This window comes from Alligator mississippiensis, chromosome 15 (genome assembly GCF_030867095.1).
Source record: "Alligator mississippiensis isolate rAllMis1 chromosome 15, rAllMis1, whole genome shotgun sequence".
Lineage (NCBI taxonomy): Eukaryota > Metazoa > Chordata > Crocodylia > Alligatoridae > Alligator > Alligator mississippiensis.
In genome coordinates, this window is record NC_081838.1 from 33,232,575 (window position 1) to 33,479,148 (window position 246,574).

Genomic DNA, 246,574 nt, shown 5'->3' on the forward strand with positions numbered 1-246,574 from the left:
CTTCCGCCAGCACTATCATAATTTTCTTGTAGGTCCCACTTAAACAAGACAGAGCTGATAACGGGCCAGTTTCCATTCTTGCATTAATGTAAATCCACAGTAGTTGTATCTGTTTTGTTGGATTGACTGCGGCCTGAGTGAGAGCCAACACTGGTCCAATGACTAACCGCGATAGAGCTCTCTCTTCTGAAAAGCTCAGTGTTTTATAAACCGATTTATCAACTACATACACTGCACGACAAGTAGATCAGATGATGTATCTACAGCTACACAGAGAAAGAAAACAGGTAGCCCAGCCCTGAAACGTAGGATGTTTTTGGCGGCAACAGAGCTAAGGCTGTCGCTCAGTGACAAGCACGATACATAACCCCATTTAGTGAGAACACAGTTCTACCTCCCCCTGCAGCAACGTTTCAGAGAGAGGCATTGTCATGGAGATGTCATCAGTTGAATAATGCACAGAAAAGTCTCAATTCTCATGTTAGAAAAGGACTTGCTTAAAAACTTTGAAACTCTGGGAAAGATCCCCACCTTAATGAATCACCAGAATTTCATTTACCATCTGCTTTATTTTTCTCTTTTGTTTTACATTTGGACTTGCCCTTTTGAGTTGCTGCATTTCCCTTGCTGTAAGCTGCCCCGAACCTTCCTTGGGAAGGGTGGGATGCAACTCAAATAAAGAGGTTGTAAGCAAACACATGCTTGCATTTTGCCTTGGAGAACTCAAAATTGAGGTTTTGGTGGTCCGATGCATGCATCACTCAACAAGGTATTTGGGGCTTTTCAGATTTCTCTCAACCTGGGCAGTGAACCCAGTGTGCCTCTGTCCTGAAGGCTCTTATTGCTGCAACGTGCAAGTGAAACTTGATTAGAAGGGCTAATCTGATGTAAAAAAATAAGGCGTATTTGGGGTATCATGTGCTAAGGCGCTCACTCGAGGCAGTGACAGTCTGGCTATTGGGAATCTCCTAAAACAAGGCCCAGTTTTTGGCCAAGACCACCCACAACTTCAACTTGTAAGATGTTGGCATGCCCGGGGTGGATGGCGGGGGATCCTGATCCTGGTGGCCAGACAGCCTCGGCCCCTTCCCTGCCATCCACCCAGAGGCACGTGTGCCAAGCAAAATGTCTTTGAGTGCCACACTTTGGCATCCGTGCCGGGGGTTGCCTACCCCTGTCCTAAAAGTTGTGTCAGCTCCTCTGGGTTGGGCAGGGTCTGGAGACAGATACAGACATAGGCAGTAACTCATTAAGCCAGGGGTTTTCAGCCTTCTGGGGCCATCGTACCCCCAGTGGCCGGTCGAGAAGGCAGGAGTCCCCCAGCGGCCAGATGAGCGGGGGTGTCCCCCACGGCTAATGGGCGAAAAGTTCCCCCGGTTGAAAACCCTGCATTAAGCTAAGGCTGCTGCTCCCCTGCTCTGGGCTTCCCTGACAGAGGCTGCTCGGTAGCATGAAAAGCCTTTATTACCAACACAAGCAAGGAGATGGAGTCCACCCACTCCGTCAGGGCCAGACTAATGCAGAGGCAAACAAGGCACATGCCTCGGGCCCTAAGTGAAGAAGGGGCCCGGTTGTGCTTATTTTACCTATTAGAGTGAAAAAAAAGTCATATAAATATACAGTATTAAGTAGGGGGCCATGAGTTTGTTTGCCAGGGACTCACTATAGGGTTAATCCGGCCCTGCACTCCTTGTCTCTCAAACAAGTGATGAGCCTTTAAGGGCTAGAGTCCCCTGTCAAGTCAAAAATACCCTTTGTTTCTAAGGGCTCTCAGAAGCACAAAAGCAAGCTTAGGAAAAACATTAGGGGACAGATTTCTCCCAGGGCTGAACAGCACCTGGACTTTGAGCCCTAAATGTTGCCAATTCCTGAGAGCCTTGCAAGATGTGGTAGCTTTTGCTTCCCACCCTTCAATCTCACAGCTCCAAAAGCATGAGAACGTCCTGAGGTTTTCAGATATCTCCTGCGCTGAAATCCATTCCCAGCCCTGGGGCAGAGGCTGGCAAACTTCTGAGCCCTAACAAACCAGGCAAATCAAGACAACCACACAGTTAGTACTCATTAAAGCTGCCTTTACACACACATACATGTATACTAGTAGGCACACATGTATACATACACGTGCATATACACGCACACACCTGTATACATGCATGCATGTGTGCACATGCACACCTACACACACGCACGCTTGGCTCTGGAAACCACAACCAGATACATGCTTGTGCTATGCTTCAGAAAACGCAATTGAAAGTCCTCCAGCCCAATGTACACAGCACTCAAAATGCTACCTCGGGCTTTTCATATTTCTCTCAGCCTGGGCAACGCAGCCAAGTCTCAGGTCTGTCTAGGCCAATCCTCAGTGCTGCCACATGCATCTGAAACCTCATTGGCTAAGGCTTACCTCCCCACATTCACCATGTGTGCGCAGTGCCCGTTGCTCACTCAGGTCAGTCGGGGCAGATCACCAGACATCCCACAAACCGAAGTCTCCGGTCAGAGGGCACAAGTGAAGCCCAGACCTCCAGCTCATTATGTGAACAGAGGAAAATAGCATGTATATACCCCAGACTTGCTTGCAGCATGGGGAATTTGGGGAGCCTGGTTGTTGGGGAGCTCCTCACAGTGGCTTGGACCTACAGGCTCATCAGCTCCTCTGAGCAGGGCAGTGCTTGAGCCAGACACAGGTGTAAGCAATAAGTGGTTAGGGTCAGCCTACTGCCACTCCTCTCTGGGATCCTCCCCAGAGGCTGCTCTGCCAGCATGGAAAGCTTTTGGCAATGCAGCAAGGAGCTGGAGTTACCTTGCTCACTGCCTCTCTCAAATAAGTGATTAGTATTTAGTGGCTAAAATACCCTTTCAAGGACAAAAGCCCCTTTGGTCTGCAAGGGCTCCTCAGGGCTCACAAAGGCAGGCTTAGGAACACAGGATATGGCTTTGATTTCTCAGAGGGCTGAGCAGCACCTCCAGGTCTGGCCTTAAGTGTTGCTAATTTTTGTGATGCTTGTAATATGTAGTGGGTTTTCTTGCCCCTTGTTACAGTGCCAGCTCCTACAGGCCCAAATTATGTGCAATTTTCTGCCTTCACTTGAGCACCCACACATTTCTAGCTGTTGGTGCAGGCAAAAGCTGGAAAACTTTTGAATCAAAAAGGGCCAAATGAAAAAAGAAAGCTACAGACAGACAACCACAAGTCTAGGGCTTGTAACATTTTAATTTTGGTGGTGGGTGGAGGGGCAAGGGAGGGAATGAGGAGCTGGCCTCACCACCTGTAAGCACACACATGCTTGCGCTATACTTCAGAAAATTCAAAAGAAAAACACAATTAGAGTCAGAAGTAGACATCACTCAAAGTGGTACCTTGGCTCTTTTTTGGATTTCTCTCAACCTGGATAATGAAACCAGTGTCAGCTCTGTCCAGTCGGCTTATCAGGGAGTGCTGCCGTGAGCATTGGATCCTTTGCTGACTAAGGCTTTGTCACCCCAAATTCTTCCCCCCCCCCCTTGCCCATTATGCACCCAAGTCAGCAGAACATGCCCACAAACCAAAGCCCCTCACCAGAGGGGGCAACCAAAGCCCAGACCTCACACTGGGTCCGTGGACCGAGGTGAACGGTACCCACACACCCCAGAATCGTTTGCAGCAAGGGAATTGAGGCTGAAGCACAATTTGTACCACAACAGGCACCAGCCCAGCTCTAGTGTATCTGGGGTGTCATGCATTTTCGGTCCTCTCTCTGCCAGCATGGAAAGCCTTTGCTATTGCAACCAGATGCAGTTCACTTGCTCGCTGTCTCTCAAATAAGTGGTTAGTATTTCATGACCAGAGTACCCAGTCAAGCAGAAATGCCTCTTAGTTTGGAAGGATGAGTCAGGGTTCAGAGAAGCAGAAAGGTAGAAACATTGTGGGCATGTCCACACATGCTGGCACATGCACTTGCAGCAGCTCAAATAGGAACAGCACAAATTGGAGCCAGGGATTTTTGCCTCTGCGCACATACCTGGACATGAACTTTGGTGTGGGGCAAGTTGTGCCAACTGGGGCAAAATGACCCTGCCCAGGTCCTCCCAGATCTGCAGCCAAGGAGAATTAAAGCCAGGGGCCAGAACCTGTGCTGCCCCCAGCATTATGAAAACCTGCTCTGGCACACAGCTCAGGGCTACTTGCCCTCAGGAGCTTCTGAGGGCCAGGCAGGTGGTGTCTGGGGACACTACCCCTTGTGCCAGCTGGACTGCTGAAGCAGCTGTGACCTGGAGTGGCCCCTGCCCCCTCTACCCATTGCAGCAGTCTGGCAGTGGGGGCTGCTGCCTGGCTGTGACCTGCTGCCACCTGCAACATCATCCACCCCCTTGGACCTGCAGCCCCATGGCTGTGCGCCTGCCAGACCCAGATGGGGTGCCCCCGCTCTGCCATCTGGGCAGCTATTGCCCAGAAAATGTGCTCCTTGCAGTGGCCTGCATTGAGCTGTCCAAGTGTGTCCTCTTGGCCCCAAATGGCAAACAGGTCAGCCACCTCGGCTGTCCTCCAGCTGGGTCCCCAGTGCTGGCCCTGGACAGGCTCCTCTGCCCCGGTCTCACCACCAGAGATCCTGGTGTTCCCCATTTAAAAACTGTAAACTCTCTGATAAGAAAACCAAATTCTCTCTTTAAAAAAACCAAAATAGTGTTCTTTTGCTATCAAAATGAAACACCACTATATAGAGAGAGATTGCTTGGGCAATGTTCTATTGATCTATTTACAAGTTTAAAGCAATTTGGCAGCCTACCAGTGCCTCTATCATCATCATCATCAAATACATTCTAGATATCTATACACTTCAGCATTTACTTTTGGCTTTTTTGTCATAGAAAAATCAGAGCTTCCCCTCCCCCCTCCTCTCACCAGGTTGTGCAGGGCTGAATATGCCAGTGCCCTGCCCCTCCCTCTCAGCCCACAGCCTTCCCCAGCATGGAAACCCATTGCTAATGCACAAGGAGATGGAGTTCCCCAACTCCCTCTCTCTCACACAGCTGGTTAATATTTAGTGGCTAGAGTGCCCAGCAAAGTAGCAAGTCTCCTTCATTTGTTAAGGCTCCTAAGAGATGCAAAGCCCAGGGGCAGGCTTAAGGGGATGATATTTTTCAAAAGCCTGAGCAGCTGTGGGATTTCTGGCTATACCTGTTGCTAAGTTTTGCAGTATGTCACAATATATTTTTGCTTAGTCAAGATCCTAGGATTAAAAGAGATTCTCAGGCTTTGCTTATAGCCCTGTATGCAGAAGACAGGAACTAAAAATAAAATTCCTTTTGAATCTGAAAGGAGCAAAACAAAGAAAGCAAATGAAGACAACCACAGGCTTTGTGCCCCTTGAATGGCGGTGATTTTTTTGTTTGTTTGTGTTTAGTTTGGTTGGAAGAAAGGAAATGAGAGAGAAAATGAGGGCCCGACTCCAGAAGTCTAGCCAAAGACAAATTCATTATGCCTTAGAGAATTTAAATTAAAGCGCTTTAATACTTCAAGGTACACATCACTGAAAACACCAGCTTGGCCTTTTCATATTTCTCTCAACCCAGGGGATAAAACTAAGGGAAACCAATGTCACTTCTGTTCAGTCAAATCCTTAGCACTGCCACACATGCATGTGAAATCTTGCTGAGACTGGCTGAATAAATGACACCCTTGAAAAAGTAGTCATGAGCCGTATTTTACTCCAACCTCCCCCCAATACACACACACCTGCACTCCTGTTGCTCAACCAAGGCAACTCAGTGGGATTTCACTGACATGCCCTCTGAATAGGTGTGCTGTTCAGTGGGCTCAAGCACAGTGCAAAGCAGTTCAACATCACCTAGGCCTAGTAATAGTGTTCACATCAGTGGACTTGAACCTGGGACACAAGTCTGAACCACAACAAGTCCAAACCTCTGCAGTTCTGGTGTGTTTGTGGTATCACATGCTTTAGGTACTCACTCTGGAGGCACCAGCAAGCCTGGCTGTTGGGGAGCTCCTTGCAGTGGCTTTGTCAGCTCCTCTGAGCAAGTTCAGGTGTGGAGCCAGGTAGAGACAAGCACTAACTCCTTAGGGTCAGCTCTGGGCTTCCCTGGCAGAGGCTCCCGAGCCCCTCTCCACCACCAAGTGTGAACAATAGCTCATTAAAGTCAGCCTGCTTCACCCACATCTGGGCATTCCTGATAGAGACTGTTCTGCCAGCATGGAAAGCCTTTGCTAATGCAGCAAGGAGATGGAGTTAGCTAGTTCACCCAGTCTCAGATAAGGAATGAGTATGTTATGACCAGAGTACCCAGTCAAGTAGAAAAGCCTCTTAGTTTGGGAGGACTCTTCGGGGTTCAAAGCAGCACAGGGGCAACATTATGGGTCTGGTTTCACAGAGGACTGAGCAGCACCTCCAGCTCTGGTCATACAGGTTGCTGACTGCCATGTTCAGCAAGAAGGCAAAGTATAATAGTAATAATAACCATATCCCTCAGACAAATAGTTAGTATATCATGGTTAGAACAGCTCATCAGATACAAAGTGATGGGAGTTTTTAAGGGCTTCAAGAAGCTTATGGCCAGGACTAGGGAGTGTCATGGGTCTGATCTCTCAGAGGAGAGATTGGCACCTGGAGTTTTAGCTGCAAGGGTTACTAAGTTTTATGCAATTAGGTTATTTCCTCTTGCAGCCTCAGCTCCTGGAGAGCTATGACTATGTGCGGTGCTCAGCCTTCACTAACAGCAAAGCACACTTCAGGCTGGAAAACATGTGAGCCTTCAAAGGGTCAAATCAAATGACTCAATAATGACAACTATAGATGGACAGCCAGAGTGCCACAGCTAGACCTGGAGCATTACAAAGCAGGCAGCTAGAGAAGTTACAGATACCTGCTCTCTGTGTACACCCCCATGTATATGCAGAGTCCTTTGGTCACCTAAACAGGCTCATCAAAATTCACGCCAATCTAGCCCCTGCTCAAGGGGCATAGGCAAAGCACAGACCTTCTTTGCTGCAAGATGAATACTAGCTGCACAAGAACAAATTATTACAAGCAAAATTCAGCCTGGAACTGTTTGTACCCCAACAGGAACAAACCTAACTAATCCCTGTGGACTATCACACACTCACACTAAAGCACTCCCACTATCACGCCTGGAAGAGGGGAAGCACTCCTTCCTGGCTTGGCCTTATAAGTGAACTCAGCTGCTCTCAGAAGAGCAGCATGTGCCTCCAGGTACAGGTGAAAGCAAAAGGTGGTTATGTTCTGCCTCATATGCCTCAGCTGTGTGCTTTTGTGCCCAATGCTTTTCTGCTCTGTCCTTCCTAACACAAAAGGTGGTGAGTTCACCAAGTCACTGTATTGTTCAAAAAATGATTCATGTTTAGCGGTGAGAATCACCTTCAAGGTAGAAAACAGACTAAGATGAAGAGGCTCCAAGGGGCTCTAAGAAGGCCGAGCCAGACTTGGGAAAATTTTATATGCTTGATTTCTCAGATCAGCACCTGGACTTCTGACATTAAGTGTTAGTTTTTGCCCTATGTATGTATGTATGTATGTATGTATGTATTTGATTTATCCCACAAAAGGCTCAGGGCAGTTTACAGTAACAGCAAATAAGTCATTTTATATATATATAAAATGCCTAGCACAGAAGTTCAGTGCACATAAACCTCTTCCAAAATGGCTGAAACCAGTTTAAGGTAAATCTGGATGGATATAGTATCAGACGTAATTGATTTAGGATAAATTGGTTTATTGAACTTGTGTCCCGAATCCCCTCCAGATATATATATATATATATATATATATATATATATATGTGACTTATTTGCTGGTACTGTAAACTGCCCTGAGCCTTTTGTGGGATAAATCAAATAAATAAATAAATAGGGGGAAAAACTAGAGGTGCACGGATACACTGGTCCAATATCAGATTGGAAAATTGGCTGTATCAGAAATTGGCCCAATGCAGCTGATAATTTGGCCAAAAAAAATGCTCCTACGTGTACCCACCCATGTGCCCCTGCATGCCTCCACTTACATGTCAGGAAGAGCCAGAGCTGTGCCAGACATGCAGTGGTGGTGCTATGGGGGGCTATGGCAAAATTTGGGGTAGCTGCAGCCCCCTCCATAGCTCCTGCCCTGAACCCAGCTCCTGCCCCAAGCCCAGCCTCTGCCAAGAAGAGCCCGGCACAGCCCCAGCTCCAGTCTGCAGCTGCAGCCCGCCCACCCTGCCCAGCCCTGCACACATCTTGGGGTTACACGCTCCCCCCATGCCCTCCCAGGAACGCACAGCAGTGGGAACACAGCAGCTCCCCCCCAATGAGCCGTGGCTCCATCTCGTGCCCTGGTCCACCCTGGCTGGGCAAAGCCTGCCCCTGCCTCCTCCCTCCCTCCCTCACCTTAGGGGGCATTGATCTGCCCCCCACCACACCCCTCCCTGTCCAGCACAACAGACTTACCAGCTGCATACAGCTCTAACAAAATCGGATAGGTATTGGCCAATACACCTCCTTAAAAAATCAGCTGTCGGTACCAGCACCCCTAGAAAAAAAAACAACACTTATTGTCAGAACTCCAGATGCTGATCTGAGAAATCAAATGTATTAAATATTCCTAAGTCTGGCTTGGCCTTCATATAGATATAGATATAGGACATTATAAGACAACTCCCCAAACACAGATAGAACTTGCAGAAGGTTGCCTTTGGTTATCCATAGGGGTCAGAATGAGACATAATGGTGGGAGTGGTCCCTTTGGTATATAGCGCCCACACCATTAGGACTCCATAGATCAAAACCATCCCTTTGAATTGCACCCAAAAAGCTATTGGAAGCCAGTGAAGGCTCTGCAGCACTGGAATAATTTGCTCCTGGCATAACACTCCTGTCAAAAAGGTGGGCTGCCATGTTCTGCACCAGCTGCGGATTTTGGAGGGTCTTCAAAGGCAGCCCCACATAAAGCAAACTGCAGTAGGGCAACGTCTGTGAGCCCTGTTTCATGTACTGGGCTTTCTCCCTCCCTCTTGGAGATAACTCTCCTCGAGTCCAGGGATTATGTGAGAGTCTCAGCTTGCATGTAAATAAAATGAATTCTCTCTCTAGGCATGCACAAGAGCTGAAAAACTTCTGAATCCTAAATGTTCAAAACTTAATAGAGCAAATAGAGAAGCACAAATTTGGTTCTCTTCATAAAAATATTTAATTTAACCAATGAAATCTAGGGAGACAAGTCTTTGCCTAAAGAAAAATGCAAACTACATACTTCACTAAATAGGGGCTTCTGTTACAGAAGAGGCAACCATCTTACAATAATAATCATTGCTATTGATGAGGGTATCTTCCATCCCTGGGGATCTGAAAGTATGTCCTAAGCCCAAAGCACTCATGAAGTGAAATGCAGCTGCTTCTGGGGTGTAGCACTGGTTGTTTGACAACACACAGCAAATCCCCATCAAAGAACAAACCTAGACCAAGTTTAAACCTGAAGGGGATTTTTATTGAGGTGAAATCTGGCCAGCCTACTGTGGCTCCCACCCTTACTTTTCTGAAAGGGTGTCAGAGGGTGATTCTTAAAAGCCATAAGTAATTGAAAGATGAAGGATCCAGGTTCAGGCAGTAGCATAATTTCATCTTTATGGGAGAGAGGATTAAAACAATAGCTTTAGAGTTAAGGCTCATTGTACTGTTTAATGTATCTTCACATCCCATTTTTGCTTTTTATCACTATTACTTCTACCGCAGTTTTGCACAAAGACCTCAGTGCCATTCAGGCTTTCACTGTGGGCTAGATACTATATAACTAGCGAGCGGGAATCTGGCCTGAGGAGCTTACAGTTCAAATAGGGTACGAAAAAGGAAATGTGGTATCCTAGTACAAAAGGTGGAGAACAAAGGGATTTGATGACTTGCCCAGGTCAGAGTGGAGGCCTGTGGCAGACCTGCGGATTGCATCTATTACGCTGCTTTTCACTTAAGTCTGAGTTTTCCCAAACACGTTCCCACTGACGTGATCCTTCTTAAGAATGTGCTGCTCCGTCCTTTTGTTGAGCCCAGCTTAAGTCTGGGATCGTGTCCGGTATGCAAAGGCCAATAAAGATACCAGGGGTGAAAGTATAAAGATTTATTGCTAGCAATAAAAGGTGCAAGCGGAATAATTTCACATAACAAGCCCACAGATCACTAATTCTAAGCATCTTTTATACAGGGGTTTTGAACCTTCATAAGCATCCTTGTTTGCTAATTGGTTATAAAGGAGTGGCGCAAGGAGTTCTTTACTGAGCATGTCTCTATACCTGTGTTTTAGCCATGTATCTCATTAACATACATACATGTTTCATTACCATACTTTTTACCCACCTAGGGGCGTGATTTTTAGTATTTTAATGAGCTCTTTGACCCAGTACTCTGATTCTGCTTTTGTTTTCAAGCCTCCTTTATCTAAGACTGTCTCCTCCTTATCATTGCAGATGGACATTCATCACATAACATTCCCTTTTGCGTGGTCTTTGCATAGTAGTTTCTAGGTTACTCCTTACACTTCAAAATCCAGATACATTCCTTGCTGATCCCTAACCCCTTTTTCAGACAAAGGCTGGAGCTCGCCTTCAGCAAAGGTCCCTTCTGCTTTACAAATAGGTGAGGAGTTTGTTCACTCCTCATATGGAAAAAAAAAGAAGCAAAACCAAGGTTAGTAGATAATCGGTGTTTGATTTCAAGCCCCTAGCTGCCCGGGCTAGTGAAAAGAGAAGTGAAAAGAGAAGTGACCTGACAGAGAAGTGATTTCAATCATTCCCAAATCACTTGTAGATAAACTGTAAACTAATTTTTATCAGCATTATTGGTGCATAGGGCATATTTCACAAGGGATTTATATGCAACCCTGTCACCACTTTACACATCACCACATTTATAAATCACTGAACAAACAGTGGCATGTCCAATAAATACTTAATGAATGTTTGCCAACAATTTCTCTTACATAATATGCTATCCATACATTGCAAATACTGAATAAGTTCTTTATAAATTGCATTTTGCATACTATCTATTATGGCTCAGAAATGCACTCATTCTTTTGCCACCTAGATGAAATTTGTCAAAGGACCATTGTATTTTACTTAGGGTTTAACGGTAGGCAATTCTTGCCTTCATCACCAGCTATTAAATAAACAGGCACTTTCATTCCTTCTCTCGGACTGCTTCTCAAGCTTAGCAGCAGCACCTCACTAGCCTCCTTACATCCCCGCTTAAAATGCTCCTTTATTGCCAAATACTTGATTTATCAAGTCTAACATCAGTGTCTATGGTACTGCCTCTTTCCGCTCCTTCCCTTGGCTGGAGCCACCTGCTCTCTTTTGCATAGATAAAAGATCTTTGACGGCAGACACCATCTTCTTGTTCTGTTTTTGCACAGGCCGTTGAACAGGGGCCTGGTTCATGACTGGAGCTCCTAGGCAGAAAAAAAAAGGAACTAATAAATAAGGGTCTAATCACTCCAGGCTCAACTCATCCTTTTTCCACTTCCAGCTGTGAAGTTCATGACCTGGCTGTCTTGAGTCTTTGGCAGCTGGGGAATAGCTAGGGAGTGATGCCCTGATATTGGGGCAGTCATAGTGACATCAATATTAAGGCCAGGAAAGACCATTATGATTGCCTACAGGGCAGAGAATTTCATCCCATAATTTCTGCATCAGCTGGGTTACCCCTAGTTTTGGCTTCACTAGAACAGGTCAGAAAACCTTTGATGGAACAAGAGTCCTTGGAAGATGCAAGTCAGTTTAAATTGAAATGCTTAGCAAAAATCAGGTCAACGGTGTCAGAATGTATCCCTAGATAAGGTGATATCAAGAAGCAATTGTGTTCTGAAAGCCGAAAAATGGATGGGATCCCTAAGTAAAGGGACAGCAGCTTTGAGTAAAAAAAGATATTTTCCACATGCTTGGTGCTGCAACAGAAGTAATGTAGTCATCTTTCTAGTAGACAGCCTTCTCCCCCTTCTTTCTTCCTCCATGTTTCAGAGGAAAAATGTGTTAGTGTTCATCCAGGCCCAAGTTAAGATGGCTACATTACCTCCACAGTAGGACATTGCAACCTTGTTGCGATCTGTATTTCCCTACTGGCTTGGTCATCTTTTTGGATTCATAACGCTTAACATCTACTAATAAAGTCCCCTGGCACACTACTGCGGTGCTGTAGCTATGTAGCCCCTCACCCCAGGAATGGAACATTCATTGTTCAAAATGACTGTGGTGTGCTCGACTCTGACGCTGGGCTAAAGCGATCCCTTTCTAAGTCAAAATCCCAAGAGAACTTTGGAAGAACAAGTTTTTTCCCTCTTCATCAGTGTACTCAGGTTCCCCTAATTCCTACCATGCTAAAAGTACTCTCCTAGCAAAGACGAGTGCTTCAGATCACTTGGGTTATGTTCCAGTCCTCCCCAGAAGCTCTCAATGAGATCAGCAGCCCATTGTGCTAGGCACTGTACACAGAGTCAGAGGCCCTCCCAGGCCTGAAGAGCGTGCAGATTAAATAAGAAGAACAGACAAAAGATAATAGGGGAGACTGAAATAACACGGTTCTCCCAAAGTCTTGCAGCAAGAAAAGATAACACAAGTCTCCCACACAACACGTCTAATATGAGATTACAAATGACATCACGAAATTAGGTTTGTTAGAAGTGACATCGTTTTTCACATGAGTGAGATTAGAAATGACATTCACATTTCTAACATGAGATTGAAGTACTAGTGCTCGATTGAAAAACAAAAGCCAAAAAAAGGAAAATAAAAATTTAAAAAGCAGCAACTGTTTTTTGTGTGTTGAAAAAGAAAGAAAAAAAAAAAACATTCAAAAAAAGCCCTTAAGAGTAATAAGCATTTAATAAAGAAACCATGGCCGACCCCCTCCCTCCCCAATGCTACCCCCCGCTTTTTGCCCATGGTTTCCTTCCAAGGAGCCGCAGGCAGTTATGCTGAAGACAACGTCGTCCCTCAACATCACATCCTCAGCAAGTTCACATTCACAATGCTGTGCTCCGCTTCTGAGCTCTGTAACAAAATCATCTCTGCCTACGGCCGCATTGTATCCAAGTTGCCAGAACCGAGACCTTTCAAAGACAGGGTTTTTTCTGGGTTCACAGTAGTGCTCGAATGCTGCACGCACCTCTGCAAGGGTGCTGTCAGTAGGGTCCGCAAACACCCCTGGCACGTTGGTGTAGATTTCTAGGGCTTTATCCCCAAGGCAGTGAAGCACAACTACAATTTTATGATCCTCTGCCTCTTCCTCAACCTTTGTGACTGCAAGGGATAATCACAGCTTCTGTTCCCATCTCCTCCAGTTCACCCCAAGATTTCCAATAAAGGATAATGATGGTGGAGGTTGGAAATGCTCCATTTTTTTTTCTCTTTGAATGAAAACTGTAACCCCCTTAATCAGGCTGCTGGTGACTCCACCGAGAGACAGGTCACTTCTGACACCACATAGTGTTTAATCTGTGCCATTGGGTTCAGGGATGGGGTAACGCACTCAGACCTCTGTGCCTCTGGGGTCCTGTCCTCAAGTCACCATTCAGCAGAGCCCAGTGGGGTGGGAAACAGAGCTATAACTTTATTAGGAACAGGATTCAGCAACTCCCGTACTCACAGCTTGCAGGGAGAACCACCGCCACCCACCACCACAAACCGCACACACAGGGCAGCTGGGGGGGAAACTGCGTCAAGAAGCTGTCTCCATCATTGTTTTGCTCTTCTCTCACTGTAGATGGCTGGAGCAGCTGAGCGCACGATTGTAGCTATGAAGTTGTGTTGTCGACTGAGTTCGAATTTGCTGGTCTCAGCCGGCTCCTGGGAGATGGTGCCATATCCCCTATTTACATGGAGTGGCTTATGAGCCTGGCAGTATCTGATCGCTCATTGACCATAGTTGTAATAGGGCAAAGTCTTCATGTGGTGAGGAACCTGTGTGAGAGGGAGAGAGAAAAGCGGGCAGGGGGAAAAAAAAGAGAGCCAGAAAGAAATGCATAAATATCATGCACAGAGTGGAACGGGGTTTCAGTTAGGTTGGCCTCCAGGCATGATCACAGTATACATTTTAAGAATCACAAAGTGTGCACAACACCTTTTGGATCCCTTATGAGGGCCTTATGGACAGCGAGTTCTGCATAAAACATGGATTTTGCATTCACAGCACTTGCAAGCAATTCTGCAAGTCACTGGGGCTCTCCGCATCCCACTGGCGTCTGTGGTTTGACTGGCTGGAGGAATTCACATCCGTGAATTATCTCATGTTAGAAATGCACTACAGCAACCACCAGGTAACACTTGCAGCAGATGAAAGAGTCTGTATAACTGCACTAGCTGCAATGGAGCGGTGCCGGTCTTCACTTGATACGGATCCTCCTCAGCCTTGAACATTCCCCCTGAAGACAATAAGGCCCATCCTCAGTCCTGTTTATCCTTTTACTTAAAATTGCTTTGTACCACACCTCTGCTGAAAACTTCTACAATGAACACAGCCACCCTTGGGAAAAAAAAAATAAAAATAAAAGTTGTAAAGGTTAAGCCTAAAAGTAAATATTTCTCGTAAAAAAAAAAAAGTTTGCTAGAATTCTCTTCCTAGATACCTTTTCAGGTCATTCTCCTGTCTGCAGGAGATGAGAAGATCAAGATGAAAGAAACTTGGTCTTTGGGAGGGAAAAAACCAAACCCTGCACACTTCAAGGTATAAGGGCAATCAGCTTTTTCCAGAACTACCAGAAAACCCAAGCTCCTTCTAGCCGGGGACATTGGCTCTAATTTCATTTTGTGACCAACACCTCTTCATTTCAAGGGCAGAAAAGGGAAAATGGAGACCACAGGGATGATTTATCATGGGTTCTTATTGCTTGGTGCACTTCATCTAGGGAGGCAGGAACAAGCTATGCATATTAGAGACACTCAGGCTAATGAGTGCAATGGTAGAGCAAATCCCTCTGCTGCTCAGAGCTAGTAAGTGGTGAGTTCTTCCTTTTTCTCTGAAAGCTGACTGGAGGGATTCCAAGACTCTCCATAGCTGGATTTTAAATGAACATTTTTTTCACTTTACATGGCAGCCGAATAGCAGGAACGCACAAGACAAGTTGCTCAGTGGACACTGGCAGAGCAAACTGCAATCACTTGGTGAGCAAGTTCAGCCCTGGTATAAAGAGGTACAATTCCTGTTTGATTTCCTAGGATTTGTGCCAGTTTACACCAAGCCTTGGATCTGTCCTTCACCTTCAAAGGCAATTAGTGAATAGTCCATGCCACACGTGATCCCATGTACAACAGCCCTGTCAATACATGCCCATTCACAAATTGTAGACTTGAACCCTCAGCTCCACCAGGAATTCAGTTCACTCCCATAGAAATAAATAGCAGCACTGCTGTTGCTGCGAGTGGTCACCACACGGCAGCGCAGGGCTCCTCCGTTTCTTTAAATGGTAACCTCCATTCAGATGACAGCGAGATGATTCCTTCCTGGAAATCAACTTCTTACAAGCACTAGGAGGTTGAATGCCTCCCCACATTCCCTTTCCTTGTGAAACTAGGGCTGCTTAATAAAGACTGCCTCCCTTTACCGGCGGGTCCCCTGCTCCTGCAGCCTGAACTCTCCCACAGCTCCAACCCAGCCGCAAGCACAGACTCCCCGCGGCATCAGACTCTTTCCTTTCCCGGGGCACCTGAGTCCTGAGTTTGCACGGCTCCTCTCCAAGATAGGGGACTCAGCTCCTTAATGAGCTGGGCAGCTGTTACAGAAAGTTGCTGGGCTGCTACTTACTGAGGGGACTAGCTGTAGGACTACTCGTATATAAAAGAAGGGTCAAAAGTGTTGGGGAAAAAAAAAAAAATCAGTCAGCCTTGTTTTCCAACTTGCCAGTTTAACAGCCCCCATCATCTCACCACTGAACTTCTTGCCAACTTTATCTTCCCCAAAATAAACTGAAAATCCCCCACCTCCCTCCTGGATCAGAGAAGTAACTAGATTTTTGACAGACAAGGCAGTGCCACTTCTGCCCCGCAACCCCCAGAACTTCCCTTCTCAAACAGAGCATGTCCCACTTTGATGTTCCCACTCAAATAAAAGTGTTGTCTCACCAAGTTTCCATAATAACAATTAAATCATAGATTTCTTTACAGGCTATGACTTTTCAAAGTGCAAAAAGCAGGTAATCATAATAAAATAGCACTTAGCATTTTAACCCCACTTGGAGCAGAGTTTATTTGAAAACCCTTGATACAGAGAGGCCAAAATGGAATAACTCATATTGAGATGCATAAAGTTTTCTTATTAGCAAATCAATAGCAAAGACAGGAGAAGATTCCTGGCTTAGTACCTGCCAGTCCCATCATACCACCCTGAAGCTTATGGTTTCATAGTAGCTAGGGTCAGGAGGGACCTGAACAGATCATCTAGCCTGACCCCCTGCCATAGGCAGGAATGAATGCTGGGTTCACAAGACCCCAGACAGGTGATTATCCAACCTCCTCTTGAATTTGCCCAAGGTAGGGGCAAGGACCACTTCCCTGGGAAGTCGGTTCAAGATTTTGGCCACCCTAGCTGTAAAATATTGCCTTCTGATCTCTAACCTAAACTTATTCTCCATCATCTTATGACCATTGTTCCTCATCACCCCAGGCGGTGCTGGTGAGAAAAGGGCTCTGCCTGTTTGCTGTTGATCTCCCCTGATGAGTTTGCAGGCAGCCACCAGGTGCTCCCTCAGCCTCCTCTTGCTCAGGCTGAACAGGTTCAGGTCCCTCAGTCTCCCCTTGTACGGCCTGTCCTGCTGCCCTCTTACCAAGCGGGTGGCCTCCTCTGAACCTTCTCCAGGTTGGCCACATCCCTCCTGAAGTGTGGCGCCCAGTACTGGATGCAGGACTCCAACTACGACCTGACCAAAGTCGCATAGCGGGGGAGGATCACCTCTCTGAACTGGCTTGAGATGCACCTTTGGATGCATGACAAGGTGTTGGCTTTGCTGCCTGTGGTCTGGCACTGGTGGCTCATGTTCATCTGGGAGTCAACAATGACTCCAAGATCCCTTTCTGCTTCTGTGCTTTCAAGAAGGGAACTCTCCAGCCTGTATGTATGCTGTGGATTCCTGCTCCCCAGGTGCAGCACCCTACATTTGTTTACGTTGAACCCCATCCTAGTCTTGTCTGCCCACTTTTGTAGTCTGTCTAAAACTAGTTGCAGCCTCTCTCTCCCTTCGAGTGTGTCCACCTTGCCCCACATCTTACTGTCATCAGCAAACTTGGACAGTGTGCTTTCCACCACCTCATCCAAGTCGATGATGAAGATGTTAAACAGTGTGGGCCCGAGGACCGAGCCCTGGGGTACCCCACTGCTTACATCTCACCAGGTTGAGTACAACCCATCCACCACTACTCTCTGGGTGCACCCCATCAACCAATTTTTTACCCATCCAATTTTTTGCCTGCATCTAACTGTGCAGGCATCAATGCCACAGTTGCCTAATTTATTGATGTGAGTGGGGTGAGAAACAGTGTCAAAGGCCTTCTTAAAGCCATTTATTGAAGCTGTTTAAGGTATGATACTCTTTTAAAATTTGGCTCTGGAACACAGTGAACTATAACAAAGTCAAAAATTTGCTCTGACAAGAATAAGACAAATGTAAGGAGAGCTGCTTGGCCATGTATAATCTATTAGAGTATCCGATGGAGTGTTTGGCTCACAATGAAGCTCCATGACAGCACAGTCCCATAGACTGAGTCAAGTCACTGCACAAAATGTAGGGTGACAAGATATTTATCACCAGACAATGCACCAGTACCCATCTATTTACAGCATTTTCTACTAAATGGATTTTATATCCTCTTTTGAAAACTGTACCATGTATTAATATTGACTTAGTTTCAACTGATGCTTCATTTACTTAATGTAGTGAAATGCATGTACTTTTATAAGGAAATATATCCCCTATATATGCTAATACTATGGATTGCCCTGTCCTTCTTAAGATTGCATCAGAATCCATTTAAATGCCAATTTCTGATTAAATACCTTTATATTACATTTCCTTTATTGTGCTCTTTGCTACTTGCATCTGAACTTGTATCATTTGTGAACACACTAATCTTCAGCTACCCCAGCTTTCTAAATCCACAAGGAAGACTTGAACATTTACTGTTAAAGGCCATCTTGCACTGGTACAAATGATCTTAAAACCTTACTTGAATGATCTTTCTTTGCAAGGCAATTGGTCATAAACAGATGCTCAGACTTTGTCTTCCCAGCAGATGACCTTTACAGCAGCATCACCATGGTCTGAAGTCTCATTATTGTTAATCTCAGATTAAGATCGCTATAGGCCTGGAGAAAGCATGCAATATAAACCCCCTCGTTTACTACCCCGTGGTAAAACACATACCTTTTTATTCAATTGCCATGATCACACACCAATTAGAGATATTTCCAAACCTTAAATAACTTCAGACATATAGCATCTCCTGTGTCTCTTAGTGGTCGTGCCACTCAGATACTGGATTTTGACTCTGTCCCAGGGGAGCTAGGGTGGCAGGAGGGCCCCAGCCCAAAAGAGAGCTCCACTTACCTCTCGCAGAGCCTGAAGAGCCGGAGGAGAGGCGTGTGGCCAAACCACCGGTGAGGGTGATTAGCCGCGCCTATATCCAGCTGTGGCCGAGCAGCGTGGGTGGGAGACGCCACCCGGGAGAGATAAAAAGTGGCCCCAACAATGTGGCGGGGCAGCTGAAGGGTGGAGGCTTGAGGGGAGACCCCTCACACGGAGGGGATCAGCCGCCGTGCCCGGCAGCGTGGAAAGCCAGGGCAGAGCCAGGAGAGGCTCTGATGGAGTCGGCAGTGACGCAGACAGCAGAGCCGGCAGGGAAGCCAGCTGTAACGCTGATAGCAGAGCCGGCAGGGAAGCTGGCTGTAGCACCAGCAGTGGAGCCAGCTGGAAAGCCGGAGGCGACGTCAGCTGCAGAGGCGGCAGTAAAGGTGGGAGCAACGCCGATAGGGGATCTGGCAGCAGCGCCTGCAGCAGAGCCAGTGGCAGCACCCACAGGGGAACTGGAGGCAAGAGCTGAGAGAGCAGCGCCGGGGCAAGCCGGCACTGAAACCTAGGAGTGAGCCTGCACGGGAGCCTCGGAGAAGAGATAATAAAGGGGTGTGTCCAACAGGGCCTCACCAGGCCTCACTGGAAGGTAGCTGAAGACCCGAAGTGGGGTTGGACAGTGGACCTTTGGGGCCCACAGCGGCCTTAGGAAGAGGCGGGGACTCAACACCCCAGTGGGGTGAGCCGCCAGGGCTGTGGAATCCGAGCCCAGGGCAATCCACGTGGCCCAGAGGCCAAAGGCACTCTTTTTGGGCCTCCTGGCCCAGTATTTTAGTGGCCTTCGTTACCTCGGTGGTGGGATAGGCACGACACGTCACAGGGTGATTAGTATAGGGCGACAGGGAGTCTTATTGGAGGGACCAGGTCAAAGGACCTCGTGGACCATACACCAGGCCCGAAGACTCAGGCACGCAGCTGGCAAGCCGTGGGCAGAGGTTGGGGAAGAGCTGAGGACACCAAAGGGGCCTGAAGATCGGCAGCCCAAGGTGGCGAGTGGCCAAGGTGTAGGGAAGGTTGGAGCCCCGGGAGTGCTCGCCGGGAGGTGCAACGACCCTGGAGGCTGCCCCAAGGGGGAACCCCCCACTGAGGCAACATCCCAAGTTGTGGCAGGCGAGTTAAAGGGACCCCCTGACATCAGCAGGGGTAGCCTGTGGGGTCCACCCATGAGCCCAGGACAGACACGATCCATAGCCCGGGCTAGGGCCACATGGGCGTGCTTAATTGAATGGAGGCGGGCACAGACTCATTCTTTAGAGATGCAATTCTCCTCTGAGTTCTGCTGGCGTAAATCAAAGGGAATCTCATTGAAGCTAATGGAGCTACACTGGATTTAAAAACCAAACCAAACCCAGGACTGACAAGAGAAGGAGGTCTTGAGGGTCACACTGATACCGAGGCTAACCCAGAGTAATTCCACTGAGTTATTTTTTTCTGTACCACTGCTGACAGCGATACCATACCTTAATTCACACTACTTCTGGTGGCAATGATGAGGATATGCAAGGTCCCTTGATTTAAGCAGGGATATTGCTTTAAGCAAGTTGAACACAAAGCACAGACTTCTATTTTTTAAATCAGGCTCATTAGAGCAAACATGTTTCAAAAGTGACTGGTGCTTTTGGGTGCCCAAATTCATATATCTTAAAGGATCTGGATCTTCAGAAAAATGCTCAAAAGATCAGGTCCTGGGAAAGGATCTCCAGTTGGTCACTCAAAATCAGTTGTTACACTTAACCGATCTTGACCTTACATTTTAGCATATCTGAACGTCAAAGACACTGTCCAAGCCCTAACCTGGTTTAAACCCAACCTGCGGAAGTCATTGAGAATTCCAGGGGTGGGAAGGAGCCACAACAGGCCATTCATTTTTCCCATTAGGATGCTTACAGTGATAAGAAAAGCCAAGTTTAACCTGGCTTTAACACCACAGCAGCAGACGCACAATGTCACATAAGCAGAAAGTCAGTTACCCAAAGAAGTCTTTGTTGAAATGGTATAACACAAATCCATCTTACCATGTATAAATGGGCTGTGGGGATCTAAAGTACAACACTTTCTTATTTATTAATGTCCTAATTATTACAAAATTACAACTCAACATATATACATGTGTATATGCTCAACACACACACACACACACACACACACACACTCCCCAATGACTGCCAGTTTTTTACTTACACTTATAGAGCCAAAATGACACCTCATTTAAAAGGGTGCAACTCTGAGCTACATCCCCTTCTGCCATCTCTTGGTCTCTCGGTTGAAACTTTACAGCAAAACACACCAAACCAGGCATTTGCAAATGTTACTTTTGACTTTTGCCCTACCTTAGGACCCAAGTTCAGGCAAGTCCATAAACAAGAGCTCCCATCCTTCCTGATTCAGCAGAGCACTCAAGTTAAGCCAGTGCTTAAGTCTCATTGTGCTCAATTATATCCCTGAACTGCAGACTGAATATGGAAAAGAGAAACGGAGAAAAGAGACTGAAAACAGAAAAGAGAATCATCTTTTTTAACCCCTGTCAAATAGGTTGGAGAAGCCACCAGATGTAATACGGACCCTACTATACAGATTTCCCTGCCAAACATTCTACTCTGTGTTCCCTAGAACAGCAGGTGCCTTAATCGCCTCCCAGTTACACCAGTGCACATTGTTAGTGACTCCCATAAACAGTCCCAGATTTAGGCTTAAACTACTTAAGCTACACTTTAGGGCCTCACAATATGAGGGGCCTCTAAATAAGAAAAAGAAAACCGACTCAATGTCAAGTTTTATAATAGGCAGTTGGTAAATAAAGGAGATAAAGGAGATATGGGAAATTACTCTCTTAATATGGACATTTTCATCCTTATGTGACAAAAGTATACATACGCTGGATTATTTTCATTGTATGCGGCCTCTAAAGATGAACATAGTTTAGGGCCTCAGCATGTCATAATCTGGCACTGCCCGTAAAGCAACTGGTGTAAAATGGGTCCCGGCAAGAGGAAATTCAGGCTCTAGAAGCTTTTAACATGGCTATTTATTCCAACTTAATCTCATCCTTGGATGAACCTCTTTCAAGTCTGCACTGTTGAAAATAACCACCGGCACTTCTCTGACTGTTGTCATTTAATTAAATAACCTTTCCCACTGAGCACTCCCAAGAGCACAAAGGCTCATTAATCTTTCTAGTGATTAGAAAAGCCGCAAAAGCTTCAAACATTTACCTCTCCTTCCCAGCTGCTGAAATGGTTTTAGGAGGATCGGGGTTCATACCTCACTTTCCCTGGAGCCAGAGATACTGTACGTGCAGGGTCCAGATCCATTAACGGATACATCCATGGTTGGCTTGTAGTCCACATAATACTCCTGTAAAGGGGAGTACATTTGCCTTTCAGACTCTCTGCCCTTTTTTCTGTGCCTCTTCATAAGAGAGTGCTGCTGGAGTTGTTTCACGCTGGCTGAATGGTTATCTACGTGTCGTGGAAGTGCTAACAAAATCATAGCCACTGAAAGAAAGAGGGCCACGCTCCCAGCAATGATTTTGTGAAAGGAAACACGCTCGTACTCCAGTTCCACTCCAGGTGCCGGCAGGTCTGGAGAAGGACTTGGCAAAACGGAGGTTGGCCGATTACTTTCCAGTTTAGGAAGGGTAGATTTGGGAATAAAAAGTGGCCTCTGGGGCATTTTAGGTGCCTGGTATGATCTTCCAGTAACCGCCACCTGGATTTCAGTGCAGATATTATGTGTTTCCACAGCATCGTTCACCTTCTCACCCTGCATGTGCTTAGGGCCCACATATATCATAGTGCTTTCTTTATTCCCCTTGAAATTCTTAAGCCAAATAAACAGAGGGCAAATGGTTTGAGTACATTCCCACAGATTTCCGGACAGAGAGATTTGTATTAGTGAAAGCCATGTATTGATGGTCTCCTGAGAGACGCTGGTGAATTTGTTGGCATCCAGGTTCAGCTTGTGCAGGCGTCGGAACATCCCGGGCTCCATTCCCCTCATGTCATTCCCCAATAAATCCAAGTTGTGCAAGGAGCTCCAAGTCCATGTAACCCTGGGCTAACAGACCGGATCCTATTCCACTGCAAATAAATGGATTGAAGGTTGAAGAGGCATGGAAAGTGGGCCAAGCTGATCTTAGAAAACTGGTTGTGCTCTAGATGGAGCTCTGTTAACTGCAGGAGGCCAGCAAAAGCATTGCGGGACAGACTTCGCACATGGTTGTAGCCCAGATCCAGAAAATCAAGGTTCCGGCAATCTTGAAAAACTCGGACTGGTCCTGTTTTCAGCGAGTTGGACCACAAGTGCAAGAACAAGAGTTTGCGAAGGCCCTTAAACTGCTCCGACCGTAACACCTGCAGCTTGTTGTAAGAAAGGTCCAGGTTGCAGAGATTGGGGCACAGGTGAAATGTTTTGTTGTGGAGATGAGTAATTTTGTTGGAGCTCAGAATTAGTTCCTTCAGCCTTTGGATCCCCTGAAACGCATCCTCAGCCACGGGGCTGATGTAATTATGGCCAAGATAAAGCCAGATGAGCTGATTCAGGCCCCAAAACTGATTTGATTTAAGCTTCTGGATGCTGTTGTAGCGCAGCGATCAGCCTTGAGATCCTCCAGAAATATTCCAAGGGGTATCTCTGAATGTGTGAGATTCACAGTACACAATTTTGCAATCACATCTGCAGTTCTTGGGGCAAGTGCGCTGAGCCTCAGTGAGCGTACCAGACAGCACCGTAGGAAGTAGCACTAACACCACACTCATGCCTCTCAGCTGCTTCGTTAAACGGAAACCTGCAATATTAAAAAGAAGACAAATGTGCATTGTAAAACTATTAAAATAAACCACCAGGCAATTATTTATGTCAGTGGGGCTTCTACTGAGGCACTGGAGGTCCAGTGGATTTGGAGACAACCTGTTTGTCTCTTCCTGCATTGTTTGCTATGTAAATGCCTGTTATCATTTCACTTCCTAGCCTGCCTCCCTCTCCCCCCGCACCCACACCACCACCACCACTGTGGTTATTCAATTACTTGTGTGTGATTTATGATCCCAAAGATGGGCCGAGAGTCTGTCTGCTCTTCCCTTGATCTCATGTACATTCGCACACCATGTAGCGGATATATCCTTATCACTGGATGCTGAGGTTTTAACAATAAACGTATCTGTCAAGTCACCTTTCTGAACTCACCGCAGGGTTCAATAGAAAACTCAGCCCCTGCTTTGGTAGTTCAACAAGAAGTAAAATATTTCTTAATAAACCCAGCTGCTTGTAAATCTTTTTCAGCCTGCACCCCTCCCCTGCAAATTGAGTATAAAAAGGAGCTACAGTGAACAGCTGACACATAATAAAGTTTGACCCGCATTTAAAACATGCCTTTATTGCAAAATGAAAGAGTAGATGAAAACCTTACTAACCAGCATTGAGGGATCTTTTTCATGTGGAAAAAAAAAGCATGGACTGTAAACACCCACACACAAACACTATCATAAAGCATACATGTGTATTATCTATATTGTGTAGCAGATGTAGGGGAACCTGATATCATGAGGATGCCTTCATTAATATACACAGCTCACGATTTAGTTTTCAAGGTCACATTATATGAATGTAAACACATCTACTGATATTCAAATATCTATTATTTTGTACGTGTGTTATTTTGATGTACTGCATGTGCATACCTATATGTGTGTGTGTATACAGACACATGTACAGACACATACACCTATACAGAAGTATGAGTATGTGTGTATATGTATGCACACACACTTTTATACCAAAGTTGTGTGACCCTGGTGGCAGCACTACCCGGAGCCATGTCCAAGTTTTTGGGATCCTGGGGTGCCAATAGGTCTCGGTCTACTCCCACTCTGTCTACAGGCTGGGAGCACCACTCACTGCAGCACTCTTCCTTGGTGCTCCCCACACCAGACCACACACTAAGTAACTATTTACAATCATTTATTGTTCACAATAACAACTCGGAGATTGACAAATAATAACTGAGAGACTGACAAATTCGACATCCCATAAATAATGAACTATTGTTCATGCTTGAGCCATTATAGCTATATTATCTGTCCAAGCTCAATAGCTATTAGCTTGTGTGAACTATTGAGCTAGTAATGATACCTCATTATTCAGCTGTTTTCAATAAACTCAATTATGATACTCATCATCTAACAAAAGCAATTATGTTATCAACTTTACCACTCAGGCAACTTATAACAGGTATGTATATATGCTGAGTCAGCCAGGTCTCCACAAAATCCCTCTGCCTGCAGCAAAGTAGCCCACTGTGCAGTGGCTGTACTAGAGCCCCGGGGAGCGGTGCTCGCTCTGCCTCACAAGAGGGGTGGCGATGCCGTCATTTGGACAGAAGATGGGGGGGCCTGTCAGGAGTGTGGCTGCTCCAGAGACCAGTCTCTTGCCTTGTCCAGTCTTTCCTGGGCACCTGCAATCACTCACACTGCTCCCCAGATACTTCCCAAGGCAGCTCTCCCGTGGTTAGCACCTGGAGCACTCCTCTCAGCTGTAGGTTATTGAGCTGTCTGCTGGAGCTCTCACACAGCTGCTTTCTGCAGCTCTCCCAGAAAACCTCCTCTAGCAACCCCTGTCCCTCATTCCCTCCAGGGACTCCCTGCACCAGGGGAACTTAAGAGTGGGAGGGGAACCCATTTGCACAACCCTTGCTCCTTCAGTAAAGGCAATTCTGGGTACTCGGTAGCTGATGGCTCCTCTGCCTGCAGTAGCAGCCCTTCTCCCCCTTTATTCCCGGGCTTCCTGCCCTGGAGCTCCAGCTGTCAAATCTCGTGCACGCATCCTGTGTGCACAGCCTGCTGGCAGAGCCTTGTCCCAAGAGTGCAAACACCCTGAATGACCTTACACACTCCAAGGAAGCCCTTCAGCACCTTTACAGTTGCATTAAGATCAGCAAAAAGCGTTACATTTCAAGAGTCATATTTTCATCTGGACCCCCCTTGCTGTTCCTCACTGCTGCTGATTTGAATGCTTTGCATTTCAGATGTCAGGCTGATACTTCTGCATTGTCTATGCTGCTTTGGGAGAGCAGTCAGATTTTGCACAGTCTCTGAATAATTGTGGCAAGAATTTCAGAAATTTCAACCTACACACACACACACACACACACACACACTTTCTCAGAGCAAATCATAATTTTGGGACCCCCTGGCTCAGTCCAGAGTTGTAGTCCCACCCATCATTTGGCTGCATTCTTCCATCAGCAGCATTCTTTAAAGGCCTGTTATCGTCTCTGTAAATAGTCATTTTATTATTTGTCACACACACACACACACACACACACACACACACACACACACACACACACACCCTGTGCTGCAGTTATTAATTCCAATTTTAAACCAAGAGCCAGTAAATGAAACCATTCTTAATCTAAAAAGCCCTTATGTGTCTCTCTCTTTCACTTCAATGGTTAGGTCTCTAATTTAAATCATGAACTTTCACTCTTGCCTGTGTGTCAGCAGCGGCCAGGTAGAAATATATTCCAGCTGTTGCAGAGTTGGCAGGGATGGAAATTAAAACTGTCACACTTGAAAAAAATAAGGCAAATGACTGCTGGAGATCCACCAGCTATACTAGGGATATTTATTGACAAACCAAGTCAGCCTTCCCAAAACCCACAAAATCACCCCCCTCTTGCCTACTTCCCACATGCTGCAAACTGTTCACAATCCTTCCTGACAACCTGAATAATCTCAATACAGGTTTGTCTAATGTGCACACAGTCCCAAAGGAAATCCCATATGTGTGCACCTCAGATGGATACAGACACCTATTTAGAGGTGTATGGGCGAGTTGGATCATGAATGGACTCGCTGTGGTTGTCAGCTCCGTGCAAGAATTTACAGATTAATTACATATAAAACAACTGCGGCAGAGGTGGGGGGTGGGGGGAGGTGTGTGTGCTTGTGCAGAGTGGGGGATACGCAATCAAAAAATATGATAGCAAAAACACCTGGCAAAGGACTGCACTGCAGCTGTTCAGACTGGTCCCTGCTCTCCATCAGCTAATAATCCAGATTAAAAAAAATGTCCTGTACACCTGCAGCTGTGCTAAGGAGGCAACAACAAAAGTTCACTTACCCATCCTTTTGTCATCCACAAGTGTATCCCCTTTTTTCTTCTCCCTCTCTCTTTCTTTTACTCTTGTATTTTTTTTTTCCCCCCACACAGGGGTCCTTTCTTTAAACCATCACAACCTTCATGCCACAGCACAGCTGCCACTCACATCACCGCCATCCAACCGGCATGCCAGTAACCCACACAAAGTTTCCTAGAGGGGACAAGAAAGAGTTTGGTGGATGAGGAAAGGAAGGGACAGGGGAAGGGAGTAAAGGGGGGTGGGGAAGACAGGACCAGGGATGGGGAGGGTACAGCAGAGGCAGGGTGGGGTGGGGGGGGATACTAAGCTCAGAGAGCCATTGTGTAAGTCATCAGAGAAGCATCACCATTAAGTGGCAACCTGCATTTAAGAGCTATAGCACAGCAGGTAAACCAACTTCTCTGGGAGGAATAAAAATTAAATCTTCCCGTACCTAGCACCCCTTATTCTGCTGCCCTTTGCCGTTCTCAGGCACAGCAATCCATCCTCCAACTCTTGAAGCCAGTAGGTCTTCTGTGCTGTTTAAGAGCTATGCCGGACAGGTTTATCCATTTAGCTGGTCAGGTTGAAAGTGTTTTGTAGCTGTGCTGAGAGGCAGCTCTTGTCGAATTCAGCAGGCTTTCCAGAGAGCGAGGATGCTCCGGAGCATGTGGGTGTTAATGTTTAGTTTGTGATGCACCGAGTGCCCTCCACTGGAGAGAACGGATCACACATTAAAGGCACAAACAAGTGATCCTGCCATTGCTTATACACGTTCCTCTTTCAGAAAAGAAAATTAAAGACACAGTATTGCTTCCTCCCTCCCGCACTTCATTTTCCTTCCCAGATTATTAAACATTTATTCCATGGATTTTCCTGCAATTACTATAACAGACCAAATAAAACACCTCATCCTTGCATATTTAGCAAGCTGCATGCCTAAACCACCATCTTTTTCTTGTGTGAATTATAGGCTCTTTTTAATTCCTTTATTCATTGCAGGGGGCTTGGTGTGGAGGGGAGATGCTTATAGATGAATAATAAAAATGCTGTTAAAGGTACTAGGTGGGGGCTGTAAAATATACAAATCTAGCATCTGCATAAAGGGAATTTAATTAAAAGCGCTATGTTGAAATGTAAACAGACTGAAAACGGCATTTTTTAAAACTCCGCTAAGTGCTTTTTGTCAGGCAAAAAATATAACGCTCAACATATGATTGTAACAGACTGCCCACGTGGGCTCACCAGATCGGCTTGAGACATTTCCCCTGGGCTAAAAACAGTGTCGGTGAACTCGGAGCAAGTCCTAGGGTAGAGGCGGGGAGACTTGCCCTGCGGAGAAGGAGAAGCCGATTGAAAGAAGAGGTTTTCAAACCCCTCATTCGCTTGGAAGGGGGATGGCCGGGATTGGGGGCCAGACACTCAGCCCTGGCTGCCCGGTTTGCAAGCCAGGGGGGACTGCCGGAGGGGATAAAAGCATCACCCTAACTGGCATGGGGGAGCTGGTGACAGTGATTCCAGGAAATGACACAGGAGGCCTAAGAAGAGCTGGGAAGAGCTGACCCAGCCGAGGGAGCAAAGACCCCTCTGAAGAGCCTCGACAGCCCTGGGAAAAGGCGGCAGCGGCAGTCGGCCGTACCTCCAGCCCTGCAGCAGAGAGGGAGCTGTGGCCAGGAGCGCAGGCGGCATCCTTATCCAGAGCAAGGAGCTGGGCCGGTGATTGGAGGAAACCCCTTACCTTCCCTGGGGAAGCGGGGCAGCAGCAGGCAAGGTGCTGGGATCCGGAGGAGCAGCAGAGCACCAGGACGAGGGTTCCTGGGAGCTCGGGGCGCAGGCTGGTGCTCAGAGCAGGACTGGGGAGCCACAAGGTGTGTGGGGTGCCCAGCCAGTCATCTGGAGCAGGGGTTTGGAGTAACAACCCCTGGGAGCTGCCTGTGCTGCTGACCCTCTGCCACTGACTGCCCCAGAGGGGACTCAGCCCTGTCCCTTATTCTACAGCTGATGGTCATCGCATGGAGACCCTGAGCTTTGTGCTTGGGTCATGCTGATTGCTGCAGGAGCCTACTCTGTTGCTTGCCTTTTTGGTAGCCATGGAGGGACACCCTTCAGCCTCTTTGTGGGGTTGGGATCTTCATAGATTTAATAGATTTCACAGGCATTAGGGCTGGAAGGGACCTCGGAAGATCATCAAGTCCAGCCTCCTCCCAAAGGGCAGGAAGTCAGCTGGGGTCATAGGATCCCAGCAAGATAAGCATCCAATTTCATCTTGAAGGTGTTCAATGAAGGCGCTTGAACCACCTCCGGTGGCAGGCTGTTCCAGACCTTGGGGGCTCGGACAGTAAAGAAATTCTTCCTTATGTCCAGCCTGAAACGATCTTGAAGTAGTTTGTGACCATTCGACCTCGTCATCCCTTGGGGCGCTCTGGTGAACAAACGTTCCCCCAGATACTGGTGGTCACCCCTGATAAACTTATAGGTGGCCATCAGATCACCCCTGAGCCTGCGCTTTTCCAGGCTAAAGAGCCCCAGGGCTCTCAGCCTGTCATCGTAGGGTCTGCTTCCCTGACCTCTGATCATGCACGTGGCTCTTCTCTGGACTCTCTCAAGCTTCTCCACATCCTTTTTGAATTGTGGAGCCCAAAACTGGACACAGTACTCCAGCTGCGGCCTCACTAAGGCCGAGTACAGGGGGAGAATGACGTCCTGGGATTTGCTTGAGAAGCATCTATGGATGCAAGCCAGCGTTTTGGTCGCTTTACTAGCTGCAGCATCGCATTGCAGGCTCATGTTCATCTTGTGGTCAATGATGACCCCCAAGTCTCTTTCTTCCATAGTGCTAGCCAACATAGCACTGCCGAGCCTATAAGGATGCTGCGGGTTTTTTTTCCCCCCAAGGTGGAGAACCTTGCATTTATCGGCGTTACTGTATTTGATACAGTTTGATTGCTGCAGACCAGAAGAGCTGAACCTATTGCAGTCTGTCGCTTATTGGGAAGCCTGTTGGAGCTGCTGGGAGTGAGCACCCTGCTTCCTTGTGGCAGTACTTCAGCAGCGGCTGAAAGCTGCCAGTTCCCCTACCTGGGGGTCTTGAGTCAAGGGTTGACTAATGCATTCGGGTTTGTTTTGTGGTTCTGGTTATGCCACTGAAGTTCACGTGTAAGTCACCTTTCCTATTATTCTTGTTTTGTAAATAAAGTGTAAATAGTTAAATCAGTTAAGTGTTAGGCCTTCTTGGGACCACAGGCTGCTCTGTGGGGAGAGGGGCCGGCTGGGAAGTAAATTGGTGCTGGCCAGAAGCCCTGCCCCACTCTCACCACACCATCCCTGATATTGGGCAGGGTGGCAGCTATTGGGCTGCCACCGGGGTTACGTAATGCAAGGCTGGAGAGGCATAATTACAGACACCTTTTTCCAAATTCAGAAGCAGTCAGGTCTCACCGACAGAGCACTGGCCTGGGACTCAGGACACATGGTTTCTACTTTGATTTTCTGTGCAACCATCACTTCTGTAGCGTTTCATCTCCCAACCTTGATCTACCTTGCTTATTTGAGGGCCTGATCCAACTCCTGCTAAATTCTTTGGAAAGATGTCAGTGGGCTTTGAATCAGGGGCATACGATTCTTGATGCATGGACCCGATTTTCCAGACAGTTCAGCCCTCAATGTGTAGATATTTTCAGAAAATCTGGCCACTTACTGACATGCCTAAGATGGATCTGAGCTCTTTAGAAAATCTGTCCTCATTTGTACGTGCTGTGGAAAGTCTGAAACTAATAGCCTATGTGTCTAGAAAGCACTTAGCACAATAAATCTTGATCTTATGTGAGGTCTCTTTATGCTACCACTATTCATTCTACCTGTATTAACAAAAATAAAATCCCACCATCCTTCAGGGCCAGATTCCACGCCTGTTTTTCTATATTTCTTATTCCTTTATCAAGCACAAAGATTACTGGTTACAGTAGGACTGTTTCCATACATAAAAAAGTGAGGGTTTAATATTGCAATCAGTTTTAAATGAAATCAAGGTCACCAAACAGTCTCTGCTTTCTCTCTCTCAACCAGTCTCAGTCAACTTCAGGAGTCACACCTGCCAAAAGAGTTCGGTAGTTGGTTTTCATTGCCTAGGGCCAAGCAAAATAGCTCACCGCCAATAAAACACAGAAATAGGCTCGTCAGCATTTTTCATCCTGTTCCACAATCCCAACCTCTCACTAGTGGGATATGTCTTGATCCAGGTTGTCCTTTTAGCCTCTTATAATGATTTGGGGCCTCTTGCATATAATGGTTTAAGGTTTTGAATTTGGATTCATCTGCATGACTAACTATGATGGTGATTTACAATTATCATGATCAAGTTATCAAGCTAGTCCCATGTCAGAGGCAAACAAAACCAACTGGGTTCAAGTTTAAATTGTAATGACATGATTATGAAAGCAACATGTCATCGTGATCAGCATCATTTTTGTTCTCATTCATATGTAAGCCCAGTAATATTTCCTAATATAAACAGTGCCAGAGTCTGGGATTTGGAATAGATAGTTTGCTAAGAAGAAGTACATGGAACAACTAAAGCTGAATTGAATCAGTTTTTATCCCCCCCCTCCCACCCCCCCAAATCAAGGAAGATCTAAAAAGACTGAAAACATTTCCATGTGGTTTTCTTTCCTGGGCTTCTGTATCACTTCCTTTTTTACGAGACAAAGTGCCAGAACTGTCCTCATTCTAGATGCTCTCAGGTGAGCAAGAAAATGGCTATATTTGCTGCTGTAAAATTTGATGAACTTTCTCTCCTTAACTTTTGATTTTTAATCGGAAAACCATAACGCCCAAAACTGAAATCTTTGGCGGTTCCACCAGTGCCCGCTCCCCAAAACGTTTCAGTCAACAACAACAGTCTGGGTTTTTTCTTGGTTTTCTCACAAACCATAGTGAGAAAACTAGTTCAATAGTCAGAAAAGTGTACAAGACAGGAATGAAAATGTCATTTGAGATTTCTAGTCCAGGTCTATCTAGGCACAGGAATCACAGAAATCTTGCATGAAGAAGTTTAGGAAGGCGTATAGAGGTTTGGATGCTCCAGATGACAAGGTGTCCTGCCCGCTATCATTGGTAACCTGCGAAAATTATCAATACTGATAACCACTAACCTTGCTTACCCTGAAATCCATTCTTTAGCATCTAGACTGATAACTGCATTTATTTAATTCAGCTCCTGATCAATATAATAGCAAATTTGGGGAGTGAGGTGGTGGGGGTCATTTTGAATCTCATGATTTCTAAATCACGGGATTAAAAAAAATAAGAATGTGTTGCAAATTCTTTACATTTGTGTCCTTGTTCTTGTGCATTAAAGATGTGTTTGAGTCCTGTTGTAAGGTCTTTTTTGAGAACTACAGGAGTCACAAACTTACACATGCTGAACCCTTTATCTGTGCAATTTGGAGGGACAAGGGTACTCTCCCCATTTAAAAAAGAACACAAAATTCCCCAAACAAACGATCTCAAACTGTTTCATATGATCAGCTTTTCAAAAGTCCTACATAGTCACGTTACATTTCTATTGACTGCCACAAGAGTTGGACTTTTCATGCTCTTCCACAGTTTGAAAAGCCCCAGCCACTAACTGGTTGACAAATGGAGGTCTTCTTCATAAAAGCTTTATGAATTTTTTTCTTGTTTTGCTAATTTAATTTTTAAAAATACTGTCCACCACAGCTAATCAATTATCTAGATTCATTGGCTGCTTACCAATGTTACCCCATTCACAAAAACTTTTAAAGTGCATGTAGAGCTCTAATTATGACTGCCTCAGCCAAGTCATTGTCTTATTCATTTAATTGATTAAAAAAAAAATAGGGCCAGGGGGAACCATTTCAAAAGCCAGGCCTGTGTAATATCTGCCAAAGAACTTTCCCCCAACATTTCTGCATGAAGTCCACAGCTTCTGCTTCATACATTTCTGAAAGACAGAAAAGGATGGAGAATCTACCACATCCTGTCCCCCTGGCTAATTCATCTTCTGTTGAACAGCTTGAGGATGAGAGCTCTGGCCACACGGGCTTTGAGAGCTGCAGTTTATTGCTTCATACCACAGTGATCCAGCAAACAGCTACTTCACATATTTTCCAAATGCATGGATGTAACGTGCTTGCCTCCCTTGTATGCCAACCTAACCCTGTTGCTCACTGCTCCCCACAATGAATGCTGTTATTTATATTTGACACAGGCAATATTCAGGCAGACCTCTGTAACGGAGACTCAGCATCTTTTAGGCACATAGCTCAGAAATGACTGCTTGTGCGCAGGTATGTCTGTAGGACCCTCAGATTTACTTCTCCTTTATAGTCTGGTGTGAGCACAACCCACCAGTGATCACACATTGAGATGCCACGCTGTGCGAGTCCACAAAGTACAGGAGTATGCTACCGGCCCCGGCTACATAGCCTTATACAGCGTCTAAAAATACATATTGCTTGATAGAAGGAATCTCAAAAGACACCCAAGAAACAAAGCCTCCATTTTCAGTGGCATTTGTCGGAGCTGCTGGAAACCTTGATAAAAGCCCTCAAATTATTCATTATTTCTCTCTTTAGTACATCGAGCTCCAGGTTCTCCAAGCATTGGTTTCACATGCGACATTTACTTTGTGACACTGGACACGCCAAGTCAAAACTGAGCAATAACTACACAAACCCAGTTCACAGCGCATGAATCAGCTTATCCGCCCTTTGGGATGGAGATTTTATCTCGGCTGCTTTGGTGCAGCAGAAGTACATATTCATCACTTAGAAAGGAAGGTCTACAGGCATCCATCAGGAATATATCTTCTTGTGTGCCTTAATTCAGAATGAATCAGTATTGGAAATGGCCATTGAAAATATTGTTCAAAAGAAAAGGCATCTGAATTTTAAAATGTTGTGTTTGTCAGTTTATCAGCAGCAGCCCTGCTTTTGACATATATTGTCACTTTTGGACCAAACAAGAGGAAACAAGCCTGCCTCTTTAAGCACTTTTTTCGGTTTTTTTTTGTTTTGTTGTTTTTGTTTTTTGTTTTTGTTTTTTTTTACAAATGGTGCTACTAGTTGCCCCCCAAAAATGAACATGTTTCAGTTTGGGGGATTTTTTTTTCTTAATTAACAACTAAAAATATTTATATCCTCCTGTGAGGTAAGGAAGTGACAATTTATACATGAGGAACTGCAACAAATTCCTATGCAGGTTGGGCACCTAAATACCTTTGAGGATCTGGGCCTACATAGGATAGCAGGAAAGTAAGGCTGGAAGGGAACTCGTAAGGTCACCTGGTCCCCTCCACTCGAGGCAGGACCACCCCTGACTAAACCATCCCAGCAAGTGTCTGTCTTGAAATGTCCAGGGGTGGAGACTGAACAGCTTCTCAACACAGCCCGTTTCAATGCCCGACCTCACAGTCAGGAAGTCCCTAACCATCTCCAACCTCCATTTCTTCTGCTGCAGTTTGAGGCCACTGCTTCTAGTGCTGTCTCCTACAACCATGGAGAAAAGCCCATCCCCATATTGTCTCTATAGTCCCCATTCAAGTATTTGAAGACTATTAACCAATCTCCCCATACTCTTTCCAAACCAAACATTACTTGAGCAAATGTCTGCAGCAGAGCTTCGGATCAGAGACTAGCCTTGTATGGCACAGGCTAGTCATCTTTCTACACCTAATTTTAGCTTGCATTTCTTCTCATAAAACCTTGCCCTCTGCCTGCGGAGGGGGCGGCAGGGGGTTGTGAAACATTCACTGAGCAATAAGGTGGCATTTTATACTCACTTTCCATTAGGCAAAGTAGAGGGTTGTTACAAATTTGAACTCTGGCGAGGAAGTCCGTCCTCACTCTTCCAAGTTCTCAGCTTCAGATGCGCTGCAACTTCTTGGCAGAGACATGGAGCCAGGGATTTCCAAACCTAAATGCATGAGCTAATATAATTTGAACAAGGAGGCAAGGCTCTGGGGCTGAGGGCTGTTCCAAATGCAGATCAGCACAAAAGGGGAGCTGTAAATACTTGCCCAAGAGGTTTACAGCAGTAGATACTGTGGTGGTACTAATGAGGAGCTTGCTGACAGGTGTAAATTGTTGCCTGTTGCCAGGTGTGACAGGCTGAATGAGGGCAGAATACCTCTGAGTAACAGCAGCACTGCCGCAGCAAGGCAAAACTCGGTTCAGCTTCGCAATGGTGCCACGTTTTACCAGCAGAGGATTTGAACCCCTAATAATCACCAGACTTTTTTAAAACTCAGTTTGGGTTCAACTTATTGTAACAGCCACCAAACCTGGTATTATCACAGTCTAATTCTCAGAAAAAAAGGAAAACATCCAATTCAACTGGAAAAGGTATTAAGAAAAAAACATTTTTACTAATAAAACAATTCCTTTCCCCGCTAAATTTGCTCTTTAAATTCAAAACAATGCTGAGGCATATAATATGCCATGTACCCACTTTCCATTCCTCTCCTGCACAGTAATTGTGTCTGAGGTTATCATTTATATTGAAGATCATCCTGGAGTTAGTTAATTGGGCCTGAAGCTCTATAACAATAATTCAAACTGGGCAATTGCTAATAAATGTAAAGCCTTACAATTTGTTTCATCTTTGGAACAATTCAAAAGGTTAAAAAAGTCACCTGTCTTTACTTCTAATGTTACTGAAGAGGGAAATATTTAAGCCTTGCAGTATCAGGTTATTGCATTAATGTATGGTCATTTATGTTTCAAAGTGGAAAATGAGAGTCCTGGCATTTGTGGAGCACCAGCCAGGTCCATTTTTAAAGCAAGACAAGATTCACTAAACATGTCGATAGCATTGTAACACAGCCCATTTTACAAGCCACAGAGGGAATGTTTCCATAACTCTTTCTCTGGGTGATTTCTCCAAGGATATTAAAGCTTTATTTAATTACTGGACCAAGAAGGTGGCCTAGTATTTACAACCAAAGCCACTCAAGCTGGTCAGGGCCTCAGCAAACTTACCCCACCATGGGAAGTGACATCCAGAAAAAGGGTTATTTTGGAAGCGAGTAAGACTCACTCCTGTGTAGACAGTAAGTGGGAGGCCTGCAAGCTACTTAACACCCTCCAAACGTGGAGTTTAGTGCAGTTATATTCTCATCCTCAACTGAAGGCTGCCATGGTATAAATGTTAAATGCTTGCACCCTCCACACCCTAGAAAAGCCTCATCTTCCCAATTACGTTATTTCAGTCTAACTCTACAGTCTCCATTTGCACAGAGGGCATATTTTAATCATTTATAAAGGGCTGGTAGATGTTTTAATCATGGTTATTCATTGCTAATGAGTTTTATATGTGGCTTACAATAGTTTATAAGTATTCATAACACCTCCCTCCACATCCACGGCCAATTGCTGAGTGAGGGGGAGGGTAGGAGGCAGTCCTCCAGCAGCCAATTGCTGAGCCCAGAAATAACAGCGGTGGAACCAGCGACAAAAATGGAAGTGCTGCTGGGAGACCGAATACCCTTCTGGAGGGCCCGGCTGGCACCTCCCCATCCCCCCGGTGCCCACCCCATCAGTAGGCCACTGCTTGAACCACTGGAGGCAGGTTTTCATTAGTGTGGGACTTACTTCAAGAAACTTTCCCTGTGATTTTCAAAATCTGGCCCTTTATTTTTATGCCTTAATGACAGTGAACATTATTGAAAACCTGCTTTTGGGGTCCTAATGGCTCCTGAAAACCCACTGTGCATTGTGTGTCTATACTACTGAGTGTTAACAAAAGGTGCCAAACTGATCATCCTGGAGAATGATGCTATCTATCCATGCAGTAGGTACAGCACGGCCAGCAGCAGTTCAGGCTTTTCCCATGCTGTCCCACCAATACGCTTTTATTCCTGAGCTGGAGCATATACACGTGGGAAGGCTGTTCGGTCTACAAGGCACAAAGCAAACCTTTGGCTCAGCTGCTGAAAAAGGTCAATGAAGCTATTTTGTAGTGCTGAGAGTGATGGGGGTTTGTGATGTGTACATCCGCCCAGGAGAGCCTGGACTAGCACCACCAACTAATTGTTACACAAGGCATCACACTGCCACTAGCCAACTTTGGTTGGCTTCAGAGCAAACTGGATTCAAACCAATGACCTCGGGTGACAAGCTCGGTCAAGGCATTTCCATTGTTTTACCTGGTCGGGCAGATATTGAATTAAAATAATGAGGAAGTCAGGCACGATTCCAACCAAGGGATATGCAGCTGCAGTTCATTAAGAGACTGCTTTAGAAACACAAGTCACTCCTGTAATGCTGGGAATTGTACCTTTCAATGGTTTTTCACAGATTTAAGTTTGGGGGGCAGATCTGCAGAAGCGTGTGTTCTGTTAAGCAGAGGCAGCTGAAATGGTGTGAATTCCAGCACATTGGTGTTTTACACTGGGGTAACACAATGCAACCATGGGCCTTTTCTTACGTGAGCCCTATTACACATTCAACACAACTACATACAATAATATATACACAGAAATATGTAATAACTCTGTGAATACGTACTTATGCACATACAGACAAATCACATACACACATACTATCTGTGTATAGATACCTAGTTATGTATACTGCATATAAACACACACACTGTAGATATGAATCATACTCTGCCCTGGAGTGCACCTAGCACAATGCCGGACTGCAGAAGTCTATGCAGAACTCATCAGCCAGACTTATAGAATGTGACTTCACTCAAAGCAGCTGCTATGAACAGGCACCAACAATAATTGGGGGCATCGTTTTGAGATCATTAAGACATTTACCCTTAGTACCTGACTGCACCTGCCAAGCAGTCCTGGCCATCCAGAATAGCCTGGAAACTGGGCCCTGCCTCTCTGAATTAATACAGGAGAGTTTTCTGGGAAGCTGAACTACAGACAGGGAAAAGCAAATGCACAGAGAAGGGGAGAGCTCTTTTATTGCTGGTCTCCAAAATAAACTCCCTTCGCATATGAATGACAGCAAGAGCTCAATCTAGCCAACACTTGCTTCCGTGGCTGCTGACCCAGAAAAGCTCCACAGACCCTTTGGGTTTTGCCGGTGTGTAGGCTTCTCACAATGGCATGCTTGACACAGGGTCCCTTCGGTTACAGGGTACGGCAATGAGGACAAAAACAGACGTACATAAATAGCTCAACAATCACCCACTAGATTTATTCTTGCAAACTGCAAAATTTAGTAAAACTGAGTTTTGTTATGTTATAATGCAACAAAAGACCCTCAGTTCGCAGAACACAGCAGAATTCAGTCATCCATGACTGTTACCAAAGCACTTAAACTCATGCTCAAATGATTTATGGAACAGGACGAGGCTTCAGCAAATGTCTGAGTGCTTTGCTGGACTGTAGTCACAGCTAGGATGGTGACCAGAAACTTAACCCAGCACTTCAAGACTCCTGTTCAGACTTAATACTGCATTAGTGTTGGCTACAAATGTCCAGCTAGGGATCCTTAAAATTCTAGTTTATTAGGCGGATTGAAACACTGTAATGAGTTAAATCATAAACCTTGGGGCTGGTTCCCCCCCCCCACACACACACACACATGCACACACACACACACACACACAGCAGCAAGCTACAGAGTCAGGTATACCTATCCTACAAGTGCTGGAGTCTGCCGCCGATGGCCAGCTGAGGCTTCTTTCAGCGTGGTGTTATCCTCCAGAAGGGGGTCCCCGGCTGGTCCTTCTGGCTGGACAGGTCTGGTCAAGTTGGAGATCAAGAAGGTGCCACTGAGGGTCACTTTTCACTGCCTTTTATCTGTCCTTGGCAGACTTTGGTGACTCCCCAGTTTTCAGGTTTGCCCAATCCAGGGGTCATTGAACCTCATGGGACTCCCCCCCCCCTTCTCGGTGGCTACTGGATGACATCTGTCAGCCCCAGGGGTCGTCCACATGAACGTGCAGGTTTGGGAGTCCATTGATGAATTTTGAATAGGGCTCTGGGAGCAGTTGATCTGGAGATATTCAGCCCAAAAGTTGGTCCACGGTGTTGATTAACTCAGGCCAGGGCTTCTAGCCCTTGATCAGTGATGTTTAGAGATTTCCCGGTTGTAACATTGTCTTCTATTGAGTTCTTCCATTGGCTGATCTGCAGTCTCCCAGGTGTTAATAGCTGTCTGCTACCATGTTACACATTCAATCAATGATTCACTGGCTCTTTCAGAGGCCAGCCTGATACAGGGAAGGGCAGTTTGATTCCTGCCCTTGTTAACATTGTTACAATGTATAACTTATGAAACTAAACACATTTAGTTGAAAGTTGAAAGGTGAGGAATATAAAATATAAGCTACAAATGTAATGCCATGGCACACAAATAGAGAAAAATACCAAAATACAAGGGGAGATACAAAATGCACACATACAAATTTCAAAACCCAATTCCTTAACTTAAAGTAAAAGAAAGAGGAAGGAAGAAAAGGTAGAAAAGGAAAAACATATCCAAGGAGGGGAGAGCAACTGCAGGCAAGAGGAAAAGGGGCTTTCTGCTACATTAGCATACATTTGGACAGGTAACAAAAAGCATCATTCCCAGCTCAAAAACGGAACCCCTAGTTATTGCAGCCGTGAATTGTGCAATATGCAGCACAACCATGAGAGGAATATTGGCTTATTAAGTACAGAAAGAGTTGGCTGTTTTCCCAGTTCAGTTTTATTTGAGTTACTTAAGTAAAAAATACATTGTTATATTAAAACTTTTCTTCTTTAAGACACAGCATGACATTTTCTCCTGCACCGCCTGTCAATATAAAGGCTACCCACCATTTGGGCTCTTTTTTGTACACCTGTAGGTCAATAAGCCTCTGTACCGAGGGTGATTTTTGCTCTAGATTTGGGAAGCCACTTCTAATGCCAGCTTTGTGGGCACCATAACAAGCTGGGTACAAATGCAGGGAGAATAGGAGATCAACACCTTACCAAAGCCCACAGAAGAATTTCTGTTCACATCACAGGGCTTTTGCAACTGCCGGACAAAGAGTTTGGAGGGCCGAGGGGTGGTGCAGTCTATGAAGAGACAAGAGATAACACAGGACAAAGCATGCTGGAGTGTGGGATGAACTCCCAGAGGAGATCAAGTGAATCCAGACTCCCAGAATCTTCAGGAAATGTTGCAAACTTTCTCACTTGAGAAAGCATAAATGATGCTCGCAATACAAATACACTGGAGCAGCCCACCAAAACCTCCCTACCTAAGCAAAGTATCAACCCCAGAAGGGGAAAAATGCCAGATTTTTCACTGTTGTTACTGAAGGTTTTCAAGTTCTCCAGTGAGGGGTGGCAGTACACAGCTCAAACTGTAGTAGATGAGATAGCTAGAGGGAGAATTTGGTGAACAGGGCCCAGAAGCTGCAACTGCTGGGTGAGCAGAAGGTGCAAATTGGGATCATTCACAGGCACACTGCAAGGCTTAATTAATTATCATTTGCCAAGGGCTTCAAAATCCTTGGTGGAATAGGATGTTCAAGAGTGAAATGTGCCCCTGTGCAGCACGCCCTCTGAAGAGAGCTTGATCCTGGGGTAGTCCTTGCAGGTTGGGCACCTAAATACCTTTGAGGATCTAGGCCTATATAGGATCTTAGGAAAGTAAGGCTGGAAGGGACCTCGTAAGGTCATCTGGTCCCTTGTGCCTCTGCAGAGGGGTAAACTTCACTCCGAGAAGGAAAGGACAATAATGATTTTATCTTTACGGCCTGTAAAGTGCTTTGGAGGGATTTCATGGTTGCCAGGAATTGTTATTATTCCATCGTTATGATCTTTAAAATGCTCTATTATGGTAATTTGGGATATTCCACAGATGACCTCTGTTTGTTTGGATTTTTTTTTCTTTTTAATTTAATGTAATCACTGGATTGTCTTTATATGGTTATGACAAAGTATACTTTGCACCCTGTGGTGCAGTGGTCATCACAGGATTCACAGAATGCAGTACTTGTGCGTCAGGGAAAAGGATCAAATAAGTTTCATGGACTGGACACAAAAAAATAAAAACTTTCAAATTTGTTAACTGGGGCTAGAAACCAGCCCTGGAAGAGGATGAGAAACATCTGTTTTTCAACCAAAAAACAAAACAAAACAAAAAAGCCTGATTCCCAATTCAAATGTTAACCTTAGAAAACCAAAAACATCACTAGTTATTTTTTTAAATTCACATCTTAGCTTTTGTAATGCTAGAAATCAAGTGCAATACGAAAGTATCAATGCCAGTAGCCTGAAATCAGATGTCCTTGCTTTCATTAGGTGTGCCACTGAAATGCTTCCTAATGTTTCCCAGACCCAAGGCTGCAAAAGCCTTCCCTGTTACCCAAGGAAGAATTCACAGCAGCAGGCTCTGGCCTGAGAGGTGCAACTAAGTTATTTTAATGAGATTTTCTGCAAGATTGCCATTGCAGTATAGGTAAGGGCAACGACATACAAAGATGCATCTTACAGAGGTCTAGAGTACATTCCACTAAACCACTCAACGCATACTGGTCTGTGCAACGTCACCCTGTAGTGGTTGGTTTCCAAGAAAAATCTTTGAAATGCAATACACACAGAGGTGATGCAAGTAATAAGACTGGAGTGTTTGGATAGCAGGTTACATCCAAAATTAGTTTCTAATGAGATGATCAGAGCCAGCCCATGCAAGGGATGGAACAGGTCTTCTTGAGTGGCAATCTTGTTGGCTCTTCCCATGAGCCTTTATTAAGTTAGCTCTATTTATTCGTAAATGAATTGGTAGCAACTTCCAGGCTTGTAAAGTAACTTTGCATCACATCACTAGGCCATTCACAGTATTCTTACCATTATTGCGTAATCTTCTTCATCAATTAACAGACAAGCTTTGCAACTGTAACATTGCATTACCATCTGTACCACCCCAGGCCAGGTATTAAATATTACCATTCCGATACGACAGTGCTGTACAGCCACTTTGGACTGAAAATGGAAATCCCAGCCCAGCATCTTGGGAAAAGTAGCAACATCATGCACATAACAGATCAGTGACAGGGCTGGGTATGTAAGTTTTGGTTTGCTGATTCATAGCCTGATGCTGCAAGTATTAGGCCAAATCGTCCTTTTTACCTACCCTACCTCTGCAGTGGATCGCAATAACATGCTCAAGAGAAAAAAAGCCAGAATCATGAAGCTCATATCAGAAAGAGAACTTCCTAGACTTCAGGGTGGGTTGGATCCATTGTTTCACTCAGATTCATCTCTAAATTTTGAAAAGCATTATTTTTCCCTTCAGGTACTGTGTGCTTAGATGTGTCATTTCTTTCCCCAGAGCATGTAGAAGAAGGGGAAAAATAGAGACCATGAAAAGAACATTATTCCTTTCCATCTGCTGAAGAACTGTAGGAGGAATTTATTTTTTTCTTTGCCATTTTCTTTTAAGATTGTGCAATTAAAGGAAAAGTCAGGAGATAATGAGATAAATAATGAGGAAGGGCACAGGACACATGTTTCCTTATTATTAGAACGGTGAAAAACTTAGCAGCTTTGTTTTTCAGGGGCTTGCACTCCCAGGTGTTTTATTTTGGGTTTCAGCTGAAAGCTGAGATGACTTGTACAATAGATGAGCCAGACTAAAAACCTGAAGAAAATCTACCCCAGCTACCAAGGATGAAGTTTCTTTTTCTTTTCTGTCTTATTATTGTCACTAGCATATTGGCTACAATCGTACCTTCTGTCAATCTTATATTAAGCAGCAGGTACAATAAAAATGTGAACCAAAAAATAAATAAATAAAGCCAGCTTTTGAAGGAGATATAATACTCTGACACTACCTGCCTATGTCCATTAAAAAATGCTTAAATTTTTTGGGATCAGGTATTAAGTCTGGATCTCCAAGTCTAATTTGGGCAGGTATGTACTGCCTGCCTGCCTAAAATCCACCTTGTTTTAAATATAAACCAGATTCTTTTCTACCGTTGTTCTCCACTTCCAGGCCTAACATGCGTACCATCCCACGGGCTTCATTAACAATTGTGTCTTCCAACCAGAACTGGTCACATTTCAGTGAAGCATGAAGTCATCCCAAAGTTAAGATATTCAAAGGCGACCAGTTTCTTGGGTGCTCAGCTTGGAACAGCTTTAAGGGACTTTTGATACGAGCACAATGAACACCCAGCAATGGACACCTCTCCCCACTTCTGCAAATCCTGGCATTTGCAAATCCAATAACAATATATATTTTTTTTTAAATAATGCTTCCATGTGTATCAGTTGCAGGCATTTGGCTATTGGAGGAGATTTCCAGGTGTATCCATGGAAGCTAGATACTCAACTCTCATTGAAAGTTAAAGCAAATTAGGAACCTAGCTATCAGTCATGCCTGTGGAAAACTATCCCCATTATTATCATCTGGATTAATACGAATAACACAGAGTTCCCCACCCTGAGTTCTCAGTCTCCTTTCATGAAGTATTTAGCATGGCATGAGCTCTTGAATCACAACCCGACAGTGAAGAGGAACCAGATTACATATATGCTCCTGTGGTATACATGAATCAATAAATCACTGATAAATAGAAACCACACTGGAATGAATTCGTTTTTGACCTACTACTCCTGACAACGGTAAAGATTTAGCTGAGCAACAATTTGACTTAGAGATGCCTTACTGGGCTTTCTTTGCTTAGCATACATCAAGAAAATGATGAAGACTTAGAGCAAGTCTTGACAGATTTTGACCTATTTATTGATTGATGAGCTCCAATTACTGCATCAGATTCAGCAACATATTTTACCTGTAGTTTGTGTCATCACTCATATGCTATTCTTCTTTTACAAGATAGTTTGATGTTGTGCAGTTTGATAAATGAAGTATTTTATGCACAGCTACACAAAATAAAAGTGATTTACTTTCATTAAAAGAAGGAGATGGCAAAATAAAATTTAAGGCCAGATCCTGATATTCTTATTCATGTTGAGAAGTTGCAGACTCTCTGACACTTCCCACAAAAATCAATAAAATGGCTCATAATATGAACACTTTTCTTGGGCAGGAAGACTGGGGAGACGTATCCAAGCCATTGGTTGCCTTATGTGTTTGCAGTTCTTGTAGGGACAGTTGGGGAGAAGGAAAATCTCTGGATAGCTCATTCATTACTAAAATAGTATATCTGCTCAGAAGCAGGGAAAAAATAGTAATATCAAGCCAGCAGGCCAAGCGGTCCCTGAGCTGCGGGGGGGCTGGTGGTTCCCTGCGTAGCAGGGGCGCTCCTCAGGCAGCACACACCACTGGCACCCGGCTCAGGTGGTCCCAGGGGCACTGCAGCTGCGGAGGGAAGCACCAGGCCCCCGCGTAGCTCAGGCAAGCTCCAGAGTTTTAAAAAAATCAGGCTCACTGTTTTTTCCACACCCTGCTTCAGTGGAGCCTGCCACTAATAGTAGATCCTGTGCTGGAAAGAAAGACTTTTAGGAGCATAGGTCTGGAAAGGATCTCCTGGGTCACTGAGTCCAATGTTGTCACAGGCAGCCATGTCACAGGAGCCTATTCATAATTTTAACATGTTTCTTCTTAGAATGAGCTGTTTTTGCTGTTGCTGGGTTTGGCCAGTTGCATGTTTTGGCTTTTTTGTTTCCAGGCACTGGGGCTTCCCCAGTCGATTAGGGTGCCCGGGCTGCTTGTTGTAACTATGCAGACAGCACAGCTGTAATAAAAGGCGTGAGGAGGAAATTGGGAAGAGAAGGAATGGATACAATCCAAGACGGAGAGTTGCCCTGGAGCAGCCATTTGAAGTACATCAAAAGTGTTCTTGATCCTGCAAAACTCGGGTCACTGTGGGTCACTTCCCGCAACCTAGTTACACCTTTTCTGCTCACCACTTGCATACACACAAAACCTGGGTGTTCTTGTAAAACATAAAACTTTGAAGGGATACACACTGTCCTCTCCCCACAGCGACATACACTGTCCTCTCCCTGCAGCAACCTACACCACCCATGATTGTTTTCTGCCATTCAGATTTGGTTCCAGGTTCTGCTGGAGTAAGGTACTGCTCAAAACGAGAAATGACAACCAAAATGATCTCTTGGTGACCTATGGTCTAGGGCAGGGGTTTTCAACCTTTTTTGGTCGGTGTCCCCCTGGCAGGCAGTCGAGAAGTGGGGAGTCCCCCAGTAGCTGATCAACCAGCAGGGCAGGGGTGTTCAAAACTGTGGTGAAGTATCAGCGGAGCACGACAGTGGTGAAAACAAAATCACCGGCAGCACATGGGGTACAAGTGGTGCAAAGTGTTGGCGGCCCCACCCCCTGCTTCTCCATGCCGCAGCCGCATGCCCCTTAGAGCTTTCCTAAGTACCCCCAGGGGTATGCGTACCCCCAGTTGACAGCCCCTGGTCTAGGGGAAGGAAGAAGAGACCCATAACAATGGAGAATCCACAGCAGTCTGCTGTCCAACATCACCAGAGACCTTTGATTCATTAGGAAATGGTGTCTCAAATTTTCCTCTGACATAAATTAAGACAGAGCTACTGCCCATCCTACCATGTACCATAAGTCCACCTAACTCTATTGAAATCCATCCTATTTTACATCATCTGAGGCTCTGCCCTAATGAAATTAAATTAACAAAAAACAAGTTCATATTCAGAGATACCAGATGATGACCAAAAGGGGCTGAAGGAATTCCTGGTACAGCTCAGCTGAAAGGAGATCTTCAAAGGATGCAACTGCCTCGGTCTCACCTGGAGGTTAACGTTGAAAACTTAGTTCACAAACAAGCATCAGTGCTCTCTGTAGGGGGCTCTAGACTTCCAGACATCTGCCCATCGACCACCCATTGTCATGACTATCAATCTCTGCTCAAGAAACAGTCAAGGACTTAAATGACAAGGTTATTTCAAGTCAGGGCTCAGGTGCATTGCCTGGGCTGCAGAAGAAATCTGCCAAGCAAGGAAGAGATGAGCACTAAAAAGAGAAGAAAACAACATAACTGAAGGCACCTATTTTAGGGTAGTGTCTGTATATATACCTGCTCTTGTTTCTAGCATCACGGTCACCCCACAAACAGGGAGAAAGCAGAACAAGTCTCTTCACAGAACCGGCCTTGCCAGCAAGATAAGCAACATACAGTAGATAAAACTAGGAGAAGGAAATGAGCCAAATGTTGCTCTACCATTTAATGGGCTAGGCAAACAATTAAGGGAAGCATATAACCACTTCAATCTCCTCCCAAATCCAGGCTTTTGCACAGCATCGCTGAAATGATGGCTTAACTCATGATCACTGACTGGGAGCTGTATTCTTGATAGGAATCTTGGGGTTTCACTGAATGTCTTGACCACTAATTCCTCACTCCTTCCAGTACGAGTCAAGCTGCCCGCCAGAACTCATCTTCCAAACCATTCATCCTGCAAATGCAGTTCATAAAAATCAGACCCCAGCCTATTAATTGCTTCATGAGACTTTAGCACAGAAAAAAAACGCATGTTTTTTTCAGTTTGGATACAAGAGGCAGGCTTGCACTGAGCACTCCGTTCTAAACAGCTCTGCATTTTGTTACATGTCTGAACCTGGACCTTGTTTTGGAGGTTAGGATAACACAGGCTGTTGTCCTCTTCTACTGACTGAACACGATCAGAAGATAACAACAGCCTGTTACAATTAGTAACTGTAAATCCTGCAGCTTAAGCAGCAAAAGTTGACATTTTTAGGGCTAAAGGCTCTAAATTTACTCTTAGATTTGTTGTGGAAAACACACAGAGCAAACTTTCAGGTCAGGTCAGCAGAAGCTTTATTTGGCTAGAGCTACAGCTGTAGGAGGGGCCCAAAGTGACATGGATTCACCATGCACTTGGAGGGGGCTCCCTCCCTAAACGTTAGAGCAAAAGGCTTATATACCTTTTTAACAGCCACCTACAATTCACATGAACATATAGTGAAATTTTTTAGAAACCTAGCTGTGGTAACAGTTACAAAAACATTATTTTCATTTCTTTATTACAAAACACTCTTTTCTTACTATCTCAGTAACTGCTGATTACTACAAGGCCAGACATTCTTCCTTTTTCTTAGCCCACACTTTTACACAACGCCTTTTGTTTTATCTTTACAACCTTTTTTTGATCAAAGTTTAAGGCCTTTGCTTTTTTTTATACCACAATCCCCCCTTTTGAGACTATTAGTCTCATCTAAGCCTTAAAATTCCAATTTCATAAGTCCTTCAATTTCATTCTGCAGCCGTTCATTTCTACTTTCGATCTGCTCACACCTCTGCAACACCATTATTTTAGTTTTCTTTGAGATACTAGAAATGCTTTGCTTAGTTCTTTGGACGTTCATGTGGTCACAACACAAAATTAGTTGTATAGATATATATATACTTAAGCCTAAACCTAAAATCAGGCACAAAACAGACATTATTTTTTGGAGCAAGCCTTTGAATAGTCCCCAAGGGTCTAGCCAACTGAACCAGTCGGCTGAAGTATCTTTTGGAATGAAGGCAACTTCAGCTCTTTTTGCAGCATGTGGTAGCACACATCATTTACTTGCTCTTCTACTAACTGGAAAGTACTATTCACATATGTGCAACACTCTTGCCCTATTACTGCACAGGCACCCCCTTTGGAAGCTAAAACATAATCAAGAGCCAATCCATTTTGTATAACTATTTGTTGTAACTCATCTTGGTTTTGGGCTATGATTTTTATAGCGTTTCCCACACTGGTTATAGCAGTTTCAGTTTCTAAGGCCAATATTTCAACTACTGCTTGTAGTCGCAGGGTATATCTTCCTAAAAAGGAGATAGCTCGGCTGGGAACTAGTGGAATTATTCCTGCTACAGAACACCCTATTAATTTTCCCAAAGTTAAAGGATTTTTATAAGCTTCAAAGGTAGCTACCACATTTTGTTTTTGGTCTGCTAAATCGGGGCTCTCTCTTTTATTTTGGTGACGCCCTTGAGGCAAGACCTTTGTTATCCTGACGGTCGGAGTTAGCCAGGCAAGATAGCAGGATCCAAACCAATTTGGCGTTAGCTGATGGTAGGCTTTAGTCTCGCATACCTAATAGGTTCCTTGCAGAGCCTGGTTATTTCTAAAGGAGCCGTCATACCAGTCTAGGGCAAACCGACCTCCAATAGGAGAAGGCCTCCCCAAAACGTTAGGAGATGCTGACTTTTTGGTGCCATTTCTATAGCAATGCCCTCCTAAATTAGAACATTCCCATATGGTAATAGTTGACCACTTCATTGGTCTGCAGGATATTGCACCAGTTCCGCTAGTCTGGTTATATGGGTTATACCATTTGTTAAAATTTTGGCACTGTGTTCTCTCTTTGATACGATTGTTCATCCACACCCCTTTTCCCATATCATAATGTTTGTAACTATTATTTCCAACTGAATAATTTTTTTGCTGGGAGTAGTTGTGTACTCAACACATTTCTCCCTTTAGAGGTATCACCTTAAGGTACCTTGCATTAGTCCAGGTGGCATTGTTTGCGTCTGCCTACCGCACAGTTAAATTTATAAGGGTTAAAGGCCGCAGTATCATTGGAAATTCTTCATCATTGGTTCTGGGGATAAGTCCACAGACACAACAATCAGATGCGTTTAAGGTTTCAGTAAACTTTTGCAAGAATTTTAAGTATACATTTGAAACACTTAAAGCAATTAAGCTAAACAAGATGGCAGTTATGACAAGTTTCTTAAACATGTTGGCAAGTATTGTTTGGCTTGCCTCTGCAGGCAATTCTTCAGGTTTTCGTTGTCTATTTTTTCACTTTCATGTTAATAGCACTGATCTGGTCGAGGTGATGATCTTCCAAATGGAAACATTTACGTCTTCCGAGGACGCAGATGATACCTTGGCTCTCCAACTGATGGAGTCAGTTGGATCAAGGTGTTAGGTTCATCAATGACATTACTATCACTTGCACCTTGATACTCCTAACTTGCTTGAGTGAGGTCCTGAGGGTCTTTTTCCTGGGCCTCAGGGAAAGGTTTCAACCTTGGTTGGAACTCAGCAGCCTCGGGGTCCAATGGTGGTGATACTTTCTTGCAGTGTGAGGCATGAGTCCACGTCTGGTGACCTTGGCAATGAACAGCAGTGTTAGTGGTCAGAAGCACTTGAAAGGGTCCTTTCCATCTGGGTTGAAGTGCGTTTTTCCATTGATGAACCTTTACATAGACCCAATCTCTTGGCTCAAGGTTGTGACAAGGAACATCCGGTGGTTAAGGTAAAGCTTCTTGGACCTGTGAATGAACAGACCTAGCATACTTCATTAATGCTTTGCAATAATTTAGCACAGTTTTATCAGTTAATTGTAGGTCTGCTTGGTGTGGGGCAAGAGGTGGTGTAGCCGGCATTCTCATGGGTCGTGCCATAAGTATTTCATAAGGGGTTAATCTATGTTTTCTGTTGACAGTGTTTTTAATGTGCATAAGAGCGATGGGCAGTGCATCAGGCTATTTGAGACCTGTTTCAGCACAGATCTGAGTTTTTACGTTCTACAGCACCACTTAACTGTGGATGATAACTGCAATGTAGGTGTTCCTGTATGTTGAGTGCTTGGCAGATGTTTTTTACTATCTGTCCTGTGAAATGGGTGCCTCTGTTGCTATCTATTGCAAGGGGCAATCTGAACCTAGGGATGAATTCTTTGAGCAATTTCTTGGCTACAGTGATAGAATCAGCATATACGCATGGGTAGGCTTCTACCCATCCAGAGAACATATCAATAATAACAAGAATGTATTCATAAGAACAACACTTAGGTAGTTGCATGAAATCAATTTTCAAGTTCACAAATGGTCTCCATGGAGGGGGATGGGTTGCGGGTGTCATTTTTACCTGTTGCCCAATGTTATGAGCTAAACAGATGAGACAGGAGCTGCAGTATTGTTGTGCCATGGAAGGAAAATTTGGGGCAAACCAATCTTTTTGTACTGCAGCAATTATGGCTCCCTTGCTGGTATGGGCTTCTGAATGAGTCAGATGAGCAAGGTAAGGCAAAAGCTCTCTAGGTGCTACCAGGCGGCCGCCCAGGGAGCGCCATAGAGAGTCAGGGTGCAGTGAACACCCTGCACGCAGCCAGTCATTTTTTTTCCTTTTTTGTGGCCTGATCTTGAAGAAAGGCTAGGTTTGAGAGGCTAGCCAGAGGAGACTGGTTTGCTGAAAAACAAACAAAAACAGAGTTAGGAGCCTGCAGGCTAGAAAGGGTCGCATTTCTGGCAGAACCATCTGCCAGATCATTTCCTCATGTAACATCATCAAAATGTTTTTCGTGAGCTTTACACTTAACAATGGCAATAGCAGAGGGCAATTGAACAGCTTCCAAAAGTTCTTTGATATAACAACCATGACTGATTTGGGCTCCTGATGAAGTAAGGAATCCTCTTTGTTTCCAAATTTGTCCAAAATCATGAACAACACCAAATGCATACTTAGAGTCAGTATAAATGGTTGTGATTTGATTTTTTGCAAGGATGCAGGCACGTATTAAAGCAATGAGTTCAGCAACTTCAGCAGAACGAGCTTGAGGTAAGGAATAGGCTTCTAAAACAGCATACTGAGTGCATACTGCATATCCTGCAACCAATTTGCCTGCATCATTTCTAATACAGGAACTATCTACAAACAGAACAAGGTCAGAGTTTGGGATAGCAATGTCCTTAAGGTCAGTTCGAGGGGTTAACAATTGAGTTGTGACAGATAGGCAATCATGAGGTTCACCATCAGAGGCAATTGGCAGAAGTGACGCTGGATTCAAAATTGAACAGCGATTTAAGGTTACATTTGCAGCTGACAGTAAAAGTTTCTCATCTTTAGTAAGGCGGGAATTGGAAATATGCTGAGTCTTGCCCTTCAGAAGAAGAGCCATTAAAGCATGGGGAACTGCAACGGTTAAAGGGTGTCCTAGAATTAGAATATCGGCCTTTTCAACCAATAAAGCAGCAGCGGCCACTGAACGAAGGCAAGGGGGAAATCCTGCAGCCACATCATCAATGGCAGAACTATAATACCCAATTGGGCGATGCTTCTCACTATGCAGCTGAGTAAGTACTCCTAAAGCAACTCCTTCTCATTCATGACAAAACAAAGTAAAAGGTTTCCTGTAATTAGGGAGTCTACAAGCAGGAGCAACACTGAGGGCTTGTTTAAGAGCCACAAATGCTTGTTCAGCTTCAGGAGTCCAAGGTAGGGGTTCTGGAGTGGTATCACGGGTAAATGCTTGCAAGGGTTTTGTAAAAGCAGCATAACCCAGGATCCACTGTCTACAATAACCCGTTGCACCTAGGAATCCCCTCATCTGTTTTCTAGTCAGAGGTTTGGGAATGCCAAGGATATCTTCAGTTCTACCAGAGGAGAGGTGGCATTCTTCTGCTGAAATATCATGCCCCAAATTGTGTACCTTAGGCTTACAGAGCTGTAGTTTAGATTTTGAGGCCTTGTGGCCCTTCTGAGCTCAGGCCGTAAGGAGTATCAAAGTATCTTGCTTACAAGCCTCCAAAGTGGGTAAGGCTAACAACAGATTATCAACATACTGAACAAGGGTGGACCCCACTTTGAACGTGATAGAATCTAAATCCTTCTTTAGGATCTGGGAAAACAGTGGGAGATTCTGTATATCCCTGAGGGAGTCTTGTCCAGGTATATTGGAGTCCTCAATAAGTAAATGCAAATAGATACTGGGTATCCTCATGAACGGGATAGAGAAAAAAAGCAGAACAAAGGTGTACTACTGTAAAATACGTAGCATCAGAAAGGTTACAAGAAACAATAGTAGCAGGGTTAGGGACCCTGTTTTACCTGGAAAGCGGATAAAACAGCAGCATTTACAGCTCGGAGGTCTTGTACAGAACGATACGAATCTTTACCAGGTTTCTTAACAGGTAGGATAGGTGTGTTGCAAGGGGAGCTTATTGGGACAATAATCCCTTGCTCAAGGAGCTAAGAAATGACAGGCTTAATTCCCTCTTCAGCTTCCTTCAATATAGAGTACTGCGGGACACGAGGAAGTGGCTTAGCAGGGTTTAAAGTAATATGCATTGGTTCAGCACTCAGCATGTGCCCCACTTCATTCGCATGGGTGGACCAGAGCTGTGGAGGTACCCGTGCCAACAGGTCCTCTTGCAAGAAGGAAGTGTCAGGATCAGAGCACTCTTGAGTTAGCAAAGCCACAAGCTCGGTTTCCCTATGTTCCGGTACTTCAAGGTAAACACCCTCTGTGCTACAATAAATCACGCATCCCAGTTTACACAGCAAATCCTTCCCAAGAAAGTTGACAAGAGCACAGGGACTAAGAAGAAAGGCATGATTTTCAGACAAAGGGCCAATAGAGATGGAGACAGGTTCAGAGACAGGATGCGGGATAGGTTGTCTGCCTATACCAACAGCATTTACAGTTTCAGGAGAATGAGGTAGGAAAGGAAATTCAGCAGCCTTTAGCATGGAGCGGGAAGCTCCGGTGTCAACAAGACAGGAGACAGGTTTACCAGAAATAAGGCATTAAAAAAACGGACCAGATTGGTCAGCAGCAAGCAAAGGAGTGATAATGTTACTGTCCCTCAGGCTGTCCTATTCAACACTGGGAAAATTGGCAGGCAGAGGAGGTGGGGGCTGGGTCCTTGGCTGGGGAGGTTGGGACATTCTGATCTCCAATGTCCTTCTTGCTTACAATAGTGACATTGGTTTCCATAGCCTCTTCCATATTCACCCGGGCCTCCCCTTTCTCGGCCACATCCTCGTCGTCTTCCTCTGCCTGGACCTTGCGACTGAGAAATCTGTAAGGCCATTAACTTGAACTCGGCATTGTCTTGGATCGTTCCAATTTGTTATAAAAATGGTTAGCTGCAGCAAGGACTTCGGTTAAATCTTTAGTTTCCGAGCCGATAATTACTGTTTGATTTTTTTTTCAGCAATCTTAGGGTTAAGTCCTTGAACAAATGCTGCTACGATAGCTTGCTTAGCGTTTTCAACAGGATTATCCATTCCTGAATATCATTCAAATGCCTGTTTGAGGCATTCTAAATAGTCACTAGGGTGTTCATTTTTATTTTGCTTACATGTATTTATCTTGGTCCAGTCTGCCCTCTTCAGGCAGATTGTAAGAATTGCCTGAACTAAAGCTTTTCTTTTGTCAATAAAGTCTTGGCCAGTTCCTGGGTCTTCGGTTGGCCATGAACAGGAAGCATAGAGGTGCTTTTTAGTTTCTTTGGGCAAAATGGCTTCTAAAAGTTGGTCTATATCCACCCATGTCAGATTATAACAGGTTATAACAGTTTGTAATTCTTCTTGAAATTTTTCTGGATCCTCTGATTTTAGGGAATTTCTGGGTTAGATTGTAAAGATCAGCTGGTGTCCAGGGTGCACGCACAGTTATTATGTTTGTTCCATTTGTGCCAATGCCTGGCATTTGTCTTAATGGATAAACCTGTGCACTACTAGATCTAAGATTAATAGGGGATCTCTCCAGGCCCCAATTCCTCTTTTTGAGTGTCGGAGCAGCAGGAGCGGTAGTTGAGTCTGGACTAACAGACTCTGTGGGTAATAGAGTCTCAGCTCATGAGTCACTAGCCTGGGCTGCAGCCTGATGTTGAACCGGTTGTTGCTGATGTGGGAGTCCTGAAAGAGCAGGATTTGAACAGAAATCAAGGATGTCTTCTGCTGGTTCTGGTGGGGGCACCCCAGGCAAAGCTGGATACAACGGAACGGTGGCCGGCGTATAATTTGGGGGAGCAGCCAATTTCTTCCGAACAGCTTTTAACTGCTTTTCAATTTTTCCTTAGACTCTTTTAGACTTCTAGTTTGAGATTCTGTCCGCCTCTTGGACATCTCATCATACCAATAAAAGAACGCCTCCCACTGATTTTGTGACGTCTTAGATCTTCGGGACTCTAAAGCCCCCCATAAGTGCACTACTTTATCTTGATCAAATGTTCCTTCCTGTGGAAATTGCTTCACGGGATCATCCCTAGTATACCGGTTCCACTTATCCAGATACTTGCAAGTCTCGGGAGAATAGTGTATATACATAAAGTATGCCGGAGTCCCCTTAAGAGGGGACTGGAACTGGTTTCGACTGACCTATCCCCATTTTCAATCACACAGGAAGATGCAGGAAAGGCTTATTTAGGACATCCGGGCCATTCAGTGCCTGCCCCATGGTTTTTTACTGCCCAGACAAAAGGCTTCTGACCCATCACTGGCTCATACAATGGAAGCAGGGAGGGAAACACAAAACGGATCCTTTCACTCCTGCTCTTGGCAGAAGCTACTGGGACAAGGGGTTTGGAAAAGACAAAATCACTCAGAAGCCCTGTCCACTGGGTCACGAGGTTTCAGCTGGGCCCCCTTGCTTTCGATGTTACCTTATTAGGCAGAATCAGGGTGGCAAGACCCAGCCTTAGTCCCAGACCTGGTCAGTGGCTCATTTTTCTAAATACACACACACACATTCAGTCAGCCAGACCCCCTCTCCCACACCGCCATAGTTAATTAACTACAAGTCCAATGTGCTGTTGGATGGAGGTGATTTAAACAGTTTCTCCCTGAACAGAGCGTACGTCACCAGACAGAAAAGTTTAGCTGACAGTAAGGTTCTAAACTGACCTATATTCAATAAAGTTCAGATCCAGTCACCACGGTCAAGTCAGGAGCCTACAGGCAGCCTTCCTTTGAAACCCCATTAGAGATTTTAAATTAGGTCTCTTACTTCTTAAGTTTAGCGCCACAGGGTTAGGGGGAAGCAATCTGCGGTCCTCCTTCCTCAATCCGTGTCATGGATCCGAGTCACGGCACCAGGAATTGTCGTGGAAAACACATGCAGCAAACTTTTTGGTCAGGTCAGCAGAAGCTTTATTTGGCTAGAGCTACAGCTGTAGGAGGGGCCCAAAGTGACATGGATTCACCATGCACTTGGAGGGGGCTCCCTCCCTAAATGTTGAATCAAAAGGCTTATATACCTTTTTAACAGCCACCTACAATTCACGTGAACATATAATGAACTTTTTTAGAAACCTAGCTGCGGTAACAGTTACAAAAACATTATTTTCATTTCTTTATTACAAAACACTCTTTTCTTGCTGTCTCAGTAACCGCTGATTACCACAAGGCCAGACATTCTTCCTCTTTTCTTAGCCCACACTTTTACACAACGTCTTTTGTTTTATCCTTACAACCTCTTTTCGATCAAAGTTTAAGGCCTTTGCTTTTTTTTATACCACAGATTAGACCTTCATGCACGTGGCTATGGGGAAGGGCTGAACTGCTATCCTGCACTTCCATGGGTGGTGGATAGTGGAACGACCTTCAGGGAAGCAGACAAATAAGCAGTCATAGAGACAGTTGAGAGAGAGAACTGACACTGTCCTTGCTCTAAAGCAGGGGTGGGCAATTATTTTGGGTGGAGGGCCACTTACTGAGTTTTGGCAAGCAATTGAGGGCCGCATGATGGGCAGCCCAGGGCAGCTAAATATTAATTTTCTAAATTCTTTAGGGGACCTGCGGGCTAGAGACGATGGCCTGGTGGGCCGCATTTTGCCCACCCCTGCTCTAAAGACTACGATCAGAAGCACAGAAAGTCAAGACATCTTTACGTTTACTCTGCACAACATACAGAAGGCACCACAAAAGATCATGATACATCCACTCACTCCTGCTTACACATATCAAAGCCCCCAAATTAGGCAGTAGATTAAATTTAGCAACCTAATCAGCAAGCATTTAACACCACTTTCGGGCATGCCACTTCATACACCCTCAGGACCGTGATACACTGCACTTCGAATTGGCCATGTTCACCAATTTCTAGGCTTTGGCAAAGCGGAGTAGAACCAAGAGTGCAGTGTTTAGGAGTAAGCATAGCCTTCTTGGGAGCACCTGTAGGATAATGGAAGTGGCATGCGCATGTCCTAAGGGACCTGTCCAGGCTCACAGCTTATCTAGAACTTGAACCCACACCTTCTAAATCATGTCCTCACTCCTGGACCACCCTTCCTTCAATGAGTCCCTGTCTTGAAGAACATGTAATGTAAGTGGACCCAAGACACACAGAGCAAGAGAATGATCACTTCTATTTTAAGCATGGGAGACTAGAGACACACACACAGACTGAAATCACTAGAGCAATCTCTCAAAACCTTGGCAGAACTGGGAAACAAAGCCATATTTTCCAAGTTAAGTTTTTAAATGTCCCTGTCCTCTCCAAACAGAATGGATTAGGGATTGTGAATGTACATGGAGAGAGGTCAGCATCAGTTCGGTAGCTGGTATCTATGGAGTGTACTGTCTATATCTTGTATCTTTTAAGGAATGGATTCACATATCAAATAGATTTTTGTTTTTGTTTTTTTTCCATTTCACCACAATGCTGAATTGGGTGTGTATAGTCCTCTCATTCTGAGGAGGGTTCAAGTCCAAAAGGTCTAACAATGATTTAACATTTGCTATTTCTTCTTTGCCAGTTTGCACAGCTTGATGCATTTCAGTTACAATGCAATAGAAATATAGGTGCTCAGTTGCCATGGTAATGGCCTGATATGGGAAGCTATATAAAACTCTTCCTGTTTATGAACAATTCATTAAAATAACAGAGTTTAAGTCAGCACAAAATTTGGCTTTCTTTTCTTTTGACTGTAAGCTTGTCCAGACAATGTTATGTGCCATAACGTAGGCCCTGGCAAACATTCATTTAAAGATGCAGTTGGATCATCCCCAATCCCAACAATTGTTTCTTGTGCCATGTCACATGTGGGTCAGATCCCAATTACAGACTTTCTTGCCATTGCTGGGGGAGCCTGGGATCACAATCCCAGGCTTCCCCTACACCAGCAAGATCAAACTACTTGCTCACACATCCAGGCTTGGGGCCAACAACCAGTGAATTGTTGGCTCCAAGCAAGGACTGCAATGGGGTCTTGAATCAGTCCCAGCATGGGCTACGCTGGGCCTACAATCAGCTGATTGCTGACCTTGGCCCGTACCTGCTACACATTCCATTTAAGGCACCATACAAACCAGCTGTAAAACTGTTCTACATTATATGTAAAACATTGTTATGGCTGTTTTGCCATGTTATGGCAATTAAGTGCACACGTACCACCCTTGCCAATTTGAGGGAACATATTGATTATGTTATTTCAGTGCTTAAGAAAAAGATTGGGTCTTGCTTTGGTTTTAATGGTGCTTTTCATTTTAAGAGTCAGGAAAAAGATGATGAGCAGACTATTATTTTCCTTGATAAGGCTGTTACAGACTCTTACTTGGCCATCATACCAATCTTCCTTGCATTAGCTTGACATACATGATCATTTGGGGTGTTTTGTCCATCCTCTGATTTGCATATTCATCTTTATGCTTAGTGGAGACGGCTTGACCTTTTCCCTGCAAGGCATACAGTACTATACAGTACTAAGCTGATTAAATGGATTCTACCTAGTTTCCAGTTATTGTTCTGCATCTCACATATTCCTTTCACTTGCTGGACATTGCTCACCGAGAACCAACCCTACATCCTTACAGTGCTGGCTGGAAGTGCTGCGCTGCTGAGAAACAGAACACGGCGACACAGATTTAACCTTAACACCAAGTCAATACAAATTAAACTTGGGTGCATTGGGTATTGTGATCACTAACAGAATGAATTTGGATCTCATGCATGCCTCCCTTTCTGAATCTAGGGAGCTCTCATAAATCAAAGCCCATATGCATCTCCCTGTATAAAATAATAACCCCTTCTAGAGCTGTGCAAGCTTCACTTCAATTTGACACATTGCACCAGCTTTCCAAACATGTCTCACTTGTTATTTATGTTTTGCTGAAATTTTTGATGGCTGATGCAAGTAACAGAACTGAGATCTCTGACAGCCTGGTTAGCCTGAGCTGAAACAGATGCTGCTGTAGCAGAAAGCCCCCTTTTCCTCTTGCCTGCAGTTGCTCTCCCCTCCTTGAATATGTTTTTCCTCTTCTACCTTTTCTTCCTTCCTCTTTCTTTCATTTTAAGGTAAGGAATTGTGTTTCAAAATGTGTATGTGTGCATTTTGTATCTCCCCTTGTATTTTGGTATTTTTATCTATTTGTGTGCCATGGCATTACTTTTGTAGCTTATATTTTATACTCCTCACCTTTCAACTTTCAACTAAATGTGTTTAGTTTTAGAAGTAAGTTATACATTGTAACAATGTTAACAAGGGCAGAAATCTAACTGCCGCTTCCCTGTATCAGGTGGGCCCCTGAAAGAGCGAGTGAATCAGTGATTGAATGCGTAACACAGTAGCAGGTGGCCATTAAGACCTAGGGAAACCGCAGATCAACCAACAGAAGAAATCAATAGAAAACAACGTAACAACCGGGACATCTGTAAATGTCACTGATCGAGGGCTAGAAGCCCTGGTCTGAGTTAATCAATGCCAGGGACCAACTTTTGGGCTGAATATCTTTAGATCGACCACTCCCAGAGCCCTATTCAAAATTCATCAACAGATTCCCAAACCTGCGCGTACATGCGGACGACCCCTGGGGCTGACAGATGCCATCCAGTAACCACCGAGGGGGAAGTCCCACGAGGGTCAACGACCCCTGGATTGGGCAAACCTGAAAACTGGGGAGTCACCAAAGTCTGCCAAGGACAGATAAAAAGCAGTGAAAAGTGACCCTCAGTGGCGCCCTCTTGATTTCCAACTTGACTAGCACCCGACCTGTCCAGCCAGAAGGACCAGCCGGCGACCCCCTTCTGGAGGATAGCACCACACTGAAAGAACTCTCGACTGGCCATCGACGGCAGACTCCAGCACCTGTGGGATAGGTATACCTGACTCTTGTAGCTCGCTACTCTGTGTGTGCATGTGTGCATACGCGTGCGCGTGTGGACCAGCCCCAAGGTTTATGATTTAACTTCATTACAGTGCTTCAATCCGCCCAATAAACCAAAATTTTAAGGATCCTGAGTTGGACATTTGTAGCCAACACTGCATTTCCAAGCCTATGTCAAAACCTCAATATTTGTTCCCTCTTGCGGCTGCACCCATAATTGTCTACCTAAAACTGGCAGTGACAGCAGTATTGCTATTACAGAAACAGAGGCACCTCTGCTAAGGATTTACTCAGTGCATTAGGAATGTCACATGGTTTTCCCATCAGATGAAAATTTCAAACTGAATTCATTTGGGACACAATGCTGTAACCACTGGGCTTTTGGAATAAATATCTAGACCTGATTACTGGGGTGAAACAACATCAAATTTGACTCTAATTTCTTAACTGATTGAAAACACAATTTTAGACTACTCATTATTCACCTAATAATATTTTCCCCAACTCATGTTGTAAGCATGTGTTTGCAGAGGATTATAAGCACTAGAAAGAAAGGGAGAAAGTTATAAGCTACAGCTATAATCATTTTTTTTGCCTCCGGAATTTGATTATTCTACAATTGGTTAATTATTAGAACCTTTATTCATGTATTACTCCACCAATGCAACTTTACCATCTTATACAAACCCAGAAAAGGGTTGGAGAGGACACAATATTAACTCCCAAACAGCGTTTCCCCTTTCATGGTACATGAAAACCAGGCATGGGTGTGGAAGAGAAGGGTTGTCTAAGTAGCACATCCCTGATTCTGTCATTTCTTATCCCCTTAATACTGCTGCTACATCCTCAGGATCTCCTGATAATATACATATATATATACATACATACACATGCATATATATATCAAATCAATTTGGACATGAAAGGGAGAACTGCTGATGCTGAAGGTCCCAAGGGATTATAACATTTGAGCTGGTGCTGAAGTTACAAAGTAATGGTCAACAATAATTAAAGCAGGACCAAACAAGATCTGATATTCCATCAGGAGCCCAGGACAGAATTGAGCACAAAAGAAGGGAAGAAGGATGATCTAGTGGTTAGGACCAAGAAATGAGTGGCACTGAGTTCAGCTCCCAGGTCTGCTACAGATTTTGTGTAGGATTTGCAAAAAAACACTGATTCCCTTCCGGGATCAAGCTTCTTGCCTCTAAAATAAAGTTAACACACCGTTTTCTTAATCTATTTTGCATTTAGATCGCAGGCTGTTTAGGGCAAATGCAGGCTCTTACTACATGTATGTACAGTAACTAACATATAATGTGACTTTTTCAGGAACTAATTAAAGTAAAAGTAAATAAAAGAAAGTTTGTTTGTTTTTTTCCAGAAGGCAAAGTAGTATTTTACATAGAATGTGGCTCCATTCCTGTCATATTTTTCCAGTATATCTGTAGTTACATCCCAAGGCTTTTTTTGTGCTTGACAAGATTAAAAACAAAAAACAAAACAAACAAACAAAAAAAAGTATTAAGTCCCCCTGCCCCAAACTGCTTATACTTCAAGGCCCCAGGGTGGAAAATGATCATTGCACTTAATTTTAAGTATGCACACACTGGTACTGCATTCAGTGGTATATTTACTCCTAACCTGTCCAAACTAAATGAGACTACAAACATGATTGAAGTAGTAAAACGGAGCACCTGTCTCAGTTCTCTCAGAACGTAAGCTGCAACTAGACCCAGCCAAAAACAGTAACCGAAAACACGCACATGAAATCATTTTCACAAGTGTGCACTTCAGAAAAAAAAAGATTTTTTTTTTCCTTTAGCACAAAACCTCCAGCAAATCAGTAGTTGCTCAAACCTATAGCCCCTTGGACTGGCTCCACCAATCGAAAGTAAGAATTCCCCAGGACACACTGGAGCTCAGTCGGGTAAATCTGTCACACCAGTATGAGCTCTAAGGGGAGATACATTATTCTTTTTTTGTTTACAGTGTCACGTTTATATCTACCAATGAAACCCCTGGTAGAGAGACGGGATGCTGGACTCAATTTTGAGTCCAATCCAATCAGGAATCTCCTAGGTCCCTATGATCATTTCAGACAGGTAGTGAAACTCAGAATCCAATTGCAATCAAGCTTTTAACAGAAAATGCTTTCTGGTTATAGTGATGTATTAGTCTGCCAACCATGGAGAACAAGGCCGTGAAACATTTCTCGTTTGATATTCACAGATCAGCTGCAGTGAGGTGTTCTGCATCTGTGCAGCTCTTCCTCAGGCTGGGTACCAGAAACAGAATGAGGCAAGCAAGCACAAGAGGCTGGCCTCCTCCAGCTCCCCTTGAAACATTTATGGCCATGGTTTCAGAAGAGCTCAGCAACTATTGGCAGGTCTTTGGAGAGACTAACTGCTTATTTAGGTGTGTAAGTGGAACCTGTGATCCTTTGAGGATCTGGCCTTACATGCCAATTTCCTGGCTCAACACCCAGTACAGATACCAAAAACACTCTCTAAACTCATTTGCAAGTTGGGCTCCATTCGGACCTCAGTTGGCGGGCAGTAAGTAAAGACAGAACCAGATATATTCCACATTTAAAGCAGAAAATGGGCCAAGAAGAATTCCACTCTCGATGAGGTTATTGTTCAAGGTCAGGTTCATGGCTACCTCAGAGATGAATGACCAGGTGTCTGGAAAAGTCACGCAAATAGGTTTCACTATATTCAATAAACCAAGAAGATCACAACTACATGAGCCTGTTCATGTAGGGGCATCCATAAAGAAAGAACAATATACAGACACATACATCCATCCATCTAACTCCAGCAGTGCTCAGTTTCTACCTGTGGATAGTTAGGCAGAAGGCAGGGCAGGGCGGCACTTTGTAGGCTCACCAGTTAAAAATACAAAGCTAACTTCCTCTTTTTCCTATAGGTAGGTAGTTAAGAAATAAAGTATCTGTGGATGGTGCTTAGGGAAATGTAGCCTAATTCCTGGGGTTTGTAGGATCACTAAAACCTGTACTGCACTAGAAAGCACAACCCTCAGGAACTTTTCAACTGCTCCTACCCTGCCCTGGCTAAAAATGAATGGAGTTTTCCAGATTTGGTCCAGCTCTAATACAAATTAATACAAACATATACAAAATGTTGTAAAAATAAAACTCCAAAGTAGTGATTGCTCCAGGCTCTCTTTTGTCTTCTTAGTTTTTGGGCTACTGGATTAAAGAAAGCATATACACTTTACTATTAAGAAGGGTATCTTCTGCAGTATACGAGCAATTGGAAGTATAAACATAGCCCTCCAATCCACCCATTCGTCTTTTTAATGATTCTGAACCACAACCACCCTGAGATAACATCTCATTCTCTCTGCGTTTGAGCCACAGAAGCTCGGCAGAATCCTGATTTCTTTGGCCTTTTATTAAACTGAAGCCTGGATAGATGTGAGCGGTAAAGGAAAAGGATTATAGGGGTTTATTCAGCGCTGTAAGAGAAAGAAAATCCCTGTCTCTCTGCCAGATGCATTAAACTACTGATCTCACAATTGCGTAGAATTATCACTGGCATTAAATCTATGCTAATTCAATCCCGTCCAAGGAACAGTGATTCAACCCAGAACCCTTTCCCAATGTAATTCAACAGCTCTAATGAGTTAGAGAGCTGTTCCTATTTCCCACTCATGCTATATTATGATAGGTATTATTTAAAATGTATTATTAATATTCATTCAACATAATGAGAATAACGAGGGGGTATTTATGACATAGCTGAGGAGGGCTGTTCATACATATCTGGTTACAGTTTTCTTACAGAAACATTAATTTCTCATGTACATAAGTTCACATTTAGCACTACTAATGGAAACAGTGCAAAAGCTAATTGGATGTTTTAATGCGAATGCTAACTGTAAACACACAATTTCACCCATCAGTGGAAATGCAAAGCTGCCTCCCTACCCCGTGTCACCTTCAATCCCTAAGATTTCTGGAAAGTAACAGTTCACTTTCACTGATTAAAAACAAAGAATAATTCTTACATAGTATACAATTAGAGCGTGGAACATAGAGCCACAATACATCACTGGGGCCAAGAGATGTTCAGCATTACCAAAGAACTGGACATTTAGATGGATGGTGTGAACATGTGCAGTTACAATATTAAGAATTAAAATATGTTTTAAATCCAATACTGTCTAGATCTTAAATTGTATATTTGATTTGTAGGTCCTCAAGGCTTTAACCTAAGGACAGGATAATGACAGAAGAGGAAATCAAGGAACAGAAAGGTGAAATGACTTGCCTGAGGAAAGTCAAGAAAGGCGGCAGGACCTAGACTAGAACCGATATCTCCAATGAGGGAAGGGAAGGGGAGAATTAAACAACTGTATCTCCATTTTTTTGGGAAGGAGATAAATCTTCATGCTACAGGGCACACACTAAACTAAAACTGAAGTGGGTTAGGAAGAATCTCTCCCAGTGAACAGACATTTCCATAACACGTAGCATCATATTTTACATTTTCCTCTTATGGGTCTAAGAAACAGGCAGACTACTAGACTAGATAGATCACCGGCCTGATCTAATATGGCAATTTCTATATGCCTAAGGTTGGAAGGGGGGAATAAAAAGTTCTGGTACAACTCACTCCAAGGAAAAATCTAGACAGCTCTAAAAAATGGAAATTAAAACATAAAAATTACAAGAAACTAATTTCCCTCCCTCCCCCATGTTGTGATATGATTTTATGAGCAGCATTAAAAGCACAATCTGAGTTATCATTTAAAGGCTTACTTGAAAGATACCATATACTTAGATGCAGGGAACAAAGTATAGGAATCTTGATGGACGAAGTAGGTTTATATCCATTCTAATTATATTCATAATACACTCATTTGAAATACCATAGGTATTGTTTAGATGAATGTTATGCATTCTGTCTAAAATAAATTGAAATAAAAATATAATGCAGAGCTGAAAAATATACTCTGTGCAAGTACTGTATCTCTTTGACAAGTACTTTAAAAAAAGCCTAAGTAATAAAAATTACTGCTAGAAAAATCAAAGTGTTCCATTCCTAGATTTTATGGGGGCAATAAAAAATGACAAAGCAGCTCTAGTTAAGCTAGACTGATGAAGTGATATACTGCAAGGAAGACATTTAAGGTTCTATTGAAGCAGATTTAAAGTTGATATATAGCAAGTACAATAATTCTGGTGCATATTAAATAGAGCTTGAATGGAATTTTATAAAAGTATAGACATGCTAGTGTAGACATTCACAACAAAATTGTAAGCAAAAAAAAAAAAAATCTCTTCTTTGCCTCACCAAAGAATTTGGATGAAAACTTTTTTTTATTTCATCCAAAATGAAATCAACAACATTTTTCATCCATCAAATAGGGTGCATCATTGAAATTTGTTTGTTTTTTTTAAATTTTATTTTATTAACAGGAATTCAGAATGACCAACCTTTTTTTAAAAATGTATTTTAGTTCTTCACTTTCTTTCATTGTAAAATAAGGAAAGATTTTGTGTTAAAAAATAATGGTATTCTAATGGAAAGCCATAAAAGCAGCGCAGAATGTAGGCAGGATCACAGGATCTGGATTTGTGATCTGTATTTATTATTATTTGACTTTGGCCAAGTAATTTTTCCTTTCAAGGACCTTTCCCCTCCTGGGCTTATTTGCCCTTATGTATACTCCATTGAGAAGGAACTTTCTATTACTATACATTTGGACAGTATCCAGCACAACAGGGCCTTCCTCCTCCTCCTCCATCTTCAAGGTGCCACTGTAATATAAATAAGAATAAGAGTAAGGACCGGGTAATAGGTCACCACTGTGGTCCATTGTGCTGGTCAGAATGATACTAAGTGGCCAGAAAAAATCCTCCAAATGTAGTAGCTGAGGTTTCCATCACTGAGGTTTCCATATCATCTTCCTTGGGTACTCTGTGGGAAGGATGCTACAGGGAGAGGGAAGCACTTATCTAACAGAACAATTCCCTTGGGGTAACTCTGACTGATAGTAGTTAGAGAAGACTGGTGACTGATCAACCCCAGGCCAGGAAAAGCATCTGTGTGGTCATTTTGCCTCCCTCCCATTTAGTTACACAAAGCACGATCATATGCTGGGTCGCTGCACGTATGCAAACAGCCAATAGAAAAAAATTCCAATAGGCAGCACTTAAGAATGTAGAGAATAGCTGCTGGTTTTATTGGACCAGAAAAAGATGTTGTGCCCTGCAAATGGCTTCCTCAGCCAGCTCTTAACAGACACAGATGAGAAAGGAGCCACAGGACAGTTAGAAAAGTGTGCTATTTGTAACATAGCCTGAATTTTGATGCCAGAGATGAGACTTTACATTCAACTTCTACTGCTAGACAAGATGAAATGGAGCAATGGAAAATATGTTGTGCTTGTGCACGACAATTGAACAGTGACTCAAAACAACTGACATCAATGCCACATTCTCTGTGTGGCTTGTGCAGATTTCCAACAGTATACCGGGCTTCTGCATTTCTTCTACTGCATTGAATAAAAGGGTCTACCACAGCTTTCCCTTTAGGAATGAACAAATACTTCCCACAAAACTCAGTTGATCTACTCAATACTTTTTTAATAGAAATCAGTAGACTGAGGTACAGAGAGCCATTCAGATATTTCTGATTGGAGCTATCAAAGTTATTTCTATTAAAGAGGTTCAGCTTTCAGAGATATCTCACTTCAGGCAAATCTGATTTAGGATTTTCCAGGGTAAAACTGACAGTAGGGAGGATGTCAGCAGTATACCCATGAACCATTTAGGCTCCAATTGTTAGTAGTTTTAGTTAATCTGGTGGTGCTGTACTTTACCCATAGACCTTGTTTTACTCAGAGGGGGGTGAGGGTTTTACTATATACCAGTACAAATCACAGCTTTCCCAGGACAGGTTCATCTAGCAAAGAGTGCCCAGCTGAACTATAGAGGTGCAGAGAGAAAGGCAGCTCTCAGGTCTAACTCATGGCACTTCACAGCAAGTGCCATGAGTTAGACTGATCCTCCTGGTGCAAGACATTAGCCCACCCTCCTGTTGGGTCAGGAGGGTGTGCGAATTGAGTTTCAAGATACAGGAAGAGAGGCTGCATCTCTGCAGCCTCTTCCCCTAGCTCTGCCTCCCCCAACCCCCTCCCCCGCCCCAAAACCCCCAGGTCCCTTTCTGTCTCAAGATGGAAGGAGAAGGCAGGGGAGGGAGGTCTGTTCTGGGGTTTCGCAAGCCATGCTGGAATGGGGGGGAGGGGCTCCAATCCACCCCCCACCCTCCAGTGCCAACTGGGCAATCCCCAGAATGAGCTCCCTCTGCTCCCTTACCTGACTTCCATTCTGAAAACAGCACTGAGGGTTGGGCCGGGCTGTGTCAGCTGAGCCCTGCTCCCAGTGTGCACAGACAGAAGTTAATGAACGTGCTCCACTTTGGAGCACCTTCATCTGAACCCTCATATAATGAGGATTCAGATTGTCACAGGATCAGACCCTTTTAAAGCTCACTGTAGTCATGCACTTGTGTTTGGTTATGGTTGTTGAACCTTTTTTGCGGCCAGATCAGGTGAAAATGGTCACTTCTGTCTGTACCATAGAAGTCCTTTGCCTCGATGATGAAACAAAGCATTTTTCTCCTTAGAATGATCTTCCCCTGTGTATCTAGGAGACCTCAAGTATTGTGCCACTGTTTGGCTACACCTCAGCATTATAAAATGGTTAAACTGTTACCAAGCTTCTTATTTGTATCCCCGCTCAATGAGATGAGTCAGTGTGGAGAGACAGCAGCAAACAGCACTTCAGCATTAGAGACAACAGCATTGCTATCCTTGCAAAATTGCCCACACCATCCATACCAAGGAATGCGATTGATTTGTTAACAACAGAAACAAAGAAACACTCCCAAAGATAAAGAAGGCTGGTATCCAAAGGACTGTGCATGCTATACCAATTATCCCAAAGAAACTGTAACCATGCTGTCAGCTTATTATGGGACACTTGTATACTCGGACAATGACAAAGCAGGAGACTGCTTTTGAAGCATTCACATTTATAATTGCTGACCAGCATAAGCCACTCTGCAAAAACAACTTGCTTTGTCAGTTCAAAATGAAAACACCCAGGTCTCGTGTATACTCCACTGTCAAGATGGAGAAATGGTCTAGCCTAGGAGAAGACAGAATTAGTATAGGAAGAAAGTTATATACACATCTTTCTGGCTCCGATATTAAAAAGACAATACGATACCGCCTGTCCAATTTCCAGTTTATATTCCAAATCACAGAGAAAGAAGTTATGTATTTATGTACAGTAGCAATGGACTCAACCTCGGTCCCTGCTGCCCAAATAGTCTACTTTTCTTTGGTCTTTAGAATACATGGAGCTATTCTGTAAAAACTATTTCAGAGGATGGGATTAATCTGTGTCAGATAGGAGAGTCCTAAGTGTCTTATTTTAAGGTTTGGAAGAGGGGTGTTTTTTTTTGTAATTTAAAGCAATTTTGTAATTTCCCTTGCTTTTGAAATTCATCCCTATGCAAGAGGCCAGAAAAGAACAAGGCACCATTTAAGCCCTCAAATTAATCCAGAAACTGACCCTCGGCAGAGACAAGCAACTTCCTATGTGAAATATCCACAGCTGCATACAAATACAAGCGTTGGTGATAGCCAAGACCTTTATGCCACTATTGTGAAAAGCCATTCAATTAGAAAGGAAAAGCCATACCATTAGGATTTACAGGGCTGAACTAAATACCAGAATAATGTATCACAATTACTAATGGCCAAAACAAGCCAAGACCTACAACTAACCTGATATATGTGGATATAGGATGAAATGCATCTATACTCAAAGGGAAATCCCAAGGTCAGGTACAAAGCCGGTATCATCCACAAAACACTGCCTAGGTAATTCTGCCCTTGGATCTCACACAGAACAGGACTCTGAAAGTGTTTTCTCTCAACATATTCAGAAACTATTCTAGGCCCAAACACTTCACCCAGAATCTCTCTGCCGCTCCCTCTCAGCCTGGTGCATATGATTAGTGTGGCCTCATCCTCCAAAAGGTGGAACTGGACCAGGTTGTCCCCTGCGCCTCATCTGCCTATACATTTTTGGAGGATCCCAGGACTCATGAATACTTAATTCCAATCAGGATTAGGGGCTAATTAGCAGATAGATGGCTCCTTTGTGTAGGGGGGCATCTGGAGTACACACACAGTGAGCAGTGCTGAGCAGTGGGGTCACCATGGCTTGAAATGCTGTTGACTCTGTGGGGCCCAGCCCAATGAGCTATATGGCAAATCATGAGCCTTTTGACTTTAGACTACTATCAGGCATAGCTTGGGCTCTATATAAGTAGGTACAAAAGTGCTGCTTAAAGTGTGTTTATGGAGTATCTGTGCTAAAACTTGCAGCAGTTTAAAAAAAAAAAGATAAAATGCACCAATTCTGAATGAACTAAGTCTATGCTTATATCAACATCAGTTTTTCAAATTTGCTGTTCACATGGTCAGAGAGAGCAAGGTCTGACAGTAAGGAGCGGGTAAGGGGATGCAGGGGGCAGAGGGCAAGGGAGCTACCTGACCCCACAGATTTATTTTTCCTGCTGTACAGTGGGAGGGGGACAAATTCAAAGCAAACCCTCAATAGTTAGAGTCTCTACCTGGAAAATTATAACAAATTTGTACATTTTCCACATATAGACTAAGTATTGGAAGGTCATTCCATATTTGAGTAAATACGGTAAATCCAAATACATGTGGACACAAACCAGCCTTCAGGTGATAGCAAATGGGAATAAAACTTCTCTAGGGCAAATCTGCCAAATACATTTTCCATCATAAGCTTCCCTGCCTCTTTCTCTGAAACATGGCAGTGGCTAAAGGAAAACACGGCCCAGGTGACATTATTCATAAATCTGCATTAGGCTGCTGTATTTTCAAGTCGTGTATGTTCGTCACCCAGAAGTTTGCAGGGAGAAGGCATCAGAGGGAAGCCTCATTGAGCACTGAGGCTCCTGCCTCTCTCAGCCCACAAGAAGATTAAAAGCACAATGTAAAATGTCTGTGAATAGAGCTTCTTGTGCTCACCTTTAAAATGAATTACCAGTGCTTTTTCCTCCATCTGTGAAGCAGACCACAAGTTCTCTCAGAGGTCTTGGTCATAGTCATGTTGGTCTAAGGACACAGGCGACAAGGTTCTTTAGGTAAATCTGATATCTTTTATTAGATCAACTCAAATAATTGGAAAACTTCTTCCTAGCAAGCGTTTGGGTTAAAATACCCTTTGTCAGGCTGAGGAAGCAGATGCAGATGACTTCGTTGCTTTGTGATACCTGCACTACTAAAACCTCTCTATAAACAAGTCCTATTTTTATATAACGTGGATGTACATGCATGTGTGCAGCAAAGGGGCATGACTTTGGAAACCTTTGAGCTGGTGTACACACATGGAAATACTTGTGAGTAACCCTGAGATAGTGAGGCATACTATATTTCTTCTGGCAAAGCTGCACTTGTGTGCCTTGGCAGACTTGAATAATAATTTTGCTTTGGGATCAACTCATTTTTGTATAAAAGGGCCCCATTTGCATTAAAAGTAATTTCTTATCACACTTTAACAAAGCCTATTCTATCCATTCATTTGAGGTTAAATTTTCAGTAAGCTGGACGACTGGAGGAGATTGCAAAACAAGAACTGGAGAATGTTGGAATTTAAAATAATCTTTTTTAAGCATTTCATATAAACATTCATTTATGGAAGTCAATGACCCGATCTATAAGCAGTTAGAGGATAAGATCCTCTTTTTACACGTGTTATATTTACCAGGATGAGGAGAGGAGATCACAGCATTAGCAGCCAAGTGAAGGACCCTCAAACTCACCTGCTTGTATAGGACGTTTGATAGTAGTATATTATTCTACAACTAGATGTCTCTGCCTGCTGCACATAGTTCTAGACAAAGTATGATGCCTTTTAAAAAAAGAGAAATAAAATACAAATTTGAGCTTTGAGGGAAGCCTGTATTCATCACCGTTTGCAACATGTTAATAAATGCATCCTGTTTAAGAAAAGCCGTGAGTTTTTAAGTTACGGCAGACAGGACAGGTCGAGGTGGCTGAAGTGCAACATTCCCGGGCATAAACCTTAATAGGTTGCTGATCTCCAAAATACAAAAGTGCCTTTCCGCAAAAGGTGCTCAGTTATTAAAGTGATGTTCCATAATAGAAACCCCCAAGATACAGAGAATGAGGGGGAAAAAACCTATTGTAGATGCAGGCGTTGAAGCCGTTGCGCCCGGCGGGGGGCACCAGCAGCCCGGCCACCCGCCGCAGCGGCGAGTCCTGCCCGTACAGCCCGGCCTCGCCCGCCTCCCAGCCGCTGCGGTTGGCGCCCGGCTCCTGCCACGACTCGTTCACCCAGGCGGTCCACACGGCCCGCGCCGCCGCCCGCCGCGGGCCCAGCGCCAGCGCCAGCGCCGCCCGCCACATCCTCTAGCCCAGCCCGCTGCGACCGCACCGAGTCGTGCCGTGCCGTGCCGGGCCGGGCCGTGCCGTGCCATGCTGCCAGCAGGTAAAACCCCCATGCCCACGCAGGGCGCGGCCCGCACCTGGGGGTGGGGCAGGGTGGGGCCACAGGGCGCGGAGGGGGGGGTGCCACAGGCCCCAGCACCGCCGCATGCCCCGTGTGATCGGGCCCTCACAGGCACCTGCACTCCCACCCCTGTGCAATCAGGTGCCCCCCGCATGCAGTCAGGTCCCCACAGGCAGCAGCACCCCACCCTCCGTGATCAGGTCCCCACAGGCACCAGCATCTTCTCATCCCCACCCTGTGATTGGGTCCGGCGCCCCCCCTCACTGTGTCATCGGGTCCCCCCATGGGCACCAGCACCACCCATCCCCTGTGCGGCATCGGGTCCCACACGGGCACCTGCGTCCCCATCCCGTGTAATCAGGTCCTCCTACAGGCACTTGCACGTCCGTCCTCCCCGTGTGCAATCGGGGCACCTCCTCACCCCCCCTGAGTAATCGGGGCCCCCAGGAGCAGCCTGTTTCCCCCCCAGCAAAGACACGCAGCCACACGTGCGCCAGCGACTCTCACGGGTGCCACCGCTTTGAGACCCTCTCTGAGACGCCGGGTTCGCCGCCTGTTGTACAAATGTGAGTCACCAAAAAGACCCAGAGATTTCAAACAGGAACTCGGAGCATCCTGCCCCGGGGTGGGGTGAGGTGGCCCTCCTGAGTCCTTTACCACACAATTGCACTGTGATTTTTCTGTGGTCAAAAAAAAAGAAGTGACAAGGGAGAGCTCGTATAAGTAGAAGAGATGCCCGGAGCATATCAAAAGGTGCCTTGAGTCTAGAAAGGGCTGCGAAATGTTTATCAACGTTTCTTTCTCCGTGGGGTGCCCCTGTCCCAGCCGCGGCGCCCAGCACTGCAGTGCCGGCGCCAGCTCCCTCTGCGCTGTTGCAGGCTGTTACCAGCCACCAGCTTACACCCAGGCTGCTCTGCCGCTAATATTTGCAGAGCACTTTATAAACTCAAAGCGCAGCCTCTATGGTATGCCTTATTATTGATAAACCACCATGTAAATAATGTCCAGTTGCTGTCTGTTGCCCTCATTGTTATTCATATTTGATAACACAACCATCACTTGAACCACACACTGTTTCTCCTTCAAATGCCATGTGTTCCTGTTTGGCTAATGGCTATTAATTTCTCTAATGTGCAGCTTGCAAAGCAAATTCGCATGCATTTAATGGCTTTCGCATGCATTTAATGGCTCTCTGCGGTAGGAACATGATTCTTTTTGGCTTCGTCACTCTATGGCCTCTTCCTGTACATGTGAATACTGTATATAGATTCACAGATGTTAGGGGCTGGAAGGGACCTCACAAGATCATTGGATCCATGCTTAACTTTAAGCCGCTAAATAGTCCCCTTGAGGAGAACAGGATGGTTTATGTGCTCAAAGTGTATAAAAGTCAAGGTATAACTGGCGACTTCTGTGCCCTGCAAAGTGACAGTGGGGCAGGAGCCAGAGGTTTGCTGCTGTGAAGGGAGAAGTTACCCCTCTGACTGCAGCACCCTGTTTCTGCTGAGTGCTCCCCCTGCCCCAGGTGCTGTCATCACCTAGGCATTGCCAACCCCATCGCTGCAGCTCTGCCTTGCCCGTTTTTGGAGGGGGAGCTGCTGTCTGGTGTAGGAGAGGGAGAGGGGGAGGAACAAGATGAGAAGGTGAGGCCCCAATCCACCCATAGCCAGCACCCACCGCTGATTTCTGTCTGGCTAGGATTTCATGGCTTGGCTTCACTAAGACTATTCATGTGCTGAATATTAAAAAATATGCCCAAGTGCTTACAGGCTTGGGATTTTTCCAGTTAAATACAGTTTTGATACACTGTCAGAAATCCCTGTATCTGCATTCATGAAAATGTTTACAAGACTTTTGCCTGAAAGGGGTTCCATAAACATAAAAGTCTGGCTGTACTGCCCTAGCTGCAGTTACTTCCACTAATATTATGATTGCAGTTAAACAGAAGAGCTTGGAGAAAGTAAAAGGAAATACTTCCTGCCCCTCCCAGTGTGTTCATGTGGTGCTTTGGAGGTTTTGCTGTTTCTCCTGCTAGGGGATGCAGATATAGCACTTGATGTGGCTTTTAACTATTTTTTAACTGCTTACATTTCAAGTGGATGGTGTCCCCTTAAGGAAAGTTCATAGGGTTTGTAAAAAGAGATGTGTTTTTTTCAGAATGTCTTACTTTTGGACCAATGGACCTTGTGGCATTGCAGACCCAAGAAATATGTTGAACAATTTTACACCTTGGGCTTGGTTCCTAGAGGGAAATGAATAGCTTCCATGCCAGGACAGAGCTGGGTCATGGTGTACCCTGGGAAAGCTGGGCTTATTTGGTCAGTCTAGCATCAAGGGGAAAAAACAAGAACTGTATGTGTATGTCATAAGCTTAATGTTAATTTAGTAATAAGAGGCTGTTTGCTTTTTGATTATGCTACGGCTTCTCTTGAGCAGGAAACTATGGACCTTTGAGACACAGCAGTGTAATTTAGAAACATTGCCTATGGCACATGCAATACCTGCGTTTTAGTTCTTTATCACATCTTTCCCACCTGAGGTTGAAGGACTGCTGATTTACCTCTGGCTCTGAGGAACACCAGACTGGGGCCTCCACTGCCTGGTATTTTGGAGGAGCAGGGGAATTTTCCAAAGCACTCCTTGAAGACAGACCACTCCTTCCCTAGCAAGGTGTTACTGCAGTTTTATGTACAGTGGTTCTGAGCACTGAGCTAAGGGACTTGGGCCAGAACTGGCTTCCCTGAGGTCCTGTCTGCTATAAAGGCTTTTAGAGCTCTTGGCCGCCAGGGGCACAGACAAAACTGATAGTTTTTGCCCAATCAGGTCACAGAAAGCAGTCTATAGTTGTGACCAAACACAAGTGCATGGCTGCAGACCGCTTCAAAAATGGCCAGTTAAGCGAAAATCTGAACCCTCGCTGTATGAGGGGTCAAATGAAGATGTTTCAAAACAGCATTTTCTGTAACTTCTGTCTGTGCTGTAGGTGGTAAGAAAGCTGGTAATGACTTGTTTGTGTCTGGTTTCTAGAATGAAACTTGGGCGCACTACCCATCCACTGCTTTAATCTGAAGGGGTAACCTTACCCCTGAGTAGAAGAACTGATACCAGTGTCTGACTGTCTGCGTATCTGCTCCTCATTTACAACTAAGGCAGGTCACGCTGGTACAAATGTGCCTTGTGTTCACAGCCTTAGGGGAACTGCTCCCATCTGTGAATAGCAAGTCATTTTTTTAAGGTCCCGTTCAGGACCTGCTTCAGCAAAAGGTGAATATGAGTGGTTTTACTTTTGTGGGCAGTTTAATTTAACAGTCCTCAGTGTAAAATTACCCATGCTCATTAGTGTCTAAAAGATAAAGGTTAAACAGGTATTCCTCCCCCCCCCCCCTTTTGCACAGGTGCAGATGATTGTGCAATGTAGGAGGCAGAGGAAAATCAAGCCCCCATAACCCCATTCCTGCTAAACCCTGGGAGTTTAGTTATCAGCTGCATTTGTTTCAGGATCAGCCCAAAGCCTGTGTTAAATAAACTGAACCAGTTCTTACACATTTGAATGGCTTCCCTCTTCTTCAGCTTCATGAAAACCCCTCAGGGAGGGGACAGGGGTCTGGTTTGGATCTCATTTTCATGTTTCCAGTTTCTGAGAAACTGGAACACCACCTGTGCAAAAGGTAGTGGTGATGGGTACCTGTCTAACCTTAATCTTTTCAACACTAATGAGCATGGGTCATTTTACTGCTGAGCTGTCCCAGTTAAACTACCCACATGAGTAAAACCACTTGTATTCACTCAGCAGTGAGCTGTTGGCACATGTTCACTGTATATGAATAACCATTTCCAAGGTCCGGCCCTCCAACCTATAAGCTAATTTGTCTTGTGGGAAGCGTTCTGCCTTGTGGAACCCCATGCATTTCAGGAGTCCATCTGCATAAAGCAGCTTGGAGAAACAAGAGGCACATCCACACGAGATGCTTAATGCAAATTGGACTAATTCTACTGCGTATCAGCGCAGCTGGAAACAATTATGCTAATGTACAGTAGATTACTCCAATGAGCATTAAGCATAACAAAAAAAGCATTCGTTTGCACTAACGCACAGTAGCGCTGATTACAGCGCATTGTTAGTACCTGTTATTACAGGTACTAAACATGCTGTGTGGCGGGCCAGTAGGGGGCGCTCCCACATTGAGCCGCCCACCTCCCTGCTCCCAACCACCTTCCAGGCTCCGAGTGCCTCCCTGGGGTGCCTCCCGTCCGGCCGACCCCTTCCCTGGAGCACACCCGCTAGCCTGGGGTCCCGCTGCCACCATCCAAGGCTCTGGACTCAATTCTGGCTCTGTGCACCTTGGAAAACACAGGCCTGGTCGTCCCGTGGGTACTAGACCCAATACAGGCACTTGGGGCACTTCCCAAGTCAGGGGCTTATTAGGAAAGTCTCCCTTAGTCTACAGACCTAAGGGGCCTCCTCGGCATAATTTACACCCATCCCTCAATAAGTCTCCCACACCAGTCACAAAGGTGCACTTTATTGATGACAGGGGTAGGGTGAAAACAGGGTAAAAGGTAGAGCAGTAACAGAGGAATATCAGAGGAATCCCATAGAGCAAACCAGCATGGCTGAGGTAGCCTTTTGATATCACATCTGAGTTACTGTAAGCTAAATATCTAGTCGGATCTCGAGTAGCTTACTCACATGTATCATCCAGAGGTGGTTGGAGTTTCTCTCTGGAGGCAGGGCACTCTTTGAGCATGTGGTTATGAGGAGAGAGCCAGTTTCAGTTTCACGAGTGACCCCATGGCTAACGGCTGCCTTCTTCCTGGACCGGGCCTTTAGATAACCTTTCTGACCTCAGCAGCCCGGTCCAATCGAAGCGGCCAGGGCTGGCCACAAGCCAACCAATCTAAAAAAGCATCACTGGCTACCTGGGCCGGTGAGCGGGGCTTTTCCTTCCCCCTCCCCAGGTGATCAGAGAATCCGCCTCCGAGCCCGTCATGTGAGCAGGGAAGAAGATCCCCCTTCCTGAGGAATTCAATTCCAGCCTCTCACGCTGGCCGAGACAGATCTCTGGAGAGGGACACAGACAGTGGCATTTCTGCCACGTGCCGTAATTATGGTGTATTAATGAACGTGTAGATGCACCCATGGGGTAGCAATCTGAGATACTGCCTTCTACCATCTCCTCCCTCAGATACGTAGCAGTAACTCATAACCCTGACAGCAGAACAGTGGTTGTCCCAGGCCTGCAAATGCTTTTTCAGAGTAGTATAGCAATGGGTAGGCAAGCAGGGCATAAGAATAAGTAGGGTATAAGCACAATATTAAGTACATGAATAATCTCTGTGAAGCCAACCCATGAAATCCTGGCTATACAAAAATCAGTAGTGGATGCTGCCTATGGGTGGGGTGGGACCTCACCTTCTCATTCTGTTTTTCACCTCCGCCCCCTTCCCCCCTCTCCTCCCCCCCCACCGCCGCCACACCAGACAGCAGCTCCCCCCACCTCCAACAATGGGCCAGGCAAAGCTCTTCATTTCCATCTAGGAACCAAGCCAAGGCGTAAAATTGTTGCATATTTCTTGGGGCTACAATGCCACGAGGTTCATTGCTCCAGAAGTAAGATATACTGAAAAAACATGTCTCTTTCTACAAACACTATGAACTTTCCTCAAGGGGACACCATCCACTTGAAATGTAAGCAGTTAAAAAATAGTTAAAAGCCACATCAGGTGCTATATCTGCATCCCCTAGCAGTGGTTCTACAATCTCTGTAACAGCAGGAGAAACAGTGAAATCTCCACAGCACTGCATGAACACACTGGGAGAGACAGGGAACATTTCCTTTTTTCTTTCTCCCAGTTCTTCCATTTAATTGTGATCATAATATTAGTGGAAGTTACTGCAGCTAAGCTGGTATGGCCAGGAGTGATTTTTTAATGCTTATGGAACCCCTTTCAGGCAAATGTCTTGCATACATTTTCCCTAGAGTGATTTCTGATAGCAAATCACAATTGTATTTAACTGGAAAAAAAGCCCAAGCCTGTAAGCACTTATGCATATTTTTAATATTAAGCACATGAATTGTCTTGGTGAAGCCAAACCATGAAATCCTGGCTATACAAAAATCAGTAGTATGGCACTGACTTCAGTCCATTTCACCCAATGAAACTTCTTTCTGTGCATATAGGAAAGTACAGACTATTTGCAAAACAGGCCCTTAAAACCTCAGAGCAGTATAGATGGGTCTCCTGGTAAAGTATTTAGCAGCTTGTAATTCAGATGCAGTTAAGGAAAAAAAATACAGCCATTTCCAGACCCTTAGACTATTATAATGTAAGGATACTAGGCAGGGCATGATCAGGAGAACCCTGCAACTAGAAAACAGAAAATCTGACTCATCACCCTGGTGATTTTTTTTTTCTTTTTATGCTGACACAGAGTCTTCTGCTGAATGCATGGATATTGTGAGTAATATTACCCCCTTTTGTGTATATGAATGTTGGCAACATTGTTCAGTGGTTATGCCCCAAGCCAAAATAGCTGCCCCCGACTGGAATAGCTGGCTGAGCATTTTTGGCTGAGACCCATGGTGAGATTAGAAACATTTTGTTACTGAAATGGTAGGAAGTAAAGCAAGGAATGAAGTCCCATTGTGCTTTGAAAAAGCTGAAGCATTTTGCTAAAGATCAAGTCATATTAAAAGCTCACTAAGTAAATCCTTTCATCTTAAACTAAACAAATGTCTTATTCCTCATTGCACAATGGAAGCACAGCATGTCATGCAAAATTAAAATTTAGGGGGAAAACCCCATATTCATTCTGAAAATAAGCAGGCAGCTGGTCCCTGCTCTGGCACTTGGTTCCATGTGGGTGCAGGGGTCTGCTCATGAAAATCAGGGAGCTTGTTCCAGGACATGAGTTATAAAACACAGTTCCAAGCTCTTCTAAAGTGTCGTGGATATTCAGCTGTGGGTTTCTCACAAAGATAAAGCCAGATGTGAACCTTGTTTCTATAAGAGATATGCTCCACAGTGCTGGGGATTTGGCTTAAGATCAGTTCTCCTAAAAATAACGTTTATAGATGTTTTTAAGATAACTCTAACAAAGCAATTTTATGGCTAGAGATGGCTGGTGATCACATCTACCTTTTAAAACTGTGGGTTGTATCAGTTTTTGTATCAGTTATTTTTGTGCGTGAACAAAGCTCCTGTGAAATAAAGGAAGCTGGAAGTGAATTTTTAATGGGAGTTGGATGACTCTGGAGACTGTTATTGGAATACGGACTCTTTCACCAACTCAGCTTGGTAACAAACCGAGTCATTGCTCATTGGCAACTTTTACAAAACAATTCTGTGATGTTAGCCTGGCTCCTGGCTGTTGAAAAATGACCACAAAACACTTAATCCAGATAAATGGAGTGGATGGAGAGTAAACTTCACCTTCTTACCATTAGTTTAGGACTGAGACCCAGTGCTGGTACTTGAATTGTCCAGTGGATGTCCTGTAGCTCAGGGGTTCCCAAACTGTGGTATATGTACCCCCGGGGGCACGCAAGACATCTCTGTGGTGGGGACGCAGCAGGGTCAGTGGCAGCTGTGTGCGGGGCAGGGAGGGAATGAGGGAAGGGGATGTGGCACTGAACACAGAAAGTAAGGGAGGGGGGCAAGTCTTAGTTGATTTGCAGACTCAATAGGGAGTCCCCGGCTGTGGCTCTCACAGCGCAGTCTGAAAAGGAGGGGAGATGGTGTCACTGCACCTGCTCTGGATCCACCCCTTTACACACTGGAAGAAATTAGTACTGCTTCAAACAGTCAACAGTTCTGCCCCGTAGTGACCTAACTCAGCACTCCTCTTGTCAGTCATAAATAGGACTAACTGTCGCCTCCAAGACATCTACCTGCGTGTGGTTCTGAGCTCCCACACCACGGCTTCAGTAGCAGTTTGAGTGTAGAAGACAAGTAGAATTAAGGTACTGAAGAACATAATTAAAGCAGTTATGATGGGCTCATCTTTAAAACAAAATGCAATTTAATTAAAAAAAAAATACATACATGTCTAATGTTAAGAACCTACTAGAATCTTATTACATCAACTACGTTCTTTCCCAGAAGATGCATTAACAGACATTAGTAAAATGCGTTCTCCAATCCATCCTAGAAAAAAATCTAGCCAATAAGTTTAAGCTAAGTTAACATTAATTCACAACACTAAAGACCAACCTAGAGAAACTGTGGAATCTCCATCCTTGGAAACTGTCAAGAGCAGGTTAGACAGACACTTGGCTGGGGAGGGGGCTTAGTCAGGGATGATCCTGCCTTGAGCAGGGGGCTGCACTAGATGACCGTGTGAGGTCTGTTCTAGCCCTATGATCCTAAGAGGATAATTGCTTACAGTATAACAGCAGTTGCTGACACATCTACACACAGATTTTTTGGTGCTTTTTCCTTTTACAATTTTTGGGTGTTGGTGACTATTTTACATGGTGAAGGGAACATGACTAGTACCTACGTAGTAGGAGAGCTGCTGCTGCACAAGTTTGAAGAGGTCAGAACTACACTCAGGATCCCACTAGGATGATTACAGAAGTGAAAAGGACACAGCAAAGCAACCCCCAGGAGCTTTCAGAGTCCACGTACCCTACAAACCTGGACATGGACTTCATTATGCCGGTGAAGAATGGAAGGATTTCTGGCCAAGTCTGGAGTTTGTTTGAATTCATCAAATGCATTATGTGACAGATTTAGTCTTTGTAACTTTCCTTTTCCTTTTTTCTTTTATGTCATTGGGAGGCCTTTGCAAAGCATGACTTGCAGTTAAATATAGTGAAGTGCTAGGAATTTTGTCATTGACTACGCTGGGCCAGAGTTTCACCCCACCATCCTCTGAGGTGTTATCTTATTTAAGTAAATATTTAAGCACCTATTTTTTTTCCAATGTGAAAAATGCACTTGCCAAATTAGAACAGCTCTAATGTCAGGGCAGTCTATTTGAGTGAATTCTGTTTTGATATTTATTTTATGGATTGGCTATGTTGACATGTGCAACCCTGCTTCTGCTGTATCAAGCCTCATTATGGATCCTTTTGATGGTTTCATTGCTAGATTCTAAATAAAACCCCAACCTTCAAGGCAGTTCTAAACCCCTCTAAACTTCAGTAAAAGTGACCAAAACAATAGCCATAAGCAGAGCCCAGCACTGATAAACACAGGAGAAAAACATCCTGAGACAAGCACTGCCCTCATTTACAAGCAAAAAAACCCGAGGATTGCCCGTCTATATGGAAAGAATTTTAGCCATCTAAAGTTGATACTTGGCCTTGCACGAATTTCACAAGGAGTTGCAGTCACTCGTCAACAAAAGTTTTGGCTCCTCAGCTGTGCAGTTAATCGTGTGGTATCAGGTAAAGCAGATCAAATAACAGGCTGCATTTCCGAGTTTGTGTGGTTGCTGGGTTTCTTTCAGTGAGTTCTGGGGTGAGATCCTGTTACCAGTAAAGCTTGCATTGTTTTCAGAAACATTTTTGGCAGATCTCAAGGGAAGCCAGGGTACCTCTCTGTTTTGACTGTACTGGAAGAACCACCGATTTGTTCAGACAATGCCTTTGGAAAGCTCTGGTCAGCCTGACATACGGTCTCCTGCTGCCAGGAAGTTGCAAGCATGCTTTCTCCCTTCTACAAAAGGTGTGAGCCCAAGTCATTACCTTTTCCATCTCTTCATTTGAAAGTAAGCTGTCAATAAAAGGACCTGCATGCACATCATGGGGAGATGTTGCTGAATTTAAAGAAACATAAGTGCTTAGAGGTTCTGCCACACAAGACACCGATTCTAAGGAACTTTGAGGTGGAAGACAAATGTATAAACCCCATTAAATAATGATACTGGAACTCCTCTGAAGGGATGAGACACAATTACATTATCTTTTGTAGTGTTGGCCACTCCTGGCCAGAAGTGTCCTCCGTCCATTTTGGCTCTGCACCTCACTGGCCCAGGCCCATTGATTCATTGGGGTCTTTATTCAGTGACAGTGGAGTTTCCATTCATGGAAAGTGAATCAGCAGAGTTTACTTCCCTCTTTAGGAGCAAATTGCGTAAGTTTTTTTCTGGCTTGAGGATCTAGCTTTTCCACGTAAGCTCAGAAACTAAGAAACATCAGATGACTGGAGTCTGATATTGTCCTCGAGAGCGGGAAATATTGCACATGCAGACTTTTGGGGAACAGAAGGAATGGTTTTTGGGGAAAAAGCGAATCAAGTACAAGATGTGCTCCCTTTTGGGTTCAATTATTGTACACCTCAATGCACAAGCTAGCAGGCTGTAGGTTTCAGCTACAGCCAAGGCCAAATCCTGGTTTCACTGAAGTCAACAGGAAACCCTCTTGCAGATGTCAATACCAGCAAGATACAAATCACTAATTACATTCAGTGCATTTCAGTGGACATCAGTGGAGGAGGATGAGAGAGCTCAACACCAACTCTGGCGTTAAGATTTTTGGATAAATGATTAGGAACTGAAAACAGGAATGTTTGTGGGTTTTAAACATTTAGGTTTAACTCCCTTCTGCTCCCTACTGTAGGTGGATGACAGAGCAAAATCCTGGCCCCACTGAAGTCAGTAGGAGCTTTGCTGCCATTTTCCTAAAGGCAATGATTTCACCCTTTCCCCTTCGGGCTGCCAGAGCCGGGCACACTGCATGTTGGTAATGCACTGAATGTTGCATGCACTGTCCCAGGATTTACCATGGAAGCAGGGGGTAAGGAGGAAGCAAGGGGCTGGTTAAAAAATTACGAGGAGGGTGGAAGACTTGGAGAAACAGGGAAGGGATGTTTTCCATCGTGGATGTACATTTGCAGCCTTCATATGCACTGACTTCATAAATTACTGAAATTTCTTACATAAAAGAGCTGTCAAGTGCAGTTAATAACTGAAAATAAAAACATACCCAAATATTGTACACGCCACCATGGCAAGGAGCCATGACCCTTTCCAATGGCAAGCGATTGTGTTCTGGAACCGTGCTCAGGCTGCTGCCCATGGAGAAAGGCAGCGGAGCTGAAACGTTTATCAATGGCATCCTGGTCCAAACCAAGGATGTTGTCAGCTGGCTGTGGCTGGCAGCCAGGCCTGAACAGCGATCGCTCTCTTTGATAGCGTGGCGGAGCTGTCTAAATCAAAGACCAGTTTCAGACTAAATGATTTGTTTCATTGCACCCTTTTTTCCTGTCATTTACTGAGACCTGTTATTTCACACAGTGACAGACCCAAGCTGCAAAGTTGGGTCAGGAGCCAGATTTCCCCCAAGGGCAGGGGAGAGGAGACAAAGTGGCAGCCAAAGGTTTTCTTTAAAAAGTTTCTTCTTCTCTCCCTGGATTGTAATACCCTCAAACAACAAACCTGATTCCTCTGCAATCTTTTCGAACACTGTGCAGCTGAGCTCTACAGAGCTGGTTCTTCCCTCACTTACATACCTGACAGGACTAAGATAACCTTGAACATAGATGACAGCTCAATACATGCATATTGGTTTTCTCTTCTTTGGGCGCGTAACAGCTCATGCTTGTAATTCCACCCTTAACGGAAACCTCCTTTGTGCCTGTATTCTGATGTTGGCCTGGTGCTGGGAGGTGGGGCTGAGGGGGGTGGCAGGGGCTTGGCACGGCGTGGCAGGAAGGTCCGGAGGGTGGGCAGCAGGCAGGGCTGACTGCACAGGAACCCCAGCCCCAGCAGCAGGGTGCTGCCCACACTCTCAGCAATAGTGGGAGTGGCTGGGGACGGGCTGCAGCTCAGTCTGCAGTCCCAGCAGGTCAGTGATGGCAAAACCCTTGGTGCACAAGCCAGGGCTGCCCAGCCACACCTCCTTCTCACTGGGCACCATCACCTTGGCCCAGCCATCGATGTTCTCTGATCCATCATGCTGCCTGGCAGTGCCCATCATTGCTGCCGCTGCCCAGGGACCTTTTTATTCCACTGCCCTGGCTGGCTGACTTCAGTCAGCTCTTCATGGGTAACTACTGCCCAGATCCCAGAATTAGTTGCCACTAAAATCCCTTGATGGCTCCCGCCCAGCACAAAACACAGGGCAGGGCACGTGTGTGCATGTGTGTGTCACCCACACTGCCCACCCCAAAGGCCAGCTCTACCTAAACTAAAGATGTTCATTCAAAATCATTATATCACGGTGTAGTTGCTGCTTTAGGAAACTAAAGACATAATGATAAATGCCATTGTGACAAGGAATAGGATTTGGGAAGTTTAAGTTCAACATCATTCTTCTGTTGGATCAATAAACTTGTAAATGCCAGATCTGAACCTAGCTTGCTCCTCTTGCTGTGACTTGGGAAAGAGGTAGGTTGGGTCCTAGGCTCCAGTCATTTTCTGGACTGCTAGTGGAGAAGCAGATAGTCCAAGTAAGGTGAGAAGGCTGGCTGCTCTTCTGGAGCATCTGGGAAGCAGCTGTCACACTCCCAGGTTTCTGTTGGCTGGCTGCTTTCCCACATGGCCATACCAACTCTCAAATGGGTTGTATGCTGAGACTCCTTTCTTTCATTGCAAGGTTCAGCTGTTTTCACTGAGAAAAGGGGGACAAATGAATCCCTGCTATGACTGTTGACATTAAGAAGGAGTTTGGCTCACTGTTTGTAAAGCTAGCCATAGACTTAATGAAGATACAAATCCATTGAATACATACTGTATACTCCAGGGAAGTCAGGTGTTCCTGTACCTGGGCTCAAATTGCAGTTTTTCAGGAACAGATCACAGAAGTTACCTATTACCAGGGTGAAAGTTCAGAAAACCGATAGAGCTTGTTGAAAATATGTTGCAAGACACACAATATACTGAATATCTGATAAACAATATTGCATAAAAATAGCAGAGACTCTGGAGTGTTTTACACCAGCTTCCAAAACAAAACAGATAAAACCAAGTGTCAGTGGCAGGCATTTAGTTCACAAACTTATAGCAGATATTGCATCAAAAGTCAAATAAGGGTCTATCTCAAAAGTATTTCTCAGATAACAAAAGTTAGACTTTGAGACCACAGAGTGCTCTGAAATCAAGTTGAGAGTGTCAGAGAAACAACACCAGCTTCTTCAAACACAACTGTAGATTAGGTGTACTGTGTGGACTGACAGAAATGCAATGCTGCCAAATGTATGACACTGCCCAACCTAATTTGCTTTATGAATAATAAAAACATTAACCACTAAAAGATTTAGCTTTCATTGATTGAGGCTCAATACATTTACCATGGGAAAACATTTCAGAGCACAGCTAATACTACAGCTTAGCCATTATCCTTGAATGGCTTTGTAAGTCAAGCTCTAGTCTCATTTAGTCTGCTCTACAAACTCATGCCTTCCAGCCTCCTACTGCATTTTGAAAATGAAAATATGCGCAAAAATAACGAAAAGAGAATTATCACGAGAGCTCAGCCCCCTCTGCTGGCCTATGATCATAATACAGGAACACTGTTGTCCAAGAAGATCTGTTTAGGTAGGCTACATCTCATGGAGCTGTTTTGCAGCAGTACTAAGATTTTGCAAACGCATTTTCCTCTGAATTACAATTACATGCTTTCCTACAGCAAGCTATTTAAATCCTGCTAGGCTCCCAGTCATGTTGTTTAAAAATCCCTGTAGCATACTTAAGCAATGGCCAAGCCTTCCCTCTTTTGCCTGTAAGGTTAGTCTTTTGCATCAACCACCTTTAGGCAAATTCTGTATGTGGTTACGTTCCCTTTAGCCACCCACTACACTGGGATTTTTGAAGAGCCTAAAGCAGTCAGATTGTCCAAGGTTCAAACATGCATTTACAGACCCCCTAGCTCTCAAAATCTCAACTATGCCAACCTCAATGTGTGCAGCTCTAGGGGAAAAAAAGAACATTTGCACTCCTAAAAACAAATACCTTCCCCTGTGGGTAAATATTATAGAAAACCTACACAAAGCTTCAGCGTGAAGTGCACATATTACCACTCTCACAGGCAAACATTTTCAAACCTAAGTTCCTAAATCCATACTAAGGAACCCATAAAAAAATGAAAGAATCTGCTTTTTCAAATGGTGACAAGCACCAACAGCTACAGTTAATGTTAATATTATAGCTGCACCAGCGATTCTCAACCAGGGTGCCTCAAGATCCTTTGAAGAGCGATGCAAGGTGTGAGGATAAGTGAAGTTTGAGGATATAAGATGATAAATGCAGACTCGGGCCTTTTTCTGCCTGGCCAAGCCCCTTCTCCCACTGCCCAGCCTCTCTGTAAGGAGGTAAGCACTGCAATATATGTTAGCTTTAAAAATTGAGTGCCACTCAGTTCACAAAAGTTATGAAGGGGTCAAGTCCAATGGGGCCTGCCATGAGTCCAAACACGTGAGAACCACTGGTTTAGACAAATTCCAGCACTGAGAAAAAAGAGCACATTATAACATACCCAGAAGGAAAAGTCTCTCGGACATTCAGATGATATTAGGAGCTCATCTTCTCCTAGAACTTAACTTTTACTGTGACCACATTAGAAAATAACATTGATTTTGTTATCTTCTAGCACTACCATTAAATATATCTGGTTTTAAGATACCATTTGAAGGGAATGGTTTAAAAAAAAAATCCTTAGGAAAAGTCACTTCAATAGACCTTAAAGTGGGGTTGCATGTGTGGCAGCGGGGAAGAGAAATCTCTCACGGAATCTGTTATTCACATAGAAGTTGGCTATTCCCTGACACCTCCAAAACATCCCTCTCTTGTTTTAGTGCCAGAAATATGTTAGTGAAACTAGGACCTGCTTCAAACCTCATCCTACTCTAGCTCCTTTCTTGCTCAAATTTCAAACGCTCGTGTTTTGACATCCCTATAAGTTATTGCATCTAAAATTAGAACCTCATCTTAGAAATGGTTTACATGACCCCCCCATTGACCCAAATTGGAATTTCACTCAAAAAGTGTGCTTTTAAGTAAAGTTGGTAAATCTAGTTCTGAGTCTTATGTTAGATGAATTAACCCCATTAGCCACTTGGTGTCTTACTTGGTCCATGAGAAATTCAGCTAAAACCCGCATCCAGTATATTTCTTTTTTTCCTCACATGTACATGAGCCAACACTCTCCTACGCACAAAAAAACAAAGTCACATTAGGACCTTCGTATTAACGCCAGCCGGTTATTCCAAATTGTTTAGACAAATTGCTTTCCATCCATATGTGAAGTAAAATCTTACCCAAAGAACCTTGTCTGCCTAGTTAACTGACCCTACTTCCACATATTTTGTGTGAGGCATTTGAAACTTCATTAGTAAACACTGCCGACCAGAATATGAGAAGACTCAGAGAAAGGTGTAGATATGATAAACATCAGGCCATGGGTTCTGCATGTAAATTTGCTTCCAGTAACATACATGATTCATCCCTTCAGTATTACACAATTCATGTTTAGAATGGAAGTTCCTCCGAGCTGTTTCCATGTAGCACGGCATATGTGAAGCACCCAGCGCAATATTGATAAATGCATTTATACTGAATCAAACCACGCATTTGGAGGCTTCTCTTCAAGGATCACAGAAAATTAGGGTTGGAAGGGATTGCAGGAGGTCATCTAGTCAACTCCCTGCTCAAAGCAGGACCATCCCGAACTAGGTCATCCCAGCCAAAGCTTTGTCAAGCTGGGTCTTAAAAACTTCTGAGGCTGGAGATACCACCACCTCTCTGGGTAACCTGTTGCAGTGCTTTTCTACCCTCCTAGCGAGAAAGTTTTTCCTAAGATCGAACTTGGGCTTCCCTTGCTGCAACTTGAGCCCATTGTTCCTTGTTCTGTTAGCTGCCACCAGAGAGAACAGTCCAGCTCCATCGTCTTTGTAAACACCCTTCAGGTATTTGAAGGCTGCTATTAAATCCCCCTGTCTTTTCCACACTAAGTTAGCCCAGTTTCCCCAGCCTCTCCTCTGACAGGTTGTTCACTGACAGGTCAGATGCAAACTCTGAAGGTGGATTCTCTCCCTACAGTGGTTGTAATCAATACTGAGAATGAAACCACCAAACTTCAGGGATGCATTCTTGGAGGCTGTGGATCATCTCTTTATAAAATATTTTAGAATTTGTAATTAATAAAAGCAAATGGTACAACCTGAACTGAAAAATTTCCAGCATAGTGCAAACAAAGTGAATGTAGTTTAAAAACAGGTTGCTTTTCACAGGGGCATCTTAACTATACTGATGAACATCTGTGCTAACGTGTATATTTTAGGCAGTGGGGCTTAGAGGAACAAGTGCATGGATAAAGGCCAAGCAGTATGGTATCTTCACAGTTCTCCACTAAAAATAGATTAATGCACAGACTGAGGCTAAAAGGGATCAATATGATCATCTGTTTTCACCTCCTACACAACATGGACCAAAGAACCTCAGAGAAGCTGAACATCAGCCATAGCTCACAAAGGCAGCTATTAAAAAAAAAGAATCCTATCCAAATGGCACATAACATAACTAAGTTGAAAAAACTCATGGGATCATTTCTCTCCTTCCATTCATCATAACTAACTACAAAGCATGTTAAGACCTCCAAAGCAGAACCACACTTTTCTCTCAGTACACTTTCCTTATGATTAATCAGACATTTATAGAAGCACCTAACGGTTGTTACAATTATCTAATGATAATTATGTAAATCTGTAATTGACTGAATAACCATGAGCAAAGAGTATCTATTAATGGGTCAATGTCATTCTGTCAGGAAGTCTCAAGTCAGTTTCTAGCAAGTCCAGGGTTGCTTAAACATTTTTATTAAACATTTTTAAATGACTCAAATCAAATTCGCAAGATGGCAGGGTATACAACCGTTGTGGAGGATAGAATTAAAATTCTAAAGGATCTTGATAATTTTGAGAACTGGGCTATGGACAACAAAAATGAAAAAGTCAACAAAGACAAATGCAAGGTGCTACAGCTACGGAAGTAAAAACCAAAGCTAAATTACAGAATGGGGGGTAACTGTCTTTGTAACAGCACTGCTGAAAAGGATTTGGGGGGCAGGGGTGACTGTGGGGCCACATACTTGCTAAGAGCCAGCCATATGATGCTGTTGAAAGAAAATTAAATGCAGTTTTAGGTTTCATTAAGAGAAGCACTGTACTCAAGATAATGGAAATAACATACCACTTAATTCGACCCTCAGCAGGGCTCAGCTGCAGTATGGTGTTAAGTTTTAGACACCATATTTTAAGATGGATGTAGGGAAACTGGAGTGGATCCAGGGCAATGAAGGAGGAGATGGAGTTGGAATGCAAGCCATATTGGTTGAAGGCAGTAGTTGTTTAGATATTATGGAGGAAGTGGGGCATGACAGTGGCTTTCAAGTCTCTGAAAGGCTGCTATAAAGAAGATGGAGATAAATTGTTCTCCCCTGCCACAGAGTGTAAGACGACAGACATTAAACTACAACAAAGCAGATTTCAATTAATCTTAAGAAAAAAAATCCTAACTGTACAAACATAGGACATGGAAATGGACTGTTCAGGGAAGTTGTGGACTCTCCATCACTGGAGGATTTCAAGAAAAGGCTGGATGGACAGCTGTATGGAACAGGTTAGTGAACCCTGTATCTGTGCAAGGGGTTGAACTAGTTGAACCCTGAGGTCCCTCTTAATGCTATGAGTCTATACTGTCTATACTAAACACACTAGTAAAGACAAGAAAAAAAAAAGATGTTCTGGTTTGGCCAGAAGTAGACCAATATTAAGGCTAATATTAAGAAATTAGGAAGTGAATATGCAATGCATGCAATAGTTTTCTTATGTCTAGTATTTATTTTTTTTTAACTAGAAGTAACAACTAAGTAACACAAGAACAGCAGATTAACACATCAGTATTATCATCTCTGGCTGTCTACAAGGGCATCTTAACATAGACAGAAGTTAACCAGGCTCTCCAAGTTGATTGCTGGAGTACTCACCAATGTGTGACATGGGGATGGTGTAACTACCACGGTTTGGGGCACTGTAGATCACAACAGCTTCAGCACCCCTTCTGGTTGCCAATTTGATCTTTTCTGCAAAAGTGCAATTGCCTCTTTCGATCAGCGCTATCCAGGGTGTTTCTGTGACGGTGACCTCTGTGTTGTAATCGCAGGCTTGAAGATTAGCAGGTTTAGGAATGCCCACTAGTCCCTGAGCACTAGTCAGAGGAGAGTTTAATCCATACAGGCCACATTCACATTCGTCAATCACAGTGCTGTTGTTCGTAGGGTTGAAGTAGAAAAGATTCACATAGGCATTCGCTGGAACAGTCTCTACAACTTTAAATAAAATAGTAATAAAAAAATCAGGAAACAGGAAGGGCTGCACTTCTGCTTCATTGCTTATTCATTTAAGCATAAAATCTAAGATTGTTTGTAGATATTTTCAAATACCAATGGCCATTATGAGTCCTCTGGCTCCCTCGGTCGTTTGAAATTTCAGTCCCAGGTCGGTAACTGACACCACCCACGGCTATGAAGTCCTCAGTGCATCAGCTCTATTACACCTGGCTCATACGGGGAAGGGGGAGATAACACACCTGCTTTTAGTTGCATAACCCACAGACTCCTGAGCACTTGAAAGACTGTATGTAACCTTTGGTCCTGTGCTTCTGCTGCTCCTTAAGGTCCACCCTCTCTTGTCATTTCCATGCAGATTCTAGCTGCGACTGCAGTCCAACAGCGACCCAGTAGGCTCCTATTTCATCTCAAATATCTTTTACAAAAGGTCAGAAGATTTTCTTTCCTTCAAGGATATCTCACAGGTATCTCACGTCAAAATAAGCAGGGTTGTTAAAAAGAGATATAGAAAATAGAGCAAGAGAAAATTCAGTTTAAAAAGACATATCCTGCTTAGTTTTTCTAGCCGTGTGCCCTGGAAGAATTAAGCAAAGTATGTGCTCTTCTTAGGAGTCCTTCCTCCTCTTGAATCATTCTGCTTGAGAACCAGGGCGTGTCTATATTGAACTTGCACAGGTATAACTACGTGGATCTGGTTGCACAAAACGGGGTACACCTCTGACGTAGAAGACTGAAGTTTTTAAAAACAACACACACAATTAGACTTTGCTTGCATCACATGTTCCCATCTCCCCTTTCAAACATATTTGAAAAGTCTGGTTTATCAGCATACCAGACTCTCTACTAAATTATGGAGTGTATAAGATTAGTCCTTCAATTCATTTGGGGATGTGGCTTGTCTTAGCTCCTGTTTTCTACTTCCCAACACAGGAGAATTCTCACCAATTCTGCTTTCCAAAAAAATCCTTGCAACTCCTTTTGAAGCCAATATGGGATGGTAGAATATTGCCTGTATAAAGGAGGATACAGGTAGCCACCCGCTCCCCTCAAAGCCCACGCATAAAATAATGCTTGTAACTGCACTGATACATACACTGGAAAGCATGTTGAGGTGTATATATTTTTCCACAAAGGGACTGCCTCAATAGGACTCAACTGTATGTAGAAACAGGTTAACAATGTTTTTTTTAAGAGTGGTCAAAGTTAGAAAAGGGAGGTGATGAAAATACAGAGAAACCGAACTTGCTGCAAATAAAGAAAAAAGAAACAAAACAAGAATTTGACTTCTCAGTTTATTCTGGGGAAAAAAAAAAACCTGTTGTGTATGCTTGGGACAGCTGCAATACTAGAGGTTTTATATCATTGGAGACAAGCTGGACCTAAATTCTCTGGTAAAGTGAATTGCTGTGGTGGAAATTTTTGGAACATTGCAGTAATTTCAGTAGTTTAAATGCAGTAGCTGCATTTAAAAAAAAACCCAACAGATTGCCTCATTCAATTATCTACAAAAATTAATAATAATAATAATACTACAGGTGATGGTTTATTATTTGATAATTAATCCATTTTATTTTGGCTGTCCTCATTTGTAAATTCTAATATGCCAGACATATTTTAATCTTTAGGTTTGAAAATTAACCAGTCCATATTAAGATGAAATTGGGCACTCTGCATAGAGGTTTCTCAGCACCAGTCTGTATTTAGTTCACATTTCCTTGGTTTTCTCTGCAACTATGAAAATTAGAAACATTTATAAAAGTAAAATAAAAGTTAGAGTTGGGAACACAGGCAGGGAATACACAAGGCTCCAGTGACATTTAAACTCAGCAGTAGCTTTATTTCAGCAGTAAAAAAAATGATTCCTTCAATATGCATAGGTTCTACAAAGCCCTGTGTGATCCTGGGGTATGAGAGATATGACAAAGCATTATGATTTTAAACGAGTTTCATAATGGATATGACTTTAGTTTAACATTAGCAACACTGAATGAAATGAATAGTGAAACAAAAAGGACCCTTTACAAAATAGTTTTTTGCTAACCTATAGTACACCGTCTTTTTATTTTGTCCTGAGCCTTTTTGAATAGCACAATACTTTAAGAACCATGCAGCACTTTCCTGGGCTATACTGCATCAAAAGGGAGTTATGAGAACTACTCAAAATACGGCAACTCTGTACAAAAAAAAATCTACTGGCATAGTCAGCATGGCTCAGTTTGGAGGCTAGTCTCTTTCTTAACCCTAGAGCCTACATTATATCTTGTACTTAAAATATAAAATGCAAAACAGAAAGAAAAAAGATACGTCTACCTAAATAACAACTTTTATTTTCAAACAATACTATTAGCAGTAACACATACCTGTAGCAGGGATGATGCTCTAAGTACACTGACAACATTTTCAAACTTAGACCTGGTGCCCCAGGTATGTAGATATCCATCACAACATATTAAGTGCACATCTAGTTACCAGATTATAATATACTAAATACAGAGAAGTCACTCCTTGTTTATTTAAAGTAATTTATATTAGACAGCAGAACTGAAACCACTGAAGATCGAAGTTGTCTATCCACAGAAAAGTTGTTGGCAGCAGGGAAAGTTTCTCCCTACCAGCTAGCCAACCTCTCTCTAAAATCTGTTTTCCACAGAATAAAGCATAATTCTGTTTCACACCCAAATTAGCTTCTTGGGCTCTACCAAACCAAAACAACAAGCAATGGGGCAATTCACATGGTCAGTTTGTGTGACAGTAACTTCTCCTGGAGTTAAACTGAGAACATTGCACACGAGTAAGCCCACAAGTTGCCCCACAGCAATGATGGTAGGGTCCGATGAGCTATGGACAATCACTTGGGTGCTTTAAAACCAAATTCTTCTGCTGCATATGTGCAAACCAGTCCCATTGAAAACAGACAGAATATGTTTCAATATTCCATTACTCAGCCAGTCTTTTTGCTTAATTGTCAAATGTATATATATAAAAAAAATAAATCTGTCAATTGGGTGCTGACAGATGTTGATTCATCCAATGCAGTATATACAAAAGCAACAGCAACCAACCATGTTTATAACACTTTCTAATGCTTTCAGACACAAAGGACCAAGCTTTCCTTTGTAATACTTTGACTATCATTACAAACGTTCTGTCATAAGACATCATAAAACTTTAAATGCTTAACTCTGACAAACATCAAAATAACGTATTTTTAAAATTACACAGGGGTCACCACATCAGGCTCCGTTATCCTATAGATTTTGCTCAGAAAGACTTCTACTTTATCTTCACCCAAATGACAGATGTCCAAGATACAGATGACACGCTGTTTGTCTAGGTCAGTTGCCGCTTTTACAATTTCATCTAGAAGGCAAACAGATGACATATTGTAAAACAAATTCTTAACTGACATTTTGTGTACAAGCAATGAGCCATGCATCTTTCCTTTCTTTTAGTGAAAAGGATAACTTGGCCTGCTATGTGCTAATCTATCAAAAAACATATGAATATATAAGTTCAACTACTACACAGGTAGATATCTCATACAGATGAAGGTAAACTCAAACTTGTACACACTTTAAGAATAGTGTCAGAAGTCCTTAGTCAATGTAGAAGGTCTTATTCAAGGTGTTTCACATATCAGATGATTTTAAGCATAAACAAAGATGCAAGTGTTTTTATTTATTACTTCTATTTAATACTTCTGTAGTATTTTACATCTTTGAAGCAAGGTACAAGCATTAATTAATGAGCTTTACTGTCCTTTTAATTGGTGGCTAATACTCGAAACCTTAATTTAAAAGTCAAACAATTACCAAGCACATAAATACTGCAGCCTATACCTGTCAACTGAAAGCCAGCTCCTCATAGCGATATTAGTGAAAAAAGAACGAATGACTGCTAACTACGCTCTTCCACTTATGGACCAAACTCAGACAAATACTCAACATTTGGCCTCCCTGCCAATACAATTCTGTAGCAGCAAACAACTGCATGTACAATATAGGTCATTCAGGATTCTTAAGTGCCTCAACATGCCTATATATTAGGTACTCAGGTATCAACTTGTTCTAGCACTTATTTAAGACTGATGCCTTGTCAATGCAAAAAAGGCAAGTGAAAGACTGGCCCAAATAATCTGATATGATATCTATACTATTAGTAAAAAAGTCTGGCATAAATGCATGTGTATACTATGGAAAGTGGTGCCTGCCCTACAATTTGATACTTGGTCACAGAGTCAAAACTTGTGGTTAGAGATAAAACAAGAAAATCCACCAGTGAGTAAATCCTACCTGAAAGTGGAAACACGTCACAAGGCCTCTCATTGATGGTGGTCTCCTGTTGCTGCACAGAGATGCAATTCATACAGGATAATAATGCACCATTCTGAATATTCTCCGTTTGAAATAAATGGGGATATTCAGGACAAAGTAGAGGTAAGAATGCAATATCAATAGCTACATCACGGTTTATACCTGTTAAGAAAGAGAATTACCGTAGCAAAATATTTCATCTGCAGTTTGCAAGAGTTTCATGAAATATTTACATCTGAAGAGGAAAAAAAATTTGAAGACCAGTTACTCCATCAAAACTAAGCATTTCAATCTGTACAGTTAAGCTGTCAGAAGATTTTTACCTAGTCCCCTCTTTTCCATTAGGTACCAAACAATTGCAATTCAGTAAGTTTCTGCAGAAACATATGTATACTTATATACGTCGGCACATATATATATGCATGTATATGTATGTGTATATATGTATGTACTGACAATGTTATAACCATATAACAACCATTAAAGGATTTAAAAATGCTTGCAGCCCAGAGTATATTAAACTAATTTTTAGATGTTTCCACCTCAGAGCTTGCAGTGGAGCTGATGTTGCTTGGTAGCCTCACGTGTCTAGATTTCTTTTAAGTTTAATCTTAATTAAATTTCCGAGGTTTAGAATGCTCGCAATGATGCCAAAACTTTTAAAAAGTTACTCACATAAACCCTCAGCCTGAAACTCAGCTTAACAGGTTTTGGCAAGCAATTTCCCTATCTTTTTCATTTCAAAATTTCAATTTGATGACTGCTAAATAATAAACACAAATATATTAATGTCACATAGTAGTTTTCAGGAGTTGAAATATTCATCAACTTTAAGAGCATTTACATGTGCTCTGGGAGGCTGGGGGGGGGGGGGGGGGAGAAGGCTCCAATGAGCTTTAGACCACCCCCACTGCCATTTTTCACCGTGGAGATGCTGATACACGTGATGCTGGAGTCTCATGGAGTGCGGTAATTACCACATTCCAGCAGACTCAGTAAGTCGAGTCTGCTCCGATGCGCTGTAATTACAGCATGTCGGAGTAGCCTCGATGCATGTGCCCTTATTTATATGTTTAATTTTAAAGACTGAGTATAAATTCATTAGTACATTTTATTGCTTTGAGCTACTCAGAAGGAACATAAAGCAGATGAAGGGTCAGGATGAATTTGACCTTTATTTTATCATAATGCAGCCATGGTACTTTAAGAGCCATGACTATTGGAACCAATCCAGTAATAGATGAGGTTAAAGGAGTACTCATGACATATCCAGTTCCCTTACACCACTTGCTCATTTCAATCAATAGCTCTCATGCATGCAAATTAGCTGAAGAGGACGTATGATTGAGTAAATTGCTGTTGATATCAGGATAGCTCCAATTAAGAGTGACCTGACCTACTGAACAGAGCCTGTCCATAATTTTACCGCTTAATATCTTAATTGCAACCCACATTCTTCAAATGAATACCCACAAAATTTGCTACGAGTGTTAACTGTATGGAAAGTAGAGCTACTAAAATATTTCAAGATTTGCAATGTCAGTTAACAGAGGGATGACATTTTCAACAATTCTTGTACTGGCTTTCAAAGAACTACTACATATAGTCTGAGGAATCTGTTTTCCTTTATTTTAAAATATATTTTGGACAAAGAAACATTCAACGGGTGCTAGATTTTAGATACATGATTTTAAAATGGGCCCTTTCTCTCAAATTACAAATACCTTCTCAGAATTTGAAGAGCCGTGACTTAAATGCAAAAATCTCAACTCAACTTTAACCTTGGAGTTTGGCTTAGCACCTCAATAATATTTTTTAAAATAACCAAAATTCATATCTGTAACAAGACTGCTTATAAAGAAACAATTCCTTTAGTTTTCTTTTCTAATGCCCAAATAAGCACTGGACAAACTGGAGTAGTCCATTCAACTTCAAAAAAAATGAAACAGCATTCTTTGTTAAACTATGAGAATGCTACAAAACCATACCTCATTAAGATTTCAATGCTTTCCAAACAGGGGATCTACTAGTTGTCACTTACCCAGTATTGTCACTTCATAATGTCCAGTGCTGATAAAATCATGGCTTTCCATATTTGTTTTGTATTCTTCTGGTTTATGCTTTGCTGGATGAAGGTTGCATTGCTGCAAAAGGAAATCTTGGTGCATATAATCAAATTTATGTGGGATGCTTTCTGGGAATACAGTGCTGTGATGCAAGTGTTCTGTTAATTTGTCTTTCACCTGTGTCCACAGATCACTTTGCCAAGAATCACAAGTCCTTCCCGTCTCTTTTATTTCAGGCATGTCATTCGTTCCTTCCTTGTCTATTATAAATATATCAAACATTTAGTTGGTCCATATGCACTGACAAACCATACCGCTTCAACAATGCACAAGAAAATGTAATAGAGTTGCTGAAAAGATTAATACATAGTCAAATATGAAACTACATAGTGGAATAATTCAAACAAAGAGTACAAAAGGAATTTACACTGCAATTTAAATAAATAGCGTTTCCCCCAGTCACGTTTGAAGTCTAGGCACAGTTCAAACAGTTATACTGGATGGAAGCTGACATTCATTACTTCTTTGGGAAAGCTAAAAGCTCATCTCGTATTCAGCCAACTTGTTCCAGCAACACGCAAGAACTGTAAAAATTGGCCTAAGTATGTAAAAATTAAATAGATACTTTACGAAGCTCAGCTCTGCTATCTTTTGGGCAATATGTGTATTCTTCATCAAGGCTCTTGGATTTTTGCTTCTAAAGCATATTTGAGTAGGGTTCTCCACTGTACAGCCAACTAAAGGCTGAGTCTCTTTTCCCATTATATTTAACACATGGATTCTGAACTGGAAAAACCTCAAACCAAACATCAGTCCTAATTCTGTAGGCTAGTCCTGTATCCTACTCTGAGTTTAACACAAGGCCCATTTTGAATGTCTCCCAACTATCTTTTTCTTTTGTTTTATCTCACGTTGCCTGCAACTACCTCCCTCCCCACTTCCCAGTAAACAGTACTCCCAACCCAGTTCTTTATCAGTCCCAGTGTTTTCTTTGCAATCCAATCACATGAATCAGGTATACAAACTTCTAAATTACCTCATGTGCAACACTACAGCAATTATTACAATGAGCTGTATGTAGGTCAAAGAACTGGGGATACCGGAATGTATGTGGTTAAACAGGAATCAGTAATTCTAAAGTGGAAGAGTATTAAGGAAAAGAATACAAGAGTATTACTGCCTGGGGTAAGAGGGGCAAGGAAAGAATGGTAAATTTTAAGAAAGAAAACTAGAAATCTTAAGAGGGTGGTGTAAAAGTCAGGACCCACTGACATTATAACATATTTATTCTAGTAAATGTTCAAACTGACTACCATTAACTTCAATTCATTTCTCAGCTCTCTTTTGAAATGATGCTAGCTAGCTAGGCCTCATGCCAAACAAGGCGCAGGATGATTTTTAAACAATTGTAACACAGAGTTTGCAAGCACCACTTTTTCCCAGGTACAAGCATCCACTTAATTTTCTGCATGGAAAAAATTAAGGTTGTAAGGCATTAAATAGGTAAAGATCACTATTACATTCATCAAAACCAATTGAAAATAGTAATACTTAAAAAACTAACTTAGTGCTGGAAACCTAGCTGTGAACTACGTAACAGTCCCTTCCAACCTTTTAAATTGACAAAAAGGACATTAAAATATCACTGGACCAACGTACGTCCCTGGGCACACCATAACATGGCTGACTCGGAACTCCGCTTGGATGCACCACCTACAGCAGTGGTTCAGTATACTGCATGTTAGAAATATGCCACTGACATTTTTAATTTTGAGCAACTAAATGCTCACATCTGGTCAGAAAGATAGCTGGCTGAAAAAAAAAATTTCTGTTGGGATAGTCAGTATAATTACATTGAGAAGAAAGAAAAATACAGTACCCACCATCTTCTGTAATAAGAGTGAAGATTTCATTTACAAAATTTTATGGCATTAAAACCTGCTAGGGTACAAATTGGGTTTAAAAAGCTCTTCCCATTCTAAACGTCATTCATTCCTTCTCTTTACTTCCATCTCAGTATCTTGGGGCTGTAATTCGCATGTCCCATGTGTATGCTCATATTTAAATGAACAGAAACTCATGTGAAATTAGGGCAGGACAGTAAAAGCAACAGCCACTGCTATTTGAATAATAAGAAGCTGAAATCCACCTCTCAAAGACCCACAGCACCAAAAAAAACAACTGCAGCAATAATAAAACTTGAAAACGGTGGCAGAAATGCCACCGTCTGTGTCTCCCTCCAGAAACCTGTCCCGGTCAGCTTGGGACACTGGGGTCGAATTCCTAAGGGAGGGGGGATTTTCCTCTCTGCCTACGTGACAAAAGCCTGGTGCCGAGGGCGTGGTCCCTCTGGTCACCTGAGTGGGGGAGGGAAAAGCCCCTGCTCCTCTGCCCAGGTAACCAGTGATGCTTTTTAAATTGGTTGGCTAGTTACCAACACTGCTGGCTTCTATTGGACTGGGCTGCTGAGGTCAGAAAGGCTATATAAGGGCCTGGTCCAAGAAGAAGGGAGAAAAGCCATTTTACCAGCATGGCACAAGCATCAGGACACAGGGAGAGAGTGTGATCCAAATGAAACGCTCTCTCTCTGGAAATCTCTGAGCCAGATTTCTACCATCTTCTGGCTGATACTTGTAAGTGTTTCTAGACAGCTAGTCAGCTCGCAGCGATGAGTTTGCGTATCAAACGGCGACCTCAGCCAGACTGTTTTGCTCAATGGTAATCCCTTGATAGTGCTCTACCTCTTACCCTATTCTAACCCAATGAAGTTCTCCTTTGTGACTGGTGTAGGAGACTTATTGAGGGGTGGGTTTAATTATGCCTAAGAGGCCCCTTAGGTCTGCGGACTAAAGGAGACTATTCTTTTTGGCCCCCGACTTGGGGAGGAGCCCCAATGCTTGTATTGGGTCGAGTACCTGTAGGACTATTAGGCCTGTGTTTCCCCAAGGACACAGAACCTAGAAGGTCCCCTCTCGGGGTGGTGGTAGCACGTTACCCCCAGACTCTGCGGTGGGGCTTGAAAGGGAGTCTGCCAGGGCTTAGGCGCCCCTGGGGAGTCACGTGGACGGGCATAGTGAGGTGGGAGGCTCAACGCAGGAGCTCCCCCTACTGGCCCGCCACGAAAACTACCAACCAAAGCAAAGCAAGTATTTGAAGCCCTGCTGTCCTAGGTGAGTCTGTTGCATAGGTATTTTTCCAGTCTGTACCATCAAATGGTATTGTGAATATGACTGTACAATCTTCCACTAAAAGCAACTAAAATAAACTATGTTTTGGATTTATTTAGTGCATCGAATGCTTTTTAAAAACTTTAGTATAATTTTTTATAGTATACAGCAGATGTTATATTCTTGAGTAAGGTTTAACAGTTAATTTGATCCTCAGCCCTCATGCTCAAAAATACCTGTCCCAACACCATTTTGTTAGATAATTCATTTTGGTTTCACAGTTATGTTCCAAGTCAGAGCTGTTCAAATGGCAGCCCAGGGGCTGCATCTGTCCCATGAGGGGTTAATCTGTAGGCCCTGGGCTCTCATGAGGCTGCTGTTCCTTCTGTAGCTCTAGATGCTGCTGCAGCCAGGGTCTTTGGGCTTCCCTTCCCTTCTCTGGCTTCTGCTTCCTGCTCTCACCCTCACAGGTGGTGTCGTGGGGCACAGCACACAGCTGGGGAAAACCTGGCATGGCGCAGCAGGGTGGCCCATGACCAGCGAGCTGAGGGTGGGGCCGCCCATTCTGCCCAGCATAACAGTTTTTTGTTTTTTTTGGGGGGGGGGGAAGGGGTTGCCCATGCATGCAGTGGAGAGTGTGTGGGTGGGGGGCACCTGCTCAGCAGCAGCTCCAGTTGGCCCACAGCTCACACCATTGAATGTTCTGCTAATGCAGCCCACATGGGGTGCAGTCCCCGGTCACTTAGAAGTTGGACAGTCCTGTTTCAAATTACCTTTAAACCTGCGCAGAATGTCAGCATCTTTCACTGGTCCATTCCTTCTAAAAAGTATAATCACTAGAGTAAGACCCACTAACCTTGGCAAAGCAGAAAAGCCATCTAAGGTCTTACTAATGACAGAAGGCATGATTAAAATGGAAACAAAAGGAAAAGAAACTGCTTGTAAAGCAATGACAGACACTGCTACTGAGGATGGTGACATATGTTACAACTGAACAGCTCTGAAATGTCACTGAGAAACAGCCCACAATTGTTGCTGTTCGGTAGTTTTCACAGATGCAACACCCTAGTGTTTAAGGCAGATCAGTCACCTTTTAGGTAGCTAAAGTACTGTGGCTGTGACACAAAGCCTGGGAGTCCAGCTGTCCAGCTTGCCTTGCAATGGGTGAGGTAGGGTGGGGTGTGGAGGGAAGAAGTGCTTGCATCCACTCTAGGGATGTTCCAGAGTGTGGGTGACCTGGGGCTGAGGCACTTCCACTTTTGTGCTTTCCTCTCTCTCCTAAACATGAGTTCAATAAAGTTGCCTGATCTAGATCAAATGTCAGTACGTGCACCTAATTTGTGGGGACTCAGGAGGGCAAGAGGAAAGGAATGCTCAAACCTATGTTTTTGGATTCCCAGGGGTTAGGGGTCATGATGAGGAGCTGCAATTAAATAGGGAGTGAAGACACAGTTGGATGTTGTCATGACCCAATGGTTTTGTGTGTGCTTCGGCACTGCAGAATTATTTTCCGCCACATGGAGCTTTCTTTGCACGGTGCAATTCTCAGTTGCATAGAGAAAACCCCGGTGCAAAGAAGTTCCTGCCACCCATATGTAAATTTGTTTCCCACTATTGGCTGTTTCTAAATTATTCCCACGTGGCGGCTAGCGATTGGCTTGCTAGCTGTATAAAAGGTTTGAACAGTTTCCGCCCAAGTTGAAGAGGACTCCACATCCATCTTGTGGGGAGACTGATCACGCAGCAGAGTAATAGAAACTTTGTGTGTGTCTTAGAGGAGTTCGGCGGCCTAATCAACCACCAACCTCTTCCCGTCTCGTTCGTTAAATTCTTAAGACGTATCTACGTTCTTTTCTGTGCGCTTGTCAAGAGTATCCAGAGCTCTGCTCGTGTTCGTTTAGCAGAGCCTAGCAAACTCCGCTTGTGTGTCTTCGGTGGAGCCTAGCAAACTCCACGTGTGTTCGTTTGTAACTGCAACGCAAGCAAGTTTTCCTGCCTGCACCGCAACCATCTATGGTGTAAGTAAAGTTTTCTTTGTTCAACCGCTACGAGTCCGTGCCTAATTCTAGTCCGTCGTGCAAAAGTACCCACCCTACCGTTGTGGGCTCCTGGCCACAGCCCGCCACGCACCCCCAAAAGCCTCGGACCGCTCCCAGCCCGCACAGATGTCAAAAAGTTTTTACTGAACAAGGGGGAGGGGGCCTTGGGCTCGGGCCCATGGATAAAAAGTGCCAGGAAAAAAAACGGAGGTGGGGAATGGGGCAGTAGAGTTCTGGCCATATACCAGAGCAGCCAGTTGCAACAGCAGAGAGGGTGAGGAGCGTTGCAGTGTAGGACCACAGCTATGTCACAAAACCCATGGTGTCCACATGTAATATGTACTCCATTTACAGTGCACCGATTCAAAAGAGTACCTGATTTTCCAGGTACACTATTAAACCATTCCAGACAACTTTAAACCAGTTTAATGGGCTTGGTATGTCTCTCCATTTTAAACTGTACTTAAACTGGTCTAAGTGTTGTGTGTCCATACCGTAAGTAACTTTAAAGAACAAATGCCTTCCCTAAAGTGCCTCTGATGGCCACCACTGCAGGTATTCACTGTGTAACAGCTCCATTTTCTTTGGAACATGGTAATGGCATCATAAGACTCTCAGACTCAAGTGCACTTGTATGTTGCATACAATATGAAAAATCAGTAAGGAAATTGCAAGTGCATGTTATTTAAATCAGCTAACATCCACACAAAAAAAGAGGAGGAAAAATAACCTGCTGTGTGTTCTTTGAAAGATTGGATATACAATATCCATTCCATTCTTTTTTTCAACTTGTGGGACTAAAGCTTTACAAGAAATCATTTTTATTGTTCTGGATAAAAAAAAATACATAAAATAGGAGGAAAAATAGGAGAAATTTGGCATGTTTTAAACCTTCATGGTAGACATTTTCATACACCAAGAAAAACAGCAAGACTGTTTTTAAAACTGGCTAAATACTAATTAGGTTCTGGGGCCTTAAACCAACCTCCTCCTAGCAGTGTTCCAAACGAATGTAATACTAATGTTTCTATTCGAATTCTGACCGAATAAAAAAATACCTATAAACAACTCCCTGTGTAGTACTGGTAGCTCCATATCAGAGAAGATTAATGTGCTTCAATTATTTCATGTAAAAGGCAGAATTTGTTTTTCTTTAAACTGGAATTAGCCTTCATTTAACTATTATAATTATGTTACAAACAAATTTGTGGTATCATGCTAAAAGCCTCTGCTCTGCAGAGCTGTTAATGCCATATGAAACCACTTCTGAAAGGAGAGAAAGATCGAGAGATTTACGACTTACACAGCGCACTCAAAATAGTAGTTGATTTAACCCACTTGCATAACATCTGTTACAGAGCTGATGAAAGAAATTCTATTAAGACTGTATTCTAAAGGAAGTCAGACTTTTTTTAACACAAGAGCACACTGTACCTTTCCCTTCCTCTGATATCACAGTTTCATAGTTTGTAGGGTCAAAAGGGACCTGAGCAGATCATCAAGTCCAACCCCCTACCATGGCAGGAAAGAGTACTGGGGTCAAACGACCCCAGCAAGGTGTTCATTAGACTGTCAATACAGTCTAAACAACAGGATTATAATTCATAGATTCATAAAAGTAGGGTCGGAAGAGACCTTGTAGATCATCAAGTCCGACCCCCTGCCCTGGGCAGGAGAGAAAACTGGGCTCAAATGACCCCAGCCAGGTAGACATCAAGCCTCCTCTTAAAGACTCCCAGGGTAGGAGCCATCATCACTTCCCTTAGAAGTTGGTTTCAGATCCTAGCTGCCCTGACTGTGAAGTAGTGCCTTCGGATGTCTAGTCTAAACCTACTCTCTGACAATTTGTGGCCGTTATTCCTTGTTACCCTGGGGGGCGGCGTTAGGGGGAACAGGGTCTCTCCCAAACCCTGCTGGTCCCCCCGCGGTGAGTTTATAGACGGCCACCAGGTCCCCCCTCAGCTTTCTCTTGCGAAGGCTGAAAAGGTTAAGGTCCCGTATCCTCTCTTCATAGGGTCTGCCCTGCTGTCCCCGGATCATGCGGGTGGCCCTCCTCTGGACCGTCTCAATGCTGTCCACATCCCTCCTGAAGCGCGGCGCCCAGAACTGGACGCAGTACTCCAGCTGTGGCCTGACCAGTGTCGCATAGAGTGGGAGAATCACCTCCTTGGCCCTGCTTGAGATGCATCTGTGGATGCACGACAAGGTATGGTTAGCCCTACCGTCCATGACCTCACATTGTCCGCTTGTGTTCATCTTGGAGTCAATAATGACTCCAAGATCTCTTTCTGCCACCATGCTCTCAAGAAGGGAGTTTCCCAGCTTATAATTCTCCAATTTAAGACAAAAAGTGAGCAAGGTTCTGTGAAATTCCTTTACAGTACTGATAATGTCATGTTAATATATTATCATGGTAGGATTGGTGTGCTGTGGTAGATGTGAAGGTCTAGGAAACATATGAGGCTAAGATTTTTTGTGATATTGTTATTGACCCAACTAACTAACTATATTATCATAAGGGGTTTTTTTTTTCATACCTAATGCTTTGAATACAAAAAAAATATTGAAATTATGTAATCATTTTCTTCACTGTATAAACATCTACAAGATATCCTGAAAAGGTTAGCTGCACCAAAATCTTAACATCTATGACTACCCAAGTTTCTGGTTAAAAAAGTTAAGAGACAATGCTGAGAAAAGTACATCTCTCAAGTTTAAAAGAGAATAGAAAGGGATTGAATAAAATATTTTAGGATTTTTCAAGCTTTCTTAAAGGCTAAATTTCTTCAGTATGTCAGAACAGATCTTAATGCAATAGAAGATGCCATTCTTATTTTACACTAAATGGAATTTTACTTTGTCAGTTTACAGGTTTTTGTTTTATATTAGTTTGTAAGAGTTTGATTGGCATTTAGAATTTTAATCTACTAAAGGCTCTTGGAAAAGTGCAAAGATGTAACGTAAAATCAGTAAGGCAATAATCAATACACAATAAAAACAGCACATGAACAATATATACAATACATTAAGAGAAACGAAGAGCAAAATGCAGAGAGACATCTGACTTAGGAAGGAGAAAGAAAATTAAGGGGTATTAGCCTCCAAGACAGACATCAGAATCCGACAGATTACAGATGAAATTCTGCCACTCAGTCAGAGAAATAGCCAAAAGAATATAAACCAAAATATTCAAGTGAATTAGAAGTTGGGCCAAGCAACGTGTAGTAACAGTCAACTGAGAAATTAAATCTATCCTTCTAGCCCAGTAATAGTTTTAGTTTAAGAAAAATATTCAGGGTTTACTTTTCAAACATGGAGGAAGAAAATCTGGGCTATTTAATTTAAAACTGAAACCCAAACCAAAGAATACTATCCCCATACTGATGACTCACTGATATGTTACATCCTGGTCCGCCCACTCTGCGTTTGTCTTTGACTTTTAAAGACTGCTGTTCTGGAGGGCCAAGGAGAATACCAGTATATTTGGGTCAACAGAGCAGCAAGATTAAGAAACAGGCCTCATCTACACAAGAAACTGACTGCATAGTTGTTACCATGCAGTCATTTAGCACTAGTATAAACAAATACTAAGCGACTTGCAAACGATATGGTACTAAAATGGATCAAAGTTTAATCAAATATTTAGACATACCAGTACAGGACTCTGAAGCATCCGGCACAGCCAGTCTAACGTCTTCAGACATAGAATCTTCTTGATGAAATTCATCCAAGCTGTAAAAATAAAATTATAGTAAAACCTGAGGTTTGCAGGATTCAGCTAAAATTAGTAAATTATTTTTGTTACCTGTTATAAATTACTCAAATTCCAATAATTACCAGAGTTCAGACCTTGAAAAGGTCTTTATGATAAACTGGATCAACTCACAGAAAGAAGAATTACTGATCACCTTCCCATCATAAACTATTAAATCAAATTTGAGAAAAGTAACACTATTTTGATAAGAACAACTTTGTCAAAGCACACAAGACAGGAAGCATCTGTGAAAATTTGCCCTCTACTGGTCATTTGTGGAAGTGGATGTGTGACATGGTCAACAGAGATGACTCAAGCAGGGTGCAGGGCCCTACCCCTGGACGCAAGGAAGCCAGCAGCAGATTCGGCGGCAGGGTGCCGAGCACCCGGATGTAAAGCCGGCAGCACCACGGAGTCACTGCAGCCGGCTCCACGGGGCCCCCCAAAGCATGGGGCCCAAGGCGGCTGCCCTGATTCGCCCCCCGCTAGGGATGGCCCTGATAGTCAAGCATTGCGCAAAGCCAAACGTCACAGACTTTAAACAGGTTTCTATACTAGTTCTAAAAAGGCTACAGAGTGTGCTGTTGTACTGTGATATTAACACACTTCAGCAACTGAAGACACAAAACAGTAATGAACTCATGGTGCTAGACCATCATCCAAAACCTAAAGTGGCAAAGAAAAGGTTTCAAATGATTTTACATGTTATCCTGCTGTGACAGTTGAGTGAAATACACTGGATTTCATTATATTTTAATTTTCAGTGAAATGAACTAGTTCTCCAGCAATCAACATTTTACTCCCTTTGGTCAGTGATCCCCTCTTACCCCTGCAAAATTCCAAGGGAACTAAAATGATACATACAGGGCATGTCTACACAAAATGCTAATGTTGCAGCACAATAATTCTACCGCACATTAGCACAGCTGGCAAAAACCCTGCTAATGCACTAATGTGCAGTAGAATTACTCTACTGTGCATCAGTGTCACATAAAAAGTGTTCATCTGCACTAATGTGCAGTAGCACCAATTATGGCACATTGTTAGTACGTGTCATTAGGGGTGCACTGTTAAGAGATTTTGGGGGCTGATATCGATAGCCAATTTATAAGGAGGCATATCGGCCAATACCAATCCAATTTCCGATATGCACCCTGGCGGCTTGAAGAGCAGTGTCCGTCTGGTAAGTGTTGTGGTGGAAGGGGAGGAGGAAGGGAAGGGGCATGGAGGGAGGCAGATCCAGGCCCTTGCAATGAAGGAGAAAGTGGGGCTAGGGCTGGGGCAGGGGCAAGGGCTGCCCCGCTGGGGTGGGGTGGGGCAGATGTAGGACAGAGCCACGGCTTGTCTGGCCACTATAACCCAGCCACTAAAGACATTTATTCCTTTCTCCCTTGCTTTAGCTCTCCATATTTGTCATTTAGCCAAACAATCCATATTAATAACTCCTATAAAAGATAGAAGATTGCCTTTATTGGCTGTGTAAAGGACAAAGCCCAGCTCTGGGGCTATAAAGAAGGTTAAATTAAAAAATACCTACAATTAAAATATAACACTATCACCTTTTGCTGGCCAAGTTTTAAAAGTGGTTTCATCCTGATCTAATTTTGAGTGCTGTGACTAGGATTCTGATTTAAATGGTGCTAACTGAGCAGCTGGAAATTTAGCCTTTTAATTTTGCAGATAAAAAAAACCACCACATGGAGTGTAAAACTGCAATATCCTAATTGCTTTTTTGGTTTCTATTCTTTTTGGCAGAGAACAACTGAAAGTTTCATTTTTTAAATGAAAAAGAAAAATGTTTGCACGCAGCCATAGAACTCATGTTTCAACCTGCCCTGCAAATTAAAAACGGTCCAACTTAAAAAAAATAAATAAATAAAAATCAGCAAGTAACACAGAAAATATTGCTTGGGGTCGAATGCAGCTCAATGGACCGATAGAGTATCTGACCTTCCAACAGCCAGTTTCACACCCCTTGGTCTAATGTTAAGCTACTATTAACATTTTTGGAAAAAGCTGTATTCTTTACTACTGTAGCAATATTAACTCTTCAACTAATCACTGTAGAACACACTACTAGAGAGTTAGCTTTTTTAATTTCAAAATTTGCCAGATTCTGATAGCAGAACAGCATCATCACTGGTAAGATGAGAGCACTTCAGTCAGACCGCTGTCACCTGAGTAGTAGCTGCCAAGTACTACAAGGGAGGGTTTGCATCTCCGTATTTACTTCTGAAAATCCTTCTCAGAGGCTTTAGGCTTCAATTCTGTTTCCACCGATTTCCTGTCTGTCAGCAAGACCAGATCTATTCTGAATAAGGATTATCCATCTTTCAACTGAGTTGCGGATAGTTTCAGTCAACTACTTTCCAATGGGAACTGTCCTACTAAGTCATTAGGGGCTTCTTTTTAAAACCCGTCCTATATAACTGTAGGGAACTGAAATGAAACAAATATAACTGCAGTTTATGCAAAAGGCTTACTGTTCAAAGTCTAGACAATGCATGATCTTTCTCTTGACTGCACTCTTTCTGGTTAACACAGTTGCATGGTGATGCTGTTCAAGGGGAGCACACCGTGAAGTGGGATCTTCTTTGTCTTCACATTTTCTGTCTTTCCCCTTGTTAACACGATCCTCTACAGGCTTCTTAGAATGCTTTACAGTAGTCTTAGATGGTGGCTGGGACAAAAAATAGCAATTAAAGCATAAAATAGTAACCCCTGGCATAAGTGACAGTGTGTAACATGCAAAAGAATTTTGCTTGGCATGCATGCCTTGGGAAAAGCCAGGGCTGTTCTGCCATGACAAGGATTGGGCTCCTCTGCCACCTGCCTCTGGCATGCCAACACCTTACAAGTTAAGGTTGCAGGTATTTTTGACATTGCCTAAAAACATTGCTGACCCCTGAACTAAAGCTATTTTGTCTTCAAATGGGAAAAAAGATAAGTGGTTCCTCAGATACTTTTCCCTGCGGTAACTTTTAAAGACACCCAGGTCTCAATCTTTTACCACACTCACACTAGCTATGAGATTTACTTTGCCTGGCTAATCAAGGTTTTTAAAAAACAATTCTATCTTGAAAGTGGCAGCATATATTCAAAATAGTTTTCTCAATCCCCAATTTACTTTAATTAATTTAACTTCAGAACACTTACATAAAGCAATTTGATGGAGGACTGTCAGAAAACTCTCACAGGAAACTACTAAATTTAAGTTGTGCAAGTTTTAAAATATGACTCTCAAAATTAAAACTTCTTTGCTCTCAGATTCATAAATTAAGTTAATCAAAGACAATGTATATGCTTCTGAATGTAAATGCAAAAGATCTCAATTGTAATTATGATCATAACATCTTAAGTGTTATACCCTTAATTATCAAGCACTGTACCTGAACTTGTTCCAATCCTGAGGCATCTTGAGCTGCACTGCTACAGCTGACATATCTTATAACGCTAATTATTCCCTGAATAGTGATGCGCCTGTGCTCCCTGTAGTGCAAGTCTTCAAGCTCCCTCTCCATTTCACTTATGATTTTCAAGACTGATTCAACTGAAAAAAAGCAATTCCCACAAACTTAACATTTTTAAAGAAATACAGTCCCACCAAAATGTATGAATGCTGGACACATACAAGAACATTGAACATTATTGTTGCTAAACTTAAAATGTCAAATTGATCCACAATTGAACTTTGGAGGAATTTCCCCTTCCATATCATTTGCAGACTACTTGAAGACCAAACCTTTTTAGTCTGCTCAGAAATAATATCAAGTAAATACATAATTATAGGCAAGTAAGTTTCCATTTAATATGCTGTGCTGAATTTTATTTAACATCATTGCACTTTATGTTCTTTAGTATGATGAGTTTTTTGAGTTTGAAGATGGAGTAGAACAGAACATCTACAGTGCAAACTCATAAGGACAGATGCACAATCAGTGTGAACCATTATAGATCCACTGTAGTTAACATAACTATAACAATTTACATCAGTAGAAGGTCTCGTCTATCAATAGCAGCTATGGAATCAATTTTTAAGATGCATTTGTGTAACAATTAACATAATGCATTTCCTGACTAAATGCTCTAGAAGGAGGATCCAAAAGAAAGTGGGCATGCACATATAGGGGGTGTTTATACCTTTATTTATACTTCTATTGTTTTTACAGTATTCCAGAAAGGTATTTGGCAATGGTGGAAAAGGGTAATATCCACCAATGACAGCTTTCTTCATAAGATCAGCTTTGTTTTGAGTTTTAATCCACGTAATAAAGCTTTTCACTTTCGGATCCTTGGTATATGGTTGACCTTTGTGCCACCCTATTAAAACAAAAGATTTAGGAATTAAAATAAAAGAATTAACCAGGTCACTTCAATTGGCTTCTATCTACAGAAAAAAAAAATCAATCTTTTCTTTTCTCTTTCTGCATGTGTCTCAGAGAGGAAATCTAACTACTTTCCTGGAACTGCTGAAACTTGACTGGTCCCAGGTTTTAATCTATCCAATAAGACTTAGATACATTAGGGCATGGGGGGAAAAGAGAAAACTTATTTTTTTTAAGAAAGAGAAAACTTAACTGTATCCAACCAGGGACAGAGAACAGAGGATTTTTAAAACTGCTTTTCAGTAAAATGGAAGGAGCATGACAAGGTATGCAACAGCGTAATAGCTGAATTTGCTATAAAAGCAGACTGCTGTTCTTCTGTATCAATAAAACTCACAGAGATCTATAACAGCTCCAGGATCTCATTTTCTAAAATGGTAGATGTATAACCATATACAAATTTATTTGTTTAAAACAAATGCATTTACCTGTAATGAATATCTGACTCTCATTCGATGTTGTAAGGTAAATGGGTAAAGGACGTTCAGTGATGTTTCGTACCAGTCTCATCTGTGTACACACTAAGCACATCACTAGAGAGAAAGAAATAAATTCAGCTGATAATAATATATCATTAATAGTATTGCAGTTTCAAAGTTTTCCATATCAAAATGGATACTAAAAACAAAGATAGCTTAGTTCCCAGTTCTACAAACCCTGAAATATATGCTTAATCTTTAACTTTGTGTTAAGGGATTGCCATGTGGAATCTAACTGGATTTGCAGTTGTTAAAGATGCAACAAGGATATCCTGATGTGTGTTAAGCTTATGTGCGTGTGTGTACACAAGATTAGGGCCCTAAACAGCTGTGATACGATTAAAAGCAAGTTTACTTGAAAGATATAGATACATTTTTCTCTCTGGAATGTGATATTCAGGTACAGATTAATAATTAGGCATAACAAACCACCCAAATGCCATAAGTGTTAACAAAAAACAAGCCCACTCTTTCATTAGGCTACTTAAGAGGTGCACTATAATACTTTGAACTTTCCCAGGGATATTAGTTTAGTACCCTACTTGATTTATTCACAAGAACTTAAGTCTTCATGATTTCCCCAGAACATTCGAAACCATCTGAAATCCACATACTGTGTTAGCCCCTAGTTCCTATATTCTAGCAATCAGAGCTGGATGTGAAAAGCCTTTTTTTTTAATGATTAAACATTTGGAAGGCAAGAGAGAGGGATGCACTGATTCTATATAATGTGGATTAAAGGATTTCTCTGGAATGTGACAGATCTAGGCTCAAGTCTTTGTTCTGAATCTGGCAGAGAAGGGACTTGAAAACGGGTTTCCAATATGAGCTCCAGAAATACTAGGCTATCAGTTATTCTGGTTAGTTTATTGATTGGTCCTTCTCCGTCTTGGTTTTTTTCCCATTAAAATTTTGGAAAGGTCTTAATATTACTTTTCTACTATAAACAAAAAAAGAAAGCTTGAAGCTCAGAGGGCGTTGTCCAATGGAAGAACTAACTAGTTCTTTATTATCAGCTACTGGGAAGAAACAGCCAATGCAAACAACTAGAAGTAACAGTTAAAAGTAAGGTACAATTTTACATTTGATTTCACTCATTTTCATGTCAATTAGTTTGAAAAAGAATGTGATGGTTAAAAGAGGTTAACAGCTGTGACACCATTCGTCACAGAAGCCCTACCAATCCATACCCCTTTCCCTTAACCCAGAAACACAGCAGTGACTATTTTATGAGAAACAGCAGTTTATTTCTTTGCCCCTAGCCATGAACTCTCATCACGCTCCACTGGTTAGAGCTGTAGTCACTCAGATCACTGATGTTTCTGTGATGCATACTAATCACTGTTGGCAAGGGAAAGAAAGTGCTATTGAAGGTGGTACAGTTGGACAAAAAGATTCATCAACTTCAGTCATGTTCAAAGCAGAAAAGAAACACCAAATACTAAATACTAGAGAATATAAAAATTCCTTAAAAGCTGCTGCAGTCAATGACATGAAAACAATTAATCATACCTAGGAATAAAAATATTCAGTTCAGTCTTTTTAATGAGAGCAGGATAAATAGGGTCTGGATTATCTTGACTAAGCAGTTGGAAAAGATATTCAGAAATATATTAGCCAAGTCAATAGAATTTTAAATAAAACAGAATATTACTATGTTTCCTAAAGTGCCTTTCAACATGCTTTATCCTTGACATGAAAGTAGTCCCTGGAGTGAATATGCAGTTAATTCCTGATGTTCAGTCAATTCTTAGACTTTGCTAGGATTGCTGATGTGGGTAAAAAGTGTCACTGCAGTCTTTGTGATATGGACTCTTACCTACTAGGGGTCTAGGCTAAAAACATAGACTTGTTTCATACAAAAAAAAGTCTCAGTCTGCTCTACATACAAATGAGCAGCTTAAAGATGCACATGCTTCATATCCTGCTACCAATCCATCACTTCAGTATATGGTGCAGTTAGATGAAAGTTTTAGATGAAAATTTTCAAACTTGAGTGCTCAAAAGTTACACGTTCAAATCTTTATTTATGCACAAAATGAAGTGCCTGATTTGTACAGCTGTGCTACTAATGACTTCAGCTGAAGTCTTACCAGTATATTCTCTGAAGTCAAACTATGTGCAGTCTCTCTATATATGAGAATTCTGACAATCATATGCATTCTAAAAACAATTAGAATAAAAAGAGCACAAAAATTCTAAGACCTTATTTTCTAGTGCCTATAGATCTGCTTCAAAATGGAATGAAGTCAACGGGAAGTCTCCCACTGATTTCACTGTGTTTGATCAGGCTCCAGGACCAGTGCATCACGTGACTGCTGTGTAGCTGTTTCTCCCTGGCTGAGAGATCTTATAGTTTTAGGCAACTGTTTATCATCCTGAAGTGACTTCAAATATACATTTACCAAGTGTTCTAACCTATCTTTGCAAGTCCCTCAGAAAAGTGAGCCAAGGGGTAGGTACTACATGCATCTCAATTATATCCAGATTTTGCATGCACTCTCTCATCTTGTCAGCCAGTTCTGACAAGTACCAGGGATCAGGGGAGTACAGTCATGGATGAGAGCTAGCCAATAACTGCATTAGTGCATCTAACGGATGGTGCGTGTTTCTCCATTTGTTAGTAGATATTAGTAGCTGGAGGCAGTACTTGGAGCCATTGCTTTTATTAGACAATCATAAAGAAAGCAGAATTTCTAAGCAGGCCTTACTCTATCTCCACCTGGGCAGTATGTTCCTAGCAATGTTTATTGACGTTCCTACAATTATTTCTACCTCAGGTCAACTCAAGAACACAAAGTTCTCTCTTAACAACTCGATGCAGAAACTGAAGATTATGAACAAATGGGGAGCCTTATTAACCTGATTATCCTTCCAAACACTTCACTAGTGCTCTGTGATTTCCACTAGCTTCATATTGTTTTCTGAGTGGAGTTTAAAGAGTTACTTGTGACATTTAAAGTTCTAAATGGCTTTGAACTTGTTTAGTTGAGAGACTACCTCCCCACTATACAGAACTGACATAGCTATAGAGTCAGTGGACTTTTATGAGAAGGGCTTCACCTCAGAAGAGAGAATGGGAATGTCAGTCAGATATTCTCTTATGTACTCAGATTCATTCAACTTTGTCTGAACCAGAGCAAAACAGCCCATCTTACCTAGATTACTGGGCACATTATGGCATGGTACTGGTTACCAATTTTGTTGAGGGGTGCCTTGTTTGGGTTTGCTTTCATTCAGGTCATTTATTTTTTGATTTGGGATAAGGAAAATCTATACTGCTATTTTTTTTAAGGTAATGATGTCTGATGCTCAAAATTCATGCTCATCTAAGAATGTATTTTGCATTGAAATAAAAAAGAAAATACAATTATCATAATATTATAAAAGATAAATACTTGGGTGAATACGTTCAAATACATCTGGCTGAGATGTGGCAAACAATTCCATTATGAATGGCTGATCTGAGGTCCCATCAATAACATGTACCCAGCGGCTTGTCCAAAAATCTTCACCATGTCCTGTCCAAAACAAATACGCACACAATTACACCATTAAAACTAATTTTTGTCAAATATTTAAAACAATTTTTATTAGAGAAACCTTTCTTTTTTGTCCGTTCAGTCCGTCCCACAAATGTCACAAAGCCAATTATATCACAGGAATGACTGCTTGGTAAGTCATCCAGTTCTGACCTAAAAATAAAAATTGAAGAATTTTTATATACATACATACATATATATATACATACACACACACACACACACACACACTTGTTAATGACTCAAAAGGGAAATCGCTCAGAAAAAATTCCTAAATGACAAACCGAAGAGAAAGGGTGGCGGGGGCAAGGGACACAATTATATTTTTTCTATAATATCATTCAATATTCAATGTTAATTAACAAAAATTCACCCTTCAGGAATTATAGAAATCTTTATTTTACCTAGTTATAAACCAGTATTTAACTTCAGGTAATCTCCATTCCAGTTTAACGACTGATTCGGGAATAACAGTAATTTTAGTTGGAGGATCTCGAACATTCAGGCTGATTTCTGAGGGGGAAAGAGGAGAGGGAAATAGACAGAACAGTATTTTAAGCATGAAAATGCATTTGAGCAATAGAAACTTATTTTGACAGAATGAATAAAATGAAACAACTTTATTACATTTTCTAAATTACTAACAAACCCCCTTGATTCTAGATCTCTATGTGGATAGAGTAAGGACTACAACCATGACAAGGAAAGGGGAAATACATATATAGGAAAAGCACTACATAGACCAGTGGTTCTCAACCTTTTTATATTTGAGACACCACTCAAACACTCAAGGCGCTCTGAAAAATGCCAGCTCTTAGTTTTCATTCCCTTTTTTGGACTACAGAGCAATTCTCCTGTTGCAAATTCAGATCACAACAGGTCAGAATGATTTTAACATTACAGATTCCTATTTAAAAACAGAGTTGATCTTGTGAGTCATGTTTGCACACCTAACAGTGCTAACATTGAATGGCACCCCTGAAAGGATGTCAAGGCACCCAAGGTTAAACCTACTGGTATAGACCAATCTGTTGGTGGCCAGGGAGGCTTTTTTCAGTATCTTCTGTCAACTAGTACTGATATTAACACTGACTGGCTCTTAACCACTCTGTCTACTGGTTTCACCCTCAGAGAGCACCATAATTTTCAGATAAATTCCAAGAGATGGAACAAAAGGAAAGGCAGGTAAAGCCCACTGGCACAAGTTCTGATATGAGCCCGAGCAGTTAGGAACCAGATGTCATGGGGGCAGAAGACAAAGAAAGTAGAGGTTGCATTGTTATTTCCCTCTCTGTGCCATTCCACGGCATCTGCAAAGTTAAACATAGCAAATAGAATGGTTCAGGCTGTACACAGCTTGGTTAACAGAACCATTTTTCATTGGAAACAGGGTTGGGTGATACAAAAAGGGATGGTTTATGGTGTCTGTTTATGCAGGTGATACTCTGAGCTGTATGGATAAAAGAATATTCAAATCAAGCTATTTTAAACATCTTCGACATCTTAGCAATTTACTATAATATGACATTTCACTGACAGGATCTTTCTGAAAAATATAACAAAGCAAACGCATTTTCAGATAGATATAAAATGGACCATATCTATTACCCTACAGATTTTTCTGATATTCTTGCAGTTTACAGTACTATTCTCTATTTTTACAGGGCCCATGAAAACAGCTCATCCATCAATCTATGACATGTATTTTTTAAGTAAAAAAAAGAGTAACTCTTTGTTGAAAGGAGAAAAAAAAATACAAGAAATACTGTACACATTTAAGAGGAAAGAAGATGGGTCATTTTTTACAGTACATCTGCAACCTGCAGATGCCCCATGGCACTTCACCGAGTTACTGTCTTCATTCTCCTATTGTGTAGCGATTACTATTTACAGCCTCTTGGTCTTACTTCTCATGTTGATTTTGATTGCCCTGTTGTCATTTGCACATTAACAATTGTGGAATGCCACCAAACCATTAAAAATGGTTTGTTTACATAAGAAGTCCTCAGACTGGCATATTTTATTATGCCCCTTTGCTGCAGGAAGGTCTGTGACAATTTATAATTATAGTTAGGCTCACTTGTAATCATTAACAGTTTTCATTCATCTTCTTCCCCTCCCCCCACACCGAAATCTCCCTGTCTGGCAGAACAGTTCCCTTTCCTGCCAATTCATCATAAACACTTCAGATGTTAAGATCTGGTCTTAAGGCAAAATATATTAGGCAGAAAATACACAGCTTTGAGCAGTACCATATACTGTTTATTTTCATGCAGAGTGGCAACTACATTAGCAAAACTGTCACCACTAATAAAAGACTAAGACACATATGCCATCCCTCTCCAGTACACAGCTTTGCTTGATTCAAGGAAATTGAGTGGCTTTTCTGAAAGGGTGTCACTGACTAATTCAAATGCGAGTACATTAGAGAAAGGGAGTCCATTTTCAGGACAGGAGAAAGAACTGCTGATGACAAAGCCCAGGGTGGGGAGGTCAGTACTTTGCACAGAGCACACTGGCATTCCTTGGCTTTAAATCACGCTGGGAAACAGCAGAGAGAAAGTCATTTCCTTCCTCAACAGAATCGGCATATCAAGGGCTACCTAAGGCACTATTACTTCAGTGCATTGGACAGAAGTCACAGACACAAAGGGAGTACTTAACGCACCCACCCAGGCTGGGTGCTACACTAACACAGAATATGAACAGATCTGTTTTGCTGCTTTAAAAAATGTGGGGTTGAGCTGCACCTAGAAAGCATGCATCAACTGCTATGATCTCATACTTTCCTCTGCTGGATCCTGCAGTGGTGCAACTTAGCTAAGTCACCCTAACTTGGATAATGAATGAAGCAGGGGTAAGTAAAGCTGGAGTGGTTTTGCTACACTTGTGTTGCTACAGAATCATGCAGGTTAACAGCTGCATCATAGCAACTTATATGAGTATCCTCCACACACACGCTTACCAAAACTGAAAAATCTGTCCTTTCTAAAGGCCTAAATTTCTGTCCAGAAAAATACCCTAATAAAATACTTCAATGTGGAGACCTAGAAGAATTCTTCTGATGCCTGCGCCTCAAAGGATATTTCCACGACTAAACTGAACCCACTCCCAACAACAACTCATCCTCTGACAACATTCAGGAAAGGATCAATGCCAAAAAGCCCCAAAAAACATCAGATTGGACACCTTGCAGTGGACGAAACCCTAACCTTGACCGCTACATTGACTGCTTCAGGGAAAGAGTGAACAATGAAATAATCAGCAAAACACGCCACCACAACAACTTCTCTCTACCAGAGAAAAAGGCCATAGAATCTCTAAGATCTAACCACCCAATAGTAATAAAACCAGCAGATAAAGGAGGAGCCATAGACATCCTAAACCGTGAGGATTACATAAAGGAAGCCAAGAGACAGCTCTCTGACATCACCTACTACAAAGAACTACAAGAAGATCCTACTCCCCTTTTCACCAAAAAACTCAATACCATCAAATCATTTCCATCAAGATTACAAGAAAAACTACAGACCTTGATCCCCCCCGCTACCTAACCCGGGGACTTTTTACATGCTCCCTAAAATCCACAAACAAGGGAACCCTGGCAGACCTATCATATCCAACCATGGGACCCTAACTGAGGAAATATCAGGTTTCGTTGAATCCATCCTAAAACCGCTTGTCACCCACAGAGCAAGTTTTGTCCAAGACACTACAGACTTGCTACGGAAACTTAAAAACATAGACCACCTTCCCAGCAAGACACTCCTAGCCACCATGGACGTTACCAGCCTATATACCAACATCCCACACCAGGATGGCATCCAAGCCTGCCTTACATATCTACAGGAACAAGATTACAACCCAGAATACAGACCCAAAGTTATTACTGAGCTTATACACTTCATCCTCACACACAACAATTTCACTTTTAATAATCAACACTTCCTCCAGATGATGGGAACAGCTATGGGCACTAAAATGGCCCCACAGTATGCCAACCTTTTTATGAGCCACCTGGAAGAAGACTTCCTCCAGAACTGCACCATCAAACCCTTACTATACCTAAGATACATCGATGACATCTTCATCATTTGGAGTGAGAACCTGCAATCTCTGATTGAGTTCCATCAGAAATTCAACAGTCACCACCCCTCCATCCGACTTTCTTTAGAATACTTCAGCACCAATATTCCCTTTTCAGACACAATGATCAGTATCCAGAAGGGTAAAATACAGACCACAGTATACAAGAAACCCACAGACCAACATACATATCTGCACAGAACCAGCAATCACCCGAAACACACCAAAAAAGTTGTGATATACAGCCAAGCCCTCAGATACCACCGCATCTGTACTGAAGAGAACGCCCTGCAGTTCAACAAGGAGAAATGCAAAGTGCTGCACCTAGGGAGGAAAAATGTCCAGCACACCTACAGCCTAGGGAATGACCTGCTGGGTGGCATGGAAGTGGAAAGGGATCTTGGAGTCCTAGTGGACTCCAAGATGAACATGAGTCGGCAGTGTGACGAAGCCATCAGAAAAGCCAATGGCACTTTATCGTGCATCAGCAGATGCATGACGAATAGGTCCAAGGAGGTGATACTTCCCCTCTATCGGGCGCTGGTCAGACCGCAGTTGGAGTACTGCGTGCAATTCTGGGCGCTGCAATTCAAAAGGGATGCGGATAACCTGGAGAGGGTCCAGAGAAGGGCCACTCATATGGTCAAGGGCCTGCAGACCAAGCCCTACGAGGAGAGACTAGAGAAACTGGATCTTTTCAGCCTCCACAAGAGAAGGTTGAGAGGCGACCTTGTGGCTGCCTATAAGTTCATCACAGGGGCACAGAAGGGTATTGGTGAGTATTTATTCACCAAGGCGCCCCCACGGGTTACAAGAAATAATGGCCACAAGCTAGCAGAGAGCAGATTTAGATTGGACATTAGGAAGAACTTCTTCACGGTTCGAGTGGCCAGGGTCTGGAAAGGGCTCCCAAGGGAGGTGGTGCTCTCCCCTACCCTGGGGGTCTTCAAGAGGAGGTTAGATGAGCATCTAGCTGGGGTCATCTAGACCCAGCACTCTTTCCTGCTTATGCAGGGGGTCGGACTCGATGATCTATTGAGGTCCCTTCCGACCCTAACATCTATGAATCTATGAACCCGGGATTGCCACCTCACCAATCTTAAAAAGGCTTTCACCCAGCAAGGACACTCCTCCAGAGGCAGATCGCACGTTTGAAAGAGCCACCTGGATACCACGTGAAGAACTGCTGCAGTACAGAAGAAAAACACCCACAAATCGCACACCACTGGTTATGACCTATCACCCCTCCCTTAAACCTGTATGGAAAATCCTCAAAAAATTGCAACCCATACTAGGAAGAGCCCCTATTCTTAAAAAGATCTTCCCAGAGCCACCCATCCTAGCCTTCAGACAAGCACCGAACCTCGCCAACCTCATCACCAGAAGCAAGCTTCCTCAAGCCCAGAACACACCAAAAGGATCCAGACCGTGCCAGGACAAGAAATGCAAAACCTGCCAACACATCTCCACCACCCCCACTATTACTACACCCCACAACAGAGCCATCGGCATCCCAAGATCTTACAGCTGCACCTCCAGAAATGTAATATACCTCATCCAATGCACCAAATGCCTTGATGGAAGATATGTAGGAGAAACCAAACAACAACTGCGCACCAGAATGAACGCACACCGAAAATCTATCAAAGACAGAAACACCCAATTACCGGTGGGGGCACATTTCTCACAGGAGGGCCACTCTCTCTCCAATCTCTCAGTCCTGATCCTCAAGGGAAACTTACACAACACTTCCCAGAGATGAGCCTATGAGCTCCATTTCATCAACCTGCTGGATACTAGAGATCATGGACTAAACATAGACATTGGATTTTTGATACATTATAATCTGCCTGGCAACTGACTCCCCAGCCCAGCCTCTGGTTTGTTTACTTTTCATTCCATCCAGGAAGAGCACACACCAACTGCTAAAACTTGCTTAGCCTGACAAAGGATTTTTGAACCTGAAAGCTTGCTTAATAACTGTTCTCCAACCATTTTGGTTGGTCTAATAAAAGATATCAAATTCACCCAAGGAACCTTGTCTTCCTTTGATCTGATACATTTGTCTACACCCCAGTTGATTTTAAAGTTGTTTTGTTTTAAAAAAGCTGTCTGCTGTCACTACAAACATCTGTTGGTTGCAGAGATGCCAAAGTATCCAAAGGAGGCTCAAGTTTTGTATTCACTGAAAGAACTGCAATATAAAGAGGAGTTCTTCAGCTAGGGCCTCCTCCTGGATGAACAGAGCTACAGGACTCTTCCCCCTTACAAAACATGGAAGCATATAATCTTACACCTACATGGATACACTTCTCAAGAAACTGAAGATTGGCAGCAAACTGGCCATATAGATCTGCAATGGGGTGTAATTCCAAGACTCAGTGCTCCAGGAAACCCCATCAATGTCCTGTGCGTTTCACCTGTTTTTATATGGGAACGCAAGCAAGTCAGCTGAAAGGCTACCTAATCTTACTATGGCTCCTGTAACTGTCAGCTGCAATAATGCTTTCTTTAATTGAATCGGAACAGATTTCTGGAATACTTAACCAATTGTAGCAAATCTCTTCATCTGCGACTCCCTTGGGGTTGGCTGTGTTTTAAATGCAAAACTGGTTTTGACAGCATACTGTTCAAGTAGAAGCACTGTGCCAACCTTTATACTGTTATACCATTCAGGACATAAGGAATTCCACAAAACCATTGACATCATGCCTGAACTGTCAGCAACTTCAAAATAAACCTAAGAGAGGGGGAAAAAAATAAGTGTTTGACCTTTGGTAACACAAAAAAGAACAACTGTTGTTTTTAAATAACGATTACAATTCCTGCTGACTTCACAGTAGTTTGCCTAGTAGTTTCAATACTAGTAACACTTACCTGAAGCCATAGTTAGCACCAAGAGGTTAAATTCAACAAGAGGAGTGCAAGAAATCTATACCTCCCTGCATGAGAATCCAACTGATGTAATTATTTCTGTTCTCAGCACTGCTAGGTGCTGAAAGGAACAGAAAGAGTTACAATCAGTTTCACCTTATTCTGTTCCTCTTTTAGGTGATAAGGAAATACCCTGGGTAGGGGTACACAAGAAAATAAAAATAGAAAATGCAGAGAAAAAGTAAAGTGGATTATTAGGTCATCAGGCATCAATATTTATGAAAAAGAGGGTTTTAATGGCATTAGTGCACCATTCATGTTAATAAAGATACTTGCAATCTTTAAAGGATCAAACTAACAACTTATTACTCACTCTGCACCTTAAAGACATTTTTCTCTCCCCAAATAAACACACAGATTCAACCACCGAAAAGATAATTTGTCATGATACTCTAGAAAATTTCGCTATCCGTGATGAAGAGCATCTTGCATCCAAAAGCTTGCCTAACTCTATCCCAACTACATGTTTGGTTCAATAAAACATCACCCTCAGAAATCCTTGCTGCTTGCATAAATGCTAGACCATCACGGCTACATCATTACTCTTACACTACTGTTATTTGTGACTGTCCGTCACCAAACTGCAGGTTCAATCATGAAATCACATCTACCTGGATTTATCAGTTCCATATTTTAAATGGCTACGCTTTTATAAAAGTAACATTTTTAGAGTTTATTTGTTACTGAATGCATGAACCTTAACCATATGGTAATTAAATTGCTTCCATGCATTTTAGAGCTACTCATATGAGAGGTCTAATTCATGTTGCTCTTTTACCTGATACGGAACGTCCAGTCTTTTGTCAGGTTTCCCATAGTACCTTAGTCTAGATTTGTGCATGACTCTCACAAGCAAGGGAGGGAAGTGAACTCTGCTTCTCCAGCTCATTTCCAGATGACCAAGGGAGATTAATTTGGATGCTATGGAAAAATCAAAATGATAAAATAGTTCATAAAGTCAGATCTTAATATGTCTGGTGGCAAACATGCTGCATACATTGCATCTGTGGCAAACTATTTGCTAAGTGAACAAAATGTTGTGCATTTTTATAAAGTTTCTATCATAAGAATCTGTTTGCTAATGTCACACATGTTGGAACTGAGATCTCAGTCATTTGTTCACAGCACAGACTATACTTTTAAATTGTGGTGACATGTCTAAAGCACGAGTACCACATTTGCAGCACATAAACCATCACCACGAGCAGTGGAAAACTATTCTAAAACATACACAGTTCAATGAATGAGGCCCCTGGTCATGCAGCAAGTTCTGCGTGACAGCACCTGGCACTTCTCTACACCGAGCACAATTCACACCTCCATGAACTGGCAGGGGCCTGTAGCAAACATCTCCTTATGGGTCCTGCAGGCACTGCAGTTCAGATATTTCAGCTCAGATTTTACTTCCTGAGATCCAACTTAAACCTACTTGGCTGCAACTTCAGGCCACAGGTTCAGGCCAACTGCAGCAAAAGAGGAGGGGCACTTTCCCTCCTCTTTATGGCAGCCCTTCAAGTATTTGAAGACTGCTAGCAAGTCCCCTCTCAATCGCCTTTTAGACTAGACGATCATGATGAGCTCCTTCAGCTTCTTCTCATGTGACCTTGCAATCATCTTTGGCGCCAGCCTCTGGACTCTCACGAACGTCTCCACATCCTTTTTGAAACGTGGCGCCCAGAAGCACAGCCGAGACTCCAGATAAGGCCTAACTGGTGCCGAGGAGAGAGGTGCTACCACTGCCCACATGCCTGCGCCACTCACCCTCGACGTCAACCTGGCCCGGTGGCTGCTCGACCACCCACAGGTCGCCGTACGGGTCGTCAGTGTTCCACAGGGGAAGGAAATGCTTCCTCCCGCCCTTCAGGGGCAGCCGGCAGCTCTCGGCGGGTGGCGCCCTCCAGCCCAGGGCTGGGGCGGGGAGGTCGCCCACCACCTCCAGCTGCTCCAGGCACAGGAAGCCGCGGCCCAGCTGCCGCTCATCGTATAGGTAGGAGCAGCGCACGACGCGCACCTGGCAGCCGGCCCGCAGGGCGCCGCGCTGCACCAGGCGGTGCAGGGGGGGCGCCAGGTAGCACTGGCGCTGGCAGGTGCAGTCTGCCAGGGTCACATCGTAGTGGTACTGGGGGCAGAAGGGGGCCGAGGCAGCCGCTCCGGGACCCCCGCCCAGGTACCGCTCCACAGCCACCACCGCTAGGGGCGGGGCAGGCTGCGCGGCTGGGTCCAGGGGCCACTCCTGGGTCACCCTCTGCAGCCAGGTGCCCTGCAGCCCCGCCCCCACCTCCTCCACAGCAGCACGGGGGGTGCTGCCCGGCTCCTGCATGGCAGCGCGCCCCTCACAGCAACCGAGGCGGCGGTACGCGGGACCGGGCCTGATCCCCTCCCCGCAACGCGCAGGCCCGCGCGCCGCCACGCTCGAAACGCCGAACGGCCGCGTGCGGGGCGGGGCGGGGCCGCGGCGCCGCCGCGTGCGAGACGTCCGACGGCCGCGCGGGGGGGCGGGGCCACGTTCCAAACGGCCAACTTCCGCGTGCGGGGGCGGGGCCGCGCTCGAAACCGCCAACTGCCGCGCGCCGGCCCCGCCCCCCCCCGCTCCTGGGACTCTTCAATGGCCCGCGGGGCTGTGTCCGCCTGTCGCCCTCTCCCCGCAGCCGGCGGTAGCCATCGCTACCTGTTGCTCCTCTCTGGATCCATCCCTCTCTGGCTCCAGCTGCCTCTTGCTTTTCTTTTTAATCGGTCGCTATTGCTAATGGCTGTTGTGACAGGTCTCCATCCACAGTTGGCTGGAGCCGCCTACTGCTAATCAATCACTGCCTCTGGCTAACGACCCGGCGATCACTACCTCTTCCATCGCTACCTATCCACACAGCGAGCTACTGCTAATTGCTGTGGGCGTATATACACCGATTTACTTATCCGATTCATGGACTCTGCTCGGTGACCTGAGGCGCGCCGCACGCAGTTGTATATGTGGCAAAATGCATGTCACAATGATCTTCTTTGTTAAGGACCCCTCCACTGAACGTGTAGTTCCATCCTCCTGCGTGTTTACTAGCCTACCAGGTTTGGTGCCACCCACAAATCCGATCCCAGCTGAAGGTTTCCTGCAGAAATCTAACAGATGTGAGAGGAAGCAGAAGCAGCACAAAGTGTACAGAAGGATTTGAAAGTCCAAATGGCTTCTGGAAACCATAAAAGAGCCCTTATTTAGGTGCAGGTAGCTCCTCTCGCTGCACCTACTGCTTACAAGCATGGCTGCTTGAAGACTGACATGTTTCGCACGTAGGAACAGAAGGAGCTCTGTGACCCACAGTTTGAGATCTGTTAAATACATCAGCCTGCTGCCTTTCAGACAGTGGACTATTTGCTTTAAGGGAAACAGTGGAAACCCCTGTGGCTTAGATGATTTAAAACCAAGAAAAATGCAAGAAAATGTATGAAAACAGTCCTTCACTGAGTGGTTGCCCCAGGATTTCTGCAGATCTCTATAATCATTCCTTAATGAGAAAATTTGCAAACAAGACAAGCATATTCGGTGGATTTACATTTAATTTAGATTGCGAAAGCAACAAATTTTGTTGCATTTGTTAAGCCCACACATGCCACTAACATGCTTAAATGCCTTATAAAACAGCATCTATTGGAGTAAATATTTTCATTAAATTCACACTGGTTGAAGATTTCACATAACAAACCATATTATCAGACCTTTCCCAGAGCTTTGCTACATAAGCTTTCAACTAGAAAATGGCTCACCAGTTCTCATGGGAAAAGCTGTGGGTTACTTGCAGATTCCCTGCAATCAACATGCTTTCAGTGCCTCCAGAGGTAAATGCTTGTCCTGTAGGGTGTCTTGCTTATGGCAATGCCATGTGCTTATGCTTAAAACTTTTTGGGAAGGATTTCCATGTCTATAAATCATGCAGGTTTGACTCAGAAAAATGCTGTGGGTGCATAGGGTCTGCACACTGAAAGGCAGCTATTTGTGATGGTACAGATCACAATTTCTAATTCTGAATAAACCTTTTTGCCTCATGCTGGAGCTCCCACTGTCTGGTTCCTGAAGGGTTTTTTTATTTTTTTTTTCCCCAGAGCAAGGGTTCAGCCACACAAGAGAATCAGAACTGAACGGAATGAAGCTGCTTTAGGCCTCAGTTCTCTTTACATTTTTTCTCCTGGTGTGTGAAACTGTTAGCAATGGAAGAAAGTACCCATCCCTGCTTATGAGTCTATCCAAAAGTTTCCCTAAGAGCATTCCAGTACGTCTGATCACCATATGGCGTGTGACCGTACATTAGACAGGTTGCAATCATCCTGAGAAAGGCAGCCTTTGAATTCTTTAGAAATACCTTCACAGTCCATAAGGAAGAGAAACTATATTGTCAAAAGGTAGCAATGTCTGGACCATTTATACTTACCGTGTACTGAGCTGGCAAACCATGTGCTTCACGACAGGCATGGAAGTAGATCACTGAATGGGATTGCCCATGCTTAACATTTAGGAAACTTTTCCTGAATTGGCCTGGAATGCTGAGCACTTTGTAGGCTCTCCCACTTGGGCCTAAATTCCAAGTATTTAGGTGAATAGGAGATGTGCTTCTGATTGCTCTGGCATACATCACAAAGATCAATCCCAGTGTTCTCACAATCACAGTGAATGTGTGTGTCGCTCAACAGCACAACACCGTGCCAGTCTCAGTTTTTTTGGCCGATTGCTTACATTATAAAAAAAAATGTTGTGTGTCTACATATGTGCCCCAATTAGGCCGGACTACACCAATTTACTCCGCAGCAGGATAGTACTTGTAAATGCAAGTACTGTCCTGCTGCAGACTAGAAAACTACATGTGTACTGCAGCAGAGATGCTGCCCCAGCTGGCTGGGGCACAAGGCTGCTTCAGTGTGGGGGCTGCCTGCAGGCTAGCCCCACTCTGGAGCACCCTCATGTCCCAGCCAGTCCCTCCACAGCACATTGGGGGGGAGAGGGGGGGACGACAAGATAACCCCCCAGACCCCCTGTCAGTTGAGGCTGCTCTGAACTCAACATGCTACAATCCCTGGCATATATGTAAAGGCTATGCCCAGGAGCAATACAGTCCAGTGCAGTAAGCACTGGAGTTCATTGCATCATATTAATATGCATATGTAGACAAACAGCATACTCATAATACCATGAAGTTAACCATCCAAGTGGTTCCTCTTTTCATGCAGGTTTTGCAGCTCGATGAATTCTATGCCGTTGTGGCTACATTGCTAGAAGTATCTAAGCCAGCTAATTTAAAGCTAGATTCTTATATGCCTGCATAAGGTACAGCTACCACTGTGATTGGAGTGCAGGCAAATCCTGCGAGTCAGAGAGAAGAGGCTGTGCAGTGGAAGCAGGTGAGTGAATAGAAGTCCCATGGTTAAACAAGAAGCCAGCAGAATTTTTTGATGCTGTGCTCCACTGATCATGCTGAGAAAGACCCAGAGTTCATTCATTATGTTTTGTGGCTGTTGGTAGAAGCTGAGAATCGGATTTTTATGCAATACTTTTCAGGAGGCTCGGCGCAAAAGGTGCAGCCCCGAAATGCAGCAGTGGTGGGGAGCGCGGTAGCAGATTCCTTTAAGATAAATTTGTGCCATCTGGATTGTGAACTGCTCTAGAGACACAGGCAGCTCATCTAAGATAGAAGAATTTGGGGGCCTGCTCAAACTTACTGCTGATGAACTACCCCCCAACCCAGCCAGGATTTGTGGGGTGAGGGGGAGTGTGTGTGTAAGGGGGAAGCATGGAGCCCTTTGCTTCCCCTGCACATACAGATTCTCTGCTCCAGAAGCACACAGAGGCTGTAGTCAAGACCCTCTCCAGTGGTGTGTTTCAATTCTTTTGTAGAAGAAAGCCTTTTCACTTTAACACAGGGCCTTGGCGGTCAGAGAAAGGACAAGCTTAACTAGTTGTAAATAAGTTGAGTAACAAAATTCCTTAGCACAAAAAGCCACTTTTGGTACCCAGTAAAGCTTACTTTGATTCTGGAAAGCTTGGTTAGAACTCAGCCACAGCATACTCACAGAACTGTGGTTAGGAGGCAGATCAGTTGTATGCTTCCTGTATGCACCCTTGTGGCTGCCTGTACTTTTAGGGTGGCCACCCATCCCTAATTGAGCAGGACAGTACCAGAATGGGAACATCAAGTCCCAGTCCCAGGCTGCATGACTCCGGGACAGCATTTATCCCAGATTTGCAGTAGTGTGCAGGGACTGGGAAATGGTGGGTTTCCCCTTGTAGGCTGGAAGCATTCCAGCCTGCAAGGGACTGCCAGGAGCGAGATGCAGGGGGTGCCACATGCACATGTGCACCCACATACATGCACGTGCCCGGGAACACAGCTAGGCAGTGTGGAGAGCAGCTTCCTGCAGATAAGTCTGTGGGGGAGGGGACATGGGGGATGTGGGGAGGGGCAGATTGAGGCCCCCCACATTGAAGGAGGGAGTGGGGCTGGGGGCTCTGCCCAGCCAGGGCAGTGCATGGGGCTTGAGACTGGGGTGTGGAATGGGATGGAGCCATAGGCGGCTCGTACAGGGAGCGTGCGGGGGCAGCTGCCCACCACTGCATGTACCCTTGGGGAGAGGTGGGGGGGGCACATGCCCCCCATCAGATTTGTGCATGGGGTGGATGTGGGCTGCCCACTGTGGGCTCAGGGCTCCCTGCCTTGTTTCCTTTCCCTCGGGAGCCCTGAGCTGGCCATGCACACACTGCCTGTCTGGCAGCAGTGGGGTGGTGATGGTGTGGAGTTGTGCCCTCTGCTGCTACCAGGCAGGCAGAGGGCGCATGGCTGGTGTGAGGGTTCTGGAGGGCAGGGAACCCTGAACCCACAGTGAGAAGCCTGCATCTGCCCCTGTTCCACTTGGCTCTGCTCTGCTCTGGCCATGGCAGGGTGGGGGAGGAGGGAGAGGCAGACATGTCTGCCTTTCCAGTTTAACAAGTTGGTCATCCTACTTTACTTATTAACATGGGCATGTTCCCTTCCCACAAATCAGTCAGTCTGTTTTACTGAATTTACGGCCACCAAACAGCAATGAATTTTAATCAGTAGCTTGCCTAATACTTCATGGGACATGTCTTCTAATGGAAGGATAGCCTTGGTATAAAAACCTGAACAGAATTAAGTGTCAGTCTGGAAGCAATAGCGTATTGCCAACTAAAACTTTTATGCCTGGAGATAAAATAATGCCAAGTATCAATAGAGGAACATTCCCAAATGCTTCAAGCTGTTCATAGGACAGGGAAACACCATGTACACTTGCCCTGTCAGAGTTGCTCTGTGTGTGTGTGTGTGTGTGTGTGTGTGTGTGTGTGTGTGAAGATGCATATGTATGAGTGTGTATAAATAAACTACGTAAAAATATGAAAAAGTCCTGGTCAAAAGTTAAGGTTAAGCAGGCACACTAATCTTACAGAGCTAATCTGAGACACAAAGACCTGTTTCTTTCAGAGTACTTGGTATTATCAGATATGTTTTCTGTGTCCAATGCATCTACAATGATACCAATTGCAGCTATAAGTTCTCAACACTTCTGCAGATGACATCCCAAAGTCCTGAACTGGGCACCCAGAATATGAGGAGCGTTAGGTTTTAGTGACCATCTGTGAAATGTTTGGTTTCAGTGACTTACCTAGCATCACACAGGAACTCCATGGAGGAGGCAAGCAGATAATTTCATTCTCCAGGACAGCTTTGATTTGCTTTAATCATATGTCCATCCTCTTTCTCCTTGCAATACCCTGGTCACCTCTTCACACCTTATAACTTTTGCAGATGAAGCAGGGGATCCTATATCTGACAGACAGCAACCCAAACCATTACAGTTTGACAAAGCTATAAAACTGAAAATGGGGTCTTGTTAATGAGAAGTGCTTAATGATAAGTGGTAGTACTAAAGCAAACTAAAATGATAAATGCCTATCAGTGAGGTGTGTATGCATCACTATACCCATTTTAGAGACAGGTAAATTGTGCAGAGGTCTTTAATGATTCGATCAAAGTGCCAGTTAGTCAAAGGCAAAGCTAAAGAATAATTTACCCTGTCTCTTCTTATTCCTGATTTTGAGAGAAGAAAACAATAAAAAACACTGAACCTCCCCCCACAAAATAAAACTGTTCCCATTTAATACAGGTGGTCCAGACACAATTCTGTTGACATTCAGTCTGATTTTATTTTCACTTACACTGGGTAGTTCAGGATGAACGCAACAGGACTGGAACATCAGGCCCTCATTTATGAGCTTCATGAGCCAGCATGGTAAAGCAGAAGCCCTCATCTGCTTCTGTCAGATCCCTACTTCGCAGATGATGTGTACGTATTTAATTTTACAGACTATAACAGAGATACGTGCTCTGGATAGCTAGGAAAGGGCTGCATGCAATGAAGGAGGATACATTGCCACATTCATATTGTGAAGCAGAAAATTGTTTTTGTACTGTATCAAAGTTTCCAGGGTGCACCATCCTCTGGAGACAACCTCTACTTCCATTTTTTCCCTGGTATTTGTGTTTAGAGGTAAAACAGCAACAAAAGAGCACAGTGCAAATTTGCATCATGACTGAAGTTCTGTATTGTCTTGGCTATCCCAACATTGCCTGGAAGCCCTTTTCCACTGTAAGCCAAATAATCTACTCAAATGTGTTTTTCTCTCTGTAGATAGATATATCTATATCTTCAGCTATATTTGTACCTAATAAGAGAGTGTATAATAACAACTCTGTAATGATTTCACATTGGTTTCTCCCAGGAACTTCACAGTCACAACAGTCCTTCATTTCAGAATACTGTTTTATTATTTACTGGTTCAAATGTACATTTTGAATGTAAGGGATCAATAAAAGGAAGAACCCTCCCCACCCCCACTTGATGTACAGTACATAGTCAGTTTGCATTGTTCCTAGGTTTTGAAGTTAGACATCAGGGTGCATACTGAAGAATACAGTTTATCATTTCTAGATGGACTGCAGACACCACACAACACAACTTTGATGGAATATTAGCTCAAACTTCATACAAGTATAATTATCTGGAGCTCCATTTGTTGTAGGAAAACTGCTTGTATAAAGTACAATCATCTTCATGTGGAGCCTTGTTTAATGTGTTGGCCATATATTTTTGGAACAAAAAGATTTCACAAAAGAAAAAAGAAAAAAAAACCACAATGTAACAGCTTGTGTTTCTTTTAAGAACACAAGTAACAAATTAAAACAAACTTCTAATGAAGTACAAGAAAAATCACAGCTTCTTGCAAACTCAATTTGAAAAACCAGAGATATATTCTGCAAAGTTAAATCATCATCAGAAATGACTTTGGGTCTCTGACTTTTTTTTCTCTTCAGCTTCTGAACCTTATGTGCTCTCAGCTTCAGCAGTTACTCATAATTTCCCTGCAATAAACTCTATCTACAGATACCTTTCAATCTCTTCTGCTGTTCTACTTTCCCAGCTTGACCTACATCAACCATCTCCATTGCTCCTGTTTCAGGCACTGTTCTGGACATTTATCTCCTCTCTCCAGCTACTTCTATTCACTTCCTTCAACAACTCTTCCCTGCTCAGTCACTTCCATCATCTTCAATTACTGCTCTTGACATCTTCAATCTTTTCCCTTCAGTCATTCCATTTTTCTCTTTTGTCTTGATTAGCTTCCCGCTCTTACATTTTTCTCCATGCAGCACCCAACTCCCATTATTACTTGGAATTCCTCCCTTAAATCCCTTAAGAAATGTTAACCTCTTTGGGGCAGGTTTGTATTGTCATGAGTGAAATACCACTCACTTCCACAAAGTTGCATTTGTCTAAGAGATCTGAAAATCTAACTCAATCTTTTACCACATACAGAAAAATCTGCACTAGTAGAGTGGGGACAGAATGGGAGATTAAATAGTAATATAATGCTATGTTCTCTCTCACACAAGCTCAGCTTTTATTCTTGGTATGGATCTAAACAGTTTTACAGTATGTCAACTCACTCACATTTTTCTGGTATAATATAAAAAAAGAACAGTTTAATCACACCTGCTTCTTCAATCTCTTGGCAGGGGCTGTTCCAAGCTCCCACTGCTTTGTGCTAAACTCTTCTGAATTAGTTGCTAATGTCAGGAGAACCTGCCTTGTAACTACTGGCACCAGGACATTCAGAAATGTAATACAGAGGCTGCTATGATACAGCATACTTTAAAAAGTATATAGGACAGCCTGGATCACTGATTTGTGCTATAGCAAGAGCATTTTGATAGTAAGCTTTGCACACCTACTGGGCATATAATGAAAGATATCCTTTCTTCACTGTATTTTAGTTTTTTGGGGTTTTTTTTTTAAAGTAAATTTTATTTTCTGATTTTCTGCTGGTCAGCAATTACCTTTACTTATATTTTTAAACTTGCAGCTTTTGTTTGGTGAAAACAGAGCACAGAAAGCCCAAGGATCAGTAGCCCAGAAATCAGGACTTATGAAAAACTAGATGCCTACTTACCCCATGCAATTACAATAGTTCCAATTCTGCAACTGCTAGTGGATAGGAAGATCACTGCACATAAGCTGAGGCCCCACTGCTTTTAACATGGTTCTGGCTTGGCACAGCAGTCCACCCAGGGGCAACCCAACGCTGATGAGAACTTCAATTTGGGTGTTCAGGCAGCCATTTGGGCATGCAGCGCATGCACATTCTGAGCCTGGCCTTTGGTTGGGACAATTTGGTCATTCAAACTTTTTGACATAAGCATGTTTAATGTGTATAACACTCACTATATGGTCAGAGGCAAAACTAATAATCATGACTTGTGCTGGGTTGACAGCTTTGGAAACCACAATCCTCTAGCTGAAGCATATGGACAACAGCAGGGATGGCTTCCCTAACACTGTCCAGCCCTTGGTCCCTGGAAGACCACTACGAGGGACAAGAATACTGATTAGCCTCCACACTCAACCCGTCTTTGGCTTCTCTGCTGCCAGTTCTGGAGATGGTTGTGCAACATGGTCCTGGTCCAATTAGACTGTGACTGCATCCTCAATTCACATTTGTTGCAAAACTGTCACCGGTCGGTAACAAGCTTCACTCTTCATTGTTACCTACCTACCCAATTCTGAATCATCATCATAGAGGTAGAAGACTAGCTATTCCAGAACCATTTCCCAGGCACCTTTCAGTTCTACAAATGAAAAAATAATTATTTTTAAATACTGCTGTTAACTACCTTATTTATTTTTTTTTCCTTTTACCTACAGTATGCTCTACACTGGATCACTTCTGGACTGAGGTGCATGTCCAGTTTATCATATATAATAATATTTTGCACTTATATCACGCTTTACATTTTGAAAGCACTGCATGAACATTAGCTAACTAATGACTGTGCATTTAAACCTTAAGGTTCCGCATTAGTATGTCTATATACTTGATGGCCAAGATATTAGCCCCTGAGAATAGCTTTATAACAGAAGCACTCAAATCAATGCCATCAGTAGACGTGGCTTTATTTAGAAGGAATTAGTATAGAAAGAGTGCCTGAAATTATTTATCTTTTCTATTTATAATAAATTGGCTCTTTGGATAAATTTATAAATATATTAAGAATACATTCGTTAACCATGGCATCCATTTTGGAAAGACTTATATTTACAAACTAGGAAATGTAGGTTCTGATATTGAACAAGCAGGTATGAGAATCATGTAAAGAAAGGGTCCCTGATTGGGCACCCTGGCATCCATGAATAGTGCTGTTGACATCATCTCACATGGAATGAATCTACTTGTATAAGTAACAGTCAGAGGCCTAATAGGCACCTATACAAGTGCAGCGAGGCTGCTCCGACATGCTGTAATTACAGCACGTTGGAGCAGATTTGATTAATTGAGTCTGCTGGAGCGTGGTAATAACTGTACTCCAGTAGACTCCAGCATGATGTGTATCAGTATCTCCGCACTGAAAAATGGCAGCAGGGGCCCTTTAACTAAAGCTTGTTCAACGAGATTTAGTTAAAGCATCCCCGCTGCCATTTTTCAGCACAGGGTCACTGATACATGTGATGCTCTGAGTGCTTTAATTAGAGAGGCTCTTGAAGCTGATCTAATCAGAGCACACTCCCCCCTCCCAACTCCTGGAGCACGTCTATAGATGTCCATGGTGCCCTGTGTTTATTGGTTCTGATAAACTGCTATTTAAATTCTCTTTACAAATACATTCTACAGTAACTGTGTCTAAGGACTAAGGCATCCTGTCTTGAGAGATTAACAGAGTCAGCCCTATGCATTTTGTAAAATCTGCTCCTGGGCTGATGCCTATGTATCCAGCAGCTGTTTCTACAGAGCTCTGCAGCAAAGCACATCCACACCCAGGGCATGCATCTATCCCTGAATGCCCAAGTGTGCACTAAGCCCCTTTGTGAATAGTTGCTAGCTCACTAGTGAGACTTGGACAGTAATAATTTGGTTAAAAGAAAGTCAAGCAAGCTATAAACAATTCAAAATCAAGTAGATTCTAACTCACAACTCAATACAGATATTTGATACTGCAGATATTGCATCCAAAGAGAAAGATTTCAGTTCAAAATAATAAAATTACAATATCTGTGCAAAACATGTACACTTGTCAGAGTGCAGGAGCCTATTATAGTCACTACGTTTTTCAATACAGTTGCTATTTGCTACGTTGTGAATTCAGTCTTGGTTTGCACCATGTTTTTCATAGATGGAATGACACACTTTCGCAATAATTTGACAGGAAAATGGAATTTCTTCCTGACTGAAGGAATATGAATTTTGAAAGTTAATAACAATGAGATTCTTGTAAGTAAAAAGTGCAAATATGTGTGCATAGGCTCCAAACTTGACCTGTCTGGCTTCAGATGTGGGATTTTGTCTATAAAAGGCAGTTGGTGGGATCAGCACCTATGGTTGCTTTTGATTGAGCAGTTATGCCAAAGTAAGAAAAATCCACCATCAATAACATGTTAAAGAAAAATAAATAAATAGGTGAATCTTGTTTTTCTTATTCAACTATTAACCATATCTGTACCTTGTCATTTCTTTCACACAGGAATTTTAGTTTCTGTGCTTTACTGTGCATAAATACGCCTTCCAGATTTCCTGTTTCCACAGAGCGCAGTTCAATAGCTTTCCCTCCCCAGCCCATGGCCTGGTTAGACTGAAGATAAGCTAAAATGAAATAAAGCCACATTTTACAGATTAATAAAACAAAGGGGATTCAAATATTTGTCTGCTGTTAGTAAAACGGAAGGTCCATTTACCCCCTGTAAGCATATTAAAGAGTGCAAATCTAGACACACCCAGTATTCAGCTTTAACTATACAGTGGATTCCAATTAGATTGTATCTTCAAAAAAGGAAATCACATCCACTCCAACAAAACCTATACTGAAATACTGCATAGAAAATAGATGGTAAAAGGTTAGCTCCTGGCCCTGGGGGAAATCCTTAATAAACAGACTTTACAAATGTGATCCCCTCAGGAAGGTTTGTCAAATCTATCGAAGCTTCCCCCCAAAACACAGCAGGACGACCAACCTATACAGTTACTCTGCAGTGCTTTGCACTGTCTGGGGCATCAGCACTGTTTGCATCTGTTTTACCTTCTTCCTACAATATTGCCTCTTTGATCGGTGCTTCAGTGTGCACTGTGCTCTTATTTTATCCATTTCTTTTACCATTTCACCATCTCTTATTCTTAAGTCTCTGTGAAAGAGCACAGTTTTGTGGTTTAACAAGGTAAGAAATGCACTCTTCACTCCGCACTCTGATTATATATTTTTTAACTTCTTTAGCTTATCCAAGAGACTAGAGCCTCTCTTTTCATTAAACGGATCTGCATCCTAATGTGTGCTATGGATATTAAAAATGCAAGCAAGACGTCTAGAAAACACCATTCAGCGCTAGATTCCGACTTCCCTTACAGCAATATTTATCTGAGGTAATTATACTTACCCCATTGGAGTGTCTCTGACTTTACACTGGTGGAAATGAAACTAGAACTGGACATACCTGCCATTCACTTTAATTATTGCCATTTAAAAAAAAAAAAAAGGCCTTAACAACAGAGTTGTACCTAAACTCTCTGCATTTGTTTCGTTTCTAAGTAGTTTTTTTTTATTTCCATAATTACAGTAAATTAGTGAACATCATATACTAGCAATACATGGCAATAATGCTAGTGCCAGGTGATTTTAACTGTAGCAACCTTGCTCGTGTAACATAGCATTTAGATTACTATAATAACGTATGCTGTGGTGATTAGGTAATATATGGAAAATAAATGCCGTATTTTTGAAAATCGCATGCACCCCACTCTCCGTCACCCCAAAAAGACATCCACCTCCTTTGGGAAGGCAGAGCGAAGGAGAAAAGAATTGCTTTTTAACCAAACTGTTCAGATCAGCTTCCTTATTTAGAATATGCACCCCCACTTTCAATGGCCAATATTTGGGGGAAAGGTGTACCGTAAGCAAATAAATAAAGGTAAGTGTTGTCAGCAAAGGGCTTGATGATTCGCGCCCCTTCTCATTTCACCGATATCTCTGGCAAGACTCCTACTGCCAGAGGAGTATGACCAAGATTTCACCCTTATTTTTATCTCCCGATGCTGGAAATAAAAGGTAAATGGGAAGCTGAGAGCAGCATTTCTCAGAACCAGGGTAGGGAAATGATACCCTGCTGGATGTCAAAAATACATCCAAGGGCAGCTCTTCAGCTGGTGAACACTGTTTTAACTTAATTAAAGTCAATGAGTCCCAGTTTACATCCATCTATCGGTGGTTAATTGACAGCAGTAAGCGGTTCTAGAACTGACAGTACCTTGTGGCTTACAGACTTGGGAGAGATTTGGATAGTCCATTTTGTCTCATACATTTGATCATATCCTTCACTGAGATTCACTGGAAAACTTAGCAGTTCGTAGCACAAAGAAAATGCCTGACTTGGCTTGCAGTGGGATACGGTCTGCGTAGCATCAAAATAGCAGGGGTAGCTTAAACCGGCTATGAATTTCTGGCAGACAGGGAGCTTGAAGGTACAAGGTTTCCCATCATCCCTGCTTCTCCTTGGGCTCCTGGCAGATGTTACACTTAAGGCGTGATTAATCATTTAATTCTGTCTTAAGTAGCAGCTACACATTCATGCAATGAATGGTGTGATAGAACAGGGAAAAAGCCGTAACATTATTATGCATATTTTGTGCAATAACATGGCTGGTTCTCATCAGGCCATACATGAAATGTGTGGCATTCCCAGGCCTGGAAGTGCCCTGAGAGTCTCAAAGGGCTCATGTGTGCTCCTGCAGCTGGGAGCATACAGACCCTGACTGGTGAGCCCAGCCACAGGGGTGCACAGCAGCCCTTCAAGGCTCAAATTTTGGGCTCCCCTTGGCACCAGCAATAGGGCATAGTTGTGGGATTGGGGATCAGATCCCAATCATGTGTGTCAGGGCAGTAGGCGCATTTGTTGGGATTGTGGATCACGTCCCATTGCACCTTTAACTGAATGTTTGTCAGGGCCCCGGCTACTGCACTAGGGCCAGGATGGTAAATACTACCCTGCATTCAATATTTTTTGTGACAAACTTTCATCCCCTTCATTGAAGGGCTGCTTTACATAGGGAAGCTACTGCAATATAAGCTGAGGTGCGGACTTACACTATACTAGCTAGTCCATACAAACTCCCTGTGTTCCCACCATTACTGTACAATAAATGGAACAAACTACAAAGGCATTCGAGAGCAGGGGTGGGAAAAATACGGCAGATTCAGCCCACAGAGGGACTTTGTCTGGCCTGCAGCATGTCCTTTAGTTCTGCCTGGCAGGACACAAGCCCCAAGCTAAGCACACTGTCCCAGCCCCAGTCTGTCCCGTGCACAGGGTCCTGTTCCCTGCAGCATTCATCCCGGACCTGCCCACAATGAGCAGCAGTGGTGGCCAGGCAGAAGCTGCTGCTGGGTGTGGGAAAAATGTGGGACCTGGCAGTAGGTATGGCTGCCTCCCCCTTGCCACTGCCGGGCCTTTCTTGCTGCTTCTGCCTGAAGTCTGCCCTGCGGCTTCTCCCCACCACCTCCACCACCAGCAGCACCGGGCACCCAGGCCTGGCAAGGCAGCGGTGACTGAGAGGAGTTGCAGGGCAGCCCCGGTGGTGGGCTCTGGGCAGTGGTAGCAAGAAGGGCCCAGCGGCAGTGAGGAGGCAGCAACCGCATCCATTTCTGTGTCCCCCTTTTCTCCCACGCTCAGAACCAGCTTCTTCCCAGCTGATGCCACCTCCTCCACACCTGGGCCACTGTCGCTGAAGCCAGGCAGCAGCTCCAGCACCTCTTCAGGGTAGAAGGGTGGCCCATGGGTGGCACGGGTGGTGGCCCCAGCTGAGTTGCCTCTGCTGAAGCTGCCACCTGCCCGCATGCATGCCAGCTCCCTGTCCTCCATGGTCCCATCCCACATAGGGAGGTTTGGTGAACTGGGGTGGGGAGAGATGGGCTTGCTGTTGCAGCCCGCAAAAGCTCCCCCAAACCCTCTATGTGGTCCACAGGCCCAAACAATTGCTAACCCTTGCTCTAGGGCATGTCTGAACTGTTGTGCCTGGATGTGCCAGCTAGGACATGCTTCTATAGTGGCAAAGGCATGCCTTTAGCATGTACTAAGTGCCCACATGGGGAGTTAATGCATGGTAGTTCACTCATTGGTCTACTTCGCAATTACTTTCCCATACAGACATGCCTGAAAGGACCACACAGGCTTGATATTCCATTGATTTTAATGGCACGTCACTTCCTGACACCATCAGATGAGTTAAGGAGCAGTGGAGGTGAGTTAATGTGGACTGAAAGCCAGCTCTATTATGCATAGAACAATAGACCCTGGGCTTTTTAGATAACAGGATTCTCTATTAACTTACCAAGAAAAAAAGTGTCAAGCAATTAACATGGTTCTTAGATAAAAATCAGTACCTAATGGTGTGCTCTACTATGCTAGAATTAATTTCCACAGTTGAAAGAGTGACCTTCACAACCCACGAGCTGCTCAAATGTTCACATGTTGTGGGACTTCCTTTCCCTTTCGTGCATTTTTATATTAATTATGGAGGTCAAGACTGGAAAGAAACTGCGGAGATAATGAGATGGAACAATACTCGCTGCAGTAGTTTGGCTAGGATTAATACTCTCCCCAGCCCTGGAAAGTCTTTGGGAGTTGGTTAGCAGGAAGGAAATCTCTGCAGGCATCTTTTTGTCCCATCTTATCACCTACCAGGGTGCTCCCACCATGGAAAATGCCACAGTGCCCATTCAAAAGCCGTCAGATTCAGAGGAGACTGATGCCCTGGTATGGGCTCTGGTTCCCACCTCTGCTTCTCAGGTGGAGTTTGTAGAAACATAATTAGCTGCAGCCTGTATTATCTTTATAAATGAAATTCCCCAAAAGTAGAGAGGGACAATTTGTACCCTCTTTGCTTTGCCAAACACAGTCTGCTCATTCCCTCACCCCATGAATCCTTGCAGAAGAGGACATGGCCAAGCCAGAGACATAAGAAGGGGGTTGAGGCACAGGGGAGTGGGCCCTTCAACAAAGAGGAGAGGAAATGCAAACACAGGAGAGCTCCCCTCCATGCTTAAGCTTTGCTGGGAGGATATTCAGTCCTTACAGATCATTAGTTACCAGAAATTCTCTCTCCATTAATTTGATATGAAATACAGATATTACCTTTATGGCTCTCCCTCATTGTGCAAGAGGCTTTCCTGTAACGCTGACATAGCAACCTCTTAGGAGGCACTCACAACTTGACCCTTGGAAAGGTTGGTTCTAGATGACCAGTCGATCAGAGGTACCAGGATCTGCTCTTGTAGTTCATCTTTTAAAGATCAGAAATACAATCCCACGTTTAAAAGCTTTGCGGATTGTTGGCACAGCCTGCCATTTATCATACTCCACACCCAAATGTACAAAAGGATACACTGAATATGCCAAATTGCTTTGGGAGTCTTTGAGGCTGCAGTTTCTGTTACGGATCTGGGTAACATGTACAAACCCCTCGAGGCCCTCCTCTCACGGTTTGTACTGTCAAGAGAATTGCTAACGAATAGTCTTCTCTCCTGACCTGATTCTTATTCACTCACATAAGGTGCTAGGGCTTGAGGGCTCTGGATCTGGTATTCTGTATATACATACATACATACATAAACTAACAAGCATGCATGCTCACCCCAAGTTAACTCTGTAGCCAACTAACTCAATTCTCATTTTCACTGTGTTTGCATAGCTCTTCTCTGGACTTTCCTTATTTTCTAAGGCAGTGATAATTCTAGAACTTTCCATTTAGGATGGCTGATAATTGCCTAATGGGGCAGAAGACACATTTAAAGTGCTGAAAATGATAGAATTTGACATTAATTTATAACATCCGCTTATCCCCCAGCAACTCCCTGCACGCCAAATTCTGTCTTCAAATACAATGCATCTAAGGACAGCCTTTGGACATAAATTAAACTGAAACCACTGCAAACAGCATTGGGAGGAAAGACACCGTGAACTAGATTCTCAAAGGTACTTCCTAACTCAGTCCCACTGACTTCAGTGAAAATTAGGCACTGCATATTTTTACAGATCTGCATCTCTTGTGCTGTTGCTAAATGACAGCAGGACAGCCTTCTCTGACTATTGTTTTCCATGTGTTCCCTTACATCCTCTCCTTTTGGATACACAACCTATACCAAGAGAAAGTGCCTTTATGCAAAGCGATCAGAGTTTACAGTGATACTGCCTAAACATTGCCTCTGCATGGTCCTCATAGAGTTAAGTCCAATGAGAGTTCAAATGAGTGCAGTTTTAAGGAAAGCCCTTCTGACAGCCCTGGAGTTTGCGTGTGTGTAGGCTTCCTACGTGAAAACCTATTATTTATGCTCTAGATAGCCAATATTCAGAAAAGGCTCTTCTTCCTCCTCCTCTATGAACTGTTATTTCATTAGTGAAAACACTGGCACTGTGAAATCATCTGAGAAGTCTGTGTTTGACTGCTGTTTAGCTTTACTGGACAGCCTGCCCCACGCACATTTGTTGGGGGTGAATAGAGTGGTTTCCTTAAAACCTGATATGCTCATTTATGTCTTGTTTAAAGATTTGGGCTTTTGTTATACATTGACTTACGAAGCTAGAGAATGCAATAGTACTTCAGAAACATATGCAAGTAAAGACCATATCAAGCATGCAAGGGAAGTCAATCTAAGGTGGCACACAATACCGGAAGTCACGGGTGGTTTGGATTTGTTTTGCATTTCATAGATTTTTCATAGATTTTCATAGACATTAGGGCTGGAAGGGACCTCGGAAGATCATCGAGTCCAGCCCCCCGCCCAAAGGGCAGGACGTCCGCTGGGGTCATAGGATCCCAGCAAGATAAGCATCCAGTTTCATCTTGAAGGTGTTCAATGAAGGCGCTTGAACAACCTCCGGTGGCAGGCTGTTCCAGACCTTGGGGGCTCGGACAGTAAAGAAATTCTTCCTTATGTCCAGCCTGAAACGATCTTGTAGTAGTTTCTGACCATTCGTCCTCGTCATCCCTTGGGGCGCTCTGGTGAACAAACGTTCCCCCAGATACTGGTGGTCACCCCTGATAAACTTGTAGGTGGCCATCAGATCACCCCTGAGCCTGCGCTTTTCCAGGCTAAAGAGCCCCAGGGCTCTCAGCCTGTCATCGTAGGGTCTGCTTCCCTGACCTCTGATCATGCGTGTGGCTCTTCTCTGGACTCTCTCAAGCTTCTCCACATCCTTTTTGAATTGTGGAGCCCAAAACTGGACGCAGTACTCGAGCTGCGGCCTCACTAAGGCCGAGTACAGGGGGAGAATGACGTCCTGGGATTTGCTTGAGAAGCATCTATGGATGCAAGCCAGCGTTTTGGTCGCTTTACTAGCCGCAGCATCGCATTGCAGGCTCATGTTCATCTTGTGGTCAATGATGACCCCCAAGTCTCTTTCTTCCATAGTGCTAACCAACATAGCACTGCCGAGCCTATAAGGATGCTGCGGGTTTTTCTTCCCAAGGTGGAGAACCTTGCATTTATCGGCATTGAACACCATCAGATTTTCATCCGCCCACTTGCTGAGCCTGTCCAGGTCAGCCTGGATCACCCGCCTGTCTTCTGGTGTGGATGCTTTGCCCCAAAGTTTGGTGTCATCGGCGAACTTGGCCAGTCCGCTTCTGACTCCAGTGTCCACATCGTTAATGAAGATGTTGAACAGTATGGGTCCAAGGACAGAGCCCTGGGGGACCCCACTGGTCACAGGACACCACGATGAGTGACTTCCATCAATTACTACCCTCTGGGTCTGACCCCGGAGCCAATTTTCCAGCCAGTGGATCGTGGGGGGACCCATTGAATGGCTGTCTCCTTGAAGGGGGGAGTGCGCTTTCCAGCCACCCTAGCAGGTGCTCCTGATTGCGCTTCAGGGGCCCAATCCTGCACTTTCTGGGAACTTCCATGTTCAGGGTGTATAGGAACAGACCCCTGACACCCCAGAAGCGCAGAGTGTCTTTAGGCCTCCTCAGAGGCATTGGGTGTTGGCTGCAGCCAAGACTGGGAAATTTGACTGATCTGTGCCAATGCTCCCGCTGCAACGTAAAGCCAGAGGTTCTTCGCTAGAGGGTCTTGCTCCTCCACTCAGGGTCAGACCAAGCACCATATTTGGGGTCAGGAACAAATTTTATTCCATTGTCAGATCATCATTGACTGCAAACACCTTCCTTTTCAGTGAGGGGCATGGTCCTCTTCCTTGGACCTCTTGAGTGTATAATAACAACTTTTTATAGAAACAGGACATCAGCTGCCGTGGTCCCCCAGCTTTCCCTGTAGCAGGTTAAGGTGCTATTTATTTGTGTCAGGGTTGAGGGTAGTTTTATAAAGAGGTTAGATTATGGATGTGTGTGGGATGGCTTGGACGGGGATGATCCCACCTCAGGCAGCGGGATGGACTAGATGACCTCTGGAGGTCTCTTCCAGCCCCACTTCTAGGGTTCTTCCCAGGGTCTCTCATTTGCAAAGGTGTCCCCCGAGTTGGATTCTGGGGTTTCCGTTTGCAGAGAGGCATAGCTGGGGAATCTGATCAGGGGTGCATCTCTGCAAACAGGACCAGGACGCTTTGGTTAAGAATCCCTGCTCCACAGCTATAATACACACCAGAACAGTATGATGCTAGGACCACAAGACCAGCTCATACAAATAGCAGTAAAAAACCAAAGAAACTCATGTTATAGCTACCCAGCTAATATAAATATTTCCCATGCTGGTCCAAGAATAAGAATATAATCCACTGACAGTCCTCATTCTTCTGCTTCACACCACAAGTAACCTGCACTAGTGTTGTCAAATATCCCATGTCTGTATATCAGTCAGCTATAGTCAAGCTTTTGGCAGACTTCAATTTGCCAGTGACCTTGAAGCTCTCAAGAACATCTTAATTCTACTGTGTTATAACCTACGGTCAGGCAAGATAGAAATCCTTTGGTGACTGGGCACAGCACTATCATCGTCTTTAGATGAGACCAGATTTCTCTGCAGTGTTGTATAATAGAAGTATGCTATAAGGACACATCAGGCCCCTTATTTAAATCCAGCCATTTTGTTTTGCTGGCAGGTCAATATACCTGAGACCTTAACTTGTCAACTGATGCAGGGAAATTTCAATCAAAATCTTTGTGGCATAAAACACATCTCTGCAGCAGCAGAAGTTTTTCCCCGAGTTTATTATGGCTACCCATAAACTCATATAAACTCAAAAAATATCCTCCACCTTATTTACTGATGTGTTACTGATATATAAGGGTTGGTTTACACAGGGAAGACTATCTGAATTAGGGTAGGGTGTAAATTTAAAGCAGAACAGCAATTCCCAATTAACTAGTCCAGAATAAAAATACCTTTTCGGGTTTCACCTAGTCCATTTTCAGTATAGATTAAGATGATTCAGAGTAAGGCACACTTACTTTGGTATAAGGGTGTGTGTGCATGTGTGCGCGTGCACACGCACACACACACACACACACACACACACACACACAGTGTTAATATGGAGACCATTCTGTCAAGGATTATGCCTGTTGTATATACAATCTAGGAAAGAACAACTGTGAACTGTAGTTCCTGTTACACCGTTTTCTACTGGTGTCTTCTCACTGACATCACTGGATCTACTATCTAATATATACAGGTGTAGTTAGCTCAGATTCAGGTCCCTATATAGTATGGAACTGATAGACACTGTCTAACAGGGAGAAAGGAGCTCCTGGCTCAATGTTCCTTCTGCAAAGTAGCACCAACATTGGGCTCACTCAGCCCACATTCACGGAAACGACAAGTGTCAACTAAAAACGTGGTGTGGAGGTTAAGAGGAGGGGAAAAAAATAAAGCCATAAAAAAAATGTTGGACACAATAGGACTCAAAACTCCTGACCTTCTTTCCAGCCCATCGTCCCCTCTAGTCTGGCTTGAGAGGCCTGCTGCCCCTGGCCCCTTCAGGGTCAGACAGCCCTGACCCAACTAACGCACTGAAATTCTAGGGACAGCTGCAAAAAGAGCTCCAAACTGCCCGCAGACAGTAAAAAATATTCAAAGACAGCCAACTGATTCCTTTGCCTGAACTGGACTGCAATTATTCCACAGATTGACAAAGTGTGTCAACACATCATTATTGCCTGCTTTTCGCTAGTGTAATTCATTTCTCAGCATCAACATCATTTCTGTTTCCTAAAGGCATAAGGTGAAGAATAACTACTTTTATCTCAATCCCCACCAACAATTTACTCTTTAAATAAATCTCAACAAATCCAAGAGGGCAAAAAGTTCCCAAATCCTATCAGCTTGGTGTTTCTTAAACCTTTTTTTTTTTTTTTTTTTTTTACATAAAGAAAACATTACAACTCTGTTTTTAGCATTATATAATTGAAATATCTTCAAGATCACATAAAGAAAGAGTAGCTCTACTATTTTAATTTCCAACTGGATCTGAGCGTCTATGTTCCAATTTCTAATTAATGGCTTGGTCAAAGAGGTTTGACTTTGAAGATAACTAGTAGCTGCTATCTTTAGTTTCCCCGCCCTAGATCTGTCAGTAATACCATAAGAGTTTGCCACCTTTCTCAATCTCTTAACAATCTAGACTGAGTTTATCATGTGAAATCATTTGTAAAGAAATCAGAAGATACGTGAAGGATCAAGCAAATGATGGCTAGCTGGAAGCCTTGCATAACACAAAACCTCTTCCCCTTTGGAAAATGAAGTGAAAAATTAATAGAAGGAAAACTTCAATATGCAGTTCAGGTGAGAATCACACAGAACATGTCGGAATCCGTTTAAGCCTGGACATTTCAAGGGAAACTTGCAAGGTTTTCTGAGGTTTGCTTGAACAATAAATCCAGTGGGCCAAGTTTCTCCTAACATTTTAGTGCCTTTTTGTCCAGACACAAGAACTCAAGAGGGGCAAGAAAATACTGGGACTTGATTGGGAAGCCCATGTTTAAAAGAAAATAGCTAAAAGACTGATCTGATGCTGAGGATTTGATTTGAGTTGGGAGCAAAGTTAGGATCAATTTTAGTCTGCTAATTCAAATAACCAAGGAGGTGGGGTTTGAGAAGACACAAAGGGCAGGTAAGCGACCAATCCCTTTCGTTGGCCTTCTGCTTTTAAAACATTCCCCCCGAACTCTGGATTTTCTGGAAATAACATTCTGAACTACTGGGGATAAGTACAGACAGTCAAAAAGACCGAGGCTGAATCAATTCAATCTTCACAGGTTAGTCTAACCTGTGTAGATTGAACTGATCAGCAAGTGAGCAGACATTCACTTTTGATTCTGGAAATGCAGGAATGCAGGCAATATGCCTGTAGTGGCCCAAGCCAGAAGTCGGGGGGGGGGGGGGAGGGGGGAGTGCTAGAGCATGCCTCTGCTCGGCTGGAGCAGACAGCTTGGGCCAAGGCTAGCCTGTCCACCCTGCAAGGGGGTGGGGGTTTACAGGGGAGATGCTGGGGGACTGTGCATTAAACTTGAATCTGGAGGGGATCTGGGACCAGACGTTCAATACACGAATTTAACCTAAATCAGTGAAGTCTGATACTACATCCATCCAGGTCTATCTTAAACCAGGTGGCCATTTTGAGAGCAGTTTGTGTGTGCTGCACTTCTGGGCTAGGAACAGACATTACACATAAACCGGTTTAAGTGATCAGAAACTGGTTTAAACCTGTAACAGAACACGTGTTCAGTGCACATAAACCAGTTTGAATGGTTCGAAATGGCCGAAACTGGTTTGAGATAAACCTGGCTGAATGTAGTATCAGAATTTACTGATTTGGATCAAACTGGTTTATGCAATGTCTGTCCCAGACCCCCAGCAACTTAAATCAGAGTCCCCAACATCCCAGTTGCTTTGCAGCCCTGGGTGGGGCTCTCTGCTCCAGAGCTGGGCTGGCCTCGCCCCTCTGCTCCCTGGCTGCAGCTCTGGCAGAGACTGCAGGGACAGTGGCATCTACCTGGTTTCCTCCTGCATCGTCCCCCCCACCCTTCCTCTCTCCCACAGCACAGACTGTAGCCAGCACATGGTATGCTAACTAATGCTGAGAGGTGGCTGTGCAAAGCAGACAGGACAAAGTGTTCACTTAGGGCTTGTTGATTAGCTCCAACAAGCCCTAAGCAGACACTTTGTCCTGTCTGTCACGCCCCCCTCCCCCTTCTCAACTCAGCACTATATAAGGGAGGGAAGGCTGCTCTAGCACCCCCTGGCTTCTAGCCTGAGCCATTGCAGGTATGTGCCTGCATTTCTTCAGTCCAGAGGGGATGTCTGTATACTTACAAACTGGTTCAGCCTAGCCAGGTTAGACTAACTTGCAAAGATTGAATCAACCCAGGCTCAGGCTTTTTAATGTCTGTCCCTAGCCCTGTTGTGTTACAGATTTGAACTAGTTTCTGATCACTTACCTAGTGTATGTGTAATTTCTGTCCCTGGCTGGTGCTCAAATCTACAAATCCTGTGGTTTCAGAACACAACATCTGAGTAGTGATTTATGCTAACCATTCTGCAACATCTTTATTTCTAAAGTGAAAGGCCACAAAGCCCCTTGTTCCTTACAAATCATTTCCATACCTTACACACATCTCCAGAGATTCCTATGTAAACGTATCTGAACTTTAAAAGAATTGCTGTGTCTTAGCTAGTTATCAAGTACCAAGCCCATTGGTAGCACATAACATATAACATTAGGCAATCAGAACATGTTATGATAGTTGCAACTTGATCTGTGTTTAAAGATCATTAAACATGAGATCAGGGACAATTCTGGGCAGCACAGCAGGTAAACAAAGCCAGTCTGAAATTTCTGCTCCTTCCCAAAGGGAAAAAGATGAGTACAAATCAATTATGCCTGTGTAGGAAGGCAAACTAGAGCTTAAATATTTAAGGAGATCAGATATACGCCAACGTCACTTTGAATAAATTGTCACGGTTTATAAAGCCATCTTAATACTATGCCCTTCCTAAGAGCTTACTGTGCCTATTCAGGATGGTATTTTCTATGCCACAATGTTTTCTGCAGGCTGTTCTCCCCTCCCAACTCATTTTTCAATTCAGTTGCCAATTAGATGCAACACACACTGTTAAAACTTTTCTTTTTTTAACCTTCCTGGATAATGGTTCTTTCATAGTTGATTATTGCACACTGTGCTCCTTACATTAGACTGTGAGATGTGAAACTTCACATATTCGAGGTCATTAAAGATTAAGACAGTATAGAGACGAATGTACTTTATGTGTTTTAAATATACTCTGCAGCTCTGGATTTGTGTTGGAAAGTTAAGAGGAGAAAGAAAATATGGTTTAGTATATAGAAAAGGAACATAGTTCCATAACAGAAATATATTGATTTTGCTGTTCAGAGCTGTGGAGGCAACAAATTAGGTGCCACAGAGATCAGAGTTCAAGACAGAGATATGCTCCATGCTCTCAACAGCAGCTGGAAAAGATGAGCCTTTTCCTTACCCTGGTTTTGAACTGGCATAACTCTACTGACTTCAATGGAATCACTCCAGATTTACCCAATTGGAAATGTGCAGAGAATCAGGATCATGATGCTCAAATCTGTCCTTATAGCCTGCAATGAACTGTTGCCAGGGTTGGTTTTACTATGGTTTGCATGCAGCTCCCCTACCCTTTATAAAGGCAGGGCCATGGAAAGCCAAAAAACGCTAGGTGACATTTACAGATACAAAAACCTGCCACGTGCAGCTTTTCTTTGTTCTTAGCCCCATCAATAACAATTGGAAACTCAATGAAAGAAAATGTCTGACTAAAAAGAAAGCTTGATTTCCAGCATTTAGAAGACCAGATGGAAATGGGGATCGGTGAGAGCCTGTTGAGAGTGCTCTCTGATCTGCTGTATTCTGAATGGGGGATGACATAGTTAAAGGACCAATAACAAGACGTTATGTTCACTGATATATTAAATTATCGTATGTTCTACGTATTATGACTTTTTTTTTTTTTTAAGCGGTGGACTCTAGGAACCATCACTTTTTTCCCCTTTGTAACTCACTTAAATGAATACCAGGTACAAGAAAAAATAATAACCTGTTGGAAGGCTGCATTCTTCTAAGCAATCTCTGCCTGTGCAGTAAACCCTTTATAGAATAAACACTATGAAATTAATACAACTCAGACCCAAACTCAGGTCCAAATGCAGAGAGCTTTATATAAAATCATGGGCTTGTCATATACATCTACAGAAATGCACATAAATCTTTCTGTGCTTTAGCCATCTGTTTTGCCCAGAAATTGCTTAATGTGCCACACAAACGCTTTCAGATGGATAAAAAGCTAATAGAGAAGTCAAGGTTTCATAGAGCTGAATCTTACATTGAACTAAGTGCTATTTTTTATACATACCTACAGAGGCTGGCATCTCCACCCACTGTAAAAGTTTCTTTTGTGAAGTGCCCATATATATCAATGTAGATTCCTTCATCTTCATAGGCGAGTAAAAGTTCTGTTCCATTAGTATTGGGGAGGATGATAATGGCATGTGGGTGAATAATTCCCTAGATCTGGAATCAAATTGTACAAAGATTTATATCAGGAAATAGATTGAAATTTTAGTGACTGCATCCTTCTAAGTAGCTTGGCAGAGCAATAAAAACAACTGGCTCGCAACTCAGAGAAAGTAAAAGAAATCCCCATGTTAAGAAAGGCTATATAGTTTGCTAGATAACTTTCAGATTAGGCTTCCCTGCCCTTTTAGATATTATAGTAGGTTTGTAAAGAAGTCAATGTTCAATATTTCACTTTATATTTACAAGTCTGCCTTGGTTTAAAGAGCCCAAGGAACATGCGAGACACATGAGATTTACTGGCTTGTCCAAGAAAGGCTGGTATTATATGAAGCAGCAGAAGGCATGTAAGCAGTACTTGAATTCAAAATTGATTGTAGGTAAGAGCAGGGGGATAAGGGGAGTTGGCTGTAGCTTTGTTGGCCTAAGGATATAGGCACACTTTGGGTAAATCTGATATTTTTTTATTAAACCAACTAAAATAGTTGGAAAAATTCTTCTTTGTAAATAAACTGTTGAGTGTGAACACACTTCATCAGGCAGAGGGAGCGTCTGCAGTTGTTTTGTGCTCTCCTGGATGGGATAGAAGCCAGTGTGCAAGGATGCAGGTCAGTGAAAGTGCAAATGCGTGACAGCAAGGGTCAGAGGGGCGAGAGGCAATGGGTGAGAGACAGGTGGGGTGGGGAGGAAATGGAAATAGTGACCTGGTGACCGAATGTAGCTGGGGGAATAACACATACAACCTCCTTGTTTTAGGAACCCAGTACTTGCATTTTCTCTGAGATTACCTTAGCAGAACTCCTGAGCTGAAACAACAGCTCATTAAAACCTTTTCATGTAACAATATTTACGCTAGTTTGAAAGAGCCACCTGAGCTTTCTGAATGCAAGCATTTCTGCACACTCTCTCCTTTCTTTACATACAAGATTCGTTAAAACCATTAAGTGCCTGCTTAAATCCTATTCAGTGCACGCACATCAGGGAAGATGCACCCCACACAAGGTATACAGGCAGCTGGGAGTGCTCCAGAAATGCTCACAGAAACCAACTCACTTCCCAAATGAAAAGGGCTTTATAATAAGTATACAGCTATCAAGTTGGGATTATATGGGAAGTATTTTGAAGACAAGGCAACAACAAAAAACAAAACAAAAAACCCCAGACAATAAGCCTTTCTAATTCCTTTTCTAAAGCACTATCAGAAACCAGATCTTTCTCCTTTATTGACTTAAACATTGCAGTACCCTGATATCAGCACTTTCACAGGACAAGACAAATGGAACTTGACTGTCACTTTCACAAGTCAACAAACACACAGATCTGTCTTTCCCAACATTTATGCATGCAGTCAGGGTACGAGGAACAGTCAAGAAGTACAGAAGCTGTACTTGCCAAGCTGAATACACTCAGGCCAACCACTTGAGCCCGTGTCTCTGCAACCACTATCTCTAACACTAAAACAGGTATCCAGAGCTGGAAAGCAATTTTAACGCGTTGCCTTGGTATTTGCATGAGCAATTGCAGCAGAGAAGAGATGGAGGGAGAGGGAGAGAAGGGGAGAAAAGAGCAGGTAGTGAGTGTAATCTCAATTCAGCCTGTTGAAGCCTTTTTGAGATAATTATCTAGTCTATCAGATGTTTCCTAAAATAACAAATTTACCCAAACAGATACCGTCCACTGTAGCAGCACATTTCAGATCCAGGATTCTTAGGGGAAAATGTATTTTTAGTAAATGCTCTCTTACGGTAGAGCAGACACACCAATGGAGTTGCAGTTCTCGGAAGGGTGCCCCAAATTCAGGGTATTCACCTGGGAAATCTTTTGAGATGTACACAATTATATCAGGAGTCTGTGGCAAAACTAAATCCATTAAAATGACTCGCCCTATCCCTTGCCTTTTATCTTGGGTGATAATTACGTTAATGATCTCTTTGACACTGAATTATTTGCCAGACTTAACCAAGAGAAAGATCCCTGTGTGCAGACAATCCTGGGCAGATTAATGAACTGGTGTGAACTTTGAATGGTGCCTTAACTAATACAGCTATTAGCTGTTAGATTAAATAAACTACTTCTAATATCTGAATCAAGTCCCCTCCACGATATAGCAAGGAATTCCATATACTCATTAATTATCAAGAAAGGTACCTGGTGACTGCAAACACTATTTTTGACAAAGTTGAATGGGTGGCCTGTTTGCTGGGTGAGATGGGGGAGACTGTGCGGGGTTGGGATGCTCTTAAGTAGGACTGCCCAGAGTAGGATACCATAATGGTAAGAGTTCATTTGGCCAGAAAATGAGGCTGTAGGATGCTTACAAATAAAACTAGTTTGAGGCACATGCTGCAGAGCTCATATCTAGATCTGGATTTCTCCAAACTCACAGGATTTGCTTCTTTCATATTGTAGCTGGGCTTTGATCTTGCAATGTAATCCAAACCAAGTACCTACAACATCCCCCTGATCTCAGTGAGGCTGCGTCGGTAGCGTAGAGGTACCATAGCAGGACTGGAACATTTGGCTGCTACCTGCCCATATTTCTATGCGTTTCTGAACGCACTGTTTCTGGTTGAGGCCATTTCCATACAAGTAGGCAGCAGCAGGCTAGAAGAAGGTTACAAACAGAATAATAGCACTGGACTACATAGCATCAGGCCTCTCGCTCTTTTGGAGGAATTATTTCCCTGTTGGATTATCTAAGTTTTTAGAGGTTGCTCTGGGCACTATGGAAACCAGTAAGTTTATTTAACTGGGGCTTCCATTTCAGGTGCAGCATCAGAGGGGCAAACCCCATTTTAAAAGTGAAGATCTGATCTGGAATCACTTAAAAATGAGACATTGGCTCTACTCATGGGGGAAGCTATACATATATCTGCTAAGAGACGTAGGAATTGAGGCTTAAGGCTGAAGTAAACTTTACCCATACCTGGAAACCGACTACACATAGCTCCTCCTGCTAACATTATGGGTGCTCTAACTTGGTACAGCATCACGATACAAAGGTGGTATTCATCCAAAGACCAAACTGGATTCTACAAACTGCTATGACATCCTTTCTGATCAGGGCCAATTTTCAAGTTAATATAATTATAGTTTAATCAGCTTGGCATCACTATTAAAAAAAAAATATATATATATAAATAAATAAATAAAAAAAAAAAACTTATGAAGAGGCTAAAAAAATACCTAATTAACATAGCAGCTCTAGGTACTCCATTCCCAATGCATGGCTTAGATGTTCTTTAGCTCAGTCATAAACCTACAGAAAGCCTCAGGAAAAACAGGGATCAGGCATAGGAAATAGATCATAAAACTGAATCTTGGAGACCTTAAAGTGCTGGAACAATAACACTGTGTTCCTAGCCCAGACCCTGTTTTTTCAGAAGATCCAAAATAAGGTCCAAAATATTCAGCCAGTCACTATTAATTGACATCCATGAGAAAAAGATGGAAATGACTCGATTATTTCAGATGACAAGTATCTTACGTGTGTCGGCAAGTACAGATCGTACACAAATCCCGAGTCCACATCAATGGCATGAAATCCTACTAATGAGCCATAGATCACTTTTAACCGTTGTCCATTTTCAACTGTCAGGTCAACTGACAGTGGTTTGTGATGAAGTGAAATGAAGGACTGAAAGAGAAAAATCAGGTATATATTCCTAAAGCGTTGATAAGATTAACACCCGAGTGACTGGTTTTAGGTTCTTTTTATGACTATGACCTCTTTTCATGTGTACTCAATTTAGATGCAGGCTCAAATACCTAAAAACAAGGCTCAAGGCATTACGTATCCAACTCCCACTGACTTTCATAGGGACGTGTGGACCATCATCATCAAGGGCCCCTAAAACTCCCTCGTTTTTCAAACAAGGCCCATTGTAAGAACTTTTGAAATTTCCACCCTTTTCACTCATTTCCCTAACTTGAGGATGTGAGGGAGAATTTTGTTTTGGTATCCAAACATATTTTCAAATAAGATACTACAAAAACTGGTCACTTCTTGTGAAACCATATCTGAAGTATTTATGAGAGAACTGGCATTTGCAGTTGTCTAAAGGATCTAAAAAGTGTGTCCGCTCACTCCTTAATTAAAAATAAATGTAACACAAAGCAACACAAGCAGAAACGAACAGAAAGTGATAATGGCATGTTCAAACCGAGATGGCAGTCTACTCACCTTGAAAGCCATAAATTTGTGATACGGCTTTGGAGCCCAAGCATAGACTTAGACGGAGTTTTTCAAAGCAACAACAAGAAATTTGATTCTCTCATATTTCACTACAATATAAAAGGAAGAATTATTTTGCTTTCAGAGAGACACGCATTGGAAATACTTGGGGCTCAGATTTGATGATTTTATACACACCCTAAAATTTCGCAGAGATTATTTGTGGACAGTCATGTTCAGTTAATTAAAGCATAAGAATGTGGCTTTTGATATTCAATGTAAGTAACATTACTTACAATGAATATTTCTTTGACTGTGAGCTTACAGGTCAAAACCTTTCAATGATACAGCCACTGCTTACTATTTTTACTATGTAGCACCCAAATGGGTGCTAAGTACTTTGCATACAATAAAGACAAGTCAGTGTCTTAAAAAGCATTTGATACATGGTCCTGATTCCATAAACACATTTACACACAAGTAACATTACTCAGACTCAGGAGCACATAGAGGATGGGGCTCAGGCAGTCACTTGGCAGGTAAAGGGATATAGTGGCTGCCTCCACAGGAAGGAGGCAATGCAAAACTATTATTATTTTAATGAAGCCGTGACTCCTCTTCAGCCTGAGCTGCTTTCCAGCATTCAAACTTTTCACAGGTGGGTATACAGAGGCACAGACAGGTCTGTATCCTGCTTTTAAGTAGTGTGTTAATGGCATTTGATAACAGTAAGCAAGCTCTTCAGACTGGATATATGGATCACGTGGTCATTTTCTATTCCCAGACTGGAAGAGCATAAACCCAGGGTTAGGCTATTGCAATAAGTTACACCTACAGTCTGAGCTCATGTTCATTTACTTTTCCATTATGGAAGTCTTCAGTGGGCAGAGGACTGTCCCTTGTATGCCTCTTGGCCCTGTTGGTATCAAATAACTTTACAAATGGATTAGTCCTCACACCAGTCTGTAACAGGGAGCCAAAAGTTCCTGTTACTTTAAAGGAGAGAGCAGCAAATCAAGCTTGCTATGTGGGGGCTGGCACCTGGGTGGCTAGGAAGCAGGCTAGCTGCTAGAGAGCTAGCTGCCAGAAAGCAAGCAGCCCAGGGTAGGAGCTAGCACCTGGGGAGACTGTCCTGTAACTCGCTGCTCCACGGCAAGCAGCTAAGAGGCAGACATCTAGGGAGTCCAGAAGTGGAAGCTGTGAGAAGCTGAGCTAAGCCGTAGCAAGGAAAGGCAAGCTGGTCATCAGGCCAAAAGGGAAACTCCAGTGGGTGGCTGAAGAGCCAACGTGGCAGGAAGGGTTGGGACTTTGGAGGCATGTAAGACCAGCACCTGAGCCCAGGCAGGTAGCAGGGAGAGGAGCTCCTGAGAGAGGAGGGCTGCAGGAGGCAGCCCGGCAGGCACCCAAGCCACCCAAGAGAGCTAGGATGAGAGGGCTCCAAGGGAGGTATGGCTCGTGGGGACACTGAGCTGGGGTGGGAAGACTTTTAGCTTGCAAGGCAGCTTGCTTATGTTTATGTTGCATACATGTTCTTATTAAGAACCAGAGGATGGGGCTGTGGCTACAGGGGAGGTAAGGAGGCCATGGAGGGGTGCCTGGTGGGCACTTAGCCTGGGGTCAAGGACCCAGAGGGCTGTGGGTTGAGGCTAAGAGAGGCCAGGCCAGTGACAGAAGTCTGGTCTGGAGTCAGAAGACTGGGGTAGCAAAAACAGCCTGGCCTGGGGTCAGGAACCCAGAAAGCAGAGGGCTGGGATAGGGTTACAGCCACCATGCGAGGGCCAGGAGCCCAGAAGGCTGGGGCCAAAGCCATAGCATGGATTAGAGTCAGACCCAGAGAAAAGAGAGGGCCTTGCAAGGGCCAAGGGGCCCAGTGGACAGCTTGAAGTACCAATCTGCGAAGCACGGTGTGGCTGTAGGGGAGGAAGGTGGTCACAGATAGCCCTTAAGGGCATAGACGAGGTCAGGAGGGCTCTCACTTAGGGCTTAAAGGATAGGACTGGGGGACCAGCCGGGTAAAGGAAGGCCAAAGCAGGCTGGGGCTTGCTCTGGGACCCTGGGGCAGCCTCCTTTCTACAATAAAATAATACCATCAAGGCATGGTAGGTGGGAGGAAGAAGGAGGGTGGTCTGAGGAGCCATGTGGTCACCAGGGTCATAGCCACCCATGGGGTCTGGTCCTGTTACACACCCCTATGAATGAAGCAAATATATTACATCCATACTAAAGGCTCAGAGAGGTTACATCCTCTATTGCATTCTTATGGCACGAGCTGAGGATGGAAAAACTTATCCCACCACCAGTTCTGCACATCATTGGTCACGTTTCTTACTTGGCTGGTTTTCTATTGGCATTGGAGGTCCTAGGCCCACTTTGCTGTACAAACATAATGAAAATCCAATCATGAGGGACTTGGTCACCTAAATAAACTGACTCTACTTTTATTTCTATCTACTGAGATGGGAATCAGCATTAGCATTTGGCTGCAGAAGGGATCAGAGAGAAATGACTGGGTAAATCCTTTCTGAAATAATTGAATAATAATAATAATTTTAGGAAGGATTTGATATAAAAAAAAATATTAAAACGCACATTAGCTTTGTTGGGTATGCTATCCCTCACCTCTCATGTACAGTTACAAGAACAGTGACAGACAGAGGCTACTTTTTAGGCTTTATTCTCATCTCAGCGTCCATATGGAGGTTACCTCTCCATGCACTGGAGCAGTAGTGGATTCCCAGTGTTTTGAGATCACAGGCCACTTATGAAGGGAACAATTCTCCAAGTTGATTAACCTCACTGGGATCCTTCCCAGCAAATGCAGAACTCTGCACAGCAAACTGAGCCCTTCTGTGTGCTTCATGTTAATCCTCAGCATTTGCCTTGGAAACAGAACAGAGCTTACATATTCCCTTTCTTCCCATTGCACATTCAGTGTTTGCATTGAAAATTAGAGCCAGGCTCTCGAAAAGGATGCAGGTGTTACACAAGTGAGTGACAGCTCAGCACCAAGAGAAGAGGGAGGGCTGAGCCCATGCCACTCAGCCCCTCTGCATTTTACACTGGTACCTAGAGGCAGTTCGGTGAGTGGATGGGGTTGGACAAGCCTGGGGTAGCAATGAGACCCTCCAGTCTAGGCAGAGAGAAGTAAAAATATCATTTTCTTCCTCTCTACGGAAAAAAAAAAAAAAACAGCCATAAGGGCAAAGGTCAGAACATGCAAGGATTTGCCAACAGGAAAATAATAGCGGCTGCTCTCCCCAAACAGCTTGCAGCCAATTTTATAAGCAGCCAAGCTTGCTTTAGAGGCAAGTGGAGCAGGCAATTATATAGGGGGTGTGCTCTGCAAACTCCAAGGGCTTCTCCACAGCCTCAGCAGGTGTAACCAAACTCTGGCCAACTGAAAGTTGCAAGGTGAAACTATTCTAATGGGCTTTTTGTCCAGAGCTAGCAGGGGGCACTCCGAGGGAGCGACAGTTTCTGTGGCTCAGAGAGAGCCTTCTGCTCCAATGTTTGTTCAGCTGAGTTACGGGATTGTATAACTCTCACTCATCCGCCCAGTAGTTACAAAGCAATGTGCATTTAAATCTAGGAACCCTTTTTTTTTTTTTTTTTTTTTATAAACGTAAAAACAAGTAGCTAGAGCCAAGATAAATGGAGTTTCAGCAAGACTACTATGAAAATAACTACAGGTTCCCATATATCATTTCACTTTTTCTCTTCAATTTAGTCATTGACTATGGCAATTTTAAAGTATTGTGCTGTAAAAGCAAAAGAAATAAGACAGAGTATAAGACCTCTGCCATTATCCCATCCTTCACAACCCCACAGACATCATTTTGCTACACTGCTTGGGGAGGTGCCATTTTAATACAGCTCCTTTAAATATAATCAAATCTATTTTATATTCTGCTCTAGTGCCCATCAGGGTGCTAACATTATAACAACATCACACCCTACTGGTGTTCATCTTCAAGAGCTGTTTGAGCCAGAGGCTGAATAAAGATTTTTCAGCTACTCTGGCATTAACTGCATTTTATAGTCACTTAAGTGTAGTGTAACTTTAAAAATGTATATTTGGTTCTTGTATAATATACAACACAAGGGTGAACTGGAGAACACCCAACACAATCAGTTATCTGCAGACATCCCATAGATGCTGTTTCTAATTTACCAGCAGGTATTCAGGGCTAATAAAGGAGATTGTTATCAGGGAGGTGAAAAATGTCAGCACAGATCGGATGCCAGCCGATCAGAGCACTGAAATCATTGCCTGAGCAACCACACACAGCTACCATTCAGTTTAGCTAGGCTTTGCAGCTAATAACACCATGTTGTCGTAGTAATGGCTACAAAGGCAGGAACAATCTGGAATTAAAAGGAACGAAGAGTCCATGATACACAGCAGGGGAGTTTGAAGAGAGCTCAAATCCATTAAAGCCCATGTGTAATTTTTACAAACAGGTTAAAAAAAAGGGTGGGGAGGAGGGGAGTGCTTGAGAGGAGCTGTGTAGAGAGATTTAGGATGAACCAAATGAAGCTTACCGACTTTGTAGTGTATGCAGCCTTCCAAGTCTCCCACGGACACCCAGCCTTGTCACTTCTCCACTTCTGGATCTTTGTGCAAAATCTTGTTTCTTAACGATGATAAATAATAAACCCTCAGCTTATTCTTTTTACCTGACATTTACAGGAGAGAAGGTGAGATATACTATTTTAATTCTGTGCAGTGCAAACCTGCAGTATTCATTTGCTGGAGCTTACATGATCCAGTGCAGGGAGCTTTTACTGTTACAAGCTGGGCCATGTGAGAAGAGAGGCTATCAGTGTAGAAGGTAATACTGTTTTGTGTTGACATCTTACATAGAGATTGATACACCAATGACATGCCAGCCCTCTCCATATCTGCACTTATATTTTTTGCCTCTTTCCCAAGTTTTCATGCAACAGTCTTTCCTCCACCATAGAATTTTATTTTTTTCGTTTGCACCTAAAAAGGCTCTCCCAGGGCAAAGGGAGAAATACAGACATTTCCTTAAAAAGCCATTCTGAATAGATACATTTCTTTAGCTCTGATTACTTTACAGCCTCTTGTGATAACATCTATTCTCTTTTCCTGGTTGAGGTATTTATTTCATCCTTCTTTACCTTTGGATGTCAGAGGCATATAAGGTATATAGTAATCTAGACTGGAAAAAGGCTCCAGATGTTGCATCACATAGAAATTTGGACATAGGCCATCAGGGAAGTATAGTTTTCACCTGTGCTACATGTAGTGTGCAGGTTTGTTATTACCCTGAAATAGAATAGTTTTCTGATAGCATACTGTTAGGTTTACAATAATTTGGATTATTAAGAAGTATTAGCTTTACAGCTGAATACAAGGCATGACCTGTGGCCTAGCAATGCAGCTGACCGCAAGGCAGAATGATAGCTAAGCCTTTGCTTGTGTCATGTAATCATTTTAACTGTATTAAGCATTTTCTGAGTTAAAAAGTGGATCTGTGTCTGTGTGCTGAAAAATCAGCTACAGCAAGAAGTAAGATAAGACAGGGAAACCATTGTTCTGGGTGCAGTGGTTGTGTCCTTGAGAAGTATCTACTACTGTGTAAGGTTTTGCTAACGTATTATAATGTTACTGTTATTTAACTTTTAGCTTTTAAAAAAGTGCTAGTTCAGCTTAATAGAAATATGCTGTTACAAAGATTTGTAAAGCACCGCCCAAATATTGCTTTTTTGTTAACCCTGTAAGTCTTGCCTTATTGTAATAAGTATAAAAGATCGCCTCACCCTTGAGGGGGGGCCATTTTGCCTTTTGCTGGCTTTATGGTCTTTGCTCGAGCAAATAAACAGCTGTCTTTCTTTACCCGCGTTGTCTGTCTATCAAATTACAGCTAGACAACGAACCTTAGGGAGGTTTCTCCCACCACATACATATGCTGCGTCTAGTCAGCATATTAAAAGAAGCTAGTTCATCCCTATCTGTGTGACGTTCTGATCCTGTAAAGCACTGAACATCCTTAACTCCCCCTAAGGTCAATGGAAGTCATAGACCTCAGCAATTCTTGCAGTCTTATGTACACAGGAGATGCAGATGTTGTTTTGGTTAAGTAACACAGCACTGATACTAGTTTGCAGGGCAGGGAATGGCTTGATTTTGTAGCTTGTTGGCTGTACGGTAATATTATACAACGAATAAACCCAGGCTTACTCAGAAACAATGGGATGATTGTAGCCAGTAAGTTTTAAGAGTCCAATACACAGGCCACATCCAGACAAGTAGGGGCATGAGCTGGCAGCGGCACAAATAGAAGTTGTGGCCGCTACTTTGTGCCTGAGTGCACGCCCCTGCATGTGTGCTTTATTGAGGGACAAATTGTCCCACTGTGGGCAAACTGCCCTTGCCCAGCTCTTCCCAGCTATTCAGCCAGGGAGAGCTGGAGGCTGGGGCCAGCATCTGTGCTGGCCTCAGCAATATACATTGGTGGCCTGGTAGTATGCTTGGAGCAGCAGGAGAACAACTCAGACAGCACAGAGGCCTGGCTGGCATCCAGAGCATTGCTCTGGAGGGTCAGGCCTCTGTTTGATACCCACTTTTTTTGCGTGGTTTGTGCCATTTTTTTTTCTTTTCCCCAGTGACTTTTTTTGCTACCAGGGAATCCCAGGAGCAAATTTTGCCACTGCACTAGAAATTTGTAGCATATTTTACCATTTACTGCATGCGTTTTGCGGCACCACAAATCGTGCGCCCCTGCTCGTCTGGATGCAGCCAGTTTGTATATCCCCACAGACCATTTGACATATTAAACAGGTAGTAAAATGTCCTGAATCTCCTCTGAATCTGAAACAAGGAGGTCTTAGCAAGTGAAGACAATACAAATGTACTTTCCTGTGAACAGCTCCTTTACGGTGTCCTACAGGAATCAAGTGTATAACCTACTTTACAACCTAATTCTTTGTAATTTCTTCCCACCCCACAGTGGAACAGCTACTTTTAGACAGCAAACAAACCTGAGATGGTAATTAGCACATTGAGTCCTTCCAGAACATCCATTTGCTGGAATCGTCTCCTTGAAATCAGTGAGTAAACTCGTCCTTGACCACTTCTGTCCAGCAGCCACAGCCCATTCTCCATGCCCACTAGTAAGTTTACTCCTGTTAATAAATGAAAAACAACCATAAATCATCCACTGAAGCACAGCCCGTTTCAACTGTAATTGCTTTTCTGTAATTGATTCCCTTCAGTCTTCTGTTTCTTAAACTCGACTCGTATTTTCTCCATCACTATTCAGTCAACCTCCTGATCTAAGTGACTTAAAAAATCTGATCCTGTAAGGATACACTCGGGCCCCTCCCTAGCATAATATTTAAGTACCCCTGTGACGTCATCTTAAGTACTTCCGATGAAGTCAACCTGTACTTAAAGTGCAAGGAAAATGTTTTGTGGATGAGAACTTCCAACACCAACTGTGACCGTCACACAATTTCTACTAACCCTCTCAGTATTATGGAGGATGATTTCATTGTCCCTTTGGATATACAAACCAGCCCCAAAACTTCACCCTCAAATTCCATGAGATGTGCAGAATGTAATAGAAAAAGGATAACAGATGCTAGGAGGTGGGTTTTTCAAGTGTAAAGTATTCTGTGTTTTTAAAGATAGTTCTGAACACCAAATTAAAAGAATTAATTAATCCAAAAACTAATTGCTCCCACAGAAGTTAAGGCTCCAGTGAACTGCTGACAAACTGATTTACCTGGAACAAGAAATCTGTTTGGCTGGCACGATCAGTACATTTCCTAATTGGTAGGTTCTACTGGAAATAATGAAACAGCATAAGGTATCGCACTGCAAGATGCAAACATTTGTATTGGCAACGCTCTGCCGAGGACCTGGGACTCTTCAGCCTGAGCACGCACATAATTACAGACCTTGCTACGCAATTCTGTTCTTAATTTAAAATCTTGGCCTTCTTTAAACACACGAAGCAGAACCCGTGAAGCTGTAAACTGGAAATTTGCATTTCCTTTGGATAATGTTTCTCCCATTTTATTTTAAATTTTATTTTTCATTTCAAGCTCAGGCTCAACTGGAGGGAAAATACTGTGTCAGCTCCTCGGACCTCATGCTTTTCTTGTTAGATGGATGATTAAAACAATCTGAGCATATGGGCACTGAGAAATGGGGACCAGGTCCTTACTGGTTAAACTGGACAACTCCACTGGAATTAGATTGGCACCAACTGAAGCTATGGCTAGAGGTTCCCTTTGTAAAAGGGTGATCCTACAAGGGATCCCTCTTGGGAAGTCAGTGAAAGCAGGACTGATGTTTTCACAGGATCAAAGTAAGACAAGAATATTGATCTGTGCGAGTCTCTAGCTGATAACGTGCCCACAGAAAGACTCCATGGAGCAGGTAGATGTGAGGGCAGGGCACGAACTGCAAAGGTTTTACATTTGGAATTACTGCCACTTGAGGGATCACTTGGCAAACCTCTGCACTTCATTCTACTAAGGAAGATAAACTAAGTATCATGCAACTCACTGTGGGAATTTCTCTGACAAGACCTTGAAAACCTTGATCCTATGGGAGGAAATTATGATCCCTTGGCTTTTTCTATGAGTAAGATATTAATTCTGCACCCTAACCAATGTGTCCTCCCACCCTGCTGTAGGGAACTCAACAGTAATTCATCTGGCTTTCACCTTCCACCTCTGGGGTGGGTTCAACTGAACAGTGCGTAGGCATGTAGCCAATGAATCACTTTGGAACAAACAATGCAATAAACCAATGTAAAATCTTAACTTAGCAGGCACTGTCAGAAATACGCTCCCTATCTGTTTTTTACCTGTACATATACCTGTCTACATCTAAGCTTACCCCACAAAGCAGCACAAAGGATCTCCGAGTTAAATTTCTTCTTGTATTTGCGAATTTCTGGACTGTCGCTCTGTGGACGGATATTGGTTGGGTTGACATTGACAACAGAGCCTTTCCTTGCGTTTTCTCTCCTGACAGGTTCTGGTTTTGCACTAGATGCTGGGAGAAAAGACATACAGAGTCATGAAAAATGGAAGCCACCCGTAACACTATTTTCAGCGGGGGCAGATGACAGAACAAGGAGCAATGGGCTCAAGTTGCAGCAAGGGAAGTTTAGGTTAGATTTTAGGAGAAACGTTCTCACGAGGAGGGTGGTGAAGCTTTGGAACAGGTTACCCAGAGAGGCTGTGGGATCTCCATCCTTGGAGGTTTTCAAGACCCAGCTAGACAAAGCCTTGGCTGGAATGATGTAGCTGGGGCTGGTTCTGCTTTGAGCAGGGGGTTGGACTAGATGCAACCTCCTGAGGTCCTTTCCAGCCCTCATTTTTTATGGTTTTATAAACATCTCACATGTGAATTGCTTGTAGCAAGTTAAAAGCTACTCCAAGGATCATCGTACTTCAACACTTTCCACAAAACTTAAGATAGCATTAGCAAGAACCATATGTCTACACAGTTTCTGAAGTATGCATAAATAAGTGTTTTAATAATGCAACGACAGAGCGGGACATACTCCATCAGGAACATGGGCAGAACAGTTCACTGAAATCCAGCACCATCAACATGGTTTCAGTAAGTAACTAGAAAATTAAGGTTTCAACAGCCAAAAAAGAAGCCTCCTTTTCTTTGCAACCAACTAGCCATGACAATTTACAAAAAAAGGAAACACACTCACGAGAACTACATGTTGATCCCGCAGGACTGGTGGGAGGGGAGATTTGTAGAAGCCGAGGGTCTATGAATGAAGTAAATGATACTGTAGATGATGTACTGCTTTTTGAGGGGGTGCTTTCAGTGCTTGATGCCTGCAATGAAAAACAAGGCCAGCTTGATATTAGGGAAGCAGACATTATGCATCGATGCCAGTATATGCATACTATACCATTAGATGCAGACACTAATTCTGCAGCCAAGTTCTACAGTACAAATTCAATTCCTCCATAGGAAGCCTAAGGAGAAAGTTGGGACAAGGCTCCTCACCAGGCACAGCAGTGCAATGAAATAATTGGCCCCAAGGGGAAGACTAAGGGGAAGAGGCACCTCACTGCTCCCTGATTTGGAGCAGGGCATTACTCAGACTTTCCAAGGAGGATACTGCTGTGGTAGCCAGTGCCCTTTTTGGAGGCTCTTTCCCATGATGGAGTATTCCTTGCACCCACTAACATGCTCTCTCTCTCTCCCCACCTTTCAAGCCACCCTTGGACTGGTTCTGCTAGCAATTTTCCATTGATGTTGCTGATGCACATTTTTTCAGTCTGTGCCCTATTTGCATAGTGTTTAGTGTTACAGAGCACAGGGAGGATGAGCCACTAAGGCAGCCACTAGTGCAGGGCTGAGCGCATTTCACTGTGGGAAGTGGGGAAAAGAACAGTAACTGCCAAACCATTTTTTGCTTGTGCAGAAGAGGAGTGACAGGAAGGAGATGAAGAGCAAGGGGACAGAGGGATGGGAGGAATGGATGGAGGAACAGATTAGCAAGTTCTTTCAGCCATGGCTTTATGGCCTCCCTGTAGAGCCTGGGACTGCTGCCAAGGAACAAGCCTTGCCCAGTCTCTCCTGCTCTGCACGTGCACGCAGGGATGAGAACTTTGCAAACTCCTGGGCATGTTCCCCCAGCACAGTACTCAGTCCCCGGCCCTGGTCTTGTGCTCAGGACCTCTCTGAGCCATCTATGCTCCCAATTGCTGAGGCTGGCCAAGCACAATGCCGGGCTGAGTGGGTGGGAACCTTTCTTGGCATTAGTCCCAGGCTCAACGGGGAGGCAGCACAGACATTGCCTCAGAGAAGAGAGGGATCAGAGGTAACCGGTCTCTCCAGAAAGAGTGGCTCCAGGCAACTGAATCAAACTCTGGGTCCCTTTGCCCAAGGAGAAACGAGGGCTATTGCAGTGAGTCTTGAAGCTGGAAGCTGTACCTTATTATTCGCGGATTTTTTCTGGGCTCCCTGACTATTCTGCGTAACCTTTTGCTGGTTTGTTGAGGAGTCAGAAATCTGGCTTTGCTGGAGGAGATCTGGCAGGAGATAGTTCTGGTTGTTTATGCTCCAAAGCCCTTCGTAGGTGCTGGAACTTTGTTTCCCTCCAAATTTATCCTGCACAGGAGACGAGGTTTGGAAGTTACAACTCATTGTCTGACACACTTGCACCCTATTGTGTAACATGTGGAAGTGTAACTCGGCCTAAGATCACCGATGTCAGATCCAGGATCTGAACTCAAAAGTGTCTCGATCCCAGCATTGCATTACACCAGGGTTCTTCATTAAACCTTTCACTTGCATTAGTTGCAAGGTTTCATTATAAAAGTGTCACATTCATTCAAGATGGGTCAGCTTTGCCAACAAAAGGCACTTTCGTGTTGCAACATTCCCTAATAGGACCGCAGCCCATTGCTAACAGGCAACTCCATGTAACTTAGGCAAGTTACAAGCCATTGCATAAGCAGGACCTAGAGATATAGCAGGGCAGAAGGTGACGGGGGGCAATGGCCATCACAAAAAAAAACCAAACCCGAGGACAGGGAAACCAGGGCCACCAGTTTTCAGCTAGAGGAAGAGACGCAGCTTGAGCTGGGATCTGTAAACGGTCCTGGGAAGGGCAAACTGCGCTCCCGATGGCAAGGACAGTATGGAAGGATGCACCCCCCAACTGTGAAGTATCAAGGAGAAGGTCGGAGCTGAGGACCAAGGTCATTTCCTGAGATACAGGAAAGGATGAGATGCTAAATTTCACATCAGATATTTCTTCCTTTGTGTTTTTTTTGCCTTGATAAAACAAGAGCCCAATTTCTGGCTAGCTGAATCCAAGGCAGTTCTCAGGGCAGTTCACTGCCTGTGACAAACAGCCTGCTGAAACCTTATAGAATGCCAGCCAATATATCTAAACACAAAAGGAAGTCATTTTAAATAGAAACCATTTTCCATTTAAAAGTCATTAATTGCAAGTTAAAGGGATGCCATGAATAATTTTCTATTCTTCTTGATTGTGTTTTCAAAATTCATCATTTATTTATGATTTTCTCTTGGAAGCGGGGCCCTCAGTGCTCTTCCCCTAAAAGGGTTCTTCATGGGGTGCGGGGCGGGGGGAATGCCATCTAATTCTTTCCCCCAAGGTCAAAGGACCAAATGACTAAAGCTCAGTGGTCTAGCTTGGGGTTAGAGAACTGGTGCCCTCTTCCTAGCCCCATCACCGACGTCTCTGAGACAGCAGTCAGGATGTTCAATCTCACTCGGCTTCACCTTCACCCTCTGCTGAATGAGAACAAATTCATTCAAGTTTGAAAAGTGCTTTAAAGGGATGTATAAAAGAAAGGTGTCTCCACAAATGCAAACATTGCCCTTATTAGCGTTTGTGTTTCCAAGGCAGTGACAGAGAATATAGCTTCTTGCAGTGGTTTGATTTTACTTGATTGTGTCTCTGCCTTATACCCACAAGACTAGCCTGTGCTCTGGAAGTAGCGGGTGCCTGTAGACATGGGGGAAGGCTGCTCTGGTGTGCTGCAATTACAGCACATCAGGACAGACTTCATTAATTGATTAATGGAGTTTGCTGGAGTGTGCCAATTAGCGCACTCCAGCAGCCTCTATGTCTCCTGTATTAGCGATGAGCTTTAGTTAAAGCGCCCCGCTGCCATTTTGATATGTGAGAGGCTGTGGGCACTTTAATTACAGAGGCTTTAATTAAAGTGCCCTCCTCCCGGAGCGCATTTAAAAATGTCCAGTGTTTCCTTGGTAAAGCAGTGGAGCCGAACCCAAAGAGGGCAACTGAGAGAGCACCACGATGCTTTGTGGGCCTCCTTTGTCTTTAAATGAACAGGCCTGATGTGATTCTCCTTCAGGCAATATTTTAAGAAGTGAGAAGATATTTTTCTCTACGCTGTAAAGGTTATAAAGTAGGTCAAGGCTGTCAGCTAGTGGCAATAATCCAAATGATGTATTATTATTGATAGCAGTGCTTCATTTAGGCTCTGCTAAATGAAAGGCTTTGTGCCTTTAATAAATGTGTTGATATGAAAAGCTCCTATACCTGGAAAGTAACTAGTCTATGAGTGGATTATTATAAGGAAAAAAAAAAACCTGATATAGGACTTCTTTATTTTAGTGTTTGTACCTATGCTTTGCAAATGCAGATCGAGACTTTACAGGAAATGCCTGACTGCTGTTGAGAAGAAATGGAAAGGGCAGTCCTCGTGTGCGTTAGCAGTTATGAGGGCTCTGACTCCCCTACACATCATACCCACTGCCTCAGCATGGCCAAATTACCTTCTGCTCCACAACGATGCTTTGAGGTTTCAGTTCAATTCCATACGGAGCTCTTGTCCTTGAGGAATCTGCCGCTCTATTACTTAGCGGTTGCCTGGTAACAAATTCCAATTAATGAGCAGAACCAATCCAAGAGGAAAAAAACCCACCCAAAACACAAACATTTTCGAAGTAACTACTCATAATTAACAGTTACCAGCTACACTTTGATATTTCTTCTTCCATGATTAGCTTGCGCACATATCTACAGAGACTTTATGCTGACGCTCACTTGCAAGTAGAACCCCTTCCTATCTTGAGAGATTACTTTAGTTTCCCCCCCCCCTCCCGAGTTTCCAGCATCATTTTGTCAAACATCATTTCACTTAGGCAACTGATATTTGGCTCTTAACTACATAACGTTGTCCAGAACCAGTCTTCCTACTGTGAAGAAAAATCTCTCAGAAGGTATCGTGCTTTGTCCCACTCGGTACAACTACAACCAAATGAATAGCCAAGACTGGAAACAAATGGGGAGAACACCTATTCTTGTTGAGCCCCAGCTCAAGTCTGGGTTTGTGCCCGGTACGCAAAGGCCAATAAAGGTACCAGGTGTGAAAGTATAAAGAAGATTTATTGCTAGCAATAAAAGGTGCAAGCGGAATAATTTCACATAACAAGCACACCAGATTTTCAATTCTAAGCCACTTTTATACAGGGGTTTTGGACCTTCATAAGCATCCTTGTTCGCTAATTGGCTATAAAGGAGTGACGTAAGGAGTTCTTTACTGAGCATGTCTCTATACCTGTGTTTTAGCTATGTATCTCATTAACATACATGTATGTTTCATTAGCATACCTTTTCCCCACCTAGGGGCGTGATTTTTAGTATTTTAATGATCTCTTTGACCCAGTACTCTGATTCTGCTTTTGTTTTCAAGCCTCCTTTATCTAAGACTGTCTCCTCCTTATCATTGCAGATGGGCATTCGTCACATAACAGAGACTTTTGCTTAGGCTTTGCATAGTAGTTTCTAGGTCACTCCTTACATTCTTATAGCAAAAGTTGGCCACGAATGATCACTGTTTCCACAGGGCACTTTTCTTCAAGCAGTTTATTGACCTAAAAGCTAGGGCAATGGTCGATTACCCAGCAAAGAACTGTCCCCATATTTGTATACGGTGTTTGTGCTACTGCACTCACATTATTACAATCCATTAGGCTTACTTTATTTGTTTTTCCCCCCGGTGTCTGTAAATTGCTAGAATTCTGGATCCTGCTGTGAAGTTTTCCACTACACTAGTTGCATTGCATCACAATTGGTGGGAGACACTTTTTGTACTTAAAGGCAATAACCGAGGCGGCAGGTCAGTGAAAGGGGCCGTCATACTGAAGAAAAACGGAACTGAAAGATGTGCGGTGATTTCCTTTTGCAGGCAGGATTAAATCAAACATTTGCATATATAATAAAAATGGAATGAAGCACAATAGGACAGGGGAGAGTTTACCGAGGATTATTGAGATTGCTATTATGAAGAAAGTGAGCAGGATTTGACCTTCCAAAATATTAATATCCACTTTTATTAACTAGGACCAAAGAAATGCAAAGGGACTCCCTGTTTAAGATTTGTATGCAAGTTTCCTACGTTCAGGCTGATATATGAAATGGATCTTTCAAAATTAGCCAGAGGAAATCCTTTGATTTAGAGGGATTTGGAGTTATTTGAACACTACCCGTGTCCTAGGAGGATGTAGTCTCAGTGAAGTGGGGACATTATGCAGTGTGGTAAACATGTACGTACACTGGACAGACATATAGAGAGTTTGGTTCAGCTAGGTCCCATGCACTGAAGTCCTTTACTAAAAAGAAAGTGGACAAATTCTGGCTAATCTCACACATAAGCACAACAGAAAACTAGCGGCACGTGTGACACTGCTGAAGGCGCGGGGAAAGACAGCTGCCCTTGTGGGCACATACACAAAGGTTGTTCTTCAAAGGACATCCCTATGCCTCAGCATCAATGGACATGTCTCATTCATGCCTTCTCTGAGACAGAACATATTATGTGAGCTGTGGCTCTGTCTCCTTTATACTCAGCCAAAATATGAGCATATAGCAAAGCAGCTTTGCAGTCTAATTAGGGACAAGGAAATATTCCCTCTGTGAAATGGCCAGCTAGACTCTGGCCTTAAGTGTTTCTTCCAAAGTCCACACAAGTGCATGAAAAGACTCCCACTCTCTTAACAGGGCTCTGGAGATGCTTTATAAACACAGGAAAGGTTTTAACCTAAGAGCGGTGGCAATGGAAGCTTTCCAGGCCATGAACAGTTTCAGGACTGGCTACAGATTTTACTTTGACCCTCCCCCATCCCTACTTTCCTCTACCCAATTAGAGTTAATCAGGGTATGTTTCCCGCAGGATCTACTTTCAATTGAAAGGTTGCTCAGCCGATGTGGAGGGACTCAGTTAATAGGCAATGTGACACTTCTGATTTTACAGAAGCTCTTGCTATGGCTCCAGGTATACAAAGACAAAGCGCATGCGAGGGTCACGCTGTTCTGCCCCTTTCACAAAAGGCCCTGTAGCACTCAGTCATCAAAGCCATGTACTAATTTATGTAGATTTAAAGCAGTGATTCTTAAACAGGGTGCTGCAACACCCAGGGGTGCCTTGAGATCCTTTCTAGGGTGCTATGGGGAAGCACACAGTGTTAGCACTATTTGGCTGTATCCAGACGAGTACGGCTGCTTGTTTCCCCGGGGGCCAGTAGCAGTAGCATGGCATCTTTCCTGGAGGACAAGCAGCTTGCATGGCATGAGTGTTCCCCAAGGACAAGTAGTAGCAGTACAAGGTATGCTGCTGCTATTTGTCCCTGGGGAACACCTGTGCCATGTGTGCTCTGGCACATGGTAGGTTGCCCCGGGTGGGGTAGGGAAGGCTGTGGCCAGCAACCATGCTGGATCCAGCAGCCTTACCTGGGGCCCTGGGGAGATGCAGCCGTGGTGCTCCTACAGCTAGCAGCATGGCCTGCAGCCGGAGCATGGCTCTGCTCAGCCAGGCTCCTGTTTTGGGCGGTGCATGCTGCTGCCACATGCGCCACCTCACTTTTTTTCCCCGTAGGTTTTTTGACCCAGGGATCTCCCGGGGGGAAAAACCCCACGTGCTGCAAAGTAGCAGCATGGGGCACACTGGCATGTGTGGTGCATGGTGTTACAGACAGGTCTCCACCGCCACATACCACATGCCCGCACTCATCTGGACGCAGCCTTAGTTGTGCAAACATGATTCACAAGATAAACTCGGAGATTTCAACACAGAATCCATATTGTTAAAAATGAGCTGTTCTGGTATTTCTGATTTCCTTGAAATAGAAGAATTGCTCTATTATAGTAAAAAACAGAGTGACAACTAAGAGCTGACATTTTCCAAAGGGTGCCTTGAGTATATCAAGGGGTGTCTTCAGCCTAAAATGGTTGAGAACCACCAACGTAACGTGACCATGACAAGGCACTTCAGAATGATTCTAGCAGGAAGGGGCCACAAAATGTTAAGGCTTAAATAATGTAAATCTCATAGCAAGGCAATACTTTTTTTCTTCTTCAGATTTTCTGAGGTCAGCTTATGTCTGATTTTAAAAAAATTCTTTTTCAAATCACGGTGGGTGGGTTGGAGGAGAAAAATTGGGGAAAACAACTCATTCAATTAAAATCACTTTCAGGTGGCTCAAATGAGTGGCACTTTCTATATATTTCTCCTCTTCCTCCCACTGTGGCTTGAAAATGGACTCAAAACACACAAAGAGGGAGCATATGCAGGCCTGAAAACTCTGCTTTCATAGCAGCCCAGTGGAAACAACAGGTAATAAGCCAAACAATTGCCTTGCCAAGCAAGTTATAAATCTCTTCATCTCTTCCTGTAGGTTGACTAAACCCTGTACCATCAGGTTAGACCAGAAGCAGTCCCATCCCAGGGAGCTCTGTGCAACCACGGTACATTTTGAAAACATCCTAGAACATGAATTAACTAGGCAGCTTCTTTGAAGAAAAATCAGAAGATGCTGGAAAGAATTTGGTTTGTAGTTTCAAACAGCACGCTTCATTGATTGATCACTTTGCTCTAAGTCATTTGGAATAGCCATTTCGTTTCACTCAATTAATTCTCAGCAAAATATACATTTTGAATGACTGGTAAGCACTGCAGTCAAAAAAAAGAAGAGAAAGAGTGTGCATGTGAGTGTGAGCTGGAAGCTACAGAAGAATATGTTGTTGTAAGACCAACTTGGTAAAAAATTGCAAATCCGAGATGTATGATCCGATACCTGCAATAATTCTGCAGCACTCAAATATTCAGAAAATATAATTGATGAAATTCTAAACTGGTGGAAATACAGTGCACTGAGTTCAGTGGAGCAATGCACAGTTATCGCTGAAGATGTGGACCCAGTTCTCCTTCAATACTTAGAAATATATAAGAAAAGCAAAACACCCCAACCTGTGTGATTTACATCATCATCATCACTGCTGCCTACTTCATCACTCGATGATGCATATTCTGCTGCTTTCCAGAACGAGTTGGCACCGTCCTTTCCCTTGGCAAAGAAGCCTGGGCTCTGAATAAAGGAAATTCAGTTGCATTTTTCCAGTGCAAAACCACAGGAGCAACCATGTCATTGCACTTCCAATTGGTGCCAGCATAAGTAGTTACCATACCTTTTATGCTGCGAATATTTATTAAAAAGATAAGACTCTTCAATGGTACAAAACTAAAGCTTGAGATTTCAAAAAGAATAATGAGCTAAACTGAAATGACTGCAATCCCCTAGCAATGGAATGTGGTTAATTTTAACTAAGATATTAAATCAAAGGCTGAAACATCTCACTGTATTTTAGCAGAGCATCCTCAGAGTCATTAGCAGTACAGCTGCTGCTCATCTGATCTGTTTAAAAAAAAAAAAAAATCAGCTACATCTCAGTTCCTGGGGGACAATCTGGCTTTGTCTTCATGCTATTTAAAGGAGGAGTTCTAATGCCTGTGATGAAAACCCTTGAAGGGAAAAGCACTGTGCGCAGGAAAAACATGAAATGTCCCACTTTAATTTTGCTGGCGCGTTCTCACAAGCCCGTTGAGCCGTGTCTGTTCCTCCGGGGGGTTGCAGACAGCAACCTCGGTAGTGGCTAAAGGCCAGCATTTGGCCCTAAATTGGAAGGACCATCTCTAGTGAGACTCAGTGGCCAAAGCCCCCTGAGCCCTTGGCTTCCACTGTGTCTGTGATCCTTGACACCACTCATTCAGATAGTAGCTTTGATGCTAATCTAGAGGGAGATCAGCTGAGAGCACAGCAGCACTATTTAACCCTGGATGTGGTAAATGAATGAGGTAGTGATGAGGTAGAGTTGAGCTTAAGGGCAGCCTCATTACCAGAATCTCTCAGATCCTCATCATCTTTAAAGCACTCATAGCCACAACATCTCTGTAAAACAGAGGCGGGTCATTCTCAGTTTTATACATGGGAGCTGAGACTACAGCTCAGCCCGGCTTTAGGCACTCCGGTCACACAGGGGCTCTCAGTTCTCCCAAGTCATCGACAAGCATCACTGCACCTTCCTCCTCCATCACTAATGGATGTTACAAACTTTAGGACACCACTGCCTTGCTTTAAATTTGATGTGTGGTCTGGCTCTGCATTACTTCAAGCCATTGAGACCCTTCCCTGCAACTTTTAAAATACCAACCATTCCACTTCTAATCTCTTGCCAAAGGCACTATTAGCTCCGGTTATCTGGAGTGAGAGGCAGCCAGCAAACGTTACAAGGCTGATTTAACAAATAAGACACACACAGAAAGTTCCACTTTACATCAATGGCATATTATCTATGTCTTCTGAAGGGTTAATAAATTATCAAGCGTGTTATGGCCAGGAGTGGCATATGTTCAAGCTGGTTATAAGCCCGGCAGTACAACACGTTCCAGATAGTTATAAGCCATGTCTATCAGCCACCTCGTTACCTTTGGCTTCAACAACAATTGATTAATCATTTATTTAAACACAGGTTACAATTGTGTTAACCCTTTCTAAATGTCTGCGCCATAGAAACTGTGAACAAAACAGAAATAGTATTGATAGTGAAAACCACCCCCGTAAAAGCGACTGAAACCTGGGTCAGATGAGGAGTGTTTTCAGACTTCTTGCACCACTGCACGTGGTTGGGGGACAGGGGGTTCTCTGCCTTAGACAGTCCTTGATTCCCTGCAAAAGAGTTGTAGACAGTAGCGTTAGGGTTTAGCTAATCAGAGAGAGCTCTCTGCCTGGCTGTATAATTCTGAAATCTAGTGGAGGGCAATGCACTTCTGCAAGGGGTGAGATGAGCCCTGTGGAAACCACACAGCCACCGCATATGGTGGAAGACAAGCAGATCTACACGCAGGAACTAAGCACGGGTCAGAAAGGACATGCCGGGGCTGGGACTGATGTGTTGGCCTCCACAAGCCTTCACTGTTCTCTTCTGTATATGCACTAGGGATGGAAGTGGACCACATGCAAACACAGAAGTGCTTTGTGCAAGGGTGGGACAATCTAGCCTGTATACGTTAGGATGCAATAACCTCATTTGTATATTGAGGCAGTTTGACGATCATCATTATATGTGCATTATACCTTTGATGATCATCATTATACATGCATTTTCTATTTGATTCCTAGCTTGTTACCAGTCGCTTTTTGAATCAACTATGCTGCAAGATCAATTCGACTGTATTTACAGCCCTTTTCACATCACATTCACTGTTCCTCTGGGTTTGGAACAGTAACAAGCTCTTCCTTGAACATCACTTGCCAAAATAGCTGTAATTTAATTGCACTTAAGCACCCAAGGAGACTCTTTAAACTGCAGGGGAGGTTTTCTATTCTTTCTATAGCTGGTGAGGCTTGCATTTCTCCTGACCAGAATAGCACATGAGTTACACATCATGCAAGGCAGAATTAGGCCACTGCATGATTGTTCATCACTACATTTTTATTCAAACATAAAATGACCTAACAGCAAAAGAAACAACCTGTGTGTTCTTCTTGAAGCAAAATGCTCCTACTTTGGTTAGTCATCTATAGCAAAATAGCCTTGACTGTAGAAATCTAATAAAGAAGCAATTTCTCCTTCATTTAGCATATGCTTTAAATTACCAAAATGAACCTCCCTTTAAAAATATATATATATTTTTTTTGTCTTTTAATGACATACGGAGTTCATTTCGGTGAGTACCTGAACATTTTTACTTTACCAAAATGGGACTGGTTTTTCCTGCTTTATGATAACACATGGTGGCATTTTAAACCCACTTGTGCTAACATTTTATAGCGCGTATGCATGATGGACAGTCAGGTTCAATTAATATAAATGGATTCCAGACACAACCATCACAGACTACTTATTTTTATACATACAATTATATGATATAATTTAATGTATTATATATAATATCATAATTGTTTGTGTGTATAATTAAAATACATTTAGAGACAACAAGAGAGGAATAAAGCTGCCAAGCTGCTTACTTTCTCCTCAGGGCCCCAAGCCAGCTGGAGTTTCAAGCTACTTATTTAGGAGGAATCAGACTTTGTCATAAATTGGCATTAACCTCACATTTGCTGTAATCACAGCATGAGCTATGTGAGTCATCATGCACAAATCATGATACAACACCTTCCATCAGCTTGCAGTTTGCTTGCACTTCATGTGGTTGCTTCTATCTCCTACATTTTGCCCCTTTCCCCCATTCCACTCTGTTTTTAATAATTATAATACACTGAAAGAATGTTTCAGAAGATGCTGAACAAGAATCCTCATGTTTTCTTTGGCCAACATGATATCAGAGTGCAGAAGCATTAATGTGCAACAGCTGCTAAACTGCATCATCTCGTTAGCAAGCAATGCAATAAAGTAGCGCGAGGTTAGGAAGAAAACACCGGCAAGTCAGCATTTGCCTTCTAATTGGGACAATCTACCTTCTGAACCAGCTCTGCTGACTTTCAACACGGTGGATAAATAAAAACACAACTGATTTTTTGTTAACTTCCTAACTGAGACCATTCAAATGTCCTGCCTGGAAACAGGCTCACAGGCAACTTTTGGACTCAAAATAAGAAGAATTTCTCTCTTAGGAAAACAGGCCAGGAAACCCAGAAAGCAATCAGTCTCTTTTCTGTACCAGGTATGCAATTAAAAAAAACCCCACAGTGTAGAGATAAGAGATTTCACAGCCAGGATTTCGTGCAAAAGGAGCCTTGCATATCTTAACTGATAAAGCATTGACCTAAGAATCACCTGAGGCTGATCTGTTGCTCTGTTGAGATCCCACCTCCCATTGCTTGCTAGTCGGAGAGCTGCTGCTGCTGCCTAGTTTCAGAGCATGTCCCCCCAGGGACGGCTGGTGGGCACTGCTAAGCAAAGGAAAAAAAACATGTCAGTACATTTTGTGCTTCTGTTCCAAGGCTTGAAAGCACTTATGAACATTAATGAACTCGTGCAAACACCTCCTCACAGTAGTTATTAGTCCCATTTAGAAAGGAAGAAATGGATGTGTAAGGAGATAAACTAACTTTTCTAAGGTGATGATAAAACAAGACCTAGAAACCACAGGACCAGGACTGCCTAACTCGCAATACTACGGTTTAACTATCAGCTCATGTTGCCCTTCTGTACAGAATCATATCATTCTTAAACGGAGAACACTTACTACTCATGCAAGTTACCTGAGATGATGTTTTCCCACTTCAGCTAGTCAAGAGTAAAGTGTTTCAAAAGCAGGTCATCCTGCTTTGTCATGTCAGCTTAATCTACTTTCCATTGAGATCACAGCACTGTACCTTTTTTGAAATAAGGGCATAGCTGTTTGGGCAGATATCCTGGGGACAATGTTCCAGCACTAGGCTCTCTGCAGTGCGGGATTTGGGGCCAAACTAACACATTTCTAAAGTTCTTCTACCAATCTCATCATATATCTGGGTATTTGTGAGCCAGTGCCATTTTCAAGCTGCTGATGGGGAGAATGAGGCTGCAGGCACCTGTACAGGCAGTCCTCGACTTACAACGTTTTGAGTTACAACGGTTCGCACTTACAACGTTTATAAATTGACACCCTGTTTCAACTTTATGATGTCAGTTTTGACTTTACAACACTTGCTCTGATGCGACACCACGCCAGCGAACAAGTTCACTGGGTCACCCATGTCCCTGGAGAACATCTGTCCAAACTTGCTTGGACACTTTCTTTAAGAAAGCAAAGGAGACTCCAGAAAAACCTGCAGCCAAGACTCCTGAGAAGACTCCAGCCAAGAACCCTTCAAGAAGTCCAACCAAGAGCCTTTCAAAAAGTCCAGCAAAGTCACCTCAAAGAAGTCCTTCCAAATCAATATGATTGCTATTTATAATACAAATACATTAATGTAGCTATATTATTAATCTAGAATTGATTGAGTACAAAATTCTGGGTTATTTTTGGTGAAAATAGGGAATCAGGCTTTGGTTCAGGAACCAATCCCCATTTATAACATTGTTTCCTATGGGAAAAATGGTTCTGAGTTATGTTTTGACTTAAGACGCAGTTTTCAGGAACCAATTATGTCATAAGTCTGAGGACTGCCTGTATCGCAAATCAGAGCTCACATTGTGCATACACCGATTGATGGACAACGCATAGATCTCCAGCACTTGCCTAGAGCCTGATACACATTAGCCATAGCATGCATTATTCTGCATCTCCCAAAGCCATTGACAAGACTGCCAAGGTGATGTATAATATGCTGCCAAATGACCACGGAAGAAGTTTTCTTGTATTCTCCATTGGTCAAGTGGTTGCACAATATTCAGGACATCAAACATCAAAACCATCCAGGTCTGTTCACCATGTTCAAGATGCACAAACACATCTGGAACAAATGGACCTGTTACTAGAAGCAGGCACTATACGTTTCAGAAGTCTGAAGGATCAGGCCCTCACAAAGATCATATGTTATAACCACACTTTATGGGAATTATCATATAGCACGGTGAAAATTATCCCGAAGGTAAAAAAAAAAAAAGAAGCAGAGTGACAAGAAGTTTTGTTTCTGTTAAAATAACATGTGGATCATTAAGGGTGCAGACAGAAGTGCAGCTCCCCAGTATAACTCAGAACGCTTTGCAGGAAGCATTCTGAGTTATAATGATCCCCTGGACCAAACAGAAGTTCATTGTTGGCTCCAAGGGGGAGCCCTGCCTCCAGTTTCCCCTAGCAATGGCCCCTCCTTTCTCCCAGCCTGTCCCTGCTTCAGAATGGGAGGGAGAAACAGAGCAGAGGGAGCTTGATCTAGGGGTTCCCAGCCAGCTTTGGAGGGTGAGGTGGTTGAACTGGAGTGCCCCACCCCCCCACCTTGGGGGGCTCCAATACACCCACCCCACCCTTCAGCAGGGGCTGAAACCCCCCCAGACCAAACTCTCTCCATTCCCTTTTCCCCCTCCCATTCTGAAAACAGGCTGGCACGCAGCACAGACAGAAGTTACAGACAACACTCTATTTTGAAACGTCTTCATCCGACCCCTCATGCAATGAGGGGTCAGATTTTCACCCAATCAGCCACTTTTTAAGCTGTCTGCACTTGTTTGGTCACAGCTATACCTGCTTTCTGTGACCAGACTGGGTGAAAATTGTCACTTCTGTCTGTGCCCTAAAAGGAGAAGTACAAAATTGGGCTCAAAATCTTGTTTACGGTTCAAGATCAGAACATTTTGCCAGGTGTTTTATGAGTAACTGGCTCAAACTAGGGAACAAGTGTAATTGCCATTAAATTAAATATGAACTTGTGTTGATCATACAGTTACTGAAGTAATGGCTTTGTGTTTAATGAGCTGACTTCAGATTTCCTAGTGATAATAAGTGAACGTTAGTTTAAGCCCAATACACAGAAGAGCTTACCTTGAAAGACATCTTTGATGGCCCACGTGATCCCGGTAACATTTATAGGTTGTTCTTTCTGGAACCTTAAAGATTTAAGCAAAGGTTTTAGTTTGCAACTCTGGTATCTTATGCTCAGTTAATAATCCCAATGTATGGCCTGTATTAATATGAGAAGCAGACTTAAAACACATAAAACATAATGCTCCAGTGGGACTTTCTGGGGCGTATGTCTTTTTATGTAAAACCACATGATGGTTGGCTCAGCATTACAGCGGGCAGAAATGCACTTGTGGGATCAAGAAAATGTGTTCTTACTCACAAAGGTGAATTACTTCCAATTGCTTGAAAAGAGTACCACACACACACACACTCACACTCACACCACCTGTGAGGTACTAATATATATATGCGCAAACTACCCTGCATTTACTCCTCTGGTTTTCATCTACCTAAGAATTCTTTGTATAATATAAACTAATGCACTATCTTTGATGTGCAACTAGATTCTTCAAAGGAGCAAAAGAAACTACATATTCGGTCTAACAGACTCAGCTATTATATGACCTTTTATACACATATGCACACACAGTTCTACCAGATAAAATTAACCTTATTCAAATTCATGCATTTATGCATTTAAGAATATTATCTTTCCCAGAAAAATCTCTTTTAAGGCAACACACCAATTCTGAACTCTTGGGGAAAAGTTACTATTATCTTATCAGTCTTTTCTAACCCAACCGTAAGGATCAATACAGAAAAGGGCCCATGTAATCCTGACTCTATTGAAACCAAAGGGAATTTTGACATTTATTTGATTAAAGGCAAGATTTCACACACAGTAACGTGTTGGATTTAATATGTGATACCACTTCCTATCAGTAGTTATGATATTAAACTCTAGATTAAAAATTGGGTAAATGAGAGAAAGAACAAAAGACAATAGGAGCTGAATTCTCCCCTGGATGTTGTTCTCTGTTTTATGAGCCCATCATTGAGATACCAAGCACGCGTGCAACCCTCCTGGTTGTGTATATAGAGATTAAGAGCATTAGTCAATGCTTACTGAAGAAAGACCAGAGAATGAATCAGACATGAATAACAAGTGTTGCCTGGGACTTAAACATCTTCTATTTCCAGTACCTTTGGGGGGTGCTCTTCGTTTTGGCCTGCACTCCAGAATACGACGTCCTGCCCAGGGTTTACTGGTGTTACTACCATGTCTGACAGAGAACTGCTGTGGTACGTTTCTTTACTGCTCCACAGGTTTTCACCCTTCAAACAAATGAAGTGCATGCTAAAGACATGACCAACAAACTCAGCTATACATTACCCTACAACAGCCCTACAAGCAATAACAAACATTAGCGGTGTAGTCAGGTCTTCAGCCAAGTCCGTGTGTCCTGCCAGGAAATGACCACGGTACCTATTTCTTTTGCCCGCTGTGAAGGACATTATTTATTTTCAGGATCTGGGATGCAAGGCTTTTCCAGTGATAGGTACCAAGCCGATATGTTTTCAATAGAAAAACAAGCATCACCCACAGATCTCCAAAAACAAAATGTACATAAAAGTTAATAGTTCATTAGTAATGTATCACCAACTGCTAGTGACTGGATGGTGTTAAATGGATTTTGTAAATCAAACAGATTTCAAAATTTGATGCAAGAATTCATTTCCAGTATGGAAGTAGCATATAAAACACCCAGCTATTTGTTATTTTAGGATTTAAGTATCGCGAATATATTCCCCAAACTAACAGCTTTGCCCGCCAGCTTTTAGATTTAAAGATGAGAGCAAGCGGGGGGCGTGATCTGAAATCAAACTTCTGCCAAAGTTTAGGGGGAACTGATAAGCTGGTTCCAATTTAGGGACTTCTCTGCTTAAGAAAAATCCTGATGAAAGCAGGTGGTTATATATGAATAGCAACTGATTGAACTGAAAGGGAAATAGTCTCTCATGTGTTCTTCATTCCAAAGGGGAGAAAGTTAAAAACCTTTAAAACTCACACTTTTAAAAAAGAAATCTCCAGCCCTTGCTACTTGAGATTCTGGTTAGAAAAAAAATAGAGGAAAAAATATTCCCCCTTAGATCCTGCACTAGGATAACTAGACTCTTCAAGGGAGGAAGGGGAAGGAAGAGGCCAAAGAAGTCAGCTGAAAAAAAGATAACCCACTGCAAGAGAGAAAAACCCATCACACCAGTCTTACACTACCTGAAAAAACAAGCTTTTGGGAGGCAAGAAATGAATATGCAATCACATGGCAAGGCTAATGCTTGAGCTGGGCTCATCTTCAGGAATTACTGCATGGGAAGCCAGTTGACATTATAGAAATAGCTGAATTATCAGAGAGGTGCCTGCAGCTATACTATCCTGTGCTCTTATCTCATCAGATCTCACATGCAAAGCAGGACTGGAGCTCTCCAGAGAACATCAAGGTACTGCAGGATATGCTATTAGTTATTCATTAGTTGACATTCTTCCCTCTGAGTCAAGATGAACCAACATCTCAGCACACCTCCAAGCAGCACAATGTTAGTAACTCTTTAAAATGCAACATGATGAAACCAGGGTCCTGATCACTTGCAATCTTTAGAGATACTATGACAATTTTTGTGGGAATAAAGGTGTTAACCCTTATGTCCTGACCAAATTACACGTTGCCTACTTAAAACCCATATGTACATCCCTTTGGCTGTGATCTCCATTTTCTATACTGCTCGAGTGTGCTGTTAAACAGTTGTTGCGATTCACTCCAGAGGTAGCTGCAGTTCAGGGCACTGACAGATGTCCAACTCCCACTAGCTCATGGTGCTTTGCAGGAAGCGCCATGAGCTAGAGCGTTTCTCCCCTCAACCCAACAGACATTCACTATTGGATCCAAGAGGTCATGGGATCAAGCTGCATTTTGGAGTGGCTGCTTGCCCTCTCCCCTAGCCCCATCCCTCCCCCCTCCCAGCTCCAGTGCCATCTTCAGAATGGGAAGGGGAAAGGGAGGAGGAGGAGTTTGGTCTAGGCTCTAGGCTTTGCCCAGCCTGCCTGGAGGGTGGGGCGGGTGACCTGCCCCCATCTCAGGGGGGCTCCGATCCACCCACCCCACCCTCTAGTGCAGGCTGGCCAAACCCCAGACAGAGCTCCCTCCCCTCCCTTCTCCCCCTCCTACTCTGAAGATAGTACTGGAGGCGAGACCAGGCTACATCAACCTAGCCCTGCTCCCTGCACATACTGACAGAAGTTAATGAAGGCACTCAGCTTCAGAGTGCCTTCATCTGAACTCTCAAGTAATGAGGGTTCAGACTGTCACGTGATCAGGCACTCTTAAAGTGCTCTGCAGCCCTGCACTTCTGTAAAGGTGCAGCTACAGAGCACTTTCAAGTGGCCAATCACGCAACAGATGTAACTTCCGTTTGTGCCCTCAGTGACTAAAGACATTTCCTTATATATGTTTTTCCAATACAATACTTTACCACGTATTCTATTAATTAATAAATTGATTTTTCAAAGTTCCCCATGACACTTAGATAAATAATACTAGGTACACATGCGATTACTATTTACTTCACCTATTATGAACTTTCAGGGACCAATGCAGTGATTTATATAAAAAGATACAATATGCAAAACAAATAACTGAGAACTGTGCACAGAATTTCCAGAACATAATGCAATGCAATCATTACATTTATCTCCTACAGGATGAGCTATGTTCTGTGAACATTGGCTCTTCATTAATATTCCTTAGCATATATTGAAGGGAACACATTAGAAAAGGCAAATCTCATTTTATTCTTTCTATCATAGGAAAGGAAACTCAGTTGCATGAAGACAGTCTTGTCCATTTTATCTGGTTAGATATTCAGGTGCTTTATCCCACTTTTGGGAAAATAAGTGCAGTCACCTTGGCAGAAAATAGCCTCTTCAGCAGTAAGTACATCTAATAATCTGTGTCCTTTTATTTTGACAGAATTACTTTCTCGCTCAACATGATCGCCACTACTAATAGTGTTTATTTAACCAGAATTATCTGGAACTGCAAAGTATTCCCTAAAAGGACCTAACCTAGGGACAGGAACAGGCTTTATAGCAAGTATGCTATTATCAATATACAGGATGATTTTTTCTCACCCCTAATTCAACAATATACTTAAGTGTGTGACTAAATTTAAGCCTACAAATTCCATTGAGGACAGGACTAGATTCATAGATGGATTCATAGATGTTAGGGTCAGAAGGGACCTCAATAGATCATCGAGTCCGACCCCCTGCATAAGCAGGAAAGAGTGCTGGGTCTAGATGACCCCAGCTAGATACTCATCTAACCTCCTCTTGAAGACCCCCAGGGTAGGGGAGAGCACCACCTCCCTTGGGAGCCCGTTCCAGACCTTGGCCACTCGAACTGTGAAGAAGTTTTTCCTTATGTCCAATCTAAATCTGCTCTCTGCTAGCTTGTGGCCATTGTTTCTTGTAACCCCCGGGGGCGCCTTGGTGAATAAATACTCACCAATTCCCTTCTGTGCCCCCGTGATGAACTTATAGGCAGCCACAAGGTCGCCTCTCAACCTTCTCTTGCGGAGGCTGAAAAGGTCCAGTTTCTCTAGTCTCTCCTCGTAGGGCTTGGTCTGCAGGCCCTTGACCATACGAGTGGCCCTTCTCTGGACCCTCTCCAGGTTATCCGCATCCTTCTTGAAGTGTGGCGCCCAGAATTGCACGCAGTACTCCAACTGCGGTCTGACCAGCGCCCTATAGAGGGGAAGTATCACCTCCCTGGACCTATTCGTCATGCATCTGCTGATGCACGATAAAATGCCATTGGCTTTTCTGATGGCTTCGTCACACTGCCGACTCATGTTCATCTTGGAGTCCACTAGGACTCCAAGATCCCTTTCCACCTCTGTGCCACCCAGCAGGTCATTCCCTAGGCTGTAGGTGTGCTGGACATTTTTCCTCCCTAGGTGCAGCACTTTGCATTTCTCCTTGTTGAACTGCATCCTGTTGTTTTCTGCCCACTTGTCTAACCTGTCCAGGTCTGCTTGCAGCTGTTCCCTGCCCTCCGGCATGTCCACTTCTCCCCATAGCTTTGTGTCATCTGCAAACTTGGACAGAGTACATTTGACTCCCTCGTCCAAGTCGCTGATGAAGACATTAAAGAGTATCGGTCCAAGGACCGAGCCCTGTGGGACCCCACTGCCCACACCCTTCCAGGTTGAGACCGACCCATCTACCACGATTCACAGGCTTGAAGTTATGCTGAAATAGTTTACTGAATCAAGGCCCCCAGACTGAATACATCCAAACTATGAGATGGTGAAATCCATCTTTGTGCAGAGGACCAGGCAAGCACAGTACTTAAGACCTGCTTAAAACCATCTGGTGAAACACCACTTCCTCCACTCCCTAATGGGTGAAAATTACGTTTTACATTGGCTTCAAAGAGGCCAGAAAGAGATTCGGTGGAGGCAAAGCAGCGGAGGTCCCATAGCAGCTATGACAACCCACAATCCATTGTTCTGCGATGTCTTCACCAAACCAGGGTCTGACAGAGTTTAGCCAGGGCATGGGCTGACCTACTATGCACAGGTAAACCCACTCTGTACACGATGATCTGCATTTATGTGAATGAACCACTTTGATAGGAAAAACCATCTGTTGAGGATGATTTTGACCTGATTTCAGTTTCCTGATACAGTATTTCTATTAGTAGCTGTGTTGCATTTCACTCATGTGCAATCTCTTGGGAGGGAGTGTGTTTCCTTGGTACCATGAAGAAGATACTCTAGGACCAGAGAGGACCCCAATGGGCTCTTTCCTTTATTATAATGGAGCATAATATAACATACAACTGCAGTGCTGTATTGGTTGGAATTGCTTTACAGAGACGCCCAAATTGCAGGCCACGTGCCTCTCCTGCTTGGACCACTTGTTACATGGCAGCATGAAGAAGGGATCTTGTTTTGTGTTAATTTATGGTTATGTTTGTCACAGAGCTCAGATCAGCTCAGAAAATAATGTGCAGCCAATTATTGTAACATAGTCTTCTGGTTGTAATTTAGCAAAAACATAGGACATTAATAGCATACTGTGCATTTTAATATATGCAGCGGAAAATATATGCTAGCAAAGCCTCCTTAAGTGAACCACAAAGCTAATGAAAACTGAGTTAATCCCAGATTTATGTGCTAAATTTCTCCACTAACCAGGCTGCGGTAGAAATTGAGTAGGGAAATAAATTCGGTGATTTTTACAAATAATTCTCTTCAGGCTCTACGAAATGCTAAAGGTAGCCCAGACTATATCATTCAGTGACATCAGAGGTACCATAGGGCCTGACTGGCCACAGATTTGAGCAAAGTGAATCCAAAAACTGGTGGAAACTGTCACCACACTGGTTTCATATCTGCTTTGTACGGCTGATTATGACACTTCAGCACATGCAAGGCACTTTGAAATCAGGCCCTCTGTACCTCAGTGCTTGTAACATGATTTCTGGTTTAAATCTTTAGGGCTGAATTCAGGAAACCAGTAAGAACCTCCACTCCAGAGACAATAATTTCAAAAAATAATTGAAACTTATCTCAATGCTCAATGGCAACATATAACCACTTCCATCCCGGTCTCTCAAACCTGCGTTTGTGAACTAAAACACAATGCGTGTTGCCTTCAAAGCATACATCTGCGATTTTCATTTTAGCTTTGCAGTTCATTTTTCAAGGCAATATTATCATCTTTAGGGGAACGAACAAACTTGGCACCTGTATGTATAGTTTTACCAGTGTTTTGTTCTAGCTGGCCCAGAAACTACCTTGCGGCACGCTGTTACGAAGTGAATGTAGGAGGAGTTCCCAAACATTTAGCTAGTAGCATCCACAGCTGTTTGCCAAAAACTGTGTGATGGAAAAAAAGGTGGAATTAATGCAGTATGCTCTGCCCCTCTGAGCAGCCTGGCATGACAGAGACATCTTGGTTTGGAGGAGTTGTGTCAGATGGAGAGGTGGAATAGCTGCTCTTTGCTTGCCAACCTCAGTGAGAAACAGTGCTTGAAAAGGCAAGGGGCATGAATGATTCACCTAGCAGCACTAACACCCGTTCTGCTGTCTCTGTGTCTGGAGCGAGAGCAGTGCACAGTGGAGCCAGTGACAGTATAATGCCCCAGGGAGCTGTGTGGCTGTAAAGCAGATGATCACAGGAGGCTCAAAGCAAAGCTAATGAAGTCAGTGACTCCATCGAGCTTTGAATCAAGTTCAGAGAGACTTGACTTCAGTACCTAAGCCCACACCCCTGACTTGTGTGAATATGGCATGATCACTAGCAGCCCCACTGAAATCAATGGGATTACAGGAGTGAGTCAGGCTGGAGAATCATAGAGAAGTAGGGACACTGGGAGGCCAACTAGTTCAACCCCCTCCCCGAGGATTATCCCAATCTAAACTATCCTGTGCAAATCACTTAGGATGAAGTTTTTCCCAGCTCTGAGAAGGAGAAAATAGTGCCCTCAAAGTGTGACTGAAAAGGGCCCAAAGCCTTCTGACATCCTGTAAGCATTTGAAATAAGCAGCCTGGGCTGTGGTTGCTTTTACATCCAGGCAGCAAAATCATAAAATAGATCAACTTTTCCAAGGCTGAAGTATGATTCAGTTCAAATGACTATTCAGGGATTGAATTTCCCCGGTTTGGTTGAAAGTGTGCACGGCAAGAATGACACAAATAAACACATTGCCTCATTCCACGGTGCCCCCAACTACTACTTTGATATCCCTTTCTACTAGTAGAATAGGAGGGATGGATTTGTAGACACACAATAGAATAGAATTAATGGTGCTAATGGGAACGTGAACCAATGAGTTTGTGGAAGAAGAGAAAAATGGAGTTGAATCTCCTTATGTATAAAGGTGCAAAACATGTATTCAGCTTAGGCTATGGGGAAATCAAAAGGACATGACCTGAAACTGCCAAACTAACACAGACTGGGACCATCCTGTCCTAGTCTAATAAAAAACAAAAGCTTAGCACAAAAGTAACCACAAACCAGGCTGCTGAGTCAGCCCAAAAAGGGAAGCCTGACCGTTTCAGGCTGGACATAAGGAAGAATTTCTTTACTGTCCGAGCCCCCAATGTCTGGAACAGCCTGCCACCGGACGTGGTTCAAACACCTACATTGAACACCTTCAAGAGCAAACTGGATGCTCATCTTGCTGGGATCCTATGAACCCAGCTGACTTCCTGCCCTTTGGGCAGGGGGCTGGACTCGATGATCTTCCAAGGTCCCTTCCAGCCCTAATGTCTATGAAAATCTATGAAATCTACGAAGTGACCCCTGAGGTTACAAGTCAGAAGACCCTTAAATTTTGCTAACATAATCATAAATTAAAGACATGCGCTTTACTAACAAAGTCATGGCAAATGCTGATTGGTATATGTTGTTTCTATGCTTATGATGTCATATTTTCTATATGAACTCGCCTCACCTGTTGCATGGGGTCAGACCTCTTCACAATTCTCCAACTGTGTATGAGTCTGTCCAGAATGCATTCTCTAATAAACCAAGCTTCTGCTGACCTGATCCAAAAGTTTGCTGCGTGTGTTTACTACGAAAAGTTAAATGACCTAAAATGATGCTGCAATTATTTCATTCACCACTACTAGCGATTACAAAATCATAATGCAAGAGTCTTTTGACCTTTAAAACAAATGACACAGTTTTTTACAAGCCAAGCAAAGCAGCCTCCCTAAAAATCCAGGGAAGAGAAGGGCAAAAATCAAGTGCTATCATTAACTGCATCATTATTTTCCAAAATAAACGTGCAACCTTCACCTCCGTAGCAGTGAATGGCATCACTGGGGCTGCTCATATTAAGCTGCCATCACTGCACTATCATTATGGGGCTGATAAGGAAAAAGAAACACTTTGGGATACACTAGAGGATACATTTATTTCCCAGTGTCTCCAAGGCAAATTGTGCATGTATGGGTTTTTGAGGAGAAGAAGAAAGGTTTCCAGCATCACCGACAACAGGGATCATAAGTGCATTGCTCTCAAGAAACCTGTTTGACACCCTAGCAGGCATCATGGATGAAATCCTCCTGGCCACTCTGAACTCAAAGCTCCCATTGATTTTTTAACAAGGCCAGACATTCAGATGCCAAAATAAGAGAAACAGCATGGAATCGATCCTGGAAAAGAAGAGGGGGGAAATTGTGAAATCTTTTCTCAGGAAAGACACTCGTGGACCCTGCTGAGCTTTTTGCCCAAATGAGGAGTTCAATACTAGGACCTGCATAAAGTACAGACCGAAGTTGATCAATGTAAATCAACTTCAACCGGAGTTTGGAAACAAATGCCTTAAGTCAAGAAGCAATGTTTTAGGAGTAAGGAGAGTAGCTTAATTATTTTTGCCCCAGAAGGCAAGAATCTCTACACATTGAAAATGAACTCCAGCCCCAGATAGCTGAAAAAAAAAAATGGCTATGCTAAAGAATTTGGAGAACTTATATGACCATTGTTGAGAATAAATTCCCACTTAAGGTGTGCACAAATGTACACACACACTTCACTTTTGCCAAACCTAACTGAAGTTGAATGTGGAAGAACTGAAGCCGATTGTTTGTTTCATTGGGCTGGAGGGAAAACAGAGTAACTTATTAGAACATTTTAGACTTAGGGAATAGGTGACAGTCATTTATGTGCAGGGAGTATTAGAAGCAGCAGCAATGTCACCAATCCAATTTATCACCACCAATGAAGAACACTCAGCTGAACCTACAAGATTAAAAAGATTTTTTTATTATTCTGAGCAATAAAAGCAACAAAAAACAAAAACAAAACCAAAACAAACAAACAAACAAACAAACCACCCAGGAGTCTCCCTGCAATTGAAGTATCTGATGGAATTTAAATACAGGGAATGTTTAATGTTGCATTCAAGGAATATTGATGCTTACAAAATGCATGGCAAAGTATTTAGTAATGCACCATGGTATAAACAAGTTGGGATAAAGGGAACCAGTCATCCCACGCTCATTAAACTGTGTTGATACCCAATTATTTGGGAAATGCTAATTTGGGCTGTGACCTTTGGTAGACATTACTGCAGCCCAAACATCTCATAGCCACAGGTGCAGGTGTGAGACGGGAGATGCATGTACAGACAGACTGAGTCTGAACTATGTACTGTGTGCACTGTTACTTATTTCCAGGACCTATCATGTGTTTTTCTTTACATGAATGCAACAAAAGCTTATATTGTATCAAAGTGCCGCAAACCAGAACAGCGGTTCCCAGTCTGTGGCATGCATACCACCAGTGGTACGCAGACAACCTGTCAGTGGTACATGTTAACAGGCTTATTATAATGATATGACAAAAATTTGCTGGTGGTACTTAAGGGTGAACTGAGAAATTTGCTGGTCATACTTAAGGTCATATCATTTTAAATTGGTGGTGCGCAATCTGTCAGAGTTTGGGAACCGCTGGACTAAAGGATGTAGTCCTGGAGTTGTGACTTTGGAGACTTGCACTTCTATTCCAGGCTGTGCCACCAATTGAGTGGCCTTAGCTGTGTTGCCTCCCTTCTCTGTGCCTCAGTTAAGAACATAAGGGCTGCCATTTACTGGGTCACGGGTCCATCTTACCCAGTATACTCTCCCAGACAGTGGCAGAGTGCATGCTGAAAGGGAGAGTGAACAGGGTATGACCAGGGTTTTTCCCATTGTTCTTCTCTCACTTGCAGCCTCCAGCATTTAAGGTCTAGCAAGTTCTGATTCGGAAGCTGTACCCCGAACTCCTGTGCTCAATAGCTATGGATGCACCTCCAAGAATTTGTCTCATCCCTGGTTAAATGTGGCTAAACTGCCACAAGATGCTATGCAAGCTGACAGTGAGTTCCACACGTGAATTACACACGGTGTTAAAAAGAACTTCCTTTGTCAGCTTCCCCTCCTCACAGTGGGATCTCAGTACTCACCTCCCTTCTGCTTCAACATCTGCTACTAAGGAAAAGCTCAGCAACTTGATTATCTTTATATTGTTAATACAACAGAGAGAGAGAGAGAGAGAGAGAGAGAGAGAGAGAGAGAGAGAGAGAGAGAGGGGGCGGGCGGGCGGATAATAGGTCTTACTAGGAGCTGTATTCTGGCATTGTTTGCCCTGAACAGCTCCACCTTCCAAAATAGAGGATAATATGATGGACATGGTATACAGCTGTTAATAGTAAATGAAACAGAAGTATTATGTGGTATAGCATATGCTTTAACCTTATTTCACATAATACATGTAGAGTGTTCCGTCTTCTTAAGCAACTAGAATATTTCATTTAACATTTTCTGTTTGAGTCCCCCTTTGTTGAAATGATTTTCCTAAGAGCTAGACTTTTGGTTATGATTTTCTTTTCTTTTTTGGATTTAAGGTTATAGTTCTATAATTTTAAAACGAACTGTCTGTGAAAGTCTCTAGATTTTGGAAGACTATCAATACACTTTATAATATAAACTGTATCCAAGCTAATATTCTGGTTTGCTTTGGTGACAATATGCAGCCTGGCATTCTAATGTAACTTGTCTAGCTCAGAGCTGACTTAGGATGTGTTCAAACTGAGCCTTTAATTCAAGTACTGCATTAATTCTTTTACTTAAAAATTAGCTGAGTCATTACTTTGTCTTAAATGCCCCCTTTTAACCTACATTTTAAGATAGCAGCTTGCAAATCACTACCACCTGGTGTTGATCAGGGCCAAGAACTTGCAATGTCCAATATCTGAGTACTAATTTATCTTACTGCTTACTGAGTAGTAATTTATCTGACTGCTTATCCCTCTTCTCCCTTTCCTCTCCATCTAGGTTTCACTTTTATGGCTTGTCCACCTGTTAGATATTGTCTGAAGTCTACATTGTGATCTCTATGGGGCATGGGCCACTGTCCTGTTTGCACAATGCCTGGTATGATAGGGTCCTGATTGGGCCCTATGGTTGCTATCACAATAGTAGTAATAAATTACTTATGAGCTGTATGTTTCTCTGCAAAGACATCGTCATCATTACAAATCAGTGACCACTGCCTGGTGTATTTACTATCTACAGCCAAAAATTAGGAGAGCTTCCCCAAGACAGGGCTTCGGGTCAAGGCAAAGAAATTTATGGCAAGACAAAGGCAGGAAGCATGCCCCTTATCCTCGAGGATGGATAGTTAATACATCATGAAACCAAACAGATCAATACAAGTCAATGGAAAGACTCTTCAGGTTGAGGTGCAACCCAGAACAGTCTTCCAACGTGGTATGAACCTTCCACAGGTCCCCACACAATTCTGCCCCAAGCAATTTTGCAAAAGAGAAGGACAGCTTACCTGGATTAATCCCTTGTTCAGCTGGACATGGTGGGCTTCATATCTTCACACACATGGCTCACATGACCGTTTATCAACTTTTGTTACTTGCATTGTGGAAAGAGCTAGAGACTCAAGCCCTTTTGTGCCAGGCACAAATGCCAAACAAAACAAAGATCGATTTTTCAGTGGAGAGCTTCAAAGATAACAGGTAACTGATCTTTTCGGATCAGAAATGAACTCAATCTTGTCTCTACTAATAAACAGAGCACACAGGCCTCAAGCTGAAACTAAATCCATCTCTAGTGAAATCAATGGCAATCTTCAGAGGCACAAGGACCCACATTTACGGATCTACAATTGCAGGATTGAGACCTATGTAGGCTTTCTGGGACCCAAAGCATTGTAACAAAGCAGATGGACCTGTTTCTTAACTAACCCCCTACAGAATCCACGTGACTTTAAATGCTACTGCTAATTATTCTTATCACAGAATAGTGGGTACCTTGGGAAGATCTGAAGGAAGAGAGAGCTCTCGTATTATTGAAGCACAAATTATCAGTGGGGAAAAAGCCACTGAAGGAATAAGAGGTTGTAAGACCAATAAACTATGGGTAAACAGTTAGCGGAGTTTTCACTCCAGGCCATGAGAAAGTCCAAGACAAAGTAACTGCTAAGAAATGGAATGCAGGAAAAACATTCATGGGTTTTTTTTGTTTGTTTTATTTTTCCCCTTTATGAAGATGAAAAGTTTTAATTCAAAAAACAAAACAAAACGGAACAGAACAGAACAAGCCTATGCCAATTAAAGTAACTGATAGAAATCTGTGGTTGTTCTGAAATATTTAATAACCAGTGTTGAGTATTTTATGCAAGAAATATTTGTGCTTGTACTGGTGCTTCATTTTACTGTACAGAAACATCTTGGACCAGATTTGTCTACTGCCAGTAGAGGCCTCTTAAATGAGGCCTTGATGATCATGCTCCATAGAAGTTAGTGGGATTTTCACTACCTTTATGGATAAGTGCAGATGTCACACTTAAATCAGCCTAGCCCTCATTAGGTCAATCTAACTGTTGATCTTTACAGACATTCAGGGACATTAGTTGTGGCAAAAAATGGCCAGACAGATCTTAATTAGTTCACCCAAGGCAGCAAATTATGGCAGATCAGGAATGGTTTCAGCCCAATCTGCTGAACATCTGCACAAGTTCAGAGCGCAGTCCTGAGGCTGGGAAAGCCCAGGCACTAGTCCCAGCTCTGAGGCCACACTCCTTTGACCCTCATAACCCTGACTGGGCTATTTTCAGCCCCCAGACTCCCCCACTCCTGGATGGGCAACAGCAAACCCACCAAACCCTACTCCATACAGATCCACCAGCACCTCCAATGATCCCACCAACCCCAAATTACTTAGATTGGGGTTCCCAACGTATCTCCCAGCACTGGTGAACATGTGCACAAGCTACACCTGAACTACAATCACACAGCTTCAATTAAGTCACATTATCATGGATCAGGTATGGCTAATATCTGCACGTACTATATGGGACTAGCTTTTTAGAAGAGATTCGCTCATTAGCAAATCTGTCTATCATTGTCACAATGAGAGTGGTTGGGTGCTGACTGCTTGGGAAAGTAGATTCCCAAATGTGGGCTCTGGGAAACTGAGAAGATGATAGTAGGATCCCTTAAAAATCTGGGCCACAAAAGGCAAGAGGTAACACGTAAGGCATGACATCCGGATCTAGTTCCAAAGTCCCTTAAACCTTTAGGAAGCTTGGATAAAAGGTATGGTTCAAGACACACTTGGAATAATGGCCGAAACGCAGTGTTACATTTCCTGTCCTATCTTTTGTTAAGGAAGGAAACGTTAAGTTACAGAAATGGGATTGAGGCAACCAGCGAGCTCTGCTTTAGCATATTTTTACAGCAAGTTGTAGCTTGTAATGGTCTATCAACATTAAGCAAGTTTTGCATCATTTCTGGATTGGGGCGCCCATGTTCAGACCAGGCATTTACTCTGCCACAGGGTCATTACATGCCCTTGCACATTCTGCACCTCACATTTCCAATCCCACCTAGCCCCAGTCCAGCTCCTATTGGAGAAAATGGGAAATAACAAAAATTCTCAGCGCAGGCCATACCCGGTCCTAACGCCTGACTTGGAGTACGACTAACAGGCTTCATTACCAAAACTAATGATGAGTGTGGAAGGGGGGTGCACTGAAGAAACCTCTGGAGGCCTCTTCCAGTGACACTTTTCTGTGATCCTATTTGAAATTCTCAAGCAAAACCTGCCTGTAAATACAGAAACATTCTTCATCAACAGTAGAGCCCTCAGATGGATAAACAGGGACGGCCTTGTACCAGATAACGTGAATGGCAAGACAGATGTGTTATTTTGCCTTGGTAGTGCTGGGAGCGATTCTTCAGTGACCTGATGAAAAATGTTTTGCATTGAAAAACATGTCTAACTTTACTGGACCAACTGCATGGCTGTGATAAAGAACACTCACAAAAATCCTTGCCTCTTGCATTATTCTGCCTTCTAATTTGTACGCTGCATACTTTTGCTGTACTTGCTGTCCAGGCAGGTAATAGGGCTTTATCTAACCTCAAATCGCTATACAACCAAACTGCCTAAAAACCAAGATGCAAATCACAAACTGAAATCTCTAATTGTTCATATTCAAGCAGTACAAAGCCCAGCTGGCTCCCATGCCACAGTTAGCTTGTATTTGTAGCTAATACTGAAGTACTCTTCTTCAACTTCTTGTTTTCCAGTATATATAAAAAAAATCCTCACACCACTGTTCTCCCCTTTTTAAGGCACTTGTGCAAATGCTTCCTAAGTTCCTCTAGCTTAATTTTAATTTCCACCTCAAGAATTAACTTTTGGGGCAAGTACTTTGTACAGCCTCCAGGTCCGAAGTTTTCCCTCCTCTTAAACTTTTACCATGCATAAAATGTGCAGCAGCACACAACACAGAAACAGCTGCTTTGCTGCTCTGCTTATCAAGTTGCATTGCTTTTGCTGTTTGTCGGCACAAGGGACCCAGCACAGTCAGCTGACTGACACTAGGGTAAGCACCACACCACCTCAAGTTTAGTCTCACTTTCTAGTCCAGGATGACAAAATAAATCTTTGTTACAGCGAAACAAGAGATCAAAGCAGTAAAAGGTAGCAGTGAAAGTTTGCTGTTCTTATCAACACTTACTATAAAGGTGGAAGGCCAATTCCTTCTTACATCTGTGTAAATCCACAATAATTCCAGGGTACTGGTCTCAAGTTGGAGTTACACCTAATTTAACAGGAGTACAGATGAGGACAGATGTGGCCCAGCAGACAGCATTCAGAACAGGAGATCTTTTCAGAAGCAGTGTTGCATTAACATGCAGGATTACCATGCATACACATGCACATAAATAACATTCACAAAACCCAACACCTTAATTCTATACAAAACATAAAGAGCTTTGGTTGTCAGGCCCAAACATTTGTCTTGTGTTGCAAAGCACATTTCTTTTACATTAGACGTTTCATTCAGCTCTAACTATTTCACTTCGGGGAGGTGTGCAATGGGATATCTGTCCCAGGAAATAACCATGTGGTTTCTGCTTACCCGATATCAGAGCACCATTCCCACTCCCTCTCTGGATCACAAGTTCTGTCCCACTCTGGCTTGCAACACCGAGCTGAATATCCAAGTTCAAAGTCAGTCTGGCGTTTACAGCCTTTGTGCTTCCAGTTGCAGTAAGTCTGGAAACACACAAACCACAACCTTCCCTATTAATTTGCATTAAGATATCCAGCACTCAGGATCTCTCTGTTCTGTGGAAATGCTTTTCCTTCTCTTGCCCAGTCACCTGATTTTTCCTTTACGTAGGATCAGATACTAGATTTTGCCTTTTTCCAGACATTTCCTCAGGCATGAATCAGGGGATCGAATGCGTTTGCAAGCATGCATTACATCACCATTCTAATAGTGGAGTAAGAGTTTGCTACTAAAATTGGGAATTACTTTCTTGAAATGGCTTGTGCTAAGAGTGTCTCACTATTCTCTCCAGCATTGGGCCTGACCCTGAACTGACCTCCATGCATAGAGATGTTTACAGCATTGCCAACATGGATGGTTCAAACTCATGAGATTTACAAATTATTTGGGTTTTTTTTTCATTGGCCTCCAGTTTTTTTCAGCTGATAGGGTGCATGTGGGTCATACTGTCAGCTTTTCTTAACAAAAACCAGGAAGGGTGTTCTCCCATACAAACATGATTCCAGGCATCCTGGCTTTAAAGGAACATGACTTCACCAGGGATCCTAGTTTTCTGTTTAGTGCAGAGAAATGCAGATTTTCTCATTTTAAGGGCAGGACCTGGCAGAGCAGGGTGAGGAAGCCCAGTGAGCCCCATGCCACCATGGTGAGGCACCCCCTGCCTGCTTGGCAGCAGCAGGGGTGGCACCACGGAGTTGTGTCCCCCACTGCTGCCAGGTGGGCAGGGAGCACCTTGCCATGGTGGTGTGGGGCTCATGGCAGTGGCACCAAGCCTTCTAGCCCACCCTGCCAGATCCTACCCACAGGACCAAGGAGGCCCCCAGGGGGAGGTCAGCAGAGCGGGAAAACCCGAGTCTACAGGCACCAGCCTGCATCTGCATGCCCTCATGGGCTCTGCTCCATCCATGCCACCCATGGGGAGGGGGAGTTGGGCTCCATGCTCTGTTCAGGCCACAGCAGCCCCTGCCTCCTATGGTTGGCAGCCAGTGATCAGGCACTGTTGGTCGGGGACAGAGGGCTTCAGACCTGGGTTACCAGCCCCATAGGCCTGGCAGCTTTTCCCCCCCTACCCCTCACTCGCAGGGCTGGGGGTGCAGGGGCTGTGGTTGGGGAGTGAGGGGTACCAGCAGGGCCAGGGGCTGTGGCTTGGGAGTGAGGGTTAACATCATGAGCTGGGTACCAGCCTCTCAAGGCTGCTCACTGCCACAAAGCAGCTGGGGAGGACAGCTGCAGCTGGACCTGCATCCTGGTGAACAAAAGGGGGCAGGGGAAGCTCCGATTTTCCACGATAAGAAACCCAAAATCAAATGCTAACATTTATAGGCATTTAGAATTTAGTTTGTTATAGTGATTAAGACACTGGTAGGTTTCCAAATTGCTTTAAAATTGTAAACATATCAATAAAACTTTGTGTTCAAATGATACACACACACACACAAATATATGGCTAAACATATGCATATACAAATATAGTGGTGGTCATTTAAATCATGGGAAAACTGAAATCTTAGGTTTTTAATTAGAGAATTTGCTATTTTTAATCAGAGAGTTTGCAACTTTTAAGCAGAGAAAAGCAGAATCCCTGGAGATTATGACACTCGCATTAAAATCAAGAGTTAGTGGCACTGCCTCTGTGTCTGCAGGAACTCATTTCAGGCTCTTGATGGATTTTGCTGCTTGTTGTAGTATCTAGAAGAGAGATCACGTAACAATTTCTAGATAATCAGTAGATCCCAGTTGGGCTAATGGGCTTTCTTAAATTATTTATATGCTATTCAGGTCTTAGTGGTTGGAAATCATTATTCTGATGTATTTCACTATGTCAATCTCCACCAACGTTTCACAAAGATTATGCCATTCCCACTTGCAGGCTTCAAATGCAGAAAAGGGCAGAATCCTGAATGAATGTAATCTTGTACACTAGTCATTTTTGGCAGTTAAAATAACGACTTGTGGTCAGTGACAGCTAATATAAATTAGAGCAGCCTGCTGGGGATTAGGCTTGGTACCTAGCCAGCTCAGGAAATACAAATGTGAAGCTGAACTTTCTGCTGGTTTTGCATTCTCCTCCTTAATTAAGTTAGATCCAGGCAAGACTGAGGGCTTTTGCCCCAACAGTCTTATCAGGCACTATTGTTTCAATTTTATTCTAAATAGAAGAGACTGAATATTACTTGAATGCAAATTTATCCCACAAGCTAGACATAAGATGCTGGCAATCACTGTGCACCATCATACGTAACCAGGGACCTACCTAAATCAGAGTTTCACAGATTTTGCAGAAACCGGAAAAAAAAAAAGTCCACAATTGCCAGGAAATCTGGTATTGGTTGTGATTTCATGCAAAATTAGCCCCCTCCACCCCTCCCCCCCCCCCAAAAAAAAATACCAGTAGATCATTGATATAACCAACCAGATTGGTTACATCTCCTTGACAAGGAGATGTAACCAAGAAGAAGAGCTGGCCAGATGACATTTTCATCTTAGGATACCCCAACAAGATGCAAGTAATGTTCACCCTGAACCAAGATGGTCACATCAAGAAGATGCAACCAAGCAACCACCACCAATTAGTGGTGAGGGGTGGGGTCACCAAGGCCCCTCTGCCAATCAGCAGTGAGGGGCAGGGCTGTTACAAAACACCCACAAAGTCAGCTCGGTGTGCTGCAAGCTGTGACAAACCCTTTGTCTCACTGCTATTTATGCAGGTCCCTAGACATAACACAGCTCAAAATTCTTGCTATTCAACTCTGATTTAGCAGGTTTAGATCTATACAGTTCTCCTGCACCAACTGTTAAGGGAAGTGACTTCTTAGTAGGAAGCACTGGAGCACTTGAGATGCTCTGAGTGACACTTGCTGTCATTAGCATGATTACAACCATTATACAGAAAAACAAACTAGTCATAACTACAAGGCATAAGTGTAACAGCAGTATTTCCATTCATTTACTCAGCTAGAAGCAAGAAATTCTCTTTTATTTATCAATAGTCACCCCAAAGGAATGCATTTGTCCATATTTCAATAATATGATAAGGCAAGTGCACTTCTCTATTCCCGGATGGTGAAATATTCTGGATGTCATTCCACATTGGGTGTATTTGGAAGAGTGAAACACAAGCTGAATGCTCTAGATGAGGAATAAGCTTCTTTTTATGGAGAGCTATATGTCATGTCATATAGGATTGATGGCATTTAGAAATGGAGCTATATATCATCACGAAAGCAGATACGTTATAACACGGTTCAGTAGCACAATCAACAGTTTTAAACACTGACAGAAGAACAGCATGACAAGTTTGTTTTCCAGTGTTGCCACCAATTCTTGTTCTGACCTTTAGCAAACCCCTTTGCAAACCTGAGCCTTAATAAGTGAGGAAAATTACATTTATCACAAGCATGCTGTGTTTTCAGTCTCATTGATAATAGTCCAATTCACCAACGCGTTTAAACATTTCTCTGACATAAAATACATGGATAGTCCTATTAATTTCAGTGGGATTGCTAAAAATAGGTGGAAGCCTACCTATCTTGCTAAATCAGACTTAAAAGCAATGTCTAAATCAACATTTCCCAACTGGTGTGCTGTGGCGCACCGGTATACCATCCGCCAGGCATGTCCAAGTGTGCCACATCATTTTGGGCTGGAGCCAAGCCCCCTGCCATGCCCCAGCCAGCCAGATGGGGAGCATGGCTCCAGCCAGTGAATCAAGCGCTGCGCCACCTGCTCCACACCCTAAGGAGAGAGGCCACTTAAGAGTGTCGTGTGGTGAAAAAGGTTGGGAAACACTGGTCTAAACCGCAGCTATAATGAGAGTAATGCTGTCAGCCTATTCCAAAGCAAAGAATAGCAGTCACCATGACAGGTATGAACTGCAGTAGAAAGAGCAGATTTTATAGGGCATGAAAGAGGATTGCTTTGTCTTGCGCAGATTGATCATGTCCTGTTTGTACCAGTGGTTGAGGGCATGCATCCAAGATGAGCAAAGGTGTGCTAGGCACTTAAGTGACTGAGTTGCTGTTGAAACGATAGATGCTGCTGGGACTTTGTGTCATCCAGGATGTCAGGACACAGAGCCCTGTCCAGAGGTCTCATTAGTTTCAATCTAGGGTTTGAACTTAACTAGAAGGCCAGATAGGGCATTATAGGATTGTTTCTTGTTGCTCTTCTCTTTGCAAAACATTGCAAAAGGGACAACAGTAAACTATGGAACAGAGCCAGTACCCTTACTCTCACTGGGTTGTACCTAAACACCAAAAACCATCCCGAACAAACCAAAGTATTAGCATGCGATTTATGCTGCTCTATGATTAGGGTTCCCAGCTGTTATCACAATGCAAATGATCAGACAGTCGAAATAACCTGGTGAGCATGGGGCAAGTGCAGTTTCAACACCTTAGTTTGTCAAGGGGAAGAGGCTTCCCCATTTCTTTTAATTGGAAAATGTATTGAATTCATTTGTTATCACACTTTACTGAAAATAATAACTGTTCTTAAAAAAAAAAAACCAACAAAAAAAAACCTTTTTCTGCAAGAAAAAAACAGCATATTAAAATGGCCTTTCTTTTTTTTTTTTTTTTTTGTTTTTTTTACAGACATCTGATCCCAGCAATTTTTCCTTCCTGAGTGCAGAGGAGCTGGACCCAGTGATCTGTAAGGTCCCTTCCAGCCTCTGACAACTACAAGCCTATGAAAAAACCTGATGAGATAAGTAGGCTATTTTGCTTTAATAAAAAAGGAGTTTCATGACGAGCTGCTGCTTATTCAAAGTGGTTCAATCATCTCTAATTACCATTGTCACTGGTGACTTTTTGTTGCAAGGAACTTAAGCCAGGATTGGGGTCTTCCATGGTGCCCTGTACAAACTTACGAAGATGCAACCTGGCACTGAATATTGAACAATCCTACAAAAGTATAACTGGATTTATTGGCCCATTCCAGCTTATATTCCTTTCATCATGAGGAACCATGATTTTCTCAGGGGAAAGGCAGCACAGTCTATTTGATATGGCAATAGGATAAGAGCTCATAAATAAGGCTGAAATCCTGGCCCTGTTATTAAGCTCAGATGAGTCACTTCACCTCCCTGCCCCTCCTGTTCTCTTATGTATTTAGTTGGAAAGCTCTTTAGGGCAGGGATCATCACCCCATATTTGCCCAGCACTTAAAACACTGGGGCCCTGTGCTCCTGCTAGCCTGATAATATTTCTCCCCTTTGGCAAAAGTCCTTCTTAAGGGAAGTGTCAGAGCTAAAAAGAAAATGGATATGCTTACTTAGGTTCTTTGTTGCAAGGAACATAAATGTTGCAAGGAACAATAAATACTGGTCACAACCAATGCTCACTTAAAATACGGATGCCTGATTCCCAGCCATTAAGGACTTTAAGCATCATTACTTCTATTTGGTGAAATAAGCTTATTAAACTCTCATGGTAGTCTCAGCAGTGCTTGTGGGGTCGCAAGGAAAAAAACCCACACATTGCCGACTGTCTGAGACCAGAATTTCTTGTGATGAGATGGAGGAACTGGAGAGGAGTTAGCTTTATGTCAGGGCTCCATTTCCTGGGTAATGTTATTAATTTATTCATTAAAATGTTATCAAATTATTGAAAAGAAAACACCATCCTGAGATGTAGATAACAGCAGTTCTGCATCCCATCTGAATGGTATGTTCACTTTAGCAAAACTTTTAACTACCAATAATATTTCATAACTTTTACTTTTATTATTATTCAGTTCAGCCAGGCTTTTTTTCCCCCCCAACTCTGTTTACACATTTTAATGAGGTTTTAATCTTTCTTGACACATTTATTTAGATTATTTGTTTTACAAAAGTAAAGTGCCTTAAAGTGTAATTGAGGAAAGCAATGCCTCTTTCAACCTGGGTCTGCATCTCCAATTCCCCTTTCTTAATATTTCCCAACCCTTAAAAAAAAATAAAAAAATCCTACACATGGGATCTTGTGAGAATGCGTATGGTGGGGGTATTACTTTTTTAAAATTAATTCAGATAGCGCACACATCCTTACAACAGTACCGTGACTGCTACAGTTCTCCTACAGAACAACTGATTTTCAAATTAACTTTGGCCTTTTGAGGTTTGAAGCATTTTTAAATAAAAGAGTAATATAGGAACCATCATGGCAAACCTAGAGCTGACATCAACCATGGCAAATTAATAAGAAATCCCCTAACAGCAAGCAGCCTGCTTTCTATTTTGTGCAGTTCCTGGTGTGGTTGCTCGCACAACTGTTTACACTGCAGGTTGAAAGAGCTCTGCATGTTGGGTATGTGTTGAACTCTTTTGAGTACTGAACTTGTCTGGAAAATTTGGCCTTAAATGTAACAATAGGACTTGATGGGTGCTGCAAGCTTTTATAACTCTGGCTTTCATTTGCCGGTGTAAGTAGGAGCAAGAGCTCGATGACATGGCCTTCGAAAAATCTTACTTGTAGAGACTTTTCTCAAGCTAATTCTAAATAGGATTTCACAGCAGAATACTTTTCCAAGAAGCAACATTACTGTAGTTTCTGACAAGGATGATAGCTTATGAAGAATGAAAAAAATAGCATTTTTTTTAGGAGTTCACCTGGTCAACAGATTGGTTATAACCATCTATATAGCACAGCTTGAGTGGTATATTTATAGCTATCCAGAATACCTACCACTAGTGTCTGCACTAAGATTATAACCTCTATTTTTGAGCCTCCCCACCACACAGACCTCCTCCCAGTTTACTGGCTCATGTCCCAGGCGGAGTGGGGAAGGTGGTGAGGAGGGGCACTGGGTGCTTAAAGTGTGAAATTTGACCACTTCTGCCTCTGGCTTTTTGAACATCCGTACCTACCTAAAGAGTGCTTAACACATCAGGTTAGAAATGAGCTTGTTCACTGAGTCCAGTACCCTGTAGTTGCACTTCACTTAAATGGTATTTAAATTTAGACACACGTTTAAGATCTTAACACCATAGTGGCCCCTGAATATTTTCTGGCCCACAACTGCTTGCTATGCACAATACATGCATGGCTACTTTATATGCAAGAGACTTAACAGGATATTTCCCGTTTCATTTTCTGAACAGTAGAAGTATTTAAAGAGCATTAATCTAGTCAAACTTAATTTACCTCATTTTTTTTACCCATGGCTTGCAATCATTTTTCACCATCCCCATGCTAGCTAGCTATTGTTTTGTAAACAAATGGCTTCATTCAATTTGGTTTCAGATTTAATTGTTCCTTATTGGAAATGTCAGGTTTCACAGTTGGTTAATACGGATGCTAGTGGAAAGAGAGAGAGGGACGGTGGCCAAGGAAAAGCACACTTCATTAGGGAACCTTTGCAGGGACCACCCAGCTGTAGTTCAAGTCAGATCCATGGGTCTGTGACCAGACTCTGTAAAATGTGGTATCTTGACTATAATTACTGAGGTGATGTCCTAGAGGGAAAATCTTTGCATATGTTTAAACTGGCTAAGTTCCTAGCTCCATTACCGGTAAATCATCTGGCTTCTCCTCCACACTAATCACACCCTGCCCCTATTATGCTGAAAGAGAAGAGGTTAAAGAAAAAAGCAACAGAGAAAAGGTTTTTCTTCCACTCTGTGGTTTAATAATCAACGCTGTCCCACAGCCTTTCCTCCTTTGTTGGTACACCTAAAGACCCCCTGGCTATTTCAGTTTCCTCAGCTATTGGAAGGCAGCAGCATGAAAGTACCTGACACTCAGGTGTTGCCCAGCAGCTTTCCCTGCAGCAGAGCTACGGGGATGCCATGGACTCCTGCTTCTTGCACACACATGAAAGTGTTCTGTGCACAGGGAAATCACTCAAACATTTTCAGGAACTTTATGAAATCAAGTAGCTGAGAGGTGGGGGGTGAGGGTAAATGAAGGAGAGGAAGACCCTTGAATAAACTAGTACTTGACTTATTTCTAATACACTGATGCCATTAGGCAGCAGAAGGTCAGATATGTATGAAATGCTTCTGAGGATTCCTTCAAAGCTGACCCTTTCTATCAAGATGACAGTGACCTCCATAGATCAAGCTGACATACCCATGGATTCTCAAGATCGGCGGCATTAGACAACCCTGTTTCCCCACAGCGGGGGTATGTTTTGCAGAGAAATTTTGCAATATGCTTTCCTCTGCCTCCAAGATTTTCTTCTCACTCACAGAAGATTGGCATTTGGGTGGCAAAGGGATAATGCAGAACTGTCCTCTGGTTAACTTGCCATATAGGGTGCCTATAGACATGCGTGTTGGTGTTCTAATTAGAACATGGAGCAGACTTGATTAATGGAGCCTACTCCACCACGTTCCAATTAGAACACTCCAGCATTGCCTTGGTGTCATGTGTATTAAGCCCTCATGCATTTCAGAACGGCCACAGGGGCACTTCATGTAATCTCAATGAAAAAGCTCTAGATAAAGCATCCCACAGACATTTTGAAATATGAGAGGGCTTAATACAAACGATGGTGAGCCATTTTAATTAAAGCAGCTGTCCAGAAACTGCTTTAATTAAAACACCTCCCACCCCACACTGAGCATGTATATAGGCAGCCATAGATTCTGGAGACCTAAATTTGAGTCTCAGCTATGCCAACAATCCCAGCAAGTGATTTAAACCAGTTTTTCCAATTTTCAGTGCCCACAACTGGGCCCAGGTTTTTAAAACAACTCAGATCCCGTTTGAGTAGCTGGTCCGCAAGTATCACAATGGGCTTTGCCCAAAGCTTATCATTTTAGAAAATTTGATATTATTTTGCAAGGCAGCATCTCTGAGGAGCACCAATCCCAGACCAGGACCCCGCTGTGTTAAACACAATATGAGTCCATACCAGAAAGATGGTCTGACCTTTTCATCTCCCTTGTCCCTTAAATCTGCAAGTTAGGGATAAACACTACTCTCTACCTTGTAAGACTGTTTCAGGACAAATGCATTAACGTAGGACTTACATTAATACACCATGGGGCTGAGAGCCATATAAGAACCCTCACAGGTAGCCCAGAAAGCAATCTCTGCCTGTATGATTATGCATCTATTTATTGTGTATATGAAATTATAATACATATTTTAAATAATTTTGCAGAGCATGAAGGAAAGTTAAAAGTAACTGAAATAATTAATCCTCCTTATAGTTCCATCTTTAATGAAAGCTTTGGAGTGTTCTCTAATCTCTGCAGAGCCAAACTGTTTTTTAAAAGCAATGAAACACTTGGGAGAGTGATCGACCTAGACGTAATAATGCCACATCCATCCACTAATTGGAATACATTAAAAGTTTAAGTTTGATCAATATTTGTCACTCTCAACCACCAGTTAACATTAATAAAGTAGATTACTGTCAGAACAAAAAAAGCAAGAAGCATCTATGAAATTGTTATGACATAATCAAGACTGATCTATAAATCCAACACCAGAACGGTGCAGTCATATATCACTAAGGGAATGTATCTTGCTACCCATCCTGTATTTGTGGTACTTTCTCCATAAAAAGTACAGTAGTCTAAGCCCATTTAGCAGTTATGAAACGGCTTTGACTCGGTGTTATCGGTCTGCCTTATGCTACTTACACATGTTTAAATGAAAGGTTCCCTACAGCTTTCCAAAAGAAGGGGAAAAAAAAAACGCTTTCAGTTCTTAAACAAGTAAATAGTGCATAGAGAATTGTTTAAGGAAAAAAAAGAGATAGAAAGGGGCTTTTATATATATATGCAAAGCCTCCAGAAAGACAATAGCTGCCAAAGAACTGAGCTGCTGCGCGGGGAATTTATTACATAACAAAAACGGCAAAATCGGCTTTATTTGCCAGGTATGGAAAATGGTAAAAGTTATGCAGTGTTGCCTACAGACTGAAATCCTATTCAAGTCAGTGGAGAAGTTCCCATGGAGTTCAAGGACATTTGGAATGAGAACCCAAGCTTTCCATCCCCACAAAGCTCAGGCACCACTTAATATAACATTTCAGCACTGGAGTTAAACCCATCTCTCAACAAACAACTACAGCATACACCTCTTTTTAGGCACAGGAGAAGTCCCAAGCAAGAGACTGGACTTCAGCTTTGGTGCTGAATTGGACTCAAGTAACATGATTTTGGCTCATTTCCATAAGAGCTGCTTTTTAGAAACACTGAGCACTTTCAGCTCCCATGCACTTCAAACAGGATGATGAGCATGCAGCATTTCTGAAAAACTGCCTTTCATTGCCTCAGTTTACCCATATACAAAATGATAGGCTAATGCTATTTCATGGAAATATTCTGAGGCTTAAACTAATGGTTCTAAAGCTCACTCACATCCTCAGAAGAAAAATGCTACATATATGCAAAATATTGCTATAATAAACATTGAACAGTACAAATGATAATAATCATTTTCTTCCCTTCTCCAGCAGCAAAGGAGAAAATATAATACTTACCATGGTAGAATTACCATGTCTTGGAGAGACTACAAATGGAAAATTCTCACACAATACTTCCTTGGATGAAAGCTCCTATGAAGTATAAATTATTATCATTAAAATAATGATTTCATACCCTGCTTAAATTTTGCAGCTTGCACTGAGATTGAAAATGAAGCTCAAGGATATAATGTGAATTTTCCACAGCATTTGGTCTCCATCTGAATTGTGTAGCCCTCACAATCAGCACAAAGAGACCACATTAAGAAAGAAGGCCCTATGGTACAGGATCCAAATTCATTGCCTTATTTTTCTTGGATAATTTTAAAGCCAGGAATGACTACAGAGATTGTAAACAGTACCTCACCAGTTCAAACCAGTTCAGGTAGGAAGATGAACAGAAGAGATCATCAAGTGATGGCTCTGAGGTGTCCCATATAAAATGTGTTCTTTAGTCTCAGGGCAGCTATCATGGATAAAAACACCACTCTATTTGGCCATTCCAGACACCCCTCGCTGCCACTCTCAGCAGACAAGCAAATCATTAAAATGACCACAGAGGCTGATTTAACCTCTCAAACCCTCAAAATATTCTTCCCCCATGGCAAGATAAAGACACAGTGGCTGGGGAAGCATGCAGACGCTTGCCTGGCATTTGACTGGGTAATAGGTCCTTGAGAAGCAAGCCAGAAAACAATGCAGATGCCTTCTAAAAATGTTGCTTCGAGTTAGAATTGGTTTAAAATTTTTCAAGCAAACTTTTTCAATGGAAAAGATGTTTTGAGCAACATCTAAAAAGATGTGCTAGGAATGTATTGATTTTATCAAAAAAAAAAAAATTAAACCAACATTCAGTTCTGAGCAAGTCAAAATATTTTATTTCAGTCCAATCTTAACTTCTATCAAGTCAGAGTGCATGGTGAAAAATCCTGAGGTTCCTATTTTCCACCCTGATTTGGGATTAAGTGAAATTTCAGAAACTCAGCATATTTGTTTTCTAATCATTTCCACCCCTGTTTTTGAGAGTCTCTGTCACCAGCTGCTAGACGTCTTTGACAGAAGTACTTCAACTGAGTTCAGTCAGTGTTTTAGGTTCCCCATTCCTTTGTAAATAAGGACTAAAACACCTCAAACTTTTATACAGAAAAATGGAGAGTCCCAAATTAGAGAAAAGGATGGAAGTAGGTGAGAATAGGCTATGATCCAAAATCCATTTGAGTCAATGTCTTCAGTGTCTAAGGTTTAAAATTACTTTATAAATTGTCACTTTTCAAATTCAAGTTCAATCCAAACATGATTTATACGTGATCAATAGATATTGCAAGTACATTGCAGACATGAATAGACGGTGTGAAGTATGTGCTAGGCCCCATCAATCTAAGCTGTTAGAGACCTGGGGTTATAGAAGTAATCTTTTGACCCAGTAAACTTTATAATCATCCACAAACATTGCTTGGCATCAACGTGGAAGTACGCAGATACAATTCTTGTGTTCTACAACAGGAAGTCAGACTACATATGATCAGATTATCCTTTCTGGCACAGATAACAATTCCTGAACATGTCCATCAGTCACATATTAACTACAGCTGGTTAAGACTTGCCTGATGAAGTGGACTGAGGAGGATGGGGGGGGGGTGCAACCATCTGTGCCTCCAATTCCCAAGTGGGTGCTATTTGAGGGGCAGGAGGAAGGGGAGGGGGATTGGTTAATTATTCTAGTTTCTCTTCTGGTCTCTCCAACTCTTTTTGTCCCTGCATCCCCAAAACAGCAGAGGGAGATTTGTTTCTTTTTAAACATTTTTTCAATTCTATTTTTTGTTCCTTTGAAGGAAGGGAAAACAAAAACTTGCCCAGTTCGGTCATTAGTCTTCCACAAAGTATTTGTAAATGGAACTTCAATATTCAAGTGTGACCATAAGAGACTGGAAAAATATTTATGATGCTTGAAACAAATCCTTTCTATTTCATGCACAGCTGATTTACACTACACTGTTTAATGACTCTTCTATTTTCCTTCTTGCCATTTGCTGATCTTCTTTGGTGTCTTATTTGCCATCAATCACACCCTAAGTACAGTAATGCTCTCTAGGGCTGTGCGAAACAACACCATTCCATTTTTACTTTTTTTTCGCCATTTCGATGGGACAGCGTTTCATTTTGAGTTTCGGTTTGTTTTGAAAGCACTGTTCCTTTTTGTTTCATTGCAACTGTTTCGACGTTTCGCCCTTAGGCTATAATGGGGAAGCACAGAACTGCCTATAACTTTGTCATGTTTTGGCAGATTTGAATGAAAACAGCAGGGACGGTAGCCCCTTCTAGGGCATAAAGCCCACCAAGTTTCCAGGAGATAGGTGAAGGGGTTTCTGGGAAACTGCACCTCAAGCTGCTGACAAGAAAAACTCATGTCACTTGTAAATGTGAAGGCACAGCGGGGTGAAAATAGCAGGCATGGTAGCCACTGATGAAGCTGTCAAGATACCTGGTATTTATCTAAAAGTTTTTTGAGGATACTCCACATCCCTGGTGATTAACCCCAGAAGGTTGAGGGTATTCAGCATTTCAATACCCAAATGATTTAGGAACACCGAAATGGTGTAGGAGCTTAAAACAAATCAACTAGCAATAAGTCACTTTTAAAAGATATTTAATGCAAATAAATGCAAAGGGGGATTCTTAAAAGTACATAAGTGCTTATCTGCCACGGATTTAACTGAGAATGAAACAAACAGGTATGACGGGGTTTGCTTTTAAAAATCCTGTTTTCATATTTTGGTTTTTAAGTAACTTAAAAAAAATTGGGCCAGCACAGATAATTCTCCCACAGGATCTGGCACAGATGATCATTATCTTAGCCCTCTGAGGTATGTGTCATAAATAAGTCCCTGACGGGGTTAAATCCTCCTGTCACAATGGGCCGAGCGAGCAGTTTTACCCCCCCCTTTTTTTTTCCGTTTTGTCATGGCCACCTTATATGGGCGTACCCTATGTCATATATCCGAGTATGTGAGTAGAAGATTCTAGAAGCTAGTATTTTATGTTAAGTTTCCATGATAGTAAGGAAAGGTTCTGTCCCATTATGTAAATTTGTACAATTTTATTGGCTGGATGCAAATTAGTCTGAAAAGATGGTTAGCTATTGGCTCGCTAGCCATATGAAGGGTTAAGCAGTTTCCGCCCAAGGCAGAGAGCGCCCTGACAACGCCTAGGAGCTCTCTGAGCACCCTCAGGGATCACCTCAGGGGCTCGCTGGTGGACTGGCCATCTTCCAACATCTCTCTGTCGCCGAATTACCAGACATACCCCATTCCTGTTGCATGCTCGACTCGTTGCGCTGCGTTACTGGTTACTTGTTACCGGTCATCGGTCACCTGTTGCGGTTGACGTGTTACCTGCTACATTATTGTAACTGACCAAGTGTGCCTCACCTGCGCCTGTATCATCAAAGGCGTAAGTAAAACTTCTCGTTTTGAAACCAATACGCTGTCTCGGCCTCTCCATCCACACACCTGCCCAACTGATCCCGCTTTTGATTAACAAACCCCAACTTCTGGCCCAGCTGGCCCAGCACCCAGGACAGTATGGAAGGGGTATCTGTATTTCCTGCAGAGATGCAAGGGCACTGAAGGAGGGAAAGGACTTACTAGAGGTCAGACAGGATGCTGGCGATACAGCTGGAAACCTAAGTTAGTTCCCTCTTTGCACTTAAATTTTCACTCCAAACCTTATAGCACTTCATAGGAGTACACATTATGTCCAACTAATCGATAAGGAAGCAGAGTCACAAGGAAAATTGGGTCATTTCACCACATTAATGAAAGACCCAAGGCTTAAGTGAAAAACCTGCCAACCTGACAGAGCCCAATGTCTTAGAAAGGGTTCAACACTGACCCACATGTAGCACTTCTGAACAGAGAAATCAAGTGGTCCCAGCAATCCAAGATGCCCATGCACTATGGAAAAGCAGTATCACTGCGTAAGAGAAAAATATATCATAATACTGACAAGCTTCCCTCATGCCCCTTACCTTTAGATACATCATACTCCTTTACACATAGTATACAGATTTTCCATGGCCTTCAGAAGCAAGAACCTATGAAAAGTTTTGGACATTAGGGCTAGGGGCAGACATTCAAAAAGCTGGAGCTGAAATGATTCAACCTTTGCAGGTTAGTCTAACCTGGCTAGGCTGAACTCGTTTGTAACAGGACAAACGTTATCTCTTGACTGAGGCAAAGCAGGAGAGTTAGTCTTCCCTCTACCCACACTGGTAGCTGGGTTTGCCTGCCCTCGCTGCCATGCTCCCTGCCTGGGAATAGGGCCCCTGCTGTCCCTTCCACCGGCAGACGAGGGAGGAGGAGTAACCCCTGTTCCTGTGCCTCCCACCCCAAGGGACCCTGCTGGCCAGCATCCGGCCATGTCCCCTCCCCACGTTTGCAGCAGGAGAGGGCAGGGTCCTTGTTGGGGGTGGCAGCCCCTATCATAATGTGGAGAAGCGCGAGCCCTTTCCCGGTGGGGGCACTGTGCTGCAGGGCTGGCAGAGCTGCAGCGGGGTGCGCGCAGTAGCACCGGGGTCCCGAGCGGGCCAGAGCCCTGCAAGCCCCCCGCAGCGCTGCTGTGCTCTGCAGAGCGGCCCTTCCCAGGAAGAGGCTTGCTCTCCAGGAAGCTGTGACAGGCTGCTGCCTGGCGCGGTCATCTACCACTTGCCGCTTCCACTGCCAAGTGGGGGCAGTGCCCGGGTCCTGCTGCTCAGTCTGTGCTTGGAGCAAGCCCCATCCCAGCAAGAGGAGGCTCATTCAGCCGCTGGCCCCAAGTATAGGCCAAGTGGCAGCTGCGGCCGGGCTGAGCAGATCCTTTGCAGTGTCAGTGGCTGTACAGACGTGGGCCTGCGGTACTCTCCGAGGGAAAATGGTAGGGGAAGCAGTGGTGAAATCAACTTATCCCAGAATTCTGTGCAGTGATGAGCATCTCTTACAAATTCAGAATTCAGACTGCTGCGCTGATGCAATGAGCTATAAAGGAGCACGCCTGGGTTTAAATATTAATTGCTTTGATAAACACAGAGCAAACTGACCACGAGATGAAGGATGAATATGCAACAAAACTAACCAAGGCCTAACAAAATAGAGAATCAAGCATATGGGCTCTCCACTCTGCCTAGAAGACATGGTTCAGCCTCTTTAACATAATTTAATTTATTGGTGCCCTAAAGCATATCCATCTGAACAACGAGCTTTATGCCCGTTACTGGAGATGTGCAGTAACTGGGATATTTCTGCTTAGGGGGTATTTTTTTTTTTTTTAAGAGGTTTCTATTCTGAACTGGAATTAAAACAAAGCATCTTTTGAAATGAACGTTTTCATTCGGAGTCAACTGAAATGTTCCTTCACAATTCAAATTTGTTTTCCATTACAGCTTACATTATAAAAAAAAATTCTACGTGAAGAGTTGAAAAGGTTGGATCCAAATGTTTCAATATTAAATGCCTTGTTTTGGGTTCCTTTAGATGAAGTTTCACTGAGAGTGAAAATTTTTATTTCTACAAAACGTTTTTCAAAGGAAAAAACATTGCATCCGATCATTTAAAACGACCCTTACTTCTAACATGCTTCTTACATGGTGTTCTAATGCTTAATTCTTGTAGAGATTTAAGGCCTTTTAAGCCTGTGGGGTTTTTGATAGTATTGAATGACAATGGAAAGTCTTGACTGGAATAATGTTTGAACATGTTCCGCAGTGAAAGAAATTTTTTTTTCCAAGTTAGGGCTCTTGACTTAGGCTTTCTTTCACCAAAAGAATATGCAACTCAGGGCTGTCTTAAGCTTTCCTATGTATAAAAGCTTTAACTTCTTGCAACCTAAAGAAGAAGAGAAAAAGGCAAGGAAAAGAAAGGGGGAAATATTGGACCCTGGTCTTGGAAGAAATTTCAACCCATAGGACATGAGGGTGAGTGTGAAGGGAAATTTCCAAGTTTCATCCCAACACAAGTAGGATTCTGTTTGCCAAGGTTAGCTGACACAAGCACAAAAATGAAGTAGCAATCAATTTGTCTCTAAGAAGGTCAACTGTCCCTTTGAGATGATGGAACTTGTTTTATCATCCAACTTTTAAAATATCTACACAGAGCAAGACATGCTCTTAACCTTTAAAATAATACTGAATTTGAAATTTTAAGAGGATACACACACTATAATATATAAATAAAATTTGAAGTGAAAATAAAGTAAGTGGTTGGCTAAACATTTTTTCCAAAGAGGCCATGCTACCTAGAAGAAATTAGATTAAAATATTCCAAGCCTTTTTACTCTTGGAAATAAACATTTAAAAATGGAGACCACTGCTTGTACGACTAGTCTAACCAATGTGATAACCATTAATTGAAATCAGTGGAATAGTGCCCAGACATGTTTTACATCAAGCGACTGACTGGTGCTCTCTGTGTATGGGGCGGGGGTCTCCATGTGTATAAAATTGAGATTCGTACCAATTGGCAGCCTGGGAATTTTTCCACCAATTTCAATTATTTCTACCTGAAATCTTGGCCTCATAGAAGACAAAGTCAAAACTAGCATGGATTTGAATGCAACCAGGATTTCATCCTTTGGATAAGTTTCCTAGAAGTAAAATAACAGCCTTAAAATATCCTCAAAGCTTTCAACAGAGGTTTTTTCTTCAAAATATACCAGTTGACAACTTTTTGGTGGCCATTGGTATGGTTTTGTGGTATAATTTTATTCCCAGTAACCATAAGAAAAAAATACAACAAATAAAACCATACCAAAGAGTAGGGGTGTGCAAAGCAGGCAATATTCAATTTGGATTTGACTGGATTCAGGGGACAGTGATGTCGTGCTTCAGATCACTGTCCCGATTTGATTCGTCTGAACCTATATCTGAAGATTCAATTCTGATTCAGAGAATCAGTGATTTGGACATAGACACAGCTTTATATGCTTTTTCTACATACCTTGAGGTCCCAGGTACAACTCGTGAATGCTGAGCTGGTGGGGTGGATGGGGCATCTCACAGGAGCACGGGGGGCTCTCCAGCGAGCTCAGCGGCAGACTCAGAAGTGGACTGCAAAAAGCATAACAAAATGCATAATATCTTCAATGCCTTGTTTCTCTATTATTGTTCAAGACATTCACTAGCACAAGAAATTTACCCCGTGGGCAGGCAAGAGTTCAAGAAGGCACCACTTAAGAGAAATAACAGAATCTAAGGGAAAAATTACAGGACTCCAGAGGCCTCATGTATATTCTCAGCTCTGCTACTGACCCACCGGGTCAACTGAGCCAAGTTATTTCACTTCTCTCTGCTTCAGTTTCCTCAGCTATAACAAAGAAAAAGATTGTGACTCCCTTTGTAAAAGTGCTATATAAAAGGTAGGAGACATGATAAAGTGCTACTTATTCTAAGGCATATCATCATGGCCTTCTGCACATAAGTGAACCAAGCCCTGGTGAGTTCACCACCTGCATTCCCTCAGGTTTGGCCTTCATTTTTCATATGTCCCAAAGAACACCAGTCCAATTAAAATAATGGATGAGAGGAAAGTGTCACATTCCTTAGCAGTCCTAGAGTCTATATTCTTCTCTCTATATTTTAGCTGTTCATTTTTATTAACACTGTCCAAATACAGCTTTCCTTTTTTCCTCCAAACACAGCTTTGGAATATGTGAACTGTTTTGTCACTGCTAAGTATACAGTACAAGGACCTACCTACCCCGTGTTGCTTCTCACGTTCAGTGGCTTAAAAGCAATGAAAAACTGTTTCTGACTATTTTAAGTGTAGCAACGTAGCTAAAATTGGATTATATTGGCTCCCAAAAAAAGTGATATCTGGTATCAGCCTCCAGTGAAGCTATTCATATGCTTTTGTACTTTCAGGAACAGGGCTTACAACCAAATATATGCACATATAATTTAAATAGACTGCAAACTTCATGTACAAATGGTATGTTAGGAGCAACCAACAGACCACACTAAGGTGGGGGAGCAGTAGATACGCTGGAGGGTAGGCCTAGGATTAAGAGAGACCTCAACGAACTGGAGGATTGGACCAAAAGAAATCTCATGAAGTTCAACAAGGACAAGTGCAAAGTCCTGCACTTAGGACAGAGCAGTCCCGTGCTCTGGTACAGGTTGGGGACTAACTGGCTGGGCAGCAGCTCTGCAGAAAAGGTCCTGGGGGTTACAATGGACAAGAAGCTGAATATGAGCCAAAAAGTGCGCCTTTGTTGCCAAGAAGGCTAATGGCACACACACATGCATTGGTAGAAGTGCTGCCAGCAGATTGAGGGAAGTGATTCTTCCCTCTATTCAGCACTGGTGAGGTCACATCTGGAGTAGTGTGTCCAGTTTTGCTCCCATCCCCTGGCTACAGAAAGGATGTGGAACAATTGAAGAGAGCCCCGCAGAGGGTAATGAAAAGAGTTAGGGGGCTGGGGCACATCACTTATAGGGAGAGGCTCAGGGAACTGGTCTTATTTCATCTGCAGAAGGGCAGAGTGAGAGGAGATTGGATAGCAGCCTTCAACTCCCAGAAGGGTGATTCCAAAGACGATGGAGCTTGACTGTTCTCAGCAGTGGAAGATGACAGAAGAAGGAGCAATGGTTTCAAGTTGCAACAAGGGAATTTGAGGTCATATATTAGGAAAAACTCTTTCACAAGGAGGGTAGTAAAGCACTGGAACAGGCTACCCAGAGATGTTGTGGACCCTACATCCTTGGAGGTTTTTAAGACCTGGCTATACAAAGACTTGGGCAGGATGATTTAGTTGGGGCTAAATAAATAAGTTTTGAGCAAGGAGTTGAATCTATGATTCTATGAAATGGCTGGGAAAGAAGCTAACTGGGTCGTGCATTCAATGCAAACAGGCAGACAACGTGCACAGTACATCTACTGTGTGTATGCCCTGCCATTCACATCAGTGTTTCAAAATTAGGCACCTCTTGCACCCCATACTTTGGTACAGATCTTCAAAAGCTCACAGCATTCTCATTTAAGCATCAAGCAGCTCTAATTTGGGCAACTAAATAAGGTGCATTTGCTTTGCAAAAAAACCCAACAAAAAACAAACGCTCAGCATATAAGCTTCCTTAAAGAACAAAAGGGTCTACTGGAAGGGACGCAGATCTGACAGTCTGTTTTTTCCCATTTCTTTGTTGTCAACTCATGGGTTTCGGAGTGATGTGCTGATACTCTTTATATAACTGGCCTTCAGACCTCACCAGACAGAAATCATTAAGCAAACATTGCATTTACCAACCAAATCATTCTGTACCCATTTAAATACTTATTCAAGCTGTGTGTTGAATAAGCATCTCCTTTATAGAAAAGCCCCACTGAATTGCATAAGCTTATAATCTAAATGTCCTGTGAAGTGAGATCTTCATTCCCTTTTTCTCACTCCTTAAAAAGGATGGCATGGGCTCAGCCTAAGAGAGGTAGAGAGGTCCTCCAAGCATCTCCCTGAAATGCTCCAGCATAAAGAAACATCAGGGGGGGAGTGTTCAGCAGGCCGGACAGCAGAGATTTCAGGCAGCCATGAGGACCAAAGGGCAGCTCGAGGAGACAACTCTTAGATGGGCTCTGTCATCTGTGCTGGTGTCTGTCTCAGCCCATAAGGAAGCCCAAGATCAGAAAAGCACAGTGATTGCTCTACATCACCACAGACCCTGCTTTTCCCTTGGTTATGTGCTTTATGCTGTCTTTCTAAGTGGTGCAGCACTGAATCAAACCCCTGGGCTCAGACAGAACAAAGTTGGTGAATGGCTTTGTAGGCTTCAATAACAGAATACACCATATGCTCTTACAATCTACAGGGTGGCTCCAAAACCCATTTAAAAAGGTGGCAGTAAGGAAAAGATTATATTCTAGAGGGGATTCCCAATTAGGGTTGAATCTGAAAGTCGAGCACGAGAGCCATGTAGTTTGGATAACCACGATCATACTGTAATTTCATATGGTCTTTTAAAATGATCTCTAACAGAAAAGCAATTTTGGCTAGTTCCACCAGTAGTCAATAAAGAAAGATTTTACTGTGCTATTGGAGGAGAACAATAGAAACTTTCATCACCATTACGTGTAAGTAAACAGACCACGTATGCTGCATAAGCTATTGGAAAGTGGAGGACTTAACTTGAAACAGTAAGGCTATGGCAAACTAGAATAAACTGGCTTTTATCAGCTCTAAGTTACTCAGTAAGAGAAATTTAAATTAGCAGCAAGTGGCGATTGGTGAAGCTGTTGCTGTGATGCTATCCTCACATTTCCCATATAATGCTTTGTGTAATTTGAGAAGCGTAACAGGCAATCTCCCTGCGGGGCAGTTGTCCATTCAGAATGCATTCTTTAATAAATCAAGTTTTTAAACTTACGTTGTGGTTCGTCTGAGCCTCCACCCAACGGACCCGGGGACTTAGATTTTCCCCCAACACTATAAACAATGCTGAAAAACATTTCTACTTAAAATCAGCCACTGCCCACACTGCAATTCCTGGACTATTTGCTGGGACAAAAGCCATCACAAGAAACAAAGAACAATAAGGAATTGAACTTGATTGATTGTGTACATTATAAGAATGAGAGGATGATTTGGTAGCTGAAGCTGTGCATTTGGGCCCATAATAGCTGGGCTCATTTCCTAATCCAGCCAGTGACCTCCTGTTTACTAAACCGATTTATTTAGCATCTGATCCAAATTATCTTACCAACATACCTCACCTTTGGTGCACTGTTAGCCTCAAATAAGACTACTAATATGCTTAGTGTTAAACACATGCTTAAACACCTTTCTAAATTGAGGTCCTTAAGTGCTCCATGCCTCAGTTTCCCATGGTTGATGCAATAAGCCACCCTGCTGTGCGCGCGCTCTGTATGAACTAACTGCTTCCCTGCGGTGCTAAGTGATCACCCTGAGCTGCTCTCTCTCATGGGCGTGTTCATTACCCCATGCTCAGGGCCACTCAGAAGAGGCTTAGCTGCCTCATTTCCAGCACTTGGCATGTGTGGGTGGGGGGCTTCATGCTTTCCACGCATGCTCCTCAAAAACTAACAGCATGGAAATAAATCAGGCATATCCTGTGCCTGTTGTGGCCCCAGTCAGGAAAGCTCAAATGCACACATGATTTCACTGGTACTACTTACCCCATTGATCCCGATACTACTCACAACCAAGCATATGCATAATTCATTGGAGGATCTGTGCAAGAAAAGATCTGTGTCCAAGACTCTTAGATGTTAAGGCTAGACCTCCAAGATAATAGAGACCAAAGATTTTTTACACAATCATTTTGGCCTCAGCCCCATGACTTACAGTTGAAATACAGGGGCAAAGGTCTGCTTCTTTCCAAGACCTGAAGAAGGGTGATTTGTACCCAAAAAGGTTGTCACATCTCTCTGCCAGCTACACAGATGGTTTAATAAAGGACACCACAATTCAGACATTTCCTGGACCGTAATAGCTACAGTAAGACTCCAGCCCTATTAGTTGTACTATAGAATTTATTTCCCCGAGGTGTGCAGTCTTGATTTGAAAACAGGAACTGGTGAAGAACACACTGCACCTCCAGGTGAATGGCAACCTAGCCCCTTCAATAAAAACCCATTATTTCTCATCTTGAACCTATATTTTTTGCTCAGTAAAAAGCAATCTGTTTTCAGGAAACACACAAAGACACTTATGGAACACAGTCAAATCACCTCTTAAGGTTGTCTCCAGCAAACTAAACAGACAACTTCTTCAGTCAGTCATTATTTTGTAAGATTTCCCAGATCTCACATCACTCTTAATTTGTCTTCTGTCTTTTCCAGCATTTCAGTATATACACCAGAACTGGACATTTCATTCTAGTAATGGGCTTGCCTTTATTGTATACTATGTCCATGCACCTGCTTATCTTCTTAGGATAATATTTGGAGAGCAGGAAGCATCTCTTAACTTCAGGTTTGGACAATGTGTCTTGACCTCAACCAGGTCCTCCAGATGCTAGTGCACTAAGTCACATAATATGAGGAGTCACCCAAGGTAGCTGATCACCTGAATTAAGACAGAGGTCATTTCTGCATGGCTCTTGAGAAAGCAGAACTTGAATTAAAATTTTGAACTGAGATGAATAAATTGCAACTTTGAGAGAAAGCACCAGATATAGAGCTCCTGAAGGTTATTAAGATCCCACAGGCATTTAGAAACCAAGCCTATTTGCAGCATGCTATCATCTTAAAATAATGTCAAATACCAGTTCCAGCTACAAAAAAGGCTTAAAGTAGATGGGAAGTTTTGTATTTCCCTGGTGCTGAAAAAGAAGATGAAAGTAAAGGCCTGAATTCATGGAAACTGGATGCCAAAGTTTTTAATGGGTCATCTTATTATTATTGCAAACAGCAACTTCAATGATCAAGCTAGGAAAATTAAGAGCAGGTATTTCTGCAAAATGAGAGTGAATGACTAGCGCTTTCAATAGAATTGTAAATAGTTTCTACAGTGCATTTACAACTGTGTCAACAATAAACCCACAAACTCAGAATGATCTAGCCTTCAATTTGGGATTCCTATCTGTGACATCTTAACGCAACAAATATCTAAACAAATGCATATCGTGCACTAATGTGTTTTCCTGAGTTGAAGGGGAACCTCTCTGGCTGTACTCACTATTATTATCTGCTTAAGAAATGTTTCCACAGTCATTTAAAACAACCATGAACAGACACATTTAGACCCCTAATATGTTTGTCTGCTTAATTTGAGGTCTGATATGAAGATTTGGAATGGCAATACTGAAAACAACAGTGAACATCATAACAAGCCCGTGGAAAGAAATGGCCTTCCGAATGAATTTTTCTTAGCCACGCAGCATAGAATATTTCCCAGTGGTAGTGGATATTCAGAGACAAGAAGAATAGGGCTTGATTGTTTCTTTCCTTCAGCTTAAGAACTGATGCACCACATAGAACATGAGTCTAAAACAAGGAATTAGCAAGAGCATTTTGCTTTCCTTGAACCTCAACAATAGCTCAGTGCTTTCATTTTCAAAGGCATTGTCAGAGCCAGTTCTAAAGCTCATTAAAGTCAGTGAAAAGACTCCATCCAGTCACTTAAGTAGGCTTTGAATACACCCCTTTTCTAGGACTACACCTACTGTAGAGTGTGGAGTATGATCCAGGTGTACACAATAAGCAGAGTCAGTGGTATAGCATTTGGAAGGGAGTCCCGGGATTATTTGAAAGTCTAGATCTACAGTATGCACATAACAGCCACTACAGAAGCTTGGACACACAGAAACCTGGGCACAGAACCACATATCTGCAAGTGCAAAAACATGCCAGAAAAACTGGAAGCCATTCCAGAAAGTCAGTCCCTGTACATCATATTTCTAACCCCACTTGGTAGCATTATCCATAGTGTCATTAAGACAGCAGGCAGTAAAGCAGACTTCCTGCTATACTGAAGCAGTGCCAACAGCTGCCATCTTAAGTAAGTCCTAGGGACACTTTCTCTGATGGAGGAAACAGCAGCAGAATTCCAGCCCCTCCGGGGTCTCATTGAAGCTGTGTCTGAGGCTGCCAATTCAGACTTGAAAAATCAATTGTAGAAGACCTTTGCTGGCACCTGTTGCCTCGCCTGTTTGCTCTGACTGCCATTTGCTTTGATGGGACTTTGCATGCACTTGACTGTGATCCTTTGAAATATTCCTCATAAAGCTGTCTTTTAAAATGTAGCTGTGCAAGAAGTGTAACAACTTACACTTTTGTTTGTTCAAAGGCATAATGCAAGCGCCACATTAAAGCCACTAAATACACTTCTGAATTGTAATGATTCACTCTACAAATTAACCTGAACAAACTGCAGCCAAGGAGAGGAACCAAAAGTGTTCTCAGTTGGAGGAGCCCAGCACTGATACTGAAGCAAACCAACATTTGCAGGGATTGTTAGCCAACAAGCCTGTGCAAGTGGGCAGTATTTGCCTCTGATTTGGCTGATTTGGGGGACAGTGATTCTATTTGGTGATTTGAATCACTGTCCTGACTTGGTTCAGCTGAATCTCCGAGTCAGCCAGGGCAGGCCCATCCCCTGCCCACTCTCCCAGCCCAGCAATGGCTGCCCTACCCCGCCCAGCTCCCAGCACCTGGGGGGAAAAAAAGCCCTGGCTTCACAGGTGCTGGTGGGCTGGGCAGGGCAGGGGGGCACTCCCCTCTGCCCCACACTGCATGGGGGGGCTCTCCCATCCCCCTCACAGGTGCTCCACACAGGCCAGCTCTGGCCCTTTAAGAACCCCTCCCCGAAGAAACCCCAGACTCATCTCGCTCCTGCTGGTGGGGGGCAATCCCCGCTGCCCCAAGCCATGTTGGGGGCATTGCACAAGCCCCCAAGGCCCAGAGGTTGCACCAGGAGTGATGAGTCCTGGGGCTTTTCTCCACTTTTTTTTTTTTTTTCTCTTAAAGGACAGAGCCCTGGCAGGGGGGGCAGCTGTGAGGGGGGCCATGAAAGCGGGGGGGGGGGGGGGGATTGAGGGGGCTCATGCAGAGTCCCCCATGCAGCATGGGGCAGTGGGTACATGCAGACATTACATTTAGATTGGCCGAACTGGGGTTACGTTAAGGTAAATGACCATCTGTGCAGACATTAGAGGAGATTCAGTTGGATTAAAAAATACCAGGCCCTATCTAAACTAGTTCACTTGTGGAGGCGAACCAACTTAGATCTTGAATGGCTTAGTTGTGTCTACTGAATGTCTGCTCACGTTTGGAGCACAGCCCCAGGGCTGGTAAAGCTCAGCTACTCTTCCCCACTCTTCCTACCTGCCTCCCAACTCTGACTAGGCTGTTTTTAGTTCCCCAGTCGCCCCAGCCCTGGAACTACAACCCCACACAGACACATCAACACCCCTCCACACAGCAGGGTCATCTGTCCTTCCCTCTCCTCTCCCTCCACCTGCTAGGCCCTCTATCCACCTCAAATTACCTACGTGGAATTCCTGGCACCAGCCAAGGTGTGCGCTTGCTGATCCCGATCTATCACAGCACAGCTTAACAGTAAGATACACGAGCATAGACCAGGTGCAAATGTCTGCACAAACCTGGAGGTGCAACCCTGCCTTGCCTTCTGCCTGACTTCAGACTAACACAGCTAACTACCTCACTTTCCTAGACACAGAAGGAGGTTTGCCACACCTGCCAGGCTGAATTCTCCAGGCTTAGACAGATGTACTTCAAACCATTCCATTTCCCATACCACATACACAAGCCAGAGGTCAGGTTTTTGTCAACCAGTCCTACTCTGGGTTAATTCCTTGACAAGGTACCGAACAAACACAAGTCCAACAACATTCAAGGCAAGCTGTGGTGTTCAGCTCCTCTAAAAATCTATTCTGCTGCCTTTGTGAATATTGGGGATTTGTACACAGACCCCATGTGCATGCATGCACATCCATACAGGCATGTGTGCATGCATGCTTATGTCCCTGCTTAACATCTGCTTCCTTCTCCTGGAGCGTCTCTTCTTGAAAGTCGAGAAAGCACCTTGTCTCTTCCAAAGCAAATCATAACAACAATAACTAAAGAAATCAAGCCTGAAAACTAGGGAATTTGACAACCTTCATTTAGGTAATCCAATTAAAAGCATATGGATAGGGAGGAAACATTGTTTTAAAAAAATTGCACTAGTAACCCCAAAAGGGAAAGTAACTACTGCAAAAGGTGGCATTTTTATACTCAGCATTAAGATGAAGTGTGGACATGCTGGAGAACATGAGAGCCAAAAGTCTTACCACATCAGTACCACTGTGCCCTTTAACATTTTCAACATTTAGAACTTGTGTGCCTGCCTAGGAAGATAGGGTGTGAATTAACAGCAAACCAACTACTCTTCACTGGTTTCCATGGACAATTTGAAAGAGCTCCAGCATGGGTTCTATGCAGCTCAGCTCAATTAAAAACAAAGCAAAATTTATTTAATCCCACCCCCCAAACTCAACTAACAAAAAAACCCCAAGTCCCTACTGTAAAAGTAGTGCTTGGAAATAAATGTTGAGGTTAAGCAGAACCATAACAATTCTAGAGGATCTCTGCAGTTAGCTGCATTACACTGAGCTGAACTTAAAAGTATGCTCAAAGTGTTCATATACAAAGTTATTGCAGATTTGTACACAGCTTACCAGTGCATGAATAGACCGTGGCAAAGAAATCTTCAATCTGCTTCTTATGATCTCTCTCCACCTCAAGTAATGTTTTGTTTAAACACCACAAGGACCATGAGCACCCATCATAAATGCTGAAGGATGAATATGTCTTTTTTAAGGTACCAGTTAGTGTGTTGGAAAAGAAAATGGATGAAGAGATAAGAAACGTGAGAGAAGAATAGGAGGGCAGCAGATACAGGTTAAGGTAAAGGCCCAAACTGATCAGGTACATGCCAAGCTAGTCAAAGCTAACCAGGATCTCCAGTCCTAAGATTCAAAGGAAAATCACTGTGATTTATTTTCACAAAACAGAAAGAGGTCCTGCCCTTTAATGTCCAAACACAAATACAACCAAGCTTCCTTCAGTCTGAATCACAACAGCAGTATTATAAATTGTGCCTCACCTTGACAAAGTATTTGCAGAGCAATCAACAACAATCGCTTGAGGACTTCTCTCCTGCAGACTGCTGCACTCAAGCCCCAGCTCCAAACACAGCAAACTACTTAATTAATTAAATTCCCCACACCTGGTTTAAATCACCTCTTCCGCCCCCAGAGGGAACACCTGTGGCCATTATTCTAACCCAAGGAAGAAGTTTAACTCCTTCCCTGCCTATTTCTGAGGATGGAGAATGGTTTTCCTTATTACTCATTGGGATGAAGTCTAGGGAATAAAAACATTAGTGGATTTCAAGGATTTTAAATAAACTGTGTGTTTCAATATAAGGCCCATCATGGATACTGTAAATAAAAATGGGAATCCCAAGTTAAGAGTGCTAATGGCATGGAAGTAGCTGTTGACAGCCATTTATCAAAAGACAAGATTACATCTCATGAATAGATTGGGAATAATGGAACCATTACATTTCAATTTCCTTTTTCATAATCACAGCACCTGAGACTTGGTGAGAGTGAATCTCCTAAACAAGTTGTATAATACATAATCGCATTGCTTTGCAGAGAGAATATTGGAATGGAAAAGGGGCTGGAGAAATAAATTGCAAATATCAAATATGTTATTTAGTAAAGCAAGTGGTGGGTCAACTCTGTGGATTTTCAAGGTGATATTTTTTAGTCCACATTGAATATAGCAACTATTTAATATGTCTTACTGTTGTGGAAATAAGTTTAACCAGACCTCTTACTTGACTAAGAAGAGAGAAAAAGAGAAGAGAAAAAGATGCTAATGCTGATGCTATGTGTTTTAAAATGTTCTAAGATAAGGAAAAACCTTCATGCCTTGTTTTGTCTGTGTGCAGATATTAACCTCCTCCTTTCCGCCGAACCAGAAGCTGATAACTGTTCCCAAAACATAGTGTTTTTTTTTCCTAAATAAGTAAACTGCTTACATGTAACAAATGAATGATCAACATCTTTCTGTTTCTCTCAAGGTTGCTTTGCCTGAACCCTGCATCTTTTCTCGCTGTCTAAAGTATAAACACGGTTATAAATGTGTAGAGGTCAGAGTTCCTTTGAGAACTCTCCCTGTGATCACTTGTATACCTCTAAATAAACCTAGATGGCTCTGCCAATTCTAATACAACCACAACGTGAAGTTTGATTTCTTCCACACTGTGCATTACTTCCATTAGGTTATACTCTGAGAGATGAGAAAAACTTGTCTAACTACAAAGCAATTTGAAGAAAAAAAAAAAAAAAAACCCCAAAAAAACCCCCCCAAAACCCCAGAACAATTCAGACCCTCTTCATTGTGCAGAAATTTTTCCTTGCCTAGGAAGACTATTTAGATCCTCTTTTTAATATTTTATACACCAAACAATGTTGCATTTTCTGATTAGATTATAGTGAAAAGTACTCTTTAATGGAAATGCAGTGTTCTCATAAAAATCCTGATAAACACAGTCATTTGCAAACTTCATGGGAATGCTCTCAATGGGCTATGATTCATTATTTGTTTCAAGAAATACATCACTCAAAATTAATACATTAATATCTATCGAATCCAAAATATGACGGAGTACTGGCATGGCAAAGACAAACAGAAAGAAGAATCTGTCATGGCTTAAGTGAAAAGCATTGGTTTAATTAGAAACTTGCCTCCATGTAAGCAAAATTGTTTGACCCTGGACTCCTTTATGCTACAAGAATAATGCTCATAAAGGAACAAAGGTCAATACTCCAGGAACCTCGCTGCTAATATATATTATATATGCAATGCACAAGTTCATGAAACAATTTGGCTACAATAGGACAATTTATAGGCCCAATACTTCAGGAAGATACTAGGAATGATGTCTGTTCCCCAAAGTAGTCTATTAAATTACCTGACAGTAGTCATTACACTAGCGTCGTCCAGCTGCGACCAACATGAGGATCACAGAAGAAAGTTAGCAAGAGTTGTTAGATCATCTGTTTCAGCCAAAGCAAGCTCAACATGCATTCCTCCAAAAAATGGATACATCAGACATTAAACTAATTTTAGAGCATGTCTTAGCTAAGAGGCACCAAGGGATGCTAAAGGTTTTACAAACTTTAAATCACTTCACCAGCTAATTTGGGGGTGAAACATCTCATACATATCGATTACCTCCAACACAGAATGGTAACTCAGTGGTTTTATGCATCTCTGGAGGATGTACATCGGTGATGTTCAGTATTCAAAGACTTGAAATGAAGATTCATGCCACTTTAGAGAAAAAAAAAAATTGCTTGGCTAAAACTGGAATATGGCCAGAACATTGAAGCTAACACCACTATTACGACCTCTCACAACAGAATGGTGATCTTCAATATCCAGTAACATATTGTGTGAAAAGAAAACCCCTTAATTAAATAACACTGTGCAACACCAGGTCACACAGCTGGTGAAGCCATGATTCTGAAAGAAAATAACTAAGTTAAGCTGTCCTTTACTAGTAAAACCCAGGGAGATGGTTGTGGTAGCTGGTACCCATACAACTTCAACTCACAGCACATTCATTTTTTTGACAAACAATTTTATTTTGGCCTCACTTGTGCTAGGTTCTTCTTCTCCTCTCAAGACCCCAGAGACATGTACAGTGAAAGATCTAGAAAACACCAGCCTTTAGGTAATTATCACAAGAAATATTTTTTTGCAAAAGCAGGTAATTTACCTTGCAGCTTCTGTGCCAGCTTCTTCTGAGCTTCACAGATCAAAAGAATGAGTTGATGCAGATATCCTGGGCTGAATTAGAGGCTTTCCTCTAATGGCAACTGCTGCCACTTGCAAGCTTCAACCCCACTCCCACTCCTGAGAGGTGGTGGCACTGCAGGGTGAGGTGAGCCCCTTACTATCAGAAAACAAGGGAAAAAAACCCCTACATATAATGCAAACAAGAAAACAAATGCAACAGAAAGGGCTGTTTATGTTTTGATGACTGCAATATAATGCTGCAGGTGATAGGCAGGATCCTTCCTTTTTGAAAGACAGCTGAGAATTAACTGGTGGCACAGTGAAAGATAAAAATTAGCTTTAAAGGATGAATGTGTGGAAAGTGCCTTTGAGCTTTTCCTTTCTGGCAAATTATTCTCGCCACTGGAGTGTCACAAAAGTAAAACATTTAAAAAAGAGCGGGGCCAGATCATCTGCTGGTGAAAGTCAACATGGATTCATGAACTTTGTAGGAGCTCTCCCACTTCACACCCACTAAGGATTTGCCTTATGCTGTGGGTGTTCAGTAGTAGTCTCAACCATTCCCTTCACCACCTTACATTATCATTGTGCAGCGATCTAGCTTGCTTGCTTTCTTTAATACATCATTGCTTTCCAGGCCTGTGCCTCTGTAAGGTAAGCAACTAATTAGCAATGGAAGACATCTTGAGAGCCTGTCTTATGTACCCTTTCTCTGGTTTGCTTGTTTCTTTCAAGACAGTTGCAAAATCCATGGGAAGCAAAATAAGCAGATGCTTAATTTTTCCTCTCTTTTGTACTGGTGTAAATAAGGAACAACTTTTTCAACTAGAGAAGCAAGATTGAGGAACACAGAATGCACCATAAATGTATTTGGAACAAAGACACCCTAACCAAACACCCAAACACGTTTTCTCTGCATGTTGGAAATTAATGGTCCACCAGCTGGGGAGTAGACAGGACATGGGCAGAGCCCTGACTTGACACAGTCGGGTTTTTGGAAGTCAGTTTTTGGAAGGAGATTGCAGTTGGACTTCCCTCTACTTCCCCAGGAAGGGATGGAAACAGGTACATCTTTGAGAACCTATTCCTGAGGCACTTTTGTCTCAGCCTAGCACAGAGCATGGTTATGTATATCAGAACAATTTTAAGGCATTTTTTTTCAAATGTTATTTTTTCTGAAAATGGTAGGTCCACTGGCAATGAAACCAGAAGTCTTCCATTTACCATCCACTGGCTTCCAAATCTCCCTTTCTTGCCAGCAAGACGACTTGGAACTGATCTTCAGCAGCCTAACTGGGTGAGGTCCAGTTTTAGCTTCAGCATTGGCATTCACAACCAAAAGTGTTCACATCAGACCCTCTGAAGTCAAAAGAGTTACATACCTGTTCGTCTGAACTAAGCACCTGACAGGTCATCTTTGACTCCTCCTGGAACGGTTAGGACATAGAGCAGCACGTCATGACTATAACAACAAGCTGGAAGCCACTTAAACATTATAGGTAAAGTCCTAGGCCACTCAAGTCAGTAAGGCTGAAATTTTACCCCATATGACAGCATCTGCAGAAACAAAAATGAACCCAGTGGAAGCATCTCTGGGATGTGCTTGTAAACCCCTCAGACCAGTTTTACTTCAGGTGACACCTGAGTCAACAGCTACAGATGAGTAACACCAGTAACACCACCAGTCAGTTGAAATGCCAGAAACAAACAACAAACTTCCATCTACTTCTACTTCCTGGGCAACAACATTTTCCTTACATATTGCTCAGTTTTATTTTATGACCATTTGGGGTATGAATGTGTTTATCACAACAAGGTCCCCCAAATCCACATCCAATAAACGCAATTGCTCTCTGTAATTCTCTCTATATGAAAGCCTTCATCTGTCTGTCTGTCCGTCTCTCTGTAATGCTTTATTCGCACTTGGATTGGTTGTCTGAAACAACCAATCAGAGAACTCCAAGAGTGTTCTGGACAGGAGGTGGCGATGGCAGCCTGCTGCCATGATAGCGGTGACAGAGCAGACAGAGCTGGGGGTGAGGCCAGTAGTACTGGCCTTGTCCCTCCCCCAGCCCTGCTCCTTGGAGATGGTGGGGTAATGAGGTGGTGGCAGTGCAGTGCTCCCCAACTCTGACCTTGCCGCCATCACCACCGAGCCCCGACAAAAGCTGGCAGACAAAGGGGGAGGTGGTGGGGAGGGTAGAAGGGAAGCATGAAGTAGGGGGCACAGTGGCAGCGCCCCACTACCGGGCCCTGACAACAGTCAGGAGGAAGGAAGGGGAGCCGGGGGGAGGGGGTTGCACACAGTTGGTTGTGCAGTGGCAGCAGCACAGGGTGCTGGGTGGCAGCTGTTGCCGCTTGCAAGCTTCAACCCCACTCCCACTCCTGAGAGGTGGTGGCACTGCAGGGTGAGGCAAGGGAGGCTTATGGAGGCTGGTGGTGGGGCCCATGGGGCCAGACACAGAGGGTCGGGGAGCACACAGGGACAAATGTGGGGATGGGAGGGAGTGTGGGGGGTGGGGAGCACTGCAGGGTGCTGGGTGGCTGAGGTGGTTGCTGCATGCAAATTCCTTTCCCCACCAGTTCCTGGAAGCCAATGGTGGTGTAGGGTGGAGTGGCAGGGGGTGGGGGTGGGGTGCACAGAGCCACACTGGGGACAGGGGGGGCCCTTGGGGCTGGACACGGGAGCTGGGGAGGGCACCTGGAGCTGAAGGCAGTGGCAGCACTGCAGGGAGCTGGGTGGCAGTGCTCCATTCCCCCACCCCCCCAATCATCCGTGATGGGCAATTTGCTAGTATTCCAAATAATCCTTATCCAACTTGTTATTGAACACTTGTCCTGAATGTCCACTTAGTGCAGGAGGACTGATCTTTCAGAGAGCCCAAACCTCCTGATGGCAGAAAGCTTAGTTTAAAAATGTATCTTTGAATGAACACAGGACAATTAGGCAGGAAGAAATGCCCAATGGGGAAAATATAAGATTACATTAATGAAAGGTAAATTGGGGACAACTGTCAAAGCAGCTAGCTTGACACAACTTACTTAGAGGCAGACATCCAAACTTTTAGGCAGACTCAAAATTAGTAGCCTAAGCAAACTGGTAGAAAAATAATGCTGGCTTAACTCACTGGCCAGTGACAGGAGTTACACATAAACCAGTTTAAGTGATCAGAAGTTGGTTTAAACCTGTAACAGAACAGGGCTAAGTACAAAAAGCCAAAAAGCCTGAGACTGAATCGATGCAGTCTGTGGGTTACTCTAAACTATGCAGATTAAATTGAAACAGAAGTGAACAGACATTTCCCCTTGATTCAGGAAATGCAGCCATGTGCCAGCAGTGGGTCAGGCCAGAAGCCAGGGACACTAGAGCACAGCTCTCTGGCTGTGTGTTCACTCTTCTTGCTGCCCCTGAGGTCTCTGGGATTTGAACTCCAGAGTTGCACCAACAGGACTCTGCAGTGTTGCTCATTACTTCCTCTTCCTACTTCCAGATGTGTCTGGGATTTGTAGTCCACAGTTGCAGCCAGCAGTAAGTTTGAGCATGGGAAGGGGTGTTTAACTCCCCCTCCCTGGTCCCCAGGCAGGGTTTCCCTGAAGGGAGGAGGAGTAAAGTCCCCACCACTGGAGAATGGATTGTATCCTCAGCTGGGCTTGCCCCATCCACCCCCTTGTCAGTCAGCCCCCACTGCTCCAGCTATGGAGCAGAGGGACAGAACCAGGCCTACTCTCTGGAGCAGACAGCACAGCACAGCCCAAGGCTGAAAAGCATGCTGGGATGCTGGGGGACTGATTTGATTTGAACCAAGAAGCGGTCTGGGACAGCAATTCCATAAACCAATTTGACCCAAATCAGTTAAGTCTGATACTAAATTCAACCAGCTTTAGTTTAAACTAGTTTCAACCATTTTGAAACTGGTTTATATACACTGAACATCTGTTCTGGTACAGGTTTAAACCAGATTCTGATCACTTAAACTCATTTGTGTGCAATTTCTATCCCTAACCTAGGAGTTCAGTGCACATAAACCAGTTTCAAAATGGCTGAAACTGGTTTATCATAGAATCATAGAACTAGGGTCGGAAGGGACCTTGTAGATCTTCAAGTCCCACCCCCTGCCTGGGCAGGAGGGAAACTGGGCTCAAGTGACTCCAGCCAGGTAGGCATCGAGCCGCTTCTTAAAGACCCCCAGGGTAGGAGCCAGCACCACTTCCCTTGGAAGTTGGTTCCAGATCCTAGCCGCCTTGACTGTGAAGTAGTTCCTACGGATGTCTAATCTGAACCTACTCTCCAACAACTTGTGGCTGTTATTCCTTGTTATCCTGGAGGGCGCTAGGGTAAACAAGGTCTCCCCCAAACCCTTCTGGTCCCCCCTAGTGAGTTTATACACGGTCACCAGGTCCCCCCTCAGCCTTCTCTTGTGAAGGCTGAACAGGTTCAGGTCCCATAGCCTCTCGTTGTAGGGTCTGCCCTGCTGTCCCTGGATCATGTGGGTGGCTCTCCTCTGGACCCTCTCAATGTTATCCATATCCCTCTTGAAGTGGGGTGCCCAGAACTGCATACAGTACTCCAGCTGTGGCCTGACCAGTGTCGCATACAGGAGGAGGATCACCTCCTTGGCCCTACTTGAGATGCACCTGTGGATGTACGATAGGGTCTGATTAGCCCTGCTGACTGTGACCTCGCATTGTCGGCCCATGTTCATCTTGCAGTCAATGATGACTCCAAGATCCCTTTCTGCCTCCGTGCTCTCAAGAAGGGAGTTTCCCATCTTATAAGTGTGTTGTTGGTTACTACTGCCCAAGTGCAGCACCCTGCACTTGTCCGTATTGAAACACATCCTGTTTTTGTTAGCCCACCCTTGCAACTTATCCAGGTCTTTCTGCAGTCTTTCTCTCCCTACTAGTGTGACCACCTCACCCCAAATTTTGGTATCATCATCAAATTTGAACAGGTTGCTTTTCACCCCGTCGTCCAAATCGCTGATAAAGAAATTGAACAGTGCGGGCCCAAGGACCAAGCCCTGGGGGACTCCGCTGCCCACTTCCCTCCAGGTCAAATATGACCCGCCCACCACCTCCCTCTGAGTACCACCCTTCAGTCAATTCTCAATCTATCTGACCATGTAGGCATCGATGCCACAGTCACCTAGTTTTTTAATGAGGATGGGGTGGGAAACAGTGTGAGAGCAGTAGACGCAGCTATGCAGACATGGTGCTGACAGAGAGCACCGCTGCCAGGGGCCTCACCCTGGTGCTGCCACCTGCTATGGGCTCTTCTGAGGCCTCCACCCAGAAGGAGCTCTTTAAAGATAAACCTGGCTGAATATAGTATCAGACTTAACTAATTTAGGTCAAACCAGCTTATGAAAGTTCTGTCCCAGACCCCTTCCTAGTTCAATTTAACTCAGAATCCCCCAGCAGCCCTTGTCTTGGCTGTGCTGTCTCCTCCAGACAGCAGGGCTGGCTCCACACCCCCAACCCCTAACTGGAGCAATAAGGACTGGCTCAACTGCCCTAGGCAAATCTGTGTTGGGGTCTGGGGCTAGGGAAGGGGTTAAACTTTCCTTTCCCTGAGTACAGAGCTGTCCCACCCTGCTCTGCCCTGCTTACTTTGTGCTGGGTATGACTGTACACTACAAATCCCAGAGGCACCTTAAAGCAGGAAGAGGAAGTGATGAGCAACCCTGCAGAATCCTGCATCTGTAAGTCTGGACTGCAAATCCCAGAGATGTCAGTGGCAGCAGGAAGAGGAAGCAAACACCCACCCCATGCTGACTATGTGCCAGAGAGCTCTGCTCTAACATTCCCTGGCTTCTGGCTTGAGCCAATGCAGGTGTGTGGCTATATTTCCTGAATCAAATGTGAATATCTGTTCATTTGCTTATTGGTTCAATCATTGCAGTTTAAACTAACCTGCAAAGACTGAATCAATTCAGCCTCAGGCTTTTTGACTGTCTGTACTTAGCCACTAAGATCAGCTCAATGTAAAGGGAACTTCCAGTGGCACAAAGAAGTCATAATATTTCTTATATTGCTTCACCTTCTTCCAGAGGCAAGGATTTCTTAGGGTGTTATCTTTTATTGGGCCAACTATGTATTAGGGATAAAGTTAGGCAAGATTTTGAACACAAGACATTCTGTAAGAGAAGGGTAGGATTTCACAGCTGTTCCTATTATATACTCTACTGGCACCACTGACCTTCCCTCAATTGAGGGAGCACAGGGCTCCATTTATGGATGTAATTGTCAGGTCTTATGGTCAAAGCCCAGTGAGGGATGTAAGAAAAACTAACTCTTATTCCTTTTGTTAAGCCATTGTATGGCTGCACAGTCTACAAGAGTGGTTCTCAACCTTTTGTGTACCAGCACCCATTTGTAAAAAAATCAGTGGCTGGTCCCAACCCACTGCCCCTCATCCCCAGGCCTCCAGCCCCTCGTGTGTGAGGCAGAAGGGTGCGGGAAAGGAGGCCCCAGCAGCCCCGGACAGGCTTGAACTCTGCCAGCCTACAAGGGAAAGACCACGGTTTTCCATTTTTCAAGTTTGTTCACAACCCTTTCACATATTGTTGCGACCCACTTTTGGGTTGCAACAATATATGACATTACGATATGTTCTAAATCATAGTATGGACTTATGATCTTAAATTGTCCTTCGCTCTATTTTATCCCACTATCTCTCTGGAGCACCCAAACAAATTGTTTTTCCTTCTTGGTGCTTATACCTTCCAGGTCCAAATGGATGGTATTACACTTCACATTTCAGTCATCCTTTAACTGGGCTATGCATACTTAGTTCCTCTAATCGCTCCTTGTAAAAAAAGTCTCTCTGTGTCCTTACTCATTTTTGTTGCCCTTCTCTACATTTCCTCCAACACTACTCTCCTGCCAGCTTTGCTGTCTATTCCCTCTTAGTTTCAAGTCTCATTGCCAAGTTGGTAACAGATGGGAGTGTAGCAGAAAGCCCCTTTTCCTCTTGCCTGCAGTTGCTCTCCCCTCCTTGGATATGTTTCTCCTCTTCTACCTTTTCTTCCTTCCTCTTTCTTTCACTTTAAGATAAGGAATTGTGTTTTGAAATTTGTGTGTGTGCATTTTGTATCTCCCCTTGTATTTTGGTATTTTTATCTATTTGTGTGCCATGGCATTACTTTTGTAGCTGATATTTTTATACTCCTCACCTTTCAACTTTCAACTAAATGTGTTTAGTTTCACAAGTAAGTTATACATTGTAACAATGTTAACAAGGGCACGAATCAAACTACCCTTCCCTGTATCAGGCTGGCCCCTGAAAGAGCGAGTGAATCAGTGATTGAATGTGGAACACGGTAGCAGACAGTGATTAACACCTAAGGAAACTGCAGATCAACCAATGGAAGAACTCAATAGAAGACAGTGTAACAACCGGGGAATCTCTAAACATCACAGATCAAGGGCTAGAAGCCCTGGCCTGAGTTAATCAACACCAGGGACCAACTTTTGGGCTGAATATCTCCAGATCTACTGCTCCCAGAGCCGTATTCAAAATTCATCAACGGACTCCCAAACCTGCACATTCATGTGGACGACCCCTGGGGCTGACAGATGCCATCCAGTAGCCACTGAGGGGGAAGTCCCATGAGGGTCAATGACCCCTGGATTGGGCAAACCTGAAAACTGGGGAGTCACCAAAGTCTGCCAAGGACAGATAAAAGGCAGTGAAAAGTGACCCTCAGTGGCGCCCTCTTGATCTCCAACTTGACCAGCACCCGATCTGTCCAGCCATAAGGAACAGCCGGCGACCCTCTTCTGGAAGATAACACCACGCTGAAAGAACCCTCGACGACAGACTCCAGCGCCTGTGGGATAGGTATACCTGACTCTTGTAGCTTGCTACTGTGTGTGTGTGTGTGTGTGTGTGTGTAGGGACCTGCCCCAAGGTTTATGATTTAACTTCATTACAGTGCTTCAATCCACCTAATAAACCAGAATTTTTAAAGATCCTGAGTTGGACATTTGTAACCAACAGGAGATATGAAACATTTGGATGCATCATATATTTTGTAGATTATAGGAGTAGTTCTGTTGTACTACTTTTACCTATTTGCTATGTGGTGTTTATTCTGCCTGTTCATTGCATTCTTCTCCTGCTCACAATTTTGTTAACCTGCAAAGAGGGGAAGGATGGCCAGATAATCAAAATACTGAATACTAAAAAGGCCAACATAATACAGCACAGTACCTGAGCTACCAGAATATATCAGGTATTAAAATGTTGATAGTTTATGGTCTGAAAAGAGAGCAAGAGGGAATAAAAAGATCAAAGGATAGAACATTGGAGGGATGGGACTGACACCTCCAATACATCTGTACCACCCTCCAGTGCCAGCTGAACCCTCCCCCCTGACCAAACTCCCTCTGCTCTCTTCTTCCCCTCCCATTCTGAAAACAGCAACAGGCTGCGCGCTCCGCAGACACAAGTTACAGAACATACTCTATTTTGGAGCATGTTCATCTGAACCTTCATGCAATGAGGGTTCATATTTTCATGGGATTGGGCCCTATTAAAGCTGTCTACAGCCATACACTTCTGTTTGATTATGGCTGTAGACCACTTTCTGGAGCCAGATCAGGCAAAAACTAGGCCTGTTTGAATTGGCTAGTATTCACTTTGGATTCAGATTTGGCCAATTCGGGGGACAGCGATTCAATTTGGTGATTTAAATCACTGTCCCGATTTGAGTTGGCTGAATATTATTTGGGGGGCGGGCTGGGGGAGTGAGGGAGAGTCAGGGGGCTCATGTAGGGCCCCCCCATGAAGCCTGGGGAAGTGGGGGGCAAGGGGGATCACCCCCCTGCCCAGAAGCACCTGGTGAGCACCGGGGCTTTTCTTTACAGTACTGTAATGGGGCCAGTGGGAGCAGCCTTGGGGAAGGTTAGTGGAGTAGGTGGGGGTTGGGGGGCCTGGCATGGTACCCTCCTCCAGCTCCCCATCCCCCACCCCTAGTACTTACCAGTTCAGAGTGGCTGCAGCTCCCTGCTGCAGCCACCGGGGACTGCCCGAATCATCAAAACTCTCTGAATCTTTTTCCAGAGATTTGGAGAGCTTTAAATTGATTTGGACCTTTGAATTGGTCCCCTGCTTCGATTTGGATTCAGAGATTTGGCTGCTGAATTTCCTTCAAATCAAATCAGCACGCCCGAAGCTTTGCACAGCTCTAGCAAAAACTGTCACTTCTGTCTGCATCCTCAGGCTTCACTTATTTATTTCTACAAAAGCAGAATGAAAGTTTTAGACTGTTTCAAGGCATTAGTGTCCCACTAATACTCCTGAGGAAGAAAACCTCCTTCCCTGCTTGCAAATCAGTTACTGCGTGAAGAACATGGCTTCACTTTAGGAAACAACTCTATACTGAATGTAGCAGCAAATGTAGCACCAGGGATCAAGTTTAGGATTAGCATTTCCCATGGTTACACCCCTTTTCACTGACCTATAAGCCTAAACTGTCAGCTGTGATTTGAAGAGGCTCATCAACCTCTGGACATTGCCCAATGGTCACTAACAAGAACTGGGGCACCACAATGAGACAACACGTGTTAGATGGGCAAACAGCACACACCGTGCTATTGCACACACATCCTCATGCTCAGGATATACATTTTTACTTGGGTACAGTATCCTCTGTGGCAACTAGACAATCTCTCTCCAGTCAGAGCCTCACTTCTCAAATGCTTATTTCATTAAAAACAAAAAAATGATTGGCTAGATTTCCTGCATTGACCATGCTCTATCCAGAAGTATAGTCTGCAACCTTTGCTCAACTCGCTAAAAAATAATTGTGTGTCTTGGCAGAAAACTTTGGTTTTGGCCAAACTGAAGTTCTCCAGGGAAAATACTAATTTTCAATTAATTTTCTCTTGCAATTTTCTGATTAGGAGAACAGATGCATCCATTCAAAACCAAAGATTCCATTTTGAGGTGTCAAATTGTTTTGACAAAAACACAGGGGATTTTAGTTTAGGTATTTCCAATTTGAAACATTACAATTTTTTTTTTTTTTTGGTAGTGTTGGGATGATTTTGTAACTGTGATGGTCCACGAAAAATGTAAGGGGCGAGGATTTTTGTGGGTGCATATTCGGGAGGTCTGAGATCTGATGGAGGCACGCTAGGAACCAAAAGCTTGTTAGTAACACTTCAAACAGGCCAGTTGGTCCAATAATAGGTATTACCCACAAAAAAGCCCATTTTTGTTGTTGTTAATTCGATTTATTTTCCTAATTTGGAATCGAAGGTGATTTTGCAGAAGTGTAATTCTTCATAACAGCAAAACATTTTTCAAAGCATTCTTATAACAAAGGTTTCCCAAGGTCTCTAAGGTAAGAGATTGTAATATAATGAAATAATCAATGATACATTCAGCAGCATATCTAATGTTTTAGTGATTCTGCTATTACAAGGGTATAACTACATATACATTATACTTATTTGTTATTTCACAGCCCTACCCATTGTTTCAAAGGTCAGAAATTATATGAACTCTGTGCCTTAACTACATTTATGTGGGTTGGCCTGACAAGTGACTGCTGAATGATGATGAATTCAGTCCTTTGGCTATGCATCTGACAGACTGAGAGCTTCAAGTGATAGATGAAAAGGTAGTAGCAGCAAACCAGGACTTCTTTAATCAATTCAATTCATTTTTCATAGTGGTGTAATGAATATCCAGGGATTGTTTAATGAGCAAACATACATTGAGAGTAAAGATCTGGAAAAGCCTTATGCAGACTGTAAAAACGAGTCATTGTTTTTTGTCCGACAATCAATCCTTTGGGTAAGAGAATGTCTATTTCTCCCATGCATAAGAAAGCAGTGATAGTCAAAAATGTAAACTTTGAATATAGGTACAAACTTGCTCAATCCTTAGTGCAAAACTAGATGTTGTGCCTGTTTTTGTTCAATTTTAAGCCTAGGCCCAAGCTATTTCTAAGTCACTAATGTCATTTCTAGGGGACTCGGGAGTTTTTTGGAGCTCAACTGTATGTGCCTTACAGGAGTGCTGTTTTTTTATTCTTTCCAGAAAGAACCAAGCATTTACCCTCTGTGAATCAGACTGTTTTCAAGTGTCTCATGCTGGGTACCAGGAAATATTGAAGTCTTTCCTTGTCCTATATATATACAGGCATATCATTGCCATCTGAAATGTTTGGTCTACCTGCACATGGGAGATGCTTGGACAATTTCAGGTGATTTCCTGGCTAATGAAAATATATGAGAAACAGAAATCCAAGACACCATGGCAGATTCCAGATCTTGGCCCGACTCACTGCTTTGTATCCCTTTTATACCTCTTTAACACCGTTGGAATCACTCACTGTCACTCTGCTTGAACAACACGGCAATGAATGGGCCTTTAGACTGTACTCTGGGAAAGCAGTTTTCTAACCTTTTGAAAATCTCCCCTTCCCCCAAACTGTGCTTCGCTCTACAGTACAGAAGCTCCTATTTCTCATGCACATGTATTGGATGTGTATACTCTGTTTAACATCCTGCTTTTGTTTGTGTGAATATTTATGTTGCCAGAGAGATGACTTTCCAGAGCCACTGACCAAGCTTCAGAGAAACGAATCAATATAATAAGATATGCTAAGATAACTGCATGTTTATACATTCAGATAAAAAAAAAAACATGCAAGAGGAGCATGCTTTTTCTGCCAAGGCACGACAGCTTTCATACATTTTAGAAGGGTTGGAATAAGACAACCTATTTAAATGAAAGCCATGAGAAAATGGAAGTAAATTCTCCTGGAGAAAATAATTGCACCATTAGATACAGAAAGCAGCTCATGAACCTATAGATTCATAGATGTTAGGGTCGGAAGGGACCTCAATAGATCATTGAGTCCGACCCCCTGCATAAGCAGGAAAGAGTGCTGGGTCTAGATGACCCCAGCTAGATACTCATCTAACCTCCTCTTGAAGACCCCCAGGGTAGGGGAGAGCACCACCTCCTTTGGGAGCACGTTCCAGACCTTGGCCACTTGAACTGTGAAGAAGTTCCTCCTAATGGAATCACAGTAGAGTTATCAAAAGGACATACCATACTCAAGCTCTTATCTCTCCATTTATGGCAGATATTACATTAGCAAAACGGGACTAGGAAACAGAGCAAAAGCATTCCCCAGATAAGGCCAGGAAGCTCCCGTGTTAACCCATTCAGTGTAGGAAATTACTAGATAAGCAATATGCCATAGAATAATAAAAAAAAACCAAAACAAATAAAATGCTATATATCAAGCCAGCATGGAGAAACAATAGACAAGTCTCATTCAGAGTATGAGCTACTTAATAAAATGCATTAGTGCATATGCGAGAGTCTTGCTGTAACTTCATGCATTTACTTTCAAGAAAAGCTAAGGTTGGGTTGTCCACCCCTGGCTATGGAGTTAGGTACTGCACTCCCCTTGAAAAAATCCGACCCTAAACTTACCGTTTCATTAGTACATTACTTCTGGAAGAATGGGCCATTTCATGCTAAGTAATTTGTTTATTTTAATTATTATTTATGTTACAGAAGAGTGAATATTTGATTAAAAATAACTTAGTTGGCATTTTTTTTCCATCTGTGAAAAGATTATGATACTCTCTCAAAAATAATTCATCGAAAGCTTTCCATGAATAATTCCTGATCTGTACATCAAGAACATGTACACAGTACCGTAGAATGGCATCTGAAAAATGGATGCCTAGACTACTAGGGCATACGGTTTTGTGAAGGTAGTGGAAAGGGCTTGAAATGGGGGTTCAGTCTGTGCATCTGCCACAGACTCCTATATAGGGTCAGTGTGGGCAAGTTAAAATTTTCTCTGACTCATTTCTTTATCTGTGAAATGGGGACACAGTCTCTTCCATCTATTTAGACTGTAAGCTCTTGTTAGGGAAGCACTGCCAATGATTATGTGCGCATGCAATGCCTTAAATGATAGGCATTCTCTCTTGACCATCTCATCTGCAAACCAAATTCAATTACTGCATCTGTGCTGATGGCTCACAGGTCTATTCCTCTTCTTCCAACCAGTGCCTTTGTATCCACATTAAAATCCTGACCCTGGCATCTCCTCACAGCTGTTTAGTCATCTATTCATGCTCAACATGGCTACACAATAGGTCTCCTAATATTCTTCTCCAGCCCCTGTTTTTACAAATGCCTTGGTTGATCACTCTAAGACCCTTGTCTTGCCGGCCACTTGACTCTCTTGGCATCTCTCCTTAGCCAGCTCCTTCTCATCACAAACAAGTTTCTTAGCTTCCCTCTTAAGGTCTTTCTATGCCAGAATCCCGACATAGCATTTTTACATACTACTGCACTGCCACCTCTGGTCATTCAAAGATGCCTGCTCCTACCAGCCACTATTTCAGTTTTCAAATTAACACCTACACATGTTCTCCCATGCCACTCATGCTCAGAAGAGGCACCCTATGAATATCTGCAGAATTAATTTATTACCTTCCCCCCTCCCCACCCCCCCCCCAAAAAAAATACGTTGTCTTTTTGCATGATAAATGCAAAGAAGATCGAAGGTGGTTAGGCCACTGGAGTGCTGAGGCCACGCAGACCAGTACTATCTCATTGTTTCCTTGTGGTCTATGCTCTGTCTGTAGCTCCTTATTATACCTTTTTTAGTATCTCTGGAACAAGGCCTGTTTTCTCAGTCTCACAATTCAATGGACCAGTACACGTAATCCTTGAATAAAATACCTAAGTGAATGGGCTCCAGTTGGGGCTTCTAAACAATATCTTCATTCCACTATTGAATCATCATCCATTCAGGAAATAAAAATGCTTAGACCTGGATTTCAGTTGTGAACACTCACACTCAGGATTTAGAGCTTTGCCTCCTAGGAAGGTCCCGTTCAACTTGTGCTCAAAGCTATTGCTTCAGTTACCATTCCTAACTGATGGACTTGTTCTTCTCAAGAGATTACAGCTATTTACCAAATGTCAGGTGCTTGAAATTGCTTATCTAAACACAGACCAACATCACTTTTTGTCCTGAAAGGGGAGCTTTGAGGGTAAGAGAAAAGAATTACATGTCCACCCCTAGTTTAAGATATGAGCCAATATGCATGCAAATGGATGCAAAGATTACCAGTGAGGAAGGTCAGGACCTCAGCTCTCAACAGTAAATGACAGTTCTGTGGACAGTCTGCATGATGTAGATAGCCATCCACTAAGGCGTGGACTGAAGATACCTACTTCTTTCCCATAAATTACAAAATAGCTCTTGAACAACAACCACTTTTAATCTACATTAATCTGGTTTAGATCTGAATGGACAGCAACCTGGAAAAGCTTGTGTCCTGCATGATGACCCTCTGTTCCCCTATCACCTCATTTGGGGCTGAAAAGATTGTGTTACTGGACAACAGTTTGCTTGAATAAACAGAGGAATAAACATGATTTTGGCTAATTTTCTCCCCACTTCAGAGGGATATATAATCCTGAGATGGTGCAGAGGCACTTGGAGGAACTGGATAAGCTTAAATCAGCAGGCCCGGATGAGCTCCATCTGAGGGTACTGAAGGCACTGGCTGACATCATTGCACAGCCACTGGCAGGAATATTTGAACACTCATGGTGCATGGGCCGGGTCCCGAAGGACTGGAAAAGGGCCAATGTGTTCCCCATTTTCAAGAAGGGGAGGAAGGAGGACCCAGGCAACTATAGGCCAGTCAGTCTCACCTCCATCATTGGCAAAGTCTTTGAAAAAATTATCAAGGCTCACATTTGCGAGAGCCCAGCAGGAAAAAATATGTTGAGGGGAAACCAGCATGGGTTCATAGCAGGCAGATCATGCCTGATTAATCTAGTCTCTTTTTATGACCAGGTTACAAAACACGTGGACACAGGAGTAGGGGTTGACGTCGTTTACTTAGACTTCAGGAAGGCCTTCCATACGGTATCCCACACCATACTGGTGAACAAGTTAAGAGGCTGTGACTTGGATGATTACACAGTCCGGTGGATGGCAAATTGGTTAGAGGGACATACCCACAGAGTAATAGTGGATGGGTCGGTATTGACCTGGAAGGGTGTGGGCAGTGGGGTCCTACAGGGCTTGGTCCTTGGACCGATACTCTTCAATGCTTTCATCAGCGACTTGGATTAGGGAGTGAAGTGTACTCTGTCCAAGTTTACGGATGACACAAAACTATGGGTAGAAGTGGACACACTGGGGAGCAGGGAACAACTACAAGCAGCACTGGACAGGTTGGATATATGGGCAGAAAACAACAGAATGCAATTCAACAAGGAGAAATACAAAGTGCTGCACCTAGGGAGGAAAAATGTCCAGCATACCTACTGCCTAGGAAATGACCTCCTTGGTGGCACAGAAGCGGAAAGGGATCTTGGAGTCCTAATGGACTCCAAGATGAACATGAGTCAGGTGCTCGGCAGGTGCCTGTCTTAGGGCTCTGGAGGCGCAGGTGAGGGAGCCCCGGGAGGAGGTTAGCAGGCTGAGGGGGATCAGAGAGGTGGAGGATGAAATTGATAGATATTTCCTTTCCCTGCAGGACCAGGCACTGAATGAAGAAGGAAGAAGCAGCCCGGGGAATGCCCTCCGCAGCAGAGTGGCAGACGGTCACAGCCAGGACCGGAGCAGCTCGCAGAGAACCGGTACCAGCTTCTCCAGTTCGACTGGAGAAAAGGTACGAGGCCCTGGCGACCCTGCAGGAGATGGAAGAAGAGGAGGAAACCCTTGGGCAGGAAGAAACACCACATTCTTCACACTCCGAACAGATCAAGAGATTCAAGAGGACCCAGAGGAGGAGGCGACGAGTGCTCGTCATAGGTGACTCCATCCTGAGAGGCATGGAAGGGCCCATCTGCCGCCAGGACCCCTCAGCACGAGAGGTATACTGCCTCCCTGGAGAAAAGATTCGGGATGTGACGGAGGTAATCCAGGCCAGGATCAAGCCCACTGATTACTACCCCATGGTCCTAGTCCATGTAGGTACTAATGATGCGGCCAGGAGAACCCCTGATCACCTGATGGCGGACTACTGTGCTCTGGGCGGTGTGCTGAAGGAGTTCGATGCACAGGTGGTATTCTCTTCCATCCTACCAGTGAACGGACGCAGAAGACGGCAGGAGAACTGTATCCGAGAGACCAACTGGCGGCTTCGGCAGTGGTGTCTCGAGGCAGGCTTCGGCTTCCTGGACAATGACCCGCACATCATGACGAAGGACATGCTCAGCTGGGATGGGCTTCACCTGTCCTCCAAACGTAAGTGTGTGTTTTCTTCTAGGTTGGCGGATCTCCTCCGGCGGGCTTTCAACTAGGCTCATCGAGGGGAGGGGAAGATGAGGGCGGGGGAAGCTGTGGACCACCAAACCATGTGGCACCCACAAGGACAGCCCAGCCTGAAGAAAGAGAGCTTTGGGAACCTGAAAGCCATGGGGAGGCCAGCATGACGGCACAGGTAAGAAACAAGAAGGTAAGAAACAATGGGCCCCTTGGGACTCGGAGCGGGAGGGCAGCAAAGGCACTAATCGCAGGGCTCATGTGCCTATATACTAATGCTAGGAGCATGGGAAACAAGCAGGATGAAATAGCGCTACTGCTTGCACTAAACACCTACGACTTAGTGGGGCTAACAGAAACCTGGTGGGATTCATCCCACGACTGGGCAGTACATATTGAGGGCTATAGATTGTACAGAAAGGACAGGGTGGGGAAGAAAGGGGGAGGGGTTGCGCTCTATGTCAGTGAGCAATATACATCAACCCTCATCAAGACGGAATCCAAGGATGAGGAAGTAGAAGGATTGTGGGTTAGGCTACATGGGGGGCAAGGAGAAAGGGATTTGGTGGTAGGGGTCTGCTACAGACCCCCACACCAAGGGGAAGAAAGAGATTCGGGGCTCCTGAGGCACCTCTCGGAGACCATAAAAGCTAAAGAGGCGGTAGTTATGGGGGACCTAAACTACCCGGATATCTGCTGGGAGACGCAGACAGCAAAGTCCCAGCACTCACGAAGGTTTCTAACCTGTGTACAGGACCTCCACCTGACACAGGAGGTACATGGTCCCACTAGGGGGAATGCCATACTGGATCTGGTATTGGCAACGGGAGATGACATGGTAGCGGACCTCCAGATTGGTAGCCATCTGGGGGACAGCGATCACCTAATATTAAAATACACCATAAGACGTCGAGTGGGTAAGGTAACTAGTAGGGTGAAAGTGCTAGACTTTAGGAAAGCTGATTTCAATGCACTCAGGCGATTAGTCAAGGACGCACTGCAGAGTAGGAGATTTGAAGAGATGGGAGCCCAGGAAGGGTGGCTGTGCCTTAAGGAAACGATCCTTCGGGCACAAAGCAGGATGATCCCAGAGCGAGGCAAAAGAGGGAAAGGGACCAGGGGGCTTCCCTGGCTGACTGCAGAAATCCAGGGCAGCCTAAGGGCCAAAAGGAGAGCACATAAAAAGTGGAAACAGGGAGAGATCACCAAAGACGAATATACCTCCTCTGCTCGTGCTTGCAGGGAGACAGTTTGGCAGGCCAGACCTACCATGGAGCTGAGGATGGCAACCCAAGTAAAAGAAAAGAAATTGTTTTTTTTTAGATATATAGGGAGTAAAAGGAAGGCCCAGGGAGGAATTGGACCCCTGCTAAATGGGCAGAAACAATTGTTGACGAACAGGGGGGACAAGGCTGAACTCCTCAACGAGTTCTTTGCCTCAGTGTTCCTAAGCAAGGGGCACGACAAGTCTCTCACTGGGGTTGTAGAGAGGCAGCAGCAAGGTGCCAGACTTCCATGCGTAGACCCTGAGACGGTGCAGAGTCACTTGGAAGAACTGGATGCCTTTAAGTCGGCAGGCCCGGATGAGCTCCATCCAAGGGTGCTGAAGGCACTGGCCGACATCATTGCAGAGCCACTGGCGAGAATATTTGAACTCTTGTGGCGCACGAGCCAAGTCCCAGAGGACTGGAAAAGGGCCAACGTGGTCCCCATTTTCAAAAAGGGGAGGAAGGAGGACCCTGGCAACTATAGGCCAGTCAGTCTCACCTCCATCCTCAGCAAAGTCTTTGAAAAAATTATCAAGGCTCACATTTGTGAGAGCCCGGCAGGAAAAATTATGCTGAGGGGAAATCAGCATGGGTTCGTGGGAGGCAGATCATGCCTGACCAATCTAGTTTCTTTTTATGACCAGGTTACGAAACGTCTGGACACAGGAGGAGGGGTGGATGTCGTATACTTAGACTTCAGGAAGGCCTTCGATACGGTATCCCACCCCATACTGGTGAACAAGTTAAGAGGCTATGACATGGATGACTACACAGTCTGGTGGGTGGCGAATTGGCTGGAGGGTCGCACCCAGAGAGTCATGGTGGATGGGTCGGTTTCGACCTGGAAGGGTGTGGGCAGTGGGGTCCCGCAGGGTTCGGTCCTTGGACTGATACTCTTTAATGTCTTCATCAGTGACTTGGACGAGGGAGTCAAATGTACTCTGTCCAAGTTTGCAGATGACACAAAGCTATGGGGAGAAGTGGACACGACGGAGGGCAGGGAACAGCTGCAGGCAGACCTGGACAGGTTGGACAAGTGGGCAGAAAACAACAGAATGCAGTTCAACAAGGAGAAATGCAAAGTGCTGCACCTAGGGAGGAAAAATGTCCAGCACACCTACAGCCTAGGGAATGACCTGCTGGGTGGCACGGAAGTGGAAAGGGATGTTGGAGTCCTAGTGGACTCCAAGATGAACATGAGTCGGCAGTGTGACGAAGCCATCAAAAAAGCCAATGGCACTTTATCGTGCATCAGCAGATGCATGACAAATAGGTCCAAGGAGGTGATACTCCCCCTCTATCGGGCGCTGGTCAGACCGCAGTTGGAGTACTGCGTGCAATTCTGGGCGCCGCAATTCAAGAGAGATGCGGATAACCTGGAGAGGGTCCAGAGAAGGGCCACTCATATGGTTAAGGGCCTGCAGTCCAAACCCTACGAGGAGAGACTATAGAAACTGGACCTTTTCAGCCTCCGGAAGAGGAGGTTGAGAGGCGACCTTGTGGCCACCTATAAGTTCATCACAGGGGCACAGAAGGGAATTGGTGAGTATTTATTCACCCAGGCACTCCCGGGGGTTACAAGAAATAATGGCCACAAGCTTGCAGAGAGCAGATTTAGATTGGACATTAGGAAGAACTTCACAGTTCGAGTGGCCAGGGTCTGGAAAGGGCTCCCAAGGGAGGTGGTGCTCTCCCCTACCCTGGGGGTCTTCAAGAGGAGGTTAGATGAGCATCTAGCTGGGGTCATCTAGACCCAGTATTCTTTCCTGCTTATGCAGGGGGTCGGACTCGATGATCTATTGAGTTCCCTTCCGATCCTAACATCTATGAATCTATGAGTCGGCAGTGTGACAAAGTCATCAGAAAAGCTAATGGCACGTTATCGTGCATCAGCAGATGCATGACAAACAGAACCAATAAGGTGATACTTCCCCTCTATTGGGCGCTGGTCATACCGCAGTTGGAATACTGAGTGCAATTTTGGGCACTGCACTTCAAGAGGGATGTGGATAACCTGGAGAGGGTCCAGAGAAGGGCCACCCTGTATGGTTAAGCACTTGCAGGCCAAGCCCTATGAGAAGAGTCTAGGACACCTGGGCCTCTTCAGCCTCCGCAAGAGAAGGTTGAGAGGCGACCTTGTGGCTGCCTATAAGTTCATCACAGGGGCACAGAAGGGAATTGGTGAGGCTTTACTCACCAAGGCGCCCCTGGGGGTTACAAGAAATAATGGTCACAAGCTAGCAGAGAGCAGATTTAGACTAGGTATTAGGAAGAACTTCTTCACAATTCGAGTGGCCAAGGTCTGGAACAGACTCCCAAGGGAGGTGGTGCTCTCCCCTACCCTGGGGGTCTTCAAGAGGAGGTTAGATAGGCATCTAGCTGGGGTCATCTGAACCCAGCACTCTTTCCAGCCTATGCAGGGGGTTGGACTCGATGATCTATTGAGGTCCCTTCCAACCCTAACATCTATGAATCTATGAATGATCTTAAATGCTGTTCTATGTCAAACTCCCCCTGGGTTTATGACTAAAGCAATTTTCTTTCCTTTTGGGAAATGTGGATTAGAGAAGTGTGGCATTTTTGAGCCTATGAGAGAGTCCCTTAAAGCTCAGAGCAACTGAAAATTTGCTTATTTTGGGAAGAACAGCCCTCACCTCTCACATTTAAGCTTGAAAAAAATAATAATGTTAGATAATCCTGGCATCTCACAGGATACCTGATGGGGCAATTACTTAAGCAACACAGAGCTAACAACATTCAGATGCATTGACATGGCATGTGAACCCATCATTATCTAAGTGAAATAGGAGCAACTGCCATAGGCTTTATTGCTCTCATGTGCCCTGCTTATTAGGTTGGGAAATGTATTTACTTTTCTTTTTCTCAACTGATGTTGTAGCCTCAGCATTCAAACCCAATGACTAAAACACCATCACTCTATCTTCCTTTATTCATTTACTTTTAAACTTTTGGAGCAGTCTATTTTCCTCCTCCGTTATCCAACACAGACCAACAGCTGTGAGCCCATGGTGACTGTGCAATGTATATAATCTTACTGAGCATTTTATCCCTAGGCTGCTAATTTTAGTGTGAATCAGAAAATCAAAAATGGCCTAAAATTACTGGGTGGAAAGATCAGATGATTTAACTTGGCACAGCAGCATTGACTTCAGTTTTCACAAGCTAAGGGATTGACTCATGTCAAGCAGCTTTGTCAAAGTTAGAGACTTCTTCCAGGTTCAGAATAAGAGCCATATAACTAATTCCAGTCAACATAGCTGAATGCATCCTTGATGCCAGGCTCAGCAGGAAGTCAGAGTCATAGAGAAGTAGGATTGGGAAGGATTTCAAGAGGTTTCCTAGTCCAACCCTTTGCCTGAGCCGGTATCATCCCTATTCAAACCATCCTATACAAATTCATAGTCTTACTTCTTAGCCACATGACTGACATGACAAGACATAATGCCAGCACACTGACACTAGGAAAGTGGAGGACCTTGATAGCCCATGTCCTGCTGCTGCAGGGGGTTGCAAACTATGCTGGAGAGATCCCAGGAAGATGGTCACACCCCCTGCTACAGAGGAAGCCAAAAATCCCCACAGTCCATCCCAGTCTCACCATGGAGTGAAATTCCATCCTGATCCCAAATATAGTATTTGGTCTGACCCCAAGTAAAGGGGCAAGACCCTCTATCCAGGAACCTCTTGGTTTAAGTCCTGCTAGAAGCCTTGCCACACCCCAGTAAAAATCCCCTGCCTTGGTTGCAGCCAACAACCAGTGTGATGGGCAACTGGTGCCTCTTGAGTCGGGGCGGGGGGGCACCAGTCAGCGATGGTGGGGGGGGGGGGTCTCCCGGCATCTAATTGCACTGATGGGGGCTGATTGCGCTGATGGGGGTGGGGGGGTGTCCCCCTGAGGCCAATTTCACTCACCATGGTCCCGCAGCCACTTCCAGAAGCAATGCAGCCACTTTTGCTGGCAGCCCCACTCCCCGGCTGGCACTCACAGAGGATGCACAAGCTCTCCCACCTGCCCCCCTACCTAAACAGAGAGCATGGCCTGACACCCTGCATCAGCGCTCTCAGGGGGTACACGTGCACCCCCTACACATCACTACTGATCAGTGTCTCTGAGGAAGACTTAAAAAGCTTCTGATGTATGCAGTGGGGATGGGGGGGGGGGCGGTACCTCTCCCAACAACGTCAAGGAGCAGGAAAGCCATAACCTCATCAGCAACCACAAACTAGTTCTGTATCCATTAGTTAGATGGTTCCTCATTGCCCCCACTCCAGAGCAGGAACTAAGGCACTGAGAAACTGACTCTTCAAAGTCTCATGAGAAAGCTTGTAGCACAGTTGGGAATGGAAAACAAATCTCCCAGATGGCTGGACAATGACATTTAGAGGTTTGTTTTTAGGAACTAGCTTGTAGGTAAAGTAGATAATGGCCCAGGGAAATGGCAAGGGTTTCACAGATTCACAGGTTAACTGATTTGTAAAAGCCTGTTTGTGACAGAAGTTTCCTGCAAGACTCACTGTGTCTGACAGAGGCAAGCAGCAGGCAGACACATAGGCTGGGAAACTGAAGACATGTACCACAGTGTTCCATAACAGAGACAAGGGACTCTGCTGCATTGGCCAGGTCACAATGCCCAACTGCAGAGCCCTTATGATTTCTGGCTTTGGGGGACAGATAAAATTAAGCGGAGACCGGTAAAGCCCAAATTCGAATGTGTGCATGGGATGGGCTTATGAAACAAAGGAATATGCTGGCAGGAAAGAACATGGACAGTATGATGACCACAAGGAAACCAAATCAATGATGCCCAGAGACAAAGAGTCATTGGAGGGGAAAAAATACAAAAGGAGGGATTTCAGAGCAGCAAAGGGTCCCCTAGAAGGGAAGATGAGGCCACCATGGACAGAGGGCATACCACCAGCCTCTCTCACACACCATGCTAGGGGATGGGTGGACCTTGGCCTACAACCTCCAGGCTGCTGACATATGACATTCAAGAAAGAACCTCAGGGTGAAGTTTGTGTACTGGCCAGATGTACCTTCCCTCTGTGAACTCTGGGACTGGTACATAGAGAATTCTTTGCATTATTTGTATCTGCTATCACTGCGTATCAATAAAATGTGCCTATTATTGAATGGAGAGATCGTTGTTGGTTTGAGGGTTTGGGTCCATCCAGAACAAGGTGCCTTGGCCATAAATTAAGTGCCAACACTCCCCAGCAACATGTTTTAATCACAAAACTACCCTACCTCTCTGAAAAAGGAATGAGGTTTTGAATAATTCATGAGAGGATCCTGGTGGACTTCTCTGTCCTTAGCAATCACTTTCTGCATAACACTCTAGCCATAGGATAAGCTCTAAAACAGAAGACAGTGCCCCATGTGTAAAACAATCCCTGATACCCATCACATTTGACTGCAATCTGGAAGTAGGAATACATCTATTTTAGTACAGCACCTAGCACACAAAGGGACCCCTGTGCAGTCCTGAAAACAAGGGCAAATGGCTTTATGCAAAGGGATTTCAACTGCTCAGGCACAGACACATCAGCAAAAATTATTCCTTCTGAGACAGACTAGACAGAAAATCCTTTTACCCAGGGAAGAAATATTGTCTTTTAAAAAAATACTCTATCCAGTGCTTCGTTTCAACACTTCTCAGTGTTAAAGCAGGCTCTCTAAACTATGGCTCCCACACAGTAACTTTATGCTGCTGTTACAGTATTCAGCCAAGTAAAATGATTTGCTACCCAGGCTTAACTTGCCTCTTAAAAACAAAGAGCCAGGCACTTATGTGACAAGTGCTCGGGTTTTTTGCATTTAGAAAAGAAAAAAAAAAAGGAAATAAAGGATATTAACTCCTTCTCTTTCTTACTTGTATTGTCTTTATTGATCAGGGGAATGAGTGTTAGGAAAAAAAAACCTCCCTCATCACATCACTTGTGCGAGTGCAAGCACCAAGGCCTCTCTTCATATTGCTCCCTTATGCTCTGCCCCCGATGGATGAATCCTACAGAATTTAAAGGACATGAAACAACAAAATTGTACAGCCATTTAAAACATCTCTGAACAAGTGACTGTACCATCCTACAGGGAAAGAGGGATTATTTTATGGTGGTTTTGAGCAATGGGATTATTTTAATTGATTTTAATGGACTTTCCATTAAAGTCATCAATATTCATCATCAATATTTCATCATCAATAATCCTTACTGAAAATGTCTTCAAGCTAGATCTCATCCTTCATTCACAAGAGAATCTCCCCTCTGTGCATCCATGGCCTATCTGGACTGTATTTCTGGGAGCAAGGAAGGAAGGAGGAGGAAAAGGCAGGTGCTAAGTGCCCAACCCTGCAAGCAACTGGGCAGAGGAAAGATGACATTTTCCATCCCTCTCACTCCAAGCAGCCTGCACTCTTGGATGGGCAGCAAAGGGAGAGAGAGCTGCACATCAAAGAGGGGTGAAATAACTTTATTCCCCACAAAACAGCATCTCTGAGCCACAGTTTATTCCCACGGGCCCTCTCAGGGTAATATTACGTCAAATAAAAGCAGGACTGGATTATGATTCAGCACAATAGAACATTGCTTAAGGCCAAGTTCTCAGAATTAGATGATGGTGTCAGAATAGCAGATTTCTTTGCCTGCATGTTTCTAGCACTATGATTGCAGAAAAACAAACAAACCCAAAACAAAAAAATAAAAACAGCTTGAAAACATGTCTTAAGTGCAACCAATGCAGAGTAATGTGCCTGAGTCTGTTGCAGCCTCCAGCAGAAGGTGGAACACTAAGTGCCACCTTGCCGTCACAGCCATCCAGTGCCTGAGCCCCTGCTTTGGAGCAGTGAGTTGTGTGTACCTGTGAGGAGCAGGGGCAACACAGCCTTGATCCGAGACTGAGTCAAAGCAGGCATACAGCGCTATAAAGAGAGCTATCATTCTCCATGATGACAAGCATCTGAGTTAAAATCTCTTCTCTCCATTTTTCGGCAAATGAAATTGCTTAGCTTGTTTTTGCCAGTTTTCACAAAAACTTCTCCGATGCAATCTCTGTGCATCTGATGGTTTACTCTGACCTGATTCCTAATTGCCTGATGTCTGCACCAGCATAATCAGAAAGTTCTTTTTTGTTTTTAATAGCACCTCCTGCCCAGGCGCTCATGAAAACATCCCCACGCTTGCTTGGGTTGTGACCTTCATTTTCCTTTGTGAATATTCAGGCTAAAACCGATAGCACCCTCATGCACCAAAATCATCTGTCATTACCTCTCTCCTCTTCTTTCTTAATGACCTCACAGACTCAGAAGGGTTCTGCGAGGTTAAAAACTTCACAACGGGAGATCTACAATTCGGAAAATAATAAACATAGTTGGGGAATACAACTGACTTCCTTATGTTGTGAAAAATACTCAGGTGCACAGTAAAGTGGAACAAACAATAAATGTTTTCAGCTCTTAGCGGAAAGGGTGACTGGTTTCTCATAAAGTTTCTATAAGAGTTCAAATTCGGCTAGTCAGATTCTTTGTCTGCAGACCTGCTCCGGGCTTGAATAGAGCTGTGGCAGCAATGGATTTCACTGATTGCTTTTGTGGGGGCGGGGAAAAAAGAAAAATCTGAAATGACTTCTTGACAGGTTGGGCTGAGCACAGTGGTTCAGATAAAGTAAGGCAGCAGTCCTTTCTTCTGGGCCTGCATCAAAGCACAGTGGAAGTGGGGACAGCCTGTTAGGCAGTCTACCTGATGGGGATATATGACACACTAGTTCTTCTCCTAGCTCTACCTCTGGGATCTTGGATAACCTTGGGCAGATTACTGCAGCTCACTGCGCCTCACTACTTTTCCTTCCATACTTTGTCTGTCTTGTCTATTTAGGGCATGAGCTGTATCTCGTTACAAGATTGTACATAAACTATGAAAACAGGCCCATGGTCTTGGTGGACACCCATAGGTGCAATCCCATCAGTCATGAAAAATCATGAGCCATAAGGATGAGATTAGCTTCAAAAAAATCTTTTTGGGGGAGGGGGAGAGGGGATGAGGAAGAGACAAGTTTTTTATTATTATTTGATTTTTGGCTTGAGAGCATTTAGGAACCCATTTCAAACTTTTGACTGCAGCCCTGAGGTTGCAGCTTAAACAAGGACTTTCAGGTAATTTCCTTTTTCTGGGAGCTGTAGCCTTAAAAAAAAGAAGTCAAATCAAGCAGCATAAGATTTGCAATAAAACTGTGGGTGCCTTGGCAATGCTGCTATTATAAGACACGTGATACTTGGAAGTGTAAACTAGAGTTGGCAGATTTTTCACTCTTTTAATTCTAATTGATATGTCAATCCTGGAGCCTTCCAGCACAAACCTTCCCTTAACAAGAAAACAGCCTGTTATGTTTAACCAGAAACCCAATAAGTGAACCAGGTAAGGGGCAGTTTTAAGTCGTGTATTACATAAGAGAATATTTAATACAACCCATGGCCAAACAAGCTTTAGAGGGACTCCCCACGGGCTCCAAGTTAAGTCAAGCCCTGCTGGATCAGACTTGAGAGCATTGCTTGTCCATCTCGCTTTGCACTGGCTAGATTTGCTATTTCAGTCAAAGA

The 246,574-nt window shown here is 43.4% G+C and overlaps 3 protein-coding genes, 1 long non-coding RNA gene and 1 pseudogene across 5 annotated transcripts; 1 reads left to right on the forward strand and 4 right to left on the reverse strand.

Moving 5' to 3' along the window:
• Positions 1–12,927: 12,927 nt before the first annotated feature.
• On the reverse strand, positions 12,928–34,761 carry LOC106740253 (leucine-rich repeat transmembrane neuronal protein 4-like; annotated as a pseudogene).
• Positions 34,762–64,001: 29,240 nt separating this feature from the next.
• LOC132245486 (uncharacterized) lies at positions 64,002–69,463 on the reverse strand. Its single transcript, XR_009457203.1, has 3 exons — positions 69,379–69,463; positions 68,585–68,671; positions 64,002–64,265 (listed from the first exon to the last, which is right to left on the reverse strand). It is a non-coding gene; the product is annotated as an uncharacterized LOC132245486 (long non-coding RNA).
• Positions 69,464–90,192: 20,729 nt separating this feature from the next.
• LOC132245813 (RPA-related protein RADX-like) lies at positions 90,193–122,251 on the reverse strand. Of its 2 annotated transcripts, none has more exons than XM_059718860.1 (14): positions 121,815–122,251; positions 119,925–120,067; positions 118,760–118,952; positions 112,531–112,639; positions 112,188–112,279; positions 111,983–112,105; positions 108,534–108,638; positions 107,861–108,040; positions 107,110–107,270; positions 106,204–106,400; positions 103,619–103,698; positions 94,736–95,020; positions 92,674–92,856; positions 90,193–91,741 (listed from the first exon to the last, which is right to left on the reverse strand). In XM_059718860.1, the coding sequence occupies exons 2-14, from the start codon at positions 120,033–120,035 to the stop codon at positions 91,596–91,598; spliced, it is 1,965 nt and encodes a 654-aa protein (XP_059574843.1). In that variant the 5' UTR covers positions 120,036–120,067; positions 121,815–122,251; the 3' UTR covers positions 90,193–91,595. The 2 variants fall into 2 exon arrangements, with proteins under 2 accessions (XP_059574843.1, XP_059574842.1); XM_059718859.1 differs by lacking the exon at positions 121,815–122,251 and adding an exon at positions 120,908–121,599.
• On the forward strand, positions 98,595–118,766 carry LOC132245814 (uncharacterized). The gene is made up of 3 exons (XM_059718861.1): positions 98,595–99,945; positions 101,981–102,172; positions 113,791–118,766. Exon 3 carries the CDS (start codon positions 115,697–115,699, stop codon positions 117,197–117,199), a length of 1,503 nt encoding a protein of 500 aa, XP_059574844.1. The 5' UTR covers positions 98,595–99,945; positions 101,981–102,172; positions 113,791–115,696; the 3' UTR covers positions 117,200–118,766.
• A 5,688-nt stretch (positions 122,252–127,939) lies between the features above and the next one.
• Positions 127,940–211,582, reverse strand: LOC106738559 (mitogen-activated protein kinase kinase kinase kinase 4). The gene is given in 18 exon segments (XM_059718149.1): positions 127,940–132,326; positions 146,083–146,114; positions 146,116–146,240; positions 149,731–149,880; positions 150,427–150,527; positions 154,960–155,094; positions 157,426–157,569; positions 159,296–159,454; positions 160,131–160,260; positions 161,369–161,545; positions 163,712–163,811; positions 168,189–168,301; positions 169,842–169,939; positions 172,011–172,126; positions 174,640–174,704; positions 175,765–175,896; positions 208,085–208,170; positions 211,501–211,582. Coding segments are annotated over 18 exon segments (2,112 nt in total). The 3' UTR covers positions 127,940–132,159.
• Positions 211,583–246,574: the final 34,992 nt, after the last annotated feature.

What these genes read in the sequence shown, in the direction of transcription:
- LOC132245813 (XM_059718859.1), bottom strand. Translation starts at nt 121,466, where the DNA reads ATGCAGGAGCCGGGCAGCACCCCCCGTGCTGCTGTGGAGGAGGTGGGG. An exon ending in GACTGGACGTTCCGTATCAG is followed by an intron (nt 118,953 to 119,924) that starts GTAAAAGAGCAA and finishes CCCCTCTCTTAG; the next exon opens with GTTTATTTTGAAGTTGCTGA. An exon ending in ATTTGAACGTATTCACCCAA is followed by an intron (nt 108,639 to 111,982) that starts GTATTTATCTTT and finishes CTTTCTCTCTAG; the next exon opens with TGATGTGCTTAGTGTGTACA.
- LOC132245814 (XM_059718861.1), top strand. Translation starts at nt 115,697, where the DNA reads ATGCTCCCTAAAATCCACAAACAAGGGAACCCTGGCAGACCTATCATA.